Source organism: Impatiens glandulifera, chromosome 9 (genome assembly GCF_907164915.1).
Source record: "Impatiens glandulifera chromosome 9, dImpGla2.1, whole genome shotgun sequence".
Taxonomy (NCBI): domain Eukaryota; kingdom Viridiplantae; phylum Streptophyta; class Magnoliopsida; order Ericales; family Balsaminaceae; genus Impatiens; species Impatiens glandulifera.
The window spans coordinates 34,904,939-35,178,117 of record NC_061870.1 but is presented as its reverse complement, the minus strand read 5'-3'; the positions used below and the strand labels follow the sequence as shown (position 1 = coordinate 35,178,117).

The 273,179-nt window shown below is 32.2% G+C and overlaps 50 protein-coding genes, 1 long non-coding RNA gene and 1 pseudogene across 65 annotated transcripts in view; 29 read left to right on the top strand and 23 right to left on the bottom strand.

The window, feature by feature from the left end:
- The window catches only part of LOC124914234 (cyclin-A2-4-like), a 3,069-nt gene extending 548 nt beyond the window's left edge, over positions 1–2,521 (bottom strand). The window contains exons 1-10 of the mRNA XM_047454744.1: positions 2,372–2,521; positions 1,669–2,031; positions 1,399–1,588; positions 1,165–1,310; positions 973–1,065; positions 736–869; positions 573–648; positions 417–493; positions 159–342; positions 1–68 (exon numbers count right to left, since the gene is read on the bottom strand). The exon at positions 1–68 is cut by the window's left edge and continues 67 nt beyond it. Coding sequence (XP_047310700.1) covers positions 1–68; positions 159–342; positions 417–493; positions 573–648; positions 736–869; positions 973–1,065; positions 1,165–1,310; positions 1,399–1,588; positions 1,669–1,959 — 1,259 coding nt within the window. The 5' untranslated portion in view covers positions 1,960–2,031; positions 2,372–2,521. The remainder of the gene's footprint in view (positions 69–158; positions 343–416; positions 494–572; positions 649–735; positions 870–972; positions 1,066–1,164; positions 1,311–1,398; positions 1,589–1,668; positions 2,032–2,371) is intronic.
- Positions 2,522–7,259: 4,738 nt separating this feature from the next.
- Positions 7,260–9,652, top strand: LOC124915704 (aromatic aminotransferase ISS1-like). Its single transcript, XM_047456468.1, has 9 exons — positions 7,260–7,431; positions 7,543–7,590; positions 7,853–7,981; positions 8,081–8,140; positions 8,226–8,382; positions 8,538–8,644; positions 8,792–8,850; positions 8,935–9,043; positions 9,118–9,652. Exons 1-9 carry the CDS (start codon positions 7,369–7,371, stop codon positions 9,568–9,570), a joined length of 1,185 nt encoding a protein of 394 aa, XP_047312424.1. The 5' UTR covers positions 7,260–7,368; the 3' UTR covers positions 9,571–9,652.
- Positions 9,653–9,788: 136 nt separating this feature from the next.
- LOC124915705 (probable 2-oxoglutarate-dependent dioxygenase AOP1) lies at positions 9,789–10,961 on the bottom strand. The gene is made up of 3 exons (XM_047456469.1): positions 10,563–10,961; positions 10,155–10,479; positions 9,789–10,081 (listed from the first exon to the last, which is right to left on the bottom strand). The coding sequence occupies exons 1-3, from the start codon at positions 10,937–10,939 to the stop codon at positions 9,833–9,835; spliced, it is 951 nt and encodes a 316-aa protein (XP_047312425.1). The 5' UTR covers positions 10,940–10,961; the 3' UTR covers positions 9,789–9,832.
- Positions 10,962–16,287: 5,326 nt separating this feature from the next.
- LOC124913884 (plastidic ATP/ADP-transporter-like) lies at positions 16,288–19,006 on the bottom strand. Its single transcript, XM_047454317.1, has 5 exons — positions 18,085–19,006; positions 17,631–17,885; positions 17,421–17,564; positions 16,980–17,327; positions 16,288–16,904 (listed from the first exon to the last, which is right to left on the bottom strand). Exons 1-5 carry the CDS (start codon positions 18,856–18,858, stop codon positions 16,557–16,559), a joined length of 1,869 nt encoding a protein of 622 aa, XP_047310273.1. The 5' UTR covers positions 18,859–19,006; the 3' UTR covers positions 16,288–16,556.
- Positions 19,007–27,988: 8,982 nt separating this feature from the next.
- Positions 27,989–28,906, top strand: LOC124916338 (ACT domain-containing protein ACR8-like). Its single transcript, XM_047457061.1, has 3 exons — positions 27,989–28,288; positions 28,400–28,588; positions 28,775–28,906. Exons 1-3 carry the CDS (start codon positions 27,989–27,991, stop codon positions 28,904–28,906), a joined length of 621 nt encoding a protein of 206 aa, XP_047313017.1.
- Positions 28,907–35,392: 6,486 nt separating this feature from the next.
- Positions 35,393–36,579, bottom strand: LOC124914398 (caffeoylshikimate esterase). Its single transcript, XM_047454940.1, has 2 exons — positions 35,982–36,579; positions 35,393–35,896 (listed from the first exon to the last, which is right to left on the bottom strand). The coding sequence occupies exons 1-2, from the start codon at positions 36,501–36,503 to the stop codon at positions 35,453–35,455; spliced, it is 966 nt and encodes a 321-aa protein (XP_047310896.1). The 5' UTR covers positions 36,504–36,579; the 3' UTR covers positions 35,393–35,452.
- Positions 36,580–38,165: 1,586 nt separating this feature from the next.
- Positions 38,166–41,185, bottom strand: LOC124915242. 2 transcript variants are annotated; one of them, XM_047455925.1, is made up of 7 exons: positions 41,020–41,185; positions 39,535–39,612; positions 39,278–39,427; positions 39,127–39,200; positions 38,903–39,021; positions 38,514–38,597; positions 38,166–38,419 (listed from the first exon to the last, which is right to left on the bottom strand). In XM_047455925.1, the coding sequence occupies exons 2-7, from the start codon at positions 39,539–39,541 to the stop codon at positions 38,311–38,313; spliced, it is 543 nt and encodes a 180-aa protein (XP_047311881.1). In that variant the 5' UTR covers positions 39,542–39,612; positions 41,020–41,185; the 3' UTR covers positions 38,166–38,310. The 2 variants fall into 2 exon arrangements, with proteins under 2 accessions (XP_047311881.1, XP_047311880.1); XM_047455924.1 differs by having other exon boundaries at positions 41,026–41,185.
- A 7,744-nt stretch (positions 41,186–48,929) lies between these two features.
- LOC124916733 (boron transporter 4-like) lies at positions 48,930–52,671 on the top strand. Its single transcript, XM_047457486.1, has 12 exons — positions 48,930–49,162; positions 49,308–49,390; positions 49,789–49,981; positions 50,098–50,236; positions 50,335–50,500; positions 50,580–50,746; positions 50,824–50,997; positions 51,075–51,170; positions 51,252–51,368; positions 51,451–52,050; positions 52,122–52,271; positions 52,356–52,671. The coding sequence occupies exons 1-12, from the start codon at positions 49,059–49,061 to the stop codon at positions 52,383–52,385; spliced, it is 2,019 nt and encodes a 672-aa protein (XP_047313442.1). The 5' UTR covers positions 48,930–49,058; the 3' UTR covers positions 52,386–52,671.
- Positions 52,672–53,103: 432 nt separating this feature from the next.
- On the top strand, positions 53,104–55,378 carry LOC124914975 (cytochrome c oxidase subunit 5b-1, mitochondrial-like). The gene is made up of 6 exons (XM_047455611.1): positions 53,104–53,364; positions 53,460–53,545; positions 53,639–53,689; positions 54,712–54,778; positions 54,860–54,939; positions 55,063–55,378. Exons 1-6 carry the CDS (start codon positions 53,211–53,213, stop codon positions 55,129–55,131), a joined length of 507 nt encoding a protein of 168 aa, XP_047311567.1. The 5' UTR covers positions 53,104–53,210; the 3' UTR covers positions 55,132–55,378.
- Positions 55,379–56,749: 1,371 nt separating this feature from the next.
- LOC124914680 (acyl-protein thioesterase 2-like) lies at positions 56,750–59,583 on the top strand. The gene is made up of 9 exons (XM_047455272.1): positions 56,750–57,386; positions 57,512–57,626; positions 58,229–58,265; positions 58,341–58,410; positions 58,492–58,596; positions 58,671–58,821; positions 58,903–58,985; positions 59,058–59,151; positions 59,228–59,583. Exons 1-9 carry the CDS (start codon positions 57,356–57,358, stop codon positions 59,313–59,315), a joined length of 774 nt encoding a protein of 257 aa, XP_047311228.1. The 5' UTR covers positions 56,750–57,355; the 3' UTR covers positions 59,316–59,583.
- Positions 59,584–59,861: 278 nt separating this feature from the next.
- On the top strand, positions 59,862–62,138 carry LOC124914903 (U3 small nucleolar RNA-associated protein 5). Its single transcript, XM_047455529.1, has 8 exons — positions 59,862–60,088; positions 60,215–60,381; positions 60,600–60,689; positions 60,854–61,098; positions 61,173–61,255; positions 61,360–61,471; positions 61,564–61,638; positions 61,731–62,138. The coding sequence occupies exons 2-8, from the start codon at positions 60,279–60,281 to the stop codon at positions 61,920–61,922; spliced, it is 900 nt and encodes a 299-aa protein (XP_047311485.1). The 5' UTR covers positions 59,862–60,088; positions 60,215–60,278; the 3' UTR covers positions 61,923–62,138.
- Positions 62,139–62,420: 282 nt separating this feature from the next.
- LOC124913650 (circumsporozoite protein) lies at positions 62,421–63,410 on the top strand. The gene is made up of 3 exons (XM_047454058.1): positions 62,421–62,537; positions 62,613–62,678; positions 62,756–63,410. Exons 1-3 carry the CDS (start codon positions 62,445–62,447, stop codon positions 63,083–63,085), a joined length of 489 nt encoding a protein of 162 aa, XP_047310014.1. The 5' UTR covers positions 62,421–62,444; the 3' UTR covers positions 63,086–63,410.
- Positions 63,411–65,526: 2,116 nt separating this feature from the next.
- Positions 65,527–66,154, top strand: LOC124916337 (uncharacterized transmembrane protein DDB_G0289901-like). The gene is made up of 3 exons (XM_047457060.1): positions 65,527–65,592; positions 65,660–65,719; positions 65,795–66,154. The coding sequence occupies exons 1-3, from the start codon at positions 65,527–65,529 to the stop codon at positions 66,152–66,154; spliced, it is 486 nt and encodes a 161-aa protein (XP_047313016.1).
- Positions 66,155–66,859: 705 nt separating this feature from the next.
- LOC124915763 (umecyanin-like) lies at positions 66,860–67,777 on the bottom strand. Its single transcript, XM_047456527.1, has 2 exons — positions 67,541–67,777; positions 66,860–67,448 (listed from the first exon to the last, which is right to left on the bottom strand). The coding sequence occupies exons 1-2, from the start codon at positions 67,716–67,718 to the stop codon at positions 67,030–67,032; spliced, it is 597 nt and encodes a 198-aa protein (XP_047312483.1). The 5' UTR covers positions 67,719–67,777; the 3' UTR covers positions 66,860–67,029.
- A 2,555-nt stretch (positions 67,778–70,332) lies between these two features.
- Positions 70,333–71,654, bottom strand: LOC124915846. The gene is made up of 6 exons (XM_047456594.1): positions 71,556–71,654; positions 71,401–71,480; positions 70,980–71,257; positions 70,805–70,898; positions 70,633–70,699; positions 70,333–70,558 (listed from the first exon to the last, which is right to left on the bottom strand). Exons 2-6 carry the CDS (start codon positions 71,469–71,471, stop codon positions 70,505–70,507), a joined length of 564 nt encoding a protein of 187 aa, XP_047312550.1. The 5' UTR covers positions 71,472–71,480; positions 71,556–71,654; the 3' UTR covers positions 70,333–70,504.
- A 368-nt stretch (positions 71,655–72,022) lies between these two features.
- On the bottom strand, positions 72,023–75,979 carry LOC124916471 (phospholipase D alpha 1). Of its 2 annotated transcripts, XM_047457184.1 has the most exons (4): positions 75,843–75,979; positions 75,483–75,583; positions 72,847–74,746; positions 72,023–72,703 (listed from the first exon to the last, which is right to left on the bottom strand). In XM_047457184.1, exons 2-4 carry the CDS (start codon positions 75,573–75,575, stop codon positions 72,267–72,269), a joined length of 2,430 nt encoding a protein of 809 aa, XP_047313140.1. In that variant the 5' UTR covers positions 75,576–75,583; positions 75,843–75,979; the 3' UTR covers positions 72,023–72,266. The 2 variants fall into 2 exon arrangements, with proteins under 2 accessions (XP_047313140.1, XP_047313141.1); XM_047457185.1 differs by lacking the exon at positions 75,843–75,979 and having other exon boundaries at positions 75,483–75,602.
- A 5,276-nt stretch (positions 75,980–81,255) lies between these two features.
- LOC124916336 (adenine phosphoribosyltransferase 2-like) lies at positions 81,256–81,914 on the top strand (the record flags this gene model as incomplete). The annotated part of the gene is made up of 5 exons (XM_047457059.1): positions 81,256–81,260; positions 81,322–81,419; positions 81,487–81,639; positions 81,714–81,772; positions 81,849–81,914. Coding segments are annotated over 5 exons (381 nt in total), but the record flags the coding sequence as incomplete, so codon positions are not given.
- A 1,055-nt stretch (positions 81,915–82,969) lies between these two features.
- On the top strand, positions 82,970–90,170 carry LOC124914784 (chaperone protein DnaJ-like). The gene is made up of 11 exons (XM_047455393.1): positions 82,970–83,403; positions 84,835–84,903; positions 85,621–85,713; positions 85,940–86,061; positions 86,627–86,822; positions 87,746–87,921; positions 88,717–88,846; positions 88,957–89,117; positions 89,422–89,516; positions 89,674–89,773; positions 89,851–90,170. The coding sequence occupies exons 1-11, from the start codon at positions 83,107–83,109 to the stop codon at positions 89,894–89,896; spliced, it is 1,485 nt and encodes a 494-aa protein (XP_047311349.1). The 5' UTR covers positions 82,970–83,106; the 3' UTR covers positions 89,897–90,170.
- A 592-nt stretch (positions 90,171–90,762) lies between these two features.
- On the top strand, positions 90,763–94,988 carry LOC124915381 (receptor-like protein 56). Its single transcript, XM_047456086.1, has 7 exons — positions 90,763–91,169; positions 91,300–91,458; positions 91,912–92,079; positions 92,213–92,275; positions 92,451–92,621; positions 92,798–92,872; positions 93,091–94,988. The coding sequence occupies exons 1-7, from the start codon at positions 90,809–90,811 to the stop codon at positions 94,914–94,916; spliced, it is 2,823 nt and encodes a 940-aa protein (XP_047312042.1). The 5' UTR covers positions 90,763–90,808; the 3' UTR covers positions 94,917–94,988.
- Positions 94,989–99,500: 4,512 nt separating this feature from the next.
- LOC124914976 (protein trichome birefringence-like 19) lies at positions 99,501–101,931 on the top strand. Its single transcript, XM_047455612.1, has 2 exons — positions 99,501–100,106; positions 100,948–101,931. The coding sequence occupies exons 1-2, from the start codon at positions 99,591–99,593 to the stop codon at positions 101,758–101,760; spliced, it is 1,329 nt and encodes a 442-aa protein (XP_047311568.1). The 5' UTR covers positions 99,501–99,590; the 3' UTR covers positions 101,761–101,931.
- A 2,945-nt stretch (positions 101,932–104,876) lies between these two features.
- Positions 104,877–109,404, top strand: LOC124916501 (F-box/LRR-repeat protein 14). Of its 5 annotated transcripts, none has more exons than XM_047457223.1 (16): positions 104,877–105,011; positions 105,360–105,563; positions 105,653–105,781; positions 105,868–106,075; positions 106,246–106,392; positions 106,562–106,636; positions 106,896–106,967; positions 107,187–107,258; positions 107,466–107,537; positions 107,694–107,765; positions 107,953–108,024; positions 108,166–108,237; positions 108,336–108,479; positions 108,575–108,646; positions 108,722–108,868; positions 108,944–109,404. In XM_047457223.1, the coding sequence occupies exons 2-16, from the start codon at positions 105,366–105,368 to the stop codon at positions 109,129–109,131; spliced, it is 1,740 nt and encodes a 579-aa protein (XP_047313179.1). In that variant the 5' UTR covers positions 104,877–105,011; positions 105,360–105,365; the 3' UTR covers positions 109,132–109,404. The 5 variants fall into 5 exon arrangements, with proteins under 5 accessions (XP_047313179.1, XP_047313183.1, XP_047313180.1 ...); XM_047457227.1 differs by having other exon boundaries at positions 104,878–105,011; positions 108,947–109,404; XM_047457224.1 differs by having other exon boundaries at positions 104,890–105,011; positions 105,347–105,563.
- Positions 109,361–111,134, bottom strand: LOC124916503 (pentatricopeptide repeat-containing protein At1g80550, mitochondrial-like). The gene has a single exon (XM_047457228.1). The coding sequence runs from the start codon at positions 110,889–110,891 to the stop codon at positions 109,479–109,481; it is 1,413 nt and encodes a 470-aa protein (XP_047313184.1). The 5' UTR covers positions 110,892–111,134; the 3' UTR covers positions 109,361–109,478.
- A 2,069-nt stretch (positions 111,135–113,203) lies between these two features.
- LOC124916335 (F-box/LRR-repeat protein 14-like) lies at positions 113,204–117,354 on the bottom strand. Its single transcript, XM_047457058.1, has 2 exons — positions 117,243–117,354; positions 113,204–114,603 (listed from the first exon to the last, which is right to left on the bottom strand). Exons 1-2 carry the CDS (start codon positions 117,352–117,354, stop codon positions 113,204–113,206), a joined length of 1,512 nt encoding a protein of 503 aa, XP_047313014.1.
- LOC124913820 (ESCRT-I complex subunit tsg101-like) lies at positions 116,987–119,481 on the bottom strand. 3 transcript variants are annotated; one of them, XM_047454236.1, is made up of 5 exons: positions 119,025–119,481; positions 118,108–118,179; positions 117,964–118,026; positions 117,808–117,876; positions 116,987–117,724 (listed from the first exon to the last, which is right to left on the bottom strand). In XM_047454236.1, exons 1-5 carry the CDS (start codon positions 119,406–119,408, stop codon positions 117,614–117,616), a joined length of 699 nt encoding a protein of 232 aa, XP_047310192.1. In that variant the 5' UTR covers positions 119,409–119,481; the 3' UTR covers positions 116,987–117,613. The 3 variants fall into 3 exon arrangements, with proteins under 3 accessions (XP_047310192.1, XP_047310194.1, XP_047310195.1); XM_047454238.1 differs by having other exon boundaries at positions 118,108–118,173; XM_047454239.1 differs by having other exon boundaries at positions 118,108–118,170.
- Positions 119,482–121,174: 1,693 nt separating this feature from the next.
- On the top strand, positions 121,175–122,795 carry LOC124913819 (putative pentatricopeptide repeat-containing protein At1g68930). The gene has a single exon (XM_047454235.1). It carries the CDS (start codon positions 121,349–121,351, stop codon positions 122,711–122,713), a length of 1,365 nt encoding a protein of 454 aa, XP_047310191.1. The 5' UTR covers positions 121,175–121,348; the 3' UTR covers positions 122,714–122,795.
- Positions 122,796–122,989: 194 nt separating this feature from the next.
- Positions 122,990–127,229, bottom strand: LOC124913821 (plasma membrane ATPase-like). The gene is made up of 14 exons (XM_047454240.1): positions 127,176–127,229; positions 126,934–127,053; positions 126,729–126,827; positions 126,509–126,646; positions 125,766–126,407; positions 125,566–125,685; positions 125,366–125,488; positions 125,175–125,279; positions 124,780–125,089; positions 124,169–124,683; positions 123,924–124,097; positions 123,656–123,838; positions 123,350–123,537; positions 122,990–123,253 (listed from the first exon to the last, which is right to left on the bottom strand). Exons 1-14 carry the CDS (start codon positions 127,227–127,229, stop codon positions 123,157–123,159), a joined length of 2,868 nt encoding a protein of 955 aa, XP_047310196.1. The 3' UTR covers positions 122,990–123,156.
- Positions 127,230–130,611: 3,382 nt separating this feature from the next.
- Positions 130,612–131,958, bottom strand: LOC124915172 (probable CCR4-associated factor 1 homolog 7). Its single transcript, XM_047455838.1, has 2 exons — positions 131,737–131,958; positions 130,612–131,669 (listed from the first exon to the last, which is right to left on the bottom strand). Exon 2 carries the CDS (start codon positions 131,553–131,555, stop codon positions 130,746–130,748), a length of 810 nt encoding a protein of 269 aa, XP_047311794.1. The 5' UTR covers positions 131,556–131,669; positions 131,737–131,958; the 3' UTR covers positions 130,612–130,745.
- A 1,099-nt stretch (positions 131,959–133,057) lies between these two features.
- LOC124916698 (40S ribosomal protein S12-like) lies at positions 133,058–134,611 on the top strand. The gene is made up of 4 exons (XM_047457451.1): positions 133,058–133,172; positions 133,797–133,841; positions 133,951–134,311; positions 134,392–134,611. Exons 2-4 carry the CDS (start codon positions 133,834–133,836, stop codon positions 134,449–134,451), a joined length of 429 nt encoding a protein of 142 aa, XP_047313407.1. The 5' UTR covers positions 133,058–133,172; positions 133,797–133,833; the 3' UTR covers positions 134,452–134,611.
- Positions 134,612–135,749: 1,138 nt separating this feature from the next.
- Positions 135,750–137,736, bottom strand: LOC124914514 (myb-related protein 1-like). The gene is made up of 6 exons (XM_047455086.1): positions 137,233–137,736; positions 137,065–137,141; positions 136,952–137,000; positions 136,795–136,873; positions 136,646–136,715; positions 135,750–136,554 (listed from the first exon to the last, which is right to left on the bottom strand). The coding sequence occupies exons 1-6, from the start codon at positions 137,411–137,413 to the stop codon at positions 135,979–135,981; spliced, it is 1,032 nt and encodes a 343-aa protein (XP_047311042.1). The 5' UTR covers positions 137,414–137,736; the 3' UTR covers positions 135,750–135,978.
- A 3,153-nt stretch (positions 137,737–140,889) lies between these two features.
- On the top strand, positions 140,890–143,340 carry LOC124914545 (U2 small nuclear ribonucleoprotein A'-like). 2 transcript variants are annotated; one of them, XR_007096818.1, is made up of 9 exons: positions 140,890–141,064; positions 141,150–141,190; positions 141,350–141,479; positions 141,552–141,757; positions 142,045–142,218; positions 142,330–142,380; positions 142,466–142,591; positions 142,947–143,004; positions 143,109–143,340. XR_007096818.1 is itself a non-coding variant. In XM_047455121.1 (8 exons), the coding sequence occupies exons 1-8, from the start codon at positions 140,983–140,985 to the stop codon at positions 142,950–142,952; spliced, it is 816 nt and encodes a 271-aa protein (XP_047311077.1). In that variant the 5' UTR covers positions 140,890–140,982; the 3' UTR covers positions 142,953–143,202. The 2 variants fall into 2 exon arrangements, 1 of the variants encoding a protein (XP_047311077.1); XM_047455121.1 differs by having other exon boundaries at positions 142,947–143,202.
- A 1,421-nt stretch (positions 143,341–144,761) lies between these two features.
- Positions 144,762–147,589, bottom strand: LOC124915349 (calnexin homolog). The gene is made up of 6 exons (XM_047456048.1): positions 147,417–147,589; positions 147,249–147,318; positions 145,479–146,605; positions 145,320–145,391; positions 145,097–145,246; positions 144,762–145,021 (listed from the first exon to the last, which is right to left on the bottom strand). The coding sequence occupies exons 1-6, from the start codon at positions 147,513–147,515 to the stop codon at positions 144,890–144,892; spliced, it is 1,650 nt and encodes a 549-aa protein (XP_047312004.1). The 5' UTR covers positions 147,516–147,589; the 3' UTR covers positions 144,762–144,889.
- An 840-nt stretch (positions 147,590–148,429) lies between these two features.
- On the bottom strand, positions 148,430–149,177 carry LOC124916759. Its single transcript, XM_047457521.1, has 3 exons — positions 149,136–149,177; positions 148,902–149,041; positions 148,430–148,826 (listed from the first exon to the last, which is right to left on the bottom strand). Exons 1-3 carry the CDS (start codon positions 149,160–149,162, stop codon positions 148,445–148,447), a joined length of 549 nt encoding a protein of 182 aa, XP_047313477.1. The 5' UTR covers positions 149,163–149,177; the 3' UTR covers positions 148,430–148,444.
- A 463-nt stretch (positions 149,178–149,640) lies between these two features.
- LOC124915233 lies at positions 149,641–153,297 on the bottom strand. The gene is made up of 7 exons (XM_047455910.1): positions 152,910–153,297; positions 151,739–152,144; positions 151,456–151,612; positions 151,143–151,187; positions 150,618–150,783; positions 150,078–150,439; positions 149,641–149,980 (listed from the first exon to the last, which is right to left on the bottom strand). The coding sequence occupies exons 1-7, from the start codon at positions 153,237–153,239 to the stop codon at positions 149,662–149,664; spliced, it is 1,785 nt and encodes a 594-aa protein (XP_047311866.1). The 5' UTR covers positions 153,240–153,297; the 3' UTR covers positions 149,641–149,661.
- A 1,261-nt stretch (positions 153,298–154,558) lies between these two features.
- On the bottom strand, positions 154,559–158,382 carry LOC124915694 (protein MEI2-like 4). Of its 2 annotated transcripts, none has more exons than XM_047456456.1 (8): positions 158,148–158,382; positions 157,109–157,392; positions 156,428–157,021; positions 155,709–156,348; positions 155,550–155,634; positions 155,398–155,466; positions 155,129–155,308; positions 154,559–155,058 (listed from the first exon to the last, which is right to left on the bottom strand). In XM_047456456.1, exons 2-8 carry the CDS (start codon positions 157,242–157,244, stop codon positions 154,921–154,923), a joined length of 1,842 nt encoding a protein of 613 aa, XP_047312412.1. In that variant the 5' UTR covers positions 157,245–157,392; positions 158,148–158,382; the 3' UTR covers positions 154,559–154,920. The 2 variants fall into 2 exon arrangements, with proteins under 2 accessions (XP_047312412.1, XP_047312413.1); XM_047456457.1 differs by having other exon boundaries at positions 157,109–157,353.
- A 9,013-nt stretch (positions 158,383–167,395) lies between these two features.
- LOC124914550 (auxin response factor 2B-like) lies at positions 167,396–172,076 on the top strand. Of its 2 annotated transcripts, XM_047455126.1 has the most exons (14): positions 167,399–167,871; positions 167,974–168,089; positions 168,300–168,395; positions 168,531–168,584; positions 168,684–168,836; positions 168,908–168,992; positions 169,285–169,375; positions 169,453–169,617; positions 169,798–169,917; positions 170,002–170,077; positions 170,152–170,323; positions 170,420–171,234; positions 171,328–171,518; positions 171,612–172,076. In XM_047455126.1, exons 1-14 carry the CDS (start codon positions 167,760–167,762, stop codon positions 171,772–171,774), a joined length of 2,409 nt encoding a protein of 802 aa, XP_047311082.1. In that variant the 5' UTR covers positions 167,399–167,759; the 3' UTR covers positions 171,775–172,076. The 2 variants fall into 2 exon arrangements, with proteins under 2 accessions (XP_047311081.1, XP_047311082.1); XM_047455125.1 differs by having other exon boundaries at positions 167,396–167,871; positions 168,531–168,836.
- Positions 172,036–174,396, bottom strand: LOC124914552 (transcription factor SCREAM2-like). Its single transcript, XM_047455128.1, has 3 exons — positions 173,158–174,396; positions 172,537–172,764; positions 172,036–172,462 (listed from the first exon to the last, which is right to left on the bottom strand). The coding sequence occupies exons 1-3, from the start codon at positions 174,175–174,177 to the stop codon at positions 172,190–172,192; spliced, it is 1,521 nt and encodes a 506-aa protein (XP_047311084.1). The 5' UTR covers positions 174,178–174,396; the 3' UTR covers positions 172,036–172,189.
- A 6,473-nt stretch (positions 174,397–180,869) lies between these two features.
- LOC124914325 (ATP-dependent Clp protease ATP-binding subunit ClpA homolog CD4B, chloroplastic) lies at positions 180,870–185,317 on the top strand. Its single transcript, XM_047454844.1, has 10 exons — positions 180,870–181,077; positions 181,494–182,065; positions 182,157–182,272; positions 182,502–182,630; positions 182,715–182,900; positions 182,987–183,202; positions 183,309–183,526; positions 183,608–183,683; positions 183,768–183,857; positions 183,945–185,317. The coding sequence occupies exons 2-10, from the start codon at positions 181,510–181,512 to the stop codon at positions 185,124–185,126; spliced, it is 2,769 nt and encodes a 922-aa protein (XP_047310800.1). The 5' UTR covers positions 180,870–181,077; positions 181,494–181,509; the 3' UTR covers positions 185,127–185,317.
- Positions 185,318–186,325: 1,008 nt separating this feature from the next.
- LOC124913840 (long chain base biosynthesis protein 2a-like) lies at positions 186,326–189,961 on the top strand. Its single transcript, XM_047454269.1, has 12 exons — positions 186,326–186,556; positions 186,667–186,732; positions 186,910–186,998; positions 187,098–187,243; positions 187,317–187,441; positions 187,542–187,635; positions 187,734–187,897; positions 188,703–188,864; positions 188,927–189,053; positions 189,143–189,309; positions 189,394–189,501; positions 189,625–189,961. The coding sequence occupies exons 1-12, from the start codon at positions 186,428–186,430 to the stop codon at positions 189,712–189,714; spliced, it is 1,467 nt and encodes a 488-aa protein (XP_047310225.1). The 5' UTR covers positions 186,326–186,427; the 3' UTR covers positions 189,715–189,961.
- A 60-nt stretch (positions 189,962–190,021) lies between these two features.
- Positions 190,022–193,511, bottom strand: LOC124913838. Of its 4 annotated transcripts, none has more exons than XM_047454265.1 (6): positions 193,383–193,511; positions 191,417–192,687; positions 191,089–191,340; positions 190,805–190,885; positions 190,326–190,721; positions 190,022–190,226 (listed from the first exon to the last, which is right to left on the bottom strand). In XM_047454265.1, exons 2-6 carry the CDS (start codon positions 192,392–192,394, stop codon positions 190,176–190,178), a joined length of 1,758 nt encoding a protein of 585 aa, XP_047310221.1. In that variant the 5' UTR covers positions 192,395–192,687; positions 193,383–193,511; the 3' UTR covers positions 190,022–190,175. The 4 variants fall into 4 exon arrangements, with proteins under 4 accessions (XP_047310221.1, XP_047310223.1, XP_047310220.1 ...); XM_047454267.1 differs by having other exon boundaries at positions 193,393–193,488; XM_047454264.1 differs by having other exon boundaries at positions 193,097–193,469.
- A 2,239-nt stretch (positions 193,512–195,750) lies between these two features.
- On the top strand, positions 195,751–198,065 carry LOC124916599. Its single transcript, XR_007096893.1, has 3 exons — positions 195,751–196,001; positions 197,175–197,323; positions 197,656–198,065. It is a non-coding gene; the product is annotated as an uncharacterized LOC124916599 (long non-coding RNA).
- Positions 198,066–209,526: 11,461 nt separating this feature from the next.
- Positions 209,527–210,066, top strand: LOC124916334 (auxin-responsive protein SAUR71-like). The gene has a single exon (XM_047457057.1). It carries the CDS (start codon positions 209,527–209,529, stop codon positions 210,064–210,066), a length of 540 nt encoding a protein of 179 aa, XP_047313013.1.
- Positions 210,067–213,857: 3,791 nt separating this feature from the next.
- LOC124914280 (SNF1-related protein kinase regulatory subunit gamma-1-like) lies at positions 213,858–216,006 on the bottom strand. The gene is made up of 6 exons (XM_047454794.1): positions 215,766–216,006; positions 215,423–215,595; positions 215,043–215,252; positions 214,684–214,959; positions 214,437–214,600; positions 213,858–214,357 (listed from the first exon to the last, which is right to left on the bottom strand). Exons 1-6 carry the CDS (start codon positions 215,935–215,937, stop codon positions 214,063–214,065), a joined length of 1,290 nt encoding a protein of 429 aa, XP_047310750.1. The 5' UTR covers positions 215,938–216,006; the 3' UTR covers positions 213,858–214,062.
- A 5,025-nt stretch (positions 216,007–221,031) lies between these two features.
- On the top strand, positions 221,032–223,485 carry LOC124916675. Its single transcript, XM_047457425.1, has 6 exons — positions 221,032–221,141; positions 221,529–221,574; positions 222,277–222,400; positions 222,526–222,605; positions 222,924–223,027; positions 223,238–223,485. Exons 1-6 carry the CDS (start codon positions 221,058–221,060, stop codon positions 223,274–223,276), a joined length of 477 nt encoding a protein of 158 aa, XP_047313381.1. The 5' UTR covers positions 221,032–221,057; the 3' UTR covers positions 223,277–223,485.
- A 716-nt stretch (positions 223,486–224,201) lies between these two features.
- On the top strand, positions 224,202–224,312 carry LOC124916840 (annotated as a pseudogene).
- A 2,166-nt stretch (positions 224,313–226,478) lies between these two features.
- On the top strand, positions 226,479–229,654 carry LOC124915026 (nucleolar protein 56-like). The gene is made up of 8 exons (XM_047455671.1): positions 226,479–226,795; positions 227,278–227,492; positions 227,604–227,761; positions 227,922–228,109; positions 228,200–228,452; positions 228,584–228,732; positions 228,826–228,963; positions 229,046–229,654. Exons 1-8 carry the CDS (start codon positions 226,591–226,593, stop codon positions 229,342–229,344), a joined length of 1,605 nt encoding a protein of 534 aa, XP_047311627.1. The 5' UTR covers positions 226,479–226,590; the 3' UTR covers positions 229,345–229,654.
- Positions 229,655–230,545: 891 nt separating this feature from the next.
- On the top strand, positions 230,546–233,482 carry LOC124914955 (adenylate kinase 4-like). The gene is made up of 6 exons (XM_047455587.1): positions 230,546–230,735; positions 231,534–231,679; positions 231,776–231,895; positions 231,981–232,148; positions 232,707–232,796; positions 233,154–233,482. Exons 1-6 carry the CDS (start codon positions 230,624–230,626, stop codon positions 233,253–233,255), a joined length of 738 nt encoding a protein of 245 aa, XP_047311543.1. The 5' UTR covers positions 230,546–230,623; the 3' UTR covers positions 233,256–233,482.
- Positions 233,483–234,985: 1,503 nt separating this feature from the next.
- LOC124916333 (ATP-dependent Clp protease proteolytic subunit 2, mitochondrial-like) lies at positions 234,986–236,161 on the top strand. The gene is made up of 2 exons (XM_047457056.1): positions 234,986–235,244; positions 235,761–236,161. The coding sequence occupies exons 1-2, from the start codon at positions 234,986–234,988 to the stop codon at positions 236,159–236,161; spliced, it is 660 nt and encodes a 219-aa protein (XP_047313012.1).
- An 866-nt stretch (positions 236,162–237,027) lies between these two features.
- On the bottom strand, positions 237,028–241,254 carry LOC124914953 (probable aspartyl aminopeptidase). The gene is made up of 11 exons (XM_047455586.1): positions 241,151–241,254; positions 240,899–241,034; positions 240,490–240,568; positions 240,209–240,408; positions 240,047–240,116; positions 238,883–238,987; positions 238,607–238,762; positions 238,061–238,225; positions 237,735–237,809; positions 237,518–237,658; positions 237,028–237,410 (listed from the first exon to the last, which is right to left on the bottom strand). Exons 1-11 carry the CDS (start codon positions 241,230–241,232, stop codon positions 237,192–237,194), a joined length of 1,428 nt encoding a protein of 475 aa, XP_047311542.1. The 5' UTR covers positions 241,233–241,254; the 3' UTR covers positions 237,028–237,191.
- Positions 241,255–241,422: 168 nt separating this feature from the next.
- On the top strand, positions 241,423–243,215 carry LOC124915422 (mitochondrial pyruvate carrier 1-like). Its single transcript, XM_047456136.1, has 5 exons — positions 241,423–241,552; positions 242,206–242,308; positions 242,390–242,444; positions 242,518–242,653; positions 242,966–243,215. The coding sequence occupies exons 2-5, from the start codon at positions 242,216–242,218 to the stop codon at positions 243,012–243,014; spliced, it is 333 nt and encodes a 110-aa protein (XP_047312092.1). The 5' UTR covers positions 241,423–241,552; positions 242,206–242,215; the 3' UTR covers positions 243,015–243,215.
- A 1,373-nt stretch (positions 243,216–244,588) lies between these two features.
- LOC124915421 lies at positions 244,589–246,338 on the top strand. The gene is made up of 4 exons (XM_047456134.1): positions 244,589–245,018; positions 245,191–245,622; positions 245,695–245,977; positions 246,053–246,338. The coding sequence occupies exons 1-4, from the start codon at positions 244,605–244,607 to the stop codon at positions 246,193–246,195; spliced, it is 1,272 nt and encodes a 423-aa protein (XP_047312090.1). The 5' UTR covers positions 244,589–244,604; the 3' UTR covers positions 246,196–246,338.
- Positions 246,339–256,552: 10,214 nt separating this feature from the next.
- On the top strand, positions 256,553–259,829 carry LOC124914553 (conserved oligomeric Golgi complex subunit 4-like). The gene is made up of 2 exons (XM_047455129.1): positions 256,553–258,244; positions 259,068–259,829. The coding sequence occupies exons 1-2, from the start codon at positions 256,622–256,624 to the stop codon at positions 259,695–259,697; spliced, it is 2,253 nt and encodes a 750-aa protein (XP_047311085.1). The 5' UTR covers positions 256,553–256,621; the 3' UTR covers positions 259,698–259,829.
- Positions 259,830–260,996: 1,167 nt separating this feature from the next.
- On the bottom strand, positions 260,997–265,678 carry LOC124916332 (stemmadenine O-acetyltransferase-like). The gene is made up of 4 exons (XM_047457054.1): positions 264,482–265,678; positions 261,983–262,036; positions 261,890–261,921; positions 260,997–261,184 (listed from the first exon to the last, which is right to left on the bottom strand). Exons 1-4 carry the CDS (start codon positions 265,676–265,678, stop codon positions 261,139–261,141), a joined length of 1,329 nt encoding a protein of 442 aa, XP_047313010.1. The 3' UTR covers positions 260,997–261,138.
- Positions 265,679–273,179: the final 7,501 nt, after the last annotated feature.

Below are 273,179 nucleotides of genomic sequence, written 5' to 3'. Positions count from 1 at the left end.
TGCATTGCATGAACAATGGTTTTCAGATCCGATGCCTTGTATTTAGTATAATACACCATTGTTGAATTCTATAAATCAAGTTTACAAGAAACAAGTCAAAAGGGTTGTTGTTTTGTTTTGAATCAAAGAAGACATCTTTATTTTAAATAATTCAATACCCATGGATGGATTGATTGATCAAGAGTCCATCTTGCTAGAAACACAGCAGCTGCTGCAATCATAGAAGGGATGAACTTCAAGAACTCGTAATCAACCAGTGTCAATTCTGTCAAGTAGTTAGCTAAGAACTCCAGTTCAAGACTAGGAGCATTATTCAACGCATGTGCTGCTCTTAGGAATCGCCTTCAAACATTAAACAATAAATTTAGTGAGTAATATACAAAAGCAAACAAACAAATTAAAATTTACAATAATACCTAAGGAAAGTTTTTGGAGTTGGTGCAGAAAGTTGAAAGTTCAGTAAGTTTAGAACTTGTTTCTCCATTGTCAAAACCTGTCACACACAAAGCAAAATAAATTGAAAACCAATACATCATACAACATTTTCGACGTAATATCTAAAAGAAATTTACCTCTTCTCGTGTGTAGGTACTGTCGGTGATGAAACAGAATTCATCAACACGTGGAGAACAAACCTCTTCATATTTCCTTGAATTCGTGAAAGAAAAAAGAAACAACACATCAAAGAGAATTCAATTTTCATTCAAAGTTTACGCGCTAATGAGACAAACTTACGAGGCTATTAACATGCAAGTGATGCCAAGAAGTTGAAGCCTCTGTCTATCCATGCAATTTCGAGAAAGAAATCGATCAATGAAATTAACAGTTAGATACAACGTGTCTGGAACTAATTTGAATTCCTCCGTTACCTGATGAACACACAAACAACCACCACTACTAATTTTAAGGTTGACTAAACAAACAAACAGACTGGAACAAGATACATGAGTAATAAACTAAATTTAAAGTAACCTCCACGAGCCAATCAACTAGGATACCACGCATGGTTGGAGTTACATCTTTCTGCATTTTCTCCATATAACTCATAAATGGCATTCGTGCCAACTGAAAACGTCAATTGTTCAAACTTTCATCATCCAAACAGAAAACTTACACATTTCTATTAAAACAGTTAGAAACAAACAAAAATTTGCAAGAACAAACCTCTGCAACACATAGATTATTGTATATGTCAGGAGCATATAAGCTACATAATTGTGGATTGTCTTGATCAAGATCAATATTCTTGAAGTCTTTATCATCAGATATCATCAACAGCTTCTCAGGGAGACGAGCTTCCTCCACTATAACTATACTCAACAAATTGAAGGAAAAAAATAATCTCAAAAGCTTGTTTGTTTTAAAAGTGTTGTGTGAATTCCGTCTATAGATACTTACCATTTGCTTGTAGCTGAGACGTTTCTGCATTCAGATTAAGTTTCTCCGGATATGAAGGCAAGTGCATTGCTTTAACTTTAACTGGAGACCTATCATACAACTTTCCGCCCATTTGTTCTATTCCAGTAGTAGTTGATGGGATGGTCTTTGAAATGTCAAAAGAAGAAGCCTGTTTACCTCGCTTGATGTTCTTCAAGAAACATAATAACCAGGAATTATTAGCTGCTATGGTAATTCTATGAATTTGTTCTTTAAAGATGTACAACAAACCTCTTTTTTGGGAGCAGCTTTTGGGATGACAGGACATTTCTTATAAGATCTAGTTGATGTAACATTTGAAACATCTTTCAGCACTGCTCTCTTCTTGTTATTCTTTATACATCCAAAAATGGCAGGATTAGTGTCCATCTCTTCTGTAGCTTCCCTTTTCCTTTTTCCATCCCCACATTTCATGGCCTTACAAGGCGGTGGTAATCCGGTACGAAAAGCAGCTAACCTAGCTCGTGTCATACGAGCAGGAGGCTCACCAACATTAGCCGCGGCTAGACTTTGATTCTTCATATTTACAAATCTGGATAGATACAGAACAAGACAAGGGTTCTACTTCTTCTTCTTGCTTTTAACTAGCTCTATCTGCAAGAGAGTGTAAAGATCTAAAACTATTAAGTAAGCATTTCACTGCACAGATTTATGTACATTTTGCTACTAAGATTATAACCCAGATCCAAAACCCAAAACCCAAAACGTAAATGCTGAAATCGACTAGCCAGGGGAAGAAGATTCAAACTTTATCCCAAGATTTTACATGGGTAGTTTATTTCTTACATCAAGAAACCAAAGTGGCAAATGTAGATTCAGGAAAACGTTGAAACGACTCTTAAATCATATCAAAATGAAGAAACACAAACAGATCTTGGGGAAAAAATGTGAAAACGTGAAAGGAAATGAAAATCGAGATACGATTGAACAAGACCTCATTCAGCCATTTAAGTTTACAAAGGATCTGTAAGAATGCAGATTAAAGACCTCCCGATTATCATGAACAAATGGGAACATTCTGGAGCTCTAGAGAGATGAGATATTTATGACTAAGCTCAAGAATAAGAAGAAAGGGGGAGCGGGATATTTGCCATTTCAAACTTAAATTTTTTTTTGAAAAAAAAAAATATATAATTTAATGTTTCTAATTTCTTGAACGTTTGACTAGATTTGACTAATATTAGTTTTTTTGATTTTGTAATGATCGGAGCGTATTGAAAGTGATGTTTCTTTTCATTTTGACATTAAATAATTCTGAAGGACAGTTTCGTCATTTACTTATTCAGCTTGAGGAATGAAAGCTCTGGTTAGGTTAAATTCTGCAAGCAGATCTGGACAGTGAGCCACTAGGAAGACGAAGATACCCCCAAAGTGACGTCTATATTTTTTAATTAAAATCATTTCAATAAATTAAATATCTATATAAATTTTAAAGAAAATTAATAGCATATGACAGTTTCTATTTCATTACAGACTTAATAATCAAAATTAAATTTTATATGGATCTAGAATATTTCATGATTTGGAAGAGATTATAATTTATTTATTTTATTAATTAAATAAATAGTCAACCCAAAATATCTTAAGAATATGAACAATGTGATTTTACATAAATATATATATCAAGTTTATATTTCCTATAAAACAAAATTACGGTCAAATATCACATTTTAGTACTAAATGTATTATTTTTAAATAAATTTGTGATTTTTTGTAGTGGAACATACAGACAATTACAAAATTATTTTAATGGGAAAGTGGGTATATTTTGAAATATATATCTAAATAGTATATTAGAATGAACACAGTTATTCATTTTAGTTTTGTTCATGTACTAAATTATTTGTTTTTGTTATAATATTATTGCTTTGACAAAACATAAAATTCCATTAATTATTTGAATTACTACTAAATAGTACTATGTTAACCCACGTTTCTCATTAAACTTATAATTAAAATGTCTAACAACTCATCACAATATAATATTATGATGACATTAAGAATTTTTTATTTATTTTTAATCATACCCCCAAAACTTAGGATGTTATGATTTATTAATTTTTAAAAATAGAACATAAAGAAATTTTTTATTGTTTGTAAGTGTCAAAATGATTTTATTGAAATTGACTTCTTCTTTCTTTCTTAAGATATTTAATTTTTATTAATTAAAATTTTGATTGGATATTTATTTATTTGTATCAAATTTGGCTATTTGGGTAACTTTAATAAAGTTTGACTGATTTTTTACTATGCAAAATACCTTGAAATGAAAGTTCAAATTAAAGAAGTATACAAGGAAACACATTTTTCAATTAAGAAAAATATTTTTAGAGTGAAGGAAAGTTGTAATTTGTAAAAAATGGTGATTGTGACAGTAAATAAAAGTTATTAAAATTCTTATTGAGGAAAATGATGGAAATAGGCGGGAAATGGGAGAAGGTGAGACTTTTTTGAATTGGAGATTTGAGGATGATATGAGTGCCTTTTTCTTTAAGCAAAAAGAAAAAAACAAAGACTTAATGAACACTCATTAAAATATTCTGAAATTTAATAAAAAGGAAAAAAAAATTAATAGAAAATATTATTGTCATCCTCTCTTATAGAAAAATTATACTAAAATATAAATTTTAATTTAAAGTAAAAATATGATTGTTGTAATATAATTAAGATTTTTTCATTTCAATATATGGTATTTGTTGTAGAGGCAAATAGATTAATATTTATGATTAGTCCCTGTTTGGAATTGGAGCTTAGGTTGGAAAATAATAATAATAATTTACTTAAAAATTATAAATTTTTAATATCTTTAGATGAAATAATATATATATTTTTTAGTTATATATATTAACGAATTTAATAATATTTGTGGTTCAACTTGAGCTTCACTCCAACATATTTTTAAAATAGGTCAACACTTATAAATGGGGTTTATCCAGTATTTAGATAAATTTAAATTTGGCTCTACTACTCATATTTAATTAAAACCCTACCAATGATAGGATATATGGTGAATTTAATATATCAAATATTGAGTTAATTTGATAATTATTTAAATAACAACATTGTATATATATATATTAATAATTCATATTTCACATAATTTAAGTGAGTTTTTAAAAGCTAGTTAAACAAAATCAAGTACTATTATAATAACAATTTCAAATAAATATTCCTACTAAATAAAAACATAAAAGTTAACTTTATATCGGTATAATTTATTTTTTAATCATAATATTAGATCATATATTTTGAGATTAATCAAATTGATTAGTTATTTATTAGACCACATTTTCAGTTATAATAGATCAATTTTGTATATTAAAATTTTATAACCGACCTAATGTATGTTTTTCTGTTTATATTTGATCGGTATAACAAATCATGGTTCAAATTAATTTGAATGTTTATTCAAGTTATTTTCTATAAAAACCAATATATTTATATCAACAACAAATAATAATAATTTAATAGAGTAAGAAACCAATATATTTATTTGATAAGAACCAATATATTTATGTCAACCAAAAAAAAGTAAGGTTTTGAATGATATAGATCTACTACCTACATGTGAAATCAATTGAGGTCATTAATACAATACACGTGAAAGTGATCCAAACAATATGACCTTTTTTTTCAAATAAATAAAAAAAAATGTGACAGCGAAGCCTAATCTTGGGTGAAAAGGACCACACCACTATCTTTTTATTAACATTGCCAAATTCAAATATCCAATATAGATTTACCTTCAATAACTTTATTGCAGAGATTTAAGATCTCATCTTTTTATTATTTTCAAATTTCATTGTAGAAAACAGAAAGTAATATTATTTACAATAATTAGTTTTCACGTTCTAAACTAAACCAATTCTGTTAGATTTTTTTATAAAAAATTTCAATATAATTTTATTTACTTTCCTAATACATATTATTTAATTTATTAAATAAAATATTAAAATACATACAAAATCACTTCCTAACATGAAAATGAATACCAATTAATTGTTTTATTAATAATATAAAATTTATTCTAATAAATTATCAACATATACCTAACAAACTAACAATTAGGGTAGGAAAAAATCATCAACTCTTCTAGCCTAACGATAACAAGAACTATCTTCGTCTCTCGAGGTTCTGGGTTCGAGCCCGTTAAACGATAAATTATGCGCTTAGGCCCGGTTAAATGACAATATTATAGGTATATCGAAAATATTGTACCGCAATATATCGAAAATACAATTTTTTCGGTATACCAAAAAAAGTTAAAATATAGTACTGATACCGAAACTATTGATACGATAAAGGTATAAGATTTTCAAAATATACCGAATAATATTTATAAATTAAAAAATATATTATATAATACTTATAAGAAAATAAATAGATTAATTTAATTATATAAATATATTTTTTTTATATCAAATCAAAATATAATTATTCTATAATATTATTGATAGGTTTACTATAGACATTTTTATTTTATAAGGTATAAAACTAATTTTATTTCACTATATATTTTTTTAAATAGATCTAATGGAATCTATATAAGATGCAAATACAATTGAAGACCGATCTAAATCTCAGTTTATTGTCTCCACTTTAGTATAACTCGATGATTGTTAACTCTAATTTTTGTAATTAAATTTAATTTTAATATTTTTAATTTATAAAAATATTATATTAAAATATATTTTATTTTATGATAAATATTTGGAATTTTTAGTTTTGTGTAATGTTTGTATAGTAACTATATTAAATTAGTTTTTTATGTCTAAATTAATATGTTTTAGATATTGAAATTAAAATAAGATAAATGTATACGAATTTTTCTTTACCGAATTTTTTTGATAAGTATAAGTTATGAATAAAACAAAATTAAGGTACCCTAATAACAAACCACAAGCAAGCCTTTCATTTATTTGGTCAAATGTAAAGTTAATGGGCCTTAATTATGATTTGGGCTTTTATTTTAACAAATCAAGAGGCATTTGTTTGTATCCGTTCACACTACTTTGGAGTTCAATTGAATTTTAACTTATCACACTTATTTATCTTTAAATATTTAATTAAAATATTAAATATTTACTATAAAATTGTCAACTTGTTTATTTTTAAATATTTAATTATTTAATTAATTAAAATATTAAATATTTGCGACACAATAATAATTATTCTAGAGTAAATACGTGGTTTTATTTATTTATTTATTATTATCTTATTTTAAAATTTTTCATTCTTTAATGTTTAAACTATTCTTATATTTTTAATATTTATGAACGATTTAAAATATAAATACTAAATATTTTTATTTTTTTTATAATAAATTTTATTTATTTAAAATAATAATAATAATAATTCAACTAACCAAAATCCAAATAGTTTATAATTTTATTATTAAAAAAATATAAAAATCTTAAATAACAGAACATCAAACAAGCTTTTACTCACAATCTTATTTGTATTTTATTTATTTTTCAAATAAATCACTTATTTATATTAAATTATTCAAATCATTAATAAAACCACCCAACCACCTTTATTTTAACTTTTAAAATATATAAAAAAAAAGGTAAAAAGATGCATGTAATAAACTATATAAAATATTTTTTATATACAAAAAAAGAAAAAAGAGTAGACTTTGGAGACCACCTAACTCTTCCTTCCTTTGACTTGTGTGATAAGGAAAATAGTAAAATAATTTGTATGTTATGAAAACTGTAAATTGTTGAAATGGGTTCCTCTAATTGGCTCGATTCTCCTTGATTTTGTCTTCTTCTTTACCTCAAAAAGGCATCTTCCCCATGTCTGTACTTTTTTTAATTTTTGGAATTTCTTGAAAGCAGAAAACTCTCCCCTTTTCTGCATCCGTAGAGTTCTTCTCAAGCTTGAGTTTGTTTGTAGAGACAGAGAGAGAGAGAGAGAGAAAGGAAGATGGGTTCATACGGAATGCTATCGATGAGGGCTATATCGACCAATCCACCGGTCATGGTTCAGGTGATTCTTATCGAAACCCTAGAAATTGTTATTTTTTTTCTCTTTTATTGGAATTGCCATCTCACCTTCACTGTTTATGGGAAATGTGTTTTTCGGTTCTTGTGTTTTCAGATACAGGAAGTGATCAGAGGTGCTAAGGATGCTGTTTCTCTAGCTCAGGTTTCTATCATCCCAAGTTTTTTTCTTTCTAATATATTATTATTGTCTTTGTTTTATGGTTCCAATCATCTTTCCATTTAGATTTGTTAATTCTCAATCAAGCATAATCTACCTTCATTGGACTGCTGATTCCTATTTGAACATGACCCTGTTTATATTTCTACTTTAAGTTGTTGGGAACAGAATCATCAAGGATCCAATACAAACATTAATTTTGGAAACTCAAAATATTCTTATCAAAGTTAGGGGAATTCCAATGCAGGGTGTAGTGTTTTGGCAACCGCCAAAAGAAGCATTAGATAAGGTAAAAGAACTGGTTTGGGAGCCTTCGATTAGTTGCTATGGTGCAGATGAAGGGTTACCTGAGCTGAGGGAAGCATTAATCACCAAGGTGCTAGCTTCATTTTCATATTTGGGAACCAAAATCATCAATGTTCTATCTGGGATTTGTGTTTCTTAAGTTTGGCCTCATTTTTGTTTTATTCTGTAGCTGAGGCGAGAAAATAATTTGCACAACTCCTCTGTAATGGTTACTGCAGGTGCAAATCAGGTCAGTTATTAGGTGTTTTGATTGTAATTAGGTCAATTTGTATAGACATTATTGATAAATAATGGAGTTATTCTAATAATTGCAGGCTTTTGTGAACATAGTTCTTACATTATGCGATGCCGGAGATTCTGTGGTCATGTTTGCTCCCTACTATTTCAATGCGTATATGTCGTTTCAAATGACCGGTGTTACTAACATCATTGTTGGCCCTGGTGATCCCAAGACACTTTACCCTGATGCAGGTCGGTCAGCCACTTCACCATATATATATATATATATATATATATATATATATATATATATATATATATATATATATATATATATATATATATTTCAATATGTAAAAGTTATTTAAGGATTCGACATTCATTCTTTTTTTTTTTGGAAATTTCAGAGTGGTTAAGAAAGACTTTAAAGGAAACTAAGCCGACGCCAAAGCTAGTTACAGTTGTGAATCCTGGCAATCCATCTGGAACCTACATTCCTGACCCTCTTCTAAGGGTCTCTCTCTGTCTCTAGTTGGGCCACTTTGGAAACACTTTTTCTGTCACTTATCTCATCTGGATGTGAATCTAGACGAAAAGTTTCTCCTTTTGCAAAAACCAAAATTCTGACTTCTGTTCTTCTGTCTGTCTTCTTTCCAAGTAGAATATCGCTGATATCTGCAAAGATGCTGGATGCTGGCTTGTCGTGGACAATACATACGAGTGAGTCTAGTACTCATCCATTAATTTGGTCATATTTTTCGATAATCTCACTGTTGGATCTTAACAACTACGTGTCATATGTAGGTACTTCATGTATGACGGTCTGAAACACACCTGTGTGGAGGGAAATCATATCGTCAATATTTTCTCATTCTCTAAAGCTTATGGAATGATGGGTTGGCGAGTTGGATATGTAAGCAATTATTGAAAATTGATCAGGTTAAAAATGTTTCTCATACAATTTGACGAGTTGTTGTTGGATTACAGATAGCCTACCCGTCGGAAGTAGGTGGTTTTGGAGAACAACTTTTAAAAATCCAAGACAGCATCCCAATTTGTGCTGCTATAATCTCACAACGACTGGCCCTTTTCGCGTTGGAGATGGGACCTGGATGGGTAACTGATCAGGTAAAGACCCTGGTCAGAAACCGGGAGATTGTTCTTAAAGCATTGTCTCCGTTGGGTGATGATGCTGTAAGAGGTGGAGAAGGTGCTATTTACCTATGGGCAAAGCTTCCAGACAGCAAAGTTGATGATTTTGAGGTGGTTCGTTGGCTGGCGAGGAAACATGGGGTGGTGGTTATCCCAGGAAGTGCATGCGGATGCCCTGGACATGTTAGGATATCGTTTGGAGGATTAGTAGAGGAAGAAACTGTCATTGCTGCTGCTCGGCTCAGAAAAGGGCTCGAAGAACTGGTAAAGTCCGGAATAGTAGACTAGAATTGATCATCCCATTGAAAACATTTCAAGAATTGCTTAAATGTTTCATGTCATCAATACAAATTACAAACCTTATGTTATACATTTCACATGTAAATTATAACCTACAAACAAACATATAACCTTCAAATAACACAGTCCACACATGTTTTATTTATTTAAAAATACAACATCATTCAAGCAACATCAATAAACACAAATAAGTTCACACTCCACAATACAACTTGGAAATGGTCATATTTTTGATAGTCAGTTTCATAAACTAAACACCACAGAAGTCTTTGAGAATGTCCTGCGACCTCCTGCCAGCTTCCGTGGCATAGAAGTTCAATAAATCAACGTTTTCAAACGGTTTGAATTGAAGAGGATTTTCCTCATCGATCATCTCTTCCGGAACTTGCACAATTTTGCTTAGGAATGAGAACAGTGCAATGGTATATCTAGTTCCCTTCCCCTCCTTGTTTAAGGTTACTCGATGACTCGGAGAAAGAACCCTACCGTTACTCCATCCCTATATATATCAAATTTAAATTCAATTTTTTGAAAGTTTAATAATCTTATTCTATATTTAAAGCTATATCTACCTTGCATGCATCACCAGCCATGACAACAAAGGATGATGGAGGAAACTCAACGTCGATCCAATCACCATCTCTTGTTCTAATCTCAAGACCCGACACTTGATTCTGATAAAGGATGGTTATGAAGCTCTTGTCTGTATGAGACGGAAATGCATTGTTGGATTCGTCTGCCTCGGGCGCCCTATACTTGAGATATCGCAAAAGATAGGTTGACGATTCAATATGAGCGTCTGTGTACATCTCATCCAAGCCATAGCTCCCAAACAACATCTTTATCACGATATGATCTAGCTTGGCCACACTCCTCGCGAACTCCACAGAAGTTGTACTATAACACAAGTAGTTATTAATCAAGTTCTCAAAAGAAGTAAAAAATGAACCAAGATTGATAGTTGATACGATATTACTCACCAAAAGGATTCGTTTCCGTTTGGCCACATGATGTCGGTGAAACTTTGTGCTCCTTCCAACGTGGTGGCATAGTCCATGCCTAAACCCTCATGAAGGGGAACAATAGGTATCTGCCCAACATAGCCATGATAAGGTTTACCATTGATGTTCTTGAGTTTGGTTTCCAAGGGAAGATTGAAAAGGTCATCGGCCGAATGGAAGATTCGGTCGTTGAGATCGGAAGAGATACCATCGTAAAGGGCCACGAAGCAGCCGTGTTGTTCGAGGGCTTGTCGGATGTCTTTTCCGGCTGAGATCCAAGAACTTGTCCCCGGTTTCATTCCATCCTTGTTGAAGTCCACCACTAGAAGCTTGGGAAGAACTGTTAGAGAACCCATGGAAAATTACTTAATTTCAAATGATCACTTGAAGTTCTAAATAAGTTTGATGCAAATTCCTTTTTTTATATATAGAGTAATTTTGTGTATTATTTTTCTTATATATATTATGTGATAAGACAAGATTTAGAGCATATTATTAGTTTATTATCTAATTGAGCAAAATCCAAAAAGTGATTAAGGAATCTTTGTTTTATTCATTGGTTAAGTTTCTTAAATCACTTGTATTAAAAAATGTTATTAAATTAGATAAAAATGTGTTATGTGAAAAAATGATTGAGAAAAAAAAGAATTTTGTAATAAAATTTTATATACAGAAAAAATTGATAACGTCCCTTCTATAAAAAAAAATTACATGACTCTGAATCTCCTCAATTCAATGTTGTTCTAAGCTATTTGATCTTAATTGGATTATGTGATGTCAATTTTTTTTTTCTTCATTTCTCTATAATAGTTTTAATAATTTTTGTTGTTTTTTTGAATATGTTTATTATTTTTAGATAATGTATGAAAAATAATATTATAAGTTGAATGTATATGTTTGATTGGACTTTTGAAAAAAAAAAAGTGAATGAATCTAATTTTACTTTAAAAAAAATAAGAAATAAAATTGATAACATTTCTTTCATATCATTTTTTTTATTATAAAAAAGACAGTATTATTTAATTTTTTAATATGTAATAATTATATAATTTTTAATCTGGTTATATTTTTATTTATTTGTTTTTGCTCAGAATTTTGTTTTATTTGCAACTTGATGCATAAAAAAAGAAGTTGGTTCGTTATAATTAATTAAGAAATGAAAAAAAAAATATATATTACCCGACAATATATGTACGCATGGTTCGGACTTCGGTGTGACACCATCTTATTTAAATCTAAATAATTCATGTGACCAGATAATATATCATTTTATTTATGTTTTTGATACAAATGTTGTTTTTAACCATTCATATACATGACTAGAATTTGAATTTGGGTTGTTTTTTGAGTTTCAATGTTGTCGTATAAAGTTTGAATTATTAAAGTTTTAGTCATTTAATTTTTTTTAAGGTTTTTATAAGGTGGACAAAATTGTTAATCATATTATTTTAACGTATTATTTTTATTTTTTTAATTAATTTGTCACGTATTTAAATAAAATTATATTTAGAGACGTTTCGGATGTATTTTTTACAAGTTCGATATTATTTATGGGATTTATACATTTACATTTTTTAAATTTGGTTTGAATGATTAAAAAAATAAGTTATTTAAATGAAGATCTGAAAAAAACTGAATAAAAATAAATATTTTTTTTAACTTTATTTTTTTATAACAATATAATTTTATGTATTGTTTACCAAGTTAAACATATTTATATTTTAAATTGATTTTTTTTCTAAGATATACGCGTTGTAAATTATCAAATAAGGTTGGAATGTTTTAAAAAACGTGCAATATGTATAAATAATCAGAAAAAAAATTACTATTCTTCTTTTACAAATGTGGTAAACTAATTCGGAGTTAAAATTAAAATAAGAAGATAGAGTCGTTTGTAAAAAAGCTTTAAATGATTAAAATTGCGATAGTTAGAGTCTTATATGATACAATTCAAAGTTTGAGTCTTATTTGATAAAAAAAATAAAATAAAATTCGAGACAAAAATAATAATTGGGCATTTTAATTATGTTTTTATAAGTTTAATATATTTTAATTTAAAAAAAATAAAAATAGCTCTAAAAGTTTTTATTCTTTTGAGACTCGTTATGCCTTTGATTTTGTTTATTTTTGGGAAAAAAATGGTACAAACACACTTAATCATGTCGGCTAAGAATTGATTTTCTCATGAGACTGAAAATATCTCGATTTTATTATTGCTAATATAGAAGAGAGGATTTGATATTGTTTTAACATTAATAATAGTATTCTATTATCATTTTTTTAAAACAGTTGGAGTTTGAAGTTATATATATAAAAATAAAAATGAATGAAATAGTTAGAGTTTGAAGTTCTATAAAAAAAATATTTATATGGTCCCTCTCAATAATTACTAGTTGGACCCTTTGGGATTTAATTAAATATTTAAATTAGTATATATATATATGGTCCCCCTCAATTATACAAGATTAACTATAATTAAATGGCAAGTGCTTATGAGGCACATTATATATAATTAAACTTCTTTATAAAATTAAATCTTAATTAATAGAAGTTGTATCAAAGCATTACTATTGATCGGTCCCCTCAAATAACTTAAATGAATTAATTTTATGAATGTATACATTATTAATGAAACATTTTAATATATATATATATATATAATAAGATGTGATTAATTTGAATATTGATGTGAGACAAAAAAAAATAAAAAAAAATAATGCTTAAATTAAAACGGCTCAAAATATCGAGTTAAAATCTCAGATATATAGTTAATTTGGATACGTAAGTGAGACAAGACTGTCTAATATTTGGGTTAGACCTTTTATCATAAATCCAATGCTAATTTAATGAATATGGGTATAAAAAGTATTTTTTTTAATTATTATTTTTTATTTAATAATAATAAAAAATATATCAAAAATTAATAAATACATAAATAACTGTTAAACTTAAAAATATAATATATGAAAAGTTATTTATCTTTTTAACTTTATTTTATATTTTTTTTGATAAATTATTAAATGTTATTTTGCTAATTAATTAAATTAAATAAAAATAAAAAATAAAAAATAAAAAATAAAATTATTTGAGAGAAATGTTGTATTCACAATGTCTCAAAATAATTTTAGAAAAATTAAAAAAAATAAATAATTTTAATGAATTGTTGTATCTATTTTATTTTAAGAGAATTATTTATTTAAATTTTAAAAATAAAAAAAAATAAAAAAAATAATAATAATAAAATAAATTGATAAAATATTTGACATATTATTTTATTATTTTGTGTATGTTAAAGTCAAAAATGTGAAAAAAAAAATCAATTTTAAACAAATTTTGTCATGCAGTTCGGTTCATAAAAAGGGTCGAAGAACTGGTAAAGTCGGGAATAATGACTAGCATTGATCCTCCATTGAAACGTTTTAAGAATTGTTTAAATGTATCATGTCATCAATACAAATTACAAACTTTATGTTATATACTTCTCATGTAAATTATAACCTATAAACAACATATAACCTTTAAATAACACAGTCCACATACGATTTATTTATTTAAAAATACAACATCATTCAAGCAGCATTAATAAACACAAATAAGATACACACTCCACATTACAAGGTTTACCATTGATGTTCTTGAGTTTGGTTTTCAAGGGGAAGATCGAAAAGTTCGTTGGCCGAATTGAAGATTCGGTCGTTGAGATCGGAAGAGATACCATCGTAAAGGGCCACGAAGCAGCCGTGTTGTTCGAGGGCTTGTCGCATTTCTTTTTGCATTTCTTTTCCGGCTGATATCCACGAACTTGTCCCTGGTTTCATTCCATTCTTGTTGAAGTCGACCACTAGAAGCTTGGGCAGCACTGTTAGAGAACCCATGGAAAATTACTTAATTTCAAATGATCACTTGAAATCCTAATTAAGTTTGATTTGATTTCATTTTTTTAATATCATTTAATTTTTATTTTGTGTAATCTTCTTCTTTTTCTTCTTATATATAATATATAAGTTACAATCACATGCAAATAAGACAAGATTTAGAGCATACTATTAGTTTATAATTATTAATTGAACAAAATCCAAAAGGTGAAAGAATCTAATGTTTTATTTATTGGTTGCATCCTAACATTCATAATATCATGAAAAATGTTATTAAATATAAATATAAAATGAATCATATATATTTTAAAATTATGCTATAAAATTTAAATTGAAAAACTTTATTTTTTGCCATGAATAAAGTATTTTTAATATTTGTTTTGCTCAGAAATCTTGTTTTATTTTAATGTCATTGCAACTTCATCCATAAATAAATGTGTACTTTATATTTAATTAAGAAATGAAAACAACATATTACCCGACATTAGTTTAAGCTTATGATTTTGTTATTCAATTTTATTATTATTTAGAATTGATGAGTATGTATTGAGGTACAATACATGTGCTTAGAATTTTTATTATGTTTTATTTTATTTTTGTCTCCTTATATGTTTTTTTTTTTAATTAAGAAGAATTAACCTTACACCACACTACCGCCATTCATTACACCACACTCATTCAAAGCACTTATTGAATATGAAAAAAAATAAAATATTTATGTTTAAACAACTTTTTCTTTTTAATATAATTTAATCCTTTACATAAGAAACAAGAAAAAAAAAAGTATATATAAGATACAAAATAAACTTTTTATTTTAATACAAGAAAGATTGATCGAAATCCTTTAAATTCGTTTCATGATCTAATAAAATATGTTATGAACTATGTATATATGGTCCCGTCAATGATACGAGATTAATTATAATTAAATGGCTAGTGCTACATTAATTTTAATTAATAGCAGTTGCATCAAAGCATTATTATTGATCGGTCCCTCAAATAACTTATTAATTAATTTCATGGATGTGGACACGTTCTAATTATAATATAAAATGACATTTGTAAACGGTCCTATTAATTTTTAGCAATATTTTAAAAAGAATCATTGGTGTTGTTGCTACACATTTTAGGTAAATATAGAACCATAAATAATCTAGATTTATGAGAGGTGTCATGTTTGTTATACACTTGAATAATGTATGTTAAAAGGGTGGATTGATTGTTGTGCATGAAAACCGAAAAATAAATAGAAAAATGATCTTTCATTGGTCTTGTTCATAGAAAGAAGTCAATCACCTAGGAAGAGTTTGAAAATAACACATATTGAATTCATAGTATAGCTAACTATCATGGCCAGAAAAGGAACTAGGTTTTACCCAAATGATACAATAGCCGGGGTTGCCTATTCTAGGGATCCAATATAATGACCGTTTTGCCCTCTCTGTGAGGGAACAGAAATCCCGAGGATCCTATCCTTTCATTTTCATTCCGAATGCATTAAATTGAATTGGAGATAATGACATTTGAATTAAATTTCATTTCTTTAAGAAGAAAGCTACAAATCACATTAACCATATTAAGCTCCATGTTTTTCTTGTCGATAAAAAGACAAAAATGAAAGTAGTTTTTGGAAAATTAATTTCAAAATTTGAGTTTTCATGCTAGGATGAATGTGCATTATAAAATCATATCAGGTTGCAGTATTTGATTGAGAAGCACTTACCTTTGTTGAAGAATTTAGATCTTTATTATACCTTCAATTGACCTATTGTCCATCTTCTTCCCCTAGTCATGGAAGATAAAGATAAAATCTTGCTGCTGCCAACAACCAGCAATATAAATAACTTGGAAAATTATATATATATATCAAAATCAACCAATAGTAGAAGGAATACTTATTGGCTGGCAAGCTAGCCAATGAAATTTGATTAAAAATGACAATACAAAATACTTCAAAAAAAGAAGATTATGCAATTATCAAAACCACAACCCCTACTACATATCTAAATTATTTAATTTCTATTCAATTTTGCAAAATCCCAATAACCATTCAATCAATCAATCATTCATTCATTTTCGAAGCCTCTCTCTACCTCTCTTACGAGCTGTTGCTGCTAGGATTGCTGCTGTTGCTCCCACCAGTGGTGTTGAGTGATCGCCCTGTCGCAAATCCATCTTCTTCGCTGGGAACAACTGGAATCTTAATGGCGGCTGATCTTTCCATTTCCTTCTCCATCTCTTCTTCCTTACGCAGTGATGTGAACTGCCCATCCAGTGACCTAGCAGCTCCTAACCATGCCAGGACAATTACAAGAAGTATACCTCCAAGGTATGGAGTCGAGTTCGCCAGTGATCCGAAGGTTAGGATCATGAATTGTTGGATTAGAGCACCACCCGACTTCCCAAGAGGATTGCAGACAACATCAATGGCAGCCTTCCCTTTCACCTAATTATAAATAAAAGTTAGCACTGACTATGACAACTGACAAGTACATTTACACGAAAAATAAAAAGATCCAACCTTTGTTTCCTCATCGAGAGGGATATAGGCCATTTCTTTACAAGGATCAAACAAGCTGTACTTGGCACTTTTGCTGAAGATATTTTGCAAAGCGCCGACATATACAGCAGCAAGAAGTGGAGTCATGCCGAACTGGGCAAGGGTCGGGGCCAGAGGAGCTCCAAACAGTATGAGCGAAAAGAATCCAACACCCGTAAGGAGCAAGACTGTGGGAGTGATCTTGGCAGCCATTCCCCAACCGTACTTGTCGAAAATCCACTGGCTAAGAAGCATCATCGTGAATGTAGCTATTCCAGTTGCTGTTGAGAAGTCACCCATGAAGGAAGAGTACTCATTTGGACTCGGAAACTATAGCAAGACACAAATCAAACTGATCGATGAGAAAAAAAAAGAAGAAAAAATTGTAGTTAAGCAAACGATGAAAATTATGACGAACAAAACCTGAGCTTTGAGCTTCGACTTCCATGTAACCTCGACAAGGTTGATACTAATACCATAAGCAACCACTAAGGTGGCTAGATCGCGAATGTATTTAGAAGAAACTAAAAACTTCAAGCTCTCCATTGTTCCCATACTAGCCTTCTCCTGAAAATTGATAAAATCGAATTTACAAACATGCCCAAATGAATTCCAGAACGACTGATTGATTACCTTCTTCTTCTTGCTTCGGGTTGGAAGAGGAACGTAAGTATTAACCCACCAATAAAGGAAACAAATGGCACCACCCATAAGAACAACAATGGTCATCATCGCTTTCAATGAAACAGCCCATCCATCGACTCCCGGTCCTAATGTCTCCCTCAGATTAGAGAAGTACTTCACTGTACGACCCGAAAAGATAAGGGCAATGTTGGCTCCCAATCCGAACAGAGGATAAAATTTCTTAGCTTCATCAACTGTGGTTATCTGAATACAAAAAACAAACAAAAAAGAAAATTAAGCTAATTGAAGTTGATATTGCTAAGATATATTGGTAAAGGCAACCATTTAGCAGTTCAAAAACATTCACTAACAACAGCAGCATACACTAAAGAGAATTCATGTTCAGATAATTAAGAAACGAACAATCTAGAATAAGAAAACAATTTAGATCTTGATTTATTACCTGATTAGCAAGACCCCAGAAAAGAACGGATACAACGACGCTCCCCCATAGCTCAGCCATGACATAGAACAGACAGAAACTCCAAATCCTTATAATTGCAAGCGGACCAAGAAACCTCGGGCCAAGAACGGCTAGAAGTTTATCAGTAAAAGCAGTAGGATGAAGATAATGGCTAAGGGGATACAAAACAAACCCAAAAGCCCCAAAGAATGCAATGAAAGGAAGGATAACTGTATAGAACAAAGCCTTCTTTGACAGGACATTAGACAACTTTGTGTACAATACCATAAATCCAATAGCCATGGGAAGATTAACCCAGGTTTTCAAAAACGGTATAATCTCAGCACTTGACCCTTTGGCAGTGACGACCAACACATCTTTAGTATCCCTAAGAATTGTGTAATTAAAGAGAATACAGAAAAACATCAAACCAAGAGGTATAATCTTCTTAAGAGTGACGACTTCAACGCCCATAAATTTAGGGGAGTCAGATTCCCCAACGAGGAGTGGCTGTTCCTCTGGTGATGCAGCCGCCGCCGCCGCCTCAGCCTTGCAGATGAAAGACTTGTCCTTTTGGACAAATCCACGATTTTTGGAGGCAAACCCTTGAAAATTAGAGAAGCCATTTGAAGATGATAGAGATAACCCATGTAGAGGCTTGGGTTTAAAGGCGTCGTGTCGTTGTCTCAGCCCCTGCGACGATGAGATAAAACCCCTGGATTTGGGTAATGAAGGCAGGGAAAGAAGTCCCTTGGATTGAAGAACGGCCTGCATCTTTGAAGCTCTCTCTTACCCTCCTCTCTTCGAAGCGATAAAGAACGGGGGAAGGAAGAGATTAGGTGAATGAATTTCTTGGAGGCCGCCCTCCAGAGATAGAGTGAGAAAAAGGGTATGGGGTGGGATGAAGGGGGCCGCAATAAGAGTTGGTGGAAAAAATATCTTTTTATACCCTCTTCTTCTTGTTCACAAGCAAAAAGGGTTGGGTCATATATGGAAGAATAATGAAATGAAGAACATTCAAAATATCAAAGGATTCCAATTTCCACATTCCGTGAAGGAGATTGAGAAATAAAGACCGAATCTTTTGAGGAAGACATTATCAAATGGAATACTAATAATAAGAATAAGTTGAGTATGAAAATTGCTTGTTTCTTAAGGGGTTGGATTGGATTAGAAGGAATAGTAGATGTAGTGGTGGTGGTAGTCACGGCAAACAGTCAATTTTTTAAATTATTTAGGAGATTAAAACGGGATTAAAAAACATATGTATGTAATAAGGAAGATTAACCTTTTATTTTCCTAATTAGTAGATTTATTATTATTATTATTATTATTATTGTTAAGAATTAGTCAATCAATGAGTTTATCATTAGTTGTATCAGACAATCACGTGAAGAACAATCTCTGTTCTGCAAAAAAAGAACAATCTTTTATATATATTATTTTATTAAGGTATTGTCTTTATTTTAATATATATATATATATATATATATATATATTATACATTTCAGTGTTTTCTTAAATTAAAAAAATAAAATTGAATAGTCACTTTTTTCTAAAAAAAGATCAATTTTACTACGATTTATATGAAATTATTTTTAATATTGTTATTTAAATATTAAATAGATTTGATATATACTTGTATACTTTATTGACTACAGATAATTAAACTCAAATATTTTATTTATTTCTTGGATATTAAGTATTCATCAACATTGTATCATTTGTATGCAGATGAAAAATAAGAAAAGAAGTTAACAATATTTTTTTTTTAATTTGAATTATTTTATCATAATTTTTATTACAATTATATTATAAAATTGATATAAAAAATAATATTTAATTTTAAAAATGTAATTAAACTTTATTTTATACAGAAAAAATATTCTAACAATCTTGTTTAGATTACAACCAAGACTTTTTTTTACCAAAATATAAAATATAATAATTGGTTAAGAAAAACTTTTTCAAAAATAAAATTAATTGTTAACAAAATGAGAATATATATATATATTCTCATAAGTTAAAAGACAAATTATGGTTGAAAAAAGGTTAAGCCCTTATAACAAAATATCATCAAAGTTTTAGCCCCAAATTAAAAATCTTGTCTTTTCTTTTATTGGTATATTCTATTTGTATCCAACTCTATTAGCTTGATATTTAATGGAATTATTTTATATCAATCAATAATGGAGGGAATTTATTCAATTTGAAAATGTTTTCGGGAGCAATCAAAATTAACTGTGGGTTTATCTTATCAAACGCATGTCTGAATTTCTTACTATAGTCACAAATTTTCGAGCTTTTATGAGAACCCAATATTCTTCAGTCATTAAATGTTTTAGGTGTGATTTAGGAGGCGAATACACTTCTAATGATTTCTCTCAGTTACTTGTCTCTGATGATACCATTCACCAAACCTCATGTACCGACACTCCTCAACAAAATGACGTGGCTAAAAGAAAATATCGTCATATTGTTGAAACAACTCGTTCTTTCATGCTATTAGCTGAGGTTCCTAGTGTGTTTTGGGGAGAAGCAGTTCTTACCGCTACTCATGTGATCAATAAAATCCCAATATCTCATAATTTAAGTTTGTCCCCTTTTGAAAAAGTATATGGCCAATCACCTGATTCTTCCTCGTTGCGTGTTTTCAGTTGTATTTGTTTTGTCCTTCAACCACATGTTGAGCGTGATAAGTTGTCTCCATGGTCTGCTTTATGTGTCTTTCTGGGTTATGGTCTTGGTTAAAAGGGATATCGTTGTTTTGATCCAGTTAGTCAAAAATTGTATGTCTCACGTCATGTTGTGTTTTTTAGAGCACATTTCATTTTTCTCTGTTCCTACTAGTTCACATCATATGACCCAAACAGATCTAGTTCATATTGATCCATTTTGCATTGAGCCTGATGAAGATTTATCTAATACTTTGGTTCACGATACATCCACATCTCATGTCCCTACTCCTACGACCACCCAATTACCGGATGAGATTGTTGATCCTCCTCCTCGTCACTCCACTCGTATTCGTAAGTCTACTAAACTTCCCGATTTTAAGTACTCCTCTTATTGATTTTAAGTACTACTCTTATTCTACTTTATTTGCTTTCTTTGTCACTTTTATTAATCACTATTCTGAGCCTTCATCCTATAGAGAGGCAGTTCGTGATCCCCTTTGGCAGACTACTATGGTTGAGGAACTTACTGCTTTACATCAAACTCATAAATGAGATTTAATTTCACTACCATCTGGAAAACATGTCATTGGCTCTTGTTGGGTCTACAAGATTAAAACAAAATCAGATGGTTCCATTGAGCGATACAAGGCTCGACTTGTTGCTAAAGGGTATTCTCAAAAATATGACATGGATTATGAGAAAACATTTGCTCCTATTGCGAAAATGACGAATGTTCGCACTTTGATTGTTGTTGTTTCGGTTTGCCAATGGAAAATCTCTCAAATTTATGTGAAGAATGCTTTCTTAAATGGTGACCTTCATGAAGAGGTTTATATGATGCCTCCGCTAGGTGTTTCTCATCAACTTGGTGAAGTTTGCAAGCTTCGCAAATCTCTTTATGGTCTCAAACAAGCACCACGTGTCTGGTTTGAAAAATTCTCTATGGTGATCACTTCGCTTGGATTTCTTCCTAGTCACCATGATTCGACTTTATTTGTCAAGCGTACAACGGTAGGACGTATTCTTCTATCCTTGTATATTGATGATATGATTATTATAGGTGATGATCATGATGATATTGAATCATTGAAGTATGAGTTGACACATTCATTCGCTATGAAAGATTTGGGCATGCTACGTTATTTTTTGGGAATTGACGTAGCTTATTCTCCAAAAGGTTATCTCTTATCTCAATCTAAGTATATTGCCGATTTGTTTGAGCATGCTCGAGTAACCGACAACCGAATTGTTAATACACCCCTTAAGACCAATGCTAAATACTCTCCGCCCGATGGCACTCCTTTAGAGAATTCTGGTCTTTACCGTACCATTGTTGGCAGCTTGGTTTATCTTACTATAACTCGCCTAGACATTGCGCATGTAGTTCATGTGGTTACTCAGTTTGTCACTGCCCCTACTACAGTTCATTGGGCTGTTGTTCTTCATATTCTCAGGTATCTTTGGGGCACTCAATTTCATAGTCTCGTGTTTCCTTCCACGTCTTCATTAGAGTTGTGCGCTTACTCTGATGCGGATTGGGCTGGTGATCCTACGGACCGCAAGTCGACTATTGGATATTGTATTTTCCTCGGTGATTCACTTATTTCGTAGAAGAGAAAGAAACAAGATATCATCTCTCGGTCTTCTACAGAAGCTGAGTATCGTGCCATGGCCTCGACTACTTGTGAAATTGTTTGGTTACACCAGTTACTTACTGATATGGGTATTTCTCTTTCTAACCCTACCACGCTACATTGCGATAATTAGAGTGTTATTCAGATTGCAAGGAATTCTGATTTTCATGAGAGAACCAAACATATCAGATTGATTGTCATGTCACTCGTCATCATCTACAGACTCACACCATTACTTTGTCATTTGTTCTTTCTCCTTACAGATTGCTGATATATTTATAAAAGCGCACTCGACTTCGTGCTTTCATTTTCTAACTGACAAATTCTCAATATTTATTGTTGTTGCATCGTGAATTTGAGAGAGGATGTTAGATATATTACTTTTATTTAAGGTTATTTTAGTCTATTAACACCTAAGGTTATTTTAGTCTATTGTAATCACTAACTATATAACTCTTTCATTACATTTAGTTTATTTTATGCTTGCTAATAAGAAACCCTAGATTCTCTCTTTATTTCATCAGTTCTTATCTCCCTAAGAAAGGTTTCTTGTTCTGTTGACAACGTTTTTGTATTCTTTAGACCTGCTTCGAACTTCTCTTTCAGAATGTCAATCTTACCATATAAGTTGTCGATGTTCTGCTGCATATTTAGGATTAGAAGTTGGACATATGAGTTTCTCTTAGAGGATTCCTCTTCTGAAGATGAATCTGACCGGTCTAGTTTGGAGTCGACGGGCATAGAGCGAAGAGGGGAAATTCTTTGGCTTACTTGAATCTCGGACGGTTCTAGCTTACGGTTTTAAGGAGAAGAGGGCATTCTTGAATGTTTTTGCAAACGCTCATCACAATTTCTGTCATTTCTTCAGAATGAGGAGATTACGTCGGTTTTGCTGATGTTTGTTTGGATTTGGGGGAGGGTGGACTTTCTGTGGACGTTAGAGTTTTGTCTGAGGAGGGAACCACTACCGTTTGAGATGTCTCCTTCTCAGCAGCTACCTCGATCGATTTCTCAGGAATGGCAGCAGGAGTTTGCTCAAGAGCAGAATAGGAACCTGTTCGGGAGCTTGAATGACAACCTATTCAAGAACAACAACATGTTCAAGGACAGGAACAAACATATCTCTTTCAATAGCAAGGGAGGTGTGCTCGAAGGCACCTTCAATGAGAGGTTGTTCATCGGGAGTGGATAACTGCTCTTCATCCCTAACAAGAGACTGCGGAGCCTTGTTGGCAAAGAAGGGGAGATTCTTGATGAATAGCAGTTTATCCTCAAAATCACTACTATTCAACCATGGAGAAGGTTGGTCCCTTTGATATCCAAACACACTGGAAGACTTGGTTCCATGAAGGATGGAAATGGTGGTTGATATGCAGGAGTCCAGCGCACTCTACAGCATATTGTTGACTCTTCCATTCATGAATGTAGTTCTCTCCAAAGGGTTATAGTTGGTTTGGCGCTTGAGCAAGAGATGTTCTAGAAGGCTACCTTTTGTAATAGCAGCAACAAAGTTTCTTCTCTTGAATGCCTCTTCTACATAATTTGTGCAGGCACATGAGAGAATTTGATCGTCCAAATACATCAGCTCCTTGCATCTCTTCGCTTTGCTGGAACTGTTAAGAACTTGTCAAAACTTTTTCTAGAGCCTGTTGCTCTTCCATTCGTCGAACATCTCAATTCTCTCAATAACACCATCTTCTATGCTTTCCATTACGAGGTCAAAGGCCTCCTTAACGAAGGAATGAGAGTGAGAGTCTTCTGTTAAGGGACCCTTCCCTTTCCCGTATAAGGGATTGCTTTTTGGATTGGTTCGGGTTCCCTAAAGACAATTTCCTTAGCAGCTTGAACCTACTTTTGAATGGAGACTAAAAAGAGGACCTTTGGTCTCTTAGGCTGGGGCTTCACGGGAGGTGGGACTGTAGTGGATGTTGAAGGAGGGGCAGCAGCAGGTGTTGGTGGCGGAACATTAGCAGTTTACGGGGGAACTGTAACTACAGAGATTGGAGAAGTAACAACCTCTATTGCTAGGACAGAAAGAGTGGGTTGAGAGATAACCACAATTGGTTTTGCTAGAGTAGTTGTAGAAGGAACGACCACTGGTTCTGGTGAGAAGGCATATACAGTTTGAGGTGAAGGGACAATATGTTCCATCCCTAGCTTTGCGGCAGGAGTGGTTTGAACAACTACCTTTCAGCCTTCATGGCAACCGGCTTCTCCGCGGGTTCTGATGATTTCTCAAAAACTTCTTCAACCATCACAGCAAGAGGTGACCAAAAAAATCAATCAAAAATATCTGATCCGTTGATCCGGCCGTTCCGATCCGAAAAAATCCGAATCCAATGGATCTGATCCGATATTTTTACCGAATCAGATACGGATTTGGCAAAAAAAAATTCGAAAAGCCGAAGCCGATCCGGTGATTTTTAAAATTTACAAATAAAATAACATATTTATAAAATTTACAAAAACTAAGAGTCTAAACAATAATTAGTCAAATTTTTGAAATATTATTTTGGTAATTGTCAACAAACATAATCAATTAATTAAAATAATTATTTGTTTACCCAAACAAAAATATTATTAAATTATTAATTATTAAACAAAAAATTAAAAATATGAAAAAAATCGGATAGGCGGATATCCGGCTGGCCGATTCGATCTGATCCAGTATTTTTGAATCGGATAGTGTTCGGATATCGGGTCAGATATGGATCGCAATTTTTTGTAAAAATAGAGGCGAATATCCGATCTGAAATACCGAATTGGATCGGATAGTGGATTTGCCCACCCTTAATCATAGCGGATGCTAGTTCGTCATCAACGACGATAGTCAAGATAATTGGTCTTGACTCCACAGCGGGAGATTCTGCAGTCTCAACAACCATGGGAGTAACATATTCTTCGAAGAGAGGAACTTGTTCGGTCGGGATGCTTTACAACTTCGATCTTTTGGAGGAGACCTCTGGTCTTTCTCCATTGTGAGCCCTCTTTTGGCTGTTGGAGCTCGCACCGGACTCATCATCGTTAATCCTCATTCTTTGGGTGGAGCGACCACAATAGGTAGTTGTCTCGAGGCAGTTGTTGATTGACCACTAGTTTGGGTCAATGTGGTTGATCGAGTAGCCTTTACTCCCTTCATTCTGTTGATGTAGCTTACGATTATGGTACAGTTCATGATTCGTGAGGAGTGAATCCTCATGCCTTTCCCCAGTGGCACTTACAGGTGTTTGAACACCCTGCTGAGTTGGGCAGAGAATCCTGCACGCTGCTTCTTAGGCATTGTGACCATTAGAGATAATGTAGAGAAGATGATCGTCGCCCAGCTGATGGTCATTCTTGTAGAGATTGCCGCCATAATCTCAAATCTCTCTTGAGAGTAGGAGTCGAACGATCCAACTTTCCCCTGAATGGCCTTGGCGACTATGTCATTAAGAAGTCAGAATTCAGTCTTGAAGTTCTTTTTTCCGAATAGCTCAACTAGAGAAGCAATATCGGAGAATGACCTATGCATTTTCCGATAGAACCTTTCTATAGATATTTTGGAAGGTGATGAGACCTTTCGATGTGAGTTCAAATACTTCGGCTAGGATTTTAGAGGATATAGAGATAGTTGTTCCCTTTACGGAGGATTCAATAATGTCTCCGACCAGTTTTGCGTTCACGAAAAACTCTCGGACCTCCAGATCATAGAAGATGGAAGGGCCGCTTAGAAACTTCCTCAGGCCTGAAGTTTCTACAAATTTCAGTATTTCCACCATTTTTGGTGGTCCAGCATTTCCTCCATTTCTGGTGGTCCTGAAGACAATTCCCTTAGCAGCTTGAACCTGCTAGAGATGACCTTTGGTCTCTTATGCTGGGGTTTCGCGGGAGGTGGGACTGTAGTGGAGGTTGAAGTAGGGGTAGTAGCAGGTGTTGGTGGCGGAACATCAGTAGTTTGCGGGGGAACTACAACTATAGAGATTGGAGAAGTAGCAACCTCTGTTGTTGTGGCAGAAAGAGTGGGTTAAGAGATAACCACAATTGGTTCTGTTGGAGTAGTTGTGAATGGAACGGCCACTGGTTCTGGTGGGAAGGCAGATACAGTTTGAGGTGAAAGGACAATAGGTTCCATCCCAAGCTCTGCAACAGGAGTGGTTTGAACAACTACATCTTCAATCTCCATGGCAACCGGCTTCTCCGCGGGTTCTGATGATATCTCAAAAACTTCTTCAGCCATCACAGCTATGGGTGGCCAAAAAATCCGATCTGAAATATCCAATCCATTAATCTGACCGATCCGATCCGATACTTTCATTACATTCAGTTTATTTTATGCTTGCTAATAAGAAATCATAGATTCTCTCTTTATTTCATCAGTTTTTATCTCCCTAAGAAAGGTTTCTTGTTCTGCTGACAACGTTTTCTTATACTTTAGACCTGCTTCGAACTTCTCTGTCAGAATGTCAATCTTACCATATAAGTTGTCGATGCTCTACTCCATATTTAAGATTAGAAGTTGGACATCTGAGTTTCTTTTAGAGGATTCCTCTTCTGAAGATGAATCTGACCGGTCTAGTTTGGAGTTGACGGGCATAGAGCGAAGAGGGGAAATTCTTTGGCTTACTTGAATCTCGGACGGTTCTAGCTTACAGTTTTAAGGAGAAGAGGGCATTCTAACTAGAGCTCAAGAATCTTCGGGAGAGGAAGAGATATCTTGAATGTCTTTGCAAACGCTCGTCAAAATTTCTGTCACTTCTTCAGAATAAGGAGATTGCGTCGATTTTGCTAATGTTTGTTTGGATTTGGGGGAGGGTGGACTTTCTGTGGACGTTAGAGTTTTGTCTAAGGAGGAAACTACCACAGTTTGAGATATCTCCTTCTCAGCAACTACCTCGATCGATTTCTCAAGAATGGAAGCAGGAGTTTGCTCAAGAGAAGAATAGGAACCTGTTCGGGAGCTTGAATGACAGCCTGTTCGGAAACAACAACCTGTTCATAGACAGGAACAGACATATCTCTTTCAATAGCAGGGGAGGTGTGCTCGAAGACACCTTCAATGAGAGGCTGTTCATCGAGAGTGGATGATTGTTCTTCATCCCTCAGGAGACTGCGGAGCCTTATTGGCAAAGAAGGGAAGATTCTTGATGAATAGCGTTTATCCTCAAAATCACTACTATTCAACCATGGAGAAGGTTGGTCCCTTTGATATCCAAACACACTAGAAGACTCGGTTCCATGAAGGATGGAAATGGTGGTTGATATGCAGGAGTCCAGCGCACTCTACAGCATATTGTTGACTCTTCCATTCATCCACGTAGTTCTCTCCAAAGGGTTATAGTTGGTTTGGCACTTAAGCAGGAAATTTTTTAGAAGGCTACCTTTTGCAATAGCAACAACAAGATTTTTCCTCTTGAATGACTCTTCTACGTAATCTGTGCAGGCCCATGAGAGAACTTGATCGTCCAAATACATCAGCTCCTTGCATCTCTTCGCTTTGCTGGAGCTGTTAAGAACTTGTCAAAACTTTTTATAGAGCATGTTGCTCTTCCATTCGTTGAACATCTCAATTCTCTCAACAGCACCATCCTCTATGCTTTCCATTACGAGGTCAAAATGGATAACGATATTCGTAGCACAAAAACATCTATCTCAATAGCCGATATCCATACAGAAAGAAGGCTTAATCAGATGATGTTTTCAGATCGAGATTACGAAAGAGAACCCATCATGAAAGTTAATTCAAATCCTTCTATCGTCAACGTCGAGAATTGTCTTGAAAAGGGTTACTCTGTTGTCCATATTGAATATAAAGATAGAACGAAGCTTTTGTTTGACGTGGTTTGCACGCTTATAGATATGCAATATGTTGTCTACCATGGAACTATCAACACAAACGATGGCATAGCTTTCATGGTAATTAGTTAATTAATTAAACACAAACAAACATAACCCATGAAGCTTATGTTCTGTTTTGTTTTGTTCAGTTCATTGAATATGTTTTTGGTTTTTGGTTTTGATTTTTAGGAGTTGTTTATTAAGTATGTAGATGGAAACCCGATTAATTCAAAAGCAGAGAAACAGAGGGTAGTTCTTTGCATAAAGGCTGCGATTGAAAGAAGAGGATCAGAAGGAGTAAGATTAGAGTTGTGTAAGAAAGACAAGAAAGGGCTATTAGCCGATGTAACAAGAACATTCCGTGAAAACGGATTAAACGTAACTAGGATAAACGTAACATCTATCGGCTATTGAGATAGATGTTCTTTCTTAACGAAGGATTGAGAGCGAGAGTCTTCTATTAAGGGACCCTTCCCTTTCCCCGTATAAGAGATCGTTTTTTGGATTAGTTCGGGTTCCCTAAAGACAATTCCCTTAGCAACTTGAACCTACTTTTGAATGGAGACTAAAGAGAGGACCTTTAGTCTCTTAGGTTGGGGCTTCGCGGGAGGTGGGACTATAGTGGATGTTGAAGGAGAGGCAGCAGCAGGTGCTGGTGGTGGAACAGTAGCAGTTTATGGGGAACTGCAACTATAGAGATTGGAGAAGTAACAACCTCTGTTGCTAGGGCAGAAAGAGTAGGTTGAGAGATAACCACAATTGGTTCTGCTGGAGTAGTTGTGAAAGGAACAACCACTAGTTCTGCTGAGAAGGCAGATACAGTTTGAGGTGAAGGGACAATCGGTTAATCCGACCGATCCGATCCGAAAAAAACTGAATCCGGATATTAATCTAATCCGATATTTTTACCGGATTTTCGAATCGGATACGGATCAGGCAAAAAAAATTTTGGATACCCGAAGCCGATTCGATGAGTTTTAAAATTTAAAAATAAAATAAGATATTTATTAAAATTACAAAAACTAAGGGCCTAAACAATAATTAGTCTACTTTTTGAAATAGTATTTTGGTAATTTTCAACAAACATAATCAACTAAGGGCCCAAACAAAAATATTATTAAATAATTAATTATTAAACAAAAAATTAAAAATATGAAAAAAATCGGATAGGCGGATATCCGGTTGGCCGATCCGATCCAATATTTTTGAATCGGATAGTGTTCGGATATCGGATCGGATACGGATCGCAATTTTTTGTAAAAATAGAGGCGGGTATCTGATCCGAAATACCGGATCGGATAGTGGATTTGTCCACCCCTAATCACAACGAATGTTGGTTCGTCGTCCACGGCGACAATCAGAATAATTGGTCTTGACTCCACACTGGGAGATTTTGTTGTCTCAATAGCCATGGGAGTAAAAGATTCTTCGAAAAGAGGAACATGTTCGGTCGGGATGCTTTCCAACTTCAATCTTTTGGAGGAGACCTCTGGTCTTTCTCCATTGTGAGCCCTCTTTTGACTGTTGGAGCTCGCACCGGACTCCTCAACGTTAATCTTCATTCCTTAGTTGGAGCGACGCACTATAGGTAGTCGCCTCGAGATAGTTGTTGATTGACCACTAGTTTGGGTCAATGTGGTTGATCGGGTAGCCTTTACTCCCTTCATTCTGTTTATGTAACCTACGACTATAGTACAGTTCATGATTCGTGAGGAGTGAATCCTCATGCATTTCCCTAGTGGCACTTATAGGTGTTTGAACACCCTGCTGAGTTGGGCAGAGAAGCATGCACGCTGCTTCTCAAGCATTGTGACCATTAGAGATAATGTAGAGAAGATGATCGTCGCCTAATTGATGGTCATTCCTGCAGAGATTGTCGTCGTAAACTCAAATTTCTTCTGAGAGTAAGAGTTGAAGGATCCAACTTTCCCCTGAATGGCCTTGGCGACTGTGTCGTTAAGAAGGCAAAATTCAGTCTTAAAGTTCTTCTTCTTCTTCCCAAATAGCTCAACGTAAGAAACAATATCGGAGAATGACAAATAGTGACATAACATCGTTGTTGATTTGTTTAACAGATTTAGTAATCATTGATACAGGTGGATCTTCAGCAGTCACTAGTGCCTTGGTAATAGACGATGTGGATGGCTCTTCCTCCCTTCTAGAATTCATTTCAAACTCATATATTTTTATGTCTAAGAAGAGGTCATGAAGCTTCATCTTGTTGAGGTCCTTTGACTCCCTCATGGCCATTGTTTTGATATCCCATTCTTTGGAAAGAACTCTCATAGCTTTGATAGCAACTTCTCGGTTGATGTATGACTTTCCCAAGGTGGAGAGTTCGATGATGATGTTGTTGAAGCGCTCATCGAACTCGGCCATTGTTTCCCCAGCCATTGTTTCCCCATGATGCATTCGAATGCTGTCAAATTTCGATGTTGCCACCATTAGTTTGTTTTCCTTTGTCTGGTCGTTGCCTTCACCGATTTAAATCAGCATTTCCCATATTTTTTTGTTGTGGCGCAAGATTTGATTTTTCTGAACATGTTTTTGTCTAGTGTCTTGTACAATATATCTTTCGCCACATTATCCAGGTTTGCCCATTAGTGATGACATACCACATGTCATCGTCTTGAGCTGCAAGATGAGATTGCATCCTGATTTTTCAATCATCATAGTCCTCCTTGGTGAACATAGAAATCTTGTTGAGGAGAGACATAGTTGATGTGATTGAATAGAAGCTTGAGAGTTGAAATGTCTGCTCTGATACCACTTGTTGGGATCGGGTACGACACTAGAGAGGGTTGTTTGCTAATGTCGTACTCTTAATGACCTTTAATTCGGTTTAACCATGTTAGAGGTTAGAACCTGTTTCTACTCTACGCAAGTTGTTGCAGACTCTTGATGACAATCAAGTGCGGAACTGCCTGTTTGACTTGAAGCTTTGGATGCAAAAAAATGAAGATACAAAAGGTAAAGAATACATCAATTGTTTATGGATGTTCGAAGATAAACTCCTACGTCACCCCTTTTCTCAAACTTGAGAAGGATTCACTATATAACATTGGTTTAATAGAACTCTATTACAACCACAATCAGAATCTCATGACTTAATTACTTGCTTGTTCTCAACTTCTAAAACTTACTTTGTTGAATAGAAACACTCTAGTTCAACTTATAATACAGAGATTACACTTTGAGTAATTAAAATATAATGTAACACAGCTTTTAGGAATAAATGTTTTCTCTCTCTTGTTCTTGATGTGTATTCCTTGAACTTGTGATATGAATGCTTCGTAATTGATATTTCGTAACATGACTTGTCCGTTGTGTTTTGACTTCCTTTTATAATGAAGATCAACAACGGTCGACTTTGACATTTGATCATGATGATTAGAAAGGCTTGAGTTCATATCCCAGTTTTTCGGGGATTTGCTGTACTGGAGCTACAGTGGTTCGTCGTTCTTGGATAATGTGGATTAATGTTGGTCTAACCCAGGGATCAGTCATTCGGGGTTATAGGACGTTGTATTATCCTTTTATTTTTAGGTTTTAGTAACATTCAAAATGGTGTGTTGTCGATATGTTGTTGGTTGAGGAGATCCATCATTTAGCTTGAAAAGTGAGTACTAAGTCCTTTTAGAAAAGCGACTACTAAGTCCTTTTAAAAATTCGACTACTAAGTCCATTTAAAAATCCGACAATTAAGTCCTTTTAGAAAAGCGACTACTAAGTCCTTTTAGAAAAGCGACTACTAAGTCCTTAAAAAAAACGACTACTAAGTCCTTTTAAAAATCCGACTACTAAGTCTTTTTAGAAAAGCGGCTACTAAGTCCTTTAAGAAAAGCGGCTACTAAGTCCTTTTAGAAAAGCGACTATTAAGTCCTTTTAATTGACTTCTTTAGGAATCCGTTTGCTAGAAAATCTGTCTTATATCCTTATAAGACGTCGACTAGCTCTTCATTGTTTGACTTCCTGCATTTAAAAATAACTTAGTTCAAACTGTATAATTGTTAAATCATTAAAACAAGTATTTCAACAATACTGTTATTACGATGTTTTCTGAGATTAGTTTAAGAAAAACAGTAAAATCTGTTAGGGAGTTGATCGTTTTTTTTGAAAATTTACGAGTTCGATAACTTATTGAATATCGCTTTTTTTTTCTTCTTTTTTTTGTCATGATTTGTCGTTGTATATAAACAATTTTTTTTCATTTTTAATATATATGAACTTTAAAAATTGAGATATTATATACCAAGAATAATCAATATAAATTTTATTATTGAACATTTTTTTTTTTGGCTATGATTAGCATGTGCCCGTCCTCTTCCAAAAGGAGTGAAATGTTAAAATATGTTTTTTTTATTTGAAAGTGATTTGTCAAGTTAGTATATTATTTGTAATAGAATTATTTAAATAACCTTAAATAAATTTAAAATATGTAATAAGTAATTAAATATAAAATATTTTAATATATAATAATTGATTAATTAAATATGTGATTAATAAAAAATAAATAAATAATAGCACATTAGTAATGTTTTAGAATGATTTTTATTTTTGTCCTCACATAATTAGAATACGACTGACCATTGAAAATTTGAGTTACCTGGTTTGGATTTAGATTTTTTAAATAACTCGATTATTTAAATGATTGATAATGATTTTGAGGTAAGTATTATTTTTTTGACAAAAATAATTAAAAAGTAATAATATATAATGATAAATAAAAATTAATAATTTAAAATAAAATATATTTTAATATTTTAGTTAATTAATTAAATAGTGTAAGTATTGATTATTGTTATTCAACTAATAATAATAATAATAATAATAATAATAATAATAATAATAATAATAATAATAATAAGGCTTTAAGAAGTTTAGTATCATCCTAAGTTAAAGTGATAGACTCATAGCTTAGTATCCCAAGTTAGACCATTTCCAACCATCTCCAACAGGCACGCAAATCCCATTATACGTGCCCATTCTTCTTCCAACGGATTGGAGACGCAAATCCCATTATACGTGCCCATTCTTCTTCCAACGGATTAATTAAATATGTGATTAATAAAAAATAAATAAATAATAGCACATTAGTAATGTTTTAGAATGATTTTTATTTTTGTCCTCACATAATTAGAATACGACCGACCATTGAAAATTTGAGTTACCTGGTTTGGATTTAGATTTTTTAAATAACTCGATTATTTAAATGATTGATAATGATTTTGAGGTAAGTATTATTTTTTTGACAAAAATAATTAAAAAGTAATAATATATAATGATAAATAAAAATTAATAATTTAAAATAAAATATATTTTAATATTTTAGTTAATTAATTAAATAGTGTAAGTATTGATTATTGTTATTCAACTAATAATAATAATAATAATAATAATAATAATAATAATAATAATAATAATAATAATAATAATAAGGCTTTAAGAAGTTTAGTATCATCCTAAGTTAAAGTGATAGACTCATAGCTTAGTATCCCAAGTTAGACCATTTCCAACCATCTCCAACAGGCACGCAAATCCCATTATACGTGCCCATTCTTCTTCCAACGGATTGGAGACGCAAATCCCATTATACGTGCCCATTCTTCTTCCAACGGATCCCATACTTTCTTCTTCCAACGGATCCCATACTTGAACGTAAAATGCAAATCCCATTATGCGTGCCCATTCTTCTTCCAACGGATTCCATACTTGAACGTAAAATGCGTTTTACTGATTCTCTATATGCGTTGGTACTGTTCCTCTCCTTTTTGGCCATTTTTTCATAATGGCCCTTAATCTATTTTTTTTTTTTATATAACTGTAAATATTTATAATACAAATTGATCATTCAACTTCTTTTTCACTTTTAAAATAAAAAATTATAATATTTTTTAATTAAATCATTAAATTTTATTATAGTTGACATTTTATTTAATTTATTTTATATTTTTACTTTATATTTTATAAATAAAATTTTATAATTGTATTATACTTGAATTGATACCTTCATGTTTTTTTATTAATAATATTTGTTTTAATATAATATGTTTGTTTATTTAAATATATTATTGAAGTATTTGTTGGTATGAATTGTTGATATATAATTAATTTTATTAAATGAATGAGAAAAGATTGAGGTTAAATATGTAAAGTTAATAAATATATAGATAAGGTTAATAAGGTTAAAAAGTTAGTGTAAGAAAGGAATATTTTAAAAATGTTTTTTGAGTTTGAAAATGGGTTTTTGGATTGAAGATGAATTAGTGTTTGATGTGATGTTTCCTGCATTTTGAGTTTAAGAATGAGTTTATGAGTTGTAGATGGTCTTAAAATGATAAACTCATAACAGTATCCTAAGTTAAAGTGACACGCTACTCTTAGTTTAGTGAAATAAAACATTAATTCATGCTATCATGGTCATGAATTTGATTTTCTCATTCGAAAACATTTAAAAAATATATATTAAAAATTAAAATTTTATTTTATTTTTTAAAAATTAAATTAAAACATTATAATAATATGTTATTATACTCATGGCATTTCTTAAGAGATTTTACATTATTGATCATATAATTATCTCAATAATAAAATTATAAAGGTATTTAGTTAGATTAATTTTATATCTACAATAAAATAATTGTATAACTTATCATTTGAAAATGGTACAAACTAATAAAATCTATCACAAGAAGATATTAAAATTTGAATTTTTTTACTATTTTTCTCTTATTTTTTCAGTTAAATTTAATCTTTCACTAAATTTTAAATATTAAGTTTTAATTATTTTTTAATTTCAGTATATATTACTTAATTTTTAAAAAAAAACTTAGATTATTAATAAGTCACATTAACCAGATTTCTTGAAAGTTATTCAATTCCACTATAACTAAATAATCTATTAAAACATGAAGGGAATATGAATCAAACATCTAAGTTTTGCCCCAAATCTCCTTATATATTTCAATAAATAAAAAATGGATTAGTAGAGGTAGATTTAAACATTTGACTTTTTTTTTTATAAAAAAAATTAATCCTAAATGATTATCACATTAGTCTTCTTCCTTAAATTACCCTAGCAAGTTTTGTAAGATTGACTGAAAAAACATTAATTTGAACTCAATAATAATAAAAAACATGTAAAAACTGAGTCCGACACGAAAAACAAAAGTTAAACCAAAATAATCAAAATTTAAACTTTATTAAACAACAAATAATAATAATAATAATAAAGTTCAAAAACTAAACTTTTTTGGATCCATATTTCTCAACCCTTTCATCAATCCAAGCTCTCATATCACCAAGAACAATATTAGCACATTCATCAGGTTCTCCTTGAATCAGCGAATGATACATTCCTTCATAGATCTTCAATGTCTTGTCTTCGCTCGACGCCTTCTCATAAAGAAGCTTCGAGCTCGTCGGACACGTCACTCCGTCCGCCGTCCCATGAACAGTCAAGAACGGCGCCGTCACTCTATGAAAATTACTCTGTATGTAATCGCACATCCTCACAATCTCCCTCATTGTTCCAACCCTAGGTTTACCTGTATAACGCCGTGGATTGCTCGCAATAATCTTTAGCTTTTCCTGATCTTTAATGGCTTTTCCTACCATCTTGTTATCAGGCATTAAAGCCCAACTGTCAGCTAATCCAAACAACATTCCGTAAAAGAACAAATGCGGCTGCAGTTTATCAATATCAAGATCATGAGTCAACGACTAATTGAGGAAAACAGGGGAGGATTTTGATTAATTTAATTTAATTTACCTTTGATGGTTTCATGGGTTCAGGGATGACAAACAGAGGAGCGGAAAAGATAACCCCGGTCCATTCATCTGGGTCAGATTGGAGATACATTAGCATCGTGATTCCGCCGCCCATGGATTCGCCAAACAGAAAGGCGGGCAGGTCTTTATACGATTCGCTCTGGCGAACGCTACGGAAAAAAGACAAAGAAGTCGCCGCAATCTTATCCATATCACCCATATAGCATCTGATTCCGTCGGATCTGCCGTGACCCAGTAGATCGGCGGCGTAAACGGCGTATCCCCAATTGGCGTAGGTGATACAGATCTTTTGAAATAGCCAACCCGTATCAGAACCGTAGCCGTGGGACATGAAGACTGTTCCTTTGACGGGTGAAGAATCCTGAACAGGAATGAAAGATTGGGTGAAGAGTTTTCCGTTTGGTGTTTCGAAGTAGGATTTGGTGTTTTGTACTCCTTGGGAGGCGTAGAATTCATCCTCCGGCATGTCTCCCCAGTAATTGGGAGGCGGCGAGTCGGTCATTTTGGGTCGCCGGCGGTGAGTTTTTCCGGCGGTTAAGAGTTGGAGGAAAGAGACGAGTGGTAGTAGGTGAAGAGGAAATGTGGTTTTATGGTGGTTGGGGGATAGGTGTAGGTGGGAGGGAGTTGGTGAGGTTGGTGGGTCCTACCATTTTGAGTCTCGTTTGACGTCTCTACATAAAAGAACAAATTGATTTTTTTATTTTTTTTCCTTTTTTTAACTTTAATTTGTGAATATTATATTTATTTTTAATTAACTTTTAAAAAGAAGATTACAAATTAAGTATAAACTTTAATATTTAAATATAAAAAATAACATTAAATAATAAAGACAATTTGAATTCAGTAAATGGATATGGAATAATGGAAGTAAATCGACTAAAAATTAATTATAAGATCTAAAATTGTCTCATTTAACTTCGGTTAAAAAAACAAAGTTAATTTTATTTTAATCTATATATTTATTAATTAAATATTAATTTTTTTCCACTTTTTATTTATTAATTATTTAATTTTTTCTCTATTTTTTTTATTAATTAATTTTTTCTCTATTTTTTTTATTAATTAATTTTTCTCTCTATCTATTTTTCGTTGGTCCTATCCTATATCAGCAAAGATTATTTTAAAGAGGTAATACTGAATATTAAAATAACTCATCTCTTAAAAATAAAATAATAAATAAATAAAACAAAATTTGAATATTATTTTATCCAACAAAAGAAAAGAGTGATAATCAAGATTATAAAAAATATTATAAAATATAAAAAATAAAATCTTCACACAAATATTATATAGAAAAAGAGAAAAAGGGAGATAAATTAATTAATTAATAAATATAAAAAAATCAATTAATTAATAAAAAGAAAAGAAAATTAATATTTAATTAATAAATAAATATAAAAAAGAATTAACTTTTCTTCGTCTTCTAAATAAATTTTAAAAAAAAGTAACTATTGGACAAGTAATTCTCTCTAATTACATAGGTTGAACCCAAAACAACTTTGACTGAGAAAGAGAGACTAAATGAGAAAAAAAAATTAATATTAGTCTAAGTACAAGTATTTACGTTTAAAGAGTTTTTTTTTCTTATTTATTAATATTTAATAACACAAAAAAATATCAAATTCTTCCCCCCATTAAGCTTTCTTGAGCTCGTAGTAAAGAGATCTAAACGTGCCGAACTCAAGCAATTTGAGCCTAACTAAATACATAGCACTAATATAAAAGCTAATAGAATATATTAAAAAGTACAAACTGTTTATGGACTAGTTTGAATGATACAATGTATAAAAACTACAGTTTTTTTGAAAATAGAATATGAAATAGTCCAAATCAGTGTATGGGCCAGCACTTGGGTGCAATTAGTTCTACCCAATACGGCCCACTCCCAATTTCTGTTGATCTTGAAAATGGAGTACATTTGCCCTTGCCCCTTTGATAAAACCTGTTCAATTTTATCTTTGCATTTATATCATTCAATTTTGTTGTTTCTTACCATCATAAATTCAACATAATATACATATTCTTTTGGATCAAGAACTTTGTATCCATGTGTTCCCAAATCAATGATGATAGTCTCAACTCTCAATTATGAGAGGGGAATTGGAATGATAATCGAAGAACCCTTTTCACCAATGACAATGGTGAGTCATAAAATTTTGAAAGGTAAAATTAAATCAATATTATTTATTGAGTTTCAATTCTTTTCTTAAAAAAGAAAGAATTTCAATTCCATCTAATGAGACATTGTACTTCCCAACACCCTTTTTTTTTCATTTTAATGAATCAGAAGTTGATCCAACAACAAGAATTTACCAAAACCACCATCTTTTGGTGGTTGTAGTTGGAGATGCAACATGGGGTTGTTCATCATCCTTCTTTCTATTTGTGATGCCATCTTTTAATGCTTCTAATCTCTTCCTGTTTCAATATTAAAATCTTCATCAATATAAAACATATTCTCAATATTGACAATGAGAAAAAAAAATAACAAATAGAGAATGAACATTCAAACTTTGAATCTGTAAGGCGACCATGCAAACTCCATCTCTGACGAAATCCATCCATTCCACCGACTCCGCTTGCCAGAATTAATCGTCTATAATATAAAGTGAAACTATTAAAATCTAAATAAAACAACCAGCATGACAGCATATCGTCTAATATAAGCAAATTCAACAATATGAAATCACAATTAATGGTGTGAAAAGGGTGTTGTGAAGCATTGGATTTTGTTCTTCTTTAATCACTAATACAAAAGATGGAAATAGTGAATATATCCCAGAATTCAATCTCTTTGCCATTGGATTTTGTTCTTCTCAAAATAATAAAAAAAAATTCTCAAAAAAAATTCAACCTCTATCCAAATAATAATTTGGTTACTTTCATGCATGATGAACTAACCTCTCCAATGAAGTAACTTCAGATTCAAGTTGAGTAGCTCTTGCATTTGCCTCTTCTAATGGCATCGATGACCCCAATTTCAGCTCACTATCTTGAAGTCGTTGCCTTAGTACTTTATCCTTTGTCCATGAATGAAGAAAGAAAAATGAACACATCAGACCAAAATGTTATAGGATTCAACTCGAAATAGATTGCAGAAGTAAAGACAATGAAAATTGTCCCACCCTTCTCTCTGCACATTCTCGATAGAGAACTATCTCATCCTGGCAGAAAGGTTCAATGTCATTGATTTGCAAGCCTATACATTGAAGAAGAAAAGGAGATTCTTTTAATAAATAAAAGATAGTGAACAAAAACAATGTAATTAATACTTACACAAGAATAAATTCCTCAGAATTCCGTCACATAGATCAACATCCTTGAGCACATATGAGGCAATTTCTGGCGGAATTATTGGAGATGGTGGCCCCATCATGAGGTCATCACCAACTAAAATAGTTTCCTCCATTGTTGGTTGCGCATCGACTATATGAAAAGGAAAAGATTTAGTATTCAAACTTGTTTCAATTCTTCTATACATTTTCTAGATGATGTTTGTGACTAGGAGAATAACACTGATCTGTGTGACATACCATCCATGATTGCTTTTGAATGCTTTGACTGAACACTGCTGCTCTATGCTGCACTTGGATGGAAGAACAATCCCGAAACTGCAAGCAATCAACAGATGAGTTACAAATTTATAATTGGTATGTGTGTCAAAAATCAAATCATCTATTAAATAATCTGGATTATGATCCAAAATACAACCTAATCATGGTTGAGAAACAAATTCTCTTTATCAAATGAAGTAAAAATTGTGATTGTGACAACGATTGTAATAAAATACTAGTATCCACATAAGCTCAAAGATTTTAAAAAGATACATCACAGCATATAATAAAATGGACGGACATGCATGTTTCTGTCTCTACCAGATAGATGAGATGGAAAAGAAGAGAGCGTACAAAGGAGAAAGACAAAGTCACGAGGAAAGACTGGTCTGCCTACTTACCCTTCCTCCGGGTGAGAAAAAAGCAGACTCAAATTAACATCTGATAAGCCTAGTTGATAACCTATTTTATGGTAGAAAAGCATATCAAATAAAAAGGGCTAAAAACTATGTTTGAACTTGAAGTAGCAGTTATATACATTTTACTACGTAAATCGATAATTTCATTTGGTTATCTCCATTTCGGAGTTGTTGATGTTTTTATATTGATTGATCATAACAGAAAAGTTCTGTTTTAATTTTATAAGCTTCCTTCCTTTCAATCTGAAAATTTGCTACTGGTGTAGAGTTAGTTTGTTAGAATGGATTTTTCATCAAGTCTGTTCAAATCAGGACCCAATGTTTAGTTTTGTTCTACAGTCCCTTTAAATTTGAGAAAAGTTCAAACACTGTGATTACATCCCATTTTTATTCTACCTTCCAACATTGCTTATAACTTTGTCTTATTTGGAACTTTTCTCGTGCTTAGGTCCCAAATCTCAAGAGATCATCTTGAGTTTGCCTAATGCTGGAATTGGGCTCCAAATTTACTGTTGATCTGATGGTGCAATCAAGTATAAAAGTTTATGAGACATTCACTAATATCGTTTTTCTTAGACCAGAGGTTTTTTTTTTGCTTGGAAAAGGCTAGCACAACATCTCATTGTCATAACCTCTAATTCAATCAATGTGCTTCATTTCCTGATTCTTCTTTCTCTCTTCCTATCACTTCCTCTTACACTCTTCATTATTTCCTCTATGAGCTGATTAGTGTTCTAATAGCTGGACTGGTCATGCTGATTGAGCTGCCCTAGTCTCCTAAATGGATGTGTACTCTCCAATACTATCATTTACTTCCTCAAACCTAACTAAATTATCATTCTTTGTCATAGTACCTATAATAAAAACAAATTTCTTTCTTTTCTAACATACACATGATTTGCATTTAAACACAAACTAACTTAATCAACTAAACAAGAACTAATTTAACCTAATTAAAACAACCCAATTAAACAAATCAGGTATTCAAACAAGATATAAAGCTTAAAGACACAAAATGCAAAGCATTCCACCGAAAGAGACTTACAGTTACCTCAAGATTTGATGGCGGATTAGATGTTGAAGTGGGCGGCACGGCGTGAAGGTTGGTCGATGAGGGTTCTTGTGCAATAGATGGAGGGGTCGCCGTAGTGCCGAGTCACTTGTGAACGGCAAGTTTGAAGTTGCGGTCGTCGGGATTTCAGCTGCTGTTAGAAGGCCTGTATGTTTGGGCCTGTCCTAATACCTATACTAATATATAACTTTTTGGCAGATGTGCCCCCCTTGTATTTCGGTTAGAAATATTTCATCTATTTTATACATCAAAGTAATTTGAAACTTTTGCATTTATATCTCAAATTTAATTTGTAAGACAATATATTAATCTTATTGATAAATAGTTAAAAGTTATTTAATTTATTAAATATAATTAATTGGTAATTAAAAAGACAAAATACACATGCAATTTTGCATCCATAATCCAAAGGAGTCGTTTACAAACACTTAATAACATATTGGGTTCTTGGCCCATTTACGACTCTCTCAATTTGAATGAAAAGATACTAAGATATAAGCTATTTAGGTTTGTTTAGAATTTTTTTAATTAGAGATAAATATATATATTTAATTTATTAACTAAAATAATATTTTAATAATATTACTTATATATTAATTAAATAAATAATGAAAATTTATATATTTAAAATAAAATAGTTTATTATTATCATTAATTATAAAAAAAAATTGGACATATTTTGATAATTAAATATTTTCAAATTAATTTTTTTAATTATGGTATAACATTCTTTTGTCTTGATTTTAATTTGATTTATCTTATATTTTTGAATTTGGTAAATTTAATCAACTTTATTTTTTAAGAATTAAATATTTTTAGAATTAATTTCATTTAACATGTTTTTGTCAAAATTGTATATCTACCCAAATATTTTTTTAAAATTTTGCATCTTAATTTGAATGAGAGTGGTAATATTTTAAAACAAAATGTACTCTTTTTTATTTTCAAAGTTACAATAAAAAAATGTTAATTTAAGTATTACTATTATTTTGATATATTAAATAATATTTTTGAAAAGTTAATCCAAAAAATAAGAATATATATATTTAAATTAAAAATAAAATTTTGTTTGGTAAAATATCTCTATCTCGCCCAATTATAATATAAGTACTAAATGTAAAAAAAACAAAATACTAAAAGAAAATTCAATTTTTCCATAATTCCAAATCCATCTCCACATGATAAATTCTATGAGGCGTGATACGGGAAACGAAACTGGGGGAACGAATCCCTCAGCGAATCCCAGTGGCAGGACACGTAGGTTAAAAAATAATATTTTTTTTTGTTTTTTTTCCACGTAGGATAATTCCCCCTCATTTTAAACCCTCTCATTTCCTCTTAAACTTTATCTCTCTTCAATCTATCTCCTCTCAAAGTTCAAACGGCAACAACCTCTCATCTCCGCTCAAAGCTCAAACTGTCTTTCATCTCCGCTAAAACTCTCCCTCTCTTCAATCTATCTCCGCTCAAACCCTAACTCTAAGTATCTACTGCTATTCAAACAAAATCCACTAAAACCCTAATCCTAAGTATCTGCTGATCTTCAAACGAAATCTACTCGAACACTAATCCTAAATATTTGCTGCTCTTCAAACGGTATCCGCTTATCTGCTTCTTTTATTCAACTTCTTTTTCAAACGTTAATCAACTTCTTCTTCTTAAAACGTTATTCAACTTCTTCTTCTCCTATCTATAAAATGTTTTGTTACTAATTAGCATTTGGTTATTGTTACAGTAAGTATGTCAACAATGACAGAGAACAGTAAGACTTTAGGTAAAAGGAAATCTTCAGATAGAGATGAAAGGTAATATGAACTTATCGTTGTTGTACTGTTTTCATATATTATGTTGTCCATTGTTGATAAATATTAAGCTTAAGCTGTTAATATTTTGTTGTATTGTGTGTTAGACTATGTTGTCATGTGTTTTTAGTTATGTTGTCCTGTGTTTTTAGTTATGTTGTCCTGTCGATTACAATAATAGTGTCTTCTTTTTTATTTTGCAGAAAATTTAGTGGGGTGGTATATAACAGGAAGATTATCAAGAAGAATGTTGCTCCCTCTGACCCCCTACTAGTGCTTGCGAAGGCTGCTTCTAAATCCAAGACCACAACTCCATCAAAAACAATACAACCTGAGCCTAAGAATTATCGGATGAACTTAACATACAAGACCATAAAGTTGTATGAAACCAAATTATCCGAAACATTAATGTAATGGTTTCATGTTAGTAGAATTAAAACATTTACTTGTTGTGAAGCAACAATTTGTACTTAACGCTTTAATGTGAAACAACAAATCGTACTTAACAATTATTTGTTGTAGAAATACAATATTTATGTACTCAGGACAACATAATAATAAACACATGACAACATATTACAAAATAAAGTACAACATGGTATAAGACACGGGACAACATAGTATTGGACAAATGACGACATAATTTTCGACACTAACGACATCCCAACCTTTGGAATTTTGTCTTCGGTACATTGTGATGGTGCTTCATCCATAGGGCTACACAAGAATACAAAAAAGAGAAATCAACACAAAGAATACATGACAATACATTAACAACTTATTACAGTAATACCGGACAACATATTGGATAAAACACATGAAAATATAGTTTAAAACACGGAACAACATATTACAATAATACAACTGACAATAGAATATTAACATTTCGAGTAACTTAAATATTTACAACACATGACACCAGTGTATAAAAATACAGGACAACTTAGTTTAGGACACGAGACATCATAGTTTAAGACACTGGACAACATAAAACAAAACAGAGGACAACACAAAACAACAAAAATATTAAAAATTTTACTCAGGTTTTTAAAAGATGTCGGGACCACATCCGAATCATAGATGTTGGTGAATATTTGGTAACCGCTCTTCAAGTCTTTACGCCAACAGTCCAATATATAATATGCTGGCAGCTGGTTCACTTTCATTCTATTCAAAACAGCCAATATATGCCTACATGGTGATGATGGTTCATCCATAGGGCTACATAAGACAAAAAAGAGAAATCAGCACAAATAATACATGACAACACATGAACAACATATTACAGTAATACATGACAACATATTTAATAAAATGCAGGAAGACATATTGGATAAAACGCATTAAAACGAAAAAAAATAGTTTAAAACACGGAACAACATATTACAATAACACAAATGACATCAGAATATTAACATTTAGAGCAACTTCAATATTTACACGGGACAACATAGTTTAAGACACGGGACATCATAGTTTAAGACACGGGACAACATAGAACAAAACAGAGGACAACACAAACCAACAAAAATATTAACAGTTTTATACAGGTTCTTGAAAATAACAAAAATATTAACAGTTTTATACAGGTTCTAGCTACATATTTGTTCCTACACATAACAATCACATAACAACAAAAAAATGTGAATCCAAGAAACAAACAGAAGAACAATAAAACAAAGAAAAAAGTAAGCTATGATGGCAGAGAAGATATACCATTAGAAGAAGAAGCTAATCGGACAGTCGGACAGTGACGAAGACGAATCTAAATAAAACGCAAGGAGAAGACGACGAGGATGAAGAAGAAACTAAAGAACGGAAGGACGACGAGGATGAAGACGCAATAACAGTAAGAAGTTAAACGACGAGGATGAAGACGAATCTAAAGAATGTAAGGAGAAGAAGCTAGACGACGCGAATGAAGACGAATCTAAAGAATGGAATGAGAAGATGATAAACAGCGTGCCGATGGTGAAGAAAATGGAAAAAGAAGAATAAGGAGGGTTTTGTTTGATGAGCGGGAAATGATCTGAGGGTTTGCTAGAGAGGAGATGTAATTTTTTTCTCTTTCCTCCGTGGCATGCCAGGTGGCTTCGCTCCCCATTTCGTTCCCCCAATTCGTTCTCTATATCATTTCCCAAATTCTATACATATCGGACCACAGGTAAGGCCAACTGCCTAGGCCCCGTCTAGTGTCACCCCCTCTCTTGCCACTTTAAAACCAATTTTATTTGTGTGTTTTTAAATAAACTAAGATTATAATAAATATTAAAAGTAGTATTTAGTTAAAGAGAAATATTTTATCTTTATTATCAAATTAAATAAGTGCGGTATAAATGTCTTGTATAAGTGTATAAGGGAAGATTTCTCTTAATTAATATAATTCAGCTTGTTCTTTATCTAAAACGTTTTAAGTTGAAGTAGATGTCAGGATTATGTGGTCATTTTTTATTCGAACATAAATAATAATAATTAGTAAATCCTAAAATCGTTATATTATTATACTAATATTTTAATAAATTAAATAACTGAAATTTAACAATTAAAATTATAAATAATTATAAACAAGTTTGAATAAAAACAATAAAAATAATAACCAAATTATTTTTTCTCTCGCCATCCATCGTTCTACTATTATACTAATTATTTCAACAAAATAAATGACTGAAACTGAACCGTTAAAAACATAAAAAATGATTAACACAAGTTTACATAAAAAGTGATAAAAAACAAGTAATTTAATAAAATAAGAAATATCTATTTTTCATTAGTAAATCATTTGTCTACCCTAAACAATATTTTAAAATGAGGCTCCAACTTGCACAATGTTTTCAAATAAGGGATTTATTTTTGTTATCCCAATTTAATGTTTGACAAAAATGAATAAATGCAACTTGTTATTTTATAAATTTATTTAAAACTAGTTGAAAGTGAGTATTTGTAGTTTGTGAATTAACAACTTGCACTTGATAGCAAATATTGAATTGGCTATGAAGAAAAATCAATTACTGGTAAAAATGATTATGACCATTCAATGTGGGATCCAACCAAAATCACTTTAATATTGCATGCCACAAATTTCTCTTCTATGACTTGTGGTGTTTTAGTTCTTATATTCTATGAGGATTTTTTTTTTTTTTAATTAACTTGAAAAGTTTAATATTTATGATATTTTTTTTATAGTAATACTAATGAGTCTGTTTTGAAGAGTGTGGATTTGAAACTGGAATTAACATTTAAATTTAAATTTTACAAGAATTCACATTAAATTAAAATTCATTAATTTTGTAATTTATTTACAATTCCAATGTTTCAACAAAATACAATAAAAAAATTACACATATATTATATATATTATTAAAATATTTGTTTGACATAATTTATTAAGATAACTCAAGTATCTATAAAAAAAAAATTTGTGTAAAGGTCTATTCTCATAAAGAAAAAAAATATTAGTTCGATATATTAATTTATTAAATAAAAAAATATCGGTACAACGTGTTCTTTCAAATTCATAAAAACAAAATATTGGTCATATTTAACTTTTTAAATTAAAAAAAAAAATTTGTTCGAAAGGTTAAATTACTAAATTTAAATAAAAAATATCAGTTCGACATTTTAATTTTCTAAATTCAAACAAATAAGTATTGATTTAACACGTTGCGTTGTAAATGATAAAATAATAATATATTTTTGCTTATAAAACATATAAAAAAATGAATTAAAATTTCGAACTAAAAAGAGAATTGAGAATTATAAAAACGAATTTCATTGAAATTCTAATCCTTAATCTTAAATGCTCTATCAAACTTATAAACTCAAATTAAATTTATAATTCAAGTTTTATAGCTACCAAACACACATTTGTATAAATTAAATTCTAATAATAATATAGGGTTGCTTACCTAGTATAGATTATATTCTTATAAATTATTTGAATTTAGTTAGAAAATGGCAATAAATTATTATTATATCGTGAGAAAATTATAGACTAATTATAGTGTTTTATTGGATTTTGCCTTCACTTCTTGTAAAATTATTAAACTAATTTGTAATTTATTAACAAACAATTGGGAGAGTTATGTCCATTAAATTGTTTAAATAACATTTTTTTTGTATTCATTTAAGAAAAAAAGTATTAATATATAATAAAAATAATATTTTGTTTGAATATTTTAATTGTTTACTTAAATCATCTTATTAATATAATAATAAATTGTAATTATTTAAGAATTTTCAAATAAGACAACCACATGTCCACCACAACCATGCTAGCTATATATTGTTTGCTCATAAATTGATGATAGAATTAAATTATTGACCAATATTACCTTAAAACTAGTCCATGCCACAAATTTCTCCAAAGTGACTTGTATTTGTCGGCTTATTATTTTATATGAAGAAATTTCTATTATATTTATTTGACTTTAAGTTTTGATACTATGAATTTATGATTCAATAAATTTCCTTTATTACCTAGACTTTGTTTTGCCTTCATAGCCAAGTCAATGTTTGCTACTAGCTAGCAAGTGAAACTGCAAGTGGATTCACAAATTATAAATACATCCCCATCTTCATTTTTAACTTGTTATATTGATTTCATTTTAAATATTTTAAATACAAAATAACGAGTTATTATACTTATTTAGTGTTGTCAAATATCAGCCATTAAAACAACATATCCCTAGCTTGTTTGAAAATTGACCTCATACAAGTCTGAGCCCATATTTATTGTTTCAACCTGCCATTTATGGAGCCAAGACACTGTTTAACTTTAATATATATGCATTTAATTTGAACAACCATGTTACCATTTCCAAGGTCAATTTGCATGTCCATGCCCTCATTTTAATTGGAACTTTGTTTTGGTGAACTTGTATTCTAGGTTTTTCTTATGTATTGTGTTTGACCTTTTGTTTTAATGCTTAAAGAAATATATCTCAGTAAATGCATAACTTCCATTAGCTCATTTGTTTAGAATTTGTTTGATTTAGGATTATTTAGAAATAATAAGATTATTTCAAATAATATTGTTTAATACAAATTACATTCTCATTTATAAGGTCTTAATTAGTAAAAACCAAGACTTTGATTTTTGTTTTTATTGGAGCTAACTTTTAAAATTTTATTATAAAAATAATAATTATTTAGTATAATATATCTATGTATACGGGGGATGATTTGAGTCTTGTTTGATTATGAAAAAAAAACTTATTTGAGTATTTGATAAAAATATTCTGATTATATACTATTATTTTAAAATATTATAAAAAACATAATTCTTTAATATTTTTATTAATAATTAATAAATTACAAAATAATTATTTAAAAAATATTAAACAACATGTTCTTACATAAATTCAGATAATCAACACATTAATCATTTAAATATTCAATTGAATCAAATAAATTACTAAAACATATAATTCATTTTAATCTCTTAAAATCTCAAGGTAAGTAATAAGTATGAAAGGAGGTTGAATCTCATGTGAAACGGCCAACAAGCGACTCACTACATCCGACCGATAATCACGTAATCTGATGGTCCACATTTCATGCAAATTCCATATGCCAGCTGTTGTCCTTTGAGATCTTCGCTGACATGGCAGGAATGAAAGGACGGCAAATGGCCCGTTTCAGTTATTCTGTTATTTATATCATATTTTCATCTTAATATATATATATATATATATATATTTTTTTTTTTTAAATATTAAAGATATTTTCATATTTTATGGATGTTTTAAAATTTGAATTATATATGTATAGACATTATTTTTAAAACTTATATTGAATAATTTGTGAACTTAATTTATTCTATATTTTGGTTATACATTATAATCTTAGTCAATGTACAGACAATATTTATAGAATCTTCTTTCTGAAAAAATAAAATTTAAAAGCAATTAATATAAATTGAATTTATAGACAAATATCTGATCATAATTCTGTATTATTTATAGTAAATAAAATATCTATAATATTACACATTAATATTAATTAGTAAGCTGGCTAGCTGCCACAGGCCCACATCTTGAAAGAGTACATACAGTCTTTGTAAGAAACTCCGAACCGTCTCTTACGAGCGCTTATACTGGAGAGGAAATCATATATGTATAAGGAGAGGCCATTACTATCTCTCTCTTTCTCTCTCTCTCTCTCTCCTCTCTTTCTCTTCTCAGTTCTTACGCTGTGCCGCTGTAGAGGACAATGGAGCATATAAGAGCTCCAATGAAGGGAGTCGCTAACGATTTCCGTGGAAGAATTGCATGCTACAAACAAGATTGGATATCAGGAATTTCATCGGGCCTCGGGTACACATTTTTGAATGATTCATCTTATATTTTCAATATTAAGATCTGAAAACGTTACAGATATTGAATTACTTAAGTTTCAGATTATAGCATTGGATGTATATCGCTGATATTGTTATTTGGATTCGATTTTACTGTGTCGCAGGATATTGGCTCCGACTGCATACATCTTCTTCGCTTCTGCTCTTCCTGTTATTGCTTTCGGAGAACAATTGAATCGAGATACAGGTGTGTTTTAGTTTTTAATTTCATTATTGTTATGATTATAACCGATTGGAAAATCATGAATAGATATTTCTAAGATCTCTAACTTTGAAGTTTTTTATGTTAATTTCTCTTCTCTTTCAAACAATGAATTGGAACACATTCCGTGATTATTTTTATTTATTTTTTCTAGTTCTGCATGTGGAAAATTATTTTGTCTTCTTTCAAAATAAGAATAATCAAAGAACTATTCATGAAATTGGATTGGTTTTTAGTAATTTGATTCAATTTTTTTTTGTCTTCTTCATGGAATAAGTTCATTCTCTTGTAGAATTTTGATTACTATGAAATTAATTAATACTCTAAGTGGTAATTTCAATATTTTAATATCAGAATCTGATTAATTTAGCATTGGTTTATAGATGGGAGCTTGAGTACGGTAGAGACATTAGCTTCAACTGCTTTATGTGGTATCATACACTCTATAGTTGGTGGACAGCCTCTTCTAATACTTGGAGTTGCAGAGCCCACAGTTATTATGTACAATTATCTCTACAACTTTGCCAAAGGAAGAGATGCTTTGGGGAAGGAACTTTTCCTTGCTTGGGCTGGATGGTATACAACGACAAAAATCCCACCTACTCCTTTTCTTTACTTTCTTAAGGGAAGCAAAAAGAACCATACAAAAGAAATTCTCACATATTTGACAAGGGACATGTTTGTTTCCACAGGGTTTGTGTGTGGACATCTCTAATGCTGTTCCTTCTTGCCATCTTCAATGCCTGCACTATAATCAACAGATTCACAAGGATTGCAGGAGAAACGTTTGGAATGCTGATTGCTGCTCTTTTCATTCAACAGGCTGTCAGGGTATGATAATTATGGGTTTTTAGTTGATTCGTGTGACTGACTGAATATTCATATTTCATTAGTACAACTCTATAATAAGAAAATCTTTATAATTACAGGGCATGTTAGGTGAATTTGGAACTCCGGAACATGAAAACCCGCGACAGGAAAAGTACCAGTTCCAGTGGCGCTATGTGAATGGACTATTGGGCGTAATATTTTCTTTTGGACTTCTTTTCTCCTCGTTGAAGAGTAGAAGTGCAAGGTCATGGAAATACGGGACAGGTTCTTAAACAAACTATGAGATGATTTATTATTCTTTGTTTGGTAGACATTTAAAATATTTAATCATAAATATGTACAGGTTCTTTGAGAGGCTTCATTGCGGACTACGGTGTGCCTCTCATGGTCTTGGTGTGGAGTGGACTTTCTTTCAGTATTGGAAATAGTGTCCCATCTGGAGTTCCAAGAAGAATTTCTAGCCCTCTCCCTTGGGAGGCAGCATCTTTAACCCATTGGACTGTCATCAAGGTATAGTAAAGTGTATTCAAATGACTTTCATGGATTTGTATAATGTTTTCATCTTTAAATTTGAATATAAATTACAGGACATGGCAAAAGTTGAACCTGCTTACATATTTGGAGCCATAATTCCAGCTCTAATGGTAGCAGGGCTATACTTCTTTGATCATAGTGTGGCTTCACAATTGGCACAACAAAAAGAATTCAATCTTGTCAAGCCTGCGGCTTACCATTACGATATCCTGTTGTTGGGATTCATGGTATGCATTTTATTCGCTTGGGAGAGTTTTTTTTGGAATGAATTTATAATATATGTAATTTGGGTATTTGTCATTAGACTTTACTCTGTGGATTACTTGGGCTTCCTCCAGCAAATGGCGTCCTTCCTCAATCTCCAATGCACACAAAGAGTTTGTCTGTTCTAAAACGGCGGGTATGTTGTATAAGATGATGATGATGAAAAGAAAGAAAGATTTATTTATAAATTCATTCATATGATGAACATGCAATGCAGCTAATTCGAAAGAAGATGGTTCAAAGTGCTAAAGAAAGCATGAAGCAAAATGCAAGCAGTTCGGAAATCTATGGAAATATGGAAGCCGTGTTTGTGGAAATCGACAAAACACCAGTGGTGAGTTTCCTCTGTTTAATTTAATTTCCTTTATGATACACCTTGTCAAAACTAACTAACGAAATTTGATTTTCTTCGTCAGCATAAGGCAGTGGCAGAGTTGAAGGAACTAAAGGATGCAGTGATGAATGAAAATACAGATGGAAAGAATAATGAAGACGGTTTTGACCCAGAGAAGCACATGGACTCATACTTACCTGTTCGTGTTAATGAGCAGAGAGTGAGCAACCTATTACAGTCACTCTTAGTGGCAGCCTCAGTATGTGCAATGCCACTAATTAAGAAGATACCGACATCTGTTCTATGGGGATATTTCGCTTACATGGCCATCGACAGCTTACCAGGAAACCAGTTTTGGGAAAGAATACTTCTCCTATTCGTGACCCCATCTAGAAGATACAAGGTTCTAGAAGAGAATCACGCTTCCTTTGTGGAATCAGTGTCGTTTAGATACATTGCCGGTTTTACTCTGTTCCAGTTAGTATATTTTCTGTTTTGCTATGGGATAACTTGGATCCCCATAGCTGGCATATTATTTCCTTTGCCATTCTTCTTCTTAATAACCATAAGACAACACATTCTCCCGAGGATGTTCCATTCTATGTCCTTGCAAGAACTCGATGCAGCTGAGTACGAGGAAATACCCGGGGCAATCCAACACTCTCTTAGCATCTCCTTGAGAGTATGTAGTAGATTATATGCTGGTTTGTTTATCTTTTTAGCATTATTATGATCTGTTATTATTATTATCAGGATGGACAAATGACGCCTGCTTCTGGTGATGATGGTGAGGAAGAAGAAGAAGAGTTTTGTGATGCTGAAATGATGGACCATTTAACAACCAGAAGAGGGGAGTTGAGATTGAGGACGTTGAGCTTTAATGAAGATAGACATGGACAACAGGTGAGTAAATTAATTATTAAAAATGATTATTATATCTCGGTTTAATCATCAAATTTAATTAAGATGTATACTTGTTTCTTGTAGATTTATCCACAGACAAGTCACAGGCACTGAAATATTCAGAATGGCTAACTGTAACTGGCTGCAGAATAATATTGACATTAATAATGAAGGATGTGGGTTTAACAAACAATCGATCAACCCTTACCAAGTAAAGAAAAGACAAGATACGAGAGAGGATAAAGAAAGTGAGAGAGAGAGAGAGAGAGCAATTACAAACTATAAAATTTGTGTCCATGCATTATTTCTTTACATGATATATAACATGTACAAAATTCTATACACGCTGGTCCAAAATATTCAATCAATTCTTTTCAATCATATTTATTATATATTATTTCCTATTATTCTATAAACAAATTCAGATGATAAGAATGTTAAGTGGAAAATGAATGTTACAATAATGATGTCATAGAGAAAATTTAATTTTCATGTAATCATTCAGACCCCTATGGTTACATTAAAATATATATATATATATATATATAATTAATTATCTATATTTGTATATCATAATTTTAATTTTTATAAATTGATCATATCATTTGATATTTTTTTAAATATTATTTTGTATTAATTGTAATTTTTTTATTTGTAATTTATTTGAATTAAATAAAAATTTAACTCTTTATCACAAAAAAATTGGATTTTAATTGAAAGAATAAATTAGATGTCTTAAATAAATAATAACCATGTTTTAAAAACAAAGATCCTCGCATGTGTCTGTCACGTGCAACGGTGAAAGTCAATGACCTTGACGGTCAGAATCCTCGTAGTGCCATTCCGATTGCGCCTGTTCTTGGTTGAAGAAATTTTGTAAAGAGAAAAGAACGAGAGAGAAAGGGGGCAAACCTGAGATCCTACATCAATCCAGAAGCTATGTGGAGAAGAATTCCTTCAAAGGTTCGAGCCCTAGCCTCCTCTTCCCGATCTACTTCCGTTCTCAGCCGCTACGCCGTAGCCAATGCATCTTCTCCGTCGCGTCTTTCTCCACCTATCTCTATCATTTCTCGCTCTTTCAGCCCCGATCTCGGTACCCTTTTTCTCATTTTATGTATTCAGTTTGGGGATTTGTCTGGTATCGGATCTGATACTAAATTGTGCTCGCTCGCTCGAATTTTGCTGCAGGAACTGCTCCGCTGAAGAGGAAAGTCGAAGATGTGATGCCTATTGCTACCGGACACGAGCGGGAAGAGCTGCAAGCTGAGTTGGAAGTATAAAACATAATTGTCATTTCCAGTTTATTTGAATTCCAGTCTACAACATGTTGTTGACGGAAAAGTATTTTATGGTTTTCTTGTTTCTAGGGGCGTCAGGTTCTGGATATCGACTATCCTTCTGGTCCTTTTGGAACACAGGTTAGTTTGGATTTCATCATTTTCTATGATGTTTCTACTTGGCTCATATGATCATCATTGTTAGGTTGTGATTTATGTTTGAACTATTTGTGTTAACAAAGTTTCTGTTGTTCAATGAATAATTCTGTTTTTATGTATCTCCTCTATAAGCTGAATTATGTCCTGTAAATGTCTCAAATTCTGCAACTGTGATATAATGAGGATATTATACATTTCGGCACATATTTGGTTACATACTCTTATCACCCTGTTGTGTCCCAACCTGAGATTGAGACTCAAGCTGGACGAGATATGAATAGTAACTAGATTCAATCATGAGTTTAAGGAGAGATTGAGGGAAGAAGGAGATAGACTCGGATAGGAAGAAGAGAAAAACTGAAGGACAATACCACTTTGGGAGAAACAGATTTGGTTTACACCACAATAGCCTATATATATATATATATTTATTGCTGTGTTGGTTATATACAACTCAACTCAGCCTCACTTCTTTCCTCGTTCTAGATTCTTCTAAATTGAGTTTTAACTTTTAAGCCACATGGAGCCATCTCAGCTTAGTCATGACACTCCCTTCCCATTTTATAAGATCGTTTTGTGTTTTGTGTAACTTTTAAGAAGGGGTGCATTAAATCATTTGGACTAACCCACAAGGGTAGTTCAAGTGGCAAGGGTTTTACTTAAGAAACTATAAGTTTCAGGTTCGTTTTCCACTATGAATTCTCTGATTTAAAGGGGTAATGACTGTGGGGATCATACCAGCCACCCCTGGAAATAAACTCGGGTCAACAAAATTAAATAAAATATATCATTTGGACCAAATTACCTAAACAACAATCAAAACTCCAATGTATTAATTTTGCGAGCCCTATGATTATGAAGGGTGGCTTAGAGATTGTTTTGTTGAAAAGGTATTGTAATGACCCATAATGATTTGTACATTGATTAAACTGGTGGAAGAGAGTATTTGAAATGTAAATTATACCAAATAACATCTGCCTTTGTTTCCTTTACATCTATGGCAGGAAGCCCCTTCTATCATAAAATCCTACTACGATAGAAGAATTGTTGGATGCCCCGGAGGTGAAGACGGTGAGAGTCACACTTTTCATTTTTTCTATAATAGTTGTCACATTCTATATATTTCTATAACCTTGTCCTTCCTCTAAACAGAAGATGAGCATGATGTTGTTTGGTTCTGGCTAGAGAAGGGAAAGACACACGAATGTCCTGTCTGCACTCAGAACTTTGCGGTGATTCTTATCTTCTTTACTTTCCCATTTCTATGCAACAAACATTTAGAGTTACATAATTGCAGAGATTTTTAAACGAGAACTCAACTTTTTGTTGTTGTTTATGAATTGATGGATTTGCAGTTGGAAGTGGTGGGTCCAGGGGGGCCACCCGACGGGCATGGCGACGATGATCATGATCATCACCACTGATTTTCATCGCCTTAAGTTCTCATCTGCTTGCTTGGATTATGCCTTGTATAAAGATGTATGAGGTGATAATCAGTAAATCAGCGAATTCAGAATTCTAAGATTCTCCTTTTTTGGCCGAAGTTGCTATGGCAACAGTTAACTGAATAATATATTTGTTCGTCTATTTGGCGAATATGATTTTGCATAAATTTCCCTGCAAAGTGCAAACAATAATACTGATAATGGACAAAGCTTTTGTTCTTCCTCATTTGCAGTTTTGATGGTTCAATTGGCAAGTTTGTGGTGGTCCAAAATCCAAATACAACTTTAATTGGTAGTTTAAACTTCAAATCTAGTAATGTCAAATATATAAGATAACCTTTTTTAACTTTAAATAATCAATTTCTAAATGGATGGAACCAATTCTATTCCATTGCCTTATGTATGAACATATGGTATTGAAATAACATATTGAGATAAAATATAATGTAAAGTGTCAAAATTCCTTTGATGCTACGACACACTTTATTTCATTCATATGTTAATGGGTTCACATGATAAATTAATGACGGTGGAAATAGGTTTAAGAATCAAATGTTTCTGTCATTTCTTAATTTGTGTGAATACAATGTTTGTGGGGACTAAGTTAGAGTTGACAAACAAAAAGAACTTCCTCTCTCGTCTGTTTACAATTTAATAAGTGAAAATGACTCCTCAAAATGGAATATAAATAAACCACTAATGTCCCATCTTAACCCACTTTTGTTTTGTCATTTTCTTCAAATTATTAGTCAACTAAGTTTATATTTTCATTCTTTTATAAGAAACCCTCAAAGCATTTTGTTAATACACATGAGAATCTACAATATTCCCTACTAATTGTTTATAGGCTATTATTTTATTTAATTAAATCCTGAGTTCTAAATTGAATATTATTAGCTCCACGTCAAAATTCGTGTAATCAAAACTCATCCATTTAATTTAATGGGTAATGACATATCAACCTTGACTCGATAATAAACCTGATAAAAAAAAAATGTCGAAACAATTCATTTGATTAGAATTTAGTTATGTCAAAATACACTCCATAAACACCTATCTATTTATGAACCAAACAAACTTGTATGTACATAGTTGGAGTTGGACAAGAATGAGAAATGAACATATTAAAGCATAATGAGGTTTGATTAAGATTGTAAGTTATTTATGTAGAAAGATTCGAACTTTGTAGATAGATCATAATTGTTACAACTAGTTTGGGTTTTATCAATAAAAGGTTCATCATGTCTCTTTACAAAAAAAAAAAAAAACAAAACTGATTTGGGTTAAAAGTTAGAACCACAAATGATATCAATTTCAAATCCAATTGAGGTTTAAATTGCATTTGACACAAGTCTAGCAATTTTGAAATCCGGTGTTTTCCAGTATGAGATTAATAAATCTATCGACGAGGAGTGTTCCGATTCCCATTAGCTTTCCCTCTGTAATGAATGTCAAGGATGCAGGTTGTCGATCAAACCGGAAAATGGGGATTAGGTGAAAGTTCATCGGCTTCTATCTGATATCTCTATCACTGGAGAATTGTATGGTAATATCGAAGAAAACCCTATTTTATTACCTGTAGAATGTTTCAAGGGTTTCTCATATGACAGCTGAAAATCACTATGGAAGCTAATGGGCATCCATCAATCAGCTGGAAAATTCATAAACAAATGATTGGAAAGGGGAGATATTTTTCCCTTTAACATAAATGGAGTTATTCCCTGTTGTTTTCTGGTAATATTCTTAGGTTGTAGCATGGGCTGGCTTTATCTGTGGCCGTTGCCTGAAAGCATAGATTCTCTTTCTCTATATTGCAGAATGAGGAAACCCCATTCAACCTGGCTCTGCCATTTAACGATGCATGTAGTTTCTGTATTGATTCTCTGCCCTCATGGAAAGATAGCTTACTTTTGTTATCATCTTTGCCTCTCCCTTTCAAGGATGCTCTATGTTTCCTTTCCTTTCCTTTCCTTTTTTTTTTCCCACTTTTTCTTTTGGCGGTGGTTATGTTTATTACATGGGAAATTTGATTAAACAATTTACTCAAAAGGTGTTGCATGTTCACATCCTTTATTCTTCTTTCGGGTATAAATTGAGAGGCCACGGATTATGTTTTTCTCATTGAAGTAAGCCATTAACATTTCTCAAATCCTAGTGCAAGTGTGTCCTTGTTAGCTACATCTGTGTTTTGTTATTGAGAAGAATGAGTTATTCAAATTCTTCTATGGGTTCTGGTTAGTATCCCCCGTTCATCTTTTCATACTTCAGTTGCATTATTGACATTCAATTTGCATATAAACACTTCATATCCATGCATTGGTTTTTGAAAACATCTATTTCCCTGTCATTATTATATCAGGAAGTAGGACGGCTAGGAGAACAATTGAGTTTGGAAGGACATATGTAGTGAGGCCCAAAGGGAAACATCAGGCTACTATTGTTTGGCTACATGGTCTTGGTGATAACGGTTCAAGGTAAGATATCTTCATCATCTGGTTATTAGGATTTACAGTTAAAACCTTGCTATTGGGATACGAAGCTCGTCTTACCATTTTGTTTGCTGAGGTACTAAAATATCAAAATTTAGGGTTATTTTGGTTATTTGACCCAAATAACTAATTTTCTCGTCAAACAAGATAGTAAACTCTAGGTTAGGGTGAACATGGTTAAAATTTATGGGTTTTTTGTCAGTTTTCCATGATAGTAAAGAAAATGTAGAAAGAAAGAAGGATATTCTTTACTCAGGCTTAAAATCATAAAACACATATTATAAGTGCTTTCATTTGTCACTTTTAAGCATGATTCTTGCTTTCATTGAGTTGATAGAACTATAAGATTTGATTTGTCTCATTCTGGATCACTTTGATTAGGTGAAAAGTGATTTACTTTGGGACCACTCTGCAATTAGTTGACACTCTAGGCTCTAGCAACAATCAGAGTATATTCATTGATGATGCTAATAAAGAATATAATAATGATTCTACTATTTAACGCATCAAACAGATGATAGTATCATAATTTCATTTTTCTTTTGGGTAAAAACGGCTCTTGATCAATTTGAAATCTCTTATTGCAGTTCATCACAACTGTTGGAATCCCTTCCTCTACCGAATGTAAGAGTTATATGTTCCCTTTGAGCTTATGATCATTTACCCGGCTTCAAATGTTGACATTTCTTGGTATTGCAGATTAAATGGATCTGTCCTACTGCTCCTACTCGTCCTGTGGCTATTCTTGGTGGATTTCCTTGCACTGCATGTGGGTAAAATGCTGGAAGAAAAATATTTCAATTTTATCATACAGATACTAATGGAGGTTGTTTAAAATTTTCGACACCAGGGTTTGATGCTGGGGATCTTACTGAAGATGGTCCTGATGATGTCGAAGGTTTAGATGCATCGGCTGCACATATAGCAAACCTGTTATCAACTGAACCCGCTGATAGTAAGCTAGCTTCATTGAAATGTTCTTTTTAGATTCCTTTTAACTTATATTTTTGTTTGTTTTTCCTTATTCAGTTAAGCTTGGCATTGGAGGTTTTAGTATGGGTGCTGCAACTGCTCTCTACTCAGCTACCTGTTTTTCCCAAGGAAAATATGGAAATGGATATCCATATCAAATCAATCTTAAAGCGATAATTGGCCTAAGCGGTTGGCTTCCATGTTCAAGGTAAAAGAACACTCATCGATCCTTATTGTTTTCTTCACAAATATCTTTGTGAGCTAGATTATTAAGAAAAGAAGTTTGCAGGAGCTTGAGGAGCAAAATCGAAGGATCAAATGAAGCTGCTAGGCGTGCTGCTTCTTTACCTATTTTACTTTGCCATGGAAAATGTAAGATTCTTATGTTTAAATCATGTTTGAATTCAAGAAATGTCTTTCTAAGACCTTTTAATGTTTTTGCAGGCGATGACGTGGTTCCATACAAGCACGGCGAGAGGTCAACTAACGCACTGACCTCGGCTGGTTTTCGATATGTAGGCTTCAAAATCTATGATGGGTAAGAAAACTACTAAACTTAAAAAACCTCACAAATTTCTTTTTATGTATTATGCTGATTGGTTTAAATGATGCAGGATTGGTCACTATACTGTCCCTAAAGAGATGGATGATGTCTGCAATTGGCTGAACTCGAGGCTGGTTCTTGAAGGATCTCGATTTTGAATTATGTGGAAAAGACCGGGGAGAAACATTAACATTATATGGTGTGAGGCGGCAGCTATAATAGTTTTCTTTTGCATTATATCGAGTGATGCGGCTACTATCGATTTTCTTTGATTTATTATACTTTTTTTGGTTCTTAATGTCCTTGTTGAGATTTTACCTTCCATAAAGAATAAATTCATATTGTATATGTACTGTTTTGTGAACTACTGTATGGGATTTTGTATTTGTGAATGTTTTTTATCGAATAAACTATGGCGTTTTAGTATTTTAGTTAAGTTTTGTTTTTTTAAATTAGAATTTGTTATATGACCGATTCAATTTAAGACGTCATAATCATTTTTTTTAATAGACTGTTTCATCCATGTTTTAAGTAAAAATGCTCCAAGAGGGATTGTCATGGAAAATAGAAATTGAAAATGATGTGCTAAAACAAGCTATATATTAAAAATGAGGGTAAAATTAAACGTTATTTAATTTTATAAGGGCTATTTCAATCATCTTCTTCCACCTGATAAAAAGCCAACTTATTTTGAAACCCTAAACCCTCTGTCGTCCTGAATCTTGATTACCCGTCTCCGAGTGATCGGAATCCGTCATAGTCAAATTCAACATTCGTTTAGTCAGCAGTAGCCGCCATCTTCTTCTAACACTGTGAAACCGCGGAAGCAAACATACCACTGTTTTCTTTGTCCTTGAACCTTGCACGCCGGTGGTTCACCATCCACGGCCTGTCTTTTCAGAAGCGGTAGTGGAAAATTCGGCAGAAACAGGTTAACCCATCTGCGTCTACACTACCCGAGAATGATTTGATTGTTCTTCCACCTGTTTACTTACTGTTAAAACTTTATGTTATACTTAAACCCAATTGTGTTAAAGTTTTCTTCTTGCATCCTCAGTTTTCAGTCTCGGATATCTATTCCTGTGCATTCTGAAGAATATTACTTGTGAAGAATTAAGGCGATGGGTAAAGGTAGGAAAGCTGAAATGGTCATTCAGAATAGTGCAGAAGAAGACCAGCTTGTAGCTGATGATTCTCAGGATAATGGTCTTCTTGAAGTACAAGGTATGCCATATCTTTCTGGTATCAGCAAGCTTTGGTTTTATATGCCAAAGATTGTGTTTCCCAATTCTGCAGCTTGTGCTGACCTACATTTTCCCGTTAGAGAAACATCCAAAGTGTTTCTGTTTGTCAAAGCTTACACGAAGCTATGCACTAATGGAATATCTTTATGTTGAATATATAACTAACTTCCATGAAATGTTTCCACTATATGGATGCAGAACCAACACCATTGAAAACTAAGAAGTCGAAGAAGAAGCGAGTCGCATCTGATCTTGATGATGAGACCACAGTGAACTTGGAAGATATTGGTAAGCTGTGCTGCATATTCGCTTCTCTTTATTTTATTTTTCATTTTCATAATGATCATTTGAAAGAGGCTGTTATGATACTGAACTAGAGATGGTGACTGCAATTTTCTTTCTTTCTGAAATTGCTTAAATAACTAAGCTGGCTCTTAATATGTTGTATTTAGGTAATATTGAGACAGCAGCTGATGGAAGCCAAATCGATGATGATATAACAGAACCAACCATGGGCGAGAAGATTGCAAGCCTAAATTTAGTGAATACGACTGATGATAGAAAAGCACTGGAAGAAGATTCTATTCATCAAACAAAGCCACCTAGTGCAGACTCTATGCACGTCCTAGTTAAGCAAGCTCTCCAAGCCAATGATCGAGCACTTCTATGGAATTGTTTGAATATCCAAGACGAGAGGGTTCGTTCTCTTTTACCCTTGAGTTTGAGAATTAAAAAAAAAAATTACAGACTGACATTTAAATACATTTTCAGGTCATTACAAATTCCGTTTCTCTATTAAACCCATCTGATGTCATGAAGCTTCTAGATGCGCTCATATCAGTTATTCATTACAGGTGACTCTTATTATGACTGTGTTTTACAAGTATTAATTTAGAATTGCTACTCCAACTGGATTATTTGTTAAAACTTTCCTGTATGTCTATATTATTATAATCAGAGGTGCTGGACTTGCTCGTGCTCTTCCATGGCTTAGAAGTCTACTTCTCCAACACGCAAGTGGGATTGCGTCTCAAGAATCTTCTCTCGTTGCCCTCAACTCCATGTATCAGGTTTTTCTTTTATTTTCAGATATTTAACTTAGACACCAAACAATCACAACAATCTTTGCTTATTTTAATGATTTGGTTGGGTATTGGTGCAGCTTATAGAGGCTAGAGTATCCAATTTCCATTCTGCACTTCAACTGTCTAGCAGCTTGGACTTGAATTTCTCAACAGTAAGTATATTTATTATGTCTAGAAGAAGAAGCAGTGACAGAGAAATTCTATGGAATCTCAAACCTTGTATTTTTGTGGCTGTTTGTTTTAGATTGTTGATGACAGTTTGGATGATGATGAAGCGATAAGACCAGTCATTTATGAGGACAAAGACAGTGATGATGAAGAATCTGAAGGATCGGAAGAAGATGCCATGGAAACTGATGACGACACATCAAGCCTAGGACACGAGGCAGAAGATGGTGATAGCGATATTGAAGGAAGTGATGGCATGGGAATCTAACTTTGCGGTTGGTGTCACAATCACAGAGATAACTGCACTTTCGAACAAATCAAACAAACCTGAACTTTTTTGTTTTAGTAAAATGGTGTAATAGGGTTTTGCATTTTTGACGGTATCGGATAATGCTTATTTTTTTTAGACTATTTTCACTTGTTTGTATTTTTGTGAAACTATTGAACTTTATAATTGTTTAAGGTAACATCAAATTTATTTGGAGTTTTATTTGATTAATATATATATATATATATATAAATCTTACAAGAAAAACAGTTTGAAACAAAGTTAATAATAGATTTGAATGAATGAGATTTTCTAGGTAATCCAAGCAAAGGTCCTCATTTGAAGATGCCATTTGTCATAGAATGCATGAGTTGAGGATTTAAATGAAGTACAAACCATATAAAATTAAGAGGAGCCTCTCAAAATTAGGCTATAAATTGAATATTGTGGTTTCTCTGAAATTTCATTCGATCATTATTATTATTATTCCAATCATCATCATCAAAGTCCTCATTATAGAAAATGGCATCCCAAAGAGATATCAATGCAAGGGCTGATGAGATCTTGCACCAACATGACCAAGAACAGAGCCTAAGCCAAGGTGGCCACGCCCAGGTAAAAAAAACATATTTCCCATTCTAACTAAAATCCATTTTCTAAATTCTCATACAATTTGTTGTTGATTTGCAGGCAGTGAGACCTGCATCACAAGATCTATCAAGCCAAGACTCTGATCAACAATCCTACCTTTCAAAGGTTATAATAACAATATTCAATATTGAGAGTACTATTATTGTTTGTCTTATAATAAAATTGTTGAAATCAAAAAACAGACTGGGGAGAGCTTGAAGAACGCTGCTGGTGGAGCAGTAAACCTGGCCCAAGGTGCAGCTGCAGGAGCAGTAAACCTGGCTCAGGGTGCAGCAGCGTCTGTCAAGAACACTCTTGGTGTTAACTCTGAATCCAACAACCCAAGCGCTAACACTGCAGCAACCGCAGCTAACCACCCAAGCGGTAACAACGCAGCCGCCGCAGCAGCGGCAGCTAACCACCCAAGCGGTAACAGCGCAGCCGCAGCAGCAGCTGCAGCCGCCGCTAACCACCCAAGTGGTTACACTGCAGCGGGGGCTAACCACCCAAACAACCCTTCCAACAGGTTCTAAAAAACCTGACCTGACCTGACCTGACCTCTGAAGAATAAAAAGAAGAAACGTCCACAACTTATAACACTGTTTCCGTATTTTCTCTTGTTTTTTTCGTTATATTATCATGTCATGAAATCATCATGAAGTGTTTTTATTTAACTGTTATTATGTTTTGTTTTGTTTTTATATATAATTTGTTTGTTGTTGTAGTTGTTTAAAGATGCAAAGGAAATGCATCGTGTAATTGTTTATGGGTTATGGGAATAATTGAGAAATGTAGCTATTTGAGAAATGGAATCAGCTATTATTTAATTATTGTTAGAGTTGCATCTTTCTTTTTCTTTTTCTTTTTTCTTGGGAACAAAATAACACAGTTCAAACAATAAATAATGTTTTTCATATGAGTTACACATAGACAAAGAATGATACCTAACAAAACCACTAAAATGCATGTTTTTCTTGTTCTTGAAAACCAGCATCATGCTCCCATTCCATTGTCGGACAATGTTTCCACCAATGAATTCCTTATTTTCATACCTACCCCTAGTTATTTGTATTATTTTATTATTTGATGATAAGGTCAGATTGAAATGGTTATAAATAAATATATAATACTTAGATATGACATTGCAGGAAAACAGATGGACGGAATTTTAACGCTATTTAAGATTTTTGTGAATAAATTTGAGTTTTTATTTTCTCAAGTTTAGGGGTGAAAAAATGACCAAAATTATCATTATATCGAATATATCATATCGTAAAATATTGATTTTTTCGTATATCAAAAAAGGGTAAATATGGTACCGATACCGAAATTATTAATAAAATAATGTATTAAATTTTCAAAATTTTGATATATTGAAATACCAAAATAATATTTATAAGAAAATAAATAATGACTAATTAAATTTAAATTCATTTTTAGAAATTATATTTACTTAAGATTTATTAACAAGTCAACCAATTTTAATAAATTTATTTTTTTCTCGGAACATATTTTATTACATTTAATGTTAATTCAATTATAAAAATATGATTTTTGAAAATTAAATTAAAAAATATACTTTAATATCATTTAATATATGCAAATCATGGACATATATGTTATTTGTTGTAAGGTAATTTCTTTTTTATTATATACTCAATATAGTCTAATATGTGTTAAGTTAATCTTAAACACAAAATATAATGAAAATCTAAAATATAAGAGTTCTTGACTAAAAAAGAATAAGAACAACTTCGAAACAAAAATTCCATTTAACTCTTAAACAAATGTTGGTTGATGAAAGAATTAATACAACCAATCGGGGTATGCAAATACTATAAAATTGAGATTGCAAGTCGTTTTTTGAAATACTAATGGGTTGAAAAGTCATTTATTAAAAATGTGTAAGTTGAGTACACTCTACAAAATAAATGAGAGTGATAAAAGTCAAACCATATTCACGAACGAGATAATGAGGCAAGAAAATGCTTTGTTTCCTCTGACTTTTAACCGTAAAATGTGTGAAATAAAATTGACAGAGTATGTCTTTTAGGTACGAAGAGTATATACTGATATCATACCGAAATAAAGGTACACCGAAATCATGGTACGATAAATATATGAATTTCTTATATCGAAATTTTTGATAATGTATAAAATATAGATAAAAAATTAAGGCATACAAGACCATCCCTAATCAAGTTTATAAAACTTAAATAATAAGTTTGCAATCCAACTCTTATTATTTTATTTGTGCATTAACTTTTTTTTTTTTTTTTATCAAGAAAGAAAGGGTTTTATATTAAATATTTTTTAAAAAATCTACCAACTTTTTATACATTTTCTAACCAATCTCATCAATTAAAATTGTTTTTATTTTATTTTTTTAAAAATAATTAATATTAATATATTTTAAGTTTTTTATCCATTTTTTTAAAATCCAACTTAACAAATTTACTTAAATAAACCTTTGTTTATTTTAAATAACCTTAATATGACATTAACAATTAAAACTGAAAAAATTTCCGTCCTTCAACTGTCAAACAAAGGTTTTCAAAATAAATAAAAAATGAAGAAAATAATGGTCGTGATGGATTTTCTTATAGTAAAAAACTAACTCAAATATTTTTAAACGACTATAAAGTAAAATGTTTATATAAACTACACAATCAGTGTTCATTTGAATTGAGGTAAATCGGTTAAAATCTTGTTCTTTGATGTATTACACTTATATTATTAGATTCACCATTTGTTTAATATATAGAATGGTATTTCTTCTCCAATCAAAACTCCTCCTTTTAAGACGCCACGTGTCAGAAAGAGCATGAATTAAGGACTCAAATTAACTACAAACCATAAGATTAAGAGCCCCTCAATTAATAACTATAAATACATTGTGCCCTTTCTCTCTAATTTCATCATTCATTCCTTTCCTTTTTTACACATATTCATCATCACCAAACCAAATATCAAAATGGCATCCCAAAGAGAGATCAATGCCCAGGCTGATGAGATCTTGAGCCAACATGGTCAAGCCCAGGTAACCAAACAATCACAATCTTCAATCCATTTTCTATACAATTAATTTGTTGTTGAATTGCTTGCAGGCAGTGAGACCTGCATCACATGAACTATCAGCCCAAGAAGAACAATCCTACCTTTCAAAGGTTATATATATAATTAATTAGTAATATTAGATTGTGATTTTGTCTGTTAATAAAATAATTGTTGAAATTAAACAGACTGGGGAGAGCTTGAAGAACGCTGCTGGTGGAGCTGCAACTATTGCTCAAGAGGCAGTTTCAGGGGCTGCTTCCTTGGCCCAAGGTGCAGCTGCAGGAGCAGTTAACCTAGCACAGGGTGCAGCATCAACAGTCAAGAACACTCTCGGTGTTAACTCTGACTCCAACAACCCAAGCGCTAACAGCGCAGCAGCAGCTAACCACCCAAGTGGTTACAACGCAGCAGCCGCAGCTAACCACCCAGGTGGTTACAACGCAGCAGCAGCCGCAGCTAACCACCCAAGCGGTAACACCGCAGCAGCAGCAGCAGCAGCAGCCGCCGGGGCTAACCACCCAAGCAACCCTTCCAACAGGTTCTGATCAATCTGAACTCTTTAAGAGGAAGAAACCGTCTAACTTTATGTTTTTGAGGTAAAAATGTGTCCTTTCATCATGAATTTGTTATTTTTCATTTTAGTTGTCTATTTGCTTAAAGATGTGAAGGTAATGCATCTGTCTATTTGTTTGTCTCTTGTTCTGGGAATAATAAATGTATTTATTTGAATTATTCTCTTCAGTTGTATTTCATGTATACATAGAGTTTGGCAAATTTAATAAATAAAACAGCAAATATATTCTTTTGCTACATTAATGTGAAGATTTACATTTCTTTTTCACCATTTACAATAATGTGAAAGATTACATAATTTGTCCTTCATGTGGCGAGAGGGTTATTTGTCCTTCATGTGGTGAGGTCCGAACCGAAGGAGACAATGGATTATGATATTATGACTGTTGAAAAATATGAAAATTCGATGATTACTATGGTCACACCGTGCTCCCACAGGTTTCATTTATCGTGTTCGATGAAATGGTTTCCGATACACCATTCTTGCCCATGTTGCAGGCAATTTTGTGCCACCCATGTTTAATTAAACAATTCTGTAGATTGTAGTAGATTCTTATTTATTACTTTTGGAACAATTTGTTAAGTTATTTGTTAATAATATTGTGATTTTAGTAAAGAAAAACCCGTTTCAATAATATTTATATTTTATTTAAGAAAATATATTAGATATTATTGTGTCAACTATATATAATGAATAAGACTTTTATTATTAGTAATATTTATGTAGTACACATACTATTACAAAAGATGATACAAGAAAAGAAATCATATAGAAGTCTTATTAGTAATCTGAATGTAAATTAATTATAAAAGCTTCAAAATTTCAATAATATTGTTCAAGCTATAGTTAATTATAAATGTAACCAAGGACAACCGCGAACATGGGAAGCAAGAAGCTGACTAAGACAACGGTTGAAGAACTAGGGGACGGCGGTGGGGTAAGTTCGGGTCTAGTGAATGAACCGGTGGGCGACTCAGTTGGAGGACATGCTTCAGGGCTAGAGTTCGGGGAGGGTGTGACAGGAGGGCTGGGAATGGTGGGTGGGGAAGGGACAGGCGTGCCGGAGACAGAGATAGCCATCTTTTGTCCGGCTTGGCAGTGGCGGCCTATAGTGCAAATGAAGTATGCGTCGCCTCCGGTTGTGAGGGTGATGTTGGCAGGTCCGGTGGTGATCATGCCTCCAATGGGATTATCCGACGTGCATGCGTCGTAGGAGGCCTTGGGAACTTGGAGCACGTCATGTTCCCCAGTCCTAAAGTTAAAAGCTACACGAAATGTGCATTATAAGATAGTCATGATCAATTAAACACACTTATAATTATTTTTAAAAATGAAAAAAAAAAAATTTAGAGCTTACTAAGGATGTCTCCAACCGCAAAGGTCTTGCCGGAGGCCCAAGTGGAGTAGGTGTCGATAGTTGGAGGTACAACCCAACCAGTGTTGTCTCCAACTACGTTTGTAGTTTGTGCTTCGGCATATTGCATCATTATAGCGGCGCAACCCACAAAAAGGAAGGCAAAGAACTTGTGATCCATTTCTTATGTTAAAGTATGGGAGAAACCAGGTTATAACTTATAATTAGAAATGTTTACTAGAGGAGTTGATGAGGTGAAGTGAAGGAAATGAGATGTTTATTTATTTATAGAGTTTTGGATGAGGGACAAAACGGTGTCGCAATGGAATTCTATAAGAGATCGAGCCCTCTAAGTCCTAGATTACAACTTTTTTTTAGTTTTAAAGTGGGAGGAGGACTAAATCAAAGTCATGTGTTTCCCCCCACCTTGGTTCAACCAAAAATAAAACGTTTATGACCAAGCAATCAGTACCTGTTTATAAATAAATATCTGAAATGTTTTATAAGTTTTGTTTTATTTAATTTTTGCATTCTTCTTAGCAAATGAAATATATTCTATAAATCCTACTAATCAAGAATTTAAACTATAAAAAGTTAAAAACCCATGAGACACAATCATGATTTGGAGTTAAAATGAGCTTCAAAATATTTGAGTTGAGTTAAAAATAATATTAGGGTGAGCTTAAAAAATAAAAAATAATTTTTATATTTTAACGATGAATTAGATTGAAAAATTTTAAAAATTGAAATTAGTTTGACCACCTTATTAATTTTTTTTTTTGGTGGACTTAGCCCACCACATCCTAACATACATCCGAATCTGAAACTATAATAAATCTTAAGATATTTCATAAACTAATGGATGACCCAATATGTAAGTTAATTAGTAACCGTATGTATGTGTGTGAAAGAAACTTGAGAGGTCATGCTTTGGTAGAAAAAAATGTTCCAGAATTGAAAGACTTGTCCTAAATACTTGGAAAACGGTGCCAGAAAATAAGAAATGGCTAGAACGTATAATTTAAGTTTATTTTTAAATAACTATGTGAAACACATAATAATTATTATTAATTGAAAGCAATTTTTAGTTAAATCAAAGTCAAGGTGACGAATTAATCAAAGTCGACAATCCCTAATAATTGTACTGATACAAATGGGTCTAGGCTATTATTATGTATGTTGTGACCTGTTAAGTTCCATGCCATGCCATGCAATGCAATCCCCATCCCCTTCGACTTTGACTTGGACTTTTGCTTCTACATATAATTTGGTAACGGTAATGCAAAACTACTTCCTTTTGCTGGGAAGTTTCTTTTTTATATTTTAATAAAAATAAATATATATCATTTTAATTTATATCATTTATTTATTTATACTTTTTTTAAATGATTAGGACGTAAAAACTCATTACCTTAATTACTAGATTAATTTGTTTAAACCTAAAAAAGACAAAATTAATACTAGAATTGCATGGTTAATTAAGTTCTCATGGTGTACCCCAAAAAGCTATAAGTAATCATACAAAATTGTATGAATTATAAATAAATAAATAAATCATTTAACCTCTCATATGATATATCATTTTAAGGTGTTATTATTATTATTATATATATATATATATATATATATATATATATACTTTCTTTTTCTTAAAAAAAAACTCCTTTCTTAATTATTCTCATTCATGGAACAATCAATATTTAAGTAGACATTAGAAATAATCTATTTTCTCTCTATTTTTGTTTTAAATTGACTAGTACATCTTTGTTTAAATCACAATCTTAACTTTGTTATATAAAATATATATATATTAATTTTGTAAATATATATATATATATATATATATAAATTATGTTATTTATAATATTCATGTGTTTATATAATATATATTAATTTTATTATATAAAAATCAGAATTAATATATAAATATATAATTAATATATAAATATATAATTATATATATATATATATATATTTAATTCAGCTTTTATTTATTTTAGAAAAAACTCCATAATAATGACCCACTTCTTATATTTAACGTAGTTAAAATTGTGAACTAAATAAGTACAAATTTTTGTAGAGGATGAAGAAGACCTTTTCAGACAGAAAAGTGAGAATAATTCTATATATACAATAGAATTAAAACGATTATATAAGGATAGAGGCTAAAGGAATTTTATTTTTTTCATATATTTAAATAAATTTATTTTACAAGTACAAGTTTAAATAATTAACTAACTATACAGTTAATATGCTTTTTTTAAAATACCATTTTATTTAAGACTCTAAATTAACTAAGCTAAATATCCATATATTTTAGTCATGGTTGATTGAATGGTAATTCAATGTGAATTCATAACCAAGTTGAATTAAGGTTTTCCTTAAATGCAAATGTCCATTCTTCTCCTTTTCTTATTTTATAGCGCAAAAAATGGTGAGATTCAGAAACACTGATTGTATTCATTATACCAGTTTTGATTGATAGTGAAAATGGCGTTTTGTTGTTGGGACTTTAACTCTCATGTTCTTAGGGCTCAAGGAAATTTTGTTTTTGTTTTTTCTTCCATTTTTGACATGTGATGATTAGCTAGGCTAGGCAGGCCAATGTCAATTTAGATAAGGCCGCCTAATCAGAACATGCTCCTCCTCATATCAGATGAGGATCAAATGTTTTGATGTTTTACTTTTGACAATAAAAGTGAAGCTAGGTTAACATGATCCATCATTTTCATCTTATGTTTCAACTTTATTATTACAAAGTAGACTTGCACCTCAATCAAAATGTTATTTGAATATAAATTAAACCTGGATGATTTATTATTCCAAAATTTAAAATTACACCAAACTAGGGATTCAATCTATTCAGTTTTAGATGGAAGAGCCGAACACGCAATGCAGTAATGTCGAGTCTCAAATATGAAAGTCGTTTGTATGAACACAAATAATTAAATTGGGAGAATCCATATATCAATCATACATACCTTCCTGCTCCCAAATATCAACCAGAAAATCAACCATTTCCTGTTTTATTTTTTAGGTTAGTAATGATTGACTAAACGACTCTTCTTGTAAAACTCGAGAAAAATAAGACTTACTGGAAGGGGTATGGGTTGCGGAAATGGCTTGTTGCTCCCAAGCAAACTCTCATAAGTAGCATCCCAACTGTCAAAAGATTAATTAAAATTGCATGAATTCCAAATCCTGTATGGATTTTATCAAAGATCCATTCATCAAACAGTCATGATTATAAGTAAACTGAATTGACACCTCAATTTGGGTTCACAAAGCTGATCCGATAGATTATCAGACTTTTTCTTGTTTCCAATCCATTGTTGTCTGGTCTGATTCCAGAGTAAAAGACCTGCAAAAGTAAAAAAATTTCAGTCATCATCATCATTAACATCAATTCATCATCATAAAAGTTAAAAGAGATCTTGCTTGCCATGATTTACAAACTGATCAGCAGTAGTAGTGTTTCCAATACTGATGACTGGATCATTAACAGTTTGATTTGATGAGCTGATATTCATAGATGAGATACTTCCACGTGACTGAACTCCATCCATATCACAAACACTAATAGTATTCGTCAAGATCAATTCTTCTGAAATACCACCCTTTGACCTAATTCCCCTCTTAGTTCTTCTTCTTCTTCCTGTTTTCAAGGTGTAATTACCTATTGATGGAACTTCAGATTTCCTATGGCTTCCAAAACAACCACTGCTCTGTTACAAAAACAAACCCCACCATTCAGTATTGAAACTATTCATGAACTTGCCTCAAAGTGATCGATGGATGGATGGAATCAAACAGTGAAAGCATACCACTATATGTATATTATAGAAACTGATGCTCGCACTTACCCCATGCAGGCAACAACTATATGGACGATCCAAGCTGTAACAGATCCGAAACGCACTCCGATCACAAACATCAACGATCCCTGAATAGATTATTCACAAACATATGTTAAAGCAGGTATATATTATCAGATATAAAGAGAAAAAGAGGAACTGACAAGCTGGTGGTAATCATAGTAATTGAAATCTGTATTCGTCTCCTTCCCCAAGCTGATCCGTTTCTGCAACCAAAATTGTGTAAGAACCTTGACCCCTACCTCTTCTCTTCTTCTTCTTCTTCACTCCCGGAAATGGAATAACTATTATTGGGGAAAAGAGACAAATATTTGTTTCCAATTTGGAGCATTTTATAGTGCCAGAGAAAGAAATCCAACATAATAAATATATGATTCTTTCCCCTTAATAAAAAAAAAAAAGGGTCACAACTCCCAATCAGTGTGGTCGATCTAAGATTATATAAAACCTCGAGAATCTCAAACCCACTCATCCAGGATTCGAGGGTTTTAAAGTATTATAGTCTCCACGTTTTCAAATAAAAATGTATTCAATTTATGAGAAAAAACGAAACTAGAACCATGAATTGAACAAACCAGAAAAAAAAGGTTACAGAGAAAATTTGAACTAAAAACAAGCAAACAAACCATCATCGGGTTCAAATGGTTCCATCAATCTTATATCCCTTACAAACAAGACAGTTGAAGCGAGAACTTAAATCAACATAAACTACAACAGACGCAATATACTACTTACTGTTCATGCTATTATTATTATTAATGGTTTGCACCCAAAATTACACAAACTCGATTAGTACACAACACATGGAGATGCAAACAACTGAAGAAGTGCGCATTTTCTTTAGTGCGGTTACCTCAGGTGGTGAGGATAGGAGGCATATAGTCAACTTTTCCACCTAAAATGCGAGCCTTAGTGTCGGGGAAGTGTTCGGATCCTGGAAGCTCAGTAATATCTCCTTCGTTAGAAACTGCAATTGGGTAGCGAAGCAAGTGGCCTGGTAGATCGTTTTCTAGAACCTCGCTCGAGTAAAGATCCCAATATCTGTCAGCAACTTGATTCACTTTCCTTACACACTCAGAACTCTCTGGGCGGAGGAACATGTCGTCGATCATGCCAAGGTGCTCGTACCATAGACCCATGCGGAAACCATGAATCTGACCACGTGCAGGCTGCTGCCTATCAGCTAAGTGATATGGCTGATATGCTCCCATTGCTATCTCTGAGTCACGCGCCCCATCCATCGACCTCTGATTGATGTTAGCCGATCCAATTATTATATACTCGTCATCAACTGTACAATAGTAGTACCAAACCAAAGAAATGTATCATTCAATAATCGAGTAAGATAGAGTGAAGCGCATAGTGAACCGAAATAATTATTCTCTGATTGATGCTAAAATATGGGGAAAAAAGTTCATATCATGACTGACGTACCTATCATCATCTTTGCATGAACATAGATCATGAAGCGCCTAGCTTCCTGGGCTCTACTATAATCTGAATCCGGTTCAGGCTGTTCTGAAGGTTCATACTCTCCACTCCTCTTGACCTCCCTATTGCCAAGGCAGAAGAATGTCAAGTATTCCCTAGGATCCACTTCTATACCTTTGGCCTGAAGAGCTTCAAGTATATCTTTGTACATCATCTCCATTGTTCTCCTTTGCCAATCCAATATTGCCTGAACCGACGCACTTTCAGGAATTCCCTCTGGCCACATAGGAACCACAATGTACACAGTGAACCTCTCCCCAGCCTCAATTTTACTAACAATTTTCAACGATAACTCCTTGGGAACAAGATGTAAAGCTCCAATATCCTCCACTTTGATGTCATCTGCTTTCCACCCAAAAGAGCTTCCAAGAAAATACTGATTTTCAATATAAATAAAGTTCTTTGCCCGCCTGATGGCATGTATATAAGCATCCTGTATGCTTCGGTCAATAATATTTTCCTTCCCGCTTACAAGTCCAGCTTTTGCTGCACCTTCCGGAGTGTCTGGAAATCCAAAAGCAGCCCCACCATCTATCGATCGGAACAATTGTACATTCCAAGTCTCGTGATCATCAAGGAACATGGCTGGAGATGGAGATATTATAACCTGACTGAGCTCTCTCAAATTTACCAGCACATCTTTCCCACCTTGCTTTCTCCATCTCTGCTCGAAATTATACAGAACATCCCATGCAATGGGTCCTTCGAGCTTGGAGTGAATGTCATGCCATGGCTCCCTTGGTCCTCCCTTAGTAATTGAAGCGCCAGTGAAGTTTGGCTGATGGAAATCATCGTGGTGGGCTGTATCCAACGTCCTGAACAATGAATGGAAAGGGGTGTCATAACGTCCATCACAAAGGTCAATTCCCCCAACAAAACTGACAATCCGTCTCTTATCAGGTTCCCCTGAAGGTAGCTCATGGTCAACCACTATAATTTTCTGGTGGTGTGTGAACATAGTAGAGATCTGTAAGTTCTGAATTGTGCTGCCACCATCATCAGGATTTCGAGGACATAAGATACAATGAACATCAGTGTTTTGGAAGTATTGTTCAGTGTCTTGGTCATGGGTACCCATCAGTCCATCTTTCTTCAGTAGGCCGACAGAGGTCCTATCGTCCCAGACAAGCATGAGAACCCTAACACCCTCACTAGCCTTCTTCTTAAGCAGCTCACCGAGAGTGATGTCCCCGCCTGGTTTTTGTCGTCTTGAATCCCTTATCAAGGTGATTTCGGTATAAACAGACCAGCCAGTTATATATATAAGGTGTTTTGCATTAGTGACTGCATCAAAGACATCTTCCCAGCATCTATGTGGCTCATACAACTTACCACCAGTGAGGGGGATACGAGGTATGAACTTGTCTGGAATGTGCGCATCTTGAAACAAAGAAACGCGACAACCTACTCTCTGTGGGTAAAATGTGTATGGAACCCCTGGGAATTTGGAACTTCTGATTCCACGAGCCCAATTACGATCCCTAGAAACTTCAAAAAATTGTAGTTTCACATGGATCTTGGAACCAGCATGAATAGGATTCTTGTTTCCGTCCAAGATCTCCACCCATCTATCAATTTCCTCACCGTCCAAGATATCTCGAACAGGAATATATGCTCTTCCAATTAACGTGGCCCCAATGGGATTGTCGTCTTTGACAGTAAATATGACATTTGAAGCCAAATGAGCACAGTAAATGTGAAAAGACTCGTACCACCTTGGATTGTTGGGGTCATTTTGTATGAGTCTGGTTCGCCCAACTCGAGCCTTTTCAAGATCTATAGTTGCATAAATTTTCGGAGTACCTTTGCCAAAACCAACAGCTTCCTCAACATTCTCCATGAACTACAAGAACAATGGAGAGAATAAGAAGTGAGGAAAAAACTAATGTAAGATAAGGGATAACAGGAAGGACATTGATAACTAGTCATAGATTTCAGTTTGGCATAAGCTGTTAAAAGAACTCCAGAAAAAATTCAGAAAGCACAGCCCCATAATATATTTCACGTCTTATTTTTTGTTTTTTCATAGTGGAAAACGAAAATATTAGAAACCGTTTTGGTTACAAACCTGTATAGATGAATATTAAAGAATTTGATTTGTACAGGTAAGTAAGCCTATACAAGTAAAATTTAATGGCACAACATAGGAGACTAATGAACTAACTTTTCAGCAGTCGCACATTGCTACTGGACGCCATTTACTAGAAACTTAAGCATATACCAGTGTGCTCCATCACACATTATCAAAAGTGTTCTGTAATCCATGATAGGGCACACAAAATGGCAAAACTCTAGGAGTTATATCATCATCCTAGACTAGACAAGCAATGACAACGAATCAAGGTTATTTTTTACACAAATTAGAATCTCAGTGGCTGCAATATTACAGTAACTATCTTCAAGACTAGGATCTAATATCTATGATGAGTAACAAGACCATCCACATTTCCACTTAAATGATTAGCCAAGTTTGAGAAAAAAAAAAACAATAAAAATCACATTCTCCAGCTAAATTCGGAAAATCTCCAGTGATGAAACAGTTATATGCACATGATGCCAAAATTATGAAGCACGCATACCTTGGAGAAGAAATGTCCACTACGTCCGCTCTGCAGCGAGTCCACTTCGAAGATCGTGACATGTAGTGTTCCATGAAGAAGGATCTGTGCCATTTTTCACGCTGAAACAACAGAAACAAATTAAGGACTGTTTCCAGAATTTAATAAAGGAAACAGTCACAGAGACGATCACTCAAGATCAGACAAAAGAATTTGCCGTCAAAACACACTCGCTCCAGTAGAGAGCAAAATTTAGATGAAAAACGAGAACAGGATTAAGCAGCTGACTACAAGCAACGAAAAGAAGAGCAGTAAGGTAACGCGATCGAACAGATCTAAATTCTAAGTTGAAATATGAACTAGTTTATGGTCAACACTCACCGGAAATTCGATCCGACGAGAAAGTTGAAGAAAGATAGAAAGAGACTTCTCAGTTCGTCACTTCGTCATAGGAGGATGGGGTCCGGATTCAGGAGGATCTCTGCGCTTTATTATTTATTTGGAATTTCGCATATCAGTTTATTTGTATTCTTACAGATTACAGATATACAGCGCATCAATTACTTTAAATTTTCCAGTGGGGTTTTTTGGAATTTTTCATTGATGATGATTCTTTTTCAAATAATCTTTTTTAAAATTTAAGAAATTAACACTTTAATTCTAAATAAATCTCTCAGATTTTAAAATATTTAAAAAAAAAACAAATACATAATCTTTAATTTCTTTTACCGAACTAGTTATAATATCTTAAAGAGTTACTTTGCTTTATAGACTTCAAAAGTGTTTTATCCTCAATACCGATTTTAGAATATTGGGCCTGCCTAAATTAGTCACAAAGAAAATAAGAAGATATGATTTCATTATTGGTACTGCAATGTATTGATATTTTCTATGTTATAATTTTTTAATAAAAGGTGGAGGCAGAGAGATTCATTGGACAAATTAATTTCTCTCTCTCAATAATAGTGAGATAGTTGATGACATGATGACATAATTGATGAGAGAGAGACAGAAAGAATGAGGGATGGAGTGCACGTAGAATTTGTGGGTTTTTTTCAAAATTATTGCTACAATTATCATAAATTTTAAAATTTGTCAAAAACAAAAAAAAATGATTAAACTAAACTAAATTTTGTTTAGTCTACACAAAAAAAAATCATTATATTTTAATCTATTCTTTATACTATACATTTGATATTATAGCTTAGTCTTCCTTGGTCCACGGTCGAGGAATGATGAGAGGTGGATACTTTTGCTTTTCTTTGTTGTCATTGGGTGATTGGGTGGCTGGAGCAAAGGGAGTTAGTTGATTTGAAGTGGCAATAAATATAAATAAATAAAAAATAGTTAGAAAAAGTGGAGGATTTTCAAATTAGAAAAAAGAGAAATATGTAAAAGAGACTTGGCATAGCTGTACAATATGCCTATAATAAGTGTAAAACAAATTTAATTAACACTTTAAACAAATAATGATTTGACTTATACTCGTACTTATAACTTAATAAATAAATTGTATAATCATTAGATTTTTTATTGACAATTTTAGTTTGATAAATTATTTATATAATTTGATATTTAGATAATTAATTATTTATATTGATTTTGTAGGTGTTATTTTATATTAAGAGGTAAGTAAACTGAACCGAAACCGTTCAAACCAAACCGATTTCAACGGTTCATTGGTCGGTTCAACGTCATTAAAATTGCTTAAACCGACCAAGTGTTTAACAAATAATGTTTAAATAATAAAAAATAAAACATTAAAATGACTAATGAATAATGCATTATAACTATTAGGTCATAACATAAAAATAATGAGAGGAGAATAAACATATACTTATATTATCAAAAATTATTAACTATTATTAGTAGAGACAAATTTAATCACGAAATTTTTAACTTACCATTAAGTATAATGTTTTCTAAAAATAAATTATGAGGAGAATACACTTATATTTTAGAGAACAGTTATTTATTAATTTAATAGATCTTACAAGTTATAATTAATGACATTATTCATATAAATACAATATAACTTTATTTATAAATTTGTCTTAAATTGTGCTAGTTCACCTTGTTAATAAAATTATTAATAGTATTGTTCATGAACTTGTGTTATCAAACTTTATTCATAATATTGTTATTTATTGATATAAATAATAATAAGTATATATTGTTATTGATATATATTTTTTAATTTATTTTAACAAATTCATTCATGATCGAACCAATTAAACCGATCAAATTGAATTTTTAATGGTTTAAACTAAAGGAATCAAACCGACGATTTGAAATTTAATAAACCGACGCAATAGCGACTCTGAAAATTGGGACGCCCTGTGCGAATTTTTTTTCTTATTTAGTAGTTATATTTTATGTTTATTAATAAATATAATAAGTTTATATTATTTTTAACAAAAACAAGAGAGTTTAGTTGGTTTGACAAATAATTATTTAAGAATCAAACATTCTCGGTGTTATTATTTTTTTTTTGTGCACGGGTGGAAAGGGCTTAGACATCCGCCTAATTGACCTTACCCGAGCTTACATTCTATTTTGTATTATTAATTAATTAATTGTTTATATGTAATTTTTATTTTTATTTTTATTAATTAAAAATTAATTCTTTATTATGAAAAATGGTCTATCAAAAATTTAACACAGTAAATGAATTATTTTCTTAAGTTATAAATATAAAAGAAAAATGTAAAGAGAGTTGTATTGCATGGTCTTGTCAATTATAATTACAAGTTAAATGTAAATGCCTTACTTATTTATTTATATTTAATTTAAGGAACTATTATAAAGAGTTCAAATAAAATCTTAATATTTTGATATATTAAACACAATTCTTAACATTTTAACTATTATCCAAAGCCTGATATAAGTAATAAGTCTAACAAGTCCACACCACCTCCTTAGGCAGACCATGGAAGGTCTGGGCCTGGGCCGGTTGCTTACCAGAAACTTGAACTCAATTTGTATGCCTAATATATATTGAACAGAGAATGGTAATATATATATATATATATGAAAAACACATAATGGGTTTTGGCAAATGCGGGTGGGTTGAAGTCCCTAAACTTAATTTGAGTACGCTGGACATTTGAGTAAGACGGACAAAATCGAGAGTTTATGTATAATCGTTAACCAGTTATAAACTTGTAAAATATAGAGTTTACATGAAATCGTAAATAATAGTTATATATTATTATTATTTATAAAATAATACATAATTAAATATTTTATATTTAGTCATTTTTAAAAAATTATATATTTTAATTTAAAATTAATTAAAAAAATAACAATTAATAAATAACACTATAAAAAAATTATATTTATAAAATTAATTTTATTAATTAATTTATTTAAATAAATAATAATTTTATTTTTTAATTTTTAAATATAAAATTGTTTTTTTATTAGTAAAATTGTATAAAATCGTAAAATAAAAATTATTTATAAACTCGTAAAATCTTAAAATCTTGTTATTGAAAATTTAAAATCGTAAGAGTTTACATATTTAAGAGTTTACAAATTCGTTAACCTTATGTGAAATCGTAAAATTATAAAATTTTAATAATCAACTCAAAATTTTAACGACATTAAATCGGAGTATTCCGAAAGTTATAGTTATTAGCTAGCAAAATCATGTAGCCTATTTTGGCCTTCACATGGAACAATAGCAATAAAGGCACGTTCTCTTAAAAGGTAATTTATGAAAACAAATTTTCTTATAGTTCCCAACCCATATCCATATCTTATCTTTTAATCTTACTATAATATATATATAATTATTTAAAGTGATTCTCCATAAATACAATAACTAGTTTATTAGATATATAACTAAAAGATTTGAAAGGTAAAATGAAAAGAAATTTATTTTTGTATTCACTTCTAACGTTGACATATCATTGTATCGAGTCTTACTTTAGATTAATTAATATTTTCATTTTTATTCAATTTTGAAGAGAGTCTAATTTAAACTAAATAGATTTACATTACAAAATATTTACAAACAAATCATGAAAAAATAAACAAAATTCAATGGAAAAGATTGAAAAATAAACGAGTTTTTAATGGATTATCCATTTGGAGATAGACTTGACACCATTAAAAGCAAATATCTTTTATAAGATTGTGATGTGGTAGATTTCTGGTTTAAATGTTAATGAACAGTAATAAGACCTTATTTAATCATGAGAAAAGTTAAATGAAAAAAAAAAATAAAAAATGATAATTTTTATTTTAAAGTTAATGTTTTCTAAAAAAAAGAAATAATATTTAAAAAAGTAATTAAAATATAAAATGGGGTTTGTTTGATGTTTCTATAACTATACACAAAAGCTCACCCCTCCCTTGCAAATTTATTACATAAATTTATTACATATACACCCGTGCTCATAAACAGTGTGATCCTCTATAGTCTGTATACCTTCTTCACTCCTGGACCCATCTATCATAAAATATGGATAAGCCCGCCTTTCATGTCTCTATTTTTCTATATCTTTTTATAGCTTTTTTATTTACTTATTAGATATTCATTTACTAAATTATTCAAAAACCAAATTAATATAATATTATATATTATTTATGAATTAAAATTAGAATTAAATAAGAATTAACATTGAATTATAATTCAATTAATATATTGAGAAAATTATAAAATTATAATTCAATTTCAATTTTTAAGTTTATAAAAAAAAATATGATAAAATTAATTTTAATATATATTATTTATTTTATTAAAATATTGATTAACACAACCAATTAGGATAGATAGCTTGGGTCAAAATAAACTTTTAAGTTTTAATTTTTATTAAAAAAAAATACATGTTAACTTTGTATACTTAAAAAAATATCGGTTCAACATTTTAACTTAAAAATTTAAACTTCAATTTCAATATTAAAATATTTTAAAATAAAAAATAAACTTCATTAATCTAAATAAATTTGTGATCAACTTGAATTACAAAATTAATATTATAAATTATTATAATAATACAAATTCATCGCAAGATTAAAATACGTAAGTAATATGATATAAAAAACCATCAAACAAAAGTTTGTCGCAATCCAACATTAAATAATTGTCAAAATAAAAAATTACAACATTTAAAAAAAAATGATATATCTAAGATAACAATTAAGATTTTGGTTAATCCCTATATTGATCCACGAATAATTCATATCTATTTACATTCACACAATATTCAATTTATAGTGTTTTCAACTGATCATCTTTATTATCTTTTATACATGGAATATTCTCACTCAAATATCCTAACAATTTAATAATTTAAATAACTTAAAATTTTAAGATATATATAATAGAAACGTGTCAACGTTATCCATAATTAGCAAAAACAAATAAAAAATAATACTATTTATGAAATGAAGTTTCCCATGGGCATGACACGTCGACTGTCTTGGATGTTGGAACTTTGTCCGTACCCATTTTATTTCACCTTATAATAAAGTGATTAGAAGAAAAAGAAGAAAGAAATAAGGAAAAGTACTGATCATAAAATGTTTGCAGGAGAGAATGGGTTACAAGGAGACCCTAGGTTGGAGGCCATATCAAATGCAATAAGGGTCGTCCCTCATTTTCCAAAGCAAGGTATTATAAATTAAATCAGACAGATCTTCAATTTGATTATTAAATAATAATAATAATAATAATAACAGGAATAATGTTTCAAGACATGACGACCTTATTGCTAGATCATAAAGCTTTCAAGGGAAGCATTGATATTTTTGTAGAACGATACAGAGACATGCACATCTCTCTTGTAGCTGGTTGGTAATTATTTATTTTATTTTAATTAATACAATTATTTAATTATTATCATATCATTAGCATAGGAGTTGAGGCCAGAGGGTTTCTATTTGGTCCTTCAATAGCGTTGGGAATCGGTGCAAAATTCGTTCCTCTTCGTAAGCCCAACAAATTGCCAGGTATCATATCTTAATTAACTAACTAATTAATTAATTAATTAAATACTTGCTAATTTATCAATTATAGGAGATGATATTATATCGGAGAGTTATGTGCTTGAATACGGTAAAGATTGTTTAGAGATGCAAAGTGGTGCTGTTCAAACTGGCGACCGTGTCCTTGTTATTGACGATTTAGTCGCTACCGGAGGGACACTATCCGCCGCCATAACACTCCTAGGTATTATTACTAGTTTATTATTTTATTTTCATTTTTTTTTTTTTAATTTGTTACCAAATCTCAATTCTGTTTAGAGCGGGTTGGAGCAGAGGTTGTGGAATGTGCTTGTGTTGTAGGTCTTCGAGAACCCAAGGTAACTAATAATATATAATTTGATTTCTTTATTATTAAAATTATTATTTATCAAAGTTAATGTTTAATTGTTTCAGGGCCATACCAGACTAAATGGGAAACCCTTGTATATTCTTGTTGAGCCTCGCCAATATACATTTTAATGTTGTATGGTTTGTTTGATAGACTTTTTTTTTTTATTAATTAGTCTATATCCTATAGTATTTCAATGTTTGTGACTTTCTATCTATAGTATTGGATCTCTTCAATCAACATTGTGAAATAATTACTATAAAATTGATGCCAGAGTGCTTAGTAATCGATTTAAACCTGGTTTATTATTGTCTTTTCGAGAAGTTATCAATTAAAATGATGTTCATATATATATATATATTTTTTTTTTATTATATATATATATTATTTAAATGGTTTAACATAAGTTAAAGTAATTACAATTATTGTTGTGAGTTTAATTTTTTCAAGTAATTATTTTCATTTATCACATTAAAAAATAAAAATAAAGTAAAATTACATTTTATTTTTTTATATGTATTAGTCTCTCTCCAAACTCTTATTTTATTTTATAAAAAAATAGTAATTTTTTTATCCAATTAAGAGTTAAATTTATTTTCTTGAATATTGGAATGACTCCACTTCAATTAAAAGTTAATATTTATTAAATTTTAAAAAAATAAAATTATTAAAAGAAATGCAATTTAGTATATTAAATTACTTGGTAGTGATCAGTAAGTAATGTAGACTCCATGAGGGTGATCTCATTATTATTTTAAAAAATATTCATATTCAGTGATTTTATATTTTTATTTTTCTGGTTTCATTTTTTTCCCTATACATTTTGTATGTAATTTTAGTTGATTTAATGTCACTTTAATTTTTATTGACCATTTAAAAAATATTAAATTACTTCAATTTTTATTATTTTCTTATTTTGACACTTTAAATTCTTATAAGTTTTAAAATTACTTAAAAGTTTTTTATTTTATTTATTTTCTTGTTATATAACAAATAGATGATATGAGAATGTTGTGCTATCATTATTTATAAAATCATGCAATAATAATAATAATAGTACAGATTTAAATTTTATATAATTTTATTTGGGCAATAAATTAGTTTTATTTTTTTGTAAAAATAACTAACCTTTCACATTTTTTGAAAGAAAAAAAAAAAACTCACATTTGACGGCACCACATCTTCTCTCCAGTCTCCAAAGTGTTTCCATCCTTTCCTACCATTCGCTCTCCTCTCTCGACGACGAACTAAAATTTGCGCCAATGAATCGAAGTGAACGCTACTTCTCCTAGGAGAACGATCGAAGACCAGAAGTTTACAGCAATGGCAGTTGCATCTCTCTCTCTCATCCCTTACTCACTCAGCTTCACGGGGGAGCGTCCCAATACTCTCTTCTCCTCGGTCGCTTCCACTTCGTCTTCATCGTCTTTCCTGGGAACGAGTCTTTGTTTCCAGAAGAATTCTTTGCCTCTATCCTATTCGCAATTCAGTAAGAAGATATATGTAAAGCGCTATGGGACTATGGTTAGAGCCGCAACAGATTACTACTCCACTCTCGGGATTTCCAAGAGTGCCAACAGTAAGGAAATCAAGGCGGCTTATAGGAAGTTAGCTCGACAGGTACTAGATTTGGATTACTTGTTTTCGGAATTATTTCCCTTAGTACAGAGTCATGGTTTATGTTTAAATGTTTGTTCATGAATCCGTCACACTGTAATTGTTTTTCTCTTTGTTCTGATTTTTAATACAATTTTATTATTAGTTAATGGGAAATTGACTTTGAGAGTTTTTAGTTTGGTGATAAGAAATTGCTGTCAGTCCTCCTGTCTAACATTAGAGGTGGCTAAGTTGGACGAGGATTAACAGCATTTTCCGTAGGGTTAATCATCAAATGCTGGACCTATCCCCCTTCTCTGTTACCCATAGCATTAAATGGGGCAAGAATGTCCTGTTGTAAAATCAGTAGTATCCTAACTCTTTGACATCAGGGATTATTTAGGAACTTTTTGCCTACATGCCTAAGCATAGTTCATCATCCGTAACATCATCTCTTTCAAAATTGAACGATGGTCTCTTCTCTTAAGATGATTTTGAATGTTACTTTAAAAACTTCATTGGATGGTTACCACATACCATTACCTCCATGTCCCACAAGTTCTGCCCTCATCTAAAAGGAGAAATGCGCAGATGGGATTGAGATGTTCTCTCTAGAAGCTTATCCAATAATTTCCATCTTTCACCTATGGATGCAGGAGTCCTAACATAATTCACTGATTTTTCATAGTATGTTGTCCATGCTTCTGATATGATCGTAGGAATACATGAAAAGATGGTCGAACTGGGTTTGTAGATGGGTTCCAACATGGTTTTGGGCAAATACTAAGTGAACAGCGAGGAAGAACCAACCTTCATTTAAAGGTGCTAATTGTCTGCTCTCCCTTGTGATAAAGATGGAGCTGCATTGACAACTCTTTCATAATTCAAGTGGTTTGATAGAAAGTTCAATCATCTTTCCAATCTTTTGTAATCTGTATATTATATAGAGATTGTACAAGTCTCAAAAAAGCTGCCTTTTTATGACCTAGATGCTGTGAGTTTATAAATGTGTGTATGCCATCAGAACAAGAAACTGTGGTGTGATCTTAGTATCGAATGACACCCGTGCTGACAATTTAATGCACTGTATTCATTTTCTAGAGTGGAATGTCTGTGTACCTTTCAAGATATATAAGTCTATTGTACTTTTGATGCTTATGGTGTTGTCTTTCCTTAATGTTTCCCACCTTGCTGCGGAATGAAGTTGGAATGTTTCCTAACAAGTTGTAGAAAAACGTCTTTGTTGTTAGCCCCTAAATTAGGAGTTACTCCTTTGTGTTATATTTTCCTCACATTCTTCTTTCTGCAACTTGGTCCATATATGAATTAGTGAAAGCTGATCGACTGAGCTTGTTTTGAATCTATTGCTTCTTCATAGAGTTTCCTCAGCAGAGAAGTCTCTCATATGCTCTTATCCTCATTATGCTTGCTCACTTTTACTCTCTTTATTCTCAGTACCATCCCGATGTCAATAAGGAACCTGGTGCAACAGAAAAGTTTAAGGAAATCAGTGCAGCATACGAGGTATAATGTAGCCAACAATCTCATAATTTGATTTGGAATGCGTATGCTGTTTTTTTATTCTATATATCTTAAATAAATGATTTTATCGTATTTTCTGAATGCTTGAGGTGTGACCAAACTACTCTCCATTTTCATATAACTATATAAGTGTAGATAGGTGACAAGTGTTGATACTTGTGACCACTTCAACATGACAAAGTTCAATACTTATTGTTACGTTGGCCAGTGTTTCCATGATTAGTCATCTGTAGACAGTTGGTATGAACATGGACAACATTCTAGTCAGAATTGGCATAGGTCACGTCTCCAGGTTATGTGGTAGTCTAATTGCCATCATATGTATGGCTGTTACTGTGATTAGGCAATCTCTCAGAAGTCTTGATATTTTGTGCTTTCTACGCATCTTTGTCTAGTAGCATATGTTGAATATTAGCTTAGTAGCTATCTTGAAGTGTATTAGCATGCCCCCTTTCTTACAACTACATATTAATAGTCTCCCTTTAATTCTCCTATTGGTCTACAGACTTTATGCTGAGGCATTACACAGTTCTACATCTTCTGTTTTTGTCTTTCTACTCATTTGCACTCGACAACACTATGCTGGATTGATTTTTTCCCATAGAATAATTTAGAATGATTAGAAATAATGTTCATTAATGATTCATCTCCTTACTTTGCTTGCTCATTTTGTTGAGTTTTAAAGTCCATCATTGTCAGGTGCTATCAGATGACAAAAAACGTTCAATGTATGATCAGTTTGGTGAGGCAGGTGTAAGAAATGCTGTAGGAGGACAAGCTGGTGCTTACACGGTAAACCTGATTATTTGATCTTTATCCTGCATTCATTTTAGGACATGATGGTTTATGCTATCTTTGCTAAGGCAACATCAAACTCTTGACTTCATTTCAAAGCATGTCTAAGTTGCTGTATCTTTGCATATTTAAGTGGCACCGGATAGCGCACATTGTCTCCCCATAGACAAATAAATCTGTTAACGTTGATTGCTGTTTAGTGGGTACATTACTTCTACTGCAGACCAATCCATTTGATCTGTTTGAGACATTTTTCGGGCCTTCCATGGGAGGAGGTTTTTCTGGAATGGACACAGGATTCAGCACTGGTCGGCGTAGTACTGTTACTAAAGGCGAAGATTTAAGGTGGGTTGTCTTTTCCTTGAATTCCGTAGCTGGTAATAGAAATTGCTTTAACATATTATATCCTACTTATTTTTCTCACTAGCTCAAGTAACCTTCCTTTATTTCATCTCAGAGGATTTTGATTCCACAATTTTCCGAAATCGCTCTATGAAATGATGCCTTTGTAGTCTCTGATTAGATTCATTATGAAAAAAGAAACACTTATTGTATTAATCATTATTCAATATTTTTGAAATAATTTCTATGAAGAATCAAAATCTCCAAAAAAAAGCCTGAATGAACATTCCCCCTTCACCCCACCGCCCCACAAAAATAAACAAAGAAAAATCCCTTAATTTTTCATAATGTGTTTGACACCTTACTACCTTCGTGTTACTGGATTATATGGTAGACGTATTCAGGATCATCTGAAGTCCACATTGCTTATAGTGGGCGATCTTTCTTTCCATCTGGATTATAGTTGACCATTGTCAAACTATTTTTTATATTATGGCTAGACATCAGGTAGTTTAATAATCCGTGGTTATTTATAATAAGGTTCTCTTACAACGTTATATGCTATTAGATATGATATGAGTTTGGAGTTCTCTGCGGTCATATTTGGAGCAGAGAAGGAATTTGAACTTTCACATCTTGAAACATGTGAAGTCTGTTCTGGAACTGGAGCAAAAATGGGCTCCAAAATGAGGATATGTTCTACTTGTGGCGGAAGGGGTCAAGTTATGCGAACTGAGCAAACACCATTTGGCTTGTTTTCACAGGTAATTTCTATCTTCTGCTTCTAAAAGAAAAATATAGGAAATAGTGTTTTTTTAATTAAGGGTGTTATTTGCAATAAAAATTGAGAGCACAAAGAGACTACTCTCATGCCTCATAAGGTGATAGTAACAAATGGGCTATGCTCATGCGCCCCAAAATCATCCAAAAACAAAAAATGATACGCACCCACCTTTTTAAAATGAGTAACAGGAGGTGAAGAATAATTTTTTATTCTATACTTGTTAGAATAAAATTGTTAAGAGCTTTTCCTTGAAAATATAGGATATAGTGTTGTACAAACAAGGTAAATAATTGGCGACTTTGTCTTTTTAGGGAATGAAATCATAATGAATCTTAATATCGGAGATAACTGCAACTTCTTTTCCTTATAGTAAGCAGAAATAACTATATGGTTGCTTGCAATTGTTATCCATGTCAACCCATTACTCACAGAACTAGATGCGTTCACTAAGAAAGAGAATACAAAGTTACTTTCAGTATTTTCTTCTATAAGTTGGTTTTGAACACTGCATCTTGCTTGTGGAAGGAGACTGTTTCAGAGAAAACGAGACCATTACTTCAGAATGCTACTATTTATTTGGACGTCTAATGCGATTTTTTTGAACATACAGAGTGGAACATGATTTACTATTTTTTTTCTTTGAGAAAAACATTATTTACTTTGATAGTGCGATGATTAAGACCATTTTGAAATGAGGTAGGCAGCCTTAATTGGTAGAAACATTTTTCTGTTCGACTGTATATAGAGGAGTCTGGCAATGTTATTTATTTATTATTTTTGAAAGGGGGTGTTATTGTTCAATTAAAAGTGGATTATCTTTGTGGTATATTCATTAATTCATTGTTTTTGAGTGGGCAAATTTCTGCAGATTTCCATTAAATTATCTTTGTCCATTATACATAGGTTTCTGTATGTCCAAATTGTGGTGGGAATGGCGAGGTCATCTCTCAATACTGTCAGAAGTGTGCTGGCGAGGGGCGTGTACGTGTTAAGAAAGACATAAAAGTTAAGATTCCGCCTGGAGTTGGCAAGGGCAGTATTCTTAGGGTGGCTGGTGAAGGTGATGCTGGACCAAAGGGGTAAGTGCTTGATTAAATATATAATCTTTGTAAATCTGATATGCTTTATGTTTCATTTTTCTCTTTATAATTGCAGACTTCTGTTTATGCCCCCTTATCCTCCCACCCCTTTCATAAATGTAGATTTATTCATCAACATTTGATCATAGATTCTTTATTAATCTGGATTCTTCTCTCTTTGATGCAATTGAAATCATCTGTATTCTCCAGACTGACATAAATTAAATTGTATATATCATCATATGCCTTCAAATAAATATGAGTGATCAATCTGTGTCTGAAATCTCCATAGAATTGAGTTTTTGTAGGTTTGAATAAATTCAGTATATTGTCTTTTGTGTTTCAAAAAATTTGTGAGTTTTTTTAGAGAGAGATTTGGCGAGGGATTAAAAACCTCTAATTTTGATGTTTTTTCTTGTTTGTTAAAATACTGGGAGAGCACATTTATAAACTACTACATATAGGATTCCACTAATACACTAGCTGCTATTTTGACTATTGCTACACTCCTAGATAGGAAGTTACCACCACTAGACCACTGACACAATAACTTGTTTGACTATTTCCACATATATATTCTGGTTGATGGTATTAATGATGTGATTGATGTGTAAATTGTTAATTGGATAGTAGGCTATTTGAAGATAATCCCAGATAACCCATATCAAACAAATAATGCTTCTTAGTTTTGTATTTAAAAGAAAAATAGTTATCTGATCTTTCATATTTTATTTTTTTGGAAAAGCTAATGGCATATGTCCAAGTATTGACATCTGTTAGTTTTCTTTTAAACAGGGGTCCTCCTGGAGACCTTTATGTGTACCTTGATATTGAAGAGATACCAGAGATCCAAAGAGATGGCATAAATCTACTATCAACTGTTTCAATTACTTATCTAGATGCTATCTTAGGTGCTGTTGTCAAGGTAAAATTGATTCATCACAATAATAACATATACTCGAGACTCTGTTTCTACAATTGGACTTCAACTGTGGTATCATTGTAAAGTATTGTTGTTGATTGGAAATTTAACAGGTGAAGACAGTAGAAGGAAGCAGTGATCTTCAGATTCCGTCTGGTACTCAACCTGGAGATGTACTAGTATTGGCCAAAAAAGGTGTTCCAAAGCTAAACAAATCAACACTACGGGGAGACCACTTATTCACAGTTAAAGTTACTATTCCAAAACGTGTTAGGTATGCTGTGACCTGATTATTTAAACGTCTTTGGAGTTTAATTAAAATAGCTTGGTCTTTAGGTTAAAATGAATCAGAATTAGCCATCAAGAAAGGATATGAATTGAATGTTTAATAAATGATGTCTGTATAGAAAGATATATATGTAGCATTTGATGTATAATAATAATAATTGCTAATGCTAGTACTACTACTATAGTGAAAACTATTTTCATGTATATATAGATGTATGTATAGGTACTATCACATTTGGATTGGGATAACAGGTCTTTGTTTAAAATTATTTTCACGCATTGATTTACAGTGGGAAGGAGCGGGAATTACTTGAAGAGCTTGCTTTATTGAATCAGAATCCTAGCCTCCGTACACAGAACCGTCCTAAAATAATTCAGCAGGCTGGTAAGAATTTATGAAAATGGATATTTGATGTGGACAATATTATCATGTATTTCCATGTTATATAATTGGTCATTTAAAACAATACATTGCACCGTGGTATCTTCTCATCATATATAACTGGTACTTTGAGAAACGTTTTCCTGTCTGTTGTTACCAGTTGAAAACGCGGACAGTGAAAAGGACGCTGTTTCGGAGAAGAAAGAAGAGAAGACAGAGGATGAGAATGACTTTTGGAAGCAGTTAAAAGATGTTGCCGGGTGATAACTTTTTAATTCAGTTTCCTACGTACCATAACATGTATTGAACGTTGTTGTTGTTGTTCTGTTGTTTACAGGTCTATTGTAAATGGAGCTGCAAAGTGGTTGAAGGACAATCTATAGAGTTGAAAAAATACTGAAACATTAAGATGATGATGGTGATGATTGTGTCTCTAAATTGAAATCATAATCTTATAGGTACTTATAATAAGAGGATCATTTTATGAGGGAGCGGTTGACATCTCAAATTCCTTCCTTGCTTTTGTATAACGAAGGAGAGGCTTCATATTCACAATTTGTAAATCTTAGAATTGATTGTCGTCATCAATTCATTGATGGAGTTTAGGAGACAGACACACACAGACGGACTTAATAATTCACATCTTTTAACAAACAATTGATATGATATTCACGCGATTAGAAGAATGGTAAGAATAATGTTGTACTTTTATTTATTTATTTATTTGTACATTTGAATTGATAAATTAAACAAGGGTTCAAACCACCAAAGTTGATGTGAAATTGTTTGAAATCATAATTGATTATATATATTTGATATATAGCAGAAGGGTTCACAATCAATCATTTATATATGGAATTAACCTGCAAAGCCTAAAACCACAAACAATTAATTATATGGACACATAGTATAGTATATTATAGTTGTGATGAACCCTGGGAGAAACTGCCTGAGACTGATCGATCGATGATTTAATAATGAGTTGACCGAGTCAAGGGAAACCTATATATATATATATATATATATATATATATATATATATATATATATATAACAATGAGTCAAGCAAAGACGGACAAATGGGTTGTTGTACATTTATTTATTTATTTATTTATATGGTCCCAACAACACTTTAAGATATTATATATATGCGGTGTTTGTGAGTGGGTTGACCTTGACGTTGACCGTGACTTTGATGATCAATTATATAAACCATGCATTACATTGAATTGATCAATTAAGCATAGACAGACAGAGAGATAATACAATTGTAATAGTTTGGATCGGAGTGAAAGATGGTGATCAGATGTAGGTTTTGGATGGTAATGATAATATTAATAATAACAAGTCATGAATATTATTTGATCATGGGTCATGATGATGGAGGGGTTCGTTGCATTGAAGAGGAAAGGAAATCTCTCCTGCAATTCAAAGCTGCTTGCCTTCAGGCAGCAGGAGTAGATCAGGACTACTTCTTAAGTTCCTGGGTAGAAGATGATGATGATCATAACTGTTGTGACTGGAAGAGGGTCACTTGTGATCCCGTCACTGGCCACGTCTTACAACTCTCATTGTCAGCCATTCTCTACTCAGCCCCAGACTTCTCAGACTTCACCTATACTTGGACTAGGAGGAGTATGGAAGCAATTGCAACAGGTTATAAACTAAATTCATATATATTCACTTTATATATTATTCCTAAAATATTCTACCTAGCTAGTTACTTAATTCATTATAAGACGACATATATAGTACGTCTTCTAAATTATTATTTATTTTTATACAGGAATTCAGAAATTGTCGACTCTAAAGCATCTACAGAGGCTCTATTTAAGCAGTAATCAACTTGATGCTAGTGTTTTGCCATCTTTGAGTACACTTAAATCTCTTAAATTGCTTGATTTATCAGATAATCATTTATTTAAGGAAGGTTTTTCATCTCAAGGTAATTTTAGATATTCTTTTACTATTCTTAATTTATTCAAGATTTAATGAAAAAAAATATTTTGTTAAATCAACCACAACCATGCATTCATACCATTCATAATCAAATCAAAAGTACTTTTCTCAATCATGCTTTAAAACTTTAGAAGACCACAATTAATACAAATCTGATCGAGCATTCATTTTATTACATGTTTAATGTACATATGACATAAAATAAATAAAATCTTAAATATTTTATTTTGAAAGGACAAAACCAATTAATAAATTTGAACAACTCTAAATTTAATTTAATAAATATATGAACAATTCTCTAATTTAATCAAAATCATGTTTCTTCCTTCAACCTAAATAAAAATAACATTTCTAATGACTCAATGTTTGTTGGTTTATAACTAAATGAAATATATCAAGTGAAGTTAAGATTTTTTTGTTTGTTTGTTAATTTTTACAGAATGTAAACCTTTGTTGAAATTAAAGAAATTAGAAGAGTTATCTCTTTCATATAATATCCTATATGATGACCCGTCCAAGAAAATAAATGTGTCTTGTTTGGGTTCCTTACCATCCCTAAGAAGACTTTCTCTAAGTGGGAATTATTTCATGGATGGTCTGAATGAAGGTATGTAAATAGTAATATTAACACTTATATGCCTTTTATATAAATATTGAATTTATCTAAATAATTTGTTTATTAGTAACATTTTATTTGTGGATTGAACTTTGTATGTTTATACATATAATATTTTTGATAGTGCTGGAATCACTACAAAAGTTAGAGCATTTGGATTTATCGAACTGTGACTTGACAAGCAAAGGTAAATTAAAAAATGTATACATACATACATACATGCAGAAGTGTTTAATTATACATATACATGTAGATTAATTAGAGCGAAATTCATGTACACACTACTGTTTTCTTGATTTAAATAAAATAAATAAATCTCTAACTATTAATTGTACGTCCCTACATATATATTAATTATCCAGGTGGTGGCGTAGTGATGAGATCATTTTCTAAGATGACCAAACTTAGGAATCTTGATTTAAGTTGGAACTATTTTGAGAAGGATATGCTAGTCGCACTTAGTGCCTTGCCGTCCCTTCAATCTCTCAATCTAAGCGGTAATCCTTCTATTGAAGGTCCACTCACCAATCTAGGTAAGTATATATATATATATATATATCATGAATAAAATTCAATATTTTAAAGCCTAGCTATATATATATATATATATATATATATTGCATGCTTAATGACTTGCTTTATAGTCGAAAATAAAAAGAAGTATATATTCATTCATATTTGATTTTATATATCTTGATTGATGATGCAGATTTAATTGGGTTTCATCATTTAGAAATTCTAAACCTTGCTAGTTGCAGATTAAATGGAACCATACTAGCTCAGAGTAAGTAATTAATTAATATTATAATAATTTTTAAAATTTTCTTTAATAATATTAATATATAACTCTTATCACCATTTTATAATTAGGATATTATGGGTTTTTTCAACCATATATAATAATTAATAAATTTAAGCATTTAAAATAAATTCCATTATTTATTTATACAATCACAGTTGTGTTATTATTTAATTAATTGTGACATATTTATTTATTTACAGGTTTGTGTAAAATGAATAAACTTCAGGAGCTAGATCTTTCTTACAATTCTTTACAAGGAGACATCCCTATATGTTTGAAGGAGTTGTCAGTTTTGAAGTATTTCAATATCCAAAATAATCAATTGAGTGGAAACATATCTTCATCCTTATTCAGAGATCTCAACTCATTGGAATGTATTGATCTAAGGGATAATAGTCTACAAGGATCTTTGTCTTTAAAGACATTTGCCAATTTTTCTAAGCTTGAAGATGTACTAATAAGTAGTTACAGTGATAAGTTGGTGGTAGAATCGGATGTAGTTGATTGGGTTCCTAAGTTCCAATTGAAGAGTCTTATGCTATCCAATTGCAACTTGAAGGAATTCCCCAAGTTTCTTCTTTACCAGAAGGATCTTCGGTTCTTTAATCTCTCTCACAACAAACTAGAAGGTTCCTTTCCCGACTGGTTGTTTGTAAACAATACTAAGATGGATGTATTATCGATGCGAGATAATAGTTTAGTTGAAGGCAATATATTCTCTAACTTGTTCAATCGGAGTATAGGAGGAGGACGATATCTAAATTCCATTGACATAAGCTACAACAACATGTCAGGTCAAATTCCAATAACAACAACAACTACTAATCGTTCCATCACGATGGGGGTACTTAGCATGCGAGGCAATTCGTTTTCTGGCCCGTTCCCATGCCATCTAGTTGTGTATTATTATTTGGACATTTCTTATAACTCATTCTCGGGAGAATTACCAGCTGATTGTTCAAGCTTTACATACTCCAGACACCTGAACTTGTATGGGAATAGATTCACAGGATTGATTCCGGAAACTATTTTTAATTCATTAGGACTCAAGACATTGAACATTGGAAATAACTTCTTTTCTGGAATGATCCCAACTCATCTCATTAATAATAGCAAATATTTGCAAGTGTTATCTTTGAGAGGAAATAATTTGAGTGGAGAAATTCCGCATGAGTTATGCCAATTGAAAAGGTTAAATTGGTTAGATTTGTCTCACAACTCCTTTTCAGGATCTATTCCTACTTGCTTAGGCAATATCACTTTGGGGGAAAACACAAACAATCTAGATGGTACATTTGGAATAGAAGTTGATGGTGGACGACTGATATCGTATGATTATAAGTCTGATGCGCTGATTTCCACCAAGTACAGGGATGATTCCTATATTGGTAAGTCATTGGAGTTGATGTCTGGATTGGATCTATCATCTAACAACTTGGAAGGATTAATTCCAAATGGACTCGGAAATCTGAGTGCCATCCATGCGCTCAACCTATCACACAACTGGTTAAGTGGACCCATTCCTCAAACATTTTCAAACCTGATGCAGATCGAGAGTTTAGACCTTTCTCACAACAATCTCAGTGGAGAAATTCCATCCAACCTAGTGAATCTCAATTTATTGGGGACATTTTCTGTAGCCTATAACAATCTATCGGGAAGACTTCCAGATATGAAGGGTCAGTTTGCAACCTTTATAGGGGATAGTTATGCAGGTAACCCATTCCTCCTCTGCGGACCTCCATTGGAAAAAGACTGTGAGGTCAAGGTCAAGAACGATGATGAAGTGCATAATCATGATTATGGTCATGAAGAAGAAGAAGCATGGTATACTACTATTGATAGAGAGGAATTCTATGCCAGCTTTATGGCAACCTATATTGTCTACATTTTGGGGTTTGTTACCGTGCTCTGGATCAATACCCGCTGGCGTAACAGGTGGTTTAATTTCATGGAGAATATATTGTTTTCATCTTACTATTTTCTGTCGGATGCATTATATAAGTGTTTTAAGATTCGAATATAATGATCATCTCCAAAATCAATCAATCAAACTGTACGTGTTGTATCTAGTACGTACTATTAATGAATGAATGAATGAATGTGTTTCTTCTCATTTCTAATGAAATAATTGTACTAGTTGGGGGGGAAGAAATCTGAAATCAATCTCAGACACAGAGATTGTTTTGTTGTACTTAAATAAGTTAAGAGCTAAATTTAAATGTACTAATTAATTCAGTGGGAATAAATTAAAATAGAAAGAATTGGGTGCTGAAATATATAAACACAGAAGACCTAGCTAGCTAGCTAGCTAGCTACCTGTGTGGATTTAGTCATGTTTGAAGTCGCCTCGCCTGATCAAGAAATCCATCACTATCCATTAATGTCACAATTAACTGTTCATATCATATGTATAATTTGCTTTTATTATTATTTATTTATTTATGGGAGTCTTTCTCATATATATATATATATGTAGGGCCATAATTAATAATATATGTATATAATTTCTTTGAGGACGTACACATATATGATGGGATAAAAGAAAAAGGTTTTCGAGCAATCCCATCTCAATAATTTCCATATTTCTAATGTGTGTGTTTGTTTGTTTTATAATTAATATAATAATCACAAATAAACAAAAGTATATGTTGAATAAATGGGTCAAGTGGTTGGAATGTCCATCTATATATATAAATTAGTTAATTAGACTGCCAATTAATAAGTGATAAATTGAGATTTGATGTGGGTTGGGCCAACTAAATATTAATTATTCTAAGCTTGATATTTTTCCTTTAGAAAATTGTGAGATTTATAACCTAGCTAGCAATGCTTTGATTTTAGTGTCTTTTGATAACACGTACATATAATTGGTGAAGAGTCTTTCGGGGGATGTTGATGGATAGATATTAAGATGATGTGTTGCTCAGCCACATGAACATCATCCCATCCCAGCTCGAATAAGCGGTCCCCTTCAATATGTCTATTTTCTTCTACTCCCAAAAATATAATATAAATATTTATTATGTATCTCTAATCTCTCATTATAATATAATTGGGATAGCATTCTTAGATTGGTACTGTTGATGATGGTATATTGTGTTGTTTGGAATATTAAATATTGAATTATTAGTCATAAACTAAATTATGAATTATTAGCAAAACAACAAGTACTATTGAATTATTGTGAGTTGTTAGTATTATTTGTTTTTTCAGTATTATAGAAGAGGTAAGGAAATTGTATTTCAAGATGAGTGATTTAATTGGATGAAAACTTTTTACTAGAGCCTATCAATTGTTGTTTTATTTTTTAGTTAAATTCTTAAATTTTAAGGTAAAAATGTGTATTAACTAACTATCATAGTTCATAATATAAATTTTCCTTCCAAAATTAAACAAATTATTATGATAGAAACTTCGTATCTAAGGATAACAATTAGACATATTGAAGTGGTTAATATGTATACCATTTTTATCTCGATCTATTACGGATAATTATTTTACTATCATTTCCATCATTTTTTATTTTGAAAAATCACTGTGAAACATTGTTTATATCCTATTTAAAAAAATAAATTATGATAAATTTATATTATATTTGAAAATTAATGTTATTACAAAAAAATAAATTTAAAATTCTTATAATTTACGAAAAATAAATAAATATATTGGTGATGTTATTAGTGACGGAACCAAATTGGGCCGTCTTGGGCACCAACTGACTCCTCGATCCTCGATTAGTAAGATAAGAAGAACATGATAGATTTATGTAGTATCAAATAGTTGTAGTATAGTGATAATTAATCTCGTTTGTCACCTGATTAACTCATGTATGTTCGAGCCTCGGCAACGACTCCTTGTTCATCCACTAGATGTTATATCTCGAAGGTAATTGTGTTTTCTAAGCCCATGTTGAAATTTACTCCCCGCCACTTGACGTTATATATTGAATGTAGGGGTGAGCATAATATGGGTTTACCCAAACCCAACCCTAACCCAAACCCAAAATATTAATTTGGGTTGGGTAATATGGGTTGGGTTGAGTATGAGTTGGGTTGAGTATGGGTTGAGTTTAATTTGGGTTGGGTTAGGGTTACCCAAATTACCCAAATTATATAAATTTAGTTTAATTCTCTATTATTAATCCAATATAAACTAATAATCTTCCAACTTTAAGTCGAACACGTTTTTGACATATTTAACATATTTTTCATACGTTTAACACGTTTTGCACACATCTAACACGTTTTTAATATTTTTAACACGTTTCACTTATAACATGTTTTCACACGTTTTTCACACGTTTAACACGTTTTCACACGTTTAACACGTTTTTCATACGTTTAACACATTTTTCACACGTTTTCACATTTTGACACGTTTTCACGTTTTTGACACGTTTAACACGTTTTCACGTTTTTGACACGTTTAACACGTTTTTAACATGTTTAACACATTTTCACACTAATAACACGTTTTCACGTTTTTGTCATGTTGAACTCGTTTTTGACATATTTAACGCGTTTTTAACAGTTTAACACGTTTTTTTACGTTTTTGACACGTTTAACACGTTTTTAACATATTTAACACGTTAACACGTTTTTGATAAGTTTAACACGATTTTCACGTTTTTGGCACGTTTAAAACGTTTTAAACATATTTAACACGTTTTTGATAAGTTTAACACAAGTTTCATATTTTTGGCACGTTTAACACGTTTAACACGTTTTTGACATTTTAACACGTTTTTGATATGTTTAACACGTTTTTCACACGTTTAACACGTTTTTAATATTTTTATCACGTTTTCACACTTAAAAATGTTTTTCACACGTTTAACACGTTTTTTATGTTTTGGCACATTTAACAAGTTTTTGACATGTTTAACACGTTTTCATACTAATAACACGTTTTTGTCATGTTTAACACGTTTTTGATATGTTTAATACGTTTAACACGTTTTTGACAAATTTAACACGTCTTTTATACGTTTTTGGCACGTTTAACACGTTTTAACATAACTAACACGTTAACACGTTTTTGATAAGTTTAACACGGTTTTCACGTTTTTGGCACGTTTAACACGTTTTTAACATTTTAACACGTTTTTGATATGTTTAACACATTTTCACACGTTTTTCACACGTTTAACACGTGTTTCACATATTTAATATGTTTTTCACATTTTGGGCATGTTAAACACGTTTTTGACATATTTGACACGTTTTTCACACATTAACATGTTTTTCACATTTTGGTACGTTTAATACGTTTTTGACATGTTTAACATGTTTTTCACATTCTTAACACGTTTAACATGTTTGTAACATGTTTAATACGTTTGTAACATGTTTAACACGTTTTTCACGTTTTTGGCACGTTTAACACGTTTTTGACATTTTAACACGTTTTACACATTTAACATATTTTTGACATGTTTAACATTTTTTTTGCACGTTAACACGTTTTGATAAGTTTTAACATGTTTTGTCACGTTTAACACGTTTTTGGAATTTTTGACACGTTTAATATGTTTTTCACACGTTTGACATTAAACGTGTGAAAACGTATTAAACGTGTCAAAATATGAAAAACAAGTTAAACGTGTCAAAAACGTGTTAAACGTATCAAAATATGTCAAAAACGAGGAAAACGTGTTAAACGTGCCAAAAACGTGAAATATGTGTCAAAACGTGCAAAACGTGCCAAAAACGTGAAAAACGTGTTAAACGTGTCAAAACGTGTTAAACGTGTTAAAACGTGTTAAACGTGTCAAAACGTGTTAAACGTGCCAAAAATGTGAAAAACGTGTGAAACGTGTCAATAATGTGAAAAACATATTAAACGTGTCGAAAACGTGTTAAACGTGTCAAAACGTGGAAAACATGTTAAACGTGTCAAAACGTGCCAAAAACGTGAAAAACGTGTGAAACGTGTCAAAAATGTGAAAGATATGTTAAACGTGTCAAAACATGTTAAACGTGTTAAACGTGCCAAAAATGTGTCAAAATGTGTTAAACGTGTCAAAAACGTGAAAAAACGTGTCAAAACGTGTCAAATGTGTCAAAAACGTGTTAAACATTCCAAAAACATGAAAAACGTGTTCAACGTGTCAAAAATGTGTTAAACGTGCCAAAAACGTGTTAAACGTGTCAAAAACGTGTTAAACGTGTGAAAAACGTATTTAAAATGTCAAAAACGTGAAAAACGTGTTAAACGAATAAAAATGTGTTAAATGAGTCAAATACATGTTAAATAAAAAAATAAAAAATAAATAATTTGGGTTACACAACCCATACTCAACCCAACCCATACCCAACCCATATTAATAAATAATATGGGTTGAATTATGGGTTGGGTAAATTTAATTTGGGTTGAATATGGGTTGGGTAATACGGGTTGGGTTTACCCGTTTGCTCACTCCTAATTGAATGTAATATAAAACGGACAAAATTAATGTTAATTTGTTTATTGTTAAAATATACATTTTAAAAACAATAATGATGATTAATAATTTAAAAAAAAAAAAAAAAAAAAAAAAATGAAGGGTGTATCTTGTCAATTCCAATCCCACTCCCTTATATTTGCTGGCTCCCTTCCCTTGTCACTCTCCTTCTTCTTCCTCCTCCTCCTCGCAGCTAATTTCCATTGATTAATTTGTATGGAGATCTTCAATCTCTCTCTCTAGCTAACAGAAGAATGAAGCACCTGCAATCCACAGACTCCATGACCAATAGAAACAATATCCCACTATCCTTTCAAAAGTCCCCAACAATTATAATCCTAACCGCTTTGACCCTAATCCTCCTCACTCTAGCCCCACTCTACTACCCTCTCATAGGTTACACCATAAGGGCCGCCGTTTCCGTCGACCGCCTTCCCAACTCCCACTCCGCCGCCGGCTCATCCGCCGACGACATCGTTATTCCCACCGACGACAAATGCGACATTTTTTCCGGCGAGTGGGTCCCTGACCCAAAGGCACCCTACTACACCAATCATACATGTTGGGCCATCCACGAACACCAGAACTGTATGAAATACGGGCGACCCGATACCGGATTCACCAAGTGGAAGTGGAGGCCGGACGGGTGCGATTTGCCTGTGTTCAACCCGTTTCAGTTTCTGGAGATAGTGAGGGGGAAATCATTGGCGTTTATTGGTGATTCTGTTGGTAGAAATCAAATGCAGTCTTTGATATGTCTCTTGTCCAGGGTAATCATTCCTTCTTAATTCACTCTAATTTCATTTTACTTATTAATCACTAAAATTTAAGTTAATTATTGCCTAGATCTGCCATTTAAATAACCTACCTACAGGAATCTAAATTAAAATATTTAGTTAGATTATCAAATAATTATGTTCCAACAATATTATATATATAAGGTACCCGACACATACTAGTTTGTAGTATTTATTCCCTTGATTTATTTTTATGTAATTAATTAGTTAAAAGAAAATATTATATAGAGTGAGATTATGACAAATATGGGCTTGAACCTAGACTGCAAAAAAAAAAAGGTTGTAATTTTGAATAGTTTATCGATCGGATAAACTAAAACAAACGGACAACAATTTCATTTCAATATCTTATTTGATCAAACTTTATACACTAGAATAGAATAGAACTATTAATTAACAAGTTATAAGTTATAAAGAATATATATAGATATAGAAGAAACTAGACAAAAATGCAGTAACATGGGTCTACTTTAGGAATAGTGTGTTATCTAGTGGCAATATTCTTTTTGGGCTCAGAGACAGAGACTTGGCTGACAGATCTGATCTGAAAATGAGTTGTTAAATTGGAGTTTCTTAAACGACGTTTGTCTTCTGATGAGATTCGTCACCAAAAAATCTTTTAATATATTTATTATATTCAATTCATGTCCCCCACTCAATCAATAATTAATGCCAAAAGCTACGTTTGCCTTTAAAAGACATAATCATATATCAAAGGTGTCCAATAATAATTAAAAAAAAAAAAAGGCGATAAGATCGAATATTAATTAATAATTGTACCAACTATATATGTCTATGTATGTATTTATTTCAGGCAGAATATCCAATCGATGTGTCATACACATCAGACGAACACTTTAAACGATGGCAATACACTTCATACAACTTCACCCTGGCCTATTTCTGGACACCCTTTTTGGTCAATTCTCGAACCACCAACACGGGTTTATTCAACTTATACCTAGACGAACCCGATGATCAATGGGTCCCATACGCTTCCGAATTCGACTACCTAATCCTATCTTCCGGGCATTGGTTCTACCGTCCAGCGATGTACTACGTTAAACGACGTCTCGTCGGATGTCGGTTTTGCCAAGTGGACAACATAACCGACCTCCCCATGTACTACGGTTATAGGCGAGCTTTTCGAACAGCTTTTAGGGCTATCAATAAATTGGATGATTTTAAAGGATTGGTAATATTGAGAACGTTTGCCCCTTCGCATTTCGAAGGAGGGGAGTGGAACATGGGAGGGGATTGTGTGAGGACGAAGCCATTGAATGGCGGTAAGGTGGAGCTTGAGGGGCCGGGATTGGAGCTATATATGACGCAAATGGAAGAGTTTAGGGCGGCTGAGAGAGACGGGAAGAAGAAAGGGTTGAAGTATCGAGTTCTTGATATAACGGGTGCGAGTTTATTGAGGCCGGATGGGCATCCGAGTAAGTATGGACATTTGGCTAGTGAAAATGTGACAATGTATAATGATTGTGTTCATTGGTGTTTGCCCGGTCCGATTGATACTTGGAGTGATTTCTTGCTTGAGATGCTTAAAAGAGAAGGAAAAAGATCCAATGAGGAGAAGAAAAAGATGCTTCTTTTTCAAGAGAAGAAGATGAAATTCATGTGATTGATTCATTCATTACATTATAATTTCAATTTTTGCTCATTTATTTATTTATTGCATGTTCAAAAATCTTTTCTTTTTTATATATAAATAATTTTATTGCAATTGTGTATGTATGTATGTATAAGCTTAATTGTTTGGTTATAAATAATGAAAGCCCATCTTTTTACACAAGCTTTGTATTTGCATTCAAATCTTTATATAATATAAAATTTTCATTTTTGATATCAATAGACCCGGTTCAACACGAACCAGACCGGCCCGGTTCAAACACATATCATAATTATTGGATCATGTATTTTGTATATTATTGGATTCGATAAGAACCAATTTAAGCCCAATTGTCCAAAAGACATTCTAAAATCAATCTAAGTTAAAATATTTTAATTTTAAAATTTTAAAAATTAGTTAAATTCTTACCCTTTTAAATGTAGATATTAATTCAGATTAATTTGACAAGTTTATAAATTATTTAAATTTTACTATTCTATATAATTTTATAAAAATAAAGTAATTTATACAATTTTTAAAAAATATTATTCAAATAAATAAACTCATATATTTAATTTTGTAATTATTACATTTTTTAGTATAATTTATTTATTATTATATTGTATATTAATTTGTACTTTATTATATATAAAAATAATACATTATTAGCCATTTTAAATTCTTATAATTTTAACGATTTTACAAATTTATAAATAATTAATCATTCTAAGATTTTGATTAGTAGTTAGAATTAGAATTCTAAAATTTTCACTTATTAACCATTCAAGTAGGTAATGATTCCCATTGAGAGTTTAATATTAATTTCAAAACTAATAATCAGTCATCTTGAATTCATCTAATAAAATTTCAAAATGAAAATGTATATTGATGTTTACATATCATGAGATATATTTGTGTAATAATATTCTTTTTAGATATATACTATATTAGGTTCAAATTTAATAAAGAAAAAAATATTTATATAGGACGGAACTCTTTTCATTACATTTATATTTAAATAAAAAAAGATATTTTTTTGCCAAGTTATAAAATATCTTATTTAATTTAATCAAATAAGGATAATATAATAAATGTGAACAAAAAAGACAAAGAGGTCCATCTGCATCATCCTCTCTGCCATCTATCTATTTTTTTTTTTGCTATGAATCGATCCAAGAATTGTATGCATACTATGAATTATGATTATAATTAATTAATATATCTTATATTAAGATTTAATTAATGAATCAATCATATAAAATATGTCGGTAGGAAATTAAGAAAAACAAAAAGAAGACTTGTTCCAAAGCTTTTTGGAGCTTTTCACTAATTTGCTCATTTAATTAATTAATTAATTAATTAGAGATTTAATCAATGAAATCTTTGAGTAGTTACGAACTAAAATCCCACGCCAATCTATGGGCCGCCCACCAAATCATGGAACATCGTTTTCTTGTAATTTATTTTTCATTGAAAAAGGAGTAACTAATTATTGACTAAATAATAATTGGTACCACATACCTATAAAAGAAAATATATATATATATATATATATATATATATATATATATATATATATATATATATATATATATTGTAATTTATTGATTTTTGCATTATAATTTTATTTTCAAAAGCCTATAACCAGTTAACCACAAGTTCCACAACCAACCATAAGGACACACTTTAAGTGTTATTAAAGTTATAAATATTCTTCCCAATAAAATTTTATACGGTTTCATTTAACTATTCCAGTTATTAAAACAATAATTAATGTTTATTTGACCCACAAAAGTAGTAGTTAAGAATCGGCTTAAATTTATGAATTCAAAAAAATGAGTTACATGAAAAATAAATTGCAAAATAATATAAATAAATAAAAAACTAAATAAAAATATAAGTGTTAAATAATATGATATATTTATAATAATTAAAATTATAATGAAGAATATCTAATTTCCTAATTTCTTTAGAATGTCTCAAAAGAACGATAAAGAATGAAGGAGAGTAAGTCAAACTAATTAAACAGTGTAAGTATAATTTCTACTAAATATTTTAAACGACAGTGAAAATTATTTTTAACCGAGAATTGATAAATAACACTAAAAAATATTCTGACAATGAATAACTGACTATCTACGTATATGATAAAAGAAAATGAGAAACTCATAAAAATTAATAAGAGTACATTCGAGAGACTTCCAACTAAAATATCCGATTTACTAACTATTTTTTGAAAACAAAAATTCAAAATCCAGTAAACTCATCTAATTTATTATTAATAAAAAACGACACAAACTGAAAAAATATCACCAAACACAAATGATATTATTCGAACTATAAAAAATTTTAATAAAAAAGTTGATCTGGCTAAATAAGATATCGAATCAAATAAAATATAATAGTAACTTAAATCTGAGTGTCAGAAAATAAAAATGAGACAAATTTAAATAGTCATAAAGGCTAAGGAGAAAAATGATTTTCAACTATTTTTAAGAATTTTTAGAGAATGAAACCTTATGCTAATTAGAAGTTAATTGAATTTGATTACAGAATTTGTATAGATTAAATACTTAGACGATTTATTAATTTAAATGTCTCTCACAAACATTGTTATTACAATATCTATATTGATTTGTTTTTTTTAATCATGTATGGTACATCAATAAATAAAAGTTATTTTTTATTAACAAATAATTATATTAAAATTAATTAATAAAAAAACATGTACAAGGCATATAAAGTAAACATCTAAATTAATAAATAAAATGGTTAAATCAATCATTTAAACAACAAAATTATATAAACCAAATCAATTTGCACAAAAAAAGTCAAAATATAAGGGATTTGATTAATCAAATTACTGAATAATTAGAAAACGGAATAAAATTTTAATACCTTTTTCATTGCGTAGATAATTTTCCAAAGCACCATTAGAAGGCTTTTGGGTCCCAATTTATATTAATCGGTAATAAAGGCGGGTCCCACGGCTTCCCTTACTTATCTCATATTCCCGAACCATTCTTCCCAACCTAAGATCACAATGTATCCACACCACGTGTCGTCTATCTCTTGCTTCGGATTCTGCTTCGTCTTCACTCTCCTCTTACTTCTTCTTCTTCATCATCATCTTCTACGCCTTTCCTGCAATCCTGTCTCCACCTTCTTCCATTAGTTTCTTTCTCTCTCTATAATTGCTTTGATCGTTATCCATGGACTGAATATTTACAACAAGAACAAACCAGACGATCGCTTGTTATTAGGTCGATTTTGTATGTTTTTCTAACTTGATTCCTTTCCTTCTTAGTATGTTCAAGTTGTGTGCATGTGAATTTGGAAGTAACTTGTGAATCAGTCATGATTTTCATCTTCGTGTTTTGTTATTTACTAGTTTTATCATGTTTAGTGGAATATTCATCGTGTTTGACCAAAAATATCAGTCGATTCTTTGTTTTTTAGTTTCGGAGGCGAAGAAGATGATAAACTTATCATAACGTGATCGAGTGTTTTAAACTTATTGTGTTAAACAGATTAAGCTTCATGTTTTACAAATCATAGTTAAATTAAGTATGTTTATGTTTTTGACTGATATGAATAGAATGATTGGTCAGTGAAGTATGGGGGGAGCTTGTTCTAGGAAGAGAGATCAGAGTGTTAATGAAGATGGTGAAAATAGACCTGTATCTGGGAAGTATCACAAAAGTATGAGTTCAAAATGGTTGAATACATCGTTTTCTCGTCTTTCTGTCGAAGGTAAACAAGGAAAGACACAATGTCCTTCTTTAATGGAGCTTTGTGTCTACAAGACATGTGAGGTAAAACAAGAATAATTTAAAATGCTTAAATGATTTGGAATATGATTATTGTAGGCTGAATTGATTACTTTTTTGTCATGCATTAACAGAACATTGAGAATTACAGTAACTTTGGTGTAATTCCAAGGGACATTGCTCAGTTGATCTTCAACGAATTGGTACGTACACAATGTTTAACAGAGGCTTCTCTAGAATCATTTCGAGATTGTGATCTACAGGTAAAATCCTTCGATTGGAAAGACTTTCGTTAATGTTTCGTATAGTGTATCGTTCGAGACATATTTCTTTTGTTTTTGTTTGTCAGGACGTGGATTTGTGTGAATGCCCTGAGTTGAATGATGGGTGGATGGATGTTATCTCATCGCAGGGGACATCTTTACTTTTTGTGGATATTTCTGGTTCTGATGTTACAGATGGAGGATTGATGTATCTTAAAGAATGCAAAAACCTTCAAGCCTTGAATTGTAATTATTGCGACAACATTTCAGATTATGGTTTAGAGCATCTCCGTGGTATTTCCAATCTTCCCTTTTGCATGTGTTTGGTGGTTTTTCTTTCCTTATTTACTTTAAAATGAATTAGAATGGTGTTCTTGTGATGAGAGGGGATATTATGTTACTAAAACTCAATAAAACTTATTTCTGTTTGATTTAGTATGAAGTTTTTTATTTATATTTCTCAGGTCTATCAAACTTGACATCCCTGAGCTTTAGAAGGAACACTCAAATAACTGCTCAAGGATTGGCACTCTTGTCTGGTTTGTTGAACCTAACAAAATTGGATTTAGAAAGATGCCCGGGTATTCATGGTGGACTTGTTCATTTAAAAGGTATTTTTTTAGTTGTTATATCACATTTTACAATACCTTTTTTTAGTGTTTTAACTGCTCAACTTCTTTATTAAAGCCTTGTTTAACTGAATGTGACTGTGTGTCCTTGGATGTTTTATTTGTTTAATTGTGTATATTGTTCTCATTCTTCATTTTCCTTGTTACTCAGGGTTAACAAAGCTGGAATCACTCAATATTAAATGTTGCAATTGCATAACTGATGCTGATTTGAAGCCTCTCTCAGGTCATTGAAGTATTTGAATTTATGTTGAATCTCATTTGCTAATCCATTGCTTGATATTTCTGTTGGATAGTATAAACTCGTGTCTCGTCAAAGAACAATGAGACGGACTTGTATAGTTAATTTCTCCTTGCTAAGTTACAACTTTCATTCATGTTGTAAATGACTGTATAGTAACTTCTTTACGTAAGGAAACATTGAATATAGATTACTAGGATAATTTCAAGTCTGTGATTTAACAGTTTGTTCGTTTATTTGCCAGGACTTGCCAACTTGAAAGAGTTGCAGATTTCTTTCAGTAGAGTTTCGGACTATGGCATCACTTATTTGCGAGGTATCTAGTTTTACCTTTGGGTTTGATACTAATATATACAAATTCTGCATATTATCCAAATTGTAATAATGTGCTTCTTTTAAGCCACTTTTTTACCCTCTCTTTGGGCTGGGGGCCTTGGGGGCATAACATTTCGACAATACATACAATCATAATATTTAGTGAATCATGTATTTCTCAAATCCTTATAAGAGACATTTTGCAATCTTTCCATTCCAGGTCTGCACAAACTTGTTTTATTAAACATGGAAGGTTGCCGTGTCACTGCAGCATGCTTAGATTCTCTTTCAGGTTGGTGTCAGCTTCTTCCTTCCTCATGGTTTCATATTTCTCTTATAACAAGGCATTGGCAACTATAACATTATGACTAGATAGTCTTTAGAGCTTTAACAACATTTTCTTACAATTTCATTTGTCAAATTAGGGTTTCGCAAATGAGCAACTCATTGAAACAACATTTGATTTGAGATGTTTTTCACTATTTTTATCTATGTGCAGCCCTTCCTGCCTTGTCATATCTTAATCTCAGCAGGTGTGGATTCTCTGATAATGGTTGTGAGAAATTTTCAAGTAAGAAGCTAACTCATAAAATAGACTTCCTTTCCTAATGGATTTCAGGATGTTCATATATATTGCAGCTTTAATCAAAGAATTCACCTTTTTATTATTACTATTTCTTAGGATGGTTCAGAAATAGTTAACCTTTCTTGTTCCCTTTGTTTTTAGGGATGGTGAAGCTGAAAATTCTTAATCTGGGTTTCAATAGTGTCACGGATGCCTGCTTGGTTCATTTGAAAGGTGTTCTTTACTTGCTTATTAGTAGAGTTTCAATAAATTTGGGCGATGCATAATTTATTAGGATAAATAAATGTTAATTTCTTTTCAATTTGACTTGGTGGCAGTAGTTTAATATTAATGTTTCAGAACAGATTCAACTAGAATACTTCTTAGTTATTTCCCATACTTGTGATTTTATTTCAAGCAGATCTAACTAATTTGGAGAGCTTAAACTTGGATTCTTGTGGGATTGGTGATGAAGGCTTGATCAACTTAGCAGGTTGCTAATCAATTCAACTCAACTTTGTCCTTTATTCCCTTATGGAATTTGTTATCCCCAACTTCTTTTTGCACATGTATGGTTAATCTTAAGTTGGTGAGCTTGTTCTTCCTATTTATAGTTGGTTGGTCTAATCCTCAGGCCTCAATAAATTGAAATTCTTGGAATTGTCTGACACCGAAGTTGGAAGCAGTGGGCTCAACCACATCTCTGGTTAGACTTGACCCAACTTCATGCGTTCTCTTAATTCTTATATCTTTTGCGTAAACAATTTTGGACTGGATGATTATTTTTGTTCGACTTCCATCCAGGCTTGACTAATTTGGAAAGCATTAATTTGTCATTCACTGTCATTACTGATGGTGGGCTGAAAAAATTGTCTGGGTTGTCGTCTCTCAAATCACTCAATTTGGATGCTCGACAAATTACTGATGCTGGACTGGCTGCTGTTACAAGTATGATCTCTAAGTCAATCATATAATGTTTTTATTGATTTTGTTTGTATTAAATGGTTTAGGTATGATAACTATGGTGCATTGCTGAAACCCAGGCTTGACTGGGTTGACTCATTTGGATCTTTTTGGAGCACGCATTACAGATTCTGGAACAAACCACCTGCGTAGTATGTTTACCCATGATTTTCTTTTTCTGGGTATTGCACAATTTATGAGTTAACAGCTAGTTTATATGAATTCAGATTTTAAGAACCTGAAGAGTCTGGAAATATGTGGTGGAGGGATAACAGACGCAGGTGTCAAGAACATCAAGGATCTCTCATCCTTGGTGGTTCTAAATCTTTCGCAAAACAACAGTCTAACTGATAAAACTCTCGAGCTGATTTCTGGTATTCTCCTTGAACTATAATATATTACAAATTGATGAATTATGTGGGACTCAGAGAAATGTTTCATTGTTGAAGCAGGTTTGACGCAATTGGTTACCCTAAATGTTTCAAATTGTCGAATAACAAGTGCTGGACTTCAGCATTTGAAGACCCTTAAGAACCTGAAATCATTGACCCTGGAATCCTGCAAGGTGACTGCAAATGACATAAGGAAGCTTCAATCAACCCATCTCCCAAATCTGGTCAACTTCCGCCCTGAATAATTCTTCCCTCGTAACTGCATTTCTGTAAATATCCAATTGTACATACTTGCTGTTTCCCAAAATTCCTTAAAAGGACGACCCCTTTCTGTGCGTGTCGAATGCTTATCTTCATTGTTAGATATAAGATAATGAAGGAAAATGTACATAATCCTACTTTGTCTCTATTTGGAAGATTTTCTGTACATATTTGTTTGAATTGAATTATGGTATCACAAACAATTGTAATTAATCGCCACGACAAGGCTTGTTTATATGGTTTCAAACTCTATTTCATTTGCTGCTTAATATAAGTAACTAATACAAGGCATGGAAAAACTATTATCAAACTCATAATTCATTACAAAAATTCATGTTGAGATAGATTTTAAGCTATCCAACTGCGTCCCCAACTCTACCCTTGGCCTAGCGGAAAGCCCTTTCGCCATCATCTCTTCATCGTACTTCTTAGCCATGTCGGTCAAACCCTTCTGCAGCAAAGCATCAATCAAAGCATTGTATGCATGATTATCAGGACTCAACCCGTGCTGTTCCATTTTCTCCCACACAACAAAAACAGGCCTAAGAAAACCCCATCTTTCAAATTTCCTCATAAGCATAACATAAGTATCCAATCTCGGCCTCACACCTCTAGCGATCATTTCGTCGAAAAGCTTGATGATCTGCCTCGGTTTCTCAAGGTAAGCAAAGACGGATTGATAAGTAACCACATCTGGAGTGTATCCTCTCTTAGACATTTCAGCAAACAGCTTGTGTGCTTCTCTCAACCTCCCGTTTTGACATAGCAGCTTTATGACTGCATTGAAAGTCTCTACAGTTGGCTGACAACCAAAATCAGCCATCTCATGGAAAATCCTTACCGCAAAATCAACTCCTTCTGATTGTCCAATGGCATGAATTACAGTGTTGTAAGCCACAACATCTAATTTGATTCCTTTCTTCTTCATTTCCTTGTACATTCTCACAGCTTTCCATGGCTTACCACATTTACACTGTATATCCATATATATAGAATATGAAAATAGATCTTTCTCAACTCCTCTTTCGTCCATCTCTTCCCAAAATCCAGAACATTTACTCCACCATTTCATTTTGAGCCAGCCACGAAGGATCATGTTATATATTTTCGTATTGAGATAAACCTCTATGTCGATTTCTTTATTCGCCGTCTTCCCTAAACAAATCTCTTCAGCTTCAACAACATGTTTGTATTCACATAGAGCATCAATCAGATGAGAAAAGGTGATCTCGTCTTTCAAATTGAACTCTTTCGACTTATCGTAAGCCATGAGCGCTTCTTGAACTAAATGGGCAGATGCATAGCGTTTGAAAAGTACCCGAAACGTGGTGTGATTGGGGAAAGAATGTTCATTTCTTCTCATCTGATCAATCAAATCCCATGCCAGGTCGAATTCGAAGAACTTACCGAGAATGTCGATCATTCGATTGTACCCATCTGTTCTGTGTTGAAAACCGGAATCCGAACGGACCCAGTTGAAGAACTCGAAAGCGCGTTGCCAGTCATTGGTGTAGAGGAAGAGGGTTTCAAGGACAGTGTTTTCATCTAAATCCACTGAGTTTATGGCAGCTAAGGGTTCTTGAATTGGATTCGTGCCAGGAGATGAACACTTTGGTTCCAAGACTTGATCTTGGTTCAAATTTCGGCGAGAGAAAGTGTGGGAGCTGAAGGAGCGAGATAGAAAAGTGAATAAATTTTGGATCGGAGAGTGTTGCAGACGACGCGAGATGGAAGTAAGGAGCATAATTTTGAAGATCAAATGAGAAGCCGGCAAGGTTCTGAATTGTGATATTCGCGAACTGGAGCGCACGTGATATGAATTAGGGATGGATGTGCTGCTAATTAATCTTCTATGATCTCGGTCTCGGATCCTCTACCGGGTTTGCTCCCGGGGCAGTCAATAAATTAGAATCTCTTGATCCTCTCTTCTTTCCTTTTCTCGAGCAAACCCTAGCTATTCTGCAAGCCAGTATTAACAAGGAATCGACAGTTGGGGTCTTTATTGAGGTACAAATTAAACATCTTCATCTCTATTTTGTTCAGCTTCTTACTTGCTTTTATATATAGTTTCTTTCAGGTTCCTGTTTTGAGTTTTAATATGACTTTAAAAGTTTCAGAACTTTGAATTCTTGAGGTGATCACACACTCTTCTCACCGTCTCACGGAAAATTTGACGAAATGACCCTAAAAAAAAAAAAAAAAAAAGTAAATGAGCGGGTCACTAGCACATAATTTTAAATGTCTCACATAATTTTTTTAACGAAATTGTCCTGTCGCGAAACGCAATCGCCGGTTGCGAGACGCAATCGGATGCCATGTGAAAAGTCCACAATCGGATTGTCGGTTGCGTCTTGCGATTGCCGGTTGTTTCTCGCGAATGTCGGTTGCGTCTTGCGAATGCATCTCGCGAATGTCGGTTGCGTCTCGCAAATGTCGGTTGCGTCTCGCGAATGCATCTCGCGATTGTCGGTTGCGTCTCGCGAATGCCGGTTGTTTCTCGCAACCGGGGGTGCGTCTCGCGATTGTGAACTTTTCACATGTCATCCGATTGCGTGGACAATTTCGTCAAAAAAATATGAAGTGGTCTCGTGATTGCCAGTTGCGTCTCGCGAATGCATCTCGTGAATGTCGGTTGCGTCTCGCGAATGCATCTCGCAAATGTCGGTTGCGTCTCGCGAATGCATCTCGCGATTGCCGGTTGCTTCTCGCAATCGGGGTGCGTCTCGCGATTGTAAACTTTTCACATGGGATCTGGTTGCGTCTCGCGATTGTAAACTTTTCACATGGGATCTGGTTGCGTCTCGCGATAGGGACAATTTTGTCAAAAAAATTATGCGCTGGTCACCAACTTATTTACCTTATTATGAGGGTCATTTCGTCAAATTTTCCCTCTCACGATGACTAAAATGATGTTTATTTAATTACTTTTATGCCAGACTAAAAGTCAGACGGGATAACTCAAAGATTATATTCTGAAGTGGCTGGAATATATAACGCCTCAATATGGACAATATTACATTCGAAGTTTCATTGGAGATTGAGAGAAAAATTGAAGGTCGTGGTGTCTTTACTTCAACCTACCACGTTGGATAAGCAATGAAGCTAGCCAGAATACATGAACAAAATATTGAAAAGGTCAACAAGAGAATGAAAGGTAATACCACGAAGACAACGTAGTTAAGATTTCTCAATATGGGGCCAAAGGAATATATTGGAAAGTCTGTTTGGGAGAACGAAAAGAAATAATCAATCCAGGTCAACACTCAGTCGAATAAATGGACTATGCATCAAGAATGGAAGAACAGGAAAGGGTTGTGTTTCAAGTGCAGAGAGAAATATACTAAAGACCATATGTGTAAAGTGACGCAAATCTGTATTGTGGAAGGCATTAATTGATGAAGAAACATAAGAATGAAGATACTTGCACAATAGAAGATCAAGTGGGAGGCAAAATGCTGAAAATTCAAGATGTATGAGAAGTCAAACGATAACAATCTTGATCGACAACAACTCTTACACTTTCTTGAATGAAGGAATGCCAAACAAATGGGTTAGTTGAAATAGTGGTTAATTTTTAATAATAATTAAATATATAAATTTACATTTGAAATAGCTAGGCTAGATGTAAGAGCCAATAACATAATGTTTACATATTCAGAATTTTTGAGACTACACCAAGTCACCAACCACAACAACTATGTCAACCTATTAGAATAATGAAGTGACAAAAGTCTTACTTAAAAGACTATAAATCTCAATTTGATTTTACTAAAAAAAAATTAAATTTAAGGTAAAACTATTCACGACAAACATTGCCATTAGTAGCATACTCCACCTCAAAGACAGTGCAAGTGAAAATTAGAATAAAAATGAATCCTAAGAAAACCCACTAAAAATATTAAAAAACCAAAATACTGAAATTGATCTGTCCATAAAGTTGAATAGAGAAACTATAAAATAGAATTCTTACATAAGAAAGAAGATGAAAGAAGGATTTATTTTGTCTTTCATAATGTTTAAATAACTTACTATATATAGTTTATAGAAAAGATATGATCAAAGCATCCAAGTCAAATCCTGTCTGTACCTCACACAGCTTGCAATTCCTCTTCCACAAACTCCTTGTGGGGATATGTTGGGACAATCAAATACACCCAACTCATCGAGTTTATAAGATTCAAACAGCGGCTTGAACGCGTTGTCGGTGATCCCCAAACATTTGACTATAAACAAATAACGCAGATTTGGGAGACCACTCAAAACCTTCATTCCCTCGTCTGTGATCTGCTGACATCTCATGATTTCTAAGGTTTCAAGGAATTGAGCTGAAGAAAGAGCTTTCATCCCAACATCATTAAAAGGGTATGTCAAGTCCAATGAAAGGTAACTTAGAGGACATTTTTCGATCAATGACATAATTCCATCATATTTGTATGGTGAAAAACAGGGCATTTCTGAATCAGAACTAAGAGATACCCATTCAAGTTTAGAACAATTTGTAGCTATATCCTTCAAACTTGAATATGGGATAATGATATCTGAACGAGTCTTAATCCTAAATGCTCGAAGATCACTTGATTGTAGAGATAATTGGTGAAGATTAAAATCACTCACCCCAAAACACATATCCAAATCAACAAACTTCAATTTCCTAGACCTTTCTAGCAGACAAGCCATGCCTTCTCTTCCAGAATTGAAAACACAGTTCTTCAGATAAAGTTGTTCCAAACTATCAAAACATATCAAGTCTTGCTGCAAATATCCGTCCTCAATTAAACCAATCATGCTCTCGTCGTCTCGAATATTGCGAACAGCCTCGAACCATAAAAGCCTTAAGTTACGCCATATCTGCCCCATACTGAATAATTCATACTCATGAACCCCAACACAGTTCTTAATCCATAGTTCTTCAAGTACTTGATGATTTGCAAGAAATGCCAAGCTTGTGACATTTCCACATTGGATAATATGGAGAAGTCTTAGGTTTTTGTTTCTTGCAAATAAATACATTAACCCAGTTGCCGTTATCCCCGGCATAAAACTCAACTTCAAAGAGGAAAGATTTGAGAAAGACACAGTTGACATAAGACTGTAATCACTCAGAGAACAGCAATGGCTTAATGAAAGCTCATTCAGATTAGGACAATGTTTGGATAGTAATAGGATACCATCGTCGTCCAACATTTTTCCTAATGCAGGACTCCAACCATCATATGAAATCTCAATGTTTTGGAGATTCTTAAACCTATTACAAAGCAAAACCAAGGCTTCGTTTGCTGGGTTTAGTCCAGTGCCAATCTTAAGAAATTTTCTTTGCTTTTTATCTATTTGATAGAGGAGCTTACATGTTAGTGATGCTGCGTTTCTATCATTTGTCATCTCCAACCTGCTCATGATATCCCATATTATATGATTCGGTAATTTGTCCACCAAGAATATCATGGGTTTCTTTGAACCTGTTGTAGAAATTAGCAAAAGATAAATAATCATAACACATCAATATTTGTTACATTCTTTATTTACACATTTGTACAACTATCATTATCAAATAATATACAAGTAAAATTTTAGACAGTTTGGTATTTCATCCATAGCATTCAAATGTGAACACATCAATTAATTAGATGGGCTATTATATCAAGATTAATGATGAAGAAAAATGAATTGTCCCATTTCTGGAAAACTCTAAGATAAAAATGGTAAATGTATATCTTAGGCATCAATTTATAAACCTATAACATCATACATTTGGAAGTCGTGCACAAAATAATCTTGTAATCTCAACGCAAAAGCATGGAAACGGATAAAAAATCATGATCGTCAAAACATAGAAGATGCGCCGAAGTTACAAAAATGTACCTGGATCCATAGGAAAATGCACGGTTTTGTGATTTAGGATTTCGAAACTCTGTATCAATAGCACAATTTTCTTGTTTCTCTGTATCGCTCTCTTTAACTCGGCGATATAAACTATAAAGAGAAAACGTTATTTATTCAACCCTAAGCGTAAATGTTTAATTACAATTTTATCCCTTCGTAAATGAGTAAATCAAACTCGAATTTATTCACCAACTTTGTACTTTATATTTTATATTTTAGTTGACTAAATTTTTTTAAATGAATAATTTATTATCATCTGTTATCATCACACTCTTTTAAAATTATAAAAAATGTGAAATGTGAAAATAAAAAAAAAAATATTTTTCTTATTTTGATTTTTAAATTAGATAAATACTTTTATAATATATATATATATATATATATATATATATATATATTAAAACATACCTTCAAGTAGCAAAAGATATATGCATTTCTTCACAGATTTAATACTTTTACTAGCATTTTTTAAATTATAATGAAAATTTTTAAAATAATAAATAAAAGTGAATTTATTTATATTTAATATAAAAAAATATCATTTAACTAAATAAAATATTCTTAAGTTAAAAATATATAAAAGAAATCTCAATTCTACTGTTATCTAAATTGCATATTTTGGTTTGATTAAATAATATAAAAATATCAGTCTACGAATTTGGTTGAAGGTTTTAAATATACTTATGTTACTTAAAATATTTTATTCAGACTTATAAACTTGTCATATTTAAAATTAAAAAATATATATATATATATAGTTAACTTTTTGATAAGTGTGTTTCACACATATATTTTTATTATTATTATAATTATCGCCCACAATCATCTTTCAAATAAAAATATGTGTAACAGTCTTTAAAAAAAATATCTATACACAGTCATCCATTTAGGCTTAAAATATATTTGTTTAAATTATATATTTATATTTTAACTTAAGTAAGTAAATTATTTAATCATTTCTAATGAGAGGTTTATTTTTATAAATTATTTATATAATTTAATATCTAGATCATTTATTATTAATTTTAATTTTATAAATATTATTTTGTATTATTTAATAATTAATTTCTCATATATAACTTCTATTGGAATTTAATAAGAATTCATTCTTATTAAAAAAATTATTATCAATTCTCATATTATTTTTTATTTTTATAAATAAATAATATTTAATTTTATTATATAGATATATATTAATAAATAAAATTCAAAGTTCAAATAAATTATATATACACACGTAAATTTAAATTAATTTAAATATTTTTTTCTGTTTTTATAATTTATTATTATTAAACTTTTCTTTATTTTATTTATTTTATTCGAACTTTTTTATTTAATAATATATTTTACTTTATATTAAACTATTTATTTTTCAGATAATAATTTAATCATATTTTATTTAACTATTATTTTTTCTTAATGTGATATGATATTTTTAAATAATTATTTAATTAATATTAAAATAAATAAATAAACTAATATATTTAAGATAATATTTTTTATCATTTTGTATTAATGTCTTAAGCCTATTAATTATTCATATAAATATAATTTTAAAAAATATTAATCTTAAAAATTGTTTAAAATAAATATATTATTAAATAAAAAAAACAGCTAAAAATATAAACTATAAAGGTAAAAAAGTGAAATAATAAAAAATATATTCCACTCTTAATTTTTTTTTATGTTAACTTTTTAAATTTAAACAAAATATTTTTTTTAATAACAAAATGTAAAATAGATTGCATAAATGATATGAACTTATAATTTGAAATTTGATCACAAAGTTATAAATAAATATTGAGTTGTATAAATTAATTATATAATGGATAGTAAAATTAATGTTCCGCCAGACCTTCTCCTAAATCGAATTTGAGATGGTCTTTAATCATTAAACCCTAACTTAGTTATAATTTATAAATGCCAACTTAAGTCCCGGCCATTATTGGTAAGGAAGGATTACTTTCCATCAAATTATACATTAATAATTAATTAATTAATTATCCATTACATGATTCTAAATAATAAAGTAAACTATCAAAATATTAATAATAATAATGACAGTAGAGAGTAGCGGGTTGATTTTGAGATGGGTGCAGACTCGAATAATTAAAGCAATCATTAAACATGCTTCTTCCTCTTGTCGAGAGGCGTGTCCTTCCTCATCCTCCTAACTAATTAATTCCAAAAAATAAAATAAAATAAAAAAAGGCACCTTCCCATGTGGTTTCCTCCTCCAAGAAACATTCATGAAGAACCCAAACATAGACTCTGTCATTTTCTGAATCATCATCTTCTTCTTCTTTTTCTTTAATCATCATCTTCATCTACTAATGGTTAACTGATCATGATGAAGCTTCTCATCTACCTTTATTTATATATATTATTGTCTTACTCACAATAATATATAATATATAATATCCTTTTGTTCAAATCAATCCAATTAAATTAAATTTCCAGAAATTAAAGTTGATAATTAATATGGTTTTATATATATATATATGCCTATGTTAGCCTCTTCCTCCTCAATCCTCAACACTACTACTAATCCATGAATCCCCCGTCGACGACCCGAACCGACATTGATCACATGAGGTCCTGTTCTCCACAGGCTATATTTAGATCGGGCAATAAGGGAAAGCGGTTGCCACCCATTTCATTTGGGGCAACAACAACAACAACAGCCTGGTTTTCAACCTGAAAATTATAATACTTCATTTTCAAATAATCATGACTTGAACAAATATATAATTATCTAGCTAGGGTACGTAACTACGTACCTTTTGTCTCTTCAATTTTTCATTGATCAATCTGAGCTTCTCTATATCCATGCGTAATACTGCTAATTCCTATATATATATATATGCCCATTCAACATTGTTAAAATCACGTTTATTGAATTGATTAAAATTATAATAATATTATTAACTACTTACTTTCTTCAAATGCCTCTTTTCCTTGTTAAGCAAATTCTCCTCCTCTTTAAGCTCACCTAGACTCTGCGCCATGCAAACATTATTTATTTATTATTTCAATCAATATAAAAATAATCTATTTTATTTTGAATGATATATACATACCTTCTTCTTCCTTGGCCTCTTATAACTCTTAGAAGACGAGGTCGTTCTAGTTCCACCACTAATCTGCTGCAACTGAACACAATTATTATAGGAACATTATTAAACATATTTTTTTTTACTATCATCCATCCGTACTTTTAATCATATGAACGCCAAAGGAAGGAAGTGGTCTAATATTCATATCTTTCCTTCCTTGAAACAATATTAGTGGTGCGGCGCCTCGGTATTCACGCAAAGACCGTTTCAACAAATATTTGGAAAATAAAAATTACCTAATAATCATTTGGTTAATTAATTAATTAATTAAAACTTAAAAATGAAATGTATGACAAAAATGTCCCTCCTTCCAAACCAACAACAAGTTAAACTAAAACAAACAATGGTAGGTGTTGACTCTGTCTGTCTGTCTGTCACAAACAACGATCTTATAATAAAGTTGACGAAATTACCCTTTTCTAGTGGGTGTGGGTGGGTAGGTTTTCCACGTTGGCAGACAAGAATGGGGTTTGGGCTGGTGGTGTAAGAGAAATTAAAGAAACGTGAAGAGTGCGTGCTTCAATGAATCCTGACCGGACGCGTTTAAGTAAAGTCACCGGTTCTTCTTCTCTTCTTCTTTTTTTTGGTAATTAATAAATAAATATATTCGAATCTTTTTATTTATTTATTTAGAGAAAGACTTGAATTCATTTCAGATAAATGTGTGGAATAAATCAGTTAAAGCACCCCAAGCCCAAAGGGTACGTACAGTAAAAAATCAGCTATCTAGACTCTACCTAAAGTGAGAAAGAGTAGGGAGAGGGGTATTCTAGTAAAATAATAAAATAAAGAAAGCATTTAAACCGGCGTTGTCATTAAGAAACAGATAGCGCCGGCCGGCAAGTGGCAACCATAAAAAAAAAAGAAGATAAAGACATTACCTTAGATCGCGATGCATCAACCGGCGGCGGCGGCGGAGGAGGAGCAGGTTGTTGTCTCCGGCTAGACTCCTCTATACTACCGTCGGCGGATCCACCGCCGCTGAATGAGGTGGCGGTGGCGGTGAGGCCGGTGCTCCACGAGAGAGGAGTGGTGGGGCTGGACGTGGTTGAGAGTGGAAGTAACTTTTTATTGTTATTGTTGTTGACTGAGAGTGGCTTTGACCGTGGCTGCCTGACGCTCCATTCTAGTGGCAGAGACTCCGACGTGGACTTAACCTGCGGCGGTGGCGGTTGCGCCGCTTGATGGATCTGTATTAAGAGGTCGACCACGACGGCGTCGTTCAACATGGCCACCTGGACCCAATCGTCGTCCTCACGGGTCATGGTTATAGAGAGAGAGAGAGAGAAAGATAGATGAAGAAAGGAAAGCTGATGAGAAAGAAGAAAAGAATGGTGGCGAAGAAAATGTGGACATTATTATTATTATTATATATATATATATCAAGAGAGAGAAGAAAGAGGGGTTAGTGTAATGTTGGGAGAGTGATCCATCTTCTGGGGGTGGTCCCCACTTCTTGTATGACGTGGAGACTGCCCACCTCCTCTTAAAGGAAAGTTGTTTGAATGTTGGGTGACGTGTCACTTTAATTACTCTCAAGTAATTGGTCACAAACGTCACGTTGCTTCTGTGACTGATGTCAATATTATCACATCTCCTTTTTTATTTCCTATAAATTTGCTCTTTTTATTTTATTAAATATATTTCATTTTGTATGAATGTAAGTAAAATTGTTGATTTTGTATATTATTACTTAATTATGACTTTTTCATTACCACGTCTATAAGTTAACGCGGAGGTAATAGCGGTGGAATTGTTCTAATTTTTATATTTAAAGAAAAATAATCATATTTATTTATAATAACTTGTTAAATATAAAATATCATTAATTTATGTATTTTTTTATTAAATTATATTTATTTCATATTTTAACACACATTTATTTACTAACAATCACAGCTAGTTTTCACAAGTTTAAACTTTGTAATAGTTTATCCCATAAATTAATAAGTGAATTTTTTTAACATGTTAGAGCAAATGTAGAATTTATGTGTGTTATACATCTTTGTAAGTTTGTGTATGATTATTTATATTCTTATGTCTATGAATTTATGTTTAAAAATTATTTAATTATAATAAATTTAAATTATATAGATTTTTTTTTATATATTTAATCATTAGTTTTATCTAGAACTATTAGATTCATCAGAGCAATATATTAGTTAAATATAATAATAAATGAAAATATGGGTCAATCTCCTTCGCGCGCGCACGTGATCCTCTCTCATGTAGGAAGTGTCTTATAATTAATATATATGTGTAATTAAACTGAAATTAAAAAAATATAAATATTTGTGAACAGTTATTATAGGATGAGCATTGAGTCGGTCGGGCAGCCCGCTGGGGTGGGGGCTGTGGGAGCCACTGCCACCGGCAATTGCAGTTGTGACTTGTGAGCCTAAATGGGGATGGGATTGTTCTCCGGCCACATCTGGATTTTAAATGTTTAATATAAACATAATATATAAATAAAATATTTATTTTTAAAAATTTATTAAAGAACCGAATAGAATACAAATGAAGCTCAAAGCTTATCATCACGTGTCGCAACACGTGAAGAGCCAACGGCAAGTGCCTACTAGCATGAATGGTTTTGTACCACATTTCAATTAACCACCCAAATGTAAAAAAAAAAAAAAAAAATTAAATAAATCATTAATTTTATAATTTTTTTTTAAAAAAAAATTAAAGAATAACTAACCTAACATAACACTATACGGACATAGTTTTTAGTTTAAATTGAAAATGCTCTCTCGTTTAAATTTAAATTTAAAGTTTTTAATTCGTTTGAAAATTTGAATACAAAGTTTGATAGAACTTTAGGTTCCATTTTGAATATTTCATTTAATTTAATTTAATTTAATTTAATTTAATTTAATTGTAAGTAATAGAAAATGGAGGGATGTTTCATTGGCTTATAATTTTGGTTTTATATACAGATATATTGGTTTTGAAAATTGCTTGTAACGACTTAATTGGTTCACAAAGAATCAATCACATTTACCGACATTATTAGATTCATAGGCGCGCCACCAAATGCGCCTAACCCTTTATGAATAGCCCGACTCGATACCCGGCCGACCCGTTAGGGTTACTCCCCGTTTTCAGTTGCCGAAAGAGAAAGAGCAGACAGACTTCTTCTTCTTCCCCATTTTCATCCGGAGATCTCTGAATAAGCGGCTGCCAATTTCATGTAAAAAACTGAATGTTAGATTCATTTCATCACTTTTTACACAACTGTTGTCGGACAGGGAATCTTAGGATTCTTAACGTATTTCACGCTCGTCTGATAAGGGCTGGTGTCCTCTTTCTATCCCCTAAACTACGCAGTCAACTGATCTCAACATACGTTACATGCCTAGGGGAAAATTATCTCAAAAACTTTACCGCCTTCTTCTGCTGTATAGATTCAACAGACCCTTTACCATTTAATACAATCCTATCTGATTTTCGTCAGAAATCTTTCCCCTTTCTTGCTCTTCGAACTTTTTCCTTCATGCATGCTAATGGCATTCCGATAGACACGTACGCATTGTGTGGTTCAATTACATCTTGTACTGATGTTAAAGCTGTCGAGACAGGGGGGCAATTGCATTCCTATGTGATTCAATCTGGATGGAAGTCTAGCGTCTTTGTGGGGAGCGCTCTCATTGATTTTTATGCTAAAAACCTCCTCATTGATGATGCGGGCCTACTGTTCGACGAAATGCCTGTGAGAAATACAGTCTGCGCGAATGCTCTGTTGGGAGGATACGCTGAGGGGAAGCAATGGGGGAAGGTTCTTGAGCTCGTACAGAGAATGCCATTGTTAGAATTAGACTACGATAATTTCACGCTATCAGCTGCATTACGGGCAAGTGCTGGATTGTGTGCTGTTGAAACGGGTAGACAAATACATGCAAAGGAAATTCGTTTGATTGTTCAGGTTTCAGGACTGGATGTTTTCTTGCAGAGTTCGCTAATTGAAATGTACGGTAAATGTGGAATTGTGGAGAAAGCTAGACAAGTTTTCGATGGTTCTAGTAAGAAAGATGTTGTGTTGTGGACGTCGATGATAGGAATGTATGGAAGAAATGGCGATTTTGAAAAAGTGATAAGACTCTTCAATAGAATGCTCGCAGAAGGAATTGAACCAGACGGAGTGGCTATTGTAGCTGTAATGGCAGCCTGTGCCCACACTGGCCAAGTAAACCTTGGGATTAAATACTTCGAATCGATAAGAAGGGATTTCAGGTTGGAACCGAGCCAAGAACACTACAATTGCTTGGTGGATTTGTTTAGTCGTGCCGGTCAGTTGGAGGAGATGATGTTGTCGGAATTAGGGAATGGAATATGCACAGTTTCAATGTGGGGTTCGTTGCTTAGTAGGTGTAATGAGTTGGGTAATTTGAAATTGGGAAAATTGGCTGCTGAGAAGGCACTTGAATTGGATCCCAAGAATGTTGGGATTTATGTTTTGTTGTCGAATTTGTATGCTAAGAAGGGGATGTGGTTAGAGATAGAGCGGCTTCGGGTGGTGATGAAAGAAAGAGGGCTAAGTAAAGATGTGGGAACTAGTTGGATTAGATAACAACTTTTATTTATTCAAATAATCGAACCAATTTTAATATTGTTAAGCAATAAAAGATGCTGTTAATAATAACACTTTGAGTAAAGCAGCAAGGAAAGCAATTTTCATTAACCAAAGCCAAAAGCGTGTGTGGGGAGTTGAATACATGAGAGGTAATTGATAAGAAAAAACAGTCATTCCTATTGGCTAGTGGCTCTAGTGTAACTCCCACACATCTCAACTCAATCCCAACCGGATTGTATGTCTGTCTGTCAGACCAATCTCAGATAGTTGGATTATTCTCTCAGTCCTATGATCATCATCAAATCAATCTGTCGGTCATTTTATTAACAACCATAACAAAACCAAGAAACAAAAAGAAGTTCATTCCTCTTTCTATTTATCTTCTCTTCTTCTCTGCCAACTTCTGGAAGTTATATATGCTTCAAACTCAGCTTCTTCGATTACACCGTGTAGTGTTGATTAATAGTATCAATGTCAAGACCCTTTAGCTTCACTACAGACTCCACATGCCCTTTCAATGTGTGGAGTTCACGAAGCCTAACAAACATATTAATTAACAGAACATTAATTACAGTGTCGATTTCATTCTTAATTATTAAGGTTGTTAGTTAGTTAGTTAGTTAAATTAGTTACCTTGCAACCTCAGCACGTCGTTTAGCCTGTTCAGCGATTTCAGACAACTCACGGTAACCATTGTTATCATTGAAGAGCTCATTATTCGCCTGTGGAGGAGGCTGAAGCCCGTGCAATGTTCGTTGAGCCTGAACCCATTGTGCTTCCCTTTCTCCCCGACCATAATCTTTCTTTGTTGTGAATGCAGTCTAAATAGTTTAACAGTCCCAACTCAATTAATTACCAATCAATTCAATTATAAACCAAACCAAACCTAAACTTTGACTTATTTTTTATGTAGTAGAAGACAAGTTAGTTTGTTTGTACCTTTCTCTGGAGTAGATTATCCCATGCTTTGCCACTCAATGCATATCGAATAAGAAACTTAAACACATCCAGAGGAAAGTAAAATACTACACTATAAAGCCATATTACTCCAGCCCATCCCCAACCAATGCCATGAATGTGGGCGAATTCCCAGTTAGCGTACACCGCAATGAAAGTAGCCACCTTTCAAATAAAAAATGTTATCCCATGTTAATAATAATAATTTGCGGAGTTTACATTATATATATACTATAGTGTTTAAACTGACCAGCTGTGCTAATATAAATGCAATGACAAGTAGAAAACCGGGACGTTCAACAAAGGACCAGCTTCTAGATCGAGTGACGAAGATAAGAGCCTGGCTAACAATGCTGACTTGAAGATATAGAGCTGATGTAAGCTCGTCCTTGTTATTCCTAATTGATCTAACACCAAATTTTTCCTGCAAAGTAAATATATAGAATCAATATGCATTATGTATGTAGTAGTTAGAAAAGAAAAAAAGTAACTTACGGAGAAGAAATCTGATTGAACAGTAGCCCAGAAGAAAATGACAGTCATCACGGCTAGATAAGTGCCGAGAACAATGCCAGTGGCGAAAATTTCCTTGAGCTTCCACGAATCAGGCATGGGAGATGGTTTCACCTTGTCTTTTGAAATGGTCATGATGGTTCCATCGTTGAGGATGGCGATAACTAGAACCATGAAAGGCGAAAAGTCGAATTTCCATATCAGAGCGATGAGCATGAAACCCAATACTATTCTAATGGTTAACGAGACGGCGTAAATTGTGTAGTTCTTCATTCTCTGGAAAATAGCTCTGCTGGTCAAGACAGCGCTTATAATGACGCTCAGTCCTGGCTCGGTCAGGACAATATCAGAAGCACTTCTTGCTGCATCTGTTGCATCAGCAACTGCAATACCGATATCTGCTTTCTTCAAGGCAGGAGCATCGTTTACACCATCTCCAGTCATTCCACATATATGTTTCCTTTCTTGAAGTTTCTTCACGATCTCATATTTGTGCTCTGCCCAACAACAACAAGAACAATGAAACACGAGACAATGAATTGATGCTAGTTCTGTTCAATTTCAACCTTCGATGATGAAATTAGAGCACATACCAGGGAAGACACCAGCAAAGCCATCAGCTTTCTCAATTAGCTCTTCAATAGGGAGATTGGCAATACTTTCATCCTTGTGCTGGCCAAGGAGGGAAGAAGAAGGGTACATGTTAGTCCCCATGCCAAGCCTGCGACCAGTTTCCTTGCCAATGGCTAGCTGATCACCAGTAATCATTTTCACATTCACTCCAAGGTTCAAGGCACGTCTGATGGTCTCTGCACTATCATGCCTTGGTGGATCAAACAGAGGCATTATACCCACAAACACCCATGGATTTCCTGCACTCTCTTTATTCTTCTCTGGTACAGTCTGGATTGGATTAAGATATTGAGAATTAACATTTAACCAAATGAGATAACAAACACAAGAATTTGTTTTTTGTTTTGATTTTTACTTGTTGACAAACTCCAAGAGCTCGTAGACCACGTTCAGCAAACTTATCAATGATATCAAAAGCTTTCTTCCTCACATCATCCTTGAGATTGCAGAGCTCAATAATCTGGTTTAGAGTACTTGTAGTCAGCTATTACCAATATCTTAATTATAATAACAATATATTTTTTTTTTGTAGAATATGCTTTGTACCTGTTCAGGTGCTCCTTTGCTTACTCTATGCCAGAACCCAGCAGCATCGATATATGTTATGGTTGTTCGTTTTTGAACTGGATTAAAGGGAAAGAAGTGTACCTCGGTGATTCCAGCTCTAGCCTACAAAATAAAATTAAAAAACATTTTAAAATGTAGATTTTATTGACAAAATCCTGGATTCTCTTCATGATTATTACCTCTTTAGGATCTGCCAGCACTCCAACAATACATGCATCGATAGCATCTTGATTTTCTACCCTAGAAGCTCTTGCGGCAAGAAGAACAACCATATCCTTGTCCATATCTTTAACAAACACCTATGTAAAATGAACCAATATATACATCCATAGATTAATTTTGTTTTTTATAATTTGAGCAAATCAATTAAATGTTATACCTCGACAAGACTCTTGTCGACTGTAAGCTTGTTCAAGGTCAGAGTCCCGGTCTTGTCACTGCAGAGGACATCCATTCCAGCCATCTCCTCAATGGCAGTCATCCTCTTTGTAATAGCGCCTTGTTGAGCTAAGCGATGGGATCCTATTGCCATTGTCACGGACAAAACAGTTGGCATTGCAATTGGAATTCCTCCGATGAGAAGAACCAACAGGTTGTCAATTCCGTCCCTGTACTTGCGATGCTGTATCGGGTACATCACCACGATCTCTACCAAGATCCCAATAGCAATGGTGCATATGCAGAAGTTTCCAATTGCTGTCAACACCTTTTGGAAATGTCCTACTTGATTGGTACTGTCAACAAGATGAGCTGCTTTTCCAAAGAAGGTATGCACTCCAGTGGCAATGACAACAGCCTCAATCTCCCCTTGTTTACAGGTGGAACCTGAATATACTTCATCACCCGGATTCTTTGTTACTGGCAAGGATTCACCGGTGAGGGCAGATTGATCAATCTTAAGAGGATCTCCTTCTAAGAGACGAGCATCAGCTGGCATAATATCACCTAGCTTGACACTGATGACATCACCAGGCACCAGGATACATGCCTCCTGCTCACCCCACTTTCCATCTCTCAAGACCTTACAAATCAATCAATCATTCAACACAATAAACATACAGTACAGTGTATCATTCATTCTATTCAATTTAATTTCATAGAAGCTCCTCCATTTTTGTGTACCTTTGCTTGAGGAGCAAGTGTGGCCATTAATGCTGCTGCAGCATTACCAGCATTGTTTTCTTCAATAAAACTTATGGTTGAATTGATAACAAGCAACACCACAATACCAACAAAATCTTGCCAATCCGGTGGCTTCCCCTGCGTTTATATTTAAAAAAGCTTTTAGGTGTCATTTTTTTTCTTTAGATCAAAGAGATCAAGGATAAGGATTACGGAATACCCCTCCATTGGCTAAAGCAATAGCCATGATTGCAGCAATCTCCATAACCCATGATAATGGATTCCACATGAAACCCAAAAACTTCAATAGCTTACTTTCCTGTTAACAAAATGCCTAAAGCAAATCAGAATCCCCATGCATCTATCTAAATGACGATCTATCAATATATGATAACAATAATTAAATTTGTGGAGAGCTGTTTGACCTTCTTCTCCTCAAGCTTGTTTGGGCCAAAGATCTGAATCCTCTGCTCCCCTTCTTCAGTTGTTAACCCTGCTCTCGTACATTTCAACTGCTCAAACACTTCCTCCACTGGTATCCGTTCCTGTGTGCAAGTGAATAAGTGATGCGATCATTATTATTATTAACATTCCTAACGAGTAAGTAAGTATTAATGAAGATGGATCGAAATGGAAAAAAGATGATTTGAGATGAGAATGTCCTTACAAGATCAACGCTCTCATTCTTAATCCCTTCCAATGATGAACTCTTATCCGCCATTTTGTATACAATTGTTGTCTCGATTCACTGATTCACTGTCTGTGTGTAAAACTGTATGATCTTCGTGTTCGTCCTTATGAATGCATGGTACAGTGTGAATTAACTGAAATGATCGTCTGAATATATATAGAAAGTATTATTGAATCATCTCTCTACAGGTGTCTGAGGCTGAGAGCTACTATCGAACGCGGATGGCCATTCCTTTCTAACCAACTCTCACTCTGTAATACTTCGCCAAAAAAAAATTAGTACGGACGTAGGAGCGCGCAAGCGGGAGTAATTTTTTTTTTTTATTGTTATTTGCTAAAAAGTTGGGGTCTATTGGTTCCAATTCATAAAGACCCGGTCATACACGCTTTCATTGGTCCGTTTCCATTTTTATTTTTATAAAATCTCATTTTTAATATATTTACTTTATTTAAAACATTCATATCAAAATTATTGAAAATTGATCAAGTAAAACTGAGTTTTTTTTAATTTGATATAAAATATGTAATTGAATTATAATAAATAAAAATATATATTTATTTGAAAAAAATTTAAATTAAGTTACATTCATTAATATTTTATAAATAAAGTCATTGTTATCTTTAATTCTCCAAAAACAAAGTTATTTTTTTATATGATAAAAAAAATCTTAGTTATAATAAGGATATAATGAAGTTTCAGTATTTAAAAAAATTATTCAGAACAAAATTATGCTTAAAAAATAATAAATAATATGTAACATAATTAAATGGAAAATTATAAAATTAAAATTTAGGAAATTTATAATATTTAACTAAATAATAATAAATATTATACATTTTTCTAATAAATAAAAAATATATAAGATGATTGAGACAAGGGTGACACATATATAGCTTATAAATGAAATGTGAATAAATCATTATTTAATTTAAATATAGCCATATTAAAGTTGAATGTATCAAATATTTGACCTAGTGCTTAATAAAAAAATTAGATATTTCAAAATATATATATATATATATATATATATATAATTATTCATATTTTATATATCTATAAAGTAACTTTAAAATAATTAATCAACTAAAAAAACCAAAACAATAAAAATTTCAAGCAATTTTTTTATTAAGCAAAAACTTTCAAAATCAATCTATAAATAATAATTTTTTGAAAAAATAATTTTTAACTAAATAAATAGTTCAATAGTTAAATAATAATTAAAATAAATAAAAAACGACTAAAATATTAACAAATTAATATAACATTTAACAACCATTCATGAATAATAATAATAATAAAATATTAAAAAATATATATATATATATATATTATATTTAAAACCAAATTAATTCTAATAATAAAAAAATAATATTCAACTAAATAAATGTTAATTAAATATAAAACCTACAATTTCAAATTGATATATGCACAAAGTTAATATATTTTCATTATGCTATTTGATCAAATCCTATATCTTATATTTAACATTTTAAGAAGTAATTTAATTTAGGCTATTCCTACCCAAATAAACCAAATATGCATAAATTAATTGTAGTTGAGGGCTACAAGTGACAAAGCTTGAATTTGACCATGTCAAGCTCATATATAATATTTTTTATTTTAATATTGAAACTTAAAATATTAAATATAAAAAAAAATAAAAAATCTTAATTCTTTAATATATGTCATAATTCATTATTATTTTTCACTATTTCTCTCATTTATTCATAATATTTGTTACATTATTTTAATATTATCTCTCATTTATTCCCCTTAAAAAATTATTTAAAGTAATTTCATACTAACTAAATTAGAATTCATTTTCACCTAGGTTATTATTTTTTCTTATATAGCAATAAAGATGAACTATTTTAGCTAACATGTTTTTTGAATTTTGAATAGTTATTAGGTTCATATTTTATTTCAAAATACAATCTTTAAATGTTGAATAATTATGCAATTGATATTTGCATGTTGAAAATAAATTTTAATTTAAACTTAAAAATTTAAGTTTAGGTGAAACTTTTGAATAAGCTTATAAATAAATAAATTTATAAATTCGTTCAAGCTCTAGTTAGCTAATATACTGAAATGAGTGAAAATTTAATTTCAGTTTAAGCTTTCGAGTTGAGCCTTGTAAGTAAATAGTCGAGTCTCGAGCTCAAATTTATAAACTCTTTAGATTTATAGTCGAGCTAATAACAAGTTTGAGCTCTAGATAACTTGAAATTGGATTGGCTCATTTCAGAGTCAGCCCAAAGAATTATAGGCCATGCAAAAAGAAAATTTTATTTTTTTTATTAATAAAATTTTGACCGCAAATTTTTTATGCCCTATCATTTTTTTAAAATTATTATAAATAACTTTTTAAAATTTTATTAAAAATTATCAATTTATTAATATGTTTTTAAAATTATATATATGTAACATATATAAATTTATTATTATTATACTAAGTTTGTTATTTTTATATATATATATAACTTTTTTATTAAATATATAATATAAATTAATTAATTAATTGACAAAAATATATTTATAATAGGTAAAAAGAGAGAGAAACCTTTTGAATCTTATTTTTAGTTAGCAATTTTTAATCACATTTTAGTATCAAGATGATTACTCTTCAATAAATAAATATATATATATATAATTTATTTTAGTTAGCAATTTCTAATAACTATTTTAGTGTCTAGATGATTACTCTTAAAGTATATATAAGTATATATATATATATATAATTAATATAATCAAGAGAAAAATATATTAATTGATTACTAATATTAGAACCGACAATTTTGGACTCAGGTTAGGTTTTTGTTATGTATTTTGTTTTTTAGGTCGACCGGTTTAAACTATTTAATAAACAGGTTAAAACTAGGTCGGCCTACTTAAATGATCCAAAGAACTGATAACCTATTTATAAATTTGGTAATTTTATTTGTTGGTTGAGTTTTATGTTATTTTTTTATATTCACTAACTATTTTTTTTTTAATTTTTTTTATTAAGTGAATTATAATTTAGTTTCATTTTTATTTTGTGTTAATGTCATTTTAATTGGAAATAGAAATGTGAATTAATTACATCATATTTTGTTCGAGATGAGTTAAGTAAAACAGGTCAAACGAACTAAATTCGAGTCAATTACAAATAAACAGGTCGATTTAGAGGCCAACCCTAAACCTGCCACTCTAACTAATATATATTTAAAGAATGAAATATGAGTTAAATTAGGTAGGGGCATATTACATTTGGCTCTATCATTATTCATTTCTCTATATATTTATTAATTTTGTAGCCCTACCCTCAACTCCTTAAAACTTTATTTTTATCTTTAACAACTAGACAATTAACTAATAATAAGATTGAACAAATAATTTGGTGATCGAAATAAAAAAAAAAGAAGCTAAGTTGTTCCATCTTAAAAATAAAAAATTAACAATATGGATGCATATTATTCCTTGATTGCAGTTTGTTACATATATAAGAAGAAGAGGCACAAGTAGAGTTTAAGTAATTTGAAGAGAAACATGAATGATAAAAATTCAATTCTCAAGACCTAATCCATACAAGACACCTGCATATTTGTCAAGTGAACAGCTAAAGAAATGATCTTTCAACTTCCTGAATGTACAAGCCGTGAGCAAACTATCTGAACCAGCTTGATGAGAAATCCCCACTCTCTCTACCTCCAACAATTCCGCCAATTTGTTCAATCCTCCATGAAGACTATTACAGAACTTCATCAAATGCTTTATATCATAAACCACCGGAAAATACATATTCATCCATAAGAAGAACCCACTCTGCGTTTCCGGCAGATTCGAACATGTCAACACTTTAAGCAAATATCCAAAATCGTAAGCGCTGTGAAAAGTTACCCAGTTTACGTTCTCATTCAGTACTAGACCGGATGACATCATCAACTCACCGAACCGGAACGCGTCGACCCCTTCTTCTCTGTTCTTCGCGAACTCGATCCCGCTCTCTCTCAACAGCTCGATTGAATCGTTGGCGTAAACGTCTTCGTTCACGTTGAATTCGCAGAAGTTGAACTGCCAAACGCAGTGCTTCTCCGTGCCGCATGTAGGTAGGTTTCCTTCTTCGTCGGAAAGTGTTAACCCTAATTGAATCAATTTCAATAGATCTACGTTTTCTTTTAACGTTTGGTAATGGTAATCGTTTATATTCTTGAAATTTCCTACAGGACGAAGTACGATTCCAGGAAACTCTGTATCCATTGCGATGTATGGATAATCGTCGACGGTTACGCGAATCAAGGCGAATTCCTCCTCCAGATTGTCGCTCCAAACATCTCGAATCTGGATTGAATCGCTTTTCTGCAAAAGCGACATTCCCTCCTCCTCCTCCGATCACGAAATAGAATCAGATCTATCGAATATCTGAAGGCCGCGTATGAATCGAACACAACATCAATAATATAATACTAGCGCCTCGTTGAGCCAGACCTGACAATTAACGAGATCAGAAAATGAATCTATATAATGGAATCAAAAGACGAAGGATCGAACTTACAAGCAATAACAAAATCCGGACGGTGCGTTAGAGATTATTGAAAGAGGCGATGAGAGACAGGGCTTGATGGTGATGGATAATAATGGCGGCCACACCGATAGGTCAAATTAGGGATATGATGTATCAACTACCTTGAAGATGAAGAGAAGAATGAGAAAAGGAGAGAAGAGAAAGGGAGAGAGAGAGAGAAAGAGGTATCTGTAATTTGTAATACCTCTTCTCCAATAATTTTCCAGCAAGAAACATCACTTTCATTTTATTCCTTTTTTTTTATGAGAAAACAAGAAAGATTTATCTTTTTCTTTGCCATCAAATATTTCTATTTTAGCCTAAGTTCAATGTTACTATCCAGCTTTAATTTTTAACATTAAAAATACATAATATTGTCCATTATGATAAAATAAAAATTAAATAAGTTCCAAATCTAAGAGCTGGTTTGATGTTGATTTTTTGATATTTCATTTAGATTTGTATAATTTTTTTTTATATATTGCATGATTGCATCACTACTATTATAACTATCATATCTTTATTTCATAAATTAAAATACTAAAATATTTTTATTTTTTATTTTTTAAAAAATTAAATTTTAAATACAAAAGAGTATTAATTTAATAAATAAAAATTTTACATGAACTTTAAAAAAAACAAATTAAAAACTTAAATAACCTACATTTTATATTAAATATTTTTTTTTTTTAAATAAAATCCTTAAAAAAAGATCTAAACTAATTTGGGACTAGCCCTAGGAGTCATGGATCTTTTAATTTATTTATTTTTGTTTAATATATAATTATTTTAATAAAATTTTAAATATTTATTTTATATAATTCAAATGTTTACATGTTTTCATACTTCTTTAAATTAATAATTATATATTTTTGATTAATCAAGAACCAGTTCTTATTATTATTTTGTTTTTTTATATATATATTTTAATATATCAGAGAGATGGTAACTTATAATTATTATATATATAAAATGTAGGACTTTAATGTATATAAGTTTTTTATTTTTTATTAAATTATATGTCTTTTTTAGTAATATTAATATATTTTGATTAATATTTAATAAAAAAAACTAATTTAATAGAAATTAATTAAATTCATATATATATATATTTTTTTTTTTTTAATTTCTTAAAATTTAAAGTAATATCTATTTAAAATTTAATAATATTTAAAATGACAAATTAATTTGTTAACGTTGGGCTAGACCCGATCACATTGGGCTAGCGATGAGGCCCAGTTAGAAATAACCAAGACGGACCGTGGACCCGTAAAGAAATAGGAGTAGTCGCCTAAATAATGGCATTTTGGGCATTAACAATCTAGGGTTTGGGGGGACTATATATATATAGCTACAAAGGCTGATTTAACTCTATTGCGTCGTTGGAGCTAAGTTGCAAGGAGGCTGAGAGAAGTTCTTCATCCAAGGTTTTTCAATTCTCTGTTTATCTTCTTTAATATATTTCTTGCTCATGCTGTTCTTTTCCATTCTTTATACAACGTTTGTATTTTTTCGTTTAGCGGTAGAAATATGCAATTGAATCCAATCAGTTTTGTTCTAAGTAGCGAATGGTTGTATGTAGTGACTTATAATTGCGCTGAATAGTCGATGATGATCACCTTTGTCCGATAGGGGCAATGCGTTCTTCATCTTATACGATTTAGTTTCTTTTCAATCGACAATTTGACGATGCTAGAATTCCCGTCCACACGTTTTAGTGCGTTATATTTATGCGTATTGAATCGATATTACTTAGTTTCTACCGTTGGCTGTGATCATAAGCTCTGCTTTTGTTGTGTGATATTAGATCAGTGTTTCTGTATCAAGTTCATGTTCATGTTCAGTAGGTATTGTTATTTTGTGATCTTGATTCCTTGCAATTTATTTGGTTATTTCATATCATCTACAACTTTCATCTTCTTTAGACATGCTTAATGCTGAGAGAATTTGTTTATTATCAATTCAGTGACTACCCTTACATGTACTTGCACTGTTCTTTGACAATCATTCCTCGTTTTAACTAAGTGTTGTTTGCAACCTTCTCTCCTTAGGTACATTCAGAAGTAAAGGAAAACTACAGATACCAGAATGTCGGGGTATGTTACTTTAAGTGTTTAGACAGACACTTGCATGTTTTATTAGAGATGTTAGATTCAGTTTCATTTAAAATTCTCAATTTTTGCCTTTTCTTTCTTTTGTTTATAGTGAGGATGCTCCTGCTGCTGTTGTTGTTGAGGCACCTGCCCCAGCTCTTGGTGAGCCCATGGACATCATGACAGCCTTGCAGCTTGTGCTAAGAAAATCACTTGCACATGGTGGTCTTTCTCGTGGTCTTCATGAGGGTGCAAAGGTGATTGAGAAGCATCATGCTCAGCTCTGTGTTCTAGCTGAAGACTGCAATCAGCCTGATTATATCAAGCTTGTGAAAGCTCTTTGTGCTGACCACAATGTTAACTTGATCACCGTTGCAAGTGCTAAAACCCTTGGTGAGTGGGTTGGTTTGTGCAAGATTGATTCCGAGGGAAAGGCAAGGAAAGTTGTCGGTTGCTCTTGTGCTGTCATTAAGGTATGCTTTTGGAGAATCCATTGTTTTTTTGAATTCTCAAATGTTATATGACTTAATGGGTTCTTGTTTTCGATTTGCAGGATTATGGTGAGGAAAGTGCTGGTTTGACCATTGTTCAAGAATACCTCAAGGCTCACTAAATGAGTGTGGAATGATGTTGTCTACTTTTGCCTATGTTGGATTTCTATAAGTTTTTCTAGATTTCTGAGAATTCTGTGTTTGTCAAATTTTCTGATGTGCACTATTTATAAGAACACCTTTTAGATTGTTTGCCTTTTATTTAATTGTCATGTTTGTTTTCATTTGTGGGTGCAATATGTTCCTATTATGCTCTGTTCCAAACATAGTTAATCCAATGCTGGCTTAATTAGATTGCATATTGTTATGCTTGTCTCATGCTTGCAATGTTTCATTTTTCTTGTTTATGGTGGTTCCTAGTAGTCTTTAATGCAGCCCATGGTTATAAGAAGTATTAGATTATGAGGTATGTTATATTTATTTTCCCTTCGTTATTAGCTGATGATTTAGTGTTTTTCATATTCTATTAACATAACTTGAAATATGTTTTTTAGCCAATTTGGAGTAAATCTAGGTCAAATTCAATAACTTATAAATGTTAAATTAATTAGATATATTCTTGAAAATCAACTAGAAATAGTATCCATTATAATTTTAATTTTTCAATGTAACTAAATTCACCATATTTGTATTTTTGGGATTTTTTTATTATACTTTGTTTAATAGTTAAAATTTAGATTTGATGCCTTTAAAAGAGTTAATTAGTCAAACTTTTTAAACTCTTGAATTAAGTAATTTATTTTTTAATTAAGTACAACTACTATGACATACTCATGTTCAATATTGTAAGTGTGTAGTGTAGTTTAATGGTTAAATTGTGTAATTAAAAAAATTCAGAAAATAACATATTATTAGTCAAATGTTATCAAGTAATTAAAATATTGTTTGATGATGACTTTTATTTTGATTTTGGGTAGAGTCTTTATTTGATTTAATTTTATAAAATTTAATGATCATTCTGTTATTTGAATAGATGAGATTGAAAAAAAATAATAAAACATATTAAATAAAAGATATTTTGGTATTTTAGTGAATAGAAAAATAATACGATAAATAAGATTTTTTTAAAAATTTTAAAAAATAAAATCAATGTTTTACTAAATAAATTTTAGAAGATATGACCATTTTAAATACAACTCCAAAGTTCAAGGGTTGTAGTGACTCTTTGTTCAACTCATTTTATTTTGCTGTTTCTTCATGCATGTTCATACTGAATTGGTGATGAGAATTCAATCGGCCTGTTAATATATGTATAATATTGTAGAATATGCTTAGAAAAAAAATCATCTTCTTTTGAATCCTGGATTTTCGTTTGAAATCTTTAATTCGATGTAAAGAAGTTCAATTGTATGATGATAGAAGAAGAGTAAACTTTATGATTAAGCTTTTCAGCAGCCTGTCTAAGGAATCAGGAGAACTGAAGAATGTCATCTTTTGTTGAAAAGCAGCAATTTAACACAAATATACAGACAGTACATAGAAATTGTTGCTGATTCAGATTCAGATTACGATGATCTGTTTATCACTGACGCCGCTCGGATTTTGGCTAAGAAATCCTCCGACGATCGATGTACGTAGTTACGTACCACTCATCCCCAGCTTAAACCATTGAGATCTAGTTGCTTGTAGTTTGAAGGATTCTCGTTTTCTTGTAGGGAATTTAGGTCCAGCGTCGGTTTCAAATAAGGCATTTCGAACTGTAGCGTCTTCTCGTCCACTAGCTGAAGGTAATTTGTTCCATCTGATATTTTGCTATTTCCTTTCCCAGATTGCAGTCCAACTCCCATTGAGGTATCTATTGTTTCAATGTCCTTATTTCTCGAGGTAAAGATCTTTCTGTCCTCTTTAAACTCACACTGTCTTAACCTAGGTAGATCATAAATTGAGGCATCGCAAGAAGTCAAGCAGCTGTCCACGGAACAAACCGTGGGTTGAGTTACGTCAGATTGCTGGTGGCTTAAACGCGATAAATCCTTCATTACTGGAAAAGATGTATTCAGGCAATGAGGGGAAACCTTTAAGGCTAGTTCAGAGATTTGAGCTTTTGCAACCTCTAGATCAATTGTTCCCAGGTTTTGTTTTCCAAGAGTCTCTTGAGCTTTCTCTAGAACTGCTTGAAGGTACTTCCCTTGAGCCTCTATTCTTAGCTGCAAATGTCTCTGTACCTTTTTAAGCCAGGAATAACTAGTGATCAGCATATGGGATTTTGTCTAAACTGAAGAGATGCTTATAAAGAGCTACTACTTAATTTCTAACCTCTATTTGTTCATGAAGGTTTCTCTGTACTTCAATTTGCATTTGTATTGCTTCGTTTATCTGTAAATTTCTGAGTAAAGACATTCTTTTAATACTAAGCTTGATCGATAGAATAAGTGTTTAAAAGGTCGATTTGATTGGTTCCTTACTTGTTTGTTTGTGTTCCCATACTTGGATTGCTCATATGAGTTTCATTTGCCTCTGATACTTCCATCCTCTCTACTGAAACTGCAATTTATTGCAATTTTTAGCTTCCAATAAAATACATGTATGTTTTCTTGGTGTGGAACTGAAAATTCATCTTACCAACTTTGTTAATTGCCTGTCCAGGAAGATTTTTACTAAGCCTGTACTTCTGCAAAAAAGGATCAAGAGTTACTTTCTGGAGCAACTAACTAGAAATGTAGAAACAGCTTTACCTGAAGATGGCTTTTTAAGTGGTACAATGTCAGTCCTGGGATTCCCATGAGTTTCAAAACTGTTTTTGGAGTAGCCTCTGCCCGAGAAGAAAATATAAAATTACTCACACTAAGATTTTATTTTATTATTCCAGAAGTTCTTGAATTTATTTGGTTGTATGGACTTACTTTCGGCTCCTCCAAGCTGATTGACTGCTTCTATGAACCGTTCATGGAGATGCGGTGTCCATTTTAACCTCGGTTTTGCATCTGTTGACAGGACAAGTCCTGATTCTCTTACACCATCGTGCCCATGTTCATGCCCTCCTTGGATGAACACATGTCTATCTGCATGGTGATGATGGTACATGTTCTTTGAAGAATGATGACTTTAAGGTTTTATGATTTGCTTGACTGATGAACTCCAATCTGTCTTGGGTCTTCACCTTGAAGAAACACGGGTGGCTAGCTGCTATTAATCTTATGTGCCAAATGTTTTGTTTGACCCAAATCGAGCTCAAGAATGAGCCTTATAAAGGTGGTTTTCTCAGTGGGAATGTAGTAGCCAAGCAAGGAATATAATATTGTATGACCCACATTTCCCAATCTAATATTCCATTTGAGAGCTTTCAGCTATCTTCATCAAAGGGTATCTTGCCAGCTTAAACAAACGCAATATCAAATTCATAAGCTGTTACATTTGAAGTATGAATTTTACGGAAATGTTTGTTTTCCTACTATTTGAGTTTTATGAATTTTGTAGAAGTAATGGAAGTAGCAATGCCACTTGTCTGATGATAGATATGCATATGAATTAGGAATAGGAGGATAAAAAAATCTATTCGTTCAATTCATTGTCTGGAAAAGGTAGGAACCTTATTCCCAAATGGGGATTTTCTATAATGGATTAGGAGAATCCACTATGTTTGTTTTTTCCTTTTAGACCTTCAAAACCATATTCTCTGTCCACTGGAATATTCTTACGATGTGAAATAGGTACTGTTTCTTTACTTTTTGAAAATCATAGTTTAGTGGAGTTAATAACTTATATATGGCATTGGTAATGACAATGCCACTATTTGGTTAGATATATTATCTGTGTTGAGAAAAATAAGCTTCTTTGAATTGGGTATCTAGTAGTTTTTGAATATATACCAAAAAAAAGGAATGGTAGACATAGAGAGGCCCCATAAGGAATAGAATAAGGAACACATTCTATTTTGTCCCCTTCAATAAGTTTGGTACTTATTCAGTTAATACAGTGTTTTAAAAATAGCTGCTCAGCCTGAGATGCTGGTGGGACCCTTTTGGAATGGGGAAAAAAGGTTTGTAAATTGTACTTACTTGCATTGGGTGAAAGGAGGACAGATCATGGCTTCAAAAGGACCACTTGAATGCTCCCTTCCCTTGACTTAAGAGGGTGGCTCAGTTTTGTAGATTCCCTGGTTAGTTATATACATCTTTACTATTCCAAATTCCACTGTCTCATTCAATCAATATATCATTATCACTCATCTAATTTGATTTTTATAAGATCAGTTGATTCTGATATGTCTTTGATAGTTTTTGAAGAATATGACTAGTCTTTTAGTAGTGCCAACAAAGCATGCTTATATTCCTTAGCAGTTTGCTGCCATAAATTGCTCTCAAGGGAGAATAATATATTTTTTGTGCATCTGAAGCTACAGTATTTGATTTAGCTTCATTAATATTCCTGATTTGTTCTTCATAAATATGTATTGGCTAGCTATTAGGATGGCCTTTGCATGAACATATGCCCAATGCCATGGCTCGCTCGTTTAGCGATGATGACAGCCATTCTGCTTTGCATCTGATGCTTGCATGAAGTTCCTTCAGGGGTTTTATAGGTTGTATCCACTCTAATTGACTAAGTATGGTTTTAATTATTAATATCCTCACATATTATTTTATATGGAATAGATATTATCCTGTCTTTGCCCATTTGATGCCACTATACTTTATTCTTTTCAATTAAATAATATTTGCTTTTTATGCATACATAAATTTGTTAGAATATCATTCAAGCTTGTTTTTTTAACTATTTATGTTAAACTCTACAAAAAGAACATGTAAGAGAGAAACTTGGACAGAGAATGCTATTCTTGGGGGGAGCAATATCTGGAACTATATTCCTTTTTTTTCCTTTTTAGCAGTTGCTATGCTTTTTCATTGATTTAACTCATATAAGCTCATATAATTGTATCCCTTTTAAATTTCTCTATGTATACTTTATTATATGTATATAGTTTCGATTCTCACTATGAACACACTAGATATAAGTGGGGTTATGACTGCAGGGATTATATTAACTTTTAGTTTAAAGAAAAAAGTACTTTAAAACAGAAGTTCAAGATCGATTTGAAACTGTTTCTTCTGCTATTTCTAATGTTAGTACCTTAAGTTTGGCTACTAGGGAGAGCATGGTTAGACATATAGATGAAAAACCCTAAATTTGTTTTGGTTTGGGCTTGTTTATAAGAGCTGGTGGAAGGGAATGATAATGGTGAAATTACGGGTAAAAAAAGAGAATGTAAATAGATAGATTAGAAATGATTAATAATAATAATAATTAGAGAGTGATCAATGATTGGGAGAAAACACATGTTGAGATGCTTGTTAGTTGTAAATAGTGGAGGAGATGTGTTGACCATATGTTCTAATTGATGATCGATGGCCCACATTACAACAAAATTAAAGAAAGAAATGACCATGGAATTATATTCCTATTTCATAGTGATGGTGATTTTGAAGAATGGAATCATATATATTATATTATACATTTAATAGAATCTTAACTCAAACTTAATAACCCCATTGGGAAGGCATATTCTGAAGAAGGAGAATCTCTATATTCTTTCTATTCGAAGCCACAAAAAATGGATTCCTCTTACATTTTTCTTTTTTCCTTTTATCTCAACATTAAATCATTAACAAAAATATATAATTTACAAGATTGTAGGACAAAATATAGATGAAACTAAGAAATTCCTCAACCAGCTCTCAAATCTTCTAACCAGTCAACTAATTTTTAAATAGAGTATGAGAATTATATATAAAAAATCGTCTGGTTGAACAAGGGTTATTTTTGCAGCTGGTCTACAAGCAATGTAAGTAGGTCAGGCAAGCTCTAAAAAGATAGTAAGTAGTTTCTAAAAGTCACAATTTGATTTTTAGTACTTAAAACGGTTTAAGTTGAAATAAAAGTCATGTATTCCAATATATTTTGTAAATATTAATTATTTTGTACGAAATCTTATATTAGGAATGATTCAATATTTGAATTTAATTCATTATAATAAGTTCAATTCTCATATAATAACATAAGTTTGTTAAGTTTTTAACTAAAAATATTTAAGTTGTCATATTATAATATAAAATAAATAAAAAACACTTACAAACTTGAAAATAAAAGAAAATTTATAATGTTTATTTGCATATTTTAAAATCCGTCTTACAAAATATTTAATTGATAAGAAAATTGAGTATAAATATATTTTAAATCATTAGAGTTTGGGAGATATGGATCATCCCTTTAAATAAGTTGTTTAACCAGTTGATAATATAATTTCTCAGTTAAATAAGTATATATGTTATGATATCTTAGGGTTAAATCAAAACAAGAAGACAATAATTTTTAATCTTAATATATTTTTATTATGATAAGCTTAGATTTATAAACCTCAAATTACACACAAAAAAAAAAAAGAAAAAAAAAAAGAAGGAAATTGTTGGCGTGTGCTATTTCTGTAGTTATTTGTTTTTGCAAGGACATTCCAGTAATTAGCCTAGCGCGGTTAAGAGGTTCAAGTGCACTGTACGCCGAGCTTTAGACTTCAGCCAAAACAGCAACCCAGTCAGTAATTGGGGTTTAGGGTTTTCGGATCCTCACGAAGAAGAAGAAGACGAAGAAGAAGAAGAATGGTGAGGTTAACAGCGGACCTGATATGGAACAGCCCTCACTTCTTCAACGCCATTCGCGAACGCGAATTAGATCTCCGAGGTGTATATTTCAGTAGCTAACCTCATTTTCTATATATATTTGCTGTTTGTTTATATACGCTATTTACCACTTCATTCTAATGCAGGCAACAAGATTCCTTTGATAGAGAATTTAGGTGCCACTGAGGTGAGTTTGATCAGATTCGTCTCCTCTCTTTACCTTCAGTTTAAATTGCAAAACCCGATTCCTTAACAAGCAAAGAGGCCATTTTGTTGTTGCGCTTCCTTTTCTTTTTTCTTTTTTTTTTTGCTTTTAAGATTTTGTTTCATTTACTGGTCATTGCAGGATCAGTTTGACGCCATTGATTTGTCTGATAATGAGATAGTTAAGATTGAAAATTTTCCTAACTTAAATCGCCTTGGGACTTTGTTGATTAACAACAACAGGATCACCCGTATCAACCCCAGCATTGGAGGTTAGATTGTTGAAGATTTATCATGTGCTTAATGAGTTTATTCATGCTCTTAACCTGATTTTTCTGCATCAGAATTTCTTCCAAAATTGCATACATTGGTTCTCACAAACAATAGGCTGACAAACTTGGTTGAGATTGACCCCCTTGCATCGCTTCCCAAGCTGCAATTCCTTTCTTTGCTGGACAATAATATTACAAAGAAGCCAAACTACCGCCTCTACGTCATTCACAAGTTGAAATCATTGCGGTTGCTGGATTTCAAGAAAATCAAACAAAAGGCAAGTCTTCTGTAAAATTCATCTCATTTTGTTAATAACATAGGCTGATATGACATCTATATGTTCCCCTTGGTTGCCAAATTAGAACTTAGTTGGTTAGTTGGTGACAAAACTCTTTCAATCATAGGAATACTGGATGTGAAAAGGAGCCAGAGAGATAAGAGGAGCATTATTGTTCCCTTGCATTAGTTGTAGTATATAAGCATTGTAATGATGTTCTTTGTTGCTTTCATAGAATCCATTTTATGTTATCTTGCATTTTCAGTATGCCTTGTTCTTGATAATAGGAACGTGATGCTGCACATAAACTTTTTGCATCAAAAGAAGCTGAAGAGCAAGCCAAGAAAGAATCTGTGAAAACAGTTGTGCCTAGCAAGGTGCCAGCTGCACCTCAGGTTCCAAAAGAACAGCAAGCACCTAAGAAAGTGGCACCTACACCAGAGCAAATCACTGCTATCAAAGTATAGCTCTTCTTTAGTGATTTTATATTAATTTTCTTAAGTTAATTCTTATATTCTTTTGCAAAGGTTAAGCTGCCTAACTTGAATTATCTCTTGACAATAATTATGCAGGCTGCTATTGTGAATTCCCAAACTCTTGAGGAAGTAGCCAGACTTGAAGAGGTTCTTATACTATTGATTCTCACTCTTCATGTCACTTTTGGTAAACAAATTTTTGTTGTATGATAGTTTTAATTGTGATGAACAGGCATTGAAGACTGGGCAGCTTCCTTCAGACCTAATAATAACTGATGAAGAGGATAAAATGGTGACAGATGAGCAAACTGAAGCTGGTGAAAAGGAGAATAATGATGAATCCATGGGGATGGAACAGGTATATGGGCCATTTTTAAATGGTATTAGAAATTATCATCTCTTTCTTTTCAAGTCGGGTCATTGGTGTCTGGGACTCGAGGTTCTATTCTCTTTCGAAAATGGTTCTTCCTTAAATTTAGATGCTCATAATAATATAAGAAGAAAGGTAACTCAAGTGGTAAGAGTCTTGAACTAAGAGGCTGATGTCTCATGTTTGATTTCTACTGAAAGCACCTTGATTGAAAAAGAAGCCTTCTCAAAAGAAAAAAGAAAAAATAATCTCAAAACAAAATGATAAGAAGAAGAATCATCAATCATCCCATCAATAACATTTGCTTTAGGTTTTGAGTAACATTTTATGTTCTGTTTTTCAGGACTAGGTGCATGTATTTATACAAGTTCTGATGGTTTTCGAAGATCTTGTATTCTTCTGTAAGTTGAATTTATTTTTCTTTTACCAAAGATCACATTTCTACCTGTTTATGGTGTTGCAGAAGAACAAGATTTTTCATTGTTTTTTTGGTGTTGTTTAATAGATAGATGAGAAATTGAAAGGGAGGTAAATTTTCAATCCACAAACTGCAGATGTTGAAGGGGGCTTTGCTTTCATTTTTATTTTATTCTTCTATTTGTAGTTGCTTTGTCTAATTAATATGACTTAATTTCAAGATGCTTCTCAATACACTCCCAATCAATAGATGGAGAATCTTTTAATGTTGACTTATTTAGTTATTTTGCCCAAGTTGAAGACAGATAACATATTCTCAACTTTTTGTTTATATATTTTATAACACAAAATTGTGCTATTCTTTTGCAGTTTGGTTCTATTCTTGTGCAATATTTTAGTATTGATTCTGAAAGTTAATATGTATTATGATAAGTTAATGCTAGTCGAAGTTCTCAAGTATTTTATAAAACAAAAAACAAGTTAAATAAAAACTATAATATTCTACAGTGACCTGATTTTATGTTGTGGTAGTTGTAAAATTTTAGATTGGATCTTGAGTCTTGAAATTAGGGTAAATAAATTGCTGATGTGAAATTGGTTTGAATGATTCATATTTATTATACATCACATTAGTACTTTAGGAAATATCTGTCAATACATGTATAGACTTACTTCCAAGCTTCTAGTATCTTTGTGAGTGTTTTGATTAACAGTTTATTTACCAAAATGTACGCCCAGATTTGAGCAGTTAAATAATTGGTTTGATACATTCACAATTTTTTTAAAAAAAATAATGTATATGAATAAATAACAATATAATGAATAATGTCATTAATAAGTTTGACTGGTCTGATTTTGCTGTTGCTCTTCTATATTGGGTATGGCGACAAATAGTTTAAAAAAAGTTTGAATAAGTTTAAAAAAAGTTTGAATAGATGTTAGTGACCTAATAGTTATAATAAATAATTTAAAAATGTTAGTTTAAGATGATTATCGCTCTTATTTTATTTAAACATTATTTTTAAAACAGTCGGTTAAAGTGATTTAGTAGTGCTGAACCTATCTAACGAATTTGGTTTGATAGGTTGGGTTTACAAAATTTAGTAAGTTTACTTACCCTTATTTCTGCCCATTGTCTGAAAACCTAGTTTAAATAAATCAGGTGAGAATTGTTTGTTCTTCAAGCATTTCATCCTCATGACATTGGTCATTTTTTATAACAGAAAAGCTGCCATATAATTGTTTATACTTGTTTTTTATGTTCAATAAATAATAATTATCCAAAACAAAGGAACTAGTAATTAATAACAATCACAGTTACAAAATCATATATTTATCCCTCCCATCTGGCAGACTTCGGTTGATGGACTCTTCTCATCTTTTGTTTTAGTTTAAGATTTGATTATCGTCGAGATTGGTTAGTGTGCTGATGCTGAATCGACCTTAATGACTTCGGTTTGATCAGTTCGGTTTAAACAATTAGGTTGGTTTAGTTACCCTTATTTCTGCCCATTGTGTTTAGTATATATGCTTTAGAATTACAATGAGAAGTTGAAATTCGAGATATTTAGTCCTTTTTGTGAAGGACTGAATTTTCGACTCAACTGAAAACCTAGTTTCTTTGTACACAGGAGAAGGTAATGTCTGATCTGGTCAAAATTTTAAATAAATCAGGTGAAACTCTTTTTTTTTCTTCAAACATTTCATCCTCATGACATGGTAATTTTTTTTAACAGAAAAATGGAACTGAATTTCTTCCTCACATATAATTGTTTATACTTGTTTTTTTGGTCCAAAAAATCATAATAAAAATAATCCAAAAGAAAGGAACTAGTAATTAATAGCAATCACAATTACAAAATCATATTTCTATCCCTCCCGTCTGGCCGACTTCCTGCGGGTTGATGTACTCTTCTTCTCCTTCTCATCTTCTCCACTCCCGCTCCCACTTCCACTTCCTTGGTCAGTGTTGTTCTTAGTCGTCTCAACGCTCACTTTCTCCTGTAAAATGTATCGAACCCCATCAAGATTTTACCATAATACATGTTACACTAAATTAATTGATTCAAATTTTACCTCTTCCTTCTCCTTCTTCTTCATCGAAGTCCTCTTCTTCTTCTTCCCACCAAAAACCAATTTTAGCAAAACTGTGAAGATAACGATGATGATGGAGACTATTATGCTGATTGTTATATTTGGTTGCTTTTCTCCCTTCTCAATTAAATCCTGTCAAATACCCAAAATATATATTAATGTAATGTATGTTCTTTGTTTCCTCATTTTAGAATCAAAAACTTACCAGAATCTTGTGCTTATGTTCAGCCAATAAAGGAATGTCTGCAATCTTGTACAGAACATCAAAAACAGTTTTCTGCAAACAAAAAAATAAATTGATTTAAAAACACTATAGTACAAACATGTATTAACAGATCAAAACAGTTGATGATGTTGGGTTTACCTGAATTCCCTTGAGATCAACTGATCCAGCAGATGCTTCCTCTGCCTTTTGTTTCTCTTCCTCAACATCAAATTTCGGTTTCCAAGCAGTTACTCTGTATTTCTCTGCCACTTTCTCACTGTCAGCTATCAAAATGTTATCAAACAAGATCCCATCTTGCATTGTCCAGATCTCAATACCAATGGCAGAGATGGGTTCGAAATCGGGTCTATCCAATTCAAAATGCTTTGGGTTAGCTATTTCCTTTGGCTTCCAGATACCCTTATAGTTAGGGTTTTCAATAAGTGGTGCAGTCCACTTTCCTTTGTAAGCTGGGTTCCTCTTCATTGGTGTCTTCCATTCTCCGCAACCAGGGGCGGCACCACAATTAGGGTTTTCAATCTTGGGTGCTTCCCACAAACCATCTTCCTCGTCATCCCAATCTTCAGGCTTTGATGCCTCTGGATCATCGATCTCTTCTTGTTCATCGTCTAGCCATCCCTCTGGCTTAACTGCTTCATCATCTTCGATCTCCATTGGGGCATCTTCATCCCAGTCATCTGGCTTAACTGCAGCAGAGTCTGGGATTTTCGACCTCTCATCCCAGTCCTCAGGTTTCTTATCTTCAGGGTCTGGAATTGTCTTGGAAGGAATAAGAGATGGTTCAAAGTCTTCACTAGAGAGGAAGTTGGCTTTCTTCTTTTCTTCTCCATCAACGAGGATTCTTACCCCGTTGTCAGAGGTTAGAATGGCAGTATAAACATGGGTTAGTTTGTCAGATGGGACGGAGGCTGGGTACTTGAGATGATGCTCGACGTATTCTCCTGTTTTAGGATTCTTGTGGTTGAGAATGAAATGGACCTTGTTTGTAGCACCACATTTATCAGGGCCAAACATGATTGAATAAGGAGACTCATTGTCAAATTGCTTTGGGATCCATCCAGCTTCTTGAGGGCGGAGAAACTTCAAATAAGCTCCACCACATTCAAGTCCATTTTGAAGTCTGGTTTCAAATTGGAGAACAATTGTTCCTTCCTTCAGATTCACAGCTTCATCAAGCTCCTTCACAATTGCATATTTCCTTGCTGCCTCACTCACAAGTAGTCCATAATCTTCATGTCCTTCACTCTTTGAATGTTTCCAAACACCTAAAGACAGCAGTGTCAATATGTTATATAATTCAATGGATGCATAGCAATGCCATTCAGTTCAATGCAAATCATTCTAATAATATAAATTTCATTATCATTCCTCATTTTTAGACTATTTTTCAACAGAAAACGAAGCAAACAAACATCTGCAGCATATTTCAGAATATAAAAATCAAATATGAAGAAATTCTATTACAGCAAGAACCAAATGAGCCATTATCAAAACCAGGAACTATTATTGTTCACGTATGCATTCCACTAAGGACCTCATTGCTAACAACTATAAGCTTCTCCTCATATTAACTCCAATTCAAACCCTTCCAATTGCAAATTATCACAAAAACAATCACAAGCTAGTAAACAATTGATTCTCCTCCTCTTACCATGAATTGCAGAGGAGCACAATCATAAATTGGCTAAGAAGCTGCCATTGGTACTAATAAGAAAACGCTATTAACCTAGAAGCAATAGGCTCTGTCAAGCAATCTAAACAGTCGATAGAATACAATGAAAGATCGTTCAGTTTTCACAGGCAATAAGTGATTCATCACACTTGCAGTTGCAGAATATATACATTCTCTATTGCAGAATAAAAACAGGAATTGGAGACGATTCAGGTAAAGAGACAGACGGAAAATACCTTTATAATCCTCTTTCTCTGACGCGATCCAGCGTCCTTCTAAGGATTCATCAAATGATTCGTAAAAGATCTATTATAAGATGAAGACATTTCCAAACGAAAATCAGCTAAAGAAATGATGGATGATAAGGTAAGAGAACATATAGTATAAAATAATAAAATGATCACCGGATCAGCGGTGGCGGCGAGAAGCTGGGAAGCAAAGAATCCAATACAAAGGAAGAGCAAACCAAATTGGTGAGAAATACTCCGCTTACTTTCTACCATTGTGCATATGCGAAATGAAGAACAGAAAGGATGTTCAGAATTAGTGAGAGATTATGCAGAGGTTGATCAGAGAAGCAGGGAGCAGACTTATTATTATACATGATGGGAGATGTGGCATGGCGCTGTTTGAGCCAATAGCATTAAGCACTACGTGGAGGAAGCCAATTACATTTTGACACATCATCACCTTCATGGTGGAAAACTTCCTAATACCGACTCACTCACTGCGTATCAGATGCCGTTTTAAGGCCGTTTATTTAGTTTCCTAATTGAATAAATCATTTCTTTTCTTTTATTAAAACAATATCCATATCAGACTTATGGATAAATACATCATAAATAAATGAGATATTCTTAATTTATGGTATTGAATTAAAATAATTATAATTTATTTATTTTAAATATTCCAATAAAAATAAAGTAAAATCTCATTTCCAATTTTCTTCTAACAAACAAACAAACATAATTACTTTGGATTTTATAAATACAATTAAATTATTAATACACACTAAATCGAATTAGGAAATAAAAGACATGAAGTATTGGTCCCTGGTCAGGGCCGGCCCAGTGACAATTTATTAAATCCTCTCCCTCTAAACAAAAGTCAGCCCAATATCCAGGCAAATTTACTTAAGAGTTTAATATTAAAAAATACAATAATTTTAAGTTAAATATTTATTGTATTAGACCTTTTCAAACTTCAAACCTAGAAGTGTATTATTTTTGTTGTTGGGCTTATTTATGCTTATCTATGGGCCTGAAGACATGAGAGCTAGATAGATAAGTTACATTAAATATATGATACTTTGTAGTTTGTACAAAAATAAAAGGTTAATCCAGAAAGCAACAACAACATAGTAGAATTACAGACGAAGAAGGAAGGAAGGAAGGAAGAAGATTGTTATTGTAATATGATCTTGTCCTCTCATTCATTCATGTGATGGGTTGGGTTTGGGATCAACGACACCAACGTCTTTAAGAGTTTGGGCTCGAGGGTTTCGGGCTAAAACGTCTGGACGGATGGGATCACGATCAAGAACTTGGTCTTGGCGGTCATAATCTTGAACATGAGCCACTTTACGAAAGAAAGATTTCTTCATAAATTTATCAGCATCTTCAAGTACCCGTTCAGGTTCCGTAACCTCGGGAATAGTTTCTCTTCTAGACTTCCTAACGGAGACGTTGGGAGCCCTCCCAAGTTGTTGCATAGCTGTGTGTAATCCAAAGGTAGTCGACATTATTATCAATCCAAGAGCTACAAACACCGGCGCATATTCCCCCTTCATCTTAGAACTCCAACTTGTTATTTTCCTGTAATATTCATTATTATAATAATTAGATTTAATCCATTCATCTAATAATACACGGTCGGCCGACAACACTTACTTGGGGACCTCGTCACCGTGGTGGTGGTGGTGTAAATGAGCAGTATTCTCCATTGAAGAAGAATTTGGTGCATTATATGCAAACCCTCTTCTTCCACTTCCACTTCCATTAATGACCATTTGTTTCCAATACTTACCTGCCTATATATCATATATATAAACACACACAAATTATATAATACATAGCTATATATAATTATATATAGCTATTATAGATAGTGAGAAGAAGACTTACAGTACTAGGGATATTCCTTAAACTCATGATGATGGATCTATGAGAAATTAGTGTGTCTTGTTTTGATATGTACCACATCGTTCATAGGTGGTTTGTTTATATAATTTAAGTAAGGGCAGGCGGTGAGGAAAGATAGAAGATGGTTCCGGAGACACCTAGCATCGTCACCGCCTTGTTACTGGACACGTGTCACCTACTTCACTACACTAGAATTCTCTACGAGACACGTATACATTTGCTCATACACAGTTTGGATTGCTATTTTTAATTCTCCATCATATATTACTTTGTTTCAAGCATTTAAATATTCATGAGAGAAGAGGGTAAGTAAGATAAATTAAACATTTGTATAATATTCCTAGAGAAATCAATTAATTTAAATATTTTTTGTAAATTGCAAAGTTGTATAGAAAAAATGTTGCTCTCTCTCTCTGTGAAAATCAATTATTGGATCATCCTTGTGTAGTGTATTGTCATGATGATGATCATGTAAAACTAATGATAAATAATAATAATAATGTATCTCTCAAGTAATCTTGTGCAGTTCGATGTTCAAATCAGAAGAGATTGAAATCAAGAGGGGATAATTCTGGTGCCAAGCTGCTTTGAATACTCTTTTGTTATGCGCTTTCACCGATTGAGAAGGCTTGTTACCCGGATACCTTATGTCGAATATATGGATCGCAGGATCTGCAGAACCCGACGTGATGTAAAGCCCGTCTGGAGACCAATCCTGGTTTATTAGCGCCGATTGTGATTCGCTGCTTTCTTGTTTCCATCCAAATGCATGAATTTCTGCCCTTCTCAATCTTATATCAAATAGCCTCAGCTGCTTCTCAGGAGTCCTGCAAACCAAACCAAACCAACACACCTAAATATTAACTGTAATTACTTTAATAATAATAATAATAACAACTGATCAATCAAGAATGTTTAAATTACCCAGTCTGAACCATGAATAGATTGAAGTCACATGGATTTGGAACAACACTCATACATTTGCTGTCAATCTGATGGCGATAATCTGCTCTTCCTACAGCTGCATCAAACCCAATAATTCTCTTGTCTGCACCAACAGACAATACAATTTGCTTTTGTTGCATCCCTGCTACTCCCATCACAGCTGAAGAATGCAGGTTCCTGTGCAACGCTTTTGGTTTCCAATCTCCTTCTTTATCCGTCCACACCACAACTGCATGATCGCTGCCTCCGGTAACAAAACAGGGATTTTCCCATGGCATGAAAACTATGTTATTGATAATTCCCTTAAAATGAGGCTTATTCTCTAAGAAGCACACCCGTCCCTGCATCGAAAAACAGAGAATCATAAGTGTCTTCCTTTTCGTCGAGAAACTGCAAATTTCCAATTGATTGTGTAAATAATCACAGTCTAGTGTCCACCTATGAACGATCGATCCATTAGTAGCATTTCGTTACAAGCCAAAATGGTACAATTGCAAATTGTTTCACCATAAACCTTACAGCTTTTGTTTTGTTCAGATTTAGTAATGATATCTGAGAATCGCCTCCGTCAGCGCTGTATACAGAGAATAGGCAGTCCCCATCTGGATGCCATGCTGTATCTTCAGGCCATCTCCTCTCCTTTGGCGAGACGCTGTCTGTCGAACTAAGGAGAGATGCGCCCGATCTGCAATTTTAAAACCATGGTACTTGGTATTATTAGACTTAGGTCCAAAATGTAAATTATCCGATAAAGAAAGCATACAACACATCTGTCCAGTATGAAAAAATTGCAAAAAGATATTTACTTTCCAGAACAAGGTCCACGGTATATTCATCTTCTTTAGAGTAGAAATAAGTCATGCATCTAATTTGGAATCTTAACTTCTTCCCATTTATGAGCAGCAATCATAATCAAGTAATTCAGAATAGTCTAGAACTACATACTCGGTCAAAAGTGTCACAACAGGAGAAACATGCAAGGCTTGCCAATGAAAATTTGAGCTTGGTTAGAGATCAAAAGGAAGTAAGGAAATTGGAACATACCCTCTTCCATGGAGTTGCCACAAGTTGATTACTCCGTCCAAGGCACTGTAACAAAAAAAAAAACAGATAAGATTCAGTTTTAAAGGTGAGGAAGAGATAATGCAAAAGAAGCAAGGTAACAACAATGAATTATTTATTTAACTGAGATTCCTCTATTCCCTTAAGAATGCGTCTACTAATATGTGCAAGTCAGACTTACATCTTGCAGTAATTATTGAATCATTAAGGATCATCAATGACAATTGAGAATGAAAGGACATGGAAGCATGATCAATTATTCTGAAATAGAAAATATTGTTGAACCCCAAACTACCTGGTCATAAACAACTGATCATTTGTTGGGCACAAAATAAGACTTCTCATTTTCCTTTTGTGTTGACTTGAAATGACGCACCCCGTCTGGCAATTAACTTTCGTTGCAGATGATGATCTACGTATCATAGAGATCAATTCTGTGTGTTCCTTCTGCTCTGTAATATAATAACAATGATTATCAACCGAGAACAAAACTAACAGACTTCTAGGAACTTAAAACATTATGAGACTGATTTGATGATGTCTGATGCAATGTACATAGAAGTGAACTTAAGATTTACCATGCTTCCTTTTTCTCCCAGAGTCTTCCATCGGCACTGTTTGTGTAGTTTTCACTTTCCCAACCAGTGTAGAACCTTCTGTTTTCACATTTTGGGAAGTTTTCACTTTGGAAACTGGAGTAGAATCTTCAATCCTCAGAGTTTGGGAATTTTTCACTCTCGAAACTGGAGTAGAATCTTCAATCCTCGGAGTTTGAGATGTTTTTGGTTTGACAGATGGAGAAAGAAGTTTTGGTTTGGCCTGCAACTGAGATTGAGGTGGATCTCTCTTGACCTCATTAGGAGCAGGTGAATCCCTAGAGGATTTAAAATCATGTGTCTGCAACTTTTCACTTGTATTGTTCTGACGTCTAAAACGAGCATATTTAGCCTTCACATCCTCTAAACTTTTTTCTGATTTGGCAAGCTGCAAACCATTGCCAAAGGGATGGTTAGCCATGAAACAAAATATATAGTAACATACTGATTATCCTTAGTTAAGCAAAGCAGTAACTGAAATCAACTCAAAAATGCATTTATTAGGACAAATGGCAGTGTTACTATTATAATCTGCAATATCAATGTGTATTCATCAAGAAAACAACTTAAAAAATCTGCATATTACATTTAGGATCTTGGGTTTGGTACATTTAATGCAAAAAGGTGTAAATGATATTCTCCATGAAATTAATTTTGGACTATCGATGACTCAAGGAGGAAGAAATGTGTGTCAAAGCTAGCAGGTCACCATATGGCATCATTTAGTTGCCACATGTCTCCATAAAGGTTCTAATGATGAAAGCATGCTGATTGGTCATGTTTTCTTCTCTCAAACATGAATTCAGGCTCCAATATTGGTCCCTGGTTCATCTAATTAACAAACAGAGAGAGACCTATTAAGAGCTTATAAAAATAAAGTGACTAAAGTAAGACAAAAGGATGATATCAAAAGAGTCTACAAGTGTCAAGCCAACAACGTGATTTGCTTTTGTGTTAAAAGATAACAACTTTTCCAATACTCGACACTTTGTTCTCAAATAATCTTCTATATCCAAAGTCCAAACCAGTCAATTCACCGCATAAGTATCAAATTCAAGGTCATCTGATTCAATTGATACATATAGTGCAATAATGAAGAAAGGCATCCAAGACAAAATAGAAGAAGAAGAAGAAGAGAGTAATGAGATAGAACCTGGTCCTGATAGTATTTCATCCGCGTACGATTGTGTTCAACTTCATGTGTTCGATGCTTTATTAGAGCAATCATAATAGCTTGTTCATCTTCATCACTGATACTATCGTCGGCACTTGCATTCGCCTCGGGCGTCCCCACGGGAATTTCGCCATTTGTATTCTCTTCTGACTCCACCTTAGGCTTCTTCAATGGCGGAGGAGGCCCATTCATCATTCTTTCTTCTGACTCCACCTTAGGCTTCTTTAATGGCGGAAGAGGGGCATTCATCATTCTTTCTTCTGACTCCACCTTAGGCTTCTTCAATGGCGGAGGAGGCGCATTCATCATTCTTTCTTTCTTTTTCTCTGGGGTTTTCTTTTGATCGCCCACGCCTCCTTCTTTTCGGCTGCGGTCTCACCTTCTTATATTCGCCATCTGCCAACTTGCAACTTGGTAAACGTACTTCTTTTTTTTTTTCATTTGCAGTAGTTTTTATTTATAAGGCTATAAATAAACCTAAATCATTCAACCTTTTGAATTTTTTTATTTTTTATTATTTATTATTTTAGCCATGACCCCAAAATCCTTGAAAAATTATTAATGTGGTGTTTAATCAAAAACAATTCTTACCTTATTTCGTATCGGTTCAAGAATTGGGCTAGAATTCTAGGCAGAAAAACGTAAAAAATAAAAAAAATATTAGTGAAATTTATATATATATTGCTTAATTTTTAAAATGTTTGGATTGTTGAAATAGATATTTATATATATTCTATATAATTTCTAACTATTTAAATTATTAAAAACTATATATATATATATATATTAACTCTATAGGTATGAATAAGCAACTTATTTTTTGAATTTATTTTTATTATCCTTCTTTATTTTTATACATTATTCTTTGAAAAAAAAATATTTTTTTTTCATTATAATTATTTTTCCTTCTATGATAAAATTATATTTGCTATATATATATAATTTAATATATTAAAAATATATAATATTATTAAAAAGTAAGCAGAAAACTCTGATTAAATAAATTTTTAATGATAACTTTCAATATTTATTTTGTTTTATAGTGTGCCGAGAGTTGAATTTGTGGGGAAAACACAAATATCATCTACTACCATTTTTCATTAACTAACTGTTAAACATAAAAAAAAAAAAAAAAAAAAAAAAAAATCGTTAAAAGAAATAATTCAGATTGAAAAATACTGAAATTAATCATCCTTATCTCAATTGTCTAATTTTTAAAATTTGTTGCGGAAGCAAACCTTTATTATTTATATTTTTTATTATCAACCAAAAAAATACGTCATTCAGTCTTTAATTTTAAATTAAATAAATGAGTAAAGAAGCAAATCAGCAATAAGATTTCATGATTAATATAAAGATTGTTTGATTAAATATAAAAAAAAAACAAATAATATATAGAAAATCAAAGATGATTAATGCCTTCAAGCATTCTTTACATGTCAAGTCTCATTTATTATCTGCAATCTTTACATTCAAATACAAATTCAGACCTTTTTTTTATAAGATTGCCTCTGGTTTAAATTCATTGTCATTTAAAATAAATAAAAAGATTAATATTTTACTAAATTTAATGTTTCAGTTTAGATTTGTTGAACTAAAAATAATAGTGTAATGGCAGACCAATATTCATGCATGTAATTGCTCATTTTTGTTTGAATATTACATATTGCAAAATGCACACATCAAAGGTTATCCAAGAATGACAATTCTAGCAAAATGCACACATCAGGTTATATTGATTTTTTTTTTAATGCTACATGACATACAAAGTGCAAGCTTTTACTACAGAAACATAAAACTCGACTTAGCCGTACCAAATGAGAGCTCACAAATTAGAACCAAAAGAGAAATGTAGACAAAATTTGTAGGCATCCCATATAGAAGAAGAACAGCAACAAAATAATATGGTAAATAGAGAAAGATTGGTCAGCTTTCCACTAAGTTGTGGTTAGTGAGAAATCCAAATTTACTTGTAAAACCAGAGCTTCTCTTATAGTAGTAGAAGAGTTTGATCTCTCACGAGGCTGCCCACCAGACTAGCCTGCTGCCCGTTCTCATTTTCCTCCGCGAAATTGCTCTGCGCTTTACCAGCTTTTCCTCTACCGCTAGTCCTCAAGGGAAACGACTCCTACAAACAAACAAACAAAAAAACTTCATTCAATATTTGTCATCCTTCCATGGAGAAAGATTTATAGTACCTGTTCACCAGCATTTGGACCATCAGTACAGAAGAGAATGGGGCGACAACGTTTATCCTCGTTCATCAAGTTTGAGTTCTGAAAGTGAGCAATAAGAGCATTTTTCCCCTGAATTCGGGCATATGCAAGAACCACCATCTTTTCACTATTGAATTTGTCCCATTTTCGACCATTGAATGCCTAGAGGAGATATGAACAGATGAAAGATGGATATTTGAGCTGATGGATTATGAGTAGAGTAATTAATAATCCCTGGTGAATGGACAAACCTTGTAGAATGGAATAATGTGAAGCGGATCAATCATGTTGATGAATGCATAACCAACATTGCAGTTGTTCTGTACAAATCACAATAGATGGTTGGTTGGTTATATAGATAATAATAATAGTACACAACTTATTTACAACAAACATTACTAACCTTGAAATCGATGGGCAAATATATAAAATCGTATGTTCCTTGACACTGTTCATCAATGGCAGCTAGCAACATTTTAGAAGTGTACCTACAAATTTATAATAGTTAGATTTCAAGAGAAATGATCCTGACCATAATTACTCATAAAAGTTCATCACATACTTATTTGGAATGTTCTTAATCATCAGCGTAGTTCGGTTGTCTGCCCCATGCAAGACGCGATCAATGTCAAGCTCAAACTGCTTGCTGTCAGACTGTGGGAAGCCGCCAAGACTTCTTCTGCGTGAAAGGATTTTCACACATTTGGGAGCTGAATCAAACGAGTTTGGCACTGAGTTCAAACCAGTTCTGTTTGCAAGAATATGAGGATTGCACCAAGAATTACTGGTAGTAGAAAAATAAGTAGATTTTCCACCAGAGTAAGAGCAGGCATAAGAGTCTCTTCCCAACAGATGTAATGATGGGTGACTTACAGGACTTTCGTTTCCAAAAGAACCTGGAGAAAAACCTAGGGGTTCAGGAAATCCCACTTTCTGGGCATTTTTCATGTCCAACAAGGACCAGCTAGCAGAAGAAGCCGATCCAACATAGGGGGGATATTGTGGAGGTGATACTTTGTTCAGGTTATCAATTGGCATTTGAGGATGTCCAGACAGTTGTGGATAGGAAGCCATAATGTCATTGAGGAATAATGGAGAATTAGGCCACATCGGTGCACTAGAATTGCTGTTCCAATTTAAATTGTTGTTGGCCTCATATTGCTCACTAGCAACACAATTTCCATTTCTTGTCTGACTAGGTACTACAAAAAAAATGGAGAATAAAGAAAGGTTATGCATAAACTTTTTAAGAATTTGCGTGGATACTCATGTAACACTCACCTCTTCTATGAAATTCGATTCCCTGGTTACCATTGGAAGTTATGGGATCATTGGTTTTTCCTCCCATATCTGTTAGATTACTAGAAGTCTTCCTTGGATTCATCAAACCAATTCCATTACAAAGTTTAGCTTGATGCAGAGAGTGGTTTACCACAGGAAGACCAATGCAAGTGCCAAAAGATGGCATTCTTACAGGAGAAGAGTTCATGGTGCTCTCAGTGATAGAAATCCTTCCATTGTTCTGACTTTTGTTCACTCCAAACTCAGACATGTATCTAGCCGAAGGTGAATAGTGAATTGACCCATCCTCAAGTGAGCCAGTACAAGTCTCCAAACCATTTAGAACTCTTCCAATTGACTTCCGAACGAAAGAAGGTTTATCTAGTTCAAGTTCCATCCCACCGCTGCTGTGAAACAAATCGAAATCGTCAAAGTCCTCATGTTCATTACCATTTGTGTTATATAGCAGTTCATCAATCATTCCAGAAAAGAGATCATCTTCGTCCGGAAGGAGATTTTGCAGGGTCTCCGTTGTTCCCATGTCCCCCTCATCAATTGACTCTTGAATCATCATATTATTTGTTGATAAGCCCACTGCAAGTAACATATTGACAACGTTATATATGCTCAACTGATTGCATGGTTGATATTTTTTAATCAATAAATAAATAAAAATCTTACATTTCCGTCCAAAAGTTTCGGGCAGCGAGCTTGAGGAGGGACTCATTTGACGCAATGAATCATGCATACCAATGTTTCTCTCCATACGTGATGACATGGTCTCAGCAAATGTACAGCCTTCTCCTCTAATTTTCATCAATATCGGTTATGAGACTGGGATAAGTTGTAGCTTTAGTTGGTGGTCCTTTGAATCACGAACTTTGTTCTGCTGAAGAAGTTCAATCTTGGGTAATGCTACAAATGACCTGCAGCAAGCAATGCATGTGAACCTCCCATCTGTTCTCCTACAAATTAACGAGTTTATAAAATATTCACTAATGAACCCATGTTTCCTTGTGGTTGATATTATGTATGGTAGTAGCATCAGGGAAGAAAGCTTATAGATGAACAACAAGAGAATAGAGGACATGCCCTTAGAAAGATCACCATAATGACAAATTCGTATACTGATAATGAGAACGACAAAAATGAACAAGAGAATACGCATAACAATTTCAATTCCTTCTCTTTTACATACAAGCACATGGTGCCGGAAAAAGAAAGAAAATAGTAGTTTTGAGAGGAAGGTGCTTAGCTTTCCATGCGCTAAAATCCAAAGCATGATCATAAAAATGCCATGATCACGCATCATCAGCTTGTGAGAGATAGAATATTAGCAACAACATGAATTATAATTTCAGGTTTAATCCTTTGTTTTACTCATTTCCTTGCCCAGCAATTAATATAGCAATGTATTATTGGTAGAGTCTATAGAAGGAAAAACAAAATTCTTCGGTAAGATCCTCATACAAAGATATATACTCGATAACAACAGAAAAATGCATTTATTTTAGAAAATATGAGAAATAAAGTTTGCAGTACGTAGAAGCGTGTTCGTGCTCGATAAAAGCATCCATCTGTAAGCAAATGACTATTAAGAATTCGATCTCGACTTCAGAATTCAATCCTACAGTGATCGATCTTCGCTGTTTTTGATTATGCGTCGTCACCTCTTCTCTACCAAAGACAAAATGTGGAAGAAACTGGAAAAAGACATTACCTGAATTCCTCAACCTGTAAGCTTTCTCCTCAATGGCTCGATCCAGAGTTGATTCGCATCTGTGTCCTGGCTCGAAGGAAACTCGGAAAAACAACAGAGAAGGCTTTCAAAGAATGTCAGTCTGGATTCACGAGATAATTCACCGGAGGGAGGAAGTTCCGGCGAGTAAGGGGCCAGATTCCGGCGAGTCTATACTAGAGAGAGATAGATGGAGAGGTAGAAAGAAGAGTGGGGGGATGTAGTTGATGGAAGCTTTGAAAAAAAGGACAAAAAGGTGAAAAAGACGCAGACGCTTTGCCGCTTAGGCTGGGGTTTTGAAGTTTTCGCGATTTGCCGACGCCGACGCGCGTAACGGACGCGCGTTCATACACAGTAATTAACGGCGTTAATCCTGATAAAGAAATGCCGTTACGGGATGAAACTTCACATGAGTTGCGTGATGCCTCTCTTTAAAGCTCCCCCGTCTTCGAGTGCTTTGACCACCAAATACTTTCTTCTTTTTTTGAATAAATTAATTATATTTTAGTTAAAGTATATGATTAAAATAAAATAAGAAAAAGGTTATATATATAAATATATAAAAGATTTGTCTTTTGTTTTTGTAACAGCTAGCATGGGCTGAATTAAATATTAATATAGGAAATAATATAGAAATATAGGGAAAGGAAACGGTTAGTTAAGTATAGGTTTGAAAATAGTTAAAAAGCAGCTAAATTTTGGTAAGAGTTAGATCAGGCACGCATTTATAATATGATTTACCAAATTGCGTGCTTTTTACGAAATAAATGAATTAGATTAGATTAGATAACACGACACGCACTTTGAGAGAGAGAAAACCCTTCTTAAATATCATAGACAACAAAATTTATTAATCTTTTATAAACATATTCCTTTTATCCTTAATTATCATTATAATTTATTTTTTATAATCACACGTTATTTATATCTCATATTAAGTATTATATCCTTAACATATCTATGGCTACGATTCACCAGATATCAATTATATTTCCATAAACTTATTTAAGATCGGAATTATATCCAAATTCATACATAAGCATTTTAAATAATATTAATTTGAAAGCATTAGATTGGCAAACATCTCACACCACTTTTTAATTCTAATTTATTTTTTAAGCAAATTTATACAAACTTTAACGTATTTTCAACTTTAATTTAAAGAGAAATATAATTATTTTAAGTAATATTTTAAAACTAAAATTAATTTATTTTTTCTTAAGTTAGAAGGTAGCATAGTTATATTATTGTTACCAACACTCCAACTTAAACAATTTTAAGTGGGAATTAAAATATAATATTCTCCCTCATGAACTATTTTGTTAAATTTATTTTAAAATTATATATTTTTTTGAAAAAAATAATTTTTATATTCTTTTAATAAAAATATTAGATAATATAATTTTCTTAATAATGTTACTTTAAGTAAAATATTGAGCCTGTATTTTTGTTATTTTTCCTTTACTCAAAGGATATAATTAAAATATATAATTATGTTATACATTTATAAATTGATTTATTTGTATATTATATCTCCAACGAGAAATCCCTAAGCAGCATTTGACTCCTCATCGCATTCGTGTTTGAGGTCGAATTTGGCGTCATTCTCGAAAATATATAATTATTTATTTATTAAAACAATTTATTTCATTTAAAATATGAAGTAATTAATATATACACTATAGTTATGGATTAAACTTCTTTCAACCGTTCTCATTTAATGTCTCTTAAACATTCATGTTACTTTATTTTTAAGTAATAGGCTGGAAGATATTGAATTGTTATAACAATTATTTTATTTATGTTACGTTAGATTGATGTCACTTTAAATATGTTAAAACCATTAACCAATTTATGACGAAATAAAATTCCCTTATTTTTAAATAATGTTACCTTTTATAAAATGTAATATTACTACCAAAATGGCCAAACATGCAATATGATGTTTATATGACCTCCCTACATTCTTCCATACAATAATAATTATATAATATTTGTATATATGAGATATTACAATTGGGCTACTTTCAATATGTGGGCTGTATCATTCAGGTTCAGCCCACCAATATAATGTTTATAAATTTCTTCAATTTTTCTTTCACCTCACCTAATAGAGTCCTATATGTAATGCAATTAAAGTATAATAATAAAATAAACATTTCATTTAATTGTATTAAATCACCATTTTTTTATTATTAATTATTATTATTATCTTAAGCTACATTATAAAACCGAACAATTAATGGAAGTGAGTGAGTGCGGTGGTCCGGTTGACAACCAAAGATTAATTAGTGCCATGTTTAGAAAACAAAGAAGACGACAAAAATCACTAACCATATATTCTGAAATAGTAAAAATAATTATTTAATTAATTGTTTTCAAACACGTTTTCAATATTTGACCATTTTAAATAAATGGGAGTAGGCAGCTACAGTTAATTAATGGAAGAAAATGAAAGAGGTTATTAAGATATTTATTTATTTTAATTCTTATTTTTAAATTATATATATTATTTAAGAGTATTGTTTAATTTTTAGTAAAAAAAGAATATTGTGACTTGAACTAACTTGTTAGTATAGATAAGATTGTTCGGATTTTATATGGAGATAACAAATGGTATTTTTTAATTTCTGTTTTTGTAGAGAGAACAAACAAAAAAAGTATTTGCTAAAAGGGTGATTATTCATTTAATTAATTTACTAATTTATTATATTGTTGTTGGTCAATGACACGACAAATTCATATAAAACAATATTATGTGGTGACAATCCATCCATTCTATAGTAGTGCCGTGTTTGAATTGCATTTTGCCTTGCAATTTATATGATATCGATTTCCTAGCTGCAGCCTTAATTGGTTAATCCCTATTTATAACATTTATAAATATAGTAGGTGTCTTAATTACCATTCTATTAAAAATTAAATTCAAAGTATTTTTTTATAATTAAATTTACCTTTTTAATCATAATTAAAATTCTGGATCACTATTTATATCCTATAATTATTTTCTAAATCATAACCGGTTTAAAAACACCAGGTGACAGGGTAAATCTAGTGTAAACTAATAAATATTATTAATATATATATATATAATTAAAATATATTATCGAACAAAATCGATATCTCGATAAAATATTTAAAAAATAATAATTTTTAAATAAAATTACAAAAAAAAATTATCTCCAAAACCTAGATCTAGCTGAGCATTTTTCTAAACAAGGCAAAATATTATTTTATAGAATGAGGGTAATTTTCTTTGATTTTTTAATTTATATAAAAGAATTGTACTTTTTATTACGATTAGATTATGTTGCTTATAATTAATATATATATTGTAATTTGAAACAGTAATATATACTGTATGTAGTTGACATTGAAGTCATTGTAATTTATAAGTCTCGTGGGTTAAGAGTATTTTTCTAGTTTTGTTTTTAAAATTGAAGAAATTAGATTTCAACTTAATAGTATGAAACTCGAACATAAAATTTTATTCAGGTAAATTAAATTCTTCTTACTTTCTACACTTAAGATGAAAATGAAACATTTAGAATAGGTAAACATGGAAATATATTTAATTGCATTTACTTTTGTCTGAAATGAATTGAAAACAAATTGATGATTAATTAATTAATTAATTAGAATAGTTTTCTAGCGGCAAATTACTGTAAATACACCAACATTGAAGAATTTGGTTGGAAAGTTAGAAATTCAAAACTTTAGAAAAATAATAAATAAATAAATAAGGGGAGGAGGCATGGGCAACTTATGTCGGAGAGTCCAATGTATAGTATTAGCAAATGGGAAGGAATGGGACACCCCACGTGCATATGTCACATGGGATTAATGCATTTGTATTATTGTATATATGGTATCACGTGACATAATTAAAATAACATTTTATTTATTGATTTTATATTAATTAAAACCCATTTTTACCAAATTCAAAATCTAAGTAAGTATGCATACCACTTTAAATAAATATCATTCTATCTCCTCAGAGATAAATTATTTAATTCTTGAGGTGCAATTTTAATATTTCCACCTTATTCTTAATTGTTATATTAAGAATAATAAAAGAATCTTTTTATTTTATTTTTCATTGTGGTCCATAGAGAGAGAAATGATATGTGATGGTCCAATTACAGCCACTAAGGTAACTGGGTCTTCATTATTGATCATGTCCTCTCTTCTATTCTCTTTTCTTTTCCCTTTCGTTTACGCCATGGAAAATATATATTATTTATATCTATCATAATATTTTTATTATTTTTTCTCTTAAATATATATATATATTTTGCCAAAATTATCATTTTTTTCTAAAAGTCACGGTAAAGATAAGAGCATAAAAAAACTAAACAAATTAAAGCAATAAAGTAGAGATAATGATTTCACTTGTTTAAAAGTATACATAATATAAAAATTGAAATGGAGAGTTTTATTTGAAAGAAAAACAATAATGTATTGGTGAGTTTTGTTACTAAGAAAAACAATTAAGATGATACCCAAAATATTGAATTGGTACATGTGAGAGTTTTGTTTATTTATTTATTTTTTTAGTTTGATGTACTTTTGATATATCTTTTTACAATTTCTTCTTAATCTTCTTGTACCCACTTTATTTCGGGTTCTTTCAAAATGTCTCATTTATAAAAACACCCTTTAAAAATAGAAGAAAAAAAATAGGGTGAGGACTAGTTCCTTAAGACAAGACTCCAAAGAGTGTGACAATTGTTTTTTTAATTTTTTTATTATAATAAACAATAAAAAGTCTAACAAATGAAATATTTCAAAGCATCCACCTTATAACAATTAATAAAAGATCAAATCTATATTATCCTTAATAAATATCAAAATAGTTATTAGAATAGTTGAACCAGAGTCTTATTAAGAATTTACATATACAATTTTTTATAGTCACGTTTATTTTATATTACCTTAGGCAAAACACTTCATACTCGACTAATCTTATTAATCAATTTACCGTTTATTTTCATAGAACATGACATATGCTTAATGATAAGCTTAACCTAGTCATGCTATCTTGAAGGTCAACCTTCAAACATTTTATTATTATATTAAAAACCGGATATTAGACATATATATGGAAAAAGAAAAGTCAAAGAAAATAATATAATATAATTTTTATAAATCTTATGAAATTAAGTAACCGTTAATATATACTTGGAAGAATTTAATTAATATTTCTGATCAATGAGATTTGGACAATTTTATCAAGTTTGGTTGCAAAATAATTGTGAGTGAGGGGATGGACGTCACAGTTAGAGTCACCATTAATTAATTAATATCTAATTACTAGAATCTATTCTTAATCATTTTTAGTACTGATGAGACTAATCATGCGGTTTTTTTTATATTAATCTGTGAATGATCAAGTACCCATTAATTAGCGACACTTGTGAATAATACCTGTGATACAATAATCATGTATAATTAATTGTAAATAATTAATTAAGGTTAAGTATTTGATTAACTTATCTTGTGCTGACAAGGCAGCAAAATTGGTCACTAATTGATCCCTCAGCCATGGGATAGCAGACAAAGAGGATGAGAATCAAACTTTAATGTCAAACTTTTCACCTAAATTTAATAATAATAATTATTATTATTATTTTTGCACAAATGTCACTTGATTATGATCATGCGCCTATGTTATGTATTTATCTTGAGACAATGTCAACCCATTAAATATATATATTCCTTTTTTCATTTTATTGCTTATGAATTTTTATTTAATTATGAAAAGTGTGTTACTTTTGTTTATTTATATTTCTACCAAAAATGACTTAATTAATTAATACCTGAAAAAATTAATGGGTTAAAAAGTTGTTAAATATGATGTATAGTAACAACACTTTTTTTTGCTGAAAGGTATGGTCTTATATTCATGTTAATATTCATTTTGAAAAGTTAAAAAATATTTGTTATGTAGACAAAGCTTATTTAATATTAGAGTGATTTCTGTAAGATAATTATTATTTATTTTTTGTCACAAAGAGATGCACGAATTCTCATTAATTTAAATAAAGATTCATAGCCAAAACGTGTTAGTGGTTTTATTTAAGAAATAAAAAATACAAAATTAAAAGTTTAACAAGTGAGTCCTAATAGTAATAACAAAAAATAAATACACTAACAAAAAGGTTATACTTTCAATACCAAACTTTAGTGGTTCAGTCAAAAACTAACTTCCTTCATCCAATTTTTTTTTATGTGAATTTGTTTTATTAAGTAATATTTTCTCAACATTGTAATTATAATTACACTTAATATTATTAAAATAAAGAATAAAAATTACTTTGATTCAATTTTATATTAAAAAAATAATAATAATAAATTTCAACTTTTTAAGTTGTTAGGTAATTTTTAAATAAATGAACAAAGTAAAAAACGCATCTTAGTTTAGAGTTGAAAATATTCAACACGAACAAAAGAGAAATCTTGCATTGTGAACTAAATAGTTAATCAAAGTAATTCTAACAGATTAATATAATGTAATCATAGTTGTTAATTAGTTATGATATCCGATGATTACCTCCAAATAATTTTATTTCCACGTCTTTTAGCACCTAACTTAACCTTTTCAACTATTTATATATTGTTTTTTAATTTTTACTTTGCCCATTTATAAATAATTACTATACTAAACTCGAATTAATGAGATTTTGACTCATCCACATCGAATAGCCACGCCAAACAAGGCTTTTAACACTCACCTTATCTCTCAAGTAGAGTTTTTGGTTGATTTGTCCAAAAATCCACTCCAAACAAGGCCTAACTCAATAAGTGGGTATCCAGAATTAGCCACTTTTAAAGGCTCGAGGACTGTAACCACTAGAATTCGATGCTACAATACAAAACAGTCCCTTCCATTATTTGACCTAGTTTGATTTCAGTTTATTTTGTAACCTTATGTTTTTGTACATATAAAATAATGGTTTGAGGCTTGAAACATAATTTTGTTTAAATAACATCATATTTTAGCTATCTTATATATACATTATTCAACCCGATTATCAAAACCATGATACAATATGAATCAATCACGAGAAGGATGCGTGCAAGACTTTCTTTCTTTCGTGATCGCCTCAATTACGTAATTTATTTAAACTTTAATTCCACAAATTAGTACAAAATGGGAAAATTTCATTAGGATGCTTGTCTACATGCTTGGGAATGTAATTTGATGGTTTTGGAATGTTTCACATAATATATCTATTTGGTTATTGCTCTTACTTGTTTTTGAAAGAATAAAAATGTATGTAAACGTGTACTTAGTTATTAATGGATACAATTTAGCACTTGTTTAAAATCTTACTATAGTACTAATTATTCCAACAAAAGCATCTTTAATTGCCTAAAAATGACAATGACTTTGCATTGTATTGACATTCACAAGTTTGTTTACAAGGAAACACGTGTATGTGTAATACAAGCCATAATTAAAGTAACTTGTAAGAATAATTTAAATGACAAATTGTCTTATCTAAATAGACCAAATATCTCGTATTCGATTTAATACGATTTATACTAACAACGCTCTAATTTAAATAATGGTCATGATTGTAAGATTTTGTGTTGTCTTCTTTGAAAATGAACTCCAACAAAGAAAAAGAAGAAGACATAATAGCATGTAACTCAATGAAATCAATCTAAATATATTTGAATTATTTAACATTTAAAAATTATAATAAAAAATAATTCATTGTGACACCAATTTTTCCAAGTGTGAATATAAGTGTGGACATTAATGCTTGATTTAGATAGGTTGAAGTCTCCATCAAAAGTGAATTCTTACCAACCCTAGGATTATTAGCTTCCAATTTGTTTGTAGGATTCTATATAAATTAACATGGTCCTTGAGCTATTATTGTAATTTAGCTCCCCTCACAATTAAAAGTTTTACAATAGGTCTTTCATTGAATGTTTTAAAAGCTATTGGTAAAGATTTATTTCTATTGGGAAACATAACAAAATAAACAAGCAATTACTTGTTTGATGGACAATTTCAATTGAGGTCCATATGGAGCCAATGTTTTCTAGAATGGCCCCCCTCATTCGCATTCATTTTTCCACTCAATGTGTTTATATTTTGTCGACGAAATCTTCGAGTTCTTATATAACTAATATGTTTTGGTTATGCATTCTTAAAACTATGTAGATCAATTTTAGAATATTGCACACAAGTTTTAGTTAAAGACAACTAACCTACAATCATCCTAACTTCATTTTGAACATTATTAATTGAAATTGAACTTAATAAACTATTAGAATATAAATTATGTGAATATTGACCACCTCAATTATGTTTCAATAAAACATTTTGATTGAAACAAGATAATTTAGGTTTTTTTTTAAAATTTTAAGGTGGACAATAATATAAACTATAAATTTATACATCATATATAAACAAAATAAAAGTAAAAAAAAATAAGAAACTCAATGAACAAATATAAAATATTAAATGACATTATTAACTCTATCTTTTAAGTGAGTTATTCAAAATTTATTTACCTGTTTAATACTTGTAAATGACATTCTAGCTTTTATGTTTGGAAAAAAATAATATTTATTGTTGGAAGCAATAGTAATATTTTGTTCATTGTAAATTTTATTTAAAAAATATTACAATTAAAACTTATTAAGATAACTCAAGTAACAAAAGTAATTTAATAAACAAAATATTACTATTGCTTCCAACACTAAAATAAATAAAATAATTTTATTTTTTCAACATAGAAAATTAGAATGAACTCGAAATTGGTGATACTTAATTTTTGTCACAATTATTTATAATATGTATAATTCATAACATAAATCCATTCTTCACTCATTTATAATTCTTAATAATTTAGATTTTTTTTTTCTGTTACTTTAATCTAATTAATTATATAATTTATTTTTTAAAAATAAATAGAATTAAAATTTTGATTACAATTTCTATAAAAAAAAATAAATTGGGATCGTTTTGTGTGATCTGACACTCAATTAGACATTTTTGTCAATAAAATATAAATTTAAATAATTAATTAAATTAGAGAAATTAGAGATAAAATAAAAACGTAATTAGAGAATTGGGGTGGGAGGTAAGAAAAGAAACGTAGAAAACATGGAGAATGAGAAAGAAAGTGTTGGTAAAGTCCGTCCGACCACATGAAGTGGGCGGTTAAAGTCTTGGGATGGAGTGGGAATTACCGGGAATCACCGGTTAGAAAATTGAATCATCTCTTTCTTCCTCATCATCATCAGCAACAAGCAGTCCAGAGCAGAAAGGACTGTGTACGGTTGTTTCTGGCGCCTGCACGCATCAATCCAATCCCCTTATAGATAGACAGACTTACATACATGATACATACACACAGCCAGCAGCATCAAGCAGCATAAGAAAGAAAGAAAGAAAGAAGAAGAGATTCACACACATCTTTAATTCATTCATCCATCCATCCATTCATTGATTGATTGATTAAGAGAGGAGCGTCTTTTCATCTCCTTTTCCCTGATTTGCAACCTCTGATTCTCCAACTACTGATAAATTCCTTCAGATGAGGAGAGATCTGTGTTAAAACTCTATCTGGAATGTCTTCTTCAGAGCCGTCTTTGAAAGGGAGCACCAGAGGAGTAGGAGGAGCAGGAGGAGAGAGCTTCTCTTCTTCTACCTATAGCGACCCAAGCGATGGCGGTAGGAAAGGTACGTACGAGTAGTGTTTCACTGGATGAATTCAATCTATTTTCTTCGCCTTCCTTCCTTCTTTCCTTCCTAATTTGGATCCTTGATTTTCTCTCTATGCAGTGGATCCCGAAACGGCGCTCTACACCGAGCTTTGGCGAGCTTGTGCTGGTCCGCTCGTAACTGTGCCACGAGAAGGCGAGCTCGTCTTCTACTTCCCTCAAGGGCACATCGAACAGGTACGCTTTTCTCTCACATGTTGTTCTTACCATTTTTAGGAATTCTTCACTCTCTTACCAAATTATCAAGAAAATTTCCTACTAGTTTCGTTTTCTATCTCTTACCAAATCGATATGCTTAATGCTTCAACTTGTTGTGAATTCGATATAACAACAGACTTATTATTGAGCTAATAAGAGAATAACAGTCTTCATTCATCTTCTTTTAAGGTCGAGGCGTCAACAAATCAAGTTGCTGATCAGGAAATGCCAATTTACAGTCTTCCATCAAAGATCCTATGTCGTGTGATGGACGTGCGCTTGAAGGTTCTTATCGATAATCTCTGTTTTTCTTGTGTTTTATATAGATCGACACAGTATAGGACAATCTAGGGAGATAATTTTGCAGTTTACCCTTTCATATAGCTGAACATCTCTTTCTACTGCTTATCATCTTCTCAGGCTGAACCTGACACCGATGAGGTTTTTGCACAAGTGATTCTGCTTCCCTTGAAAGTAAGCTTTCTTCAATCGTGTTGTGATATTATATTGAAAATAGAAATTGAACATCATCATCATCATCATCATCATCGCTTTTTTGACATGTTAATGCAGGAAAATGAGAATCAAGTTAAGGAGAGCCCACCACCTCCTCCTCCTGCGTTCCGCGTGCATTCTTTTTGTAAGACACTTACTGCCTCTGATACGAGCACTCATGGAGGATTTTCTGTGTTGAGACGTCATGCAGATGAGTGTCTTCCTCCACTGGTACGATTGACTTGGAAACCTCTCAATTTTGATGCATTGGAATGCGATGTTTAATGATTTTATATGAACAGGACATGTCAAGGCAGCCACCAACCCAGGAATTAGTAGCAAAGGATCTACATGGAAACGAGTGGCGTTTCAGGCATATATTCAGGGGTAACTACTTAAAAAACCCTTCAATTCATCTCTGCTAGAGAAAAAGTAGCTTGCTTAATCAGTTATAGCTATTACTGATCTATATGTTCATGTATCTAAATTTACTCCCAATGATCTATCCATGTCTGTTATGCCTGTAACTATTTGTGATAACATATGGTGATTGCTTAAGAGATACAATTGACCTCTTTCTGAGACTATCTAAAAACCTTCTGATTTGAGTGTTTGTGTGCAACTTTAGTTCATTGGACTTGCTTTGCTGCTAAATCTTTTGTAATGCTTGCAATTGTAGGTCAACCTCGAAGACATTTACTTCAGAGTGGTTGGAGTGTCTATGTGAGCTCTAAGAGACTTGTAGCAGGGGATGCTTTCATATTCTTAAGGTTAGTATTTATACTTAATATCCATACTTTGCGTTTCTTATCTACATGAAACCTAGTTTATAACTTTTAACTGTCAGAGGTGAGAATGGAGAACTTCGTGTTGGAGTGAGACGTGCCATGAGGCGACAAGGCAATGTTCCATCTTCTGTTATATCCAGCCACAGCATGCATCTTGGTGTTCTTGCAACTGCATGGCATGCTTATACAACCGGAACAATGTTTACTGTTTATTATAAACCCAGGTTAGCAACCGCAAATATCTTTCTGCATTTGAGTTATGCTCATGTAAATTCTCAGTCTAGGATATCTCTTTCAATCTTAGGTATTTGAGTTTATATCCATACCCGTTTCCATTATTCCATATAAGGGTCAAAGATTTTCTCTCAAATAACTAGTGTTTCTTTGCATTTCTTATATGACAGAACCAGCCCAGCAGAGTTTATTATTCCATTCAATCAGTACATGGAGTCGGTGAAAAATACTTATTCAATTGGGATGAGGTTCAAAATGAGGTTTGAAGGTGAAGAAGCACCTGAGCAGAGGTATGTATATTCTGGATGTTGTTTGTTGACAAGAAACATCTTTACACTCGGTTAATATAAAACATCCTCTTTTGCATATTGTAGATATACCGGAACCATAGTTGGGAATGAGGATGCCGATCATAATCGATGGCCTGGGTCAAAATGGAGATGCCTTAAGGTAGTGTTTAGTGTTAGAGAACTCCAATCGCATAAAGTCTATCCATGCTAAAGCTTCTTCTTTTTTTGCTAAAGGTACGATGGGATGAAAGCTCTACAGTTCCCCGTCCAGATAGAGTTTCACCCTGGAAAATAGAACCAGCTGTTAATCCCCCGGCACCAAACCCCCTTCCTGTGCCAAGACAAAAAAGACCTAGACCAAACATGTTACCTAATTCCCCCGATTCATCTGTATTGACTCGTGAAGGTATAAAGGAATATTATTGATCTTCTTTCCTCAGCTTCTAGGTTATTATTTTAGGTGAAGTAATCTTTCTTTCTATTATTCTTTCCTTTGTTTTAGGCTCATGTAAAGTGACAGTAGTAGACCCATTGCTATCAAGCGGATATTCAAGGGTCTTGCAAGGTCAAGAATTATCGGCCTTGAAAAATGCTCTTGTTGAAAATAATAACGAGTCAGATTCTTCTGAGAAACCAAATTTATGGCCACCCCCATTGGATGACGAGAAGATAACAAGGCATGAGCCGTCATTTACAGATTTATTGTCCGGTTTCGGTACAAGGACAAACTCTTCCCACTCAACTAATCAGATTTCCACTCCGCCAAAATCGTTGAACCCTAATAAGCCTGACAATGAAGGGAAGTTTGATTTATTAGGGGGTTCTTGGTCTGCATTGTCACCTGCCCTCTCTCTGAGCCTTTTAGATAACATGAAATCTCCAAGAAAACTAAATGGTTCACCTCATTCCTCGAGAGATTTAAGATACGGCGGTTTTGTGGAGAGTCCCCATCATCGCCTGTCTCAAAATTCAGAACAATGTCACGGTAGCTGGTTGATGCCCCCTCCACATCAGCCTCAATTTCATCATGTCCCCATCCATTCACAAGAGCTAATGCAGAGGTCTATGTCAGCTCAGCATGATTCTGTCAAACTTAATGAAGGGAATTGCAAACTATTTGGTATATCCCTTACCAACTGTCCTGTGATGGTTGAGCCAACAAAATCAGCTCCCGGAACTGAAAGTATAGATTGTCCAAGCCACTTGTCTCCTGTGACGGTTTCTCAAAAAGCTACAATTTTGGAATCTGATCAACAGTCAAACGATTCAAAACGGTCTGGGAAAGCTCAAGGTAGTTCAACAAGGAGTTGTACCAAGGTAGGTAGCCACAACCGTTTATTAATTTATCGCTACTTGTTGTATTCTCTGCCTTACTGTTTACAAGATCAATTTATTTTATCCTCACTGCAGGTTCACAAACAAGGAATTGCACTGGGAAGATCCTTGGACCTAACGAAATTCAACAATTACGAGGAGTTGATCTCTGAACTCGATGACATATTTGAATTCCATGGTGAACTTAGAGGTGGAGACAAGAATTGGTTAGTTGTGTACACTGACGACGAAGGCGACATGATGCTTGTTGGAGACGATCCATGGGAGTAAGTTAATTTATATAGATGATGCCTATCTTTTATCTTTTGCCTGCATGATTGTAATGCTTTTTTTTTTGTTTGGTTTCACAAACAAAACAGGGAATTCTGTGGGATGGTGAAGAAGATGTTCATTTACACTAGGGAGGAGGTTCAAAGAATGAACCCAGAAACATTGAACTCGAAAGAAGACGATAATTCAGTGGTTGGTGATGGAATGGATGATAAGGAAGCCAAGGAGGTGACTCCTCTTCCTTCACATTAAAAAAGGATTTGCTGATTTCTCTTAAGTAGTAGCTATTTAAAATTTTGGGCATGTTATGGAATCTGGTATTATTATTATTATTTATTATTATGATAATAAGATTACTTACATAAATAGCATAAGGAAGCAGAGCTTCAATTATGATGGTGGTATTTCATAGGGAAACCTCTAATATGCCCATTCCCCACATGTAAATACTAGTAATAGTATTAGTAGTAGTAAGTAAGTAAACTCTTCCATATGAAAAAGACTAATGTACTGCTGATACAAGTAATAGTATCATGAGTTGTTTTTCTCTCTTATGTAAAGTTTGGTTTGGGAATAAAATCAACCATGGAATGAAATCCATGAACAGACATAAAATGTTTTCAATGGAAAGAAACAAACACAAACAGACAGAACACAGAAGATGAGCTTATGAAAAGTTACTAAAAAGTCCAGCTGATTCCATGAGCACTGCCTTGATTTGTTCAGGATGGATACTGTTATCCTGACCATCTTCTTCTCCAGGTTGCTCTGCCCTGAAAACATCCATGGAAAAGCCATTGAAGCAACTGACGACAGCTTGTTGAACATCTAGCCCAAGGTTATCCAATGCCCTCATTGTTGACAGCAAGATCCCTGGTTTACGCCCGCACAACATATGAATGTTCACCGCCCTCCCTTCCTTTGCTGCTCTTACTTCAACCTAACAACAACACAACCCAAATCATAAACTACTGACTTCATTTGCTCATATTAAACTGTAAATTTGAAATTTACCCTTGTGGCTTGAGAATTTGGTGTGGGCAAGGAAGAAGTAGAACACAGCTCTTCCTTGACGTTGTTGGGTAGGGAAAGAGATGTAGGTGTAACAGGATAAAAGTTATTAGTAGATGATGATGATGATGGACCTGGTGATGACTCCAATTCACCATGGAGGCTATTGATCTTTTGTAAAAGTTCCTTTAGATATTCAATAGCATCCCCAAGAATAGACGCTCTGTCCATCTGTTAACCCAAAAAAAACATAATTGCATTGTATGCCCATATCATTATCAATAATGGTTTCTTCCTTGAATGGAAATTATTTGAAAAGATCATGATGCATACTAATTGAAAGAAAGAAAGAAAGAAAGCAACATCAATCTAAATCTGGTTTGGTTTTACTTATTACTTTGATTCATGAGTTTGGATATATCACTGTTGAGTATGGGTGGAATTTTGTCTATTGTCTGTGGTCCATGAAAAACTCAGTACTACTCTCTCATTACAATTAATGCTGGTTTATTTTATTTTATTTTATTTTTATCTTAGGCTTTGTTTGGTTAATAATATTACTGAATCAATTGAAAACCATGCATTGATTAAACTAGAAGAAGAAGAAGAAGAAAAGAGTCTTACTTTGCTGATCTTTGGAACGACAGACCTGAGCATGTAAAGCCTGTCATTAAGCTTCTTCCTCCGCCGTCTTTCCGCCATCAAGTTCTTAGCTGGAACCCCCCCTCCTTTCTTCTTCTTCCCCTTCAGATCTCCTCCACTCGAAACCGTGCTGTTACCATTTGAGCTATTATTATTATTATTTCCTCCATTCTTACTACTCTCCAATGGCAATGGACCAGTATCAGAATCGTAGTTCTTCAACCCAGACCCAACTAAGCTAACATCATCATCATCATCATCATCCTCCACCACCTCAGTAGCCTTATGGCTTTTTTTAACTCTTCTCTTCTTCTCGTTCGGTTCTTCCCTTTTTTCTGCAATCTTCTTACCCAAATCAGACGTCATGCTGTTCTTCCTCAACGCTCTCTTCTGAAACAGAGTCGGCTGAGCTGCGTTTGAATCGAAGTTATCTAGCGGCTTAAGTAGCTTGGACCTGTTCAGGAACGTCGTCAATGAATCGTCAAATCCTCCTAAACCCGGAGTAGGATAGCTCATAACATTGTTTTCCGGCGGTAAATGAATCAAATTGGAAGAGGGGAATTGAGGATTTGAGGTTGTTAAATCAGAAGAAACAGGAAACAAGTGGGGGTCGAGGAAATCGAATCCATTGAGAATAGATTGAATATTGTTAGGATTTGGAGGAGGAGAAAAGTAATTAGTGTTGAGTTGAGAAGGGGAGCAAGAGGAGGAAGAATCTATGGTGGGATTGAAGAACGTTTGGAGGTTGCATTCCGGCGGCGGGAAGTTGGTGGTCGGGAAAGATATGATGTCGTCGTCGTGATTAGTGATGTACCAGTCGTCGACGTTGATGGCGGCGGCGGAGAAAGAAGAAGACGTTTGATAATTGTTATTGTTGTTCATGATGTATTGATGATGATGATGATTAAAAGGCAGAGGAGGCCATGAAGTTGCTTCTTCTTCTTTGTCGGCGGCGGCGACAATGTCCTCCTCCGTCCAAACCAGGCCACCGTCTGCTCTCATCTTCTCTATGTGGATGTGTGTGTGTGAGAGAGAAAGAGATAAACAGAGTGTTTGTGTGGATGTGTGTATAAAGAATTAGGATAGAGAAGGAGTGGGGAGTGTTACGTTTCATTCATTCATATTTCATAAAGAAAGAGATGGAGAGATTACAGAAAAACAGAACCGTTTTCATTGTAAAATTTTGTCTCTGTGCTATGATTCTCTCTCCTCGAATGTCCCATTTGTCATCTAAATAGAATTGCCACTTGTCGCCTCACATTCATAATACTATCTTTTATTTAGTTTTTTTATTCTTAAATTATAATCATATTTATTCATGATATTGTGTTTTGACTTTTAAGTTTTTTTAATATATATATGATAATATGATGCATGAATTTGAAACAGGACAGTCAGTGTAGACATGGTGAAGCGGTTAAGTTTTGTTTAATTAAAATGATATACTTTAAAAATTAATAAAATATAATTTAGTAATTGTTAAAATGTTCAATGACTTGATGATGAGCTTAAATTTGTCGGTTTGGTGGGACTATTATTTTATCTTTGACTAAATTGTGTAGTTGGATTTTATGTAGGTAAGCTGTAAACTAAATTGCTCATGTTTTAGGTCAATGATAAGCACATCTCAATAAGTATTCATTTCTATTTTATGTCATAACTCATAACCACATCAGATTTAAATCTTAAAAATGCTATTTTAAAATAAATAGATGAATGATTCATTTTAATTAGAGACTATTTAAATTTTTAATTTTACTTGTTATTTTGATGTAACAAATGAAAGTGAATTTATATTATAAATTCAAAAATAAGTTATTATTTGTTTAAATAAATGAACTTACATCATTATAATAATCTATATTTAAAATATTAAAGTTGGATTCATTTTTATTATTTTTTTCTTTTAATATGACACTTATAATTTTAAGTATTCATTATTATATTTTCAAATATAGAAGATAACCCTAGTAATTCTGAATACAATGGCAATAGTGAGATCGAAATGAGGAGTATATGTACGAAAGAGTTAGAAACCATTTTTGATGAGGTTCAATTCATTTATATTTTAGATATTTTTTTTACTACTATTTTTGTTCATTTGGTTTCAAATAATTATGGTCAGATACAGTTTATAATATATTTTATATAAAAAAAAAATTATAATAAAATAATATAAATTCATATTATTATATATAAAAAAGATTGATGATATTATATATTATTTGTGTCTATTAGTTATAAGAAATAAATCGGGCGAAAGACACAAATATCATCTCGTCAAACCACCCTTCAAATCGAACAAAACTACAACTTGTTATAATTGGTTATCCTTAATTGGAATGTTGTTTAGTTAGTAATCCTCCATTCAAAGATGAATTAGAAACCAAATTAATATGTGTCAATCCAAAATCAAATAATTTGGGCTAAGATTATTTTAAAAATGCCAATTTTAAAAAGAGAATACTTAGAGCTTTACTCTTGGTTTTTAGCCAAGGAATGGACTTTTATTAGCTAAGGAAACTTATATTGTTTTTTATTAGTCAAAATTACATATATTTTTTTTAATAAAAAAACTAATTAATATTTTTTTTCTTCTTTTTGCTAGTATCTTGATCCAAAAATTTATTTTTTATTAATTTATTTTTAATCTAATTCAATTACATTTCATATATTAAATTCATTTATATTTTTTTAATAATACATAAAAATTATATTTTTTAAATAACGTGAATAAGTGTATTCAATTGTTCAAATTGAATAAAACCTTAAAGAAGAAATATATTTATAACTGTAAATTATATTTATATTTTGGTAATGAAAAAAGGTTTAACAAATAAAAAAAACAAAAAAAAACACGGTGGACTTAGGTTCCAAACAGGGCTTAACATTAAAACTGAGCCGGAATATGACAACGCGGGCGACAAGCCGAGAATCCCGTGAGCCCTCCAAGAGGCGCCACTTCATATGGGGGCCCAACACTTATCAGCTTCTGGGTCCCACTTCTCATTCCCTCTCCCTCTCACACACTGACACACACAGTTAAATGTCAATGTTAATTTAAAGCCTCGTTTGATATTGGCTTCTCTATTCTCTATCATTTTTTAACAACTATTTACAACATTTATTTAACTATTTTCACTCCAACTTTTATAAATTTAATATAATTTGTTTTATTTTTATTTTTATGTAGTTTAGTCATCGATTTGACTTGGTTCCAATTTTTATCTATCCAATTTTATTTTTAGGCTACAAAAATGGTTTAATCAATTATAAGCCAATAAAACTTATAAATTAATCATAAAATAAAATATTATATTCAATTATTTAAAAAAAAGCCTTATATAATATAAGTTCGGGTATCCTTAAATACAAAAGTGGGTTATATGAAATCAGGGCCTGCTTAAATAAGCCCGGCAAGCTTTTGAGTCAGATTAGGATAGACAACACATTTATTTTAAATATTAAGATATTTAGTCAAATCTATTATATTTTTAAACATAAAAAATTATATTTTATCGGTTTAAGATAAAACTTCGAATTTTATTTAATAATAAGTTCAAATATCACCGAAAACTATTTTTTATCAAGCAACCGTCGCAGCCCAAAACTCAGGGTCCTTCATGAAATATAAGCTAAGAATCTTAAGATGCGGATGGTATATTCCTTGTAATTATTTTGTATGAATAAAACCATAGTAAATGTTAGTTTAGTTTATTGACTATTTAATTAGCTCATAGGATATTTGAATAATATTTTTTTAGAATAAGAAAATTATAAATTAGTAAGTGAAGTCAAAGATATCGTTCCTTCTTTTCGGAAATCCAATCCCTTTCTTTTTTTTTTTTTTTTTTGCATAAAAAGCACCGGTAACCGGTAAAATATATATATCGACTTTTCTTTTTTAAAAGCGCATAGTTGATCGTCCAAAAAGAACCTTTCCAGTCGGGGGTCCGGAGGTTCTTCATAACCGCAAAAGTTAGGACATGGGCATAACTAGGTGCTCGCTCAAGTATTGGCGAAAGTACCTGAACCAGTGGTGACATCGGCCCGAAACAAACAAAAAGGTGCGTGCCGCACTCACGAAGGACTGCCAGTGATATACTGGAGGAAGGTGGGGATGACGTCAAGTCCGCATGGCCCTTATGGGCTGGAAATCAATTCTAGCTATTCTCAATCCTTCATATGGATCCTGGATATATTCATTTTTTATTTCATTAAGTAAGCAGCCCCATAATACATCATATTGCATGGGCCTCCAACTCCTTCGTGGGCGTGAGGGAATTTTGGAATCATAGAGGGCGGATTACCAACGGAACCCCAACCCAAACGCTTTCATACTCCCGACATGTCTTTAAGCTTTTCAAAAAATGTGAACTGCGACGATCGAGAATACGTTACACGCCTGCAATTCGACTTAATAAGTTTCCGGGAAAGATCTCTCACATAAGGGCGGTAAGCTTCATAGCTCCAACCTAGGTTAGGGACAAGCCAAAACCGGCTTCAGTAAGGGCTTCATAGCCTTAATTATTATTAAAAGGAGAGCATTATATTAGAAAAAAATCTCTCCTTGGCGCTTCTTACTGTCTTTCCAGATTGATGCTACATAAGCGCTGTGGGATAAGGGTTGTTTAAAGGGCATTTGACGACATTCTCCTTGCGGAATAAAGGCTGGTAGAATTATATTCATGAGCACAGGTGAGACAGGACAGCCTTGTGGAATACCCTTCGGCAGGGGCGGAGCCAGGATGAAAAATTACCTGGGGCTGACTCCAACTTGCATATCAGATTTAACTTTCTATGTTCCGCTTTTTTTTCAATAAAATTTTCACGATTATTAGAAGATGGAAACTCGTCATGCCCTCTCAATGCACACGTTTGCAAAGTGAGCCACCGAGTGCTTTCAATAGTTGCGGTAAGCCGTAATCTGTTATTTTGTTTTTCATCTAAAAACTGTGCATTTAGTACTTTGTCAATATGACAATGATATTCATTAGATTATCAAGATATTCAACTGCCCTATTATGTGGTGAAATATTATATCATATATGCATAACAAAAAAGCATATATCCTCATCATTAACTCGTTTTCAATATTTGAATCCATCTATTGTAAATGTAGGTTTTGGGGTTGCTTATGTTAAAACAAGAAACATGGGAAACAAAAAGCAACATCTTTCAAAGGAGAGTATTCTAACCAAGTAAATTTCTTAAACCAATGACTTTGGAACCGTCGATTTTGATTTCCAAATTTGGTCGGCGGGTACTCATCCTTAATAGGTTGATATGACCCATCTTGATATAAGCTCGTCTAATTTCATCCCTTTGATTAAAAGGATATTTTCATATCGGAATACGTAATGTTGGATCAAGTTTAAGAGAACTTACATCAACATCAATTCTAAGAGATTTGTTAAGTTCTTGAGTAGGGATATCAAATTCTTTATTTTAACTTGTTTATTAATATTAATTTATACTTTTCTTATAAATTTTTGAAATAGTTTAAAATTAAAAAATATAAAACACTATTATTATTATTTTAATTTTTATATTTTACCCTTATAAATAATTTTTATTATTAATTATATTGAAATAAATAAAAAATAATGTATATTACAAAATTTTATATATAAATAAGTTAAAAGATGATGCCAGGGATTGATCACTTGACCTCATATTCACATTTCCATAACTTAGCCAACTGGGTTAAGACTCATATGTCAAACACATATATAAAAAATTTTGTAAAAAATTTTGTTTTAGCATTTTAATTTAGGTGGGGCTGGAGCCCACCCTAGCCCATGGGTGGCTCCGCCTCTGCCCTTCGGGAAGAGTATAGAATATATTTTAAAAGAAATATATATATATATATATATATATATATATCTTGATCGGAACAAAATAACTTAATATCTAAAATAAAACACTATTGGGCCTTAATGACCATATGAAATGAAGTTATGCCCACTTTATCTTTCTTGATGGGCTGGACTGAAAGGCCCTCATATTTAATATTTGTTTGTAAACAACAAATAAACTCTATTGACTCATGATCGATCATATTGAAATTGTATTTGTTAATCACTAATTACTTTTCCAATATGAAATTGTTTTAATTTATAATAACTATAATTTAACTATACCTGAATAAACACACGAGTCATATTTGATTTTTTTACTTTATATATATATATATAATTTATACTGAGACGAGCATTCAAATAATCTGAACCGAAAAACACTTATTTTGTGGAATATATATAACCGAATACATGGCCAATTAAAATATGAATCACTTCTAATATATATATATATATATATATATATATATATAACGATGTTTAATTTTTCAAGTGTCCGGATTACCGAATACTTGGGTCGAATTGTGGGTTGACCCGCCCATAAACTTAAAATAGTTTAAAATAAAATTAAAAATGCTATATATATATATATTTTTTTCTAACGGGTAACTTAACAAAAACAAGTACAACTCTTTAACCCCCCCTCTCTCTATATAATTAATGATGCTTAATTTTTAAAGTGATCGGATTGCCGGGTCGAAAACTGTGTAATTTGAATATATATATGTGAAAGTAAATTGATACTTGGGTCAGATTGTGGGTTGACCCACCCATAAACTTAAAACGGTTTAAAATAAAATTAAAAATGTTATAGGCATATTTCAAACTCACAACCTAACAGAACAAGTACAACTCTTTAACCAACTATGCTAATAATATTTTATATTTTAAATTCAAGACCAAACTATATGAACGCAAAACATTTTAACAATATAAGTTCAGCTTTTTAACTAACTAGTATATATATATATATATATACTTAATTTTTAAATTGTCCGGATTGTCGAGTCGAGAGCTGTGATTAATTTGAATATATATATGAGAGTAAATGGATATTTATGTCGGATTGTGTGTTGACCCGCCCATAAACTTAAAACGGTTTAAAATAAAATTACTATATGTATGTTTCGAACTTGCAATATAACGAAACAAGTACAACTCTTTAACTAACTAGACTAATAAGACTTTATATTTAAAATTCAACACCAAATTTGATAAATACGAGATGTTTTTACAATATAAGTTCAACTTTTTAACTAAGTAATATATATATATATATATATATATATATATATATATATATATATATAATGATGCTTAATTTTTAAAGTATCCGGATCGATGAGTCGAGAACTGTAGTTAATTTGAATATATATGTGAGAGTAAATTAAAAAAGTTATCACATTTTAACCGTAATTTTTTTTTCCAGTTTATATATCATTATTTTTCGTAAAAATGCGCTAATTTATATGCAAATAACTATTTCAGAGATGTATAACAATCAAAAGTTTTTGTTTCAATTTTAATTAAAAACACTTTAATTTAATTAAAAGTGTGTGAGTAAGCAGAAAATAAATCCAAATAAAAAAAATATGAATATTAAAAGTTAAACGTAATAGAAAATAAATTCAAAATGTTTACTTTTATTTATTTATTTATGTATTATAATATGAAAGAGATAATAAAAACAAGAAATTAAAAATGTTGATTGGAGGATTAATTGGGTACGTGGGCGGCCTAGGGAAGTCTGTAGAGCTTCGTTGTAAAATTTATTTATTATTATTATTATTATTATTATTAAGTTATCGTCATCATCATCATATGAGCAAATAGGAGCGGCCATTATCTTCCTCCATAGTCATCATCCATCATCCAAATCCAAATCCTTCCGACCTGTATTATAAACAATTCTATCTTTCTTTCTCTCTCAACAAGGAAGAACCTTTGCTAACCCCCCCTTTCCCCTTCTCTCTCTCTTTCTCTATATTGTTCTTCCTTTTTCGTCAATTCGTTTTGGGGGCCTTCTGCTTCCTATTTTCAGGTAAAGAATATCGAGACCTAATATGCTAATTCCTTTCTTTCTCGTTAAATGTCCTTACCCAGATTATTCAAAGTTCCCTCTAGGGGTTTAGACTGATTCCAATATGCGTTAGGGTTTTGTTTCTTACACAAATTCTCTTTATATGCTTAGACGTTCTCCCCTTCTCTCTCTTTCTTTCTGTTCCCGTCACGCGTTTGCATAATCTTCATTTTGAGCTTTCATTCTGCACGAGTTCTAGCTGACTGATCAATTCAAGGTTGTTTATGTTCGTATTGATGGCTGAGTTTAGTCATTCATATGGTCTGATTGATTAGTTCATTTGTGCTGAAAAATGTTCCCTTTTTCGAATACCCATGTATTTGTTTATTTGAATGATTACCTCCGTCTTTAATTAATATACTTTTTACCATATGCAGAAACTAGAGTGAAGCTATGGCAGGGGCACTGCTTCAGTCAACCAACTTCCCTTCATCCATTGCTGGTGGTAGGCATGGTCAGATCAAAGGATCGAGAAGAGGAGTTAAAATGTTATGTAATATTCAACAATCTACAACTAGAGTTAGAAGTTTCTCTGGATTAAGGGGTTCAAATGCTTTAGACTCTATTGCAAAAACTGGTGTTGATTTCCATTATAAGGTGGCAGTGGCAATATCTGTTCGGAGAGGAAAAGCCAGTCGAGTTTCTCCAAAAGCTATGTTTGAGCGCTTCACGGAAAAAGCAATAAAAGTTATTATGCTAGCACAGGAGGAGGCAAGACGGTTAGGTCACAACTTTGTTGGAACGGAGCAAATCTTGTTAGGTCTTATAGGAGAGGGAACTGGAATAGCTGCCAAAGTTCTCAAATCTATGGGGATTAACTTAAAAGATGCACGTGTAGAAGTGGAGAAAATCATTGGAAGGGGCAGTGGATTTGTCGCTGTTGAGATTCCATTTACTCCTCGTGCTAAACGTGTCCTTGAACTCTCTCTCGAAGAAGCCCGCCACCTTGGTGAGCTCTTTCTCTCCACCACCCTTGAATTCCTATAATTTTTCAGTTCTTGTAAGATGAATCATCCGACTGGTTAATTCCTTTTTTACAGGTCATAATTATATTGGATCAGAGCATTTGTTGCTTGGACTTCTTCGAGAAGGTGAGGGTGTGGCAGCTAGAGTTCTTGAAAATTTAGGTGCTGACACCAATAACATTCGAACACAGGTGAGTTGGGCCTTGTTTGATATTGGTTTATTTGAATGACAAAATGGTTATTTCCAAACAATCTTGTTTGGGATATTAACTTTTAAAATAGAGGGGAATTTAATGATGTGAATGTTGAATAAATTGTTGATTAGACTCAAATAACCTACATCAAACAAGGCCTTAATCAACAGATTTTTATTCTGTTTTAGTTTCAAAGTTCAGATTTAAATTCATCTGAGTAATGTAGGTTATTAGAATGGTTGGTGAAAGTAATACATCGGACCCCATCACTGCTGGTGTTGGAGGGGGATCTAGCGGCACTAAAATGCCAACGCTCGAGGAGTATGGAACAAATTTGACAAAGTTAGCAGAAGAGGTAATTTGTGTTTGTGTGTCTTTGTCCTGTCTTTTTATTTTTTGAAACCTATGTTTTCTAAATTTTGATGATCCATATGTGTAGGGAAAACTAGACCCAGTTGTTGGAAGACAAGCACAAATTGAACGTGTCACCCAAATATTGGGTCGTAGGACAAAGAACAATCCGTGCCTGATTGGAGAACCAGGTGTTGGAAAGACGGCCATTGCTGAAGGACTTGCTCAACGAATTGCTAATGGTGATGTTCCCGAGACAATCGAGGGGAAGAAGGTAGACTGCTCATAACTTCAATGAAAGGTGGTTATTCAAAATTTTAACTGAAAAATGAATTGTTTAATTTCTGATAAATTGTACAGGTTATAACTCTCGACATGGGTCTCCTTGTTGCTGGAACGAAATACCGGGGGGAGTTTGAGGAGAGGCTTAAGAAATTGATGGAGGAGATTAAACAAAGCGATGAAATTATCCTATTCATAGATGAGGTGCACACATTAATTGGAGCAGGTGCAGCTGAGGGAGCTATTGATGCTGCAAATATTTTAAAACCAGCTCTTGCTAGAGGTGAATTGCAGGTAAAATAAGAGTTTTAGAGATAACTAACATTCGCGACCATATAAGATGTTGAAGGAAACTTCAGAATATTATTTTTACTTGTAAATATATTATTGATTGATTCAGTGCATTGGAGCCACCACACTTGATGAGTATAGGAAGCACATTGAGAAAGATCCAGCCTTGGAAAGAAGATTCCAACCTGTGAAGGTGCCTGAACCTACTGTGGATGAAACCATACAAATTCTTAAAGGACTACGAGAGCGATACGAGATTCACCATAAGCTTCGTTACACAGATGAGTCTTTAGTTGCTGCAGCACAATTATCTTACCAGTACATCAGGTAATAAAAATAATAATTCACTTTTTTTTTTCTTATCGGCAGTCCCTCAAGTTTCTCCACATATTTGGTTTCTGCTTGTAGTGACCGATTCTTGCCCGACAAAGCTATTGACTTGGTTGATGAAGCTGGTTCAAGAGTCCGGCTTCGTCATGCACAGGTATTCTCATACTCCTGTTTTTTTCTGTGTATTATCATATAAGTTTGAGCCAAAGAGGCATAAAGTATGTTTTTTCACTGACAGCTACCCGAGGATGCAAGAGAACTCGAGAAAGAGCTGAGGCAGATTACCAAGGAGAAGAATGAGTCGGTTCGCAGCCAGGATTTTGAAAAGGTCTACATTTGATTTATTTATTTATTTCGTAATTTACTCCTATGTATATATATATTTGATTGTTGAAATTCATTCTTAATTATCAAGGCTGGAGAACTACGTGATAGAGAAATGGACCTGAAGGCACAGATTTCAGTACTGATTGACAAAAACAAAGAGATGAGCAAGGCAGAGAGCGAAGCCGGTGAAGAAGGTCCGGTTGTGACTGAAGTGGACATACAACACATCGTCTCGTCATGGACTGGCATTCCGGTTGAGAAAGTCTCGACAGACGAATCAGACCGTTTGCTCAAGATGGAGGAGACCCTTCACAAAAGAGTGATTGGTCAAGACGAAGCTGTGAAGGCCATTAGCCGAGCCATTCGACGTGCGCGCGTGGGTCTCAAGAACCCTAACCGTCCCATAGCTAGTTTCATCTTCTCGGGCCCAACCGGTGTGGGTAAATCCGAACTAGCCAAAGCCCTAGCCACCTACTACTTTGGCTCCGAGGAAGCCATGATCCGTCTGGACATGAGCGAGTTCATGGAGAGACACACTGTCTCTAAGCTGATCGGGTCACCTCCCGGCTACGTGGGCTACACAGAAGGAGGTCAGCTAACCGAGGCGGTCCGTCGCCGTCCTTACACGGTCGTACTCTTCGACGAGATCGAAAAGGCCCACCCCGACGTCTTCAACATGATGCTTCAGATACTAGAAGACGGGAGGCTGACCGACAGCAAGGGTAGAACCGTCGATTTCAAGAACACCCTTCTCATCATGACCTCCAACGTTGGGAGCAGCGTGATCGAGAAGGGAGGACGTCGTATCGGGTTCGATCTCGACTACGACGAGAAGGATAGCAGTTACAACAGGATCAAAAGCCTGGTGACCGAGGAATTGAAACAGTATTTCAGGCCCGAGTTCTTGAACAGGTTAGACGAGATGATCGTGTTCAGGCAGCTGACGAAGCTGGAGGTTAAGGACATTGCCGATATAATGCTTAAGGAAGTTTTCGAGAGGCTTAAGAAGAAAGATATTGAACTTCAGGTGACCGAGAGGTTTAGAGATAGGGTTGTGGATGAAGGGTATAATCCGAGTTACGGTGCGAGGCCACTTAGGAGGGCGATAATGAGGCTATTGGAGGACAGTATGGCGGAAAAGATGCTTGCGGGCGAGATTAAAGAGAACGATTCCGTAATTATAGACGTGGATGGGGACGGAAACGTCACTGTTCTGAACGGAAGTAGCGGGGCACCGCCGGAGTCCTTGCCTGAGCCACTCCCGGTGTAAGTAAGTTTATTACTAGAATAAATAACACATGAAGTTTGCTGTTTATTTGTATTGCTTTGAAAACTAATTACCATTTGCCTACTTGTACCAACTAGGTCTTAAATAATCTGTAGCTAGTTCTTAGAACATTAATACATTTCTATTGTTCCTTCCTATTTTGTTCTTTATTTTAATTTTGCTTACAGTATCCATTCCCATTTCTTATTAGTGTATTTTTAACATTTTTTTTTTTTTATCAAAAATCCAATTTAGTCAATACCAAAATAATAGCTTAAAAGAAGAGTTAGCCTAAAAGGCCAAAAGTCACGCATTCTATCAAAAAAAAAGCTCTTTGAATTTAATTGAAAAAGGCGCTGAAAAAAGGAACCTGCTGATTATGGTGAGCTGAACATTATAAACTTTTTGAATAAAAATCAAGTAATTTTTTTTTTCTTATTGAATTTATGAAAAAACCTTGAAAATTATTCAACTAACCTAATATCAAACTAGGCCTGAAAAAAAAAAACAGTATTATATTATTATCCGAATTTGACTATTATCTCTATTTGTATTTAAGTATCAGTTAGAGGAACATGCAATATAACCCTACTTTTTATTTGTAAACAATACATAATTGGCCTATTTTAGTACCATTTATTTATTTTTGTCTATAAAAAAAACAAAAGAGATTATTTCAGGGTGTTATCTATATTTTCAAGTTTCAACCAACATTATAGTGAGAATTTTACCTCCGCCTGCTTTTTTTTAAATATTTTATTTTAGAAAGTATTTTTTCTATAATAATGAACTTTTACTCCAATTTAGTGCATTTTTAGTTAAAATAAAATATGAGAAATTTGATATCTATCTTACTAAGTTAAAAAAAAAAGATGAGCTTTATAAATTTCAAGTTTTTCTCTTTTAAAATACAAAATTCAGTGTGACGGACCTAGTTGTTTGGTAAGGAAATAAATTAGTTGAAAAAATGAAAAATATTATATTTATTATTTAATAATTAAAATTTTTTTGAATAATTTGGTGTATAATCGTTTATATTTATTTATAAAGAACAAGTCATATAAAACAAAGTCTTTTATTTATTTATTTATTTAAAAAGATTAGAAGAAAAAATCCTCGTACCTCTTTTCTCTCTCATCGGAGCCTTGTTTCCCGCCATAAACCTTCCACTTCTCCTCCTTTAATTCTCTCTTTGATCGGAATCATTCTCCGGCATCCTAATTCTGAAGCTTCCGCGGCCGTTGGATTCGACTTACCGGCGGCCTCCAGTCATAATCGGAAAGATCGTCCATTGGCGATTCAATATGATTACAATACCTTACTTGACCGCCCTGTCAACGTATTTCAGCTATGCACTCCTCATCTTCTTTGGTTACTCTCGAGACCTCGTTAGAAAGATTATCGATTGGTGGTGGAATGATACAAATCTTCAGGTCTCACAATTCCAATCCAATCATAATTTTTCACTTTCAAATATTTCACTGCCGTTATATCCCAACAAGTTGATCGTTTAACTAACTTTGGAATATCTATTACCGCCTAGGGCTACGCGCCGTTCTGCTTAGGGTTTGAAGAATTCTATATTCGGAGGTTGTATATGCGGATTCAGGTATTATGTTTGAAGATTTCTATACTCTGTTTTGAATTCGGGTTAATCTGTTATGTAATTTAAATGAAACTTGCCTATTGTAGTTCTTTGGTTTGATTGGTGGTTTGTAAGGTATCCAGGAAATGGACTGAAAGTTTTGTTTTTTTTAAATTTTGATGTGTATGAGTTCATGTGCAGGACTGTTTTGGACGGCCAATAGCTAGTGCTCCTGATGTTTGGTTTGATGTAGTTGAGCGAGTTTCAACCGACAATAACAAAACACTTAAGTGAACATTTTGACCATTTTTTGCACTTTTAATTTCAAATGCATTAGTTAGTGTGTTTTTCCATTGGTTTAATTTAACATAATTGTTTTTGTTTTGTAGGCGAACAAAAAACATAAGCAGGTGTTTTAATTTAGGATCCTATAACTATCTTGGTTTTGCTGCGGCTGATGAGTACTGCACTCCTCGTGTTATAGAAACATTGAAAAGATTTTCTCCAAGCACTTGTAGTTCTCGTGTTGATGGAGGTTGGAGATTTGATTACCTTAAAATAATAATAATAATGTTTATTCTCAGCGGCTAATTCAAATGTGAAAATAGGAACTACAACACTTCATAACGAATTGGAAGAAAGTGTGGCAGATTTTGTTGGCAAACCAGCAGCCTTAGTGTTTGGCATGGGTTATGTTGCAAACTCTTCCATCCTTCCTGTCTTAATCGGGAAGGTATCTTTCATTGTCTGCACCATTGTCTGCACAGTACTGTTGGACGTTTGGAGATTATATTATATTGATACTGAACTTTATATTATGGCATTGTCTATAGGGAGGATTAATAGTCAGTGATTTACTGAACCACAAATCAATTGTCAATGGTGCTCGTGGATCTGGGGCTACAGTAAAGGTTTTTCAGCATAATAGTATGTCTTAGTGAGTTTATTAACTTTTCAATCATTGAGATGCTGCTAGCTAGGAAACACCAAACCTTTAATACTGATTGATGCATATGCTCCTTCAGGACCAAACCACTTGAAGAAAGTGTTGAGAGAACAGATTCTAGAGGGACAACCTAGGACACATAGACCATGGAATAAGATAATTGTTGTTGTTGAGGGGATATACAGCATGGAAGGTGAACTATGCAAACTCCCCGAGATAGTTTCCGTATGCAAGAAATATAAGGTACTATGCCTTTCCATTTTCAAACATCTTTTATTACTCCATTCAACTTCAGAAATCTCATCAATAAATCTATTCCTCCTTGCACTTTTTTTTTCTAACCCAATTTAGAAACCACATATATTACATTGACTGCTATATCGCTCACATTCAAGATTTGTCCTCAAATCTTTGTAAATATAACTGGTTTCTATAGTATTGTTATTTTGTTGGATGTGCACTGCAAATGATGATTTCTTCTTTTTCCCCTTGTATGTAGTCATCTGTTTGAGTATGAGATAAATCAATTTATAACTTCCACCTTGTTTCAATCACTAACAAATATTTAGACATGTTATTGTTCAAAAATATGGACAGTAATAAGGGTATATTAATTTTTTTGTATTAAACCAATAGAATATCTTGGCATATTTTTATGAATATATTTTTCTTTGAAAGTGTGCAACATGAATAGAAGAGGTGTCTGGAACTGATTATACTCATAGAGATTAAGACGCTCGTTTAAAGAAGACTGCATTAACCTAATCATAATTAAATCCAAATAAGAAGACACTTTTATTATTCTAACAGATCAATTTTGTAAGTGTACACAATTAAGATGAAGTTATTTCATGTTGTAGGTGGAGAGAAACTAATGTTTCTTCATTTTCTGAGTTCTAAATCTGAAAAATTACATGTTCTGATGGTAAATTCACTTGGACGACTAAAAGGTTATTCAAGTCGTTTCCCACTGAAGGTGAAATTGTTATCCAACATAATTATAGCTGAAGTTGGTATAATGATCTATTTTCAATTTTGTTTGTGATAGGCTTATTTGTACTTGGATGAGGCACACAGTATTGGGGCAGTTGGTAAGACAGGAAAAGGTGTTTGTGAACTTTTAGGGGTGGAGACAGCTGATGTTGATATCATGATGGGAACATTCTCTAAGTCTTTTGGATCTTGTGGTGGCTACATTGCTGGATCAAAGGTCAGAATGGTAATTAGTTGCAGTATGATAATTGAAGATTTTTTGATTAAATTGTTTTCCAGGAACTGATTAGGTACTTGAAACACACCTGTCCTGCTCATCTATATGCTACATCAATCTCACCCCCAGCTGCACAACAAATTATTTCTTCCATAAAGGTTATTCTTGGGGAAGATGGTTCAAGTAGAGGTGGGTTGCTAGTATCTAGAATTTATTCCTATATTATTGGACTATTATGATAAATTAAAGGTATCGCTTTTTTTTTTGTGTGTTGATAGGAGCCCTAAAGCTTGCTCGCATACGAGAAAACAGCAACTTCTTCAGATCAGAACTGCAGAAAATGGGCTTTGAGGTTCTTGGAGATCAAGATTCACCTGTAATGCCCATAATGCTCTACAACCCAGCAAAAATACCCGCCTTTTCACGTGAGTGCCTGAAGCAGAATGTAAGTTGTTCTGGAATGCTACATTTCATTCTTCTAGTGCTTTTTTTTTTATGCTGGCTGACTGAATTCCTTTTGAACAAACAGGTGGCTGTAGTAACTGTAGCATTCCCAGCTACACCTTTGATATTGGCTCGGGCAAGAATCTGTATTTCTGCTGCGCACACACGCGAAGATCTGATCAAAGCCCTTGAGGTCAGATTTTTTCTTGAATGAACCGAGACACTTTTTTTTACTTGCAAAAGGAAGTTGATAGCATGAAAATGTATAAATACTGGAGGTTGCTAAATAGATTTTCTTTTCTGTCAATTCTTTCAGGTGATAAGCAAAGTGGGCGATTTTGTGGGCATAAAATATTTCCCAGCTGAGCCGAAGAAAGAAGAGATCGGGAGTATCAAGTTGGAGTGAAGTAGTCTCCTCAAACACAACATTTTTGGAGTTTAGTATTTTTTTATGAATTTAGGAGTATAGCATTTTTTTGTAGGGAATCAAACCTGAAAATCTTTGATCTATTAGGTATGTCTCTTACCACTTTAACTATTTTAGTGGGTTTTAAGAAGTTTGGTATTTATTTTTATAGGTCGTCTTTATAACCTGCATAAACCAATTCTAAAGAAGTCAAACCATTTTCAAATTTAACAATGAGTGCGTTTTGATGAAGAGCAAATCTATTGAATCACAGGAGATTATGCAAAAAAAAATGTTGCAAATTGAATAAAAAGAAACAGGTTTCCCTTTTTTTCTTATTGAGATGAAATCTATACAAAGGATGAAGAAGAAAGGTCAAATGTACAACATACAAATGTAGGACATGTACAAAAACAACAGACTTAACTCTTGAGGAAGAGGAGATAGACCTTAGATGATAATCAGATATCAAAATACTTGGGATCAGAAGGGAAGTCATATTCAACTTTCAACTGCAAAACAAAATAATTTTGTTTTTGTTAAAAGACAGTTTTAAGTAAAATGATTTATATTTTAAAGGTGTTAATGCAAGGTAACATTATAGAGCTCACCTTCCCACCATCTGCATCTGAATGACGTTGAGGGAATGCCACCCTCATATCATTGTACATGTAGAACCTCCTATCTACTTCATTTCCCACTTTTCCTGTACCTGCTTTGCACTTCATCATTGCCCTCGAACATTTCTTTGAATTTAGGCATAAGAACCGGAGGTGAAGAGCATAACGTAGAACTGTAGATTGTCTTGTTTGACTCTCTCCATCTGTTAGACATTCATTCATGTCCTCTTTATGAACTGTTTTCTTCTTACCATTAAAGCAATTTGATATTGTGTCCGAATCAAAGATATCCATTTTGCCTTTTGCATTAGCATTGCCCTGTCCCCTGCTAACTGGTATAGAAACTTCTATGGGAGATGCTAGAATTGTTTTCTGGCGTAGAAATGTCTGTAAAATGGCAATAAGGTTAAAAAATTGTATTGTTAGGTAAAGATTTTTGACCTAAAAGTTACGGTTATTTATTAACCTACCTTTGTACCAACTGGCATGTCGCTCAAGTCATATTTACAAAGGAATGTGTGTATTGGTGTCTTCTCGGGATTGCTAAGAACCTACGAGAAAGCAAGCCAGTTGGTTATAATGATAAATGTGTGTCATCATTGACACATTTGATCCAAAATACACATGAAAATAGTTATGCAAATTTATGTAGAAACTCATTTTTATCACCCGAGAAACTTCAAAATCTTGAGCCAAATCAGAATTAGACTTGCACTTAAAGATCTATTAGGTTTTATGATTAGAAAATAAATACCAATTGGATGCAGCCTTTCATAGGTATTCTCAAACGGGCCTTTTCAGCTTTAGGGTCCTCGAAGCTGAGACTCCTTCTCATCTTTGGACCTCTACATTTCTCCAATGAGAGATGCCCTCCAAGATCTATTGATGAATAGTACAGTAAACAGTTATCACTGTCCACGGTGTTCACAGCAAACGGAAGCTTTTGAGGATTTAACGAGAAACTCCCTCCAGTAATGTTGAGAACCGCAAGGAATCCATCAATTTTCTGCACCAAATTATCACACAATATAAGAGAAAAAATATTTAAAAAATAAAAATCTTACAATCATTATTATAATGACCTGATTGGCTACGCCAGAGGCTAAACGACCTGATAATAATGACTCCTCAAAAGAACCGATCAAAGACCTTCTAACCGATAAACCTGATAAACTTCGGACAAACTTGGCACATGATGGAGTGGAAGTTTGATCCCAACACCAATTCCCTGATACTGCTTTGGCTCTTTCAGGGTTAAAAAGGTGAATATCTTCTAACGATTTGCTCACATGTCTAGAACCATGGACTATTCCGACGAGAGACTCTTCTACATCTCTTAAAGTTAAGCCATTGTTGTCATCATGGCCACCAGACGAAGTATTTGTTTTCCTAGAGAATTTTGGACCTAGAGGAGACGACGATAAAGAAGAGGATACCCATTTTTTTGGTGTAATTGATATTGGCTTGATTTCTAGTGGAGAAAGATTTGTCTTTTGATGAGATACATTATTATTCTCAACCTCAGGGACATCAGTAAATAATCTTGTTGAGTTCAACCCATTAAAGGAACCAAAACAATTTGATTCACCAGTATGAGCTTTTTTATGTTCTTTAAGAATAAATATCTTATTCAAACCACTCTTTTGAATATTACTATCACCAATGTCTACAGACTCACCATTGAATTGATCTTGCTGGAGCATACCATTTAAAGGAGACAATAACCTTTTTCTTACCAATGTGCAGTTGTTCTGTATTCCATTCTCAAATGCATTGCTAGATTGGTCTGATTCTCTTGGTTTGAATCCCAGGATTCTTGATGTCGGGATATGAACATTTTTCTCAGTATTGGCATCAATCTTAAGCCTTTGAATGTTGTTGCCAGTCCCATCTTGGTGTAAGTTGAGAGTATCTGAACCTGTATAACTGCTAGTATGTCCTCCACTCGAATCACAGCCATTCAAATTCATATATCGAGGTGGAGTCTGCACAACAAACGTGCTCAATGGCCAGACAACTTCATCAGCAATCTTGCTTGACGACAGCTGAGGCAACCCCATTACAATACTTCTAGCACCTTTTTTGTTTTGTTTTTTACTTCCCTAAATACGAAATTTCAACAAATCTTGTAGTTCAATAAGAAAGAAATGTGCCTAAGGTCGAATCGACGCCCATGTACTGCTATGTATCCAAGAAAGGTATTACTGTGTCACCGTCTTCAACACCATAGATACTCAAGCCAGTCACCATGTATGCATTCTCAGTTGTCTTAACGTTAACAGTACTACACTCAGATGAATAATAATTGATTAGAGACTGCTGCTTCATGGTTTATTTGTCTTTAAGGAATTACCTGAAACAGTACACACAAGAAGAAATCACATTGACATCTAAACAATGAAAGGAGAAGGTGGGGGTTCTTCATTAAGCAGGATTATGCAATTCTGAGAATGAATGTGAAGGAGAAGCATTTATCAGAACAACCCTTTACAAGCTTTAAAGCATTTCAGATATACAGCCAAATTTATATATTTCAAATTGACTCTCAAGTCTGAACTAATGAATGATATATATATATATAGCAGCCCTAAAGGTGTAATTGAAGCAGAATAAGCAATCATAAGAAAAGACATGGTACGTTCTTCATTAGCTAGAGAGAGTTATGATAAACTCAAATAATTCACACAGATCAGTCAATATGATTGGGTTTAAGCTGAAATGAGTTTTGCATATACATAGTTCCTAATCAGGGATCTTCTTACATAGGGTTGTTGTATTGTTAATTTAATTTTGATGACGGGACATAAAAAAGGAGGAGTTTGCAAGATATACATATGGGCAAAGAACCCACATCAGACAGAATGAAGATCGGGAAGGAAGGAAGAAAGATGAGAAGATGAAGATAGCAGCTGGTGATCGTATCTAAAGGAAATCAATGATTATATATGAATTGAAGAAAAGAAAAGGAGTGGAAATTTTTGAGGAAGAATCCAAGATCGCCTTGTGTTATCTGTCCTAAATTTCTTGTCCTCCTATTTCGCCAAGTACCGATATTTACGCTGTTCGTCTCCTTTCTCCAGCTGCATTTTCATCGCCGCCTTCTCTTCTCTCCTTCTTCTTCTTCATGGATGGATAGAAATCGATGGATGGGATTTCCGCTGTCTTTATTTATTTTTCTTTGCACTGTCTAAATCATTTCTATTTTTTTCTCTTTACTATACCAATTTCTTTTTGAGATAAAAACACAAATGAGAAATTTGTGTTTTAAAAAACTATTCTATAAATTTTCGATAATCGACGCCATGACAATTTTAGATAGGGTGACTATTTAGGTTGACGAGTTCGGGGTAACAGGTTGAGCTATACTAACTTAAACTTACATGTTTAGTATTTCGTGTCAAAATCTTTAACATTAATTTGACCTGTTTATTTGTGATTGACCCGAACAAGATCCGATTTACCTAACTCAACTCGAACCCAACTCGGTTTAATTAATTCACGTCTCTATATTTCAAATAAAAATGACATAAACAAAAAAATAAAAATGAAGTTAAATCACAAATTTGCTTACAAAAAATTCTACAAAATAAAATGAGTGAGTGAGTAGAAAAAAATACAAAACTCAACAAAAAGAAATTTGTAAACGGGTTATCGGGTCTACTTTGAGTCATTTCATGTCGATCCAATTTTGACATTTTATTAATCAGGTTAAACCGGTCGACCTGATTTTAACCCAAACAAAAAAAATACATGACCTTAACTTAATTTTTTCATGTTCGGCTTGAATCGTGTTTTTGTGTTGGGTCTAAAATTACGGCCCTAATTTTAAGTAATAGTGATTAATTTTTTTTGTAAAATATTTTGGATTTCAAAATAAATAACCTTTTTATATTATTATTATTATTTATTCATTTTTTCTTTAATCGTTACTCTAACATTTGACTCTATTTTTATTTTTAGATATCTCAACTAACCCTCCTTCTCCCAACTCCAGAACGCCGGAGGTCACTATATTTCTCAAGCCGCAATCTGACCACCGATTACGACAATTGCGACTTTGTTAAGATTCATTCTTTATAGTCATCAACAAATGGGTATTAGGGGAATCAACCACTAGATTTCGATAATTTCAATGGATAAAGAGGTCAAAATTGTTATGGATTTGTTTGATTGCTCATTATCTTGTATTGGTTATGTTGTGCTTAGTAATGGAGCATGATGCTTCAAATATTGAAATAGATGATCGTGTGGAGGAACTTGTTGATGGTGACGGAGAAAATGAGTTGATAAGAGTGACTCTTGCTAATCTTATAAACATGGAATAAAATATCTATTTTCTAAAAATTCAAATATTCAAAAAAAACAATTATAATTATCATACTAATTTATTATTTTTAAAACAAATGTCAATTTTGTTTTACTTGTTAAAAAATTAAAAACTAATATCAACCATCTAACATGAGACAGTGAATTCAAAAAATAATGGTTTTTAAATGTACATAAAAACATTAAATAAAAGGACATAAGCAACAACACAAGTCCAAAATTCTTGAAAACAATTATTATGCTAATATAAAACAATAGAGTAAATATTTAACATGTAAATAAGTTTCAAATAATATAATATATAGTGAAAAAATCATGTATTACATAAGTATATCATGTAGTAATGGTTTCAAGTTACTATAGTCCTTAACTTATAATAACAATAATAATAATCATTGAATGAAAGGCTCATGTAAAGTTTGATAAGATAAAAATTAAACTAGATCTTATTTTACTATTCTTGTACAAAATGCTAAATTACTAAAAATACAATAATAATCTCTTGACATTAATTTATAAATTTGCTTAAAATGTCTTTAATGTACCATGCTTTGGACATGCACATTATGTATTTAATAAGAATTAACCACTATAATATGTTAATTTGTTAATTTAGTTGTATACATGATTAAATAATATATATTTTTTAATTAAAAACGTTCTAGTTCTAAGTTGAAATATGAGGTTATAAGAATAATAATAAGTTTCTAAATTAAAAAAAAAATGATAAGATTTTTAATTAGCCATATTATGTACTTTGAAATTTTGTATGTTTCTCTTTGTTATTAATAACTACAAGATCTCTTAATAAATAAGGAAATTAATAGATGATACTATGATAGTTTATTAGTGTAATTATATTATCTTACAAATTAGTATTTTTTTTCAATTATCAAATAACATTTTGAGGTTTGTTTAGAAATAAAATAAAATTGAAAGTTTAAAATAAGTTAGATAAGGTTAGGATATAATGTGAATTTTCAGCCAATGACAAAAATATATGGCCACAGCCGTCTTGAATTTTTCTTTACACCATTAATTATTAGTCATTTACTCTCTTCCAAATTCATATAAACTTATTTATAAACATTTAAAAAAAAAAAAGTGTTATTAACTTATTATTGAAACCTAATATAATTTACAAAGTTTCAGTTTTATGTTCTTGAAAATTCATCTCTTACCGGATGATAGAGTGTATGAGGATTGAAGGAGTGAAGGGAAGAAAGCGAGATAATGGTGGAAACTTAAGAAATGCGGAAGAAGAAACGGCAAAGCATTTGATCGGGACAATCCTCGGGCGAACGCGGAGCGGAGTCTTCGATATCGATATCGTCTTGCTCGGTAATGATACTGCCAATTCTGATCTTAGAGGTTGAAATCAAACCTTTCACGTTAACCTATAGCTTTTCTACTCTACTTTCGCTTAATTCTGATCAAAGCTGGTTATATTTTAAATGTAAATATGCATCCTGTTGTAATGGTAATGGACTTTAACGACGTTTAGGACTGGTGTTGGAGTATTTCACTGTAACATCAATCTCGATGACAAAAGAAGAGAAATCAATGGAGAAATTGTTCCATTTTATAGGATTATTTGCTAATTAGTTATACTATTTTTGTGGCTAGGTCTTTTCTATTCTGCTTGATATAATTAGTGATTTTCTCTTCCTCACGGAGTTGGCTTAATTAGGTCTAGCCACCTAGAATGAAGTTGACTATTACTTAACATGTACTCACTATCACTCATCTTTATATATGATACTAAGGAAACTTGGGAATGAATACCAATCCCATTGCAGTTTTCAGTTTTGCATGTTTCCTAGCAATTGAAGCTGAATACTCGGGCTTCTGCTTGTAATCTGATGCATTCTTGTTTTGAAACTCGTGGAATGGGGCTAGGGCAAAAATAATGAAAAATCGAGAGAAGAAGAAGATGTGAAATACCATCAGATTTAACATAAGGAGAAGAGAGGTGATAATGAAAGAAGAAACAACCAGCCTACTAATACAAGTGTTATTAATCTATTTACATCTATCAATTATTCATTTATTTACAAGTTTTTCATTCATCTACCCTTGTTCACTTAACCAACTTTCCATAAACCTATTCTCATCTATTTATTCCCTCACAACCTTATTTAGCTCAATTTGAGAAAAAAGTCAATGATATCATTTGATCGTTGCACTTTTTCTCTGGGCTGGCACTCCCCCTTCTACTATTCAAACTGTTCTTAAACTATAATGTTCAAAGATTTAGAGGGAAATTTGAGCAAAATGGAAATGATAACAGTATTGTTGTGGCAAGTTTGCAGGTAAGTACTGTATGTACCTCTTTGTACATCCACAAATGAAATTCATTACAAAAGTTCGGTATGACAATTTTGTGGCTTCATTTATTCCTTAAGTTCATAGTTTAAGTAGCCGATAGACAATCGTGTGTGTGTTAGTTTTGTTTTCTGTATATCCCTGAAAGGTTATCGTTGAATTATTTTTATATGCACTTTAATCTTGAAGGCACCCATATATCAGTAGTCAGAATGGAGCCATATACATAGATATCTTGAAGGACAAATGAAGTTCTGCTCTTACTCAGCCTTTCTGTGCAGTCATTGCTTTCTGCCCCTCAACCAAATGACCCACAAGATGCTGTTGTAGCCAACCAGGTATCTGTCTTGTGATTTTCTGTTACACACCATCCCTTCATATATAGTCTGTATATTTCAAACTATTCTTTGTAGTGTAAAATATTAAGGAGAAAACATGAAATAAATCCTCCAACTTGATTACCAAGACCAATAGGAAATTCAAACCTGATCTAAATATCAGATAAACCTTTTTGGTATCTTTCATGGGCTATGGTAACCATTGATCTTTGAGGTATAAATATAGACATTTTGTAATAAATGTTGTTTTTCAAAGATTGATTTGCTTGCTTTCTCATATGAATTTCTGATCGGTGTTTCTCATATTACATTTGTACCATGTCCTACTATAGTATCAGGTAGACGAATATCAGACATTTGTGACCACAGCTCGTCACTGGACAGCCACATTTACATTAAAGCCATCAAATCTTGTAATCGATGAGAAGGTTTTCCTTATTTCCATCACTTTAATTTGTTTCCTTAAAATGAGTTTGCATAGATTAAGATTTTAATCCCAGGTGATCTATAAGTTATTTTTATAAAATATTAATTAAAAAGAAATATAAAACATTTTAAGTTAACATCATTTAATAAAAGTGATTTTGGAGGGAACTGAATCTGTGGAGAATACTTTTCCATTTTTTTAAATACCGAATGGGAATTAAACAAGACTCCAAAAACTTGGTGAGTTTTTATTTACACTTGAGTCTTGACTACCCCTTTTATTAAAGGTAAATAGAATTTTAATTACTTTGAGATATGATGACATACATATATATATATATATATATATATATATATATATATATATATATATATATATATATATATATATATATATATATATATATATATATATATGTGTTACATGGATGGGGGAATAAGGAAGTAAAAGAAGAGTTTATTGGTTTGGGTCTCATCATAATATTTAAGATCTATGTTTTCTTCTTATTATATATATGTATTTAATATGACCAAGTTAGTAATTAATTTGAGCTTCTGGGGCCTGTTTGCCTGCATATTATATTTGGCCCTTAAAGGCAGGCTATGTGTATGCCAAATCATGTTTGGATGCAACCAATGACAAAATAGTTCATCTTAAAGCTATTTAATTCAACTTCTCATAATGGAAGTAGTTGTGATGATTTTTTTTCTTAATTTCTAGGAACCACCTCCCTTTTCACTTTCTTTTACCTGTTCATGCATTCAATGAAAATAAAACATTATTTATTTGGTAAAAAAAAAGGTTTTTTATTATTATTAAGAAAATCAATTATGTTTGATAGAATAAGTTATCAATTTTTATTTTGTATCTTTTCATCTAAAAAAATATTTATTTTATTCAATCATAAAGTACTAATTTTTAAATAACTTCAATAATTTTTTAAGTAACTATTTGAGGTAAGTTAGATTAAACTTGGACTTAAAGAATTTGAAACGATTTGAGTTGAAGCAGTGGAGTATGCTGGTGGGGTGTTACGTTAATTTTCCTTAATTTAAAAAAAAAAAAATTGACTTAAAATAAGTTAGACTATGTGGTTCAATATAATAAAGTTGAATTATTATTAAAAATATAATATTAAAATGGAAATTGATTTAGTTATTATAGAGAACCTGATTTAGAAAAATTAATAATGTAACAAAAGTTGTATTAGAATGAATTAGCACTTGTGTACATTATCGTCTTCCATTGGCCCAATTTAATAATTATTTGTCTATTTATGCAATTATTTTAAGGAAATAATTGATGGTGCTATAGGTCAACAATATAAAAAGAATGGAAGCCAACGCCTCGAAGAAGAAGAAAAAGACAGACAGTCAAATTATATTTTTTTAATAAATAAATAAATAAAAAGCATAAGGACAAAATAATAAGATTGAGTCAAATGCACTATGTATACAAATACAATGTTTCTTTAGCTAAAGCCTGCACCAACTAAGTATTTTTCATTGCATCATGATCGAATAACATGGCTGCACAAATGCAATAAAATAACATTTCTCATCTCTTCCCAACTCAACCACATTTGTGTGCCAAAAAAATTGTTTCTCGTCTCGTACCCAAGATGCATCTTCGTCTCCAGGACTCCGAAAAGGGACTTTTGGAACACCAATAGGACCTTGGTCGGGATAAATATCATTCTTCTGTATTTTATACTCTGTAACCGATTTACCTTTGTGCCCTCTCATAAAGAGGGGTAATATTCATTCTTCTTCTAGTCAAACGGTAATAAGAAGTGAATACAAACCCTAAGTTTCTGGGATCGAACCCGTTAGGCGACAAATTCTACGTCTGGTTAAGTGTGTTTTCGGGTTACATACCTAATTCGTTGTCCCAATTTTACCCCACCAAGGTAGCTCAGTGGTAAGAGTCGGCTTAAAAAACAAAAGGTCACGAGTTCAATTTCATCTGAAAGCGTTTTGAGTTTAAGCGAGGAATCATGGTTGTAGAGTGTCATACTAGCATTATAAATAAATCATAATAATTACATTTTTGTCCCTCTCTTGTGAGGGGAACCGTGCACAAAGTCAAATGTGTTCTAGAGGATCCTATTTCATTTTATATATATACTTACTCTTTTGAAAAAAGTTATAAGTGTGAAGGAATAGGGTTCTTTTTTTGGTCAGTCTCTTAGTACGTAAGTGAGTATTTTCTTTAAAAAAGAAAATACAATAGATGTGAATATGACTGTAAAACACGATAATATCTATCTGAAATGTGAACTAAATTCAAATTATAACATTTAAACCCAATGACATTAAAAGTCACTCATTTCTTATCCATTACATAGATGAGCTTTCATTTAAAGTCTAGCTCAAAATTCAAACTGAATGGACATATGTCAACATCTTTATTTATATTTATATATATATTAATTGAAGTATATGATCAAGTTTTTTAAATATCTTCAATAAAATCAAAATATTTGTAATATGTTGGTATGAATCATATCTTATTATTATTAGCTAGTTAAAGAGTTGGCTCTTATTGACCATATGTATATATATGTATATATGTTGTTACATTGAAGGTGGATGAATATTAAATTTGCATGCTTTAAGTGTGGAACATAGAAGAACATGATATATCAATTAATTAATGAAGTGGGAGACAATTACTATTTATTCTTATTATTATGTCTTATATAAATAATTAATTAATTAGCTAGTGATGTCACATTTTACAACAAAAGTAAGTAACGTCTGCTCATACGAATCTACCCAGAAAATAATTATTTTCATTTTTGTAAACTAATATTAACTATTTAAAGTCAATTATTTATATATTATAGTGAGGCAAGCTAAACAGCCTCCTCTTTAGAAGTTTCTATAACATTTAACAAACTAAATTATTTTTTATTTTTTTATTTTGTTAATTATAAATTTATAATACAAAATTAGTATATGTTATTATATGTTTTTAATATAACATAAAAGTTAATCAAATTAAATATAATAATAAATTTTGCTTAGAGCATTCCAAACTTGTAGCGACTTGGACCGAATAAGAAAAAAAAATATGGAGGGTGATATTACTTGTATTTATGTAATTAATTAAGTTGTAATAATTTGAATGATTAGTTGGTTAAAATAATATATATTTTGAAATTGGAATTTATTTTTAAGAAAGTAAATAAGATTCTTCATAATATATTTTCTTTTCACTTTAACTTATTATGTTTTCAATATGAAAAAAATTGAATTATCAAAGGAAATAAATTAAAAATTGAAAAGGCAATGCATAGTTATCCAAATTCCGAAGACTTCTAGCTAGCTACTTCTACCAGCCACAATTGTCTCTCTCTTCTATCTAGGCAATTGGGGGGCAGATTAAAGAACATGGAAAATTAGGATTTTTAATTTTTGCAAATGACTATTTAATTAAGAAGTAATTAAAGAATAATTAATAATATCTATTCTCTTGCTTTTAATACTTACTTTTACTTATAGGTTTGATACTTTGATCTAGGTCTAAAACTTTTTAATAACACTTTAATCAATTATACTTTAATAATGTTATAATATTATATATCTCAAATTTTAATTACAAAACAAATAAATAAATATTTAAAAAAAAGATTAAAATAAGATCATTAAATATATCACTTTTTTTGTGCAAGTTAGAATTTTAATTTCATGAGCATAGGAAAAAAAGGGTATATTGATAGGTGTACCAACTTTAAAATGATGACTTTTTAATTAAGACTTGATTTATGATCTATTTTCTTATTTCAGTCTTTCTTAACTACTACTTACTTCACTACTTACTTGTAATTAATTTATCTTGAACTTAATTTCTAAATATCATGTCATTTCAAGTTGAACAAAGTAACCCATTCTAACAATCTAGAATCAACTCAAATTAATAAATAAATACTTCAAAATGAGCCCATTAACACCTCATCTCAATTATTAAATATAATTTCAGTTCAAATAAATAAATACCTCAAAATGAGCTCAATAACAACTCATTTCAATTGTTTATTTGGGAAATAATATAGAAAATTTCAAAAATTATTATTTTAGTTTATTTTATCAATGTTAGGTTTTTGATTCATAAATATGCTTAGGTTAGATAATTTCTAAAATAGTTATGTGCCTATTTAATATTGTTTAATTTGGGTAATGTAAGAAAAAGTCAAAACAAGATAAGATAAACAAGAAGAAATTTAAAACTATAATAACAGGTAAAATAGTGATATTTTGTTTTATTTGATTTGAATAAAATGTAACTTATTTAAATAATTCCTAATTTCATCAAAATATTTATTTACCGTCATTTATACCAAACAAGGATGTTATTTTATTTTATTTTATTTTGCAAAAACAAGGCCGCCTAACCCATCCTCTAACTAAAAAAGCTAGCAGCCGCCTTGTGGTAAAAAAAAAAAATTAATGGTATAAAGACTATAAGTCGACAAGGCCAATTTAATTTTTGTAAGTTATATTTTATTCCAACGTCAACGCATAAATCACATTATTAGTGGGTTGTGTTAATATTTTATTATTTATTTATAAATATTACAGCTACAAATTACAATTATAATATTTTTTAACCAAAATTAATACTTACTAAAATCATTTCAATGTTTAATTAATATTAAAAATTTAAAAGGTTCTTAATAAAAATTGAACTTATAGTGACCCATAACTCTTATCACTAGTTATTATATACAGTGAATAATATGCAGTGAATAGTTGTTTATTATAGTTATTTAGTTTAATCCTTACATAAAACGTAACTATATATATATGAAATGATTTATTTCTTAAAAAAAATAATTTCATTAAAATAACTATGTTCTATTATTAATTTTCGATGTCACAAACTCTATATTCACCTAGGAATCAAACCAAAATAATAATAAAATAGTACTAATCTTGTAAGATAAAAAGTTCAAAAACATTTTAAAGTCAATAAAAAAATTTCTTAACAATATCCAAATTCTAGAAATTCTGACAACGTCAATTTTTCTAGAAATTTCTACCAATGTAAAAGCAAATTAATCTTTTAAACATTTTTCAAATATGTAATTCAAACTGTATAAACAGACAATATGACATTGATGTTAAAAATGTGAGTAACTAATAATTCTTTCATAAACAAAACATCTTTATTCTTGAGATTATGTTTTTCTCAAAAATATTTACTATGTTATCCCGCAAAAGTTATTGTTATAACAACTACATATATTATCTTTTTAAATGATACAATTATTTAAAACATGTATATAACAACCATCTCAGATTTTAACATTAATTTCTTTTGTCTGTTATATAATTGATATTAATTAAAACATGTATTACTAATTGATATTTATACAGTCTAAACTCCAGTTCAACCAAAAATATAATTAGTAGAACATGGGAGGTTTTATCTTTTACCAATTATATTTATTTATTTTATATATATATATATATATATATATATATATATATATATATATATATATATATTTAAATTACGTTGAAAATTTTGTCAATTAAATAGGTAATCTCAACCCTCTCAACTAAATATTTTTATTTAACAAAATAGTTCACAATTGCCAATTTTGCAATTTCACATTATTTTTTCATTTTCTTTTTAATGTACGTAGTAATTAAGTTAAAATGACATCCCACGACAACATTCTTTCTTTAATTTAAGACGTTCCAAGTAAAAATTGAATCCGTAACATTTGATCTCACTTTTGTCGTTTGAGCTAATCCGAATGGCTGGATATCAAAATATAAATGATAACACATAAGTCATGAAATAGTAAGTTATATATCATTTTCATAGATGTTGAAAAATGGTGAGTTTGAGTAGGGATAAAATAAAAGTGGACTTTTATGGAGTTGTGTTACTATATTGTGAATTCAGATTAATACATTAATTATTTTAAATGGTATATGTATATATATATATATATATATATATATATATATATATATATATATATATATATATATATATATATATATATATATATATATATATATATATATGGTGTAATTGAGTGTAAACTTGAATTAAATTAATTAAGTAACTAATATTTTAATATTTTCGTTTGAAATTTTACTATTTTTTACTTAAACTCCTAATATTGTCACTTAAACTCCTAATATTGTCACTTAAACTACTCTATTGTATAAACTCATACTCTTATAAAAAAACAAATAAAATTCTTATGGCTAATTTGAGTTATTCTAATAATTTAATTTATATATTTAAAAACACTAAATTAGAGTGAATGTATGCTTGTGATTATATTTTCTTAGAAATTAACTGAGTTGCAGAAAAATGGATACAAATTATATATATATATATATATATATATATATATAATTTCGTGAAATATTTTAATGAAGGCGTAGCATATGATATTACCATATGGGTTGACTGCAGAAAAGAGGTGGCCCGTGGCAGCTTTCAAAATAATTATAGTAAGAAAATTATTATTATTTAAACGACCTAAAAGAAGAAAAAATATATATTTTCTTCCTAAGTTATATTGATTTTAGACAGCTATATTTTAGATTGAACTTATGTCATTATAATTTTGTGAATGAAAGAATTATTAAAATTATAATTTGGTAACCAAATTTTACTAAATAATTTTATTTTTTTTAAATGGGACTCTTTCATTATTTTGGATTGAGACTACTAATATATATTTTGGTTACCATGCATCCCAATTACTTGGTAGTGGACTATTTAATTGAAGAAAAATTGCACAACTTTCTATATATATATATATATATGTAATTGAAGAAAAATTGCACAACTTTCTATATATATATATATGTAGGTAATCGTTTGATGTGTATTATTCATAATAATAATAATAATATTATTATTATGTTTTCTGATAATTAATTTGTTTAAGAAAGCCGATATTTTATTGAGTATCTATGAGTTCGATAACCTGTATGTATTATTTTATTATTTTCATGTTTTGTGAATTTTTTTAACTTGTTTTGTCGTTGTATTTAAACGTATTATTATTGTTTTAATATTTGCGTACAATTTAAAAGAAAAGAGTAAGATATTTTTAATATTATTTTTGTTTGTCGTGAAAATTTTACTAGTATAATTAATTTAACGTTTTAAAAAATCAACTAATTAGTTAATGTTTTACACTATTAATTATACTATTATATATGTTACTATATATTTGATAATATATTGTTTTATTATCAAAGGATTTCATTAAAGATAAAATTTCAAATTCAACCCACTCTCAAACAGATATAAAAAAAATGATTTAAATAGATCTCCGAATTCAATTTCAAATTTTCCTTAGCAATTGTAATGTTGTGGAGGTTTGATAGATTAATTAGAAAAACATAAGACAGATTGATGCGGTGCGAGTCGAAGAGGCGTTTATGCGAAAGTTGCAGCATCCGAAAATATCTCGCAAGTGTCAGATTTCGACGATTGCCTAGTGTTTTTCGGGCGGAAATGTGGTGCTGTGAAGAAGTCATGGTTTTGCCATGAGGTATGATGGTTTAAGGCCATCTGACGACGTTTAGGGGCTCAAAATCGCATTTTTATTAGTTTCGGGTGTTTTTTGCAATTTATTAAAAGTTGTTTATTTCTTTTGCAAGCTAGGGTTTGAGTATTTAAAGAATCTTAAAACACTTTGTTAGGGGAAGATTATTAATCAGAAAACGAGGTTTCCTCAATATCTATCAACGTTCGGTATTCGTAAGAATCAACGAATCTTGATAAAGGTTCATCCTAGCCACGCACGCTGCATCAGTTGGTATCAGTTTCCAGTCGACCCTGAGGTATGCCGCCCCGAAGACAGCCGCGCAACCCTACCCCTGGTGCTGATGATGGTGACCTTGCTGAGTTGCGACGTGAAAACGCTGAGTTTCGCCGTGATAACGACGATTTGAGGCGGCAGGTTGAATGGTTGACGCAACGGATGGATGCATCTATGCACATGCACCACCCTGAAGATGATGTTACGATGACAGATGAAAACCCTCTCGGTGGTCTTCGGAATCGATCCCCTGAACGCCCCAATCATCGCTGGGAGCAGGCTTTCAGGGTGGACATCCCTAAGTTCGATGGTAGTCTATCACCGGAAGAGTTTATTGATTGGCTTTCTCAGGTTGAAGAGATTTTAGATTTCAAGGAAGTTCCTGCAGATCGTCGTGTACCCCTTGTTACGATCCGCTTACATGGTCGTGCACAAGCATGGTGGCAGCAGTTGAAACAGACACGTGTTCGTCATGGTAAGGCAAAGCTCACGAATTGGGACAAATTCAGGAAGCATATTAGGGCTGCGTTTCTACCATATAATTACGAACGTAACCTGTACCAGCGGTTCCAGAATCTTCGTCAGGGTTCTCGTTCCGTGGATGACTATTCCACTGAGTTTTACACCTTTGTGGCTCGTGTTGACCTGTCTGAGTCCCCTCTCCAGTTGGTTTCTCGCTATATTGGTGGCCTTCGCCTCCAGTTGCAGGATATTTTGAATATGTTTGATCCCTTGACTGTTTCTGAGGCACATCAGCGTGCTTCACAGGCTGAGAAACAGCTAGCCAGGCGCGGTTCGGGTAGCTTTGGAAAACAGGTTGTCCCTACTAGTGGCATTGGTTCTTCTTCCCAGCCGGCCCATCCCACCCCAGCCCCCCCTCGCAGCACTACAGCCCCCCCGCAGGGACGTCCCGGTGGCTTGCGTTGTTTCAATTGTGGTGAAGTTGGCCATCGCCAAGCAGAGTGTCGCAACCCAAAGTCCACCAATCGTGGTCTTTTTACTGAGGTGGATGATCCTGACTCTGCTCTTCCTTCAGATTCAGCCCCAGTGTATGATGTTTATGATGATGAGGCAGCGGAGGAGTATGTTTCTGGTGATGCTGGCCCCATTTTGGTGATTCGTCGATCATGTTTAACCCCTCGTGCTCCTGACAACGAGTGGTTACACAATAATCTGTTCCATTCCACTTGTACCATCGGTGGCAAAGTTTGCACCTTCATCATTGATACTGGGAGTTGTGAGAATGTGATTTCTGAGGTTGCAGTTTCGAAGCTGGGTCTGTCCACTGAACCTCACCCCAAGCCTTATCGCCTGTCCTGGCTGAGTCAAGGTACGGATGTTACAGTTTCCAAGCGCGTACTTGTTAATTTTTCCATTGGTTCCCATTATCGTGATGCTGTATATTGTGATGTGGTTTCTATGGATGCTTGTCACCTTTTACTTGGTCGCCCTTGGCAGTTTGATCATTCTGTTATACATGATGGGCGTGGTAATACCTACACGTTCTTATTTCATGGTACCAAGATTGTGTTGATGCCAAATCAGCCCAAGAAGGGTGCTGCCCCCACTCATCATGCGTCCCCCCCTACCACCTTGTTGTCTCGGGGTCCTTTTCAGACCGCCATGGTCGAATCGGGCATGGTGTTTGCTCTATTTTGTTCGCTGATTACCTGTGGTGCTAGTTCTGAGGTGCCTATTCCAGTGCAGCCGCTGTTACAGGAGTTTGCAGATGTTTTTCCTGAGAATCTGCCTTGTGCCTTGCCTCCTTTGCGTGATATCCAGCATCACATTGACTTGGTTCCAGGTGCTGCCCTACCCAACCGTCCTCATTACCGCATGAGTCCCAAAGAACATGAAGAGTTGCGTAGACAGGTGGAGGACTTGCTGGCTAAGGGACACATTCGAGAGAGCCTTAGTCCCTGTGCTGTCCCGGCCCTTCTTACCCCAAAAAAGAATGGGTCTTGGCGTATGTGCATTGATAGTCGTGCTATCAACAAGATTACAGTGCGTTATCGGTTTCCTATTCCCCGGTTGGATGACTTGTTGGATCAGTTGGGTGGTGCTTCTGTGTTTAGCAAACTGGATCTCAAGAGTGGATACCATCAGATTCGTATTCGCATGGGTGATGAGTGGAAGACTGCCTTTAAGACTCGTGAGGGCTTATATGAGTGGCTGGTTATGCCGTTTGGTCTGTCGAATGCTCCTAGCACCTTTATGCGTGTGATGAACCAGACTCTTCGCCCTTTCATTGGGAAGTTTGCTCACAATCATGCTGTTAATCGCTCCACTGGTTTCAGTCCTTTCCATGTGATTTACGGGCTGTCTCCGCGTGCTCCTCTTGATTTGTTAGCGCTGCCCAGCAAGGTGCGTCCTCATTCCACTGCTGCGGATTTTGTTGGTCAGTTGGCTCAGGTTCATCAGACCACTCATGACCGTTTGGTTGCTGCTACTGCCAAGTACAAGGAGAAGGCTGATTCGAGAAGGCGTGATGTTGATTTTGAAGTTGGTGACTTTGTGTGGGCTATTCTGACTAAGGATCGTTTTCCAGCTCATGAATATAACAAGCTTGCTGCTAAGAAGATTGGTCCTGTTGAGATTGTGGAGAAGATCAACCCCAATGCTTATCGTTTACGCCTTCCCAGCCATGTGCGTACCTCTGATGTGTTCAATGTGAAGCATCTTGTTCCTTTTGTGGGTGAGTCTTCTTCTGATGAGGATGATGCGGTTCCAGATTCGAGGACGAATCTTTTCTACCCTGGGGGGAATGATGCGGTGCGAGTCGAAGAGGCGTTTATGCGAAAGTTGCAGCATCCGAAAATATCTCGCAAGTGTCAGATTTCGACGATTGCCTAGTGTTTTTCGGGCGGAAATGTGGTGCTGTGAAGAAGTCATGGTTTTGCCATGAGGTATGATGGTTTAAGGCCATCTGACGACGTTTAGGGGCTCAAAATCGCATTTTTATTAGTTTCGGGTGTTTTTTGCAATTTATTAAAAGTTGTTTATTTCTTTTGCAAGCTAGGGTTTGAGTATTTAAAGAATCTTAAAACACTTTGTTAGGGGAAGATTATTAATCAGAAAACGAGGTTTCCTCAATATCTATCAACGTTCGGTATTCGTAAGAATCAACGAATCTTGATAAAGGTTCATCCTAGCCACGCACGCTGCATCACAGATAATAAACATATAAAAAAAGGAAAAACATAAAACAGAACACCTAAAATATATTTCATTGTTTAATATTAATAGATTTTCAATAAGAATATTCTAATTTAAGTGAAAATTTATAAATTATGAAATATTGTACTAGTCATTCTTACAAAATTGAAAACAAATTTTAAAATGAGATGAACATTCTCAACTAAGTTTTCAAACCATATCAATTGAAAATATAGAAATTCAAATCACGATCATATAGTTTTTTGTCCCGTGAATTTCACTATATATACCCAATTAATTAATTAACCTAAGAAAAAGAAAATGGTCTTAATTTGTTAAAAAAAAATTAGCCATTATTGTCTATATATTTATGGTAGTGGAGTTATTGTTGTGTATGCATGTTGGGATAGAAAAAGTGCATTTTTAGAATGGTATTCAAACTTTTATGGCGTTGACAAAAATGGTGCAAATAATTTAGTAGTTTCTTTCTATGTGGGTGTGCTTCTATTTCAATTCATTTCATTTCATTTGTTTAATTAAGTCTATATAAATAAATGCCACTCGAATATCACTTACAAGATATTAAGAAACAGATAACCCTTCTCTCTCTCTCTCTTCCTTCAATTGTTATTTACCCCCCAGTTAACTACTCCCTCTTCTTCATCTCTATCCTATTCTCTTAATTTCTTTATAGTAGTACCCTCTCCTTCTATTCATTTCTTCTTCAAAAACTTCTTTCATTTTCATTGTGGTGGACCGGAAAAAGTGTCATCTAGCTAGCTAGCTAGCTAGCTAATTAACCTACGGATCGAAATGGATATTCCCAAGGCGAAGAATACCAAGAAGAACGTGTTCTTGAAAACATGGGAGAAATGTCGGTCAATGAGTAGTACCAGCCGAGCTGACAAATACCAACAACCAAACGAGGCTTTAACGAAGAGCAAGTCATGTGCGCAGTCGGGATCACAAGTGGCGCCCGGAGGATGTTTCTCGGTCTATGTAGGACCGGAGAAGAAGAGGTTCGTGATCAAGGCTAAGTACGCGAACCACCCTCTGTTCATGATGCTTCTTGAAGACTCGGAAATGGAATATGGCTATAGTAGCCAAGGACCCATATTGCTTCCTTGTGAAGTTGACCTTTTGTATAAGGTACTAGCCGAGATCGATAATCAAGTTCATGATAACCATCTCAAGTCTCGTGACAAGATCATGAACCACTCCGGTTATGGCTACGCCGCCTCTTGCAGCCCTTTTAACCCTTCTCGCCGCCGCATACGTCATGAAGGGGACATGGCATCTGGTGGGTATGGCTCTTATGGGTTGCTCTCTTCTCCGATGCTCAAGTTGAATTAATTAATAATAATAATATATGTAACTAGGGTTTGGCTTGTTAATTTAGATAGAAGTACTAGCTACTTATGGAGGGGGGTTTTAAATTAAAACAAAAAATATCATGAATATGTTGAGTAGGTTTTCTTCAATGAAATATATGTACTAAATTGTATGTATACATATATTTTCGATTAATCGAGGTGTAGTTCATAACCCTTCTTAATTAATACGATCAAAGTGCATTGATTGTCTTCCTTAATATTTGTGTATTCTTTCATGATTCATTGTATCTTGAGAATGGCCGACATTGCAACACTCAACATATATAGCTAACTGAGTTTATAACTTTCTTCTTAAAATATGTCTCAACTAGAATTAATAACTTTCTGTTATTGGACTGAAAACAGTTGGATTAAGGCATGTGCTTTCTAATTTTCCTATTAATGGTTGGTTATGAACTTTTAATTTATTGCGTTGTAAAACTAATTAATTAATGTGATGGTCATGTTCCTTTTAGTTTGTACAAATGTAGTGAATCATTATAATGAACTAATTAATGATTATGAATGTTATTACATGTGAAATTAAATTGAAGAGTTGTTCCTTTAAGTTAGCTAGGGAAAATCCCATGTAAGTTCTTCACCCTACAGATATCACTTTCTCAAATCTTAATTACCCCAAGATAATTTCCATTTTTGGTGCGTTACCATAAAGGGAGTCTAAGGTTTTGATGATATTCTCACGATATATACGTTGTTGGTGGAATACGAAGAATCGAGACCCTTATGTATACTGCAAATAATTTCTTGTGCAACGAATGAAGTCCATGCGTATTTCTTAATTGATTGGCAAATTGACTCACATGAGAATTGTATTAGGATCTCAATGAAAATTTTCTTTCATTGTTTAAAGCATGATGTGTTAACATAAGTAATCATAAGACATAAATGATGAATGTGTTAATTAAAGATGTTTTGTCTGCTTGGGGACCAAAGAAGAACAAGACATATATGGTTCCAAAAAGAAAAACTCCATGACTAGTCATGTTGTTAATATCTAATAGATGTTTAAGGATTGATGCCCCCAACTAGAATAATCAAGATCTATATGTGGACAATTGTTTCCTTTCAATTTTATTTTGTAGCTTAATATTTGTCAAATTTGTTTTCCTTCAATTCATAACTATGACATTTCATGTTGTAAATATATTGTACTCAAAGTTATTTGTTTTAGTTAATTAACTAACCTCTTAGGTTTTAATCGTTGCACTTGTTAAAAAAAAAAACTATATGTCAGGTTGACAAGATATTCTATCCTTAAATAAGCATATCAATGATCAACTATATATCAGGATTTGGGTATGATAATTTCTCTAAATATGACGAGTCCATTAAAATGCATGAACTTTGTGGGGGTGAAGTTAACCGTGGTTACGTTTTTTATTTTTACTAATACAAAGAATATTAGTGGTAAGAATTGGCTTAAGACAGGTTCAATTTCGTCTGAAAACGCTTTAAATTTAAGTGGGGTGATCATGAGTCCATGACAGTGAGGTGTCATACTTAATTCTCAAAAATGTCACATTTATATATACCAATATAGAATTTATAGTATGAACTCAATTCAACTATTTCAACTATTTCAACAATGACTATCTATAAATCTAATTTGTGTGTGAAAATTGATCAAATAATAATTTGAAACAGGTGTAAAATTGAAAAAGTACATGAATGTTATTTTCAATAATAATTTAGTCATACCAGATAGCTGTAGGCAGTGGGAGTTCCATTTTTGTCCTTAAAAACTTATTTTTGTTAAACTTGGATTCTTCAACTTGAAAAATTGGTCAAACTTTAACAAAAATGGCCATTCTGTTACCTCTCCCTCTATTCTATTTTAGGTTAATATAATTTATTTGTCACGTTTTCTAGTTGATTTATTCCATTTAATTTAATTTCATTACTACTTATAATTATATATTATTATTATTGTCAATCAAACTGAATATTCAAAATTATATGTATATATTTAAAAGAGTTGACCTGATGCTACTTTTTTTTTAAAATGCATATTAAGAGTTTTTGTACAGCAAGACAACAAACGTGTATACAAGAAATAAACACAAAATTAAATAAGGTTTGGTTCAAAGGTTTAAGCAAACTTAAGCTAATTTAATTAACTCTAAATATATAACTAGATATCAAGAAGACTTTTTATTATTATTATGAGATTTTAATTTTATCTATCTTTATAAACACGAAAAAAGAAATTGAAGGTCAAAGAGTGTTATTTTTCTTGTTTTTTTTATATTATAATTTATTAATTTGAGTAATTTAATTCGACCGTATAATTTGATCATCTTTTAAATTAGCAGGTTTTTTAAGTAAAATTCGAAACTCATATTCTCCTAGGTCATTTTTATTTTGTTTGACAAAGATAGTTACATTAAAAAAATAAGAAAAAGCAAAAGTAGAATATTAAAATGAAAGCCAAGCAAAAGAGGAAATTAAGGGTAGACAAAAAAAAGAAAAAAAAAAGAAAAGGCAAAAGTCCCAACGGACAAATATTAAAATCATCATCGACTCTCTCCTTTGTTTTTAAATATAATTGACCATTTTTATTAAAAAAAAGTTGTGAGTAGTTAATATAATTATATTATATATAAATAACCAACTGTATTAAGAATTAAGTTATAAAATAAACAGTAACACTACTGAATTTAGAAAACAATTATTAGCCGGTTAGGTTAAGACCTGCCTTAAAGAAATTACAATAAAATATTAAGTTTTAAGTCAAACTATATTTTCTAATAAATTTAATTAATATAAATGTATAGAATATATCCACAACCCATCTTTGCCAAATTTTAATTTTAAACATTTTCAAGTAAGACATACAGATTCACAAGAAAAGATAAAAAAAAAAAATAAAAAAAATTAAGAATGCTCTTTTTTTTCTTATCTTTTTATATACAGGTATAGAGGGAACCTTTTATTTTATCACAATTATATTAAATTAAAATATAAAAGTAAAATTTTGTTCATGTTTAATATATAAAAAAATATAATTAAACTTCTTTATTATAAAATGTCTCAAAAAAATATGATTTTTTTTTTTAGTAATTTAGTCTCACTTTTGTTCTCTTAAATAAGAAGTTGGGTACTTTAAACATAATTTAGTATCACTTTTGTTCTATTTATAAAAAGTGATGAAATATATTTTAAAAATAATAAATATATTTTTAAGGCATAAATATAACTATTTACATTTCATAACCGTATCAAATAAAATATATCTTTTAAATCTTCTATTGTAAAATCAGTTTGTCAATGAATGTATTTAGTACTTTTTTTATTTTATTATTAGAAAGTTTAGTATAATTTTTACCGTTATGGTCTAACTTTAATTTAACTTATTTTTAATGAGAAATTTTAATTTTTTAAATAATATTTTTTTCACTTAAGTTAGCTAAGGGTTGAATGTATATTAATACTCAGAAATAAGAATTGCAATTTAATTGGCCTCTATCTCAATTGTTCCTACTATTATTATCCGATATTATTGGGAATAGAGCATATTTACATCCTTGGTCCGAACATTAAAACCATACACAAAACAATATTTAAACTTATCTTTAAAGTATGTATAATTATATTTTTTATTTGCTCCAATGAAATTTCTAGTTAGAGGTTTAAAAAAGAATCAAAATGTGCAATTATTTAAAATAAAAATATAAAATTGGCCAATGTTAATTTTGAAGTCTTTTACTACTATCATGAGAATTGTGTGTTTCACTTTATTATACAAATTGGGCTAAAGAGATTCTTTTAAAGACTGAAATTCACTAAGTAGAATGAACTCTTTTACCATATCTTACAACAAAGAGCTTTCTCGTCTCTATGTTACACATTACATTCACACGACCTCATAAAACACGCATATCAACAATCGAACCAAAATTTATTAAGAACGAGTTTCATTAGCCGTTATTATTTGTTGCCAGCCAGCCCAACTTGTTCAAACCCTGCTATCAGCCGGAAGTGGTAGCACTCCGTCAAAGAAATCCCCAAAATATCCTCGCGGCTCGTGAACTAGCTTTGAGATGATATCCCTGAGTGTCACCACCCCTTCCAAATTTCCATCATCATCTACAACATATATCCGATGGATCTTCTTGCAGTCTAAAGTCGATATTACCTCCTTCAACGTGTCTTCTTTCTTACACGTCACCATGTCATTCACCAATGGTGACTCGCCATGATCTTCCTTGTACCTTCTAACCGCTGTCAAGAAATTCTTAGCCGTGATACACCTGTTCAAATTTTATAAAACATCAGAATTGTCCGCACAACTTTCAAACCAAACATGAATGAATCCATTTTTTTAAGTACTTGTAATCCATGTAGATCTCTGGGGCAACCAAAAGGAACTGAATGTCTCTAATGCTTATATTCCCAACTGTTTTTCTTCCACCAGTTTCTACTATGGGGACTGCACCAACTCCTTTTTGACGCATCAGCTTAAACGCCTGCAAAACTGGTTCATCCTCGTTCACCTAAACCAACGAGACAAAAATAATTAACCACCAACAAGTATAAGTGTAATAGGTCGCATTAGGTGGGACTGGGATAGAAATACCTTGACCATATCAAAAGGCTTCATAACAGGAAGACCAAGCTCAGACAGCTGCTTTGTACACCAGCTCTCAAACCAATGAAGTCCAGCGCATTCCTCCAACATGTGAATTACAGCAGACTGTGTTATTATATTATCAATCTTCCTTTCACCTAAATCCACCACAGGAATACTCTTCATTCTGTACTTGGACAGAAGCAAGAGCATGGTCAAGAATGAGTTTGATGTCTGCAAAGCCAAAAACGGAGCCCAACGGAATGACCCTGATATGTCTCTCACCTGTTAAACATAGGCAACGGATAAGTGACAACCAAAATTGCTACATCAAAATAGAAGTGTGCCCACTTAAAATTGGTTCAAACCTTTGTATTTCTATAAAATTCCGAAGATGTAAGGGCTTGGAAAAAGTTCCCTGATGTTATTGCAGCAGATCTAGGGCTCAAACAGCCTAGTTTTCGCGGTGAAGACATTTCACTAGCTGCAGCTGCAACGGCAGGTCTGGCTGCTGCTTCTGAGAAACCATCGAAAAAATTCGAATCTGATTTTGGGGATTCATTATCATCCCTTTCAGACTGCCAACAAAAACATAATGTCAAGAAAGGGGTTTAGATGATTTCCCATTAATATTATGAAGAAAAGCAAAATTGTACTTCAATTATAGATAACAAGAATTACCCAATTTCGATATCAAAGCACAAAACTTTAAGAAAAATGATGATGATACTAAATTCCAGATCCTAACCTGGTGCAGAATCCAGACAACGATGCCTGCAAACTCAACCATGCCCATATAACTATCAATCCAACTAGCATCATCAGGCGCTTCAGCATTCACAACAGGAGCACTAAGAAGTTTATGCTGAGAAAGCAATTGAACTGCTTCAGCCAAAGTAGCATCTGAATTTATCTCAACAACTGCACCAATTTGTTCATCTCAATTAAATGAAATCATTCACTTACAATATGTTACAATTTCAATTAGTAATAGAAATCATTCTTACTACTACTATTACTGATCATCAATCAAACTAAGAGAAGATACATAAAATAGAGATAAACCATGAAATTGAATCGAAATACTGTACCTTGAGAAGATGGGGCTTGAGGAAAAGCGGAGACTGGTATACTCTCGAAACAGGCGTTGAGTTTATCGGTCGAACTGAGTTCTGGCTCCTGCACGTCCCATAGATCTTCCACTTTCATTCCCAGTTTCGCTTCAGGACTTGACATTCCATTTCTCGGACTATCTTCTACCATCTTTACTCCTCTTTACAGTGATCTTTCTCTCTAGAAATCACAGAGCTGAAAATTGAAGTGAACCGGAATGGAATGGCGTAGCCGATCAACATCAACGTCAAGTGGTATTTGAATAATTAACAGAAAAATGTTCAAGTGTGACGACACGTAGAGTGGGAGTTACTGATTTAATAATAGAGGCCGTCAGATTGAACTTTACAGAAGTCGATCAGAACGTGTACGGTTGGGATTTGAAGGATGTAAGATTAATTTAGATCATGAGTCAAATACTGAGAAACAGATAATTTTAGATCTTCCTTCTTATCCATTGAATTTTCAGATGTATACTTATCCGGGTTTTGGTAGGCGGCCACGCAAGCGGTTTTTGTCTAACATGCGCTGGGGTCATGTGTTGTGCGCCACTTATGTCATGGGCCACTTATAGTCACTTTAATAAAATTAATTAACAAAGCAATTATTAACTTAATATTAATAAAATTAACATGTTTTTACATTATAAAGATTAATCAATTAATTATAATTTTAATGATGATAATATTTAAGAATATATGGGTGACCAGACACTAACTTTGATTTAATTAAAGTATGTTAGAGCACAAATTATTATTAATTAATAATGTAGAAGTTGGACCATATTAATGTTATTATAGGGGAGGGATTTTTTTGGTCAAGAGCTTATTGATGTATTATTATAAACTATCTTTTTCTCTTATCCATTCTTTAAAAACTATTTCTTTTGTGACATCGATATTTTAGATATTTATATGCGCTGTCACTTGTCTTTATCATTTATATATGGTTAGAGAGAAACATTTATATATATATATAATGGCATTAATTAATTTAATTGAAATGATTAGTGGATCTATTTTATTTAAATTGATTATTAGCTTAGTAGCTCTCTCTATTGTATTTTTGTTTATTTTACAAGTTTATATTTTATAAGCTGAATATTTATAATATTTTAAAAATAAAATATGAACTGCTAATTAACCAGCGTGAATAAACAAACATTTTAAATATAACTAAATTTATTCAAAGGTTAGTCAATAGAAAAATGATAAAATCTTAGTAAAAAAAATAAAAATATTACTTAATTTTTTTTGAAAATAAACAATATTATAATATAACAAAAAGACAAATAGAACGTACATATACAAAAGATATATATTAAGATATGAGAGAGAGATGACATCAAAGTGTTGAAAAAATAAAAAAATTATTTTCTTTTCTCACATTTTTTTTTTAAAAATAATGAGGTGAGGAGGTATTTAAAATAAAATATTTTAAATAAAAATGTATTATTTATCTTAAAATCGACTCTATAAACATAAAAAGTAACTAATTATAATGTCTGTTAATCAAAAAATTAAAATCTCTTACATTTTTTTATTATTATATAATATATTAGTTATACACTTAAATATACTTGCTTATACATTTAAAAAATAAATAAATATATCATTTAAAATAAATTATATAATTTAAATTTAGACATTATAATAGATATATATTATAAGTTAATAAATAATTTTAATTATTTTACTAAAATATATAAATATTAAGAAAATAATAATAAAAACAATAAATGTATTGTTTGTAATTTATTATTGGACAAATTTTGGTCATAAATATATGAAGAATATATATGGAGAGATAAAATACAAGAGACAATGATATAGGAGAGGTTTAAATTAATGAGATTAAAATTTTAAATTAATAAAAAAAAATAGTATATTAATATATTTTTTAAATTTTCAAAATTTTAGTATTTTTAAATGCTTAATATACGGGAAATTTGATGAAATGACCCTACTAATAGCCTTAATTCTAAAAAAGGTTCGCGCCTGATAATGTTTGCAAAATGGGCATTTTTGCCCTGCGAAAAGTCTATAATACCTCTCGCGTCTGCTTTACCGCTTAATTACGATAAATGTCATTCACGCATTTTCATCTAAAATGCGTGAGTTGATTAACGCGTTTTAGATGAAAATGCGTGAATGACATTTCTCGTAATTTGTTAATTTCTCGCATTTGGTATATTTCTCGCATTTGATGTATTTCTCGCATTTGGTCTATTTCTCGCATATTGTCGATTTCTCGCATTATGTAATATGCGTCTTTCATACTATATAAAGCGCATAATCTTGACCCTCATTTTAAATCTCCAATTTTTAGGGTTCCGACTCTCTCTCAAACCCTATCCCCTCCGATCTCGCTGCTCCGCTAAGGTAAGACATTCTCGTCTCAATGCATTCTTATGTATTATAGGATTTTGAATATTATCCAAGTGATATTATGTTGGATGCAGGATCTAGGGTTTTAAGGATATCTTACAAGTTTATCTATGTAAAGATGATGACAATAAAAAACACATGGGTTTGTACTTCATTGATCTATGGAAGCAGAAGTTAAACTTTTGTTTTTGACAAATGTGGTTTAAAATCTGTCTTTTTTTGTTCTAGGTTTGTGTCAACCTTCCTAATGGTGATATGGTAGGACACACTGGTGATATTGATGCCACCGTTGTTGCTTGCAAAGTTGTTGATGAAGCTGTCAAGGTCTAATTTCTATTCTTGAATCTTGATCATATCTGCTTTATTGACAAACAATTTTGTATTTGAATTGTATTACTAAATTTCTTTTAGAGAGTATTTTGACTAATGATGATTTAAACGACAAGATTAATAATGAGTTGGTTGAAATTATTCTTAAATAAACCAGATCAAGCAATGCTTAGGAATCCACCAATCATTTCCTGGGATATATAGATTCAGATACTTTTGAATTCAGCTGTTGTTGTTGATTGAATTCAATTTTTGTATATTTGGATGTTGGCAGACAAGCAGGGAGAGCCAGGTCTTGATAAAAATAGAAATGTTCAAATTTTGACCTCTCATACTCTTGAACCTGTAAGAACAAATCTGCATTATTATTATTACTATATCGAGGTGAAAATCGAGAAATAATTTGTGGGTTTGGTTGTATTTGTACATGTGCCTATTGCAATTGGAGGGCCAGGTTTGGCGGTTGGTGTGAGGTACAGGAAAGATGTTCCAACTGGAGGACTTGCAAATGTGGCTGCCACAGTGATCAATCTCCATGGATTTGAGGCACCTAGTGACTATGAAACTACCCTAATTGAGGTGGTTGACAACTAAAACCACAAAGCCAAAGCAGACCATCTTCGAGAAAGAAGGATTTTGACTTCTGTGTTATTTGTTGTAGAAATCGAATAATAGCACTTGTTTAGCAATTCAGAAATAAACAAGTTACAACAAGACATAACAATTCTTTTTCCCTTTTGTGTAATCAAATAGGCATCCAAAACAATTGAGCATCAAACAATCAAAGAAACAGAGAACAGGACACCAAGATTTTACGTGGAAAACCCAAATTAGGTAAAAACCACGGGACACTTCGGCCACTTAAATCATCCACTATATCAAATGGGTATACAATGTAGTTAAATACAAGTCTAAAGGTAATCTAACAAAAGTTATCAATTGACATCATCCTAACTTGTCATTCACATACATTATCATCATCACTAAAGATGACTAACCAAATGGAGAAAAGATAAAAGAAAATCAGAAGAAGAACCTGTTGCTTCAATGGAGGAATTGCTGCTTTAATAGAGGAACAACGGCTGGAAGAGGGAGAGAGAAAAAAAACACTAAAAACTGTTGTGTATTTTTTTTTCTTAATTAAATATGCCCTAATGGGCTTTATTAATTTGTTAGGCCCAGCTGCCAAATGCAACATTATTTTGCTCATTTTTGTCTACTGTTTAGCCTGAGAATGGAGACTTGTGAAGGGGGGAGAGAGACAGCACAAGCAGAGCTCGTGAAAGAACTTAAGATTACCAAAATATGGAAACTTGAGGCAATTCAACTCAGATGGACAGTTTGATAATTAGTAACTAGATAAAACACAATATGTTTCTTTTTTATTTCATTAATCCTAGGTAATACTTTTGTATAGTTTGATATTTGTTTAGTGTTATTTTTTCTTTCTGTTATCTGTTGGATAGATATTGTTAAAGACTTATTAACAAAATTTAATTAGATGAATTAGTTGAATTGAAACTCTTTGTTTATTGTGGGTAACAATTAGAAGTTGGATATTTCAAATTGTAAGTGTGGACCTTTTTATTAGATCATAATTATAGTAGTTCAATTTTATTTGAAGTAATCACCATGTTTCAGTAATATTTGAAATAACAGAGTACCGTTAAATAAAAGTAATGGAGAGAGACATGTGAGGCATAAGGTAATGATGAATCATCATTTTAAGTATTACAAACGTGAATTTCAGCAAAAAAGTGAGCGGGGGACCGTATCTTTGTTTTTATATGGGCTAGTGGTGTTTTTATATGGGTATGTCCTCCTACACACCAGGTGTTTGACAAAATCTTTGAACCACTAAAGAATCTCGTTGTTGTTTATAATAATTAATAGATGAGTTATTTAAGTACAGTAGGTCTTGTTTTGAGTAGGTCTTGTTTTGAGTCTTGTTTTTAAGTTCCTCTTTTTAGCACCAGTAGGTCTTGCTTTGAGTCTTGTTTTTGAGTTCTTCTGCACCTTCTTATCCTTCATTAGCCCATCCTACAAAGAAATCATTTAATTAGACCATATGCGAGAAATAGACAATATGCGAGAAATAGACCAAATGCGAGAAATACACAAAATGCGAGAAATACACAAAATGCGAGAAATGTCATTCACGCATTTTCATTTAAAACGCGTTAATCAACTCACGTGTTTTAGATGAAAATGCGTGAATGACATTTCTCGTAATTGAGCGGTAAAGCAGACGCTCGAGGGGTATTATAGACTTTTCGCAGGGCAAAAATACCCAATTTATAAACATTATCAGGCGCGAGCCTTTTTTGGAATTAAAGCTATTAGTAGGGTCATTTCATCAAATTTCCCTAATATACTATGTGAATTTATAATAGATAAAATCCTAGAAAAAAACTCTATATATTTTGAGACAGTAGAGTCATAACGAACTTTGAGAGGCGTGAGGCGACCGTTTCTCTGAATAATCGCGATAGAATTTATTTGACTTCATCCTCGCATCAGCGACGACGATCGAACAACTGAGTTGGCGGCGTGATGGATCCTTCAGAAGCTTCAAAGTATCTTGCTGAGCTTCCCTCTCGCGGCCTATTTTCATCCACTCTCATGTCTTCCAACATGGTCGGTCATCTATCTATTCGCCGCGTCCCCCTTTTACTTATAAACCCTAGTACTTACTTTCCTGCTTTCTTATTTATACTCCATTTCAATTCTTGCCGATCTATTGCATTCAACAAAATTTGATAATTATGCATACTTCATCACCTTATGATTTAGAACATCACATTGTTTTAGAATTATGCAATTGCACTATAAGAACACCCCTTTTGTTATGTAAATATAATTACAGAAGCCAAGAAAGTGGGATGCTGTATTTCTTGCACTACTAGTAGTAAGAATGATCTATTTCTTGTCAAGGAAAAGTCTGCATGCATATATTTACACAAGAATAGATAAAATCAATGTTCTGTTTAAATTTCCTTAAACATCATATATATGTTTCTGCAGGGTGGGATGCGGGTTTATATTTGTGATCATGATACATCACCTCCAGGTTGGTTCTATTCTATTGTAACTCTTATATGTTGTATGCAAACCACTAATGTGGAGTTTCACTTCTATCCATCTTTATCATGATTTTCTTGCTCAACTTTCTTTCTATCTCATCTATGGAACTTTCATACACTATTATTTTCTGGTAAATACAATAGCTTCTGATTTTTCTATTGCAGTAAGTGACTATTTTATGTAAATCATCAAGAGTGTTGATAGTTGCTACTTTCTTCATAATATATGAAAGCTTTTTGTAAATAGTTGATTGTGGATTATCACTTCCCAAACAAAGCAATTATTATCTAAGAATTATCATTAGCAATTTCCTCTTTTCCTTAGATACTGAATGAAGTAGCTTAATTTTGAAATTTTCTCAACTTGTAGAGCTTCTGAGATCATACTAGTGGTGGTTTTGACCTTGAGTTATTTGGGTATTTTGAAAAAAAATAATAATTAGAATATCCTTTTCTAGCACAATGTCTTGCTGAAGTGCTTATCCTATGATTTATAGATGAAGGAAATGTATAAAATATTTTCAGCAATAATTGAGGCAACCCAAAAAGAGGGTCTTTTTTTTATGAGAAATTGTTGTACTATTAGTATCTTACCAAACAACATTGATACGTGAATCTTCCAGCAATTTGTCATAATACAGATTGTTATCTATAATTTGTAGATTGACTCTTGTTTGTTTTATGAACAGAGGGCCAACTGATAAAGACAAATCAAACTAACATACTAAGTAGAACTCTTAGGCTTAACAAGAGAAAGTTCGGTCAATCAAAGGATGTAAAAGGCACAACTTCAAATGAAGATTCAAGAAAGAGGTACCATGCCCTTGTCTTATTGTGTTCACCATGTTTAATAGAATGTAACTGTATAAAGGTACCGCATACGAAGAACACCAACTCCTCTTAATATCTTTGTAATTAGTTCTCTTCTGTATGCCTAGGCTTAGAGAAAGAGTTGAATCCTACTATGGAAGAACTAGTAACAAGGACATGAAAAACGCCCAAAATTCTTCTTGTGAAGGTGAGCTCTACTATATAGCTTCATTCATTGGTTCATATCCCATTTGGAAACACTTTTGTTTTCTGTTTCCACGTACATAAACGTTTGAAAACAAAATTTAGTAGAAATTATTTTTTGTTTCGGTACATTAACACATACAAAAACATAAACAAAAGTGTTTTCAAATGGGATAAACAGGATGCCTTGATTGACGTCTTGATCCATAAAATCTAATCTTATGCATTTATTTGTTTTCTTCTTCTTCTTCTTGCATATTCTTCTTTTCTTGAGTATAAATTCTCACATGGAGCATGTATTTCCTATATTATGACAACTCAGGAGGTTTAAAAACCCGTGTGCTTGATAAGGATTTGCATAATTTGACAATGGAAAGGCTTCGTGCACTCTTGAGTGAGAATGGTCTTTCACCAAGAGGAAGAAAGGCAAGTGATATGTTTTCTCTACTTATTTCCCTCGTATTAATTTCCATCACTTATTGGTTATGCCCTTGCATAGTAAAAGAATTAAGAGACTTTAATCCAAACTTGAATACAATAATCACTTATTGGTTATGCCCTTGATAGTAAATGAGTTGTTGTTTATGAAACTTTAACCAAATGAAGTGGTCTGTGACCCTTTTCAAATTTTGGCAGGATGAGCTTATTGCACGTTTGAGGGCCGAGAACCTATGAACCATTGGACTTCCAAGTTTTAGGAGAAGAGACAGGAACTTTTTTTTTGCATTTTTATGCCAACTTTCTTATCATGTCTTGTCCCATGTAAATTGGGTAAATTGCATTGTCTCCATATTTTACTTCAACATTCTTACTACTGTGTTTTTAGTTTTTACAGTGTAGTACATTTTGGCTTAGATTGATATAGTTCTTTTCAGGATTTTTACCATTTGTAATAAAAAAAAAATCTCTATCAATTCACACTATAATTATTAATCATCAAAGTTCCTCTCCTTTTATCAACTAAAATATTCTTACCTCTCCTTTTATCAACTAAAATATTCTTACTTTAAACAGATTTATTTTTTCTTAACAAAACTTTTAAAAGAAAATCCCAATAAAAAAGATCATACAAGCTCTTTATGTTGATCATTAACATGTGACTCACAACTGATGAACTAATATGGCCTCTTGTTTTGGTTCCTAACATAAGAAAATGGTTGAAGTGAAATGTTTGAACAATGGGATGTTGTTGTGTTAACAGATATACTGTTAGATTTTAAAAAATTAAATATATCATTAAAACATAGTAGAACCACAAATATCTCATTATCCGTATTTTATTTTTATTAATTTTAAATACATATGAATATTTTAATAATTTATCTTAAATAAATATCAAATAATTCATTTTTTTCAAATATATTTTTTTTATAAAGATGAAAAAAAAATATCAAATATCAAACGAACTGTTAATAAATGATTTTGATAAAGTGAATTATTAGAAAATCATTTTAAATAACTCACATCGTAAAGTCTCTTAAGTTGTTTACTAGCTAATAGGAGAGAGAGAGAGTGATTTGTCCCACATTGGAAAATAGATAGGATAAGGAATGGAATGCCTGCATATATAAATCAAGTTCCTCTTGCTAAATAATCAAGCAGCCGCGCATTGTGCACAAAGCGAACTATTCTTTCGCCTTTTACTAAAGAATACCGTGTGCACGATGCAAACAGTGGCATACTCCTATTTTTGGAAAGGGTTTCCTCTTTTGGGTTACCCTTCTACAATCTTCAGTTAAAATCTTTTTTAATAACCATTTTCTTTAATATATCTTTTTGTCATATTTATCAATATTTTTTTTTTTACCTTTCACTATCTTAATTTCAAATAAATCACAAGACACCTTCACTTAACTCTTGAACTAATATATCTTTAATCCTAATGGTTTTAGAGATGATTGCAATTGATACAAAGATTAATTAATATTTTATTTTATTTACACTGCTATTTATGAATTATAAAGTAACAATACTACTAAAATTTATTAACTACAATCAACCTAAAATTGCTCCAAATGTTTACAAATAGGGTCATTATCATTGTTAATTTTTACTAAGAGTTACCTTCTAATTTTTTACTACTTTATAATTTCCAAATATATGTTAACACTAGTTATGATAAAAAAATAAAATAATGAAAAATACTTTTACCTAGTTGTTTATGTTAGTGAAGTTTTAGGGTAGTTATTTTAGATTAAAAATATATATATATTTGTATTTAAAAATAAAATAAACTTAAGAAGTAACAAAAAAAAAATATTTAAATAGGAAAATGAAAAAACCTACCACTTTTTTCTGTAAATAATAAATTATATTCAAAATGTCATTTCATAGAATTATGGTCAAGCCATAGCGAATAAAATATTCATATCTGTTATATTTTATGTTATTGAAATTATTAATAATTTTGTATTATATTTAATATAAATAGTTTAATTTAGTTGGTTAAATGTTAACGTAATTTTTATTATATTTTAGGTTAAATCTTCGAAAGTAATATATACTTCTTTAGTAAGGTGTTATGAGGGATACACTTAAAAGGTTGCTTATCTTAGATCAACAAATATACAATAGTAAGAACTTCTTTCAAATCTATGTTGTTTTGGCACCAATTCATTGCTTTATTTGTTTCCCTTAATGAAAAATTAAGATAAAAGCCATAATTAATAAAAACTAAATGTGAAAGAAACTTGGTGGATTGGTGATCCACAATGTTGACATATAATTTTTGTCCAAGAATATCCAAAAATAAAATCTTATGTTAAATGGATCCCTTCTTTTATGACATAAATGACATTGAGAAATGAATATATATATATATATATATATATATATATATATATATATATATATATATATATATATATATATATATATATATATATATATATATATATATATATATATATATATATATATATATATATATATATATATATATATATATATATATATATATATTTGTGATAGCATCACTAAAGAAAGTAATTGATTTATGTCAAACAAGAAAGTTTACAAATGACTTTTCAAAATGTTTGTTGGAGGGCTAGCAGACTATGAAGATAGATATGTCAATAGGTTGTAATACTCATATATCATAAAAATCTTTAATCTGTAAATATAATATATTTTACAACAATGTTTAAGAATTCTATTAAAATGGTCCAATAGTTTAAACATTGGAATTTTAACTTCAATTATGTTTAATTTAAAATGTATATTTAATTTTGTTTATAATTTAATAAACCCATTAGGATAACTTATCTATAAAAAAAAACGTCTATAAAAGAATAAAACTCATGATTTTTTTTTTTTTTACTAAAATATAATAATATTAATTCAATAAAGTAACCTAAAAACTTAACAAATTAAAGATTCTTGTTACACAATTATATTTTTTAATTTTAACTTTAAAGCACTCTTAACGAAACTCTACACATTATACAAATAAATTAAAAATACTAAATAATTGATTAATATGTGTGAAGACTTTATATATAAATTATTTGTATTATTAAACTAATTTAATAAGTCTATTATTATAATTTTAGGTTTGGTTAGAATTTTTCGTCTTTTCATTTTTTTTTATTAATTTTATTTTTTCTTATTGTAAACTAAATTATTTATTTTGTAACGAAACAAAGTAATAAAAAATAATTATTATAAAAATTATTTTAAAAAACAATTTATAAAATAAAGTCACGATGATCCGAGGATATTATTATGGCCCTTTTTTTTTAATTGAGAAAGCCCGGTCCTGGATCCGTTGGAATCTGATTGAGTCCATACCCGGTATTTAGTGGTCCATCTTTTTCTGTAACCCGCCCTTTCTATTGTGATGATAAATACACCCCAAAACCCTAGGTTAAACCTCCCGTCCACAAAGCTGCTTCATTTCCAGTCCTCCTCCCACTATTATAAGTTGATGTTCATCTAATTCACTTCTCTTACATCCCCTCTCTTCATTTCTTCCGCCGCCGCCGCCGTCAATGGCTTTATATCTTCTGTACGAGTCCGCTTCTGGCTATGCTCTCTTTCAGGCGCAAGGCCTTGACGAAATCGGCCAAAACACCGAGGCTGTTCGAAAATCTGTAGATGATATCAACAGGTTCGGAAAGGTTGTACAGCTTGAAGCTTTTACCCCTTTCGAGTCTGCCCTCGATGCTCTTAACCAATGCAATGCTGTTTCTGAAGGTGAACTTCATTACACGCATATTTCATTTTTGCTTTCCTGGCTTGTCTTTGTTGTTTGGCTTTTATTTATGTACTTGTGTTTGAAGAGATTCTTTCTAATTTGTTTTTGTTTCATTATTCCGTTTCTTTCCGTGGTTTGCTCCAATAGATAGTAATCACTTTACATTCAAACACAATAGAATAGATATACTGATGATTGATCTCGTGATATATCATTGAAAACTATGGTGGATTTTACCATGTAGGTTAATTTGGATTAATGATTCAAGAATCATATGATTGTAGTTTGATATAGACTAGTTTGCTTTCTAGCTTTAACTTGTTTCCTCAAATCTAAACAAATTTTGTTCTACATATTTTCTTTCGAGAATCATGGAATGAAGAATATACATAGTTTTTAATTTGATATGTTTCAGAAACTTCATTGCTTTAGTTTTTATATTCTATGGAATAAGAACTTATTGTGATACTTTCTTTAATAGGTCAAATGACTGATGAGTTGAGGAATTTTCTGGAGCTTAATCTTCCTAAGGTCAAGGATAGCAAGAAGGCTAAGTTCAGCCTTGGAGTTTCAGAGTCAAAGATTGGTGCACATATTCTTGAGGTCACTAAGATTCCTTGCCAATCCAATGAATTTGTTGGTGAGCTCATTCGCGGTGTGCGACAACATTTTGATAAATTTGTCAAGAACCTGAAGGTGAGGAGGATTTGTGATTAATTTGGTTCTGCACACTCTTGTCCTGTGTTCTATAAAGGATTTTTACATCATATTTTGTTCTGATAGTCTATTTCTGTTGATTAACTTTAGGAAGGTGATTTGGAGAAAGCCCAGCTTGGTCTAGGGCACAGTTACAGCAGAGCAAAAGTGAAGTTTAATGTTAACCGTGTGGACAACATGGTTATTCAGGCTATTTTTCTTCTTGATACTCTAGACAAGGATGTCAATTCATTCTCCATGAGAATCAGGTTTTCCACTATCTTTGTTTGTTGAGTACTTCTACTGTTTCACTTCCCATGACTATTGGTTCTTAACAAATGGTTGAATATTAAAAAATGGTTCACATTATGTAACTATTTTTCATAACTTGCAGATTAATTCTTTTCTATTATTTTATGATTGCTGTAGAGAATGGTACTCATGGCATTTCCCAGAATTGGTGAAGATTGTAAATGACAACTATCTTTATGCCAAAGTTGCAAAGTTCATTGAGGATAAGTCACAGTTATCTGAAGATAAAATACCTGAGTTAACTGAGATTGTTGGGGAAGAAGATAAAGCTAAAGATATTGTAGAAGCTGCCAAAGCATCCATGGGTGTGTCTTTCATACATCTCCCTTACATGGTGTTTTTGTTCTTAGTTTGAATAAGCAGTTTCTAAATCTTAATGTTTTTTTGTCTTACAGGTCAGGATTTGTCACCAATTGACCTGATTAATGTCAAACAATTTGCACAAAGGGTGATGGACCTTTCTGAATACAGGAAGAAGCTTTACGAGTATCTTGTCACTAAGATGAATGATATTGCACCCAATTTGGCTACATTGATTGGTGAAGTGGTAGGAGCTCGCTTGATTTCTCATGCTGGTAGTCTTACAAATTTGGCAAAGTGCCCTTCTTCTACCCTTCAGATCCTTGGAGCAGAGAAAGCTCTTTTCAGGTGAGCCTTTTTGTTATGTTCGATCCATGAAATTGTTGATTTAAATGTCTTAGCTTTAATTTTTTTATTTGCATTCTATTCAACTCTTTCCCATTATTTTAATCTGATTATATGTTATTGTCTTGGTACAGAGCCTTGAAAACAAAAGGTAACACCCCGAAATATGGTCTTATATTCCATTCATCTTTCATTGGACGGGCATCTACTCGCAACAAGGGACGGATGGCTCGATATCTGGCTAACAAATGCTCCATCGCATCCCGCATTGATTGCTTCTTGGGTTAGTTACAACTTTTGCAAAATTCAGTACCATATCATATGTGTGCTTAGTCAACTGACAATTTTTTTTTTGTTTTTTTCTTGCTTTATGTAGAGAATAGCACCACAGCTTATGGTGAGAAACTCCGTGAACAAGTGGAGGAGCGACTTGACTTCTATGATAAGGGTGTTGCACCCCGTAAAAACATTGACATGATGAAATCTGCAATGGAAATCACCCTCGGTAGCAAAGGTGAGAATCAGAGAAGTTGCATTTTTTCCTTTCTTTAGAGGTTTTTCTAAAATCTGCAATGTTGCTGAATATGAATTTGCAGACACTGATATGGATGTAGACACTGAAACCCCAGCAAAGAAAAGTAGTAAGAAGAAGAAGTCTAAAGATTCAGAAAACGGTGAAGCTGCTGTGGAGGATAAGCCAACCGAAGATGTGAATGGTGGTGTTAAGAGCGAAAAGAAGAAAAAGGAGAAGCGAAAGTCTGAGAAGGTGGAGAATGATGTTAGCGAGGCTGAAGATGAGTCAGCCAAGAAGAAGAAGAAAAAGAAGAGCAAGGTTGAAGATGGAGAAGTTACTCCTGCTCTTGTTAGTGAAGGAAAGAAGAAGAAGAAGAAATGAGTAGTAAGATGTTGAGACTTTTATTAGTCTTTACATATTTTGATATGCTCTACTCTACTACTGCTTTCTTGTCTTATGAATGTTACTGCAAAAAAGACTTGTTTTTTATTGTACCCGATCTTGGTTTGATTTCAACTTTCAAGTTAGTAGTATATCTTTTTTTGTGGAAAACATATTTAATTATTAGTTGAGAAATTTAGTAATTTTGAAGCTTGTATCAAGCATGCTTAAAGGGTATGTGTAATTTTGTTTGGTAACTGGTTTAGGGTTCTTTGTTATTTGATTATAAATCATCAAATTTGTTGTTGCATTTTATGGGTGTTCTTTCTCTTTCACCTTAAAAATGTGATTTTACAAATATGAACAATGGGCCATTATATTGCTTTAATTGTTGCTTAGCACCAACTTTCTTATATTTTTTATATATATATTGTTTCATCACAATTCATATCTAAAGTTTACAAATTCAGTTGTTTTGTCTGCATTTAGTAGGAAAAATGGAGGGATTTAGTAATAGTTACTTTTACTTCAATTAAAGGAACTCTATTCTCTATGTTCTTAGTACATGTTTTGATGTAAATTAGGTGAAAACATGCTACACAATAAATTTTAGTTTTGTTTTAAATGTGAGTAACTTGTTTTAATTTTATTATTTTGCATAGATAATGATCTCTTTTAAGTGTCACTTTTTTTTGTAAGAAATGTTTCATCCCAATTTAAAAAATAAAATGATTTAAAAAGTACCATTCAAAATGAGAGGAGGTCATGGCTTATGCATAAGAGTAGGTGGTTTGTTTTTCTTATTAATATTATTAGATTGTTGTCTCTACAAATTTAACAACTCATGTCTCTAAAATTTAATTAAGATGTCCAAATAAAAAATAATTGTAGGGCTTAATAAAACGTGATGATCATAATCCATCTCATGATGAAACTATTTAAATTGAGAACACTTTATTAATGAGAATATAAAAGTAAAACACCAACCAAGATTCAACATTTAAGGTTGTTGGTGGAGAAATTTTTAATTATTTTTATCAATTTTGGTTTGGCAAGTTTGGTGAGAGAGATTTAGTCAACAACGGTAAATTGGAAGATTTATGAACAACTGAGGATAAAACCGTAATTACGATAGAAGACGTCTCTCTTTCTCTCTCATCAGTTGTAAGTACTAAGCAGTCCCCTTATTAGAGAATCTCCTTCAAACATAACTCTTTCTCTCTCTCTCTATAAGCATTGGAAAGAACGATCTTAGCCAAGCCAAGCCAAGGCCGGTCCAATGGCGTCCTCATTACCGAACTTGGAAGACGTTGGTTCTATAGATCTGATGAATGAGCTTCTCCGTCGCATGAAGTGTTCCACCAAATCCGACAAACGCCTCATTCTCATCGGTAATTACCTACCTCCATTCTTCACTTTATTCTCTTCAATTTCGTCTCTACCAGATGTTCAATTTCGATTCCTACAAGTTAAGGTTCGGATACTCGTTAGATGCAATTGGATCTTGTTCTGCTCGATTCGAGTGGTTTAGAGTTCTGTTCTGTTAGATTAGTTTGATGGTCAGATACCTTTTGTGGGTACATGCAGATTTAATATTGTTACTAATTTCTTTTGTTTTTAACTTATCCTCTTACATAAAATAGGGTTTACTTTTTGTCCCATTTTCTTTCTGCATTATGAGACACGATAGATTTAAAAAGACTATTAGACACAACTGAAATTGGTTGCTAAGATGTGTTTGAGCTCCTCATTGTAAGGGTACTCTTGATTTGTGCTGCTACAACTATGTCTGATGTATTCCATTGAAAATCTGTGTCAATTCTTCTTTGTTAGTAGTAGAGATATCATGAACAGACACAGAGATGCATCTTCATCTCTTTGGAGAACTTATCAATACTTTTTACTTGCTGAGATATCGATGGAAAACTTGGAAAAACCTACTTTATGACACGCAGTTTTTCAATAGGAAATGGATTATTTTAAGCTAATTTCACAATCCCTTATGAGGATGGCAGTTACCATATGATTTTACATGCTAAATTACATGGACTTTTCTTTAGTGAACAGTTTTTTTACAGGCTTCCTTCCCACCATTCATTCTTCTGTAATTTACTTCTTTCCAATATTTGGCATAGTTGGTGTATTTGTTAGCTGCTTGGTTAACTATTGAGACATTTTAACTGTTGCAGGTCCACCTGGGTCTGGAAAGGGCACCCAGTCACCAATTATCAAGGATGAATACTGCTTATGCCACTTAGCTACAGGTGATATGCTGAGAGCTGCTGTTGCTGCTAAAACTCCTCTAGGAGTTAAGGCCAAAGAGGCTATGGAAAATGTAAGTTTAAAATTTTTCATGTAAAGATAAGATATCTTTTATGTATCTTTGAATTTCTTGTGTTCCTGAAATTTTGAGCTTTGAATATTCAACTAGGGACAACTTGTTTCTGATGACTTGGTTGTTGGAATCATCGGTGAAGCTCTAAAGAAGCCTTCTTGTCAAAAGGGTTTCATCCTCGATGGTTTCCCTAGGACCGTGGTTCAAGCCGAGAAGGTATTAAAATTTTCCTAATCATGATATTGGACAGTCTATAAAAATATGATACGTTTCAAATGTTTTTTTCTTCTTTCTTGTCCAGCTTGATGAGATGCTTCAAGATCATGGAGTTAAGGTTGATAAGGTGCTCAATTTTGCGATTGATGACTCAATCTTGGAGGAAAGGATCACTGGTCGTTGGATTCATCCGGCTAGTGGTCGAAGCTACCACACCAAATATGCACCTCCCAAAGTTCCTGGAGTGGATGATGTAAGAACTTCATTGTTTTGGATTTCTTCTTGCATGCATCAAAATACAAAAAACTTTTCGAATTTTCTAAAATACAAAAGAGGCTTTTATTGGCAAAAAAAGGTGATTACAGACTAGAACTAACAGAAATTATATAAAGGACTAAAATACTTGTAACTTGAACTTCACATTATTAGGACCTTGTCCGATGAAGGATTATTTAGATTTAATCCAATTAAACCCTTATCACATCATCAATCTAATCATCAGCTAAAAGTACTAAGATATACTTACTTTATATTTTAAAATATTAAATACAAAAACCATATTTCATTCATTTAACACCAAACAATCCCCCCACCCCCCATATCGAATTATTATACAAAAAAACTACATCAAACAAGCTTGATGACACTTTTAAGTTGTAACCACCGAAACTCTTTCAGCAACATAAAAAAAGGATTTGTTTTCCATTTGATGTTATTTGTGAGCTTCAATATTATGTAACAATATAGCTCGAAACGATGTATTATTTTGTAAATGATCCAATCAATTCATATACCATGTTACTTTTTGAAGGTTACTAGTGAGCCATTGATTCAACGAAAAGATGACACTGCAGCCGTCCTCAAGTCAAGGCTGGAGGCATTTCACAGACAAACAGAACCAGTATGTCTTTTCCTTTTACAAATTTCAATTTTCCATGCATATTTTGGTCTCTTTGTTGCTCAACTTCTAGGTCTCATGTTCTATTCTCATTAAAGAATACATTGATTGAATGGGAGGTTATGATAGTGGGAATGTGGGATGATGCGTTAGCATCTTTCAGGGGATAAAACATGGTCTAAAAGAACAAGATCTCAATGTATTAGTTGTGAATGATTGATGTGAAAAATAGTAAAACAATTTGTCATGGTCATCGATTTTGTTCAAACTAAGGTCTTCATGGCGTACCTTTAGTTCTGGTCAATATCTCGGAACACTCTATTTTCAGATAAAAACTAACATTTCAATTTCAATATGCAGGTGATAGATTATTATAACAAGAAGAAAATTGTTGCAAACCTTCATGCTGAGAAGCCTCCAAAGGAAGTGACAGTTGAAGTCACGAAAGTGCTGTCTTCTTGAATGTAAGCTACTGGTTTTTTTTTTTTCTTTATTCACATTATTATTCCATAAGAACAAAAAGTTAAGCTCAATTGGATATACGAGCTAGTATTTGTTGTTTTGCTTATTTATGGGGTCCATTGATATGTTCTTCTTCCCCTACTTTAAGCACTTTTGGCTCTTTTGCTGCCTTGCATTTGAACTGATTTTTGTATTAGGAAATAAGTGAACCTCACTTTTGCCATTTATCCCACCTCCTTATGCTGAGTGATTCTTGATTCGGGTATAACTATTCATTCATACTCAACTCAAACACGATAATCATCCACATCACTGAACTGAAAATTGTCCTGTGTTACTATGGATGTTAAATTGAATTGATACGCTTCTTTAATGTAACTTTGAATGTGCTGTCAATTTAAAACCCTTTGGGCGTCAAGCTGACACAATTTATAGAAACAAAAAATGAGCATATTAAAAAAGGCACATATAAGTTACAAATTGATTGGTTGGTATGATTTGTGGGTTGTAGATGAATGATTAGAATATGGCTTAATTCAAAAGGGTCTTTTTTTTCCCTAGGAAAACATGCACCACAAACTTGTTGGTGTTGGTATTTTGGCTTGTTGAGTCTTTTATTATTATTATTATTATTATTATTATTATGTCTATTTTGATTGCAAAAGTGATTTATAATTGAATTTTAGAAAGAAAAATTTGAATTTGTAGACTCATTAACACAAATTATGATTTGATATATACTGCAACATATGCTGGTAATAAATAATGTATAAAATATTTTTTTTAATTATACATATTAATATTATAAGATATTATTTTAATTTCAATAATTATATATACAATTATTAAGTGTTAAATCTAAAAATTTGATTTGTACACATAAATTATGATCTAATATATAGTGTAACTCATTTTAATACTCTACCAAGTAATCCTTTGCTAAATAAATCCTAAATTTATTGTGTTTTGTGGTGATAATTTATTAAATTAAAGTAATATATTTAATAATTAATTGTGTAAAAGGTAATATAAATAAATAAGTATTAAATAAATACGATAATAAATAATATATCAAATATTTGTGTATTCAATTATTAACCGTTAAATCTTAGAAAAATTAAATTTAAGTATGCACAAATTATGATTTGATATATAATGCATTAAGTGTGTAAAAATTATGATTTGATATATAATGCATTTCATTTTAATATTTTTACATCTGTTTTATCCTATTCAAACATCACAATCCTAAATTCTGATCAACTTTAAACAAAATAATTAATTATTTGTGAAAAACAATAAATAACTAATTAAATAGATAAAAAACATTTTAAAATTTACGTATTTAAGCACGATATATAATATAATTCATTTTAATATCCTGGTGAGAAGACTATGACCATCTTTTTCTTGTTTCCAATGGCTACGATTTGCCTTTTTATAAATATCATATATATTCTTTCTTGCTTGCCGTTTTTATTCCCACTTAACAAGAAAAAAGTATTTTCCTCTCATTGTATCAAATATGATAATAAATAATATATCAATAAATAAATATGGTAATAAATAATATATGAAATAATTTTTTTAATTATATATATTAATAATATATTTTATAATATATTTAGGATTCAGAAGACAATAAAAAGTCTTCCCCTCACATTGTATCTTCTAAATAAGTTTAACTTAACTTATTTGACAAATTTATGTAACATTTTTTCATAGAAGTCATGGGAAGCCTATTCAGAATAACCCGTAAATTGACTGTAAATGTTGGCCGATTGATGTCTTTGCCAGTGGCAGAAAGATCTTACAGAACTTCTGACATCTTCTCTCGCCTTTTAAAGGAACGAATCATTTGCATCAACGGGAAGATTTGTGATGATGTTGCTAATGTTGTAGTAGCTCAACTTCTGTTCCTCGAGTCTGAGAATCCATCCAAGTCCATCAACATATCTATTAATTCTCCAGGAGGTGCTGTTACAACAGGTTTGTTCTTGTTTTAGTTTTTTTCTACATCACCCGTTACTATCACTATACAAACTACCAATCCCCATCTCAGGTAAACATAAGTTGTATATGTCTATTAAGAACAACCCAATGAAAGATAGGACATTTGATTCATTATTTGTATGTGTTTATTAAAGGAATTATTGCTATAACTCATCACTACTTTAATAACATTGTTCTTACACAATATTTTGATATAAAGTTTATTACTCTTGTCTAAATTTCGCAAAAAAATATGTAATTGTATTCTTTTATTAGTATCCAAAAAATAAGTGATTATGTTTTCAAATAATATTGTTTGATGTAAGTTATTTAAGTAAAAAATATATTAGAAGAGGGATATAAATATGTTTGAAAATTATTGATTGAATGATGGATTAGTTGAAACTAAATGTAAAGTAAGGGTTTTGTGATGGTTAAAAATTAAAATGGAATATGTCTTTTTTTGTTTGGTTGGATCTAAGTTAGATTTAATTTGTTGATATATATTGATAGGTCTTGCTATCTACGACACAATGCAATATATCCGATGTCCCATAAACACGATATGTTTGGGTCAAGCTGCGTCAATAGGCTCACTCTTGCTGGCTGCAGGGACAAAGGGAAGAAGACGTTCTCTTCCAAATGCCTCGATTATGGTTCATCAACCGTCTGGTGGGTGCAGTGGACAGTCTATGGATATTCTCATTCATGCAAAGCATATGGCTAAGTTGTACGATTTATTGAATGTATTGTATTCCAAACATACTGGGCAAACGGTAGAAGTAATCCAGAAGAGTTTGGATAGAAATAATTACATGACTCCACAAGATGCCAAAGAATTTGGGCTAATTGATGAGGTCATTTACCAACGCCCCCTAGAATTAGTTGCTGATGCCATTCAAAATGAACCTTAAAAAGTTTAATGGCTTTTGAAAACTTAGAATAGATTTGCTTTATTTTAACTTCAAAGATTTAAACTTAAATTTGTTTGTTTTGAGGATTTAATGATAAAATGATGCACTAAGAATAGCCTATTTTTTAAGCCTTCTTCTTCTTTTGCTACATTAACCTCATTTTGAATGCAACCAAATGGTGGAAATTGTTATATAATATTGTCAAGTATCTTCTTATTTCATCAAGTTATATATTTATTATCACTCAATATCATTTTCTAGTCATATATTTTTTTCTAAATGTGTCAAATCTTGAACATATGGTTCTTCAATATCTAGTTTCACTAAATTGTTTATTAGTTATTATTTCTAAAAAATTAAGTCTTTTAAATTAAGTTCATATGATTAAGAGTAAATAAATGGATAAATCTTACTTAATTATATTCAACTCAAATTAAATTTACTTAATTTATAATCTAATTCATATTATTCACTAATGTGAATTGTGTATGTGTTGTATCAACCTATCGGTATCGGTATGGATTGAGTAACCCAAACTAATTTTTATTTTTTTATTTTTCTTTTTCCATTTAACACGTTTTTGACAAATTTAACACATTTTGTCTCGATCAACATGTTTAAATGTTTTAACACATTTAACAAGTATTTTAACTCGTTATATACCGTTTAACAACTTTAACCTATTTTGAGTTATTTAATATGACCAATTTAGTATATACAAGCAAAGAGAGTTAGATAACCAAATCAAACCTTAAAATAAATAATAAACCTATTATAAACATTTCATTTGTATAATGTTATACACAGATATATATTTTTTTGAATGGAATATGTTCATATAAAATTTGAATTGTTTTCAGTTGTTGTAAGTTAAAACGGTAAAAACCAATAGATTTAAGCAATGTGCTGCTTGTAACATGTTATCAGTCATGGACCAGGGCAGGGGTATATCAAGAATGGAAAAGTAAGTGAAGAATCCCAGAAATATAATTTCCAGCTATTCGACATGACATGACGATAATAATAATGGTTAAACGTCGACAGCAACAGCATCACGATTGAAGATATCCAAGAAAAAGGCCTTGAAGAGCTCATAAGAATGTTTCACATCATCAACTCCACACATCTCTCTTATGCTGTGCATCGATAGTTGTGGTGCCCCAACATCAACAGTGAGTATTCCAGTGCCACTAGCTAGAATCGGACCAATTGTTGACCCACAAGACATGTCATTACGGACCACAAAATCCTGCAACAACAAATTCCCACACCCAAACATGAAACAGACTTCAATACATCCCATTTATATAATACGGATTATTAGTCTTCCTTAAAATGGTGAGGAGAGAAACTGACCTGAACTGGAAGGTTATGCTTAGTGGCTATCTCCCTAAACAAAAACGATGACATTAAATTTGTGGCATATCGTTGATTTGAGTTGTGTTTAATGACAAGCCCACCATGTATTTTGGGCTGATGATTCTCTTCATGTTTATCCTGGAGAAACAACACCATTTAAGTATTTCAAAATTTTAGTTACATCACAGTAGTTTTTGCATTCAGGATCACATACCATGTAGTTGGGATGTATTGCATGCGCCATGTCAGCAGACACGAGAAAACTCCTCTGAAGTGCTATCTCCAGCAGCTGACAGTCGTGTCATATTCAAAACATATAAAAAATGAGGACATTCCATTCATATGTTGAAAAATGCAATCACAAACAGAAAGTAGTAAAAGAAGGGAAACAATTTTCATAATATTCCTATATAACTCTTCACTCTTAAGTAGAATTAAACTCTTCTATACTTTGCATCACAATTTTCAAATCAGTAATGCTACAGAAAGACTAGGTGATTTCCTTGAGCTATATAAGAAACCGGAGATGAAAGATATTACCTGGGAGTCTGAACTGAAGGAACTTGTAATTCGAGACATAGCATCATACAATAAAGGAGAGCCAGCACCTTGAGCCGAATCTGACCCAACCTCCTCGTGGTCAAATAAGGCAACCATCCTTACACCAGTCTCATCCTCAAGACTTCCAGTAGCATCTATCAGTGCCTGATACTCCATCATAAAGATAACATATGAGAATGTGTCACTTTAACTTCAACTCTCACTCACATCACATTTTATATGAGATTAGTTGTAATTTTGCTCAATAACAATTGAGCTATATATGCAAAGACAATACTTGACAATCATCAAAGTTAGATTTTTCCAGTCTGACTCAACCCTGAAGAGAATTATAATAACCCCATAAATTAGAGAAACAATATTACATTCATGTTTTTTCTTTACAAATATATTCTTTTTGAGAAAATACTTAAAAAGTTTGTCATACCCTAATATACATGCAAAAATCAAATATAATATAGACAAGGAGTATTAGTCTTTGAGCATCCAACTAATGCTACACACGTTTGCCAACTTTACCCATACCTTTAAGGAGCAAAATGACATGCATAGGTTATCAAGCCTTCCTGAGAAAATGAATTCTTTGGCTGCACCAGCTATTACACTGGGTTGTGTATCACAGGCTTGTAGCTCAAAATCACAAATGTCTCCTGGTTCACAGCCTAGCTGTTCTGAGAGAAGCTGGAGATGACAGAAGAATACTAGAATCATAACAGGACAGAGATCTAGGGAGTAAAGAAATACGTGACCAATAAATACACTAACAACAATCTAATAAAGGAACACACCTACACCATGTACCTGTAGAAGTAGTGGATGATGATTTGGGGTACTGCTGTTTGGTTTTTCATCAGGCTTCTTCTGCTCAGTTAAACCATTCGTGCAGACCATCTTATTAAGCTCTGCCTGTCCAAGTTCAAAAGGCTGATACTAAGCAACTACCAATACAAATGTCAAAAGGCTGTTAGCAAGAAAGGATCTTTACTTCCAACTTAAATTCACTAACTCCATATTGTAGTCTCCAAAGTGTCTTGTTGTTTCTAGGATATGATAGAATCTATAGATGCATTAGTGGGGAACCATTAAGGATCTGAGGTATTCAATGTTCTTGTTTCTATGTGTTTGATCCTTATCCAAATCCTCCATGCTGCAATTGATAGTTCTCAGAGAAAGGTACAAACCCTTCAATCCAGGGATATATAGGGAAAAGGAGATATAATATAACACACAAAAAAAGGAGAAATAGGGAAACTTTTGAACATATTTGTACATAAAAATGAAGACAATATGAACAAGTATAGTTGATAGAATAAATATAACAAGACATGAATGATACTGCATATGTGTAGATGTTGCAAGCACAGATGCAAATAACTGATTGACAAACCTTAACAGTTAACACAATGTTCATCACAGTTGTCACGGGTAGATCAAGGGCTGTAATGTGAATGATAAATAGATACGGTGTAGTAGATATAATCCCAAGAAACAACTTAACTAATGGCAGAGTCATCTGGCCTTAAGTAACAAACTATATTCCTTTTCTAGATTCTCTTGTTAGTGGAATGGCAGAAAGCTGTTATGCCAATGCCTATATAGGAAGGGTAGCTTGAATAGAATGATGTGGTCTATCTTTTCTCCTATATTAATCTATGTCTCTCCTATTTTCTTGAAGTCCCATCCACTCTTCCTATATTCAACAGTGTACTCAAATTTTCTAATCAGCCAGATAGAAAATATGCAAAGAATGGCTAAGACAAGGGAAGGAAATATTATAGGTTTAAGGTTAATATCAACTCTTTGACTCCATAAAGAGAAAACCACCTTTTCCCTTGAGCTCTCTTTGCATTTAGTTTGCCCTTACAAAATACCTCTATACCATAACAGGGGATGGCTTGTCATCTAGAGCCATTGATGATAGAAACAATTCTCAAGAGAAACAATACTATCAAACTTGTTTATTACCTTAACCAATGTTGCCAAGACTGGCAGAAGATGGGTCTGTGTGTTCACTTGAAACCCTTCATTAACACTCCTGCAACAACAAATGAAAATATATATGTAATAAATGTTTCAGAGATTTAGACAAATATAAAATGTGATCCAAAGATAAAATAAACGAGCAACCTGTCCAAGTGAATTGCCAGAGTTGGGATTCGCATTATTGGCTCATTTATCCTAACTAGTTTTTGTACATAAGAATTGGAACCATCTCCTACTTTGAGTATAACCCTTCCAGCAATAGTTAGATCACGATCAAACCATGTATGCCATAGACCTCCTCCATAGGTCTGCACACCTACCTCCAAATACCCACCTTTTAACACCTAAGCAGAGTAAAATCAATTCATGATCAACAAGAATTACCCTAAAAAATACATGTTTCAGCTAAAACAATTTAGGGTAACCTTTGATAAAGGCTTCAGTTTTAAGCATGGGCTGTCAGTATGTGCACCTATTATTTTGAACCCATTGCGAGCAATAAATCTGAAGAAAATATACAAAAAGACTTTATAAGATAAACACTTAACTTAATTTAAGACTCCAGAAACCAACGTCGGGCATATAAAACAAGCCTAAGACATTGAATGTAAATAGCAAAATTTTAGAACTATTCAACTTGAATGACACACATTAATATGGTACTTCTCCTTACATCTTATAACAAGATTATCTTTATTCAACTTAGAACTCACCAAAGTTTACGAATTCCAGCCAAATCAGCAATATTCAATAATTTAGTGATCAGTTTTATCAAGACAGACAGTAGAAAAGTATTATCATTTCGTCATCATCCATAGGTGATGCAAATCTTACTTTTTACCAATTTCAAAGGCCACGATGGTGGAGTGGTTCCTAGTGAAAAAATATTTATTTCCGGTTTGTAAACTCCATTCCTCCTTCTCCGAAATTTGCTCATATCCCACACTTTTCAGTAACTTCTTCGCCTCATCTAGAACAAGTTAATCACACAATTCAGAAGCAATATAACAACACTTATGTCAACTGAAAACAATAAACACTTGGAATAAAGAATTTGTGAGAGATACAAAAGGGAGACGAAATTACCGACTGCGTGGAATGCCGTCGGAGATGCGTTCAAGAAGTCGACGAGATCGGTGGCGATATCTCTTGCTTCCTCTTTCGCCATTGGAAGTTTCGAATCATACAGAAGAAAATCACAATCTTTTTTAAAATGTTTATATGATCAGAATAAAAAAAAAAAAAAAAAAAAAAGTAAAACTTTTCATGTTTAATTTGATATAAAAAATTAAATAAAAATATTAATTTTAAATTGTGCTATAAAAGTTTGGTGAGAAATTATTTTTTCATTCTAAATAATTTTATTTTTCTCAAATTCATTCCGTGCCCTAAATTCCCAATCAACAAACGCAAGAATAATTAATTTGGGAGGAAAGCTGAGGCGAAGTCATCTGCTCCAACCTCTTCCCGCGATCATCTCCGATTCCGGTACGTTCTTGTATATTCTTCAGCTTGAACGGATCAGTCATCTGTTCCGTCTTCGTCTTTAAAATCAGATTATATCAGTTATTTCGTTTTTTATGCGATTCCAATAGGATATCAGATCCACTTCACAATCCAAATAATAGCTTCACCCAGATTATGTAACGATAAATATGCTAAAAGATTATATGTTGGGTGTTTCCATGATTCGGGTTTCTGATTGTTTGACTGACTTCTGAAGTAATACGCTAAAAGATTATATGTTTTCAGTGAGAGAGAGAATGAAATCAATTGCTCAATGTCAAAATTGGATCTCTCTGCGGACTCAATTTTGGGCTAGAATTGATGTACATGGTTTTATTTTTGTCCAAATTCTGTATACATGATGAGAGTGCCTCAATTTGTTGTTGTATCAGTAGTTCTAAAAGCACGCACCTTGAGAAATGAAGTAGCTTGGTAGTAAACCTTTCCCAGTGTCTTGTGGATTAAATAAAGAAAATCCCGTGTTTGGTTTTAGGTTAAATCAAGTTATTTTCGTTCTTCTTGTTACTTGCCTCCATTTGATCCAATAACAGGTGGATACTGCTGGAACTTTAGCATGCCTTTCACTTTTTCTTTGCCTAACTCACATCCTCTTCTTCCTCCTAAACAATATGCAGTTGATCAGATATGGCATCTTTTCGTGCATTTTTGAACAGTCCAGTTGGCCCCAAGACGACTCATTTCTGGGGCCCCATTGCTAACTGGGGATTTGTCATTGCTGTATGTTCACTTGTCATGTATCATCTCTTAATCTTGCATCATATAGGCTCTAGCCTCTTTTCTAATATTTATTTTTGGCAGGGTCTTGTGGATATGAAAAAGCCTCCAGAAATGGTATCCGGAAACATGACTGGAGGTATAGATTTTAGTATGCCATATTTGAGAGCAATATACTAACCGGGTTCTGATAAATTCATCGTTGTGTACAGTGATGTGCGTGTATTCTGCACTATTCATGAGGTTTGCATGGATGGTACAGCCTCGCAACTATTTGCTATTCTCGTGCCATGCTGCTAACGAGTCTGTACAGCTTGTTCAACTTTCCCGCTGGGCCAAGGGCCAAGGGTGAGTAAATTCATGTCTTAAACCAATAATTTAATGCCTAGTGACATTTCATCATACTGCCTTAATTTTGAATACAAAAGCTGAGATTTGATATATAAGTGATTAAAGATTCACTATGAATCAAAACTAGGCCCAATTTCTGTTTCTGTTGGCTTATTTCAAAAGGGTTATCATATCCAGACAAGAGAGTGTTACTACAATGGCAATTTCCAGCATTCTTTTTTTTTTTGCATAAACGAGTGAATACTGCAAGATTTGTTTATAGCTTGCAATCTATACAAGGAATTAATGGATAATATGGTTACATTTTAGGTACTGGGGGGAGAAGAAGAAGGCCGAATTAGAAGCCCCGCCTCAGTAACTTGATCGTGCTTGTTTGGAATGATTGAATGTGTATCAGATTATGTTAAGTATCTTCATAATCTGTTTCTTTGTTGCAGCTATTATGGATGGATAGTAAATAAAGACTGCAGTATTCAAGTGATTATGTTACAACTGATAGTCTTGCTTAAACATTCATCATTTTTCTTCTTTAAACTATTAATTGGAATTATTCTCTTTACATCTAATTGTTTATGTAATAATATTTTCCTTGTTTGAATTGGAGATTTTTGTTTTCAAGAAAATACTGTTTGATGAAAAAAATGAAGATTTATTTGGGTTATTTGCATCAAATAATCAAAATATTATTGAACTAAAGTTTGTTTGAATTTGGGTTTTCTAAATAACCCAATAAAATCAATTATCACTCTTTATCAAATTAATCAATTCATTAACTAAAATATTTTCTATTTTAAATTATAATTATTTATTTTATTTATATATATTAATTTTTTTAAAACATTAATTATCATTAATAATCATTTTTTTTCTTGTTATTTAAATAATTGGACAGAAATGTATTTGTTATTAATAATAAAAGAAATAATTGATGATAAATCTTGATTTTGTTTGGATATCAAACAAGTGCTTGAATTACTCCAGGATAACGTATTTGCAGTTTGTGAAGTACTCTTTCCCGAATTCGATTTTATATTATCCGTTGAGTAGTTAGTGAAATACCATCATTGAATTCAATTCTCAATTTACTCTTTGAACATAACGAGTATCTTTATTTCTATTTTTATCCTCAAATTTGTAGTGTATCCAATTTTCAACTAATACTCTATTATTGATTAAAGTGTGATTTTATATATTTTATTAAAAAGTAATAACTTAAGAATAATTAAATAATAAAGAACTTTAAAACTAATAATATAAAAATTAAAAATTAAAAAAGAAAACTAAAAACAATAACTTTATTATTATTATTATTATTATTATTATTGAAGGAGTAAATACAGAGCATACGTGGAAGAAAACATATTTATTACTATTATAGATATAAAGCAAACGTGGAAGAAAACATAAGAAAGAATTGAAGATAAAGAGTAATAGTGAAATGTGTCATTAATATTAAAAAAAATTATATGAATATTTTTTAATATTAGTAGTCCCGAATTGACTATTGGATATCCCATATATCGACTATACTTAGGGCCTGTCTTATTTTTTTTTTTAAATTAAATTTGTTTTTTCTCTTTCCATTACTTCTAAATTTTTTTACTTGATTTTTTTAATAACTTTATTCCTCTATTTAAAATATCATTTTATTCTTATTAATTTTTCTAAATTTTAAATTATTAAATCATATTATGTCTCAAAACTCATTCTATTCAAATAATTTTTTTTATCACTTTAACTAAAATAAACTAAAAAAACCTAATTTAAAACAGGCCTTAGTATCTATTGGCATCTCTAGGTTTGAATGTTAGATTATTGTTATAAATTTTGACAAGTTGTTTTTGGTTTTAAGGGAATGTTTGGATTAATTAGAAAATACTTTTCTCTTTAAATTCACTTTACTCTCTTACAGTCCTTTCTCATTCTCTCTTTCTTTCCTCTACTACTGATGGAAGCTCCGGGAGAAACCTCGATCGGAGTTCCGTTGTTCCGGGACGAGAACTCATCGGAAAACAGCGACGAGCTTGACAAGTACATAAAACGACTCGAGCTTTTTCTCCGATGTTTCGGCTTCTATCAGTCTTCTGCTCTGAGCTTCTCTCTCTCTTGGTTGGCTTTCTTCCTCATCGGCGTTGCTCTTCCCTTCATCATTATCGAATTCTCATACTGCTCCGACTGCCAAAAGTACGGAATCAGACTTTTTGAACTCGAAATTCTCACCATTGAGATTCTTCTCGCAGCTATCTCTCTCACATGCATTTCTCACAATCTTCGTAAGTACGGCGTCAAGAAGCTGCTCTTTGTCGATCACTTTCGCGGCGATATCGTTCAATTCCGTGATCGTTTTATACTCAAGTTTCGCGTAAGCTATTTTATTTACTAATTTCAGACGCAAATGTTGAAAAAAATTGAAATTCCTGTCGCTGTCTTGACTTGTTAGGTTTAGACAAAAGTGAATAGGTTTTGTTTGGAATGTTATTTATAATGCATTGAATTGAAATCAAACAAGTGATTAGATTTTGATTCCTATTTAGGGTTTTTTCACTGTGGTGTTCGTCTGGTTCGTACCTTGCTTATTGTTGAAGACTGGCCGTGAAGTCAGTCGTGTAATCTTTCTACAATATGATTCGTGGGGACAACCTGCTCTAACTGTAATAGCTTTGCTGATTTCATGGACATACTTAACCATAATCTTCCTCTCCGGCGCGGCGATGTTCAATTTGGTTTGCAATTTACAAGTTATACACTTTGAGAACTACGGGAAGCTTCTAGAAAGGGATTTGGATGTTTCAGTTTATATAGAGGAGCATATTCGTCTAACTCATTATCTATCCAAAATCAGCCACAGATTTCGTCTGTTTGTTCTCCTAGAGTTGCTGGTCGTCACTGCAGGTCTCCTGGTCGCTTTGTTTCAGACCACGGGCAATCATGGAATCCTCAATTTGATCAACGGCGGTGATTTTGCTGTAAGTTCAAATTAGCTTGTTTGACTGGTTTGAAGCTTAATAATGAAAATCTGACTTGAGAGTTGAGTGCAGGTCTCTTCTATTGTGGAGACTGTTGGCATAATCTTATGCCTTCATGCAGCTACGAAAATATCTCATAGAGCTCAAGGAATTGCGTCTGTTGCTAGCCGATGGCACGCTTATGCTACTTGTAATTCGAGTGGTGCGAATTTGGATTCAGGCAACCCAACTGACGTTTTGCCTATGTACTACTCAGACAGTGATTTGGAGTCATCGACTGGAGGCTATATGTCTATTCCCACCAATACCCAATTGGTTTCTTACATGTCTTCCTATCACAAACGTCAAGCTTTTGGTAAGTAGTAGTGGAGTTTTTCTTTCGATAATATGATGAATACATTATCATTGTTTTTGTTTGTTTTTTTGGCAGTCACTTATTTGCAGTGCAATCCTGGAGGGTTCACGGTATTTGGATGGACAGTTGATCGGATACTAATCAACACTATCTTCTTTATCGAGTTTTCGCTCTTTTCCTTTGTTCTTGGAAAGACAATAACTGTCACCACAAAATGATAAGAAGTGCTTCTTTGTCAATGAATGGTTACCAGTTACCATCCAAGGCCCAAGCCCCCGGCTGAGTATATGAACTTGGCAGTTTAAATGTAATTTTTCACTTATGTATACATGAGGATTATAATATTAGCTAATTGTGTAAATTATTTGAGTTATTCTAAAAATGTACCAAATAAACAAAATTAATCTTATTCGAAACTAATAAAAACAAATCAATTTACCTTAGGCCCAATTACTACTATTTGAGATTAAAAAAACTTTGATTTGAGTTATATTGACTAACACTTTTGGTCATTTGAGCTTTTTACTCAAAATGTACTACAGGACCATTTACTTAATATCACGTGATATTTTTTTTTTGTTCCTCTCAATTTCTTCAATCATTCGTTCCAATCAAACAAATTAGATATATGTTAATCTTTCGTCGAATATCACGAATCACGACTAATCATTCGGCAGAAGATTCACATCGATCTAATTTGAATTTGATCGAAAATTATGATCCAATAAATAAAGAAATTGAGAGAAGCCTAAGTTGAGGAGACGAAAAGAAACCTTTTATTTATTTTTTCTCTTTTTTTCAAATGACATATAATTTGTAAGAAAAAATGTGACTTTATATAAGTTTGTTTGGTAAAAAGTCTCAAAATAGCCAAAATTTTGATAATTGAAACCACATATAACATCAATTAAAGTTCGATCTTCATCGTACCATAAAAATGCTCAAAGTTGACTCCAAAATGGGGCTATTTACCTTGTCTAAACAAAAAAAAAAAAAACCTCTGTTTTTAATATTTTATTATAATAAATATCATGATTATAAATTGAAAAATTAAAATTTACAAGTAAAAAGTGGAGGGAGAGTAATTAACTAACCATTGTGTGTATTTGAGCCGGAGGATTAGATTTCTCCTCACACCTTCTATCTCCATCTGCTGTAGGGAAATTTGATCAAATAACCTCAAAGATGAGGTTATTTGATCTGATGGTAAAGTGATAATTTTATTGCGCTCGTGGTGATTTTATTTTTTTTGGACGATTTTGCCCTTGTCGCGAAACGCTAAGTCACTTAGCGTTTCGCGAAGTGACGACATGTGAAAAGTCCAAATTGCCCTTACTATTTAATATAACCTCCGTACTTTTTTTTCATTTTTTTCTTCTCATTCTCTCTCTTCCCGCTCTTCTCCTCCTTCTCTCTAAACTCCGGCGGCGGCGGCGGCGATCTCGTCGGAGATCTCGGCGGAGAAGTTCGTTCGAAATCCACTATGAGCTCGACGACGTGCACGAGCACTGTTCCAATAGGTACGTCTATTTGAAGCATGTTTTATTGATGTTCGTTTTCTGAGATTGATTAGGGTTTACTTCCCGTTTCGCTAAGTGCCCAGCGATTCGCGAAGGACTTCTCGTTTCGCTAAGTGCCTTACGATTCGCGAAGGCCTTCCCGTTTCGCTAAGTTCATAGCGATTCGCGAAGTATTAATTATCCGTCTCTAAATCAAATCATGTTTTTATATTGCAGCTGAAGTTTCGTTTTCTATAATGGAGAGTGGAAACTTGATGCTGATGGAACACTGTATTTTGATGCATCTTCAATCAAAACATTTGATCTACCCCAAAATACTCGTTATGCTGAATTACTTGATATACTCTACGATAGACTTAATCTCCAGATATCAGCATACGATTTAGTGTTCCAAGTGAAGTATGATATTCCGAATATCAGAAATCCGAAACCTGTTTTTATTGATAATGATGGGGATTTGAACACATATCTATCACGCTTGATTTTGGGTCGAACAGTGTCACCATTGTGTGTATCTGTAGTGGAGAAGTCATCGTTTACTAAAGAAAAGATACCACTACTTACATACCCAACTCAAGAAAGTATACTACCACCACAACTTACTCAGAAATTTGTTCCACCTGTTGTACCCTTGGAATTCTTTGTTGAAAGTCAAAATGAAGCCGGAGAAACCTCTTTGCCCCACATCCCACTTACTCAGGACTTGCATGTTAATAGTGGTGAAAAAGCATCAATACCTATACAACCAAGTGCAAGAAGATCATCATTGGGTACACCAACTAGTGCAAGAAAGGCATCAAATGGTACACCAACAAGTGCAAGAAGATCATCAATGGGTACACCATCTAGTGCAAGACGATCTTCAATGGGTACACCATCGACAGACCCGACAGACACATCACCGCCAGACCCCACATTTGCGATGGCATTAACTAGTGAAACCGTATTGGAAGTTGGTTCGTTCTTTGAAAATAAAAAAGAACTTCAACTTGCTCTATATAAATATGCGATGGCCAATCATTTTGAATTCAAAGTGGAGAAGTCAAGAAAAAATCTTTGGGAACTCAAATGTTTGGATGAGACATGCAAGTGGAGTTTGCGGGCTGTGAAAGGTAAGTTTTCTGAGATGTTTGAGATCCGGACATTTGAGCATCAACACTCATGCTCAACTTTGTCGAGGCCCAAGAAAAAAATGCAAACACCAGCATGGGTTATTGGGCAGTGCGTGAAGAGCAAGTACATGGACCATCATCATAACCACTTGCCTAAGAAAATAATTGAAGACATGCAGACAACTTATGAGATATTTTTGACTTATAATAAGGCATGGAGGGCAAGGGAAAATGCTTTAATAGCGGTGCGAGGGACGGTAGAGGATTCTTATGGAATACTGCCATCATACCTTTACATGTTGGAGAAGTGTAATCCTGGTACCATAACCGACATACAGACAGACGAGCTCGGTCACTTCACGTATATGTTCATGTCCCTAGGCCTCTCAATTAGGGGTTTCAAATCCTTTTGCCGTCCTGTATTATGTGTTGATGCTAGTTTTCTTAAGCACAAGGTGGGTGGTCAATTATTGGTGGCTATTGCATTGGATGCGAATGAGCAACTATATATCCTGTCGCATTCGGAGTTGTTGATTCAGAGAATAATAACTCCTGGACTTATTTCATGCAAAAACTGAGAGATGCAATTGGATTAGTTGATGATCTCGTCTTCGTATCCGACAGACACCCAAGCATCGCTAATGCCTTGTGTGCTGTTTTCCCAGAAGCAGACCACGGTGCGTGCACATATCACATAAAGATGAATATTGTGGCCAAATTCAAAAGTGATAAGTGTCATGCGGAGTTTGATTCGGCTTCAAGGGCATACACTGTCCACGAATTTAATCGTTGGTTTGAGAAAATCAAGGTTAAAGATCACCGGATTGCTGCCTATTTGGAAGAAATTGGGTTCCCAAGATGGAGTAGAGCATTTTTTCCCGGTAAGCGATACAATCAACTGACAAGCAATTATGCTGAGAGTTTCAATAGTCAGAGCAGGGAAGCCAGAAAGTATCCCATTTCAGAAATGGCTGAGTATTTAAGATTCACAATACAACAATGGTTTAACGATAGAAGAGAAAGAGCGTCTAATCACGAAGAAGTTTTATCTCCAAATTATGAGAAGGTGTTACGTGAGGGATTCGAGAAGGCCAGATTCTATACAGTCCAATCCCTTAACCGATTCGAGTTTTATGTGCATGACAATCAGTCCCATTTCAAAGTCAATTTGAAAGACATGAACTGCACTTGTAGAGTATTCGAAGTTTCGGGACTTCCTTGTACGCATGCAATGGCTGCTGCCCGTAGTCGGAATTTGGTTTCTTATGACTTCTGTTCAAGGTATTAATATCTAGCTCACGTGTTCATTCTGTTTAACCAATTAATAATTCTGTTGTGTTACACAGGTATTACACAACTGAGTGTTGGATAAATTCATATGCCGAGACATGTTATCCTCCCGGTGATGAAGAAAATTGGGATGTTCCCGAACATATCAAGCAACGTTCGTGTCTTAAACCAAATGTGAAGGTTAAGAAAGGCAGACCACAAACAAAGCGTAGGTCATCCCAGGGTGAGGTCCGTAAGATCCCGAGACGATGCAGCTCATGTGGTGGGCTTGGACATAATAGGGCAACATGCAAAGCAGTTATGCCTGCACCATCTACTGCACGAGCTTCATAATCTAAGCAGCATGACTCATCATCTAAGCAGCATGACTCATCATCTCAACAATGTGAACCTTTAGCTTGATAGATACTATGTTGTAATATATGTTGTTAATTGAACTATGGTACTGGTATGTTGTTAATTCAGGTTTAATGTGTTAATTCAGGTTTAATGTTTATGTTGTATGTTCTAGTAGTAGTAGTATATGAGTAGGGAAACGATGAGTATTAACTTAGCGAAACGGGAGGCACTTAACGAATCGGGAGGCACTTAGCGAATCGGGAGGGACTTAGCGAATCGGGAGGGACTTAGCGAATCGGGAGGGACTTAGCGAAACGAAAAGTACTTGGCGAAACGAAGAGTACTGGGCGAAACAAAGAGTACTTGGCGAAACGAAGGCTACTAACTTATCTTTTTTGTAGGTTGAAGGGTCAATTTACAATACATCAATTTACACAAAATAATTTACAATACATCATCCAACTTCCAAAATATTCATCAAGGTTTACAATACATCAAAATAAGTTATCACTTTTACACAAAATAATGTTTAAGGTTCCATAATCTGATGGAATAACCGGACCGCCATCTTCTGCCTAAAAAACCCCATGTTTTCTGAGGTCACATTGTGCACGGGTTGATTAGCGGTCAAGTGTTCCATGTACATTAGCGTGAAGACCCCACAGTCCCCGCTCTCTGTTGCCCGTGGGACTTCTCCAACCTTAGCAGCAGCGGTTTTCACTTTGGGGTGTGAAAACCGTTTGTAAGTCATTGGTTGGATGGGGCCTTCGAAGTTGAAATTAGGATACCTTACCCTCTCACCGGGAGTGATTGTTTTGGCGAATATAATTGGAATCATGTCGCAGAAGGGTTTCAAATAAGGATCCAGATTCTTATAAAGATAGGCATCACAGTCGTACACTTCAATGCGGTACTTTTGAAGACGTGCTACACACAAAATCCAGTGTTTCTAGTTAATGTTCACTGGCATGTAGACATCGTCAATTGTTGACCATTCTGGCATATATCTATGTGGTGCGCCCATATAATAGTCTTTGAATTTGTCGACTGGAAATTTGGCAGGATCCTTAATAAAATCCCTGTGCAGTCGCCTGATTCTATCCGACAATACGCAATCCCCAATTGCCGCATGTGTATTTTTATATGTCTTGGGATAGCAGGAAATCCTTTTCCGCAGAAGATGGCAGAATGCATCCATTTCCTGTACAATGGGAGCATACAACATACATTGAGTACATATCAAACAACATTGACTAAGTACTTAGCGAAACGAAGAGTACTTTGCGAAACGAAGAGTACTTTGCGAAACGGAAACTACTTTGCGAAACGAAGAGTACTTTGCGAAACGAAGAGTACTTTGCGAAACGAAGAGTACTTTGCGAAACGAATAGTACTTTGCGAAACGAAGATTAATGAATTGATTTGAACGACTTACCGTGTCTTCAATCCATATAAGCCTTGTTACAACTCTAACCAACACTTCCTTCTTTGCTTGAACCGTATGTAAATCCGTTGTCGAATTATCGGTTTTTGGATCATCCAACCACGCCTTAACTTTATGAAGTAGCTCATCATCAAATTTTTGAAGGTGATTCACTTTCATAGGATCCTTTGTCTTGGGCATTTTTGACAAGGAAGGGTTGGTGTACGAGTCATCTTTTTTCGGCTTCCTCACTCTCCTCCCATAATTTCCTTTAGGAGGAGTATTGTATAACTGGAAATCGTCATTGTCATCATTGTCATCATTTGCCTTCACATCCCCCACAGTCTTCTCATCCTTCACCTTCACTTTCAAATCCTTCAGTTTCAGATCAACCTCCACATCATCCACCCTAGCCACACCATCCAGCTTCTCACCGTCCTCCAATTTAGCCTCAACCTCTATCTTTACGTCCTCCACCTTCACATCGTTGTCTTTTCGTTCATCCTCCACCTTCTCATCATCATCTACCTTCTCATCGTTGTCTTTTCTTTCATCCTCCACCTTCTCTTCATCATCGACCTTCTCATCCATCTTTTCATCATCATCCACCTTCTCTTCATCATCGACCTTCTCATCCATCTTTTCATCATCATCCACCTTCTCATCGGTCTCCACCTTCTGTGCGTCCTCCACCTTCTCAACGTCCTCTTTTTGTTCATCCTCCACCTTCTCATTGTCCTCCATTACATCGTCTTTCCCATCAGTCCCATCATTCACCTTCTCATCATCCCCCACAGTCTCCTGCATCGCTATCATCTCCTACAAAATAGACAAAATTCACACTTAGTGAATCGACAACAAATAATTTGCGAAACGGAAACTACTTTGCGAAACGAAAAATACTAACTTAGCGAAACGGAAACTACTTTGCGAAACGAAAAATACTAACTTAGCGAAACGGAAACTACTTTGCGAAACGAAAAATACTAACTTAGCGAAACGGAAACTACTTTGCGAAACGAAAAATACTAACTTAGCGAAACGGAAACTACTTTGCGAAACGAAAAGTTCGCAGAATACCTCTTTCTTCTCCTCCTCCTGTTCAACCTTGCTCTTCTCAACTTCGACATCCTTCTTACAATCCTTAACCTGCAAAATAGGTACTGGTCAGATCAGATATGTACTTAACGAAATGAAATGTAAAATATCTCCATACCTCAGTATTCTTTTCCTCTTCGACCTTCACAGCCTTCTTAGAATCCTTCTTCTTACTTTTCTTCTTCTTTATATTATCCTCCATATCATCTAATCTGGTTAATAATATGGACATCCTTTTGTTGGATTTTTCTAACAACTGTGTGGACATATTAAAAACCATCTTCTTGAACGACTCAACGTGAGTTTGTTGAGTTTCTTGGATTGTGATTTTTAGCTCTTTGATGAGCTCTGTTTTCATCTTTTTCATCTCCTCTTTCAACTCTATTTTCAGCTCCTCCTTCATCTCATTAAAATCACATCCAACAGTAGGTGTTGGAGCCCGAGGAGAAGGTGTGTCAGCCCGAGGAGAAGGTGTGTCAGCCCGAGGACTTGAGGTCGCGGATGGGGGAGTAAGAATGCGGGCCGGAATCGATTCATAAGCAAGCTTCTTCTTCAAGTTGGCTGCTTCTTTAAGAGTAGCATCAGCCTTTCTCTTCCTCGTGGCAGGTTTGGGGGGAATCGGAGTAACTTCTTCATCTTCACTTTCATCATCTTCATCAAAATCATCTTTTATTACCTTCCCATCAGTAAATCCCTCAAAAAAATCATCAGCTGTCTCGTCGATTTGCTCAAATACATCACCACTGTATAACCTCTTCTCCATGGAGGACTCTTCCATCTCAGTCACATCCGTGGTCTCTAGGGCAGTCTTTACCTCCATCGATGTGTTTTTCCTGTTTGAATGATAGAGTAACAACCTTGGGCGTAGAGGGTCATTAATCTGATTCCTTCTGGCGAATTTAGGGATAAAGTTTTCGATGACCTCATACGTCCACACTTGAAGTGCCAATGCGAACCCATAGATGTTATATGCAAAAGGAGCATAAGGTTGTTCAGCCTTCTCCTTCTTGTCAAAAAATGAGGTACAGAGATGTTTCATGTTCTTGTTTAAACCCTTGAGGGTGACTCTAAAGGTGACCTTCCCCCATGGATATTGGAGGAAAGTGTCCTTGTCTTCCACCATGTTGAGTATTTTTGGAAATATAACTCTTTTTGGGTCAAATGTGAATAGGTACTGGCAAATCAGGCATACCAGCCCCATCTTGAATGCATCTTCCTTGTCTTTGCATTTGAAAAAAGCCTTCTCGAAGTCGCACATTTTCACACTCATGCTCCCTTTAAAGTATTTAACCGAGAGAGGTGGACAACAGCGCAATTTTTCTTGGTCCAACTCAGGATAAACGCCGAAACATAGGCCGGTAACTAACGCATACTCCTTCATACCAAATACAAGCTTTTGCCCATTCACCATGAAAGTTATCTCCTTGGAGTTTGAGCTTAACCTCCTCATCAACATTTGATGTACAATACTTCCTGAGAACTACAAGAGGGGGGCTGTGAATAATGATCTGAACTGGGTATTGTACACACTCTCCAGAAGATCCATTTCCTCGAACTTATTCACAATCTTCTTCAGGGTGAGGGCACTTTTCCACGAAATCCGACCGGGAAACTCAGTAACAGTTGTTTCTGCCATCTACAAAAGGAAACAACATCATCAAAAATGTTAGAACAAACACATACAAACGTAAGAACTTAGCGAATCGGGAGGAACCTAGCGATTCGTTAAGTGCCTCCCGATTCGCTAAGTACTTAGCGAATCGGGAGGCACTTAGCGAATCGCTAGGCACTTAGCGAATCGGGAGGCACTTAGCGAATCGAGAGGTACCGAGCGAAACCGTTAACTGAACATAAGACAGCATTACCGAATCGGAAACAATACGAAACTAATCAGAAACAAACAATAAACTTAACATGCAAAAACCCTAAACAAAAAATCTGAAACAAACACTTAAACTTAACATGCAAAGACCAAAAGCAAAAAACCAGAAAATGATCGACCACAACTAGGTATTTAGCGAATCGCTAGGTCCTTACCGAATCGGAAGGTACTTACCGAATCGAAAGGTACCTAGCGAAACCCTGATGAAACCCTAATGGCAACAAAAATATACTGAACAGAAACCCTACTGGCAAAAAAATATATACTGAACAGAAACACTTAACATTACACTAACATGCAAAAACCACCAATGAACAAAAAAGCAGAAAATGATAATGAACTAACCTTAATGACGAACGAGAAGAAAGCAGAAATGATCGGGCTTGACAAGATTCAGTGAAGAGAAAATGGGTTAGAGAGAGAGAGTCGGGCGGTTGAAATGAAATGTTCTGAATTTTTTGAATATATAAGGTCTAGCGCGTGTGAGTACGCGCGTCTCTTCAACTTCCGTAGCGAGTCGGGAGGCACTTAGCGAATCGGGAGGCACTTAGCGAAACGGAAGGGACTTAGCGAAACGGGAGGCACTTAGCGAATCGGGAGGCACTTAGCGAATCGGGAGGGACTTAGCGAATCGGGAGGGACTTAGCGAATCGAGAGGTCAACGAGCTCCAGCTAAGAGAAGATGGTTTGAATACGTTTTCGCTACTATATTTTAATAACGAAATCGAATTCAAACCATTCTCCTAGCTGGAGCTCGTAGTACTTAGCGAATCGTCAAGTACAAAATTTTTTATTGGTTTCATAGGTAATCTATCTCGTTTGACAAGGTATCAACAACAAAGTCATGGTTTTGAAAAGAACATGTGTTAGCAAAACAAACCCTATAATTTTACATGGAAACATTTAGATTCTTCAGAAAAAGTCTTTGAAGAAGCGATCGTTGAACTCCAGATAAGAGAAAATTGTTTGAAATTTATTTCTTTAGCTTAACGACTAACGAAATCAAAGTCAGCCAATCTTTGCTTATCTGGAGGTCAATGATAGATTCTTCAAAGGCATTTTCTGAAGAATCTAAATGTTTCCAATGTAAAATTAGAAGGTTTGTTTTGTTAACACATGTTCTCTTCATAACCATGAAGTGATGTAAATACCTTGTCAAATGAAGTTCATGATTAACTATAAATAACAAAAAATCTTGATACTTAGCGAATCGCGAGGTATACTTAGCGAAACGGTAAGTCCGTAGCGAAACGGTAAGTCCGTAGCGAAACGGTAAGCAGATCTGAAACGGAAACACATACGCTCTTATCAGACAGAGATTTTCTGCAAATATGAACAGATAACAAATAATAACCTAACGAAATGCTCAAACATGAACCAATATGAACCATTTAAGAAATAAGAATCAACCAAAACGGAGAAAATGATGGAAATAAAGGAAATATGAAAAAGTTTTTGAAATGAAGAAAATGTAAACAAGAACATAACTGTTAGAATGAAGATCTACCTCGACGCCGTTCAAATAGTATAAGAAACCTGCATGCAAAATAGATCTAAGGTTAGAAATCGGCAATAAATAAACATAAATGAATTAGTTAGGTTAGAAGAGCTCTGATCGGGTTTGATTTGTATGGATATTGGAGGAAACGGAGATGTCGTCGCCGCCGGCCGCCGTCGTCGCCGGCCACCGTGAGTGAAGGAGAGAATTGGAGGAAGAGAGAGAAAAAAATTTAGGGAAATGAAATTATTTGGGTATTTATACAAACCTCTAATCCACTTCGCGAAACGCTACTTAGCGTTTCGCGACAAGGGCAAAATCGTATAAAAAATAATAGAACATCACGAGCGAAAAAAAAATTGTAAAATTCCACCAGGTCAAATAAGTAAGTTTGCAAGGTCATTTCGTCCAATTTCCCTCTGCTGTATATGCTGAGACTCTTCTCCTTTTGATTGATTGATTGATTCTGCAATTGAGTCGTAATGGTATCTACACCGAACGGATTGATACCGACTCCGCCATCAGACGGTGATCAAGATGTAATAAATTCACACCTATCATCGTCGGTGAGATTCGGCTCGCCGGAGGCGTTGGATCATGTCCGAAAGCTGACGGATGTCGGAGCTATGACGCGTCTTCTCCACGAATGCATAGCATATCAACGCGCTCTCGATCTGGAACTCGAAACAATCCTCACGCAGAGAACAGATCTCGACAGACAACTGTCTAACTTGCAGAAATCCTCCGAAGTTCTGGAGATCGTCAAGGCGGACGCCGACTATATGCTCTCCAATGTTCGGTCTACCTGCGATCTCGCTGATCAGGTCAGTGGCAAGGTTCGCGAGCTTGATCTCGCTCAATCTCGCGTTCATGACACATTGCTTCGTATTGATGCGACTGTTGAGAGGGGGAATTGCATTGACGGTGTCAAAAGAGCTCTCGATTCTGAAGATTTCGAGGCAGCTGCCAAGTATGTACAGACGTTTCTCCAAATTGATGCCAGGTACAATGACTCAGCTTCCGATCAGAGAGAGCAACTATTGGCGTCTAAGAAGCAACTAGAAGGAATTGTTCGTAAGAAGTTGTCTGCGGCTGTCGACCAGCGGGATCATCCTACTGTTCTTCGGTTTACAAGACTTTATTCGCCTCTCGGTCTGGAAGAAGAAGGTCTACAGGTGTATGTGAACTACTTGAAGAAAGTTATTGCAATGAGGTCGAGGCTGGAGTTTGAGCAAATGGTCGAATTAATGGAGCAATCTTCTTCCGCCAATCACAATCAGGTAAATTTCGTTGGTTGCTTAACGAATTTGTTCAAGGATATTGTGTTGGCTGTTGAAGAAAATGACGAGGTTTTGAGAAGTTTGTGTGGTGAAGATGGACTTGTGTATGCTATATGCGAGCTTCAAGAAGAGTGCGATTCTCGTGGCTCTTTAATCCTGAAGAAGTACATGGAATACAGGAAATTGGCTAAGTTAACTTCTGAGATAAACTCCTACAAGAATAGTTTGCTCTCTGTCGAAGTAGAAGGACCAGATCCCAGGGAAATTGAGCAATATTTGGAGGAAATGCTGTCTCTTACACAACTAGGGGAAGATTACACTGAATACATGATCTCTAAGATCAGGGGACTGAGTTCTGTTGATCCAGAGTTGGGTCCAAGGGCCACTAAAGCTTTTAGGAGTGGAAACTTTAGTAAAGTTGCCCAGGATATTACTGGATATTATGTAATTTTGGAGGGATTTTTCATGGTGGAAAATGTAAGGAAGGCCATCAAGATTGATGAGTACGTATCTGATAGCCTCACTTCTTCCATGGTAGATGATGTGTTCTATGTATTGCAAAGCTGCTGTAGGAGGTCAATTTCCACATCAAACATGAACTCGGTGATTGCAGTCTTGAGTAGTGCAGTGAGTCTGTTAGGAAATGAGTACAGTGAAGCATTGCAGGAAAAGGTAAGGGAGCTAAACCTTGGAGCAAAGCTATTTTTGGGTGGTGTTGGTGTGCAGAAGACAGGGACTGAGATATCTGCCGCCTTGAACAACATTGATGTGAGCAGTGAGTATGCCTTGAAACTAAAGCAGGAGATTGAGGAGCAATGTGCAGAGGTAAACACAAAATGCTAAATTGTTTTATTCTTCTTGTTTCTGTTAGTTATCTATCTATCCTCAATTTGCATCTTAATGTTGTACTAGCCTTTATTCTTACCTTTTTTTTTTCAACAATACAATTGGTTCATGTCATTATTGAATGCCTTGAAAGAGTGAAGAAGTTAGTCAGTCCTACACATATAGTGGCCTAATTTGAAAACGTCTGTCCTTTGAATTTAACTTGCCCAATTTTATGCATTTCTAGGTTGGCATGCTTAGTTTCATCCCAGAAATTGAATTACTTTAACTACACAGCAACTCTTTGACATTTACAAGCTTTGGTTAAATAATATTGAATTTAGTGCTGCTTCACAGTTCTTGCAGTTTTACTGACTTGTTTTCTATTGTATCTAGTGCCAACACACTGTTCTACTGATCTTTCTATCTTAACTATAGTGAGTCATTGGCAATGCTTATGAGTGGTGTCTCAGGCAATGAATGTAAGCGGGAGAAAGGAAAATATGGTTACTGAGAGTATTTAGTTATACTATACTATTATTATGTAGTTTAAACATGTTTACCTCAGTATCTGCTCATCCTGTAATGCTACAAATGGCTCAGATTTTCTTCGGTGTTCCTTAATGTTTCTTTGTTACACACAAATGTGTCATGTTGCTGGCTTATTTGAAAACTATGCAATTTCAATGGTTTTATTTTCAACAAAAAATAGAAAAGGAAAATGATGTTGCTTATTCTCAGGTCGGTCTAGGAATATAACTCTGGCATTTTCTGAAATGAGGTTAATTCTGAATTCATATATTTATTATATTTCTGTGTGCAGGTGTTCCCTGCACCTGGGGATAGAGAAAGGGTGAAATCTTGTTTGTCTGAATTGGGGGAGATGAACAACAGTTTTAAGAAGGCCCTAAATGCGGGAGTGGAGCAGCTTGTAGCTAGTGTTACCCCACGGGTTCGCCCTCTTCTGGATAACGTGGCAACCATAAGCTACGAGCTATCGGAGGCTGAATATGCTGACAATGAGGTGAATGACCCTTGGGTCCAGAGGCTTCTCCATGCAGTTGAGACCAATGTGGCATGGCTCCAGCCATCAATGACCATAAACAATTACGACAGTTTGATACATCTGGTGCTTGATTTCATTGTTAAGAGACTGGAAGTGATTATGATGCAGAAGAGGTTCAGTCAGCTTGGGGGCCTTCAGCTGGACAGGGATATAAGAGCCCTTGTAAGCTTTTTCTCTAGCATGACACAGAGGACTGTTAGAGACAAGTTTGCCCGTCTGACCCAGATGGCTACCATCTTGAACTTGGAAAAGGTTTCCGAGATTCTTGATTTCTGGGGAGAGAATTCTGGACCCATGACGTGGCGGTTAACTCCGGCTGATGTAAGGCGAGTGTTGGGTCTAAGGATTGACTTTAAACCTGAGGCAATTGCCGCTCTTAAATTGTAACGGTTTTTCTATTATATTGATCTTCAACACCATTCTTCTCTTGATCTTATGGTATTGTCATTGAAGATGCAGGATGACTCCTACTTATATTGAATTATTAGTGGTTATTTTTATAATCAAATAAATCTTCATCGGGTTGAGCCAAGCCGAACAGTTCCTGACTCATTTAGCATATATTCTAGCTCGACATGAGTTAGATTTGAACTTTTATATTAGAGTTTGAACTCAGCTCGTATGTAACTTTTATATTAGAGTTTGAGCTCAGCTCGTATGTATTTAGTTGGGCTCAAGAGCTGTTTAACTTCGGTTCGTTCAGAGCTCTTAACGAGCTTGTTTAGAGCTCGTTTACAGCATGGAAGAAGTCAATCTTCAACTTTTTTTTGCTTATTAAATATTAAACGAAGTTCTAAACAAACCTCTAAACGAATGTTGTGAGGAACTTTTAAACGAACATGTTCGTATTACGGGTTCGATTTATAACTTTAACGCTTTAAGTTGAAATGAATGTGACGAGTTCAAACAAACTTTTTACCAAAATTTGAATATCTCCTAAATAGCTATGTTCATTTATTTCCTAGTATGTAAATATCTTTTATATATATATATATATATATATATATATATATATATATATATATATATATATATATATATATATATATATATATATATGAATTTAGATTATATTCTTGAAAGTAAACCATATTAAAAATGTATGAATTTAGATTATATTTCAAGAGAGATTTTTTATTTATTTTTTATGATACAATATATAATTAATGATCTTAGAGAGTGGATAATGGCAGCATATGCTTCAACTCAATTATTCAGGAAAAATAAAATAATATTTGGCCAACCCCTGCCAAATTAAAATGGATGATCCATGTGAAAATCTTACTATTTTCAAACAATTATAGAAGTAAACCCAATGCATAAAAATTGATGATCCATGTGACATTTTTACTATTTTCAAGCAATTACAAAATTAAATCCAAAGAGCACCAAATATGGATGACTTGTATAATAGAAAAAAAAAAAATTATATTGAGTTCATAGTACCAATGTCATAAATATCTGATATACATTGAACTAGAATATATTTAATTAATAAATGAAACTGAATAATCAAGTATACATTAATTTAAAGAAAATTCAAGTTCATTGACCACATAATCAAACTCTTATTTAATCTATTTGTAATAGTTCATTATTGACCACTATTTGAATCATATGTACTTTAATTTACAACACACCTTCGTACAACATTAACCAAATATATGATAATAAAATTTAATTAGAGTGCATTAGCAAACTCTATGAAATTCATTTGAAATCGTGTCAATTCTTCTTCATTCATAGTAATCCACGCCTCTATTCCTTTCCCACATTTGGAATCCATTAAAATGGCACAATTCTTCTTATTTAGGCTAGCTAGGCTAACCTAATCAGGCTTCCCCATACCAAAATCAACCTCATAAACAGGAAACCTGCACCAACTACTGAAATTAAACAATGCAACCTCCTTGCTAGCTATTTCTTGGCCAATCTTCTCCGCGCTTCTCATGATCCATCTCACGTATCCTTCGTCGTCTCTCCGAACCGATTCCCTTATCCTCTGTGCCATGGTTGCTAAATTATTAGAGTCTTCTTCGTAGTAGGACTCTCCAAATGCTAGTCCAATTAGATTCCCAAACGAATGCTCGGGCACTCGAGGCACCATTCTAGTCCTCAAGTTCACCGAGTGACATGCAATATGTCTTTTCACGTCAAGTTTATCACAAGCAGCATACTTCCATATGAAACCCGAGACAGCTTCCACTCGACTCGGACACGGCTGATCCAAAGGAGAATGCGTCGGCAATCCTATGTGAGATGCAGACTCCAATGGCGATGCCTCCACAATTGAAGTAGTTAATTTGGATTCTCAGCAAGTTTTGATCCCCATCTTGAGAACCAGTAGTAAAGGGAATTAATGGGTCGAGTAATTTTGTTTCTTGGAAGTCGTCTTCAATAAAGTCCATGATATTGGAATCCACTTTTGCCTCCAAATATCGTACACCTGAGTCGTCGCAGTGAAGTAAGTTATCGCCTCTCTTTAGACGTCCTGTTAAAGGATAGAGCATAGTAAGGGCATAGGATAGCGATTGTTTCAAGTCTCCAAGTTGGTGTTTTTGGTTGTTGTAATAGAAAACCAGGGAGACGAAGAAATGGGGAGTGAGGTGATCTATCATGGAGAGTTTATACTTTTTCAAATGATCATTAATGGTGGGAGAAGATGGCCTTACAAACTCATTTGATAAAATATGAATGTTCTTCAATGGCCCCATGAATTCACTCCACTGCAGAAATCAATCGTAATATTAATGGAATTGAAGAAGATGTGTTCTCTGTGGATCTCTTTCAAATATATATATATATAAATTACTTGCATTTGCTTTTAGAGCTCTTGTTTTTTTTTTCAATGTATATATTACCTTATCTTTAATAAATAATAAAATATTTAAATAAGATGTAATTTGATATTTTTGTTTAATGAATTGACCATTTGAAACAAACCCTTCTAGTTTTGAACATCACAGTAATATAATTAAGCTACAACTTGCAATTTAAAAATATTTAAATATCTGTTTTTTTTTTTTTTCTTGGAACAGAGTTATCACCATTATTATTCCTATTATTTTTTTTTTTGGAAAATGACAACAACATTAAACTACACATGCCTAGGACGGCAGTTTGTGAAATAATTGTAAATTTTGAATAATCTCAATTTTGTGAATCCTAAGTATATTCTTAGTTTTTTTTAATCACACAATAGAACACAAGTCATATGTGAGTTGCATTGCATGAAATAAGATACAAGGAAGCTAACAATTTGATAAACACTTTCTTCAACCTTAATTTCTCACTACTGAATTAATTCTAAAATTTTAGTATATATATATTATTTAATATATAGTTGTATATGGGTTGTTATAATAATAAAAATTAAGCCATTAAAATAATTTATTAAAGTATAAAATTTAAAGGTTTATTTAGATATCTATAATAATTATGAAATATATTTGTGTAAACTTAGAAATAACATTATTATTCATTAATGAATAATCCAAATATGTATATTAGAGCTATGTTCAAACTCAAATACACAATTTACCTATTAATTAATTAGTTAATCTCATCAAACCATATATAGAATTTTGTTCTCAAGAACACCCATAATGGAGGGTTGAAAATTTCAAATCTCATATCAGAGGATCTAAAAAGATCAACTCGATTCAGATTCGGAATCAAAAAGATCTAATCTTCATCAAATAGTCTTCATTAAAAGATTCCCATAATTCAAAAGAATTACTTCAATATCACATTTTCTAATCATGAGATCTTTATCCACCAATATGAATAGTATGAACAAGGAAGGTAAACCATCCACATGCTCATGCTTGATATAAGTATATAACATTTTGGCTTTTCACACTCTATAAATAATAAATTACGGTCAAAACAATTATAAGCCTTTTCGTTTTTTTTGTTATTCAAATAACTCAAGGACTTGCTCAGAGTTATGACGTTGATGTTGATGATTTAAAAAATAGGATAATTATTTTGAGTAAAAAGATTTAAAAATATTATATATATAAATAAAATAAAAATAATAATAATTTAAAATAGATGGTATTTTAATATTTTGGTTTTAGTGATTTGAGGAATTAGAAAGAGTGAAATGATGGTTGATTTTGTTTGAGTTATTTTAAACACCCAAATGAGAAATGCCCAAAAAAAAATCAAATATTACTCCACTAACCACTCCCCTCTCATCTATTAAATCAAACAATTTATTAACTAAAATACTAAAATACTTTATATTTTAAATTATTAATTTAATTTTATTTATATATATTAATATACCTTTTAAATATTTTTACTAAAAAAACACATTTTTACTTTCTCAAAATTATCACTAATTATTATTTTTTTTCTCTCTCTAAATTATTTTAATAATTCCAACCAACAAAGTCTAAGAGTTTGTTTTGAGGTTATTTAAAAAAATTAGGAAAAAAAATAATAATTGTTAATAATTTTTAAAAAAAAAAGTGAAATAGTGTTAAATATTGTTTATGTTATTTTATTAACTCAAACTAACGTACCAAAAAATAATATATAAAAAAGAGATGAATTTAAATAAATATTAGTACATTTCAATATTCATCAACAGTCTAAGGTAGAATAGTACCTCCCTGACATAAGTTATAATTTTTAAGCACATCATCCAATCCTACTTAGGGTTCCTTCCCAATTACATTATTTAAATTATTTATTAACATATCCTCTATTTAATATATATATATATATATATATATATATTATTTAAAAGTGTAAATGATTATATTTTTAATAAGATAAAAATTAAGAAAAAATAATACAAATGAAGATAAAACTTCTTATTATTACTAAACAATACAAATGAAATTAAGTACAACTTATTCTTTTCATTATTATTACAAATAAAGGTACAACTTATTAAAAACAATTCAAATGTAATTAAATACAACTTATTCATATTAATATTACAAATGAAGATACAACTCCTTATTGAAAACGATACAAATGAAACGATTGTTATTAAATTATTTAAAAGATGAGACATGATATGATCTTGAAGAAATGAAATCATTAATTTACCATTAATGTTCCAATTTAACTTATTGTTATTGTTTTAATTTAATTTATATTTGACGTTTAAAAGCCAACTCAAACCTCGTCAAGTCTTCTTCGGTCATAGTAACCCACGCCTCCACTCCTTGTCCACACTTCGAATCAACTAAGACAGCCGAGTTCCCCTTGTCGATGCTCGCTAGGCTAACCCAAACAGGCTTTCCTATACCAAAATCAACGTCGTAAAACGGAAATCTACACCAACTACTAAAATTGAATAGTTGCGCTTCTTTTTTCGCTAATTGTTCCCCCATCTTTCCCATGTTTTTCGCCATCTCCGCGAACCACTCTCCTTCCCGAATCTCTCTTATGAACTCTCCATCCACTCCCCGAATCGCTTCCCTTATCTTCCTAGCCATGATTGCCAATTTATCGGACTCTTCATAGTCCAAATCCGCAAATGTTATTCCAATTAGGTTCCCCATCGCATACTCGGGCATTGGAGGCACCATTCGAGCCCTTAGGTTCACCGCATGCGACGCTATATATTGTTTGACAGGCTTGTCCCCCGCGGAATGTTTCCATATGAAACTCGAGACGGCTTCCACTCGACTCGGCTCCCTCACGTCTTTAGTTCTTGCTTGTTCCCTCACATGCGCTATCAAACGTGCGTCGAAAACAAACCTCCTCGTCACGATGATTTCACTCGAGGCTTCATGAATGTCACCTAGATTCTCCTTGGGCGGGAAGATTGACGATGCGACAAAGCTAGGTCTCACCGTTGTGTTCCCTTCGCAAGATAACTTTGCCCACGACGACATGAATGTGATGTACGAGAAAGCATCGACAATCTTATGTGAGATGTTGGCCCCTATTGCCACGCCTCCGCAGTTGAAGTAGTTTATTTGGATTCCCAATAGCTCCTCCCCTTGGGAGCCGTCGTTACTCGTAAAGGGAATGAGCCCATCGAGTAGTTTTGCATCGCGGAAGTCCTCGATTAGGTCTATGATATTGGAATCAACTTTCGCCTCCAAATATCGGACGCCAGCGTCGTTGCAGTTAACCGTGCTATCGCCTTTCTTTAGACGTCCGGCCATGGGATAGAACATGGTAAGGGCATTGGATAGCGATTCTTTTAGGCGGGAAGAGAGGATATCGTCACGATCACCTCCGGCCAAATCTTCGCGGTTATAATAGAAAATAATGGGGAGGAAGAAATTGGGACTCAATTGATCCAATAAAGAAAGCTCATAATTTTTTAAATCATCTTTGGTGGGAGAGGATGGCTTCACATACTCATTTGATAAAATATGGATCTTCAATGCCATTGATATGATCTTATTATGAATTATGATTATACTAATTGCCTTGAGCTATATATATCTCAAAGTGTACAAACACTGGAATTTATATATATTTGCATTGAAGTCTATCACTACTATTTATATTGTGGTTTTGGAGTTTTAAGCATGGCAATAGGCTACAATTTCTACCTCTAAAAAGTCAACAATTATTTTTAAAATAATTTGTTTTTGTTTTTTTTTTATCAAATTGTGGGAAAATAAATATATCAAATTAAACTACCTAACCTAGCTGAGTATGTCAGAAATAATTGAGAGATAGGATCGTGTTTAATTTATCTCAGGTGTATGTCCCAAGTCAACTTTTAAGGTTCGGACTAATAAATTTTGTATAAATATTCATGTACAGTAACTATATATTTATATTATTATTATAAATATTCATGTACAGTAACTATATTATTATTATTATTATTATTAGTGAATCTTATATTGTTCGGTTTTCGATCAATTTAAATTTCACATTAATAATTCTTTTTAAATTATAATATTATTGTATAACATAAAAAAGTTTATATTATTTAAAAACATATTATTAAATTAAAAATCTAAAATAAATAGTTAATTTAAAATATATTTAACTCATTTGTTAATATTTAAAGTGATTGAAAATGTATTTTTATTAGTTGAGTTATTTGAATATACTATAATATATTAATTTTTAATATTTCAAAATTCTATATCATATCATATATCTTACAAATTTGGATGTTTTTTATTTAGATATTTGGTTGACATCCACTTCCATTAGTTGAATGTTATCCCCCGATATATATAAATAGATGAGACTATTTTTTATTAATATATTTCTCAAAAGATCAGTATAATTAAAATCGTTAATTACATTATTAATCACAAATTAATCAATAACTAAACGTATATATGGGAATGAATACCCATTAGCAACATCTAACTAGAATCATTCTACAATCTCATGCCATACTGACCTTTGTCTATTAATGGATTGATAGATTCACTTTTAAAGTATAATAATGTTTTAAAATAAATCATTAATTTTTTTTTTTAATAACCTTTTAAATTTTTTATCTATTAATATACAATACAATGTTGTTATCATATTTTTATTTCTCCATATAATATATATATAATCACAAGTTTGTACAGATTAATTAAATCATCACATTCACTTTTTAAAATACAAAATAAATATATTTGAAATTTATATATAATTTAAAATTTATAATATAGTTTTTTTTTTGTTTTTTTTTTGTAAATGACGTCTATTGTATTTTAGTATATTATTTAAAAATATTTATTAATTTATAATTTTAGAAAAATATTAAATAATGTCCAAATTATAAATTAATAAATATATTTTAAAATTATATAATTTATACACAATTTTATTTTAAATTTTATATTTAATTTTTTTTATAAATATAATTATTTTAATATAATATATTATTTAATTAAAATATTAAATAAACAAAAACTTAAGAGAGACTAATTTTTTTTATTAATAGAAAAACTGAAAAAATAATTTTCATTTTTTATTTTGTTTTTATAACAGAATGAAACAAAAAAATTCCTATAATTAGTCATATTTGGATATAGAAAAAAAATGTTATATACATGAAAATAAAAAAGAGATAAACATAAAACATGAAAGTGATGACATGTAATTAAAAAAATAAAATAAGTTTATTTTTAATTTTAAAACAGATGATTTCAAAATAGTTATACTTATTTAAAAAAAAGTGGAAGAGTTTATTTTAAAATTCTCTAATACTCTAAGGATGAACTTATATATTTTCCTACTATTATTATTGATTGTTTTGCATTTAGCCCTTTGTTGATAATTTTTGCTTTTTTGTCACCTTTTTTAATTTTTTTTATTTTTCATATATATACATTTTTTTTTGTTTACAAAAATTATTCATTTAATTTACACTCTCCTCAATCATGACACTCAAAATATTAAAATATAATTTATTTTATTTTTATCATTATACATTAATTTTAATTTTACTTTTATTTTACCATTATTTTTTCTTCTCAAAATCAACATCAACTATTATTTTTAAAATTATTCAAATAAACTACAATATAGTAAAATATACCATTTTTGTTCAGCTCATCACATGAGCATGATGAAGCACATTCTTCCATTCATACTTCCAAACATGTGCATCAACCTTAATAATTGGTTACATAATATGTCTTTGTGATATTTTATTCTAGTTGAATAAATAACTAATTATAAATGGTAAAGGTTTTACTTGAAACAATAAAAAAATTTAGATTCAATTTTTATTAAATTTTAAAAAAAAAATCATATTGAATTGTTAACTAGCCACCCAAAAAAAAATAAACCCACATAAAAATATATTAATTAATATACATTAATAATGTCATAGCATACGTATACATTGGTAGCTAGGTACGTAGTAATCAAATAACACATGTATAATGTATAAATTGTATATTAATAATGGTGGTAAGGGTTTACAGGGAATTAATTAATTAATTAATTAATTAATTAAAGAGGAGTGAGTTGAAATCTTGAATGTGGAAATAAATAATTAAGCGGAGACAGGAGGAAATAATTAACGAGGGCTGTGCATATTATTAAAAACAAATTCAAATATAAATTATATATATGTCATCAGAATAAAAATATTCAAAATTTCCTTAGGGATCGAAACATCCTAATAAAAATAAATTGCAATCAAATAAGACAACCTATTTTGACTTCTATTCAAACAAACAATAAACTTAAAATGTTATATTTGTAAATAATTAATGCCTCTAATTATTAATTATATTTTGACTCCCAATTAATAAATATAATATCCAATAATTTTTTTAATGATCCCAAATTATAACTCATTATAACCTTACCATTACATGATAAAAAAAAAACCACTAACCTAAGTAAATATTTAGTGCTAATTAAAATTAATAAATTGATCTTTTAAGTATGATTATTTTAACTTTGAACTATCTTAGGATTTATATATATAATTTCTCATGACAAAACTAAAAATATTTATTAAAAATTCTGACAATGAGTTTACAAGTTTTGAGTCGGGAATGGGTCACAAAATCAAATTGTATGTGTATTTTTTGAATCATATTATAGAGGTCTCTGATTTAATATATTATTTATTTTGAGTCTTTGATTAGTTAATTAAAATTAATAAAGAAGTTTTAACATATTTTTGAACTTAGATTAACACAATTTTGCTCCATAAAATTGTATAATGATGCTCTTAAATGAAAATAAATATATGAAATTTGAAAAATAATTTTAGATCATGTAATTTAAAAAAAAAAGGAAGAAAAGAGACAATAAACAAGTAAAATGAAAGACAATATTTTATACAATTAAAAAATAAATAAGGAGTAACCAAGAATTTCAGGTATACTTGATTGTCTATATATTCTTCTAAAGACCTTCTGCTAGATTGTCAACTTATATATGTTTAATGGTTTTTTTTGTCCCACTTTCTTATAATAAAAAATGTAAAAAGAAAAATTAAATGATCGAGGACAGAGAAATACCATGCATTATATTAACTATAATGCCATGTCATAAACTGTATTTAATTAATGTATAATTAATCTATTTATAACTTCATTTATTAAAATTTAGAATCAAATAAATTTGATATTGTCAGCGAAGAATATTGTTATGCAAAGAAAAGTCTTAATTATGATTTGGTGGCTACTGTTATAATTAATTGGCCTGACTAAGGGTATAATTAATTAACCTAATCGAATTAAGTTGAATAGACCGCTGAAACCGGATCCAATATTAAATTGAATTCATTATCGTTTTATTTTTGTTGTTGAAAAGTTAGATGGACAATAATTAAATAAGATAGCAATCGAAATTAAACCAACAATTCATAAGTCCAATATTGTTAGTCACAAGTTTAAAGTAGAAATAATGGTAGTTGGTATTTTTATTTTTTTTCTATTATGTTTATTGTATACTTAAATAAGTTTCAAATATATATCTTATTAATTTTAAAAGTTAACACATTAAGTTGAATATATTCTTTAATTTTTAAAATTTATATGATTTATATTATTTTGTTTCTTAACTTTTTTTTATTTGATTTGATTTATTTTAACCTTTTAATTTAATAATAATATTTATATAAATTAATTAATTATAACTTTTATTTAACAATAATAATATAATATTATGTATAAACAAATGTATAAATTAAATTAATAAATATTTATTAACTAATTATAATATGTCAAATTAGTATCTATTATATTTTATTAATTATATATATGTATATTTATAGGAATAATTAAAAAAAATTAAACACAAAATATAATAATTAATATCATAATAAGTTAACTTTCCATTCTAATATATGATATTTATCTAAACATTTAGAGATATACCTTAACCTATTGTATTGTCTAGAATATCTTTTAGAGAGTTAATTAGATTTTATTTTTATTGTTTTTGTTTGAAAGTGATTCAAAATAAAGTTTAGAAATTATTGTATTATATTATTTATTATTTAATATTTTGTATTGATTGAAGTGAAATTTGAATTTAAAAAATGGAACTGATAATTATTATTTTAAGAAATTAATGATATTTAAAAAAAAAGGTGAAAATCATTATTGACGGTATCATTTTAACTTCCACTAATTAAAAAATAATATTTTATTTAATTAAATCGTTTGATGTTTGATTTAAGGGTGACCAAACCTACGGATCGGATACGATCCGGTATTTCGGATCGGATATCCGCTTTTATCTTTTTTAAAAATTGCGATCCGTATCCGATCCGGTATCCGACCACTATCCGATCCGAAAATACCGGATCGGATCGGCCAGCCGGATACCCGCTGATCCGATTTTTTTTTCATATTTTAATTTTTTTCATATGTTAGAAAATTGAAATTGTTCTATTAAGGTATTTCAATTATGAATAACGACGATTTGAGAACAAATCTAAAGGGAAATGGGAAGAAAACAAATGAAAGAGACATATTTTTGTCTGAGTTTGTAAATGAAAATTGGAGAAAACATAAGGAAGATGAAGATTTTGTATTTTTGTTTGGGTTTGTAAAAAGAAGAAAGGAAGAGATAAATTTTTGTTTAGTTTGTAATTGTTTAATAATATTTTTATTTGGGTTTGTAAAGAGAAATATGAAGGAAAATATAGGAAGAGAGAAATTTTTGGTTGGGTTTGTTTATTTAATATATTTTAAAAATGACCGGATCGATTTCGGATATCCGAAATTTTTTTTGCCCGATCTGTATCCGATCCGGAAATCCGGTAAAAATATCGGATCGGATCGATATCCGAATCCGATCCATCGGATACGGATTTTTTCGGATCGGATCGGCCGGATCAATGGATCGGGTCTTTCGGATCGGATTTTTTGGCCACCCCTATGTTTGAATATATATTTTAAAAAAGTTAATAGTTTGATTAAAGTTTAATTTTATTTTGTTAGTATTTATTAATTTTATCAATTATATATATATATATATATATATATTTGTTAGAATAATTAATAGTATTAACATATTAATAAAAAAAATAATTGATAAGGTTTTATTTGATTAATTAATAAACTTATTAAAAAAATAATTATATTATATACACAAATATATATTATTAAATAAAAAAATTGAAAAAAAAATAAATTAAAAAATATTTAATTAGAATAGGTTTTAAAGGTGAAAATAAATAAAACTATTAAAATTTAAAACTCTTTATAAAATTTCAGACTTATTCTTTCAAATTCACATTGGGACTGATTATTTTTAAAGTTATATATATAAAAAGAAAATTTTGTTTAACTTATATAAATAAATAAAAGTTGCTAATTAATTGAGGGTTTGATTATATATATTTTGAAAATCAGTAGTAAAAATTACTTCATTAAAATTTGTAGTTAAAATAGTGATATAAATTTTTTATTTATTTATAAATGATAAAAAAAAATAAGAAATTAATAACATTTGAAATTATTAAAACAAAACTTGGTTTTATAGCTTTAAAATTTGAAAAATATGTCTTAAAATCCCAAATAACTCCTTGAAATAGGTTTATTTTTTTAGAACAAATATTACATATTTTTGATAAATAATAGTTATAAATAAAAACTTAGTTCATTATATTTGACTTAGATAAATATGTTAATATTTCTCAAATATTTTGATAGATGATATATTTGAATTAACTACTTATACAAATACATAAAACATATTTATTTATTTTAATTTGATGAAACTTGAACTTTAAATTTGATACTAACAAAAGCAAGCTGAAACCTTAGGGGGAGTCATGCCTTGTTCTTCAAGTAAATTTACATTGGATGATGATTTATATTAACTCTAAAAAAGCAAGCTGAAAATGAGCCATGTTTGTTGATTTATATTAACACACACTTTTATTACAACTCCACATTTGGAATCAGCATAATAACGTTATTCTTGAAGTAAGATATATAAATTTAGTTTTATAAAATATATCAAAATAGTATTGTTATTTTAAAATATTTTATTTAAAATTATCACTTTACAAATATTATTTTGTTACAACTTTCAAAACTTATATTTTAAAGTATTTATTTTATAAGTTTAAATAGATTAATAAATTATTTTAAATTAAAAATCAAATATTAAAAAATTATTTGATAAAAATTATTTGTAATAAATATTGTAACGTCTGTTCTAATAAAATGTAATATATATATATATATATATAATATAATATAATCTATTAACAATTCTTAAAATCAATGATATATTAAAAAAAAAAAAAATTAACAAATTTGACCAATTTTATAACCTAAGAATATACTGATGCTAATGGTCTATTCTACGAAGGAACAAGAAAGCAAAAATCATTTATACGTTGAATTCTCATTTGTATTTAAATTTTGTAAGAAATCGAACATCTCTAATTTCTCAAAAATATAAAATGAAATCAAATAAATGATAATAGTAATAAAAGGAAAGAAAGACAATTTCTACACAAATTTACTGAAATATTTCTATGGAGCACTGATCTACCATGTATGAAGGAAAATAAATACAAAAATTTATAGTACAATGCGCAGACCAGTGGAGAAAGTCTAGGAAGATATAGTTGCAGATAACAATGCACTAATTCATACTTAGAAATGAATTCAGAAGAATGAAGAAAACTGGAGCTTAAACCAAATATGAAATATCTCTTAAGGCAGTCTTTGTTTGTTGGAATTTTTTGTTGTTTGTAATTTCGGTTTGTTGCTTGTTTCTTTGTCAAAACTAGAGTTTATCTATGTTTTATCTTTAATTCTCGAACTATTCTTCCACTTTTGGGGTTTGATTTTTTTTTTTTTAATTAAATGACATTAAATTGTTTAAAAAAAAACTAAACAATAAAACAGATTAATCATTTGAAAATTAATAATGAAAACCTAAAACAAAATACTAAAAAAAACATTAAAAAATAGCGTTAATAATATTGGAAAT

Bases quoted from the DNA above. Each gene is read 5' to 3' on its own strand.
- LOC124915704 (XM_047456468.1), top strand. From the start codon at position 7,369: ATGGGTTCATACGGAATGCTATCGATGAGGGCTATATCGACCAATCCA. The intron at 7,982-8,080 runs GTGCTAGCTTCA...TTTATTCTGTAG, and splicing joins GGGAAGCATTAATCACCAAG to CTGAGGCGAGAAAATAATTT. The intron at 8,851-8,934 runs GTGAGTCTAGTA...TGTCATATGTAG, and splicing joins GTCGTGGACAATACATACGA to GTACTTCATGTATGACGGTC.
- LOC124915705 (XM_047456469.1), bottom strand. From the start codon at position 10,939: ATGGGTTCTCTAACAGTTCTTCCCAAGCTTCTAGTGGTGGACTTCAAC. The intron at 10,480-10,562 runs GTGAGTAATATC...CTTGTGTTATAG, and splicing joins AACGGAAACGAATCCTTTTG to TACAACTTCTGTGGAGTTCG. The intron at 10,082-10,154 runs GTAGATATAGCT...TGATATATATAG, and splicing joins TGGCTGGTGATGCATGCAAG to GGATGGAGTAACGGTAGGGT.
- LOC124913884 (XM_047454317.1), bottom strand. From the start codon at position 18,858: ATGCAGGCCGTTCTTCAATCCAAGGGACTTCTTTCCCTGCCTTCATTA. The intron at 17,886-18,084 runs GTAATAAATCAA...TTTTGTATTCAG, and splicing joins TCTGGGGTCTTGCTAATCAG to ATAACCACAGTTGATGAAGC. The intron at 17,565-17,630 runs GTAATCAATCAG...ATCAATTTTCAG, and splicing joins CCCGAAGCAAGAAGAAGAAG to GAGAAGGCTAGTATGGGAAC.
- LOC124916338 (XM_047457061.1), top strand. From the start codon at position 27,989: ATGGATAACGATATTCGTAGCACAAAAACATCTATCTCAATAGCCGAT. The intron at 28,289-28,399 runs GTAATTAGTTAA...TTTGATTTTTAG, and splicing joins ACGATGGCATAGCTTTCATG to GAGTTGTTTATTAAGTATGT. The intron at 28,589-28,774 runs GTAACTAGGATA...TTTTGAATGGAG, and splicing joins TCCGTGAAAACGGATTAAAC to ACTAAAGAGAGGACCTTTAG.
- LOC124914398 (XM_047454940.1), bottom strand. From the start codon at position 36,503: ATGACCGACTCGCCGCCTCCCAATTACTGGGGAGACATGCCGGAGGAT. The intron at 35,897-35,981 runs GTAAATTAAATT...GATAAACTGCAG, and splicing joins AACCCATGAAACCATCAAAG to CCGCATTTGTTCTTTTACGG.
- LOC124915242 (XM_047455925.1), bottom strand. The intron at 39,201-39,277 runs GTAAGTATTAAT...TTCAATGTATAG, and splicing joins TCTGAGGAATTTATTCTTGT to GCTTGCAAATCAATGACATT. The intron at 39,022-39,126 runs GTGGGACAATTT...TCATGGACAAAG, and splicing joins GAGAATGTGCAGAGAGAAGG to GATAAAGTACTAAGGCAACG.
- LOC124916733 (XM_047457486.1), top strand. From the start codon at position 49,059: ATGGAGCATATAAGAGCTCCAATGAAGGGAGTCGCTAACGATTTCCGT. The intron at 49,391-49,788 runs GTGTGTTTTAGT...ATTGGTTTATAG, and splicing joins ACAATTGAATCGAGATACAG to ATGGGAGCTTGAGTACGGTA. The intron at 51,369-51,450 runs GTGAGTTTCCTC...TTTCTTCGTCAG, and splicing joins AAATCGACAAAACACCAGTG to CATAAGGCAGTGGCAGAGTT.
- LOC124914975 (XM_047455611.1), top strand. From the start codon at position 53,211: ATGTGGAGAAGAATTCCTTCAAAGGTTCGAGCCCTAGCCTCCTCTTCC. The intron at 53,690-54,711 runs GTTAGTTTGGAT...CATCTATGGCAG, and splicing joins CTGGTCCTTTTGGAACACAG to GAAGCCCCTTCTATCATAAA. The intron at 54,940-55,062 runs GTGATTCTTATC...ATGGATTTGCAG, and splicing joins TCTGCACTCAGAACTTTGCG to TTGGAAGTGGTGGGTCCAGG.
- LOC124914680 (XM_047455272.1), top strand. From the start codon at position 57,356: ATGAGTTATTCAAATTCTTCTATGGGTTCTG. The intron at 58,597-58,670 runs GTAAGCTAGCTT...TTCCTTATTCAG, and splicing joins ATCAACTGAACCCGCTGATA to TTAAGCTTGGCATTGGAGGT. The intron at 58,986-59,057 runs GTAAGATTCTTA...ATGTTTTTGCAG, and splicing joins TTTACTTTGCCATGGAAAAT to GCGATGACGTGGTTCCATAC.
- LOC124914903 (XM_047455529.1), top strand. From the start codon at position 60,279: ATGGGTAAAGGTAGGAAAGCTGAAATGGTCATTCAGAATAGTGCAGAA. The intron at 60,690-60,853 runs GTAAGCTGTGCT...TGTTGTATTTAG, and splicing joins AGTGAACTTGGAAGATATTG to GTAATATTGAGACAGCAGCT. The intron at 61,099-61,172 runs GTTCGTTCTCTT...ATACATTTTCAG, and splicing joins TGAATATCCAAGACGAGAGG to GTCATTACAAATTCCGTTTC.
- LOC124913650 (XM_047454058.1), top strand. From the start codon at position 62,445: ATGGCATCCCAAAGAGATATCAATGCAAGGGCTGATGAGATCTTGCAC. The intron at 62,538-62,612 runs GTAAAAAAAACA...GTTGATTTGCAG, and splicing joins GCCAAGGTGGCCACGCCCAG to GCAGTGAGACCTGCATCACA. The intron at 62,679-62,755 runs GTTATAATAACA...ATCAAAAAACAG, and splicing joins AACAATCCTACCTTTCAAAG to ACTGGGGAGAGCTTGAAGAA.
- LOC124916337 (XM_047457060.1), top strand. From the start codon at position 65,527: ATGGCATCCCAAAGAGAGATCAATGCCCAGGCTGATGAGATCTTGAGC. The intron at 65,593-65,659 runs GTAACCAAACAA...AATTGCTTGCAG, and splicing joins GCCAACATGGTCAAGCCCAG to GCAGTGAGACCTGCATCACA. The intron at 65,720-65,794 runs GTTATATATATA...GAAATTAAACAG, and splicing joins AACAATCCTACCTTTCAAAG to ACTGGGGAGAGCTTGAAGAA.
- LOC124915763 (XM_047456527.1), bottom strand. From the start codon at position 67,718: ATGGATCACAAGTTCTTTGCCTTCCTTTTTGTGGGTTGCGCCGCTATA. The intron at 67,449-67,540 runs GTAAGCTCTAAA...CATTTCGTGTAG, and splicing joins TGCGGTTGGAGACATCCTTA to CTTTTAACTTTAGGACTGGG.
- LOC124915846 (XM_047456594.1), bottom strand. From the start codon at position 71,471: ATGTTTGTGATCGGAGTGCGTTTCGGATCTGTTACAGCTTGGATCGTC. The intron at 70,700-70,804 runs GTGTCAATTCAG...ATCTTTTGACAG, and splicing joins CTTTGTGAACCCAAATTGAG to TTGGGATGCTACTTATGAGA. The intron at 70,559-70,632 runs GTAAGTCTTATT...AAAATAAAACAG, and splicing joins CGCAACCCATACCCCTTCCA to GAAATGGTTGATTTTCTGGT.
- LOC124916471 (XM_047457184.1), bottom strand. From the start codon at position 75,575: ATGGCACAGATCCTTCTTCATGGAACACTACATGTCACGATCTTCGAA. The intron at 74,747-75,482 runs GTATGCGTGCTT...TTGTTCTTGTAG, and splicing joins GTGGACATTTCTTCTCCAAG to TTCATGGAGAATGTTGAGGA. The intron at 72,704-72,846 runs GTACGTCAGTCA...ACTATTGTACAG, and splicing joins TCATGCAAAGATGATGATAG to TTGATGACGAGTATATAATA.
- LOC124914784 (XM_047455393.1), top strand. From the start codon at position 83,107: ATGGCAGTTGCATCTCTCTCTCTCATCCCTTACTCACTCAGCTTCACG. The intron at 84,904-85,620 runs GTATAATGTAGC...CATCATTGTCAG, and splicing joins AAATCAGTGCAGCATACGAG to GTGCTATCAGATGACAAAAA. The intron at 86,823-87,745 runs GTAATTTCTATC...CATTATACATAG, and splicing joins CATTTGGCTTGTTTTCACAG to GTTTCTGTATGTCCAAATTG.
- LOC124915381 (XM_047456086.1), top strand. From the start codon at position 90,809: ATGGTGATCAGATGTAGGTTTTGGATGGTAATGATAATATTAATAATA. The intron at 92,276-92,450 runs GTAAATTAAAAA...TTAATTATCCAG, and splicing joins CTGTGACTTGACAAGCAAAG to GTGGTGGCGTAGTGATGAGA. The intron at 92,873-93,090 runs GTAAGTAATTAA...ATTTATTTACAG, and splicing joins TGGAACCATACTAGCTCAGA to GTTTGTGTAAAATGAATAAA.
- LOC124914976 (XM_047455612.1), top strand. From the start codon at position 99,591: ATGAAGCACCTGCAATCCACAGACTCCATGACCAATAGAAACAATATC. The intron at 100,107-100,947 runs GTAATCATTCCT...TATTTATTTCAG, and splicing joins TGATATGTCTCTTGTCCAGG to GCAGAATATCCAATCGATGT.
- LOC124916501 (XM_047457223.1), top strand. From the start codon at position 105,366: ATGGGGGGAGCTTGTTCTAGGAAGAGAGATCAGAGTGTTAATGAAGAT. The intron at 108,025-108,165 runs GTTGCTAATCAA...TCTAATCCTCAG, and splicing joins AGGCTTGATCAACTTAGCAG to GCCTCAATAAATTGAAATTC. The intron at 108,238-108,335 runs GTTAGACTTGAC...ACTTCCATCCAG, and splicing joins TGGGCTCAACCACATCTCTG to GCTTGACTAATTTGGAAAGC.
- LOC124916503 (XM_047457228.1), bottom strand. From the start codon at position 110,891: ATGCTCCTTACTTCCATCTCGCGTCGTCTGCAACACTCTCCGATCCAA.
- LOC124916335 (XM_047457058.1), bottom strand. From the start codon at position 117,354: ATGAAGATGATGATTAAAGAAAAAGAAGAAGAAGATGATGATTCAGAA. The intron at 114,604-117,242 runs GTGCCTTTTTTT...TTTCTACAACAG, and splicing joins GGAGGAAACCACATGGGAAG to GTTCAAAGAAACCCATGATA.
- LOC124913820 (XM_047454236.1), bottom strand. From the start codon at position 119,408: ATGACCCGTGAGGACGACGATTGGGTCCAGGTGGCCATGTTGAACGAC. The intron at 117,877-117,963 runs GTAAGTAGTTAA...ATATATATATAG, and splicing joins AAAAGAGGCATTTGAAGAAA to GAATTAGCAGTATTACGCAT. The intron at 117,725-117,807 runs GTACGTAGTTAC...TATAATTTTCAG, and splicing joins AAAAATTGAAGAGACAAAAG to GTTGAAAACCAGGCTGTTGT.
- LOC124913819 (XM_047454235.1), top strand. From the start codon at position 121,349: ATGTTAGATTCATTTCATCACTTTTTACACAACTGTTGTCGGACAGGG.
- LOC124913821 (XM_047454240.1), bottom strand. From the start codon at position 127,229: ATGGCGGATAAGAGTTCATCATTGGAAGGGATTAAGAATGAGAGCGTT. The intron at 125,489-125,565 runs GTAATAATCATG...TTTATTTTGTAG, and splicing joins TGCTGGCAGATCCTAAAGAG to GCTAGAGCTGGAATCACCGA. The intron at 123,538-123,655 runs GTACAAACAAAC...TAAACTATTTAG, and splicing joins ATAATCTACTCCAGAGAAAG to ACTGCATTCACAACAAAGAA.
- LOC124915172 (XM_047455838.1), bottom strand. From the start codon at position 131,555: ATGTCGCTTTTGCAGAAAAGCGATTCAATCCAGATTCGAGATGTTTGG.
- LOC124916698 (XM_047457451.1), top strand. The intron at 134,312-134,391 runs GTATGCTTTTGG...TTCGATTTGCAG, and splicing joins GCTCTTGTGCTGTCATTAAG to GATTATGGTGAGGAAAGTGC.
- LOC124914514 (XM_047455086.1), bottom strand. From the start codon at position 137,413: ATGTACCATCATCACCATGCAGATAGACATGTGTTCATCCAAGGAGGG. The intron at 136,874-136,951 runs GTAAGATGAATT...AATAAATTGCAG, and splicing joins ACAGGCAATTAACAAAGTTG to TTTCAGTAGAGAGGATGGAA. The intron at 136,555-136,645 runs GTTAGAAATTAA...TGGCTTAAAAAG, and splicing joins ACCTTCATGAACAAATAGAG to GTACAGAGACATTTGCAGCT.
- LOC124914545 (XM_047455121.1), top strand. From the start codon at position 140,983: ATGGTGAGGTTAACAGCGGACCTGATATGGAACAGCCCTCACTTCTTC. The intron at 141,480-141,551 runs GTTAGATTGTTG...TTTCTGCATCAG, and splicing joins TATCAACCCCAGCATTGGAG to AATTTCTTCCAAAATTGCAT. The intron at 142,219-142,329 runs GTATAGCTCTTC...ATAATTATGCAG, and splicing joins AGCAAATCACTGCTATCAAA to GCTGCTATTGTGAATTCCCA.
- LOC124915349 (XM_047456048.1), bottom strand. From the start codon at position 147,515: ATGGTAGAAAGTAAGCGGAGTATTTCTCACCAATTTGGTTTGCTCTTC. The intron at 147,319-147,416 runs GTGATCATTTTA...ATCTTATAATAG, and splicing joins TCGCCGCCACCGCTGATCCG to ATCTTTTACGAATCATTTGA. The intron at 145,247-145,319 runs GTAAGTTTTTGA...GGTATTTGACAG, and splicing joins AACATAAGCACAAGATTCTG to GATTTAATTGAGAAGGGAGA.
- LOC124916759 (XM_047457521.1), bottom strand. From the start codon at position 149,162: ATGAGTTTAAGGAATATCCCTAGTACT. The intron at 149,042-149,135 runs GTAAGTCTTCTT...TATGATATATAG, and splicing joins TAAGGAATATCCCTAGTACT to GCAGGTAAGTATTGGAAACA. The intron at 148,827-148,901 runs GTAAGTGTTGTC...TGAATATTACAG, and splicing joins CACGGTGACGAGGTCCCCAA to GAAAATAACAAGTTGGAGTT.
- LOC124915233 (XM_047455910.1), bottom strand. From the start codon at position 153,239: ATGATGAATGCGCCTCCTCCGCCATTGAAGAAGCCTAAGGTGGAGTCA. The intron at 152,145-152,909 runs GTTCTATCTCAT...AATGGTTTGCAG, and splicing joins TGAAATACTATCAGGACCAG to CTTGCCAAATCAGAAAAAAG. The intron at 150,440-150,617 runs GTAAGGTTTATG...TTTTCGATGCAG, and splicing joins ATCTGAACAAAACAAAAGCT to GGACGGGTGTGCTTCTTAGA.
- LOC124915694 (XM_047456456.1), bottom strand. From the start codon at position 157,244: ATGAAAATTAGAGGAGAAGGCTGTACATTTGCTGAGACCATGTCATCA. The intron at 155,635-155,708 runs GTATGTGATGAA...ATAAATTTGTAG, and splicing joins ATTAAGAACATTCCAAATAA to GTACACTTCTAAAATGTTGC. The intron at 155,309-155,397 runs GTTTGTCCATTC...TATCTCCTCTAG, and splicing joins ACATTATTCCATTCTACAAG to GCATTCAATGGTCGAAAATG.
- LOC124914550 (XM_047455125.1), top strand. From the start codon at position 167,760: ATGTCTTCTTCAGAGCCGTCTTTGAAAGGGAGCACCAGAGGAGTAGGA. The intron at 167,872-167,973 runs GTACGTACGAGT...CTCTCTATGCAG, and splicing joins AAGCGATGGCGGTAGGAAAG to TGGATCCCGAAACGGCGCTC. The intron at 168,993-169,284 runs GTAACTACTTAA...TTGCAATTGTAG, and splicing joins TTTCAGGCATATATTCAGGG to GTCAACCTCGAAGACATTTA.
- LOC124914552 (XM_047455128.1), bottom strand. From the start codon at position 174,177: ATGAGAGCAGACGGTGGCCTGGTTTGGACGGAGGAGGACATTGTCGCC. The intron at 172,765-173,157 runs GTAAGACTCTTT...TTGGGTTAACAG, and splicing joins TCGTTCCAAAGATCAGCAAA to ATGGACAGAGCGTCTATTCT. The intron at 172,463-172,536 runs GTAAATTTCAAA...TGTTGTTGTTAG, and splicing joins CAAATTCTCAAGCCACAAGG to GTTGAAGTAAGAGCAGCAAA.
- LOC124914325 (XM_047454844.1), top strand. From the start codon at position 181,510: ATGGCAGGGGCACTGCTTCAGTCAACCAACTTCCCTTCATCCATTGCT. The intron at 182,901-182,986 runs GTAGACTGCTCA...TAAATTGTACAG, and splicing joins AGACAATCGAGGGGAAGAAG to GTTATAACTCTCGACATGGG. The intron at 183,684-183,767 runs GTATTCTCATAC...TTTCACTGACAG, and splicing joins TCCGGCTTCGTCATGCACAG to CTACCCGAGGATGCAAGAGA.
- LOC124913840 (XM_047454269.1), top strand. From the start codon at position 186,428: ATGATTACAATACCTTACTTGACCGCCCTGTCAACGTATTTCAGCTAT. The intron at 186,999-187,097 runs GTGAACATTTTG...TTTGTTTTGTAG, and splicing joins GACAATAACAAAACACTTAA to GCGAACAAAAAACATAAGCA. The intron at 187,244-187,316 runs GTTGGAGATTTG...ATGTGAAAATAG, and splicing joins TAGTTCTCGTGTTGATGGAG to GAACTACAACACTTCATAAC.
- LOC124913838 (XM_047454265.1), bottom strand. From the start codon at position 192,394: ATGGGGTTGCCTCAGCTGTCGTCAAGCAAGATTGCTGATGAAGTTGTC. The intron at 190,886-191,088 runs GTATTTATTTTC...GCTTTCTCGTAG, and splicing joins TGAAAGGCTGCATCCAATTG to GTTCTTAGCAATCCCGAGAA. The intron at 190,722-190,804 runs GTAGGTTAATAA...GCCATTTTACAG, and splicing joins ACATGCCAGTTGGTACAAAG to ACATTTCTACGCCAGAAAAC.
- LOC124916334 (XM_047457057.1), top strand. From the start codon at position 209,527: ATGGATATTCCCAAGGCGAAGAATACCAAGAAGAACGTGTTCTTGAAA.
- LOC124914280 (XM_047454794.1), bottom strand. From the start codon at position 215,937: ATGGTAGAAGATAGTCCGAGAAATGGAATGTCAAGTCCTGAAGCGAAA. The intron at 215,253-215,422 runs GTTAGGATCTGG...TTTTGTTGGCAG, and splicing joins TTGTCTGGATTCTGCACCAG to TCTGAAAGGGATGATAATGA. The intron at 214,601-214,683 runs GTATTTCTATCC...TCGTTGGTTTAG, and splicing joins AGCCTTTTGATATGGTCAAG to GTGAACGAGGATGAACCAGT.
- LOC124916675 (XM_047457425.1), top strand. From the start codon at position 221,058: ATGGATCCTTCAGAAGCTTCAAAGTATCTTGCTGAGCTTCCCTCTCGC. The intron at 221,575-222,276 runs GTTGGTTCTATT...TTTTATGAACAG, and splicing joins TCATGATACATCACCTCCAG to AGGGCCAACTGATAAAGACA. The intron at 223,028-223,237 runs GCAAGTGATATG...AAATTTTGGCAG, and splicing joins TTTCACCAAGAGGAAGAAAG to GATGAGCTTATTGCACGTTT.
- LOC124915026 (XM_047455671.1), top strand. From the start codon at position 226,591: ATGGCTTTATATCTTCTGTACGAGTCCGCTTCTGGCTATGCTCTCTTT. The intron at 227,493-227,603 runs GTGAGGAGGATT...GATTAACTTTAG, and splicing joins AATTTGTCAAGAACCTGAAG to GAAGGTGATTTGGAGAAAGC. The intron at 228,453-228,583 runs GTGAGCCTTTTT...GTCTTGGTACAG, and splicing joins GCAGAGAAAGCTCTTTTCAG to AGCCTTGAAAACAAAAGGTA.
- LOC124914955 (XM_047455587.1), top strand. From the start codon at position 230,624: ATGGCGTCCTCATTACCGAACTTGGAAGACGTTGGTTCTATAGATCTG. The intron at 230,736-231,533 runs GTAATTACCTAC...TAACTGTTGCAG, and splicing joins CAAACGCCTCATTCTCATCG to GTCCACCTGGGTCTGGAAAG. The intron at 232,149-232,706 runs GTAAGAACTTCA...TACTTTTTGAAG, and splicing joins AAGTTCCTGGAGTGGATGAT to GTTACTAGTGAGCCATTGAT.
- LOC124916333 (XM_047457056.1), top strand. From the start codon at position 234,986: ATGGGAAGCCTATTCAGAATAACCCGTAAATTGACTGTAAATGTTGGC. The intron at 235,245-235,760 runs GTTTGTTCTTGT...ATATATTGATAG, and splicing joins AGGAGGTGCTGTTACAACAG to GTCTTGCTATCTACGACACA.
- LOC124914953 (XM_047455586.1), bottom strand. From the start codon at position 241,232: ATGGCGAAAGAGGAAGCAAGAGATATCGCCACCGATCTCGTCGACTTC. The intron at 240,409-240,489 runs GTTACCCTAAAT...TACTCTGCTTAG, and splicing joins AACTGAAGCCTTTATCAAAG to GTGTTAAAAGGTGGGTATTT. The intron at 238,988-240,046 runs GTAATAAACAAG...GAACTTGGACAG, and splicing joins TCTTGGCAACATTGGTTAAG to GCAGAGCTTAATAAGATGGT.
- LOC124915422 (XM_047456136.1), top strand. From the start codon at position 242,216: ATGGCATCTTTTCGTGCATTTTTGAACAGTCCAGTTGGCCCCAAGACG. The intron at 242,309-242,389 runs GTATGTTCACTT...TATTTTTGGCAG, and splicing joins ACTGGGGATTTGTCATTGCT to GGTCTTGTGGATATGAAAAA. The intron at 242,654-242,965 runs GTGAGTAAATTC...GTTACATTTTAG, and splicing joins CGCTGGGCCAAGGGCCAAGG to GTACTGGGGGGAGAAGAAGA.
- LOC124915421 (XM_047456134.1), top strand. From the start codon at position 244,605: ATGGAAGCTCCGGGAGAAACCTCGATCGGAGTTCCGTTGTTCCGGGAC. The intron at 245,019-245,190 runs GTAAGCTATTTT...ATTCCTATTTAG, and splicing joins GTTTTATACTCAAGTTTCGC to GGTTTTTTCACTGTGGTGTT. The intron at 245,623-245,694 runs GTAAGTTCAAAT...AGTTGAGTGCAG, and splicing joins TCAACGGCGGTGATTTTGCT to GTCTCTTCTATTGTGGAGAC.
- LOC124914553 (XM_047455129.1), top strand. From the start codon at position 256,622: ATGGTATCTACACCGAACGGATTGATACCGACTCCGCCATCAGACGGT. The intron at 258,245-259,067 runs GTAAACACAAAA...TTCTGTGTGCAG, and splicing joins TTGAGGAGCAATGTGCAGAG to GTGTTCCCTGCACCTGGGGA.
- LOC124916332 (XM_047457054.1), bottom strand. From the start codon at position 265,678: ATGGCATTGAAGATCCATATTTTATCAAATGAGTATGTGAAGCCATCC. The intron at 262,037-264,481 runs GTTACTATGACC...TGATTTCTGCAG, and splicing joins GACAAGGAGTGGAGGCGTGG to TGGAGTGAATTCATGGGGCC. The intron at 261,922-261,982 runs GTAAGGCCATCT...TCTCCATGATAG, and splicing joins ATATTTTATCAAATGAGTTT to ATCACCTCACTCCCCATTTC.